Below are 255,026 nucleotides of genomic sequence, written 5' to 3'. Positions count from 1 at the left end.
TTCTACTTAAAGAGCAAGAAAAGCTCGTAAAATTGACGTTTCTGACCAATCGGAAATGGTTTAACAACGCCATCAAGTTCAAGATTATTAGAACACACACACACACACACACACATATACACACACATGCGCACAGTTCATGTGTGTTACAACAAATGATTGATGGGGTATTCACATGTTATAAACATGTATAATATTAGAAGTATACAAAACAGCTCATAGCCTACTTGTAAAATTGAGACATTGTTTTACTTATTAACAATTATTATTTGGTTAATTAAACTCGTGTGTGACTCCCTGAGCGACACGTTGTCACAATACAAATAGTTGCCACGTCCAGTAACAACTATTGGGTTTGCTCCTTTTTTGTTTTGAATTGAGGTTTGCAGTTTTATGGGTTGGTTTTATTCAGAGGATCCTATTTGGTCTTTTGTTTGTATTTGGCTTGGCATGACCAGGTGGTTGAGGCACTCGTATTCTGAGGATCGCTGGTTCGAATCCTTGTCACACCAAACCTGCTCGCCCTTTCAGCCATGGGAGTGTTATATGTGGCGGTCAATCCCACTATTGGTTGGTAAAACAGTAGTCAAAGATTTGGTGGTGGGTAGTGATAACTAGCTGCCTTTTCTCTAGTCTTACGCTGTTAAATTAGTGACGGCTAGCGCAGATAGCTCTCGTGTAGCTTTGTGCAAAATTCAAAACAAACCCACCCAAACTTTTGTTTATAATAGCTAACTTCAACACACAGTAAAATGACTATGGGCGTGGTTTTGGTGATTGATTGGTTCAGTTAACAGTCTAAACATGATCACATTCTAGTTCTACTTTTGTTAAATTAAAAATGCACTCATGATCATGAAGTATTTAGCCCCTTCACTTGAATTATTCCATCGTCCAATTAAGTTGCGCAAATTCAGTAGCTTGAGAGCAAACCGTAAAGCGGCAGTTTTCAACGGCAATGCCGCTTATCGTTCTCTCAAGATTTAGAAACATTGAATCAGTAACAGAAGGTCTGTCTTATTCTTCCTAATATTCGATATATGAATATGTCAGAAAAACGTATTTAAGAAGTTGACAGCGTGTCTAGACCCCTATTAGTAATATTATAAGATTGAATTATTATTTTTAATAATAAATAAAAGTGCGTAACTTGTGCGACAACTTTTTTCTCTCTCTAACTAAAATTTCATCTCCCATCTAAGTGACCTCAGTTGCACAGTGACATCTCTACAGGCTTGCAACGCTTAAGAGGTTTCGATACCCATTGTGGGCAGAACATATGTAGCACATTGTGTAGTTTTGTGCTAAATTACAAACAAACCCATTTCAGCTTGCTCTATTTCACATCTTTTCATTCTCTATAATATGAGCTTAGTTGTAGGGAACATTTATATGAATAAGGAATTTTTCTGTGAAGTGAAAAACAATGTGTTTGCAATTAGATAGAGTCTGAAATGTTTATATGTCAGCTGGTGGTACAACTGCAATTCGTGTTTTTTTTTATAATTTGGGTTCCAGTGAGACAACGGTAATTTTTATTGACTTGTAGCGTTAAAATCCGGGGTTAAAATCCTCGTGGTACAAACATCAGATAGCCCAATGTGGCTTTCTTTTAAAATCAAGCAAACTATAAGATATGAGTGATAATTTATCTAGAACATATTTATCAGCTAAACGTAAGAATTTAAACTTCCAAATACAATTTACTATCGTTCCACGCTGGACAGCAGTAAGTCTGCGGACTTACAACGCTAAAATTAGCGGTCCACTTCCCCTCGATGGACACAGCAGATAACCAGATGTGTCTTTGCTATAAGAAACACACACGCCACAGTTGGCTCGCATAGAAGTCGTAAAGTACTCGGGAAAAAAGTCAAAGTTGTGACCTGCTTTTGACGTATATGTTTTGTACAGTTATATATATATATATATATACACACAAATTGTCTAATTTCTTTTGACACGAATATCTGAAACATTTGTTTCAGAATTTTAATTCTCCAAGTAACCTCACATTTCGAAGCTAGAAAGAAATATGTACCACCTAATCTCAAAATATCTAAATAATAATACTAGTATGGCAAGTGTGGCGTAAACAATCTATTTGCACTGAAGTTCCCGTTGAAGATAAGTTTCATCGATGATTTCTCTTAATTTCTTCAATACAGTTCTACAGTACTGTAAGCTGTATGTGTTTGGTAAAAGAAAAAACAACAACATTGGTACAACTCCACACTGGTTGTCTTCATTTAGTCACGTTCTCTTAGTTTGGTTGGTAGTCTCATTAACACCTCCACACCGGTTGTCTTCAATTAGTCACGTTCCCTTATATGATTGGTAGTCTCATTAACACCTCCACACAGGTTGTCTTCATTTAGTCACGTTCCCATTGGTAGTCTCATTAACACCTCCACACAGGTTGTCTTCATTTAGTCACGTTCCCATCATTAACACCTCCACACCGGTTGTCTTCATTTAGTCACGTTCCCTTAGTTTGGTTGGTAGTCTCATTAACACCTCCACACCGGTTGTCTTCATTTAGTCACATTCCCTTAGTTTGGTTGGTAGTCTCATTAACACCTCCACACCGGTTGTCTTCATTTAGTCACGTTCCCTTAGTTTGGTTGGTAGTCTCATTAACACCTCCATACCGGTTGTCTTCATTTAGTCACGTTCCATTAGTTTGGTTGGTAGTCTCATTAACACCTCCATACCGGTTATCTTCATTTAGTCACGTTCCATTAGTTTGGTTGGTAGTCTCATTAACACCTCCACACCGGTTGTCTTCATTTAGTCACGTTCCATTAGTTTGGTTGGTAGTCTCATTAACACCTCCACACCGGTTGTCTTCATTTAGTCACGTTACCTTAGTTTGGTTGGTAGTCTCATTAACACCTCCACACCGGTTGTCTTCATTTAGTCACGTTCCCTTAGTTTGGTTGGTAGTCTCATTAACACCTCCACACCGGTTGTCTTCATTTAGTCACGTTACCTTAGTTTGGTTGGTAGTCTCATTAACACCTCCACACCGGTTGTCTTCATTTAGTCACGTTCCCTTAGTTTGGTTGGTATTCTCATTAACACCTCCACACTGGTTGTCTTCATTTAGTCACGTTCCCTTATATGATTGGTAGTCTCATTAACACCTCCACACTGGTTGTCTTTATTTAATCACGTTCCCTTAGTTTGTTTGGTCGTCTCATTAACACCTCCACACTGGTTGTCTTCATTTAGTCACGTTCCCTTAGTTTGGTTGGTAGTCTCATTAACACAATTCCACACTGGTTGTCTTCATTTAGTCACATTCCCTTAGTTTGGTTGGTAGTCTCATTAACACCTCCACACTGGTTGTCTTTATTTAGTCACGTTCCCTTAGTTTGGTTGGTCGTCTCATTAACGCCTCCACACTGGTTGTCTTCATTTAATCACGTTCCATTAGTTTGGTTGGTAGTCTCATTAACACCTCCATACCGGTTGTCTTCATTTAGTCACGTTCCATTAGTTTGGTTGGTAGTCTCATTAACACCTCCATACCGGTTATCTTCATTTAGTCACGTTCCATTAGTTTGGTTGGTAGTCTCAGTAACACCTCCACACCGGTTGTCTTCATTTAGTCACGTTCCCTTAGTTTGGTTGGTAGTCTCAGTAACACCTCCACACCGGTTGTCTTCATTTAGTCACGTTCCATTAGTTTGGTTGGTAGTCTCAGTAACACCTCCGCACCGGTTGTCTTCATTTAGTCACGTTCCCTTAGTTTGGTTGGTAGTCTCATTAACACGTCCACGACCAGTTACCGCCAAAATGTACTCTGCAATCTGAGGTCGCTGGTGTGATATGTGAGTGACTGTCAAATTCCGCTAACTGATCAGAGGAGGTGCTGTAGATTTATCTGTCTTTCCCTAGTATAAAGTTAGGGAGAATATGCTAAGTTAGCTCTTGTTTGGCTTTTCACGAAGTTTTCAAACAGTAAACGTTAAAGTACACGATCATACGTAGAAGAACGTAGCTAAACACAGATTAGAAGATACTACATTAACACTACAATTAATTCGTTATCTGTTTAGGCCTAATCTTATTAATGTTTTTTTATGGAGAAATATATATATTTTAATAACAATCGTCATTTGTTTTTCCTGAAAATGACCACGCGCACCTTACTTTCTGAATGCGCATGCGCACACCATCTTAACGGATGTATATGTACTTCAGTAGATATATTTTTTTAAACAACGTATTAAATACCTATCACAGTTTTTTTAAAGGAAAGGTCTAACGTTAGATCGTAAAATATTTTTATTTGTATATACTCTTAAGTAAGGTAAAATTTTGCCTTAATTAAACTAAAACAGGAATTGTACACCAGTTACAGTGTTAATTAATCTCTCTTTATCGAAGATAGTCCATAATTAATAGAGAATTATCTTGTATTATTCTAGAACTCCTGCATTTAAAGAACTACTGTTGCAATGAAGATAATAATTTGACCATAAATATTTTGCTGGTCTGTGCTAGTACAATACTTTTTTTTTTTTAATTGGCTCGAGATACAGTTACTCTTAAGATCACACTGTGTCGTTACACGGTTACATCATTATCTATATTTAAAGCAAAGCTACTAAAACTATGATGTGCCACCGTCCCTAATTATGAACTATTGACAAGAGGGAAGGCCGCTAGTCAACGTTATAACAGCTTGACGTATGAAGACTATCTTGTGGTATTTCATGGATTCGGAACCGACTGCCAGCCCCGAAATGCCCAGTTCTAACACAAATTATCTTAGTTTGTTGATTTACGACCTATATAACTCTTTTAAATGCCATGTTTATAGACATATCTCCCAACACCAGCTTTATATTTAGAAACACGCGGAAACACTTTTGACATTGTACAATTACTTATTTCTTACCAGTTACTTCTGAGATCAGCATGACATATTTAGAGCTGATTATGTGAAGTACCTCGCACATGTGCTTGTTTCTAGAATGCGAAAAAAATGTTCGGTAATGTAATATTTATTAGCTTATTTCCAACATTTGCAAAATGCCACCGTAACGCTTAATTAATTTATTTGCATAATTTTTCAGAACATTAATTAAATATCACATTTTTTTAAAATGTTGTTTCACGTGTCTCGTGGTTGTGTTCTTGAGGGAGATATGCACGTGTCATTTGGCAATAAAAGAGTTAAGAGAAATTTTGATTCATAGAAACAACTACTTAAGAGGAAGACGTATTACTCGATGATATTTAAAACGTTCACAAAAAATTGTGGAGTAAAATGCACGTGGTCGTATTCTTGGTAAAGATTAGAATGGGAACGCGTCAAACAGGCGTCAAAAATCAATTTCGGGTTTTCATGTATACATTGAAACTCGTTGGATTTACTCAATCGCCAGTATAAAACCCTTTATAGTCAACTTATGAATTCAGAATTGGTTTCAATTGAAAACTTATTTTTGACATCTCTCGATCGGTACTCTCTGATCACGTGCTTGATTTCGAATGTTGGACCTTGCTGATAGTTTAAAGGAAAAGCACGAGTTACTCAGAAACAAGCAACAACTCGCCTCACGCCCGAATTGATTCAACGCCCTTGGTGTCAAAACGTTAAGTAAAATGCGGTACGTTGAAGATCTCCAATAGTGAACGCCTCAGGGGTTCCTTTATACACATTGTTACAATCAAGACAGCTGTTCGAATACTCCAAATGATAAAAAATTTTGATTTGTGTCTACTCTATCCCTACACGTACAGGATAGTCCAAAATTATCTTTCCTGTTTTATAATTTAACACTTAATGCATACCTCCTGGATAGCAATTTGCCCTCAGTTCCACGGGGTAGTTTAAGCTGAAAAGAAGGATAATTGGCTAAACCTTTTCGGATTAATTTCCTCATAAGATAACGGATCTAAACCCGGGGTTTTCCTCAGCCTAATGAAATTCTAACATACTCTACTAATATTCCGCAAGAAAGATGTGAGATGATAAATGAGCCAAGCTCCATTGAAAAGTCCTCTGGTGGAAGGAAAATAAAAAGTAAGATGAGCCAAATGAAACACAAATAGAAGGAAAGACAAACAGAAGAAGAAGGTGGCGTTTCATTAAGGATTCTGTACTTGTTGGAAGTATTCATCCCAAAATACACCGAAATATAAAATAACTCATTTATTGTCATGAAAGAAAGAAGGAAAAACCGAAAGAACAAAGGAAAGGGAAAAACGACATAAAAAAAGTGTGAACTTTTCCAAAAAATGTAGCAGAAATTTCAATTTTCAAACGATCATAACATTTAAGAGTGTGTGTATGAAAAAAAAACTTAAAACCACATGAAAATAATTTTCGCTGTTCTATTTTAGTATTAAATGTTCCTAGTTCACTGTTAAAATTCTACAGTTAACTTTCCGTAGAAATCGGCAATATATCAGGAAATTTTGCCACCCCGAGGTATTCGTTATGTGTTAGTAGTTAATTAATTAAAGGAATACAACAATGTAGTTTTCAACATATTGTACCTTAACGAGTTTTTTTATTGTTTTTCATTCGATTGAGTATTGTTACCCTGTAAAATGGCTGCTATGTCATAAAAGGCTCAATGTGATAGGTTGTTTAGGTTTCAACGGTCACCAGACATTATTCTACTACACTTCTTTCTTTAGGGGTATGTTAAGGACATCGCGTATCACACATCTATAGCAAACATTACGGAGCTGAAACCCAGGATAACGGACGTCATCACCATTATAACTGTGGTAATGTTGTAGCGAACGTGGATTGAAATCAAATATCGATTGGACGTAATAAGAGCCACTAATGGTGCATAAATATAAATCTGCTGACATGTTAATAAAAACTCTGAGTTTAGCAACAAAGTGTTGAAAATGCCAATGACACGTTTCTACAATCTGGAGTGTCTAAAAGTTGTAGATTCTATGAACAGCAACAGTGTAACTATCCTAGATGAAATTCATTAGCAGACATTGTTTATAATGTCGATACCAGTTGAAACGTGTAATAAAAGTGCACTGTATTGTAGGAACTTATAAACAAAAACCCACATTGGTGATCATATGGAAATTCAAATGCAATTCATTCATACTAACACAATGAATGACCAGTGTTTATTCAGTTCATTATTAAAAGGGAATTTTCAAGCTAACAATTCGTTGATTTGTATTAATCGTTCAATAACTTTAGTGGAATATTACTAACAGTTTCCTAAGAAAGGTTCTTCATGGAGCATTTCCTGCTTTTACTTTAAGCGCTTGAACAATTTATAATATTTGTGAATTATTCAAAAGCTTGTATGTGGATGCTACTTAGATTTGTATTTAATGTACTGTTCAGTATTTAAAATAATGAATTATTTTAAGGTATACTGTAATTTTAGGAATTCTCTTTTATAGAATCTTAGAAACCTTTAAAACAAAAGTACAAAATAACCGTTTTCCATGACAAAGTAACCATTTTCTATGTGTATCTGCTAAATGAATGTCCACATGCTTATGTAGATGTACGACTACGTTTTTAAAGTATTTTCTAAAGTATTTATGTACTTATAACTTTCTGCAAAATGCTTTATTTTTGAATACGAAATTATTGTGAAATAGCCAGTGTCTTGAAGCTTTGTGTTGTTTTCTTCTCGGTATTCAAGCATTTTATGTTAAGTTTGTTTTGATTTGTCCGGTCTTGATGAAACGTGATTTGTGACACTGTAAAGTGAGCCAATGGTATTGAATTTCTATAAAAATAGTCTCCAAAACAACTTGTATATTTGATACAGGAAATCTACTTTTTCATTGTTGTGGATCATGTAAACGTTTGAGCTTTCGAGTCAAGAGGCCACGTAATAGTGACGTAACGAGTAACGTCAAGCTGCTATTTGGAATCAATATACGTACTCTGATACCTTCTTCCCTTAACTAGAAATAAATTTGTAACATCATTCAAAACGATTCGTTGATGTGTGTGTGTTTTTTTTTCCCTGTTTCAAAACATGCACATGTAAAAATGTTCTTTAATATGTTTGTGGTATCCATCAGTAAACTCCCTGCTGTTACTTTAAACATAGTCACAAGTAATAAAATGAAAATAACGAACTCCATGGAGATTTGTTCGATGTCAGCTAGACCATGTAATGACATTACATTAAAAGAGAATGATAGTCCCGGCTTCGTGGTTTTTATATTTACATTATTAAAAAAAACACACATCAAAGCTGTAACAATCTTTTCAGATGTCATTATTACATTTTGTATCCAAAGTGAGAGTAATGTTACGCTACTGGTACAAAATGCGCTCCGAAACTCTGTTGGAGGATTCTTAAGATTTTTTGGTGTCCCTTCCCGATGAGACTGCGCTAAGTTTTACGGACTTACAACACATTAATCCGAGGTTCGATTTCCAGCGGCGGACACAACACACCAGATAGCTCAAAGCGTCTTTGCTCTAAAACAAACCTTAAAACTATTTGATTATACAAGAGTAGTTGACGGCGGATGCTTTTGACTATTTGCCTTCCCTCTAAATTTTCTATATATTTATTTCAAAGCCACGCACACACACTCGGCTATCTGTCTGCTCCAGGTCTTCAGCGTGGAATTGAACCTGGAATTTTAGCGTTATAAGTCCGTAAACTTATGGTTGTCTCATCAGGATACTTTTCTGTAGTTAATTCGTTCAAAACTAGGGATGACTGAATGCAAATAGCTATTGTGTAAGTTTGTGCGGAAAACATAGGACAAACAAACATAATGTATAACTCGTAAGTTTCTAATGTATTCGTTGTTTGGTGTCATTTCTAGCAATCACATAGCCTAAAGAATGCCGTCTCCAAATAATGAACACAACATAACGAACCTTGTTTTAATGGTCGCACCCTGACAGTCACTACAGTTTCATCACAACCTAAATAATTCTGTCATTAACTTAAAACACCAACAAAAAACCTTTGCTTTAACGTCTTTCGTTAGCCAATACAAAACGTTTCACTATTTGACCCTTGATTTGATATTTTAAACCTTATTGTATAATTAGATTTTACTCCTATATTTTATGGCGTTACTTTGTGGATAGCGTTTCGGGTTGCGAACCTCCAGATCAAAGATTTGAAGCGTGTGCAGCGACTAGGATCGGGTTAGGGGGCTCGAGTCGAAATCTGCGGGTTTGAATCCCCGTAACAACGAAAGCATACTCGCCTGTTCAGCCGTGGGGGTTTTATAATGTGTTGATCAACCCCTCTATTCGTTGGTAAAAGAGTAACCCAAATGTAGACCAAGTGTGGGTGGTGATGACTAGCTGCCTTCCCTCTAGTCTTTCACTACTAAATTAAGTACGACTAACGCAGGTAGCCCTCGTGTTATTTTGCGCGAATTTCAAAAACAAAACAGTATTCTCGTAATAGGTATAAATTTAGCCCCATTTCCAGTGAGAAGTGCAGTGTTGATAAGCCTAACTCGAATGCTTTAACGCTTGTGAAAACATTTCTGTAACAAATCGCCGGTAGAACAGAAAAGAAACAAGTGAGCCATCAACTGCACCTGGTTGGTCCGAGGTAAAAGCAAAATATTAATCTACTACAGTAATACTCATTTTTTATCACTTCTGAAGATGCGCACCCTACTATCTGAATGTGTCTAAGTGAGTGTAAATATATTTTTAAACGAAATATTAAATTTTATCAAAACGTTTTAAGGGTTAGATCCTAGAGTAACGTCATAAGTTTATTTACTGATAGCATTTAATACGGTGAGGTTGAGACCTAACTAAACTAACAGGAAAAAAACGTACCACACAATAGACTGTCTGTGTGCTACCCACCACGGGCATCGAAACCTGGTTTCGAGTGTTGTAAGTTAGCAGACATGCCGCTATGCCACTGGGGGACCCGTATTTAATAAATGCTTAACTAAAGTTAGGTCTAAGACAAGTGAACATATAAAATTTGGCGTCTGCGATAATTATTCTGTAATATCCTAAAAATCCTGTCTTGAAGGAATTACTGTTTCAATAAAGATACTAATTTGACCGCAGATGGTTTGCAAATCTCTGCTAATAGCACTAATAATAATAGGTTGTATTCAGTGGAAGCAATTTGCTTTCGAAAATAATAAACTAAAATAAAAAAACGTACACAGCTGGAAACCTTTGAAACATTGTAGCTATATCCACAGTGTCATGATGTAATAAACAATGACAATTAATTCGTGATTACTCGAACATGTAACGAAATCAAACGAAATATTAAAGCAACCAGTTTTACTGTTTATCCAGCAACCAAGATAAGCCATTATATTCTGAAACACGTGCAAAATAATAATTAAAATTATTATATTTTTTCTAGTGAAAGGAGCAATTGATTAAGTCCAGATATGAGGAGAAATACGTGCATAGTAGCGGGATTAAGTTCGTTTGTTTTTTCACGTTCGCGACGCGAAATAAACATTTGAAGCCTGTTCTGACGCATGAATTTTCCATCCTTCGTGGTCTTCAACGCCAGATGTTCGATTTTATTTTACAATAACTTTATCGGTAGAAGGACAATACACGAACCACAAGTAACAGATGTTATGTACTTGGAATCATAAGACGGGGGCTCGGCATGACCAGGTAGGTTAAGGCGTGCGACTCGTAATCTAAGGGTCGCCGGTTCGCATCCCCGTTGTACCAAACATGCTCGCCTTTTCAGCCGTGGGGGCGTTATAATGTGACGGTCAATTCCACTATTCGTTCGCAAAAAAAGTAGCTCAAGAGTTGGCGGCGGGTGGTAATGACTAGCTGCCTTTCCTCTAGTCTTACACTGCCAAATTGAGGACGACTAGCGCAGATAGCCCTCGAGTAACTTTGCGCGAAATTCAAAAACAAAACATAAGACGAGAACGGTTTAAAAATAAAAGGAATCACCCGGATGGAAAAACGTTACATCGCCGTAAAATACACATTTCTAGGTATGAGCTGATTACATCACTATACCCACGAAGTTCATTTATTTTGTAAATTGTTTGTAGCGAAAAGTTAAAAGTAAGACAATTATAGTTCGTGTACTGTTATTTAAATGACATCTAATTCGGAACTGAACGTTATCATGGTTGAACATTTTTGTATTATTTTTAAAGTTCATTGTGAGCTTTTTATCGCCAAAGCGATGTTGCTAAGTTGAAATGTTTACCTTTTATTGTGATTCGCCCCTAACGTACTGTAATGGTTATTATGTGACGAAGCTCACTGAATATCACAAAATAAGTATGGCTTACAAGTTTAGGTTACCACAGTTCAGATTGAATTAGAATGTTAATGGTCGATACCATGGCAACGAGCACGTAGCATTGGACACCAGATAAATTTAATGCAAGGCTACATTACAAAAAAAACAACACAGTTTATATGTAACCCTTCTGTGCGTGAGTATAGAGGTGTTCATATACGACATACAAACTCGTGATTAATCTGTAATAATCTTATTACTATTATATTCTCCCACATGCAAATGAAATTGTTTTTCTTCCTTTGTTCTTGAATAAACAACACAAAACCGTTTCGTCTTTAAAAAAAAAATAATTTATGCGTTACGTACAGTTAATGTAACAGGAGAGTAACTTACATCCTTGTGTTACACTACACAACTTACTTCCTGATTTACTATATCTGATAATGTTTTTGTAAACACAAATGTTCGTTCATGTGGGTCATTTATAAAACAGTCACGTCATGACTGACGTGCTCTTTTCCCTCTGTCTGATTATTGGTAGTAACAGTTACAGTATCTTTAACCTTGACTTTTGACCTCGATAATATCCATTTCCAAATTGACCTAAAGGACAATTGACGTAGTAGTTGTACACCATTACTCTTGATGTTACAGGGTGTAAACACACAGACGACACTGAAACACCCATCTACTACAGTGTAAACACACTGACAACACTGGTACACCTCCCTGTCACAGAATGTAAGCACACAGACAACACTGTGACACTGAAACTCCAACCTGTTATAGTCTTAATACAAAGACAAAATTGTGACACTGAAAATCCTATTTGGTACAGTGTAAACACACCGACAACACTGTGACACTGAAAATCCTATCTGTTACAGTGTTAACATGTGGACAATATTGGAACACTGAAATTCATATCCATTAGAGTAAACTCAGATAAAACTAGGACATTGATACTTCTGTCTATTACAGTGTAAACAATTAGACAACAAACATTGTGACACTGAAACTCTTACCTGTTACAGTGTGAACACATAAATAACACTGAATGACTTGCTGTGTACCCACTACCATTAACGAATGACACGAATTATCAATGGTTTTGTATATTTTAAAAGGAAATTGTTTTCAACAAAGAAATATTTAAGTAACTTAGTAATCTCAAAGTACCAAATCACAAGTTAATTACGAATTATTCAACCAAAATTTTATATTTTTAAAACATCGTGTTAAAAATGCAGTTTATTTGCATACTTGTTTAAAAGTTGACATGACATTTCACTAACAATTAGCAAACACTCTTACGTCCCCTGGTGGCGAAATAAAGGTTTTCTTCGCTGTTTGCTGCTGTTGCTTCGTTTGACTTATAACTAGACTTCTGTGAAATTTGTTAGTGAATAGACGTCGCGCGACTTTTTATTTGATTATCATTTCGACTGATGTCCTTCGTGTCAGTTATACTATTTTACTACACATTGCAGCAGTTTAATATGATCACTTTATTATAACACTAACGTTTGAGGAATTGAAAATATGCTGCCATCTGCTGGCTACTATGATAACATTCAACATTTTAGTAAAAGTGTGTAATCCACTGGTTTATTATACCTTCCTTGATGCTATATACAATATTGTTGAATTTAATTCATTAAAGCTCAACAGAATGCGTTATTAAGTCCACGTGCAATTATCTATAAAAGTATTATAATATTCACTGTTGCTTTCCACTTGAAATATCAAGTTGATTTATACAATAAGTTTCAAATTTATTTACCATTACATCATTTGGTGTATAACAGAACGAAATAAATACGAGTACTGAGAAGAAAACATTTTTACATTAGTTTTAATAATTCCTTAAACATACACCAGGATTTCAGTAGGGTACAGTTAAAAACCGTTTTAGTTTTTGAATGCAATAAATAAAAAATATGGCAGCCATCGATTAGACAAAAATGTAAAATAGTTGGTCTTTTCTTGTTTTCCTTAGGATATGGCTCAGTATGACCAGGTGGTTGGGGCGCTTGACTTGCAATCTGAGAGTCTCGTGTTCGAGTCCTAGTTCAATTAAACATGCTCACTCTTTCAGCTGTAGAGGCGTTATAATGTGCTAGTCAATCCCACTATTTGTTGGTGAAAGAGTAGCCAATGACTACTCTTTGGATGGTGATGACTAGTTGTGTTCCCTCCAGTCTTACACTGCTAAATTAGGGACGACTAGCGCAGATAGCTCTCGTGTAGCTTTGCGCAAAATTCAAAACAAAACCAAAACCTTAAGTTCTTCTCTAAATCTTGAGTAACACATTATTTTAAATTTTAGTACTAAAGTGTTACTCTGCTTAGACAAATAAAGGACACACTTTTCCATAACGAGAAATTGTATTCTTTCTCATATTTATCCAAAACTACACTAATGCTATCTGTCCCTAATTCTGAAGTAATAGTCTAAAGGTAAGATAGCCATTCAACAGCACCCGCCGCCAACTCTAAATGAATGGTGGAATTTCAGTGTCACTCATTTAACGCACCTATGAAAGTAAAAATGTGGAGCACGAGTTTGCAGAAGTGGATTCGAACTCCAGACCTTAAGATTGATAGTCCAACTCGCTGATCACGACGAAAAAGTTCTACACACTAGAGTGTCTTTCAAATGTTTTGATCGATCTACTATTACACGAACATTTAGTTATATGTTTTCATTGTTTTTGTAAAAGAAATAACCAAAAATGTTTTAACGCCATTGTTGTTTCATTTTTCGGTGTAACAGTTATGGTGTTCTGGTTAACTATCACTGGTTCCAAGGATTAATAAGTACATTTGGTTTTGCAATCTTCCTGTCATTAACCACGTTGTATTTTATATCTTAGGGCCCATAAATTAGTTTTTAAGAATCAACAACGTAGGTAGTATCTCTGTATTAATGAGATAGATTTCAGCTACGTATTACTTACGGCAAAATGAACAGTGGATTCAAGTTGTATCAGATTTTCTATCAACCAATTTGTTTAGATATAATACAAATAGGGTATAAAATTAAAAGGAAACTAATACACACACACTCAAATAATTAAATAATATATAGACTAATGAGATTACCATCAGAGGATAAAGGAAAAGAAATACAATTTCCGGTTCTTACGTCATATATGATTACTTGCTTCCAAGAAGATTTGCTTTGCGAGAATGAAAACTTTTCAAAACGTGAAATATTTACGCAGTTGCAGTTTTGATTGGTTTTTTCTTCGTTAATTGATTGATTGGCTCGAATCAAGCACAGAGCTAAACGATGGGTTATCTGTGCTCTGCCCACCAATCTGATTGGTTATATGTTAATTACTTGAATCAGTTACATCAAAGTTCTCTATCCTTAGTGAAACCTAGAAATCGTATATTTATTCAGTGAAACCGTATGTCCGCGAATCAATCTCAATCTTAGCCAGAAGTTATACTATCAAGTGTAACAATGATAAACTAATTAGCGGGGATTCTCTGGGAGAGATAAAAATCGCTATAGACATCGTCGTGAAACCGGTAAGAGATAAACTACCATCTCTCCTCGCGCAAGGAAATCTAAGCCTAAAGCGTCCCCTTTCCTTTCCCCAATTGGCTCTGCGATAACTGTGTATTCTTATAAAGCTACAAATCGGGTTTCGATAACCGTGGTGGACAAAACACATACAGCTGATATGTGGCTTTGCGCTTGACAGCAAACAAACAAAACCTAATACAAATGCGTCTGCAGTTATCTGGTAATAGGTTTACGATTGGTTGAGCTGGTCTAACGACAACAGTTTTATTTAAGGGGGCAATTCATCATTTTCGCGAGCATATAAATTGCGACGAATGCAGAATTCAACGAAAGGTCGAATATCTTCTTAACATAAATAGAAAATATTCTGGAGTGCATAATTACATATACATGGCTTTAAAACCAAATCTCAGATTTCTTTACTGTAACGGTCAATTTATTTTTATTTTAGTGGTTTCAAAGTGTGAGAAGTACTAAAAACACACTTCTAAAAAATAAATGCAAACAGCATTACGTTAACTACCTATTGTGAACATTACGTTCATTAAATAATGTTAGTTACGTAAACATTACTTTACGTTACTTGGTTTGAATTTCGCATAAAGCTTTACGAGGGCTATATGTGTCAGTCGTCCCTAATTTAACAGTGAAAGACTAAAGAGAAAGCAGCTAGTCATTACCTCCCACGGTCAACTCTTGGGCCACTCTTTTATCAACGAATAGTGAGAATGACCATCACATTATAATGCCCTCACGGGTAAAAGAGCGAGAATGTTTGGTGTGATCGGGATCCAAGCGCCCCTCCCTACTTGGCCATGCAGGGCCGTCATGCTAATTACATAATATTTATTTACATTACGTTAATTACATAATGTAAATATTAAAGTATGTTAATTACATAGAGTAAACAAATGATCGCCAGTTGAAATAGATTCCGTTAAAACAAACCGCCTCTCAAAGCAGTTGTGAAGAAAATTTGATATTCTAGAGTATCAGAAACTTGTAAAAACTATCATAGTTTAAGTGGGAACCGCTTATCAGTTAACAAAACGTATTAATAACCATCTGTGTTTATAGGTTCGATTTGTAGAAGATATCAACGCTATTGACGTTTTAAAAACGTTAATAAATCATAATCAGTTGTTTCATACGCTAAAAAATCAAATTTTTATAGAAAGTGATACGAGTAAAAATGATAAAAATCGATCTTTCACAGAAAATCATCTCAGTAAAATAATCGGCCTTTTACAAAAGACGTGTATAAAAATCAAAATTTTGCAGGAGGTCACACGAGTGAAACACAAGAATGTCAGTGTGTAGTAAGTATGTCCTAGTCAGTGTGTAGTATGTCCTAGTCAGTGTGTAGTATGTCCTAGTCGGTGTGTAGTAAGTATGTCCTATTCAGTGTGTAGTAAGTATGTCCTATTCAGTGTGTAGTAAGTATGTCCTATTCAGTGTGTAGTGAGTATGTCCTATTCAGTGTGTAGTGAGTATGTCCTAATCAGTGTGTAGTAAGTATGTTTTAGTCAGTGTGTAGTAAGTATGTCTTATTCAGTGTGTAGTAAGTATGTCTTATTCAGTGTGTAGTAAGTATGTCCTAGTCAGTGTGTAGTAAGTATGTCCTATTCAGTGTGTAGTGAGTATGTCCTATTCAGTGTGTAGTGAGTATGTCCTAGTCAGTGTGTAGTAAGTATGTTTTAGTCAGTGTGTAGTAAGTATGTCTTATTCAGTGTGTAGTAAGTATGTCTTATTCAGTGTGTAGTAAGTATGTCCTATTCAGTGTGTAGTGAGTATGTCATAATCAGTGTGTAGTAAGTATGTCTTATTCAGTGTGTAGTAAGTATGTCCTAGTCAGTGTGTAGTAAGTATGTCCTATTCAGTGTGTAGTATGTATGTCCTATTCAGTGTGTAGTGAGTATGTCCTAGTCAGTGTGTAGTAAGTATGTCCTATTCAGTGTGTAGTAAGTATGTCCTATTCAGTGTGTAGTGAGTATGTCCTAGTCAGTGTGTAGTAAGTATGTCCTATTCAGTGTGTAGTATGTATGTCCTATTCAGTGTGTAGTGAGTATGTCCTAGTCAGTGTGTAGTAAGTATGTCCTATTCAGTGTGTAGTAAGTATGTCCTATTCAGTGTGTAGTGAGTATGTCCTAGTCAGTGTGTAGTAAGTATGTCCTATTCAGTGTGTAGTAAGTATGTCCTATTCAGTGTGTAGTAAGTATGTTTCAATCAGTGTGTAGTAAGTATGTCCTATTCAGTGTGTAGTGAGTATGTCCTATTCAGTGTGTAGTAAGTATGTCCTATTCAGTGTGTAGTAAGTATGTCCTATTCAGTGTGTAGTAAGTATGTCCTATTCAGTGTGTAGTGAGTATGTCCTATTCAGTGTGTAGTGAGTATGTCCTAATCAGTGTGTAGTAAGTATGTTTTAGTCAGTGTGTAGTAAGTATGTCTTATCCAGTGTGTAGTAAGGCATGTCTTATTCAGTGTGTAGTAAGTATGTCCCAGTCAGTGTAGTAAGTATGTCCTATTCAGTGTGTAGTGAGTATGTCCTATTCAGTGTGTAGTGAGTATGTCCTAATCAGTGTGTAGTAAGTATGTTTTAGTCAGTGTGTAGTAAGTATGTCTTATTCAGTGTGTAGTAAGTATGTCTTATTCAGTGTGTAGTAAGTATGTCCTAGTCAGTGTGTAGTAAGTATGTCCTATTCAGTGTGTAGTAAGTATGTCCTAGTCAGTGTGTAGTAAGTATGTCCTAGTCAGTGTGTAGTAAGTATGTCCTAGTCAGTGTGTGGTATGTATGTCCTATTCAGTGTGTGGTATGTATGTCCTAGTCAGTGTGTAGTAAGTATGTTCAAGTTAGCATAATCTTTCCAATGTTTTTCTGTTATTATTTTTACCCTAACTGTAGATTTTTTTTAGTCATAGGACACAATCTTTCATAATTTTTGAAGTTTCCATCCATGTTGAAAATGACCAAGCAGTATGATAAAAAATCACCACTGATGCGTACATTTTAAAAAAGAACTTCCGGTCCCGCTTAGAAAGTGTTAGAAATCCCATGAGAACGAAAGTTTTCAAATGCCAAACCGGAAGCAGCAGGGTTGTAACAAGCCGCCTCAAGTGGCTAAGCTCTCCACTTCTAGGACTGTCGTAAAGGTGGTCTCTAGAGATAACTAATGGAGTGGATAGAATTAGACACTTTTCCTTCTACGAGCGTAAATTCTGATGGCGACAGATATTTACCACAAACGTCTTTTTTTCACCGTCACTTATTTCACAGACTGTCACCCAGAAAAATAGATGGGCGCCATATATCTCGACGATATTCAGCTCAAAAACTGCAATCTTCAGATTTGATCCAAATCACGTGGGCGACACTTTCCGCCTCAGTCAAAATTTTTTTTTCGTATAAATTGTTAAGCCTCATAACTTAGATTATATTGTGAATAGTGAATCATTACTATAACTCCGTCTCATTTTTTTTTTTAACATCAGTCTTCGATAATAAACCCTGCGCTATCCGCTTCAATTCGATTTAATGCATCAAGTTAACATCAAGGACATTCCCGGCATTAAAGGCTTTTATGGAATACATTTCTATTTAATGACCGAGTGTATTTCACGAATACCAAACTGCGTTTTGAATTAAGATATATTACCCGGATCCTATATTAACGAGAGATGAATTATGGCAATATAACCTTGACTTAAAAAAACAAGGAAAAAAGGACCGCCAATTCTAATCTCATCAGTTTCTTTCAACTAAAACAAAAAAGGCCTAAGCTAGAGACACTCAAATAAATCTCTCCAGTAGCACTAGAACGCCAGGCAAAGAGAATGAAGTTCGATACTTCCAGTAAGGCTCACTTTTTCCAATCTTCAAATCCGAATGTTCGTGGTTCGCGACCCGTTAAGCAAAAGTACACTCCACATTTGGGGATTGTAGTGGGGTGCTATTAAAGTAACAGTCAAATCACGCTTTTTGATCGGACAGTTATAACCAGAAATTGGACTACTTTCTTACCAACGAATAATGGGATTGATCGCACACTATAACGCCTCAGATTACGAGTCGAGTGACCCTAACCACCTGGCTGTTACGGGCCTTTCTTCTTATAACAGTTATATCAGAAACCGTTGTTGGAAGTATATCTACTAAGAACATTCAAACCAAGTTAGTCATCAGGTTTAAATGTAATAAAGGAGCCAATTAATAAAAGGTTTGTGATGATTACGGTTATCTGTATGATTACTGAACCCTATTAACATTGTCGGTGTAGGAGAGACATCGACATACCCTGTCGTGTCTATATGTAAACAAACAACTTTCCTCTCTCAGAGTAGAAGGGACATCACAATAACCTGTCGTGTCTATATGTAAACAAACAACTTTCCTCTCTCAGAGTAGAAGGGACGTCACAATACCCTGTCGTGTCTATATGTAAACAAACAACTTTCCTCTCTCAGAGTAGAAGGGACATCACAATAACCTGTCGTGTAGAAGGGACATCATATGTAAACAAACAACTTTCCTCTCTCAGAGTAGAAGGGACATCACAATACCCTGTCGTGTCTATATGTAAACAAACAACTTTCCTCTCTCAGAGTAGAAGGGACGTCACAATACCCTGTCGTGTCTATATGTAAACAAACAACTTTCCTCTCTCAGAGTAGAAGGGACGTCACAATACCCTGTCGTGTCTATATGTAAACAAACAACTTTCCTCTCTCAGAGTAGAAGGGACATCACAATACCCTGTCGTGTCTATATGTAAACAAACAACTTTCCTCTCTCAGAGTAGAAGGGACATCACAATACCCTGTCGTGTCTATATGTAAACAAACAACTTTCCTCTCTCAGAGTAGAAGGGACATCACAATAACCTGTCGTGTCTATATGTAAACAAACAACTTTCCTCTCTCAGAGTAGAAGGGACGTCACAATACCCTGTCGTGTCTATATGTAAACAAACAACTTTCCTCTCTCAGAGTAGAAGGGACATCACAATACCCTGTCGTGTCTATATGTAAACAAACAACTTTCCTCTCTCAGAGTAGAAGGGACATCACAATACCCTGTCGTGTCTATATGTAAACAAACAACTTTCCTCTCTCAGTCGTGTCTATATGTAGAAGGGTCGTGTCAAAATGTAAACAAACAACTTTCCTCTCTCAGAGTAGAAGGGACATCACAATAACCTGTCGTGTCTATATGTAAACAAACAACTTTCCTCTCTCAGAGTAGAAGGGACATCACAATAACCTGTCGTGTCTATATGTAAACAAACAACTTTCCTCTCTCAGAGTAGAAGGGACGTCACAATAACCTGTCGTGTCTATATGTAAACAAACAACTTTCTATATCTTAATTTGGCACAAATCATATATCACGACGAAAGGAACTTGTATTGTTGCTTACATATACTTAGAAGTAATATAAATATGGTGTTAAGAGCTCTCACATCGGCGCAGATTTGGAGTTCTCCACTGTGATCATAGTATGTAAGCTTACGAAGATGATCAGCGGCCTTCAGCTTTAGTTAATTTACATATCTTGATAGAATACTGCCGTGACACGATATATCTAACACTTTCGTAATTCATTCTCAGGGCAGATAAAAGTTCATGTTCTCAGTGCCTGAAAATTAGCTATAGTTGTTTCTGTAGCACATTGTTCTTTTACATCTTGTGTTAATCTACATTGTGTGTTTAATTATTTGTAAATCAGTATTGCAGCGAAAGTTACACTTTTAAAGCAAGCAGGACCAATGTTAGAAGACGGAACTCGGAGTGCCCTAGTATCTTACAGATACCTTGGGTTTGCACCTGCAATCATGGGAAGTAATTAAACATAATTGTTTTTAGAGTCTCACTTTATGTAGTTTGATCCCTCAGCAATCCATACCATTCCCATAACGGTTAAACATTAATGTGGGTTATATTGCTATTTCATCTTATAATATTTACCTGAAAATTCTCGTAGAATGAGCTCAAAGCAGTCAAAGCGTGTTTGATCTTTTCCAATCTCTGATTCGGTCATCTTTCAAAGTTTGAACGTAAAAAAAAACCCACAAAAAACCGATCTATCCTATTACGTTACACAAAGGTATGTAGTGTGTATGCAGTGTAATTACTGTATTCAAGTGGCCCTAAACAAAGGAAGTGTATTAATGTATTTTACAGAGATGTTATGGTGCACTCGCTTTAATTTTGTTTCAATAACACAAACATTTTCTTAGACCTTATCGACCTGGTTCCTTGTTAATATATTCAAATATAATTGTTTCTCTACTGTTAATTTTACTACCCTTGCTGTTTTTCTAGTGTTAACTATACTGCCTTCACTGTTCCTTTACTGTTAACTATACTGCCTTCACTGTCCTTCTAGTGTTAACTATACTACTTTCACTGTTCCTCCAGAGTTAACTATACTACTTTCACTGTTCCTCCAGAGTTAACTATACTGCCTTCACTGTTCCTCCAGTGTTAATTATACTACCTTCACTGTCCTTCTAGTGTTAACTATACTGCCTTCACTATTCCTTTAGTGTTAACTATACTGCCTTTACTGTTTTTCTTGTGTTAACTATACTGCTTTCACTGTTCCTTTAGTGTTAACTATACTACTTTTACTGTTCCTCTAGAGTTAACTATACTGTTTACCACAGAAGGTAATTCTGGTAGGAAGTTCACTCATGCCGATTCCAAGAATCCCTAAAGGACACAAACAGAGAGAAGAGTTGGAGGCTTGTGTGTCAGAGCAACAATCATAATGAGCTGTCGGTAAAATGCAAAAGCAGTCCCATATAATAAACTGGTTTGGCACGGCAGACTGAACCAGTAGAAGGTGCGTCAGTTTCCTACAGTCTCTCTCCTGAATCTCTGCGAACACCTTGAGATAATTTGGATGTCAGAAAGAGTTATCTCTTTATGAACGAAGCGTTTAGAAAAGGAAGAGCCATATGAGAACTACGACTTTTCTATGGAGTACATCATGCGATAATGATAACATGCAAACCGTTCGTATTGTACCATCAGCATGTGATTAGTAAAAGGTTTACACGCGAGTGATGAAATTGCACACGATTTACGTAGCTTAGAGCTATTGTTACGTGTACCACTTTTCAATTTTCTGCACCACTTGGGTCTTGCTATACTTGGATCGCGTTTTTTACTTTATCCAGCAACTGTGAGTGTTCGTGAAAAGTTAGGTAAATCTATAGTAAAAAAAAATACACGATTTTTTTAAAGATTTCACTAAATATTAACCATAAAGGTAAATCTAAGACTAACGTAAACCTAACTTTAAAAACAATTAGAAAAAACAAACAACTTTTGACATTATGTATGTGTGTGTGTGTACGTGCGCGCGCGCGCGTACATGAGTGTGTTACAGATTCAATGATCTAGATTTTGGGTAGATTTTATTATTATACAAGTTAGGTCTGAAATTTGTAACCTCCAAATATCTTATTTATTCGCTGTATTACGTTGCATCTAAACAGAAAATGAAAATGTTTTAAAACTTAGAGGGCGTCGCTGTTCTGCATTTACTTATTTTTTCTTCATCAGACTTAATAAAAAAACCATGAGTTAAAAAATACTAACTAGGTTGAATAATGAACTAACCATCAATCATATCATTCTGCTTTCTGATTACTTCTCGCACAAATTGGTAAAAAATCTTCTCATGTTTCATCATAACCGAAATATCTGGTCGTTATCTATCTTTTTTCCGTCTCGTTTATCTACGTCTGCTAATAAAGCTATCCAGTAGTTTATTACGTTTTTATAGCACCGATTTCTCTTTCTGTTCCCTTCTTAAACTTTTTAAAATTACAAATATATTTCTGTTATGTTTTTTTCTTTCTTATCATTTGTGTGTGTATTTTTAATATAACAGCTCATCACTATTCTATAGTGGCATTAAAGTCAGAAAAATATGGACAGAATATGGTATTTAAAGTGAAATATAACAGCGTAAGAGAAATTAAAGGCTCGGCATGGCCAGGTGGTTAAGGTACTCGATTCGTAATCTGAGGTTTGCGGGTTCGAATCCCTGTCACATCAAACATGCTAGCCTTTTCAGCCGTGAGGGCGTTATAATGTTACGGTCAATCCCACTATTCGTTGGTGAAAGAGTAGCCCAAGAGTTGGCGGTGGGTGGGAATGACTAGTTGCCTTCTCTCTAGTCTTACACTGCTAAATTAGAGACGGCTCGTACAGATAGCTTTCGAGTAGCTTTATGCGAAATTCAAAAACAAAGATACAATCAAGTAAAACAAATAAATTTAAGCCTGACAATATTTTCAAGTATACAGAATCGTTCAGAAAGGAAATATAGAAAAATTACATTCTGTAGATCAACGTGTTTATGTCCATGACAAAACACCACAGAAGAATTATAAATGTTATACTTATGAACACCTGCTATAACTTATTTTAATCTTCTAACATAAGTTAAGAGGTATTTCGCCTAATATTCGGGTAAGTTCTCAAGTGCTGTACGAGTGTTTTAGCAAGAAATAATACCGTGTTTTGTTTTCAAGAGTTTGGTTGTCTTTTGTTGAATTGGTGCAAGTCAACTTGAGAGCTAGCTATCTATCATTTTTTTATTTTGAAATGATAAACTAAAATAGAGAAAGATAAGGCAACTATCCAACACCACATCCTCTCAATTCTCGGGTTCTTTTTTTCTAACAAATAGTGTAATTGACCGTCTCGTTATAACGTTCCCACGGATGAAAGTTTGCACATATATGGTGACTAGTTTCGATCCAGCGATCGTCAGACTACGAGCTGAATATTCAAAGCACCAGGCTTCCTTCAAAAGACCCGATTCTTTTGGAAGCGAACTTGAAACGATTTCGTTATGATACAAATTATTAACAATGATTATAAAAAGACACGTTTTTCCAAACTCGAGTATCATTAAGCTATCTCGATATTTGTTTTGCTTATTAGTAGATACAAATGGAGCAGTGGAATGTTAAAGTACTTTCTGATATACACCGGACCAACTAGGTGAGGTTAGACAATTCCAAATAGATGTTGTAGAACCGACAAGTGAACCTACACTTTCGGCTTCTTCCAGTCTTCTACTGAAATACCCAATAACAATTTAAAAGATTATTGGCTTGGTTTGATTTGTTTTGAATTTTGCGCAAAGCTACACGAAGGCTATCTGCGCTAGTTGTCCCTAATTTAGCAGTGTAAGACTATATAGAAGGCAGCTAGTCATCACCACCCACCGCCAACTCTTGGGCTACTCTTTTACCAACGAATAGTGGGATTGACCAACACATTATAACACCCCAACGGCTGAACGGGCAAGCATGTTTAAACTCAACACTGAATCACCATTCACCAACAATATGGTCGAAAACAAACGTATTCGACGAAATATGCCACAGTATAATTATTAGAAACAGTATTTCCAAAATGAGCTTTGGTTAAGGTATTATTTAAAAATCTGTTTAAAGAGAACAGTCAAATAAAGTGTGATAAACGAAGCTTGGCAATATCAAACAATACAGGACTTGCTTATTATTCAGAGTAATTTATCACAGAGTCAAGTCTCGACAGGTGTAAGCAATATTTATTAAGCCTCCAAGACAAATACCCGTTATAAACTCTTATATTCATGCATATTTGTAGCATTATGAAATAGCTAGGCGACACAAAAACCATCAACGAGAAAAATTACCCTGCAGTTTGAATAATTGTGGTAAGGAATTGCAGCCAGAAAAGTTATATCTGCAGTGAAAACACATTTAAGTATTTCAGGGTTGAAAGCTTGCATTCAATAATAAGCCGAAAACAGGAATAATGTAAAACAACGTGGACGGCTTGGTGGTTTTACGTATACACAGTGTGAGGCAAAAGTCACACACTATCGTAATGTTTAAATGTCCTGCTTTTAACTTGACATTTTCTATGTCATTGGTTGTCTTTCATGACGGATTTACAACACTAAAATCAGGGGGGTCGATTCCCCTTCGATAGACTTAGTAGATAGCCCGATGTGGCTTTGCTATAAGAAAACACACACACCTCACAGTAGAGTTTAAAAAACGTTCACTTGTGCCAGGGACATTTGTCGCCCCCTATACCTACAGCCCCGATTTTGTTTTTGCGTTTCCTTTATTTTTTATGAATTATTAATTACATAATTACATTCAACCTGGTGTTGTTAGTCACTGGATTACTTAAGCTCTTGTTTTATTTGTTCTTAATGAATGAGTCATCATTAACTGAATTGTTGTTCCAGCAAACTATTCAACAGATGTTTCTGTTGTTCTTCTTTTCCGACAGCTGCTAGAACAGCTTCCAAAGCATTATATTTATCCTCATTGAATAATTTTCATTTCTTTTTTACAACCAATTTGTGGGTAGGGTTAAATTTGAGTTCTTCATATGATATCTTCTTAGGTATTATTCTCCAGGAAAGAAAGTGAATTGTTGGAAAGGGTTCAAACAAGGATTACTTAAATGGTGCATTGGATAGAGGGGTTGTCATATAAGGAGAGATAAAGATCCTGAAATTGTTATCTCTTGAAAAATGAAGAGTTTGTTTGTTTGTTCTGAATTTCGCGCAAAGGTACTCGAGGGCTATCTGCGCTAGCCGTTCCTAATTTAGAAGTGTAAGATCAGAGAGAAGGCAGCTAGTCATCACTACCCACCGCCAACTCTTGGGCTACTCTTTTACCAACGAATATTGGGATTGACCGTCACATTATAACGCCTCCACGGCTGAAAGTGCGAGCATGTTTGGTGCGACCGGGATTCGAACTCGCGATCCTCGGGTTACGAGTCAAACGCCTTAACACGCTCGGCCATGTCGGGCCAAAAGAAGAGTTAGAGGGAATCTGATTGAAGTGTTTAAGATTGTAAAAGGAACTGATAATGTTGATCCATCAGTATTTTTCAAACTTAACATTAAGTCTTACAGAACTAAGGGACACAAATATAGATTTAGGCAAGGTATAAGCCGTCTTCAGTTAAAAGTTTTATTTCTCATATAGAATGATTAGGCTACGGAATGGGTTGTCTTCAAATGCTATGGAGACAGCAAATTTGAGTGAATTTAAAAAAAGGCTTAATGGATATTTGAATGACAGAGGCTGGCTTTAATTTGTTTTGCTTTTTATAGTTTTAGTTTGGCTTAGAGGATGAAACAGGCGAGAGGGCCCAATAAGTCCCTTGTTGTTCCTGAACATTATGCTATGTTAAATTATTTTTAATACTTGGCATGACTTCAGTTACAGAGGATTTATTTTCTTTCAATATTTTCCCTTAGCATGTTAATTATATTTGTCAGGTTCTTTTTTCTGATATCATCAACTGAAACTCTAAATATATGTCAAACCTAGAGCTGATTTTTGTAAGACACTTTTCGCTTCCACAAGTTGATTCTAATCATTTCGTTTTACTACATTTTCATCAGAGCTGTCACTTTCTTCAAACTAGCATCACTCAGAGCATCGTCAGTGGAATCTCTCTCTTCTAGTAGAAACGTCACATCAATCTCGTTAAAGAGATCTTTTTTTCATCAACCTCATTAAGGCATCTTTATCTTTTTCATCAACTTTGCCAAAAATATTTATTTATTTTAATAATACTCTTTTTTCACGCCGCGTGTCGCCATCGGCGAATGTTTCTCGCATTCCAAGTATCATTTTTTTCGTACCATTTTTTGTTTGTTTCTTTGTTATTATGTACAAAGCTACACAAAGAACTATCTGTCATGGTTTCTGGCAGTATACGTCTGCATACTTACTGCTGCGCCACTGGGAGGATTTTTTGTACCTTTCACATAAAACATTTCATTCATCTTCTTACAAAATGGGACCAGCATGGCCAGGTGGGTTAAGGCACTCTACTCGTAATCTGAGGGTCGAGGATTCGAATCCCCGTCGCACCAAATATGCTCACCCTTTCAGCCATGGGGACGTTATAATGTTACGGGCAATTCCACTCGTTGGTAAAAGAGTAGCCCAAGAGTTGGCAGTGGGTGGTGATGACTAGCTGCCTTTCTTCAAGTCTTACACTGCAAAATTAGGGACGGTTAGCGGCGCAGATAGCCCTCATGTAGCTTTGCGCGAAATTCAAAACAAACAATTTTTACGATATGACATGGTTATAAGAAAGTGTGCGACTGCTGAGACTGACGCCAAATCATTAAACGGAAAGACAGAAGTAATTTATTATTTTCATTGTGTTCCTTAGTATGAAAGAATTACTCATAAAATACAATAAAATATTATTTCCTAGGGGTAATGCTTTAGAAAAAGCAACCAATTACAATTAAGCAATATAATATTTAGTTTCAAATATAAAACTATCATGTTTTGACCAACACAAAAACCCTCTAATCTAATAGGTATACTTTTTCTTTTCTATTATTTTAACAGAGTAACAATGTCGAACCGTAATATTTTGTTCATTTGCACAACTTATAATTGTTTTGTATTCTCGTATTATCAATAATTAGACTAACTTTACTCTTTATGCAAATGTACCATTGAGATATTGTTCGTAAAAACCGGTTCGATGCTCACGAATTACAGTTACTGTTCCATACGATAAACAAGCGTTCTTTTAAACACCAAGTTTGATAAGTTACAGAACTGTTCACTGGCACTGTTAGTTAGTTACTCATGAAGGTTTTGATGACTGGTAAAGTTACATACATCACATAACTTGCTTACTAATATTGTCAATCGTAAAGTACGAGTACCTAAGAGTCACTCATAATTAGCGTGAGACATATTTATCAATAACAAAAACATGAGATTCGGCCAGAGATCTTCACCACTCAGTTAAAGCCACACATTATCCAGGGAGAAATGACTCTTCGTTAAAATAAGAACGATTAGCCACGTGACTATACGTTTATTATTAATTTAGAAACACGTCACGTAACAATAAAATAAAGAACTGAAGCCATAGGTTGAAACAGAAATAATCTTGGAAATGATATATTCTTTGGGGCATTAGGCAAATAAAGTGTGTAATGCAGAAGAAAAGTAATCGATTATACCCAGAAGAAACGAAATCTCAATAAGCACTGTCCATGAAAGAATTTCATTAACTTGAGCATTTCCTGTAGTTACATTCCACAATATAGTCCAATAGCTAACATGGAAACTAATCTAGAAGAAAAGGGTGTGCGTGTGTATCTGGGTGAGTGCCAGAGTAAAACGTAGGTCAGGTCATCAGCAATGGCTTGGGCTGATAATCTGATCCTCTCCACATTGAGAAAAATAATTGTGGAAAATTTTATTGTAATGAAAATCTAGTTGTCAGCTCCATTAGAATTCAACAGAACAATAACTGGATGATCATATCAAAGGACGACCTCCTAACGTGACGAATTGACATTAAACTTGTCCAATAGTCTTTTTCTCTAAATGTTGTTTTGGGTGGAGGCAAAGGCAGCAGTGTAAAGAAAGGCCGGGACCTGTCCCGAAAGGAAGAAGTTGAGCAGATGTGAACATGAATATAATTCATTCAAATCCGGATCAAATCAAACGGCACGATTCAGGGTCTGGCAAAGAGTTGCCTGGGCTGGGATCTAGAAATCAATGCCTAAAGATTTTGATGTGGGGAAACGGAGTGCCCCGAGAAAACCCACTTTCACATGACAGGCGCCGAAAGTTTTGCCTGTCGTATGCCCTGTACCTGAAAAAAAAAATTCATGTTAATAACATGGATTTTATTTATTTAGATTCTTTGTTGAGTGGATTGTGATTCCAATTCTTTATGTATTCGAAGTTAGAGGGTTAAGCTATACTTTTCTGTGACATGGTAAATCAATATGCAGGTTAGATTTTGCTCTATTATCTGAGCGGTAATAATAAGGTTATCGAACATGCCTGGACTTGTTTTGTTAGTAAAAACAAGTCACGACCTGTTCTGGCGGTAGAGACTAAGTAATTACTTAAATAATAACTTAAATGATTATATGAATAACAGTCCAAAGCCTATATTTAATGAATTAATGATTATTAATAACAACTTATTAAATGATTATACATTTATTAAAGTGAATGAGCCGGCTCTACGTCATCTATAGTCAAAGGGTAACAATCAATAATTGTGATGAAAGCCATATTTAATTAATTAATGATTATAAACGCTGTAAGAGACTACTTCGCTGGAAGCGGGGAGCTCTTCTTGTGAGAGAGAAAAAATTGTATTTATAGGCTTAGCCACAATGAAATATAATACATAACTGAAAATATCTAGCAGCACAAAAGCAAGAAACTTTAGAGAAAAAAATTGTATATACAGTTACAGAAATAAATAGACTACATAATAAAACAGAAGAGGTTAAAACACTTTAAAATGGATATTATATACACTGAGAAATAAAGGAGTTGTGGTTACAAATGTCAAAAACAAGGTTAGAAGAGGTGGAATGTTGAAGGAAGTTTTAATTAATTAAAAGAGAAATGTTCGTTTATTATACAAGACGTCGGAAAATGTCATCCAAATGCAACTTCACGTTCTAGACTCACGCGACGACATTTGTTGCTGAGAAATAAATACACTTGCGTCATCAATTCCGATACGTCCTGGGGAGTGGTTGGCTGAAAGCACGGTCGCGCATGCAAGTCAAAGTTATTTACGAAATCTGTCACTTCGCTTGTATAGAGTTTCACTAGCGTAGACTTGACTGCATCTAGTACAAGGAATGTAATGAATAATGCACTCTGACACATTAAGTAGTTAGACCTTTTACGTGAAATGAAAATGTAATATTGGAGAAAGAAAGTCGATAAGTCGGTGATATAATCACGTGCGAGGCAAATAGTCCGTTCCCAAGGTCGTGTTCCAGTTTGCTTATTTTGAATATCGCGCAGTCCCTAATTTAGCAGTGTAAGACTAGAGGGAAGGCTGATATTCATCACTACCCACCGCCAACGTTTGGGCTAATATTTTATCAACGAATAGTGAGATTGATCGTCACATTATAACGCCCCCACGGCTAAAAGGGAGAGTATGTTTGGTGCGACTCAGATTACGAGTCGATTGCCTTAACCACCTGGCCATGCTGGGCAGTCGGTAATGGTATATAGCCTAAGTAACAAATAAATAATAGACAGGCTAGAAGGAAAGCACCTAGTCAACACTCCCCCTCCCCATCAAACTCCTGGAATACTCTTTACCAACGAATACTGGGATTGACTATAACATTATAACGCTCCCGTTGTTAAAAAGGGAGAGTAACAAGAATTGGAACCCTCGACCAGCAGGGAATCATGAACTCGAATAATTATAGGTACGTAGTTTAACCTGTTGACTGCCAAGTATTTCAGCTGCTACAATACAACTCTAATGCTTCTTTATTTTGTAACTTTTTTCGTGACGCCATTTTGGATCGAAAGTGAAACAATTTGTAAGTAGGTCAAATGCATGTATGGTGCTGATATCTAGCGTTGAAGTAAGGTATTATTGAGAACGAATTAACTCGTCCGTGGCACTGTGTTACCAATCGGCTTGGACGAGTTATCTCGTCTACGGCACTGAACAGGTTAAAACTGGATCTTGTTAATTGTTTGTTTTGGAATTTCGCACAAAGCTACTCGAGGACTATCTGTGCTAGCCGTCCCTAATTTAGCAGTGTAAGACTAGAGGGAAGGCAGCTAGTCATCACCACCCACCGCCAACTCTTGGGCTACTCTTTTACCAACGAATAGTGGAATTGACCGTCACATTATAACGCCCCCACGGCTGGGAGGGCGAGCATGTTTGGCGCGACTCAGGCGCAAACCCGCGACCCTCAGATTACGAAGCGCACGCCTTAACGCGCTAGGCCATGCCAGGCCCTGGATCTTGTTAAAAAATGTTATGCCGTTGTTGGCGTTAAATCCTAAGAAAATCTCTAACGTAATTCATTCCTCCAAGGATATTTTCACAAAACACTAGGAACCTTTCAGTAAAGATAAGTGGATTTGAAAAAGTCATAAATGGCCAGAATTCTTTCTCTAACTCGTTTCATTGTTTGTTTAGTGACATATCTCAGAAAATAAGATCACCTTTCCTGGCAGAATATGATATAAATATATACTGACAAGTATATTACACCATTCTTTTAAAATCAACAAAAACGTATCAACCGAATATCAAATATCGTAATCTCACTATCTTTAAGTTTTAAAACCAAACTCTTGTTTGAGAAAGAATAATCAGATTTGAAAAGCTATTACGTCACTATTTTGAGCATGTCGATTCTATTCCGTAAGGAAAATCCTGAGATTCAGTTAGTGAGACCAGATCAGAATAAAAAAAAAATATTTTTAGGCTTAACTACATAGTACAAACGCATTCCAGACTTCGAAGTTTTTTACAAAAGAAACCGGCTTCAATCTGCTGAGCACTATATCAACAGATGGTTCTAATTTAGACAAAAAGAATAAAACCATTTCAGTGGTGGAATCTTTAGTATTTAATTTAATTAAAGAAACAGTAATTATTTTTGACATGGTCGGCTTGTAAAAATTTGACATTTTTTTCTCTTTACGCTTTAAATGTTTAAAAAAATATTTTTGAAACTAAAACAAATCACTTCTCAGATTTTGGTAATCGTATATAGTAATGATTTTTTCTCGTGCATGATGAAAGGATATTTCCCCTTAAGACTTTTATGATTAGGACACGCATTTCGTAACGTATGGGTTGCGAGTTCAAATCCTGCCACCGAATATGCTCGCTCTTTTAGCTGAGAAGGCGTCATAAAGTGACGTTGAACACCAAAATGCGTTAGCAACAGAGCAGCCCAAAAGATGGCGACGAATATCGTTGACTAGCTGCCTTTCCTCTAGTCTATCACTTCAAAATTATAGATGGCCTTCGAGTAGCTTTACGCGAAAGTTAACAAAACAAACAAAACTTCCCATTAACGGCAAATTTCTACCTAATATGTGACGTCACCCTTCAGTCAAAAATATTTGTTTGTTTTTTGTTGTTGTTTTTTTTTAATTTCGTACAAAGCTACTCGAGGGCTATCTGTGCTAGCCGTCCCTAATTTAGGAGTGTAAGACTAGAGGGAAGGCAGCTAGTCATCACCACCCACCGTCAACTCTTGGGCTACTCTTTGGTGCATGTTTGGTGCGACGGGGATTCGAACCCGCAACCCTCAAATTACGAGTCGAACGCTTTAACCCACCTGGCCATGCCATGCCTTGTACTAAATAAACAAACGTATTTCTAAGTCAGTTTACAAACTAGGTATGGAAAATAATGTAATCTGTAAATTGTACACATAATTTATCTTAAGCTGCAAACAGTTTAATATAAAATCTGAAACTACATTTTCAACTCCGTAGAACAGATTATGGAGCTTAGAGTTTTTCAAAATTTGTAATGCACACTGGAGGGATATATACGTTTTAGATAAATAGTTTAGAAAACATTGACCTTTGTGTCAGGTGGTTAAGGCACTCGACTCGTAACCTGAGGGTCGCGGGTTCGAATCCCCGTCACATCAAATATATTCGCCCTTTCAGCCGTGGGGTATTTATAATTGTGACAGTCAATCCCACTATTCGTACAAAACAGTAGCCCAAGAGATGACAGCGGGTGGTGATGACTAGTTAGTTGCCTTCCCTCTAAGTCTTACACTACTAAATTAGGGACAGTGAGCGCAGATAAACCTCCCGTAGCTTTGCACGAAATTCAAAATAAACAAACCTTTGTACTCCAAATGTTTATTAATGGCGTTTCTCGTACAATACATGTCTGCATGTGTGAGGTTTTTTATTAGTCATAATTATTCAGTGCTGTAGCCTGATGACAATAAATCAAAGTCCAGTCCACTCAAACGACACCAAACTAGTTTATTTCATTGTTAGCGTTTTTAGAAACTTGAACACTGTAGTCATTTGCAGGCTACATTTATAAATAACGCTAACTGCACCACACTAACATAAAAATAAATAAAATTAGTTATACACTTTCACAGCTCAAACGAAAACTGGCTGGTTCACTCTATCGAGTAGGAACAACTCTTAAAACATGTTCACTGAATCTTGTATTTATAATCTACCACTAAATTTACTAAAAATTCTGACGTCAAAATGTTTGGATCTTTCAAGTTTAATTGAACTTTTCGATCTTAACGACCCGGTGCTCCCTCTAGCAAACAAACAAATTACAACATTAAAAATTTAGTTTACAACATCAATTACTTAAATTAGAAGTAAAGTTCAGTGTGAACCAATTTCACACCAGGACACAGATAGATCTCCTCTTCGATTGGCAAATTTTCTGTTTAAAATTTACATAAATACTGTATACCAAATTGAAAAGGAAGTGAGAAACAAAACAGATGACAAGTACGGTAAACCAAATATTAAAGTTCACGTCATTTACTTACAGAAGCAAAGATATAATCCATTTGATATTCAGAAATTTCTTTTTAGTTTTGGCTTTTAGATCAAAAATGTCATTACGTTAAAAGGATGCAGGGCGTTTGAGATTCTATCTTCAGAAAGCAAAGCTTTTATCTCCTCTAAGCCTGCAGGTTAGAAAGACCAGTAGAACTATTGATAACGTCTCAGCGCAGAAGTGAAATAAAAACGCAGCTAAAGTAACTTACCTTCTCTAGATGTAACAAGATCCCAGTAAACGGAAATTAAACTTCAAACGGTACTTCTGTATAACGTAGAGGATTTTTAAAAAGATTTTTATCTATTTGAAGCTCACATTTAATATGTATATTTTAATTACGTGTTTTCTAACCCATTCTTCACATTAAAATTTCCTCTCTCGCTCTGTTTTTCTTTTTACCCCATCTTTTTCTAACTGTTTTTATTAATTTTTATCAGTTACTTGGTTGATTCAATTTAATTAACACACCATTTGGATGCGAGCCGTTTATTTTGTTTTTGTTGTATTTTACATAGACTCTAGACTTGTCTGTGCTAGCTGTCCCTAATTTAAAAGTGATAGATTAAAAGGAAGGCAGCTAGTCAACACTGTCTACCGTTATCTTTTTGGTTACTCTTTTACGGGCGAAAAGTGGGATTGGTCATCATATTATAACATCCCTACGGTTGAAAACACAAGCATGTTCAGTGACGAGATTCGAAATCTGCGGCTTAAAAGTTGTAGCATTATTAGTCACATTGTATATTATTGATGAACCTTATGTGAAACAATCCTGTATATTATGGATGAATCTTGTGTGAAACAGTCCTGTATATTATGGATGAATCTTGTGTGAAACAGTCCTGTATATTATTGATGAATCTGTCGCGACTAGTATTACAACTATTTGAAATTTTGTTGACCATCTTGTTGCAATCACTGATTTTATATAATTTAAGTGTTTTGTTCAACAATTACCAGTTATTAACAAGTTTATTTCTTTGAAGTTTAAACATAAAGTTACACCAGAGGAGGTATCGAAACAAAGTTTTCTGGTGTTGTCAGTCCTCAGACAAACAGACACTAGGGGGATCATTAGCAGTTCTATCGATCATTCTTGGTGATTCTAGTTTCAATGTCGAATAACCTTGAACAGGTGTGCTAATACTTAATTTGTTTCTGTTTTCAACTTCAAGTAAAATGACACGTTCCGAATTTAACAATAATATACTACAGATAAGACAACTAGTCAAAGCCACCCATTTCCAAGTCTTGGCCTACTCTTTTATCAATGGAAATGGCTATACATTATAACAGCTCCATGGATGAACGGGGGGGAACCTATTTGGCAACAGGGATTTCAACTTTCGAACCTTCAATTCTAACCACCAGGCCTAATGTTTAATAGTTTCCAACCTTTCCTATACTACCGAGAAACATGTTAAATAAACTGATAAGTATGTTTTACTGGTAGCTCAAAGTGCCACGGTTGGTCATCTGTACTCTGGCTACTGCGGGATTCAACCCAGAATTATATTGTTTTGATTGCTGAAACTTTGAAATGCCATCGAAAGACAGAAGCTGATTTGATAATATTGACAATTAAAAAAAAAACTCCTGAGTAGAATGTCGTTAAAGTTTATACTAGTGTTATATAAAATATTCTTGAGCAGTTTTGGCATATCTATATAAATATAATATTACTGTCTATAAAGGGTAAAACTTTCGAGTGAATTGTTTATTTTAATTAAATAAGCAAGCTAATAAAATTAAAATATGAAGTTGTTATAAACTATCTCAAAACCCACATAAAATTAAATATTTTATTGTTATTCATAAGTGTATGAAGTCGAACTCGAAAATTTATTTATGAATTTAACATAGTAGTTAAAATATGTTCAAGAATCACTTGTAAGCCAATTCTTCCTGATAACTTAAGATTAACATATAGATTAGAATTTGTAATTCTTTTCTTCTGTAATGCTATAAAGCATGGAGTTAAATTCTATCATCCATGCCCTAATAATAATAATCATACTATAACGGAACTCTTCCTTGCATGATACTGAGAAAAACTTTGTATAACGCGATGTGCAATCCCCAACTTTGCCAAATGTTTATCCTGTGAATGTGTAAATTTGCAATAGGGATTATGACTTTTCCGTTTTGCCTCCATATCCTGTCACGGAGAACTTTATTTTTCTCCGTTTTCAGGGTGCAGATACGACGTAATTGAAAACATCTCAAGCGGATCTTGAATATACTGGCACCGTCTATATAAATATAACAGTACTGCCTGTTGTGTGTCCATGTAAATACTTCGCATGGTGTGGATATACGAGTGTTTTTGCAGTTTTCCTTTACCACTGCTGCGCCTCTTTTGATAGATCTTCACCATAAAGGATTGTTAGGTTCATGAGGAAAATCCTGCACATTTACGTCTTTACATTTTGTATTTTGCTGTTTTTATGGTCGTTTTTTAATTAAATATAAAGGAAACAACTTTAATGTCCTAAGATAGCTTTTCATTAATCATGAATTTGCATAACTTCCATCCATATTACGGGTTTTCCAGTTAGTAATAATAATGCTAAAATGACGGTAACGTTACATTATCTTTCTGGTGGAAAATGTCGCGTGGAAGTGGTTTAAAAATACTGAAAAACCTCATAACAATAAAAGGCTTAATAAGTTTGGAATCAAGAATGTAACTTAAAAACTACCAGTTTTTAAGCAGCTGATGTAACTGTTTTAAAGTACCGGTGCTCTTGTATCCAACAGTAACATTATAACGTATTATGTCATACAAGTTCACATTTCCATGCATGCAACTTCCTCACCCATCCATCCATTAAAACAAACGTTAAACATGCTCCATCTCAAATGTCTTAACTTATATGTTATATTATTAAAATGATTCGATTTGATTTCAATTTTTAGACACGTAAAAACTAAATAACAACTTTAATAAAAATATTCATTGTGATCAATCTATATAAATGATAATGTGTTAACAACGGTGATTTACGACCTGGTGGTAGTTTCTTAAAGTATTTGAATCATTTACTGTTTGCTTTCAAAATTTCACAAAAACTGGCTTAAAATGTTTTGGTTTTTTTGTTTAAATTAATGGCAGACCCATAAATATGTAATGAGATGACTCATTTGTTTTATTTAATTAAACGTCCCTCTGTGGCACAGCGGTATGTCTGCGGGCTTACGCTGTTAGAAACAGGGTTTCGATACTTTGTGAGCAGAACACAGATAGCCCATTGTGTAGCTTTGTCATTCTTGATGACGAGAAACCCACTTGAAATAAAAATGTATCTCAGAACCTGGTGATGGCCTAGGAACGTCGAAACGTGGTTCTCTCTTTATCAATAAGTGTTAATACCCGTACCAGCCGTTTTGAGATACATGTGTTCTTTGTGTTTCACTACGAACAAAAATTTTCTAAGTTACAGAATGTGTGTAAAAATTTGCTACACAGTAAGTATTATATGCTTGGTACTGAGGAGAGCGCTCTTCAGTGGCAGAGCAGTTCGTCTGCGGACTTACAACGCTAGAAATCAGGTTTCGATACCTATACAGGACAGAGTACAGATAGCTTACCTAAAAGTTTTTGTGTATAACTTCAAACACACAACACCAATTTCTACCACCTACAAATCACTCTAAGGAACTGAAAGGCTACTCTTTTGACGTACTCACAGACTAAACTTGCATGGATTCAAAGGCGTTTGGGCTCCATAATTCAAAGTTTTGCCACAAAATAAACCTTTTTTTTTTTTTCTACAATTAATACAAGTTTTACTTTTCAATAATACCCCATTTTCTATTTACGGACTTACATAAATAGACTACGGTTTATTATTATTTTATTTTTTTTTTGTTTGTTTTAGCGCACAGCTACACAGTGGGTTATCTGTTCTCCGTTTATTGTGGGGAATCAGATTTTATATTTTGCGTTAAAAGTCAGTAAACTTACCACTGACGCAACAGAGAACCTCTTATTATATAACCATGTTGATTTTTTAACTCGCAGATAACCTAAGAAAGTCGAAAAGCTGTTCTGTACTTTATTTTAATTAAAGTTTTAATACCCATACCAGTCATCTTAAGAATACACTTTTACTTCAAGTGGGTTTGTTATAACTACGGCCCCCCGCTTCTACAGCAGTAAGTGTACGGAATTACAACACTAAAATTAGCTGTTCGATTCCCCTCTGCGGACTCAGCATATAGTCCGATGTGGCTTTCATATAAGAAAACATACGCACTTGCCACTACGAATCATGTTGACTTCCTCAGTTAGAATATTTCTCGAAATTAGGTTTAAACATCTACGCTTAACTAATGTTTACGATATTGTTTTATTCTAGAACGTATATCAATTTTTATCACACTTATCATATCTAATTATAAATCTTATACAAGACAAATTCATAATACCGAATAGTACAATATATCTTCAATCACACCAGAAACCTTTCAAAAAGTAGTTTTACAGATATGTAGGTGTTTACCGTATACATACTTGATTATTATAATTCACATATTTAGTTACTTTAGTATCTTTGTTTGTTTAGAATTTCGCGCAAAGCTACTCAAGGCTGTAAGCGCTAGCCGTCCCTAATTTAGCAGTGTAAGACTAGATCACCACCCACCGCCAACTCTTAGGCTATTCTTTTACGAACGCATAGTGGAACTGACCATCACGTTATAACGCCACCATAGCTGAAAGTATGAGCATGTTTGGTGTGACGGGGGTTCGAACCCGCAACCCTCAAATTACGAGTCGAGCGTCCATAACCATATGGCTATGCCGGACCCTATTTTAGTAGCAATCTCATTTCTGTAATTAGGTTTCTAAACGTTCTTTGTTTATTAATAAATTATACGCGTTTTCAAATAAAAGCTTATCTTAAATAATTAGGCTAGAAATTCGCTAAACAAGCGAAACTTTTCAAAGAAAATTTATAATTAAAAATAGAGGCACTGAAAAAAAAGGTTACAGCTAAAAACCTGATATATTCATCCGTCTTATTACAAGTTCGGTTAGTATCACAACTAAATACTAAAACCATTCATGGCTCATTTTCACAGATAACTACTGTTCTGTTTGCTAAGGCCTGGCATGGCCTAGCGCGTTAAGGCGTGCGCTTCGTAATCTGAGGGTCGCGGGTTCGCGCCCGAGTCGCGCCAAACATGCTTGCCCTCCCAGCCGTGGGGGCGTTATAATGTGACGGTCAATCCCACTATTCGTTGGTAAAAGAGTAGCCCAAGAGTTGGCGGTGGTGGTGATGACTAGCTGCCTTCCCTCTAGTCTTACACTGCTAAATTAGGGACGGCTAGCACAGATAGCCCTCGAGTAGCTTTGTGCGAAATTCCAAAACAACCACACAAACTGTTTGCTAAATAAGTTATCTATTTTTCTTTCTCTCCCAATATCAAGTAAAGACCTACTTATATCAAAGTTAAAACGTCTGATGAAAAACATCACAATGAAAGTTGGAGTATGTTGTTTGGCAGTTCACACGTCCATTGTATAATTTATTTTATTACTCGAACAATGTGTTTGAAAATAATTGTTTATATATTACCAAGTAGAACTTAAAGTATTCACTCTTAAAAAAAATAAAAGCGTTAGTGTGAAAGTGTTTGGTGTTGCTACAGAAATTATAAGAACAAGTGCAAATAACTTTGGATCAAGGGCTTTTCTGAATAATAAAATCGTAGACGTTTTGAGTGTATAACTTGTTCTGTGAAACGAATTTAACGGTTAGTGGAAATGTTAAAATGTTTTCCTACGTTAGGGATGGTGTTGCGGTCAGCCCGCTAGTACAGCGGTAAGTCTACGGATTTACAACGCTAAAATCAGGGGTTTGATTCCTCTCGGTGGACTCAGCAGATAGCTCGAGGTGGCTTTTCTAAATGAAGACACACACATGGATGGTGTTGAACAAAGGATATCTTTAATGAAAGTCAACGTGGTTGCTGTTTTTCTTTTTGTAAACAGATGTCTCATTCTTAGACCTTTTGACAATTTAAAACACGTGATGATTTGACTGGCGTATTTGTAAACAATAAATTACAAGTCAAATAAGGTTGATTTTTCTTTAAATAATTAATTTTATGAAACTAGGAAGAAATTTGAAAGTGGATAGGACATATATGAGAAATTAATATAATGGGCCGAGACGTGGAAATGCTATAACATTGTCTTTAAAACAGCAGAGGTAAAGAAATTCCAACCATTTTTATTTATTTTCCTATTTTAGTTTCGAGTAGGCCTGACATTTCGAAATTAGTTTGTTTTTTATTTTACATAATGTCGCTAAATGGACAAGACTACGGACTTGCAACCCTAAAATCCGCGGTTCGATTCACCGGAATGGACAGAGCAAATAGCCAACGCACAAACACTAGACATGACAACTTGTGCTTTTTCCCGTTGCTTTCGAATTCCGTCAACCTAATCAAAAGATACAATTATTTTTTTTTATTAAGCAACATTGTTATTAGAGATGGCGCGTCAGTGACAGCACAACAGTCACTCTGTCTAATACATGTAGACTCTTAGGACTGTCGGACCTTTGAAAGTACGTGGTACAGGAATTAATTAAATACAACAAATCAATCACTTACCATGTTAGCTTTTCTAATCTATATGGTAATGTCACTCTCTTAAAAATAATATCACAAAATAACGAGTTTTTGTCGACATTATCTTAACAAATACTGAAATCTGTCAGAAATCATGAATATATTTAGTTAAACTGTCAGAAATTCCGTGTGTTTTTGTCACACAAACGATTACTTTTGGGAAGAAAAAAAAAGGAGAGAGAATTCTATTTCACTTTGTCGATTGTATGCCGTGACTTATATTACTCCAAGCAAATGTTTTTGTTTTACCTATTCTTGAAAATTAGAAACATAACGACCAGACACAGATCTGGTATTTCATCGCAATAGCAAAAAAAATAAAATAAAAAAATCGACACCCTAAGCTCCCGAACTTTATTAAATAACTTAAAAGGCAATCGTTACTCAATACAATTTTCGTAATTGACAATCCAAGTTGAAATTTCCTAGTATATACTGCCTTGTATTATCCGTTCATAATTATTAGTGTAGTTTGTTGGATTTCGAGCAAAGCTACACGAGAACTATCTGCGCCAGCTGTCCCTAATTTAGCAGTGTAAGACTAGAGAGAAGGCAGCTAGTCACCACCACCCATCGCCAACTCTTGGGCTACTCTTTTACCAACGAATAGTAAGACTGACATTACTACGTCCCTACTGCTGAAAGGACGAGCACATTTGGTATGAGAGAGATTCGAACCCACTACCCTCAGGTTACGAGTCGAGTGCCCTAACCACTTTGCCATGCCCTGTCATATAAGTATGGTTTATGGTCTCTCTCTATATATATAGAGAGAGAACATTTCAAATGATAGAGTGCCTGGTAATCAATCACAAATTGTCATAGTTTCTTAACTTATCTGAGAACACTCGTGCACTCAATAAATTTAAGTTAAAAGCCACAAACCTTCAACCATCTCTATTTATCAAGTTTAATTAATATTCCATTATTAAAAAGAGTTTTATTCAACTTCACTGAATCACCTTGTACAAATTAAACTTTACGGTCGATGGTAATTCATTTCCTCGTATGCCCCGCTAGTACAGCGGTAAGACTACGGATTTACAACGCTAAAATCAGGGGTTCGATTTCCTTTGGTGGACTCAGCAGATAACCTAATGTGGCTTTGCTACAAGAAAACACACACATTTCCTTGTAAGTTGCTTCTAACTCTAAAAGAATACAAAGGCAAATTTGATTTGGTCTCAATTTCAAGCAAAGCTACACGAGGGCTATCTGCGGTAGCCGTCCCTAATTTAGCAGTCTAAGACTAGATGGAAGGCAGCTATTTATCACCACCCACGGCCAACTCTTGGGCTACTCTTTTACCAACGAATAGTGGGACTGACCATCACTATATAACGTTCCCACGGTTGAAAGGGCGAGTATGTTTGGTGTGACGAGGATTTGAGCCCGCAACCCTCAGATCACGAACCGAGTGCCTTAACCACCTGGCCATGTCAAGCCGAAGGCATTTTAAACTTTCAACACATTTTACAATTGACTGAAAGCAGCGAAATATCACAGTAGTGTCTTTGGGTTTACAGAAATTGCTAATGAAAAATCAATTTTAATTTCGTTAAAAAATCCCGATATTTGTTGGTAAAAGAGTAGCCTAAGAGTTCGCGGTGGGTGGTTATGACTAGCTGCCTTCTCTCTAGTCTTTTACTGTTAAACTAGGGACAACTAGCGCATATTGCCCTCGAGTAGCTTTGCGCAAAATTCAAAATAAACAATCGTTAAAAAATAACTAAATATTATTTACACAAACAACTCGCTGTCCTTGTGCTTTATTTACGACTGTTGAGTATTCGTTTGTGAAAAGCGTATGTTTCCTTGTTTGTTTGGAATTAAGCACAGAGCCACACAATAGGCCTATCTGTGCTTTACCCACCACGGGTATCGAAACCCGGTTTTTAGCAGTGTTAGTCCGCAAACATACCTCTGTGCCGCTAGAGGGTAGAAGTGTACCTAAAGCTTGAGAAATTTCTTCATAGTTTTAAAATTAACTATCTTATAAGACACAAACGATTGTATATAGTATTCGTCCAAAGTTAGTAAATGACCATCCCCAGTTACCCGGGATCTTATATATGTTGTGTTCATTGAAGGAGAAGATCCTGTCCCACAATGGCACAGCGGAATGTCTGCGAACTTATAACGCTAGAAACTAGGTTTCGATAACCATGGTGAGCAAAGCACAGATAACCCAATGTATCGCTTTGTGCTAAACTACAAACAAGCAAACATTACCTTTTAGAGTTATAAGCCCTCAAGCTAACAGCTGAGACACTGGTGGACTACAAGTTATAAGAATCTATAAAGTTTTGTTTTGTTTTTGTTTTTAATTTCGCGCAAAGCTGCACGAGGACTATCTGCGTCTGCGCTATCTATAAAGGTATGTAAATGATACCTTTCCATCGATCAATAACGGTTTTAAAACGAAAACGAAATAGTTGAAAACAGAATTCAAACTTTTTTAGACAGTATGAGCACTTACTGGTGAGACTGGATAAATCCTGTTGGTGAGTTCGTTCGATTCACAATCTGAGCTGAGGCGATATAATTAACGACCGATCCCTTTAGTCTATTACTACTAAATTAGGGACAGCTAGCGCAGGTACTCCTCTAGTAGCTTTGTTCGAGTCTCCCAACGGAAGGCTTAAGGACGTATAACACTAAAATCCGTAATTCGATCGCTCAAAGTGGACAGAGCGCAGATGGCCCATTGTATAGCTTTGCGCTAAAACAAAAACACGTTAGTCTGGCGCAAATTTCACCGAATACAAAGAAAACAAAGAGAGAGAAGACATGCCCAAAGCTAACCCAATAATACAGTTGGTAATATATTATTATCGAAATATCCCTGAGTAATAAAAACAACGAAATAAATAATTTTGCTGTAAACACCCGTTGAATATATCTAAAAACTTTCGCTACGCCACGAGAGGGAGCTAATTTTGAACTTATATACTAGAGAGAAGGTAGGCAATCAACAGCGCTCACCGTCTTTTCTTAGGCTACCCTAATCTGCTCGTATACAATGCAGAATAGAACCTGGCCAACATTAATTTATCGCTCGCAGTGCGGAAGGCATTGTTGCGACAAAAAGTCACAAACTACACGTTTTCACAAATTGAAACGATTATATTTTGGTCAGAATGTATCTCGAACATTTTGTATTGAGATGAAATCAGTGTACAATCAATGAAGTTGGTTCGGAACCTTTTGTAATAAAATAATAAGTGTTTAATAGGTGTTCCCTGACAATATTTGCTAGCAAGGCGACTTTCTTTAAACCTAAAAATGTCAACTACAGAATAACATACAGTAGAAACTAACTAGTGTTTTATGTTATATATGAATTAATCCGTTGTCTTCATATAGTATTTTTAATTATTAATAATTATGTATAATTATTAGATATTATTTCAATTAATCTGATTCAGGCTGCATCTTATGACACAGATTAGGTCGAGTCTAACGTGGTCTCACTTAGTGACAACTCGAAAAACTAGGAAATAACCTAAAGTTCTGTAATCAGTTGTAAAATGTAACAGGAATTCTATATTCTAGTCAAAAATTACAATAATGAAATATCTACATATCCAACAATCACAGTATATCTCAAACATTGCTTTTATTTCCAGTTGTTTTATATTTTGTTTTGTTTTTCAAAAAAAAAATGCATAGTTTTAGTACTTATTTTAAAAACACTTTAGGCCTTGCAAATTAAAAGGTGTCAACGCATTTAGTACCGACTGTTCCCAAACATTAAAGTCTCCATTAAACAGCGAAACGCCTTGGGATTCCACTCTGACGACGGAGTCCAAACGAAAGGTTGTAAATTGATAGTGATATAATGGTCTATCGTATTGAAACAATAATTTATATTGACTGAGATAATATATTTTCCTATTTTCCAAAGTGTTTTGAAAAAAAAAAAAAAAAAACCTCTAGTGGCTAGATGTTCTAGTACACTTATTGATTTCAATTACATTTCCTGCAAGTTGTAATTAATGAATTATTGGTTCGAAGTACTGCACAATAGTGTAGTGTAAGCTCAAGCAATCATGGGCATGTTATCAGTTTAAGACAATACCGTGAAAAAGTTGCGATTCCCTTAAATATGCATGCGCTCAGCGTGGAACTGACGGTCTGAAAATAATTCCATTCTACAGTTCGACCAATTGTAACTCGTTATTAATTCGACTACGTTCAAAGCGCTGAGACGACAGTGTACATTGTAATTGAATTTTTACTCAATGTGAATTGGTTTTAGTACTCTCAATTACATTAACGAAACCTTTCAGTATATATTTAACGTTTTATTAAGCTAATAAACTTACAAAGGTAAAATTTGGCCTAATTTCCAAAGGAAATAAACAGCTGGATTACCACAGTGAAACCTAAATAGGTTTTAAAGCTTTACAGTAAATCTGTATATTCAAGGCATCGAACTGTCTTTAAACTGATAAACTTTTATTACAATTTTTCTTTTCTAATGATACTAATTTGGCTTACTTACTAAGCAAGAAAAGTGTATATTAATTCAATTATTTATTTAGCAGCATATTCTGTAATTATGTTACGTGCACGTTGAACTATACTTTAAATATTACGATAGAGGGAGTTAGTCAACAGAAACCTTTTTTGTTTGTTTGTTTTGGAATTTCGCACAAAGCTACTCGAGGGCTATCTGTGCTAGCCGTCCCTCATTTAGCAGTGTAAGACTAGAGGGAAGGCAGCTACTCATCACCACTCACCCCCAACTCTTGGGCTACTCTTTTACCAACGAATAGTGGGATTGACTGTCACATTATAACGCCCCCACGGCTGAAAGGGCAAGCATGTTTGGCGCGACGAGGATGCGAACCCGCGACTCTCGGATTACGAGTCGCACGCCTTAACACGCTTGGCCATGCCCGGCCCAACATAAACCACTGTACATCATTTGGATTAACTTATTTGACCCTGGCTTAATCTTCTGTAAACATTTCCAAGGTCATAAAAACTAATTTTAAAATATGTAAATACTAACAAACTATTATTTTGATATAAAAAACATAAATAGTCAAAATATCTTTCTTTATTAATCAATAAATGAACACTGAATATTACAACTTGGTTCTTCTATATACCACCTAAATAATTTAACACAAATTAGCTGTATACTGAAGCTACTGAGAACAACATACATAGCCTCCCAATGGCATAGCGATATGTCTACGGACTTATACTACTCGAAATCAGCTTTCGATACTCGTGGGGCATATAACACAGAGAGCCTTTTGTGCTTAATAACAAACAACGAACTGGTAATAGCTTCCATCTATCGGCGGTGATGTTTACAAAATATTTCGAGTACGTAAAGATTCCGGTAGACCAGTGGTTCTTAACCTGGGGGTCGTTTGAAGTTTCTCGAGGGTCACGGAAGGTTTGGGAATTATTGGGGAAATCACGAAGCAGTTTTTTTTTTGTTGTTTTTTTTGTGGCAAGTACCTGTAACTGCCCACCAATGAGAAATACGCCGAAGTGCGGCAGTTGAACTGCATCGAGATGTTGGTTGCGCAACCATCTGTCTAATTTTGAGTAAAAATTTTCATATATTACAACGTTTTGAATTGCCTAAATTTTTAAACTATATAATATTAATACATCGAATTTAAAATTTAAATGTCAAAGTTTCCATCGTATTTAGTATATTTTCTCATTATATATATATATATATCAACCCTCACACTGAGTGGATAAGTAGGTTTTGTATGATGTTCAGTAATTCCATGGATTTTACATTTGTTTACACTTGCAGCATTTCTCAAGGTCATTTATTTGTAACATTTTCAATAAATTAGGATCTTTATATAGTTTTGTTTTATTCTACCGTTACGCAAAGTTCACCATTACAAAAATTATCATAGGGGTCAGGGTAATACCCTGGAGAGTCTCAGGGGTAAGAAGATGAAAAAGGTTAAGAACCACTGCGGTAGACAAGCGCAGGATTAACCTAAGATATGACAGTCACTCTTATAGCACATCCACAGTCTCAGAGTGATGAACACGCTTTTGGCTTAAAAACTTTAAACCCATGAATTCACAATGTAGACACACTAGCCGTTCGGGCCACAACTGACTTATTTTGTACATGCTTGCATTAATAACGCTTCCCGGTAGTACAGCAGTAAGCCTTCTTATTTACAACGCTAAAATCAGGGGTTCGATTCCCTTCGGTGGACACATATGATAGCCCGATGTGACTTTGCTATAAGAAATACACAATAATAATAGTCTTCAGAAATGAGTAAATAAATCAATGTTTTAACCAGTGACAAGCCTGGAAAACTGCATATTCGGCCCAAAACCTTCACCATCATGATGTCTTTTGGGTGGTTCAGTCATGGCCTTGGGTGACTTTTGCATGCAAGGGCATACAGATCTCTATTTGGTGGATGAAGGATCCTTAGCAGCAAGACGTTGCATAGATGATGTTCTGTTTTCCATTATTTACTGCTGCCAGAGTTTGCTTCGTGTATAAGTAAGGTAATGTCAGTCCTTGCACCGTCAGGACCATGCAAACGTACTTTTCAGGATGAAGTGATAGATGTATTGGATTGGCATCCTAAACCATCGGATCTAAATCCGACTAAGAGTGCATGTGACTTGCTATGGAATACAATTAGAGATAGGACACCTGTTTCTACTACTGTCCAGAAACTCAGAACTTTCCTCCTCCATGAGTGGACTGTGTTACCCAAATTAGTCATCCGAAATGTCACCAGCAATATGGCGAACAGGTGCAAAGAAGTGATAAACAATAGAGAAAACCTTAGCAGCTACTAAAAGATTCATTTCATTAAACTTAAATAATTTCTTTCTTTGATATGTGCGCAGTCAAGTATTGATATTTTCTATTCGTAAACGAATTTTTCGACTTCCTTTGTAATATTTGCCTGTGTAAATGTTTCTTTAAATTATTGAACCTCTCTACGTTTTTCTTTTCTTTTCCAAATTTTCAAAAGCATCAAAACTTCACTATCCTCTAATTTTTGTGAGTATTGTCCACATATACAAAGAAACATGCCCTAATGTAGCCAAAATTTGCTTATTACGGGAAGTAGGAGTAAATAAACGCCATACTCTCCAAATAAGAAATGGACAAAATTAGTCTATCCTCGACTACGTTACTGCATATTTGATATAGCCGGAAATTGCTTGCCGCAGGTCAGTAGGAGTGAGTAAATACCATATTTCCGCAATGAAGAAATGGTAACCTCAATTTACCTTTGACTACACCACTAAAACTGAATAGAAACTGGAATAAGTCAGATGAAACAGAAATAAAAAAACATTGTAATCTCACGACACTCTTGCTTGTGAGAAATAAAAGTGAAGTGCACAGCAAGATTAAGTTTGTTCTTGTTTCAGCCCCAATAAAATTGTCAAGATAGACTTTCACGTAAGAACACCGTTTTTAAACCTCCCCAAGTCATATCAAGAGAAGTATCGCACTCACAAAGTTTGTTTGTTTTCTGATTTCGCGCAAAGCTACATGAGGGCTATCTGCGCTAGCCTTCCTAATTTAGCAGTGTAAGACTAAAGATAAGGCACCCACCCACCGTCAACTCTTGGGCTACTCTTTTACCGACGAATAGTGGGATTGACCGTTACATTATAACCCCCCCCCCACACACACACGGCTGAAAGGGCGGGCATGTTTGGTATGGGGATTCGAACCCGCAACCGTCGGATTATAAGTCGCGTGCCTTAACCATCTGGCCATGCCAGGTCTCACTCAGAAAGAACCAATCACCTGCCATAGTTAGCATTTCGTTCTATCTGGTTACCTAAACCCTTCTTTAGTGGTTACCGACATATTGTTTTAATAACAAGCGCAGTAGACTGGTCCTTAAAATTGTATATCACTAAGATTAGGGCCGACCGTGGTCTAGTAGCTGAGTTTGCAGGCTTTGGAGTTGAAGAGCCCTTGTTCGCATTCCATTGCCACATACAAAAGCTCCATACTTTAAACCATGGATGAAGGTTAAATGCAACTATTCCATTACACAATAGTTGACGACGATTAAATGACTTCCCTTTATAAGTCTGGCCCAACATAGCGAAGTGGTTAGGGCTCTCAACTAGCAATATGCGGGTTCGAATCCTCATCCCACCAAACACATTAGCCCTTTCAATCGTGGGACCGTTATAATATGACAGTTAATCCTACTATTGGTTGGTAAAAGAGTAGCCCAAGAGATGACAGCGGGTGGTGACGACTAGTTAGTTGCCTTCCCTCTAAGTCTTACTTGCTAATTTAGGGTCGGCTAGTGCAGACAACCCTAGTATGGCTTCCCGCGAAATTCATAACAAAGCCTAAACCTTTGTTCTAAATTCTGAAACAAACTAAAAAATTATTAAATCCGTTAGCCCTAGGAATTAAGGTATTACCGGTCAATTACCCCTGACTGAAAGATCACTCAGAGTTACTTGAATAAAATAATACTATTATAACAAATGTGGTTATTCGTCATATCTTGAAGATATCTTCACCATAAGCTTAGCGCCACCACTCTTCGCACTGCTGATGTAAAAAAAAAAACACAAATTATTCCTTATTAACACAAATGAATTAGGCCTGGCCTTCGTACATTTTATTCTACACCAAACAGTTGAATAGTATTTCATTTTTTATAAAATATATTTCATACATTCTAAATTGAATTGTTGCATTTCTTACCTCATGTACTTGTAGAAATATATAAATTTGTAGATAATTTATACATATTTTAGTTCTTGTATATCTCACTATATGCTTTATAACAATGACCATAAACTGTAGTCTTGGGACTATTTGTAATTAAGATAGTATTCAAATACATTTACTGTGATATTACATCGCGATGAGACTGTTAATAATTTAAACCATTTTCCTTTTTGGTCAGAGTGGATTTTCCAGTGAGACGAGTATACCAGCATTTCAACCAGGCCTTGCTTATTGCAAGCAGTTGACATTTAAACCTTATGCTCACAGCCACAGCCAAAAGTGCTAACTGGACCGTAACGTACAGTCTTTGGAATACTTTTCTTGCTGTGTGTTTCGCAAGTTATAATAAAATGGTTTTGAACACTCAAACAAGCAAGTCACAGTGGAACAGAATGCATCAAAACTACATTTTCACATTGTTTGGAATCACCTAGACAGTGTGATGCCGTTGAAAATTGGTTGCTTTGGGGAAGACTGACTAACCACCTTTCCCGACAGGAAAATGTTCACATACTCATATCATAGGGACGCATTAAGACAAGAAATATAGAATTTCTAAGGTAACTGTTTCTTTTCAAATTTCGCGCAGAGCTACACGAGGGCTATCTGCGTTAGCTGTCCCTAATTTAATAGTGTAAGACTAGAGGGAAGGCAGCTAGTCATTACCACCCACTGTCAACTCTTGGGCTAGTATTTTACCAACGAATAGGAGATTGAACATCACATTATAACGCCCCCACGGCTGAAAGGGCAACCATGTTTGGTATGACCGGGATTCGAACCCGCGACCCTCGGATTACGAGTCTGGAGCCTTAACCACGTGGCCATGCCAAGCATTTCCAAGATGACAATACCCCCTGAATTCAGTGCATGAACTAGGAGGGGAGGAGAGAAAGCGGAATAGACTGTGAAGTTCTTGAAACTGAATATTATGTCTTGTCATGGTTATTCTATATTACAAAAATGAAATATTAGAAACGTATTAGCGATTATCTCAATTAAAATAATTAATTAAATTTGACATGGTAAAGCAAGCTGCACGTGATCGAGTGCTTTAAAATTTGTGATTTGTGTGACAAGGTTAAGATTACACAGGCCTTCGAATTTTAACTCACTAAAAGTTGTTTTGCTTTCAGTAACAGATTTGTCTATAATCCAGCTACGCATAAATTTGAAACTATTCGTTTGTTTTTTTCTACCACGTAAGGAGTTTTTAAATACAAATCTGGAAGGAAAACTAACTTGGATCAAATTATTTCGTTTATCACAATACACTTTTATTACTATGCTTGATATGTTTGAATTCTAAAACAATCGATAAAGTTGTATCTCAGAACGGCTGTTATGGTTATTAACACTTTTGTTGTTAAGGAAGAACAATGTTTCGACCTTATCAATAAAATGTTAATACCCATAACGGCCGTTTTGAAATACATTTTTATTTCAAATGGGTTTTTCTCGTCATCAAGAATCGATAAAGTTCTCATGTCGCGATTGTTCTAGAGAAATCTATAGCCAGTGGTTGTTAACATTTTAACTAATAAAATGCGACTCCATTTCAAAGGTAATTATCCACTTTTAAGAAAGTACACATTACGTTCTGTGAAAAATCTGTACGTGATGGGGAAAATGTATATATCATTGTAGGATTTAGCGTACAACAATCACTGCATATCATGTAAATATTTCACAAAACAATAAAACCATTTCAGGCCTGTGTAATTAGATAGACAGGATTTAAAGGACAATAAAACTAAGAATATACAGGTGTATACTGTTACAAGGTAAAGAAACTCTGGTTTCTTTCTGGTTAAAATTTCGGTCATATTGACCGAACACGTAGCTGAAGGGTTTATTTTCTCCATCCATATACTACACTGTCACATTCCTGCCTTGCCTTTTCACATTTTAAGAACAGAAATGTATTTTCTATTCCGAGGCTCTTTTCGCTGTAAATATTTATTACACCTTTTATTGAACCTTTACCTTCTGAGGAGTTTACAGCTTGCTTAAAATATCAGTATGGTTTGAGGTCCTGATAAAAAAAAAAAAAGTGGAATAGCATTTTGTCCCATTTCAAACCCTGCTTGCACTTAGACGTTGGAAAATAAAGATATAAAATCAACGTGTGTCATCAAAACCATTAAAACGAGGATTTTGAACAAGTCAATTTACAGCTGTGATTTGTAAACTTCTGCTTTCAACAGGTTAGAATATACAAATACAAAGCTTGGTGCCAAAAGCTGTTCACGTGCCCCCAGAAATAGCATAATCAAGATATCCATCTAAAAAGTTACTTCCATGTCATACCCAGAAAAGAACAACTGTAAATAACCTGCCCTGGTTAAATAGCAGACTTTGGTAGCATTCACATCCTGTCATCATATACCTCAATCAAATGGAGAAGAAAATAGGTCTCGGTGCTATTCCTAAGTTGCCAGGCCCAGTGCATACTGTTTAAATGTGTATTAGAAGTTGTCTTTGTACAATACATGGATTATGGAAAGCCTGAAGGGGGAAGGGGTATGTTTCGAACATGATAACATTGTAATAAAGCCTTCTGCAAAAGAAACTACACAACAGGTCTGTAGTGAAGATACAGAATTGTCAGACAGAGAATGACCAAAATTGTATTAACATATCATAATAAGCTCTCATTTGTGGACCAGCTTTTAAGTCTTCTGTATTGTACTAGTTGTGTGAACATGTTATTTTCATTTCCTATCAGTTATTATGAAACTACCTCTTTGGGTATCAGTTTAATAACCTTTAAAAAATTGCGAAGTGAAGGACTCTTTTTTTTTTCTTTATTAAACATTCATACACATATCTATGCATAGATTCAGAAATCATTTCAAAGTATTATCCTTCCAATTCAGTTATCCATAACTAAAATTTTCTAGTTTGAGACACAACTGAATACAGATATATTTAACTAAAAATGTTCCTTTCTAAGAATTTTTTGTCATGTGAAAATCCTCCTTGAATGAACAATATAGTATCAAGTGTTAATTCAATCACTATAATATCAAGAAACTGTAGTCAATAAGAAACTTCTTCAATTCAATAAACCTCGAGAATAAACCAAAAAACACTTGAATGAATATTAATTATTTTACCAGGATTACACACACTTAAAAATTAATGATTTTGTTTAAACATCCATTCAACACACCCATTACATATTTACAAAGATTGTTTTAAAAGTTCTTCAGAAATAAAGTACTTCTAAAATCCCACAAGTCAAAGCAAAGGAGAATACCCCATATGTCAAACGCAATACACTTCTCATATCCAGTGCTGACGAGGCCTTTCAATAAATATCAAGGCTCATCAGGCCAGCTGTGATAAAACATAGTAATAGCATGATTAGTAGTTCATTCGTTGTACATGATTATCTGTCCACCCATTCAAGCTGTAAGATATCTGTAAATTATGTTTGTGAGGTTAGAAAAGGTCCAAATAAAATGTGGCACAAGGTAATATAAAGATTTTTTGTTAATGACTTATTTTAGAACGTCAAAAACTCATTTAACATTATGAATGATTCACTACTTTAATCATGTTTGTTAATCTTTATTGTGTACAATACATAAATGAATATGGAGTTAATAATGTAGTTTCACCTTACATGATGTCATGTAACCTTAAAAACATTATAAACTAATAAAATTAACAGACACGTTAATTTAAATTGTATTTGAGAAGAGACTTGTATTTCACGGCATTGATGTATCTCTTCATGCAGTAAATATAACTTAATAAAGAGCAATTATCTTATGCTTTGATTGGACTTGTAAATTATTGTTGATCCATTGTTGTTTTTTTAACATTTCAAAAACATATGTTTGGGTTACATGAGCAGTACTTATGTTCATTAAAGATCAAAACTAAAAAAATTTCCTTCACAACTAAAACTTTTACCATATGAAAGTTTGTGTTGAACAGTCAAATAAGATGGTTCTGAAAATTTATTTGAAAAGGGTAACAATATGTGGTCAAATAAAAGAAAATGTTTTAATGTGGGTGCTCCCCAAGACCTTGACTTTAAATTCTGAAAGTAAGCGTAGACTTAACTTACATCAAGTCCACATTCACACACTAATGGAATGTCACAGTTCTACCAAGCATCTGTGTCAAAGTTCTTTTCAACATTATCATAATTACATATTCTCTGGAAAGACAACAACAGAGGGAGTGAAATGCCTGTTTACTGTTTGCAGGAGAAGCATAGAAAGAATCCAGAAACTGGACATGATATCTGCTAAAGGTTCAAAGTTAAGGTACAGCTTTAACTGTGTTTCCACAAATTTTAAGCTTGGCTCGACCTAGCAAATTAGGAGTCAGTATATCCAAGCCATCTTCAGTGTCACTACTGGAAGAGTCCTCAGAGTCACTGCTATCAGAATACACTCCAACACCTGGGAGGACACCAATACACACGAGACCTGATGGCTTATTTTGCATCCCTTCGGAACTGGAGTCTCCTTGACTTTTGTTGGTTTCAAATCTGTCTTGAGATGGCTGGTTGCTGTTGTTGTTACTTGTTGAAGGATCTGATAATTCTGACTGATTACCTAAAAATAAAAACTTCTCCATGTAAACCCAGTTCAATTACAGGATCAAATTTCCATGTGCCTATTAATGCATTCCTTCAAACTTCAACAACATGTGTGAACCGAACTTATAATAAAACCTGTTATGGAAGATTAGAAGGGATCTTAATTGTGGCATTCTTCATATCAGTACTTGATTATTAAACTGAATTTAATGAACACCAAATAATATCTACTAGAAATAACCAAACAAAAAATATTTAAATAATATTTAATTTTAAAATGGAAGATAGAAACAGGACAACATTGTGTAATAAATTTTATTTTAGAGTACAGGCAAAAACTACAATTATATCACAGAATAAATTTTTTAAAATATTAAAATGGCTCCATATGATGGTAACCCTTGTTACCATCAGGAGTTAGAACATACACAAACAGCTAGTTTTTTATATAAAAATGGGTGGACTGACTGTAATTCATGGAGGGGGACGTGAATGATCCCCACAGGGAAAGTCAATATTTCCCTCCAAAATTCTGCACTATTGCCAGCAAACCCTTCATCTTTATTTGATAGTGATGAATTCTGTAGGGAAATATTCACTTCACCTGTGCATCATTCATGTCAACCTGGTGAATTGCGCCACACTGACTCTTTTTATATAAAATCTCTTTGTTCCCATAGATTAATACTACTGAAGATGTTATTAGAATGTGCCAAAGAAATATATAGTCATTAATGTTTTTCAATATTATTGTGTAACATAAATGTTTTGGCTATATTTTTAAATAACATACTTAACTTTCTATTAATGCAAAGTTCAATTTCTGTCACACCAACAAAACTCACTAGTAATAGTTTATTAAACATAAGTATAAACCTACCAGAGTTTACTTGGTTCATTTTATGTTTCTTTTCTTCTTGTTGGTCAGACTCAGAACTAAATAAATACAAGATTTTCTATAATTAAGGAATATTTAATGAAGTAAAAATGAGCTTTAAAAAATATTTTAAAGCTCCATGTAATGGTTAACTACAAGATAACACTTATTAAACTACTTCTGTTTGTTTTCCAAATTTTGTGCAAAGCTACATGAGGGCTATCTGTGCTAGACCAACCCTAATTTAGCAGTGTAAGGCTAAAGGGAAGGCAACTAGTCATCACCACCTACTGCCATCTCTTGGGCTACTCTTTTTCCAACAAATAGTGGTATTGATCGTCACACTATAATGCCACTACAGCTAAAAGGGCAAGCATGTTTGGTGCAACAGGAATTCGAACACACGACCCTCAGATTACGAATCAAGCTCCCTAACCACCTGGCTATGCCGGGCTGAAACTACTTCTGACATTATACGAGCAACATGTAAAGTAATACATCTAAGTGTAGATTTTACTAAACAGCTTGCTGAGGAAGAAACTGGTTAGCAAAGAATAATTTTTTTTATATATTATACTGTTTTATTTGCAAAGCCCGATTTGTTCCTTTTCTTTTATGCAAACAACTTATAAACATGTCTATTTAATGCACCAATTGATTTTGCAAAATCTATTTCTTAAGAAATTAACTTCATGGAGAGCATTGTTACAACAAGATCATTTCTGATAGTATTACTCTATGGTCCCTCGGTGGCACAATGGTATGTCTGCAGCCTTACAATGCTAAAAATCAGATTTTGACAACACCCGTGATACAAAGAGCATGGGTAACCCATTGTGTAGCTTTGTGCTCATCTTCAAACAATTGTTTTAGAGTTATAAATGGGTCAACAGTAATTTGTATTAAATTTTACCATTCCATATTAAAAAAACAAAATTATTCATCATATAAAGGAAATACTTTGTGGTCTACTTTTTAATGACAAAATTATTGTTCATCTCACCTTTTTCTTTTAATTGCTGTGGATAGAAGAGATAGTTGTGATTTTCTGCTTGAAGACTGACCGTGGCACAACGTGGCAGTTTTTTTACGCTGAGGCTCAAGTACTTTAGAAACAGAAGACTCTCCTGATAACATGGCTACAGCTTCGTGAAGATATGTTAAGGATTGAACTTCTTAATTTTAAAAGTCTAAAATGTCTCAAATAAATTTCAGGAAATAAACCATGACAAACATAAATTGTATCACCAACATTATTACAGTAGTGAATAGAGTTCAATGTATTAACATTAACAATTTTTAGTACAAATAGATTAAACTATATTAATATATGACTAAATTTATAACAGACAAGAGAGACTGCCCTCAAACTGTTTTACAAAAGACTCATTCTTAGCAAAAAATATAATTACACCTTGTTAAAATAAAGCTAGATTTTGTAAATACTATAATAAAACACTACTAAAAGAAGGCAGTGTTAAAACAAGACTTGATTCTTATTATGGTATTTTTACACTATATTAAAACAGCTTACCAATCAAAAAGTTGCTGCAGATGAGTAAACAGGACAACCATGCTCCTCCTGTGCCTAAACCTAAGGATTAGCCAGTCCCAATACTGGAGCCTTAAAGGTAAGAACAGGAGATCTGAAGATTGGGAGCTAAAACATAAAGGAAAGTGGGACAGCAAGAGGAGAAAATGTTGGTGAATGAAAAATGGGCATAGGAGAAGGAGAGAAGTGAGTAAATCAGAAAACAAGAAAGGAAATGGAGGAATGTCAGCAGACTGCTTCCACCCAAGACTAGATCACCATGGATGTTTCCAAGAAAAGCAGGAGACAGGAAAAAGGCTTCAGAGACGTCTTCCATTACAAGATCCCTTCATAAAGGAAAATTAGGCTTGTTTGTGAAACGCAATAGACCACATGTAAGATTCCAACTCTTGATGGACCAAGGCCAAAACCACCCTGGCAGAAAGAGAAGATCCTGATGCCACAGAAGTGTTAAATTTAACAGGATTAGTGTCTTGATGATCCATACCAGAAGTGGCAGTTACAACATCAAATTACGAGTTCATAATATTGGAAAAATATTTCCATAAAATAACGACAAAAGAAAAATAAAGTTGTTAAAGCAGCATCACCATATGGCGTGAGAAATTATCTGCAAGCCTTCACATGCAAATACCAAATCAATAAGTGATGACTGTGCTCTACAGTAAAGATACAGCCAGCTTTTCTACATGTTACAAACATATCTATAGCATGCAATGCTAGAAGGGAGCCACAAGACTACTTACTGGTGAGTGAAACTTACACATTTAGAGGGAAGCTCAAATCAAAGAAAGCTATTATGTGATAAGAGGTAAAATCCTGCACCAAAAACAAGTATTTAGTGGCAATAAGTCAGTAAAATCCTTTATTTCTGCTCGCCCTTTCAGCCATGGGGAAATTATAATGTGATGGTCAATCCCACTATTCATTAGTAAAAAAGTAGCCCAAAAGTTGGTGCCAAGTGATGATGACTAGATGCCTTCCCTCTAATCTTAGATTGCTAAATTAGGGACAGCTAATGCAGATAGCCCTCGTGTAATTTTGCTAAAAATTCAAAAGAAACCAAACAAAACTTTAATTCTAAATTTCATAAAAAAGCTAACTGTATTGTAACAAAACAGATGAAAAGAAAAAGGATATCCGATACTCTTCAATTTCTCTTTTATCCTCTTTTGATATCTTGGATTCCATCTCCATTTTGGTTTTATCAACCAAATCAAGAAAGGCTACTTCATCATCATCCAACCCACGAATAAGATGTTCTGTGAAGATAAACAGCAAGGGATGAGGAATGAGGTTTGTGTAAAAAAGTCATTAAAATATATATCTTTTAATCTGATCTTATCAAATAGCAGTCACAGTAAAGAATCTAGACTGTTTTGACTGTGACAATTATCATTTGGTTTTAAGAGTTGGCTATCAGTTTGTTACAAACATTAATCTTAAGAAACAATAAATGCAATATAGAAAATGGTCCAGAATCATGTTTCCTCTTTTAAAATTTAATAATTAATTGATGGTAGGAAATATTACCATGCAGTTTTCTACATCTCATAGTCCAGCTCAAACAGTTTTTATTGACAAATAAGACTTCAAGGTGTGCAACAATAATGGCTCTCAGCACATCTAACTGATATTCAATTACAGTTCATGTCTACTGCATTACAATTACAGTGGCAATGGAATCCATTGTCCTGGTCTTTAGATCTGTGATGTGTGCTATAGGTGTATGATACATATCCTTAACATACCCCCATACTTCTTTTTTGTACTACTGTCTGTAATTATGCTACAACACCCACTGACTTGGTCTTTTCAAGCTAAATGATGCATTAAACCTTTTCCTGTATGACTGCAATCTTACAGGATAATACTACTAACAGGAGTAATAAAAATATGGCAATAAAAACAGAGTTGTATTTTATTAGTTATTTAATTATTAAAACATGAAAGATAATTTTGAGCAACCATGTATTAATGTGATAGAAGCTAGAGTAAAGCAATTTGTGGAATTAAAAACTTGATTAATCACTAGGCTTATCAAACAATTACATTCAACTAATCAATTATTCTCCCAAGTGACATGGACAGTAGTAATAGCCAAAAATAGTAATATTGTAAAGCATTAATTTTATTTCATTATTTTTCACATTTATAAATTTAATCACAATTTCAACTAATTAATTATTTTACTTGACATTAATCAATATAATTAACCACATCTGTTAATTCAGTTCTTCTCCCAACTCTGTTAGAAAAACCTTATTTTTTTCTAGTATTTTTTGTTACCATCTATATTAAAAAATAAGGTGGCTCTTCAAACCTAGTAATTATCTCACATGCTTGTAGAAATACACCAAAGAAGTTTCTAAAATATTACACAAAGAAAGCTTTGCCAAATCAGTAAGCACAAAAAATGTTTAACATACAATGTTTACATGCTCTTTTTATCATTAATTCTCAATATTCATGTAGCTAAAAGAATTTACTTAAAATACATAACTCATATTTGTATGAATGCTAACCAACTTCAAAATTTATTACTTAAGCAAAAGTTAAAAGATCAGTGAATAAAGCAACGTTACTTAAAGTTGTTCTCAGCACAGTCCATACTTAGCTTATGTGTTTCTTCATATTCAGCTTGTCGTTTTTCCTTCTGTTCTTGTAATCTATCATACAAGGATCGGTGATCAAACTCTTCTTCTGGTGCTTCTGTTAGGTTTAAAAACACTGTTTATAATAACTTGTAACACAACAGATCAATGGTTCGAGTCTGGAAGCTATTGCAATTTTACCATCTTTATGCTACAAATAAAACCTCAGCTAAGTAAGCTGGTAGCAATATAAACGAACTTCGCACTAAACAAAAGTGACATTCAACACAACATGTAACACACACACCTTTGTATAAGACAAACAGCTTGTGCACTATAGCTTAAAGCAGCAGGAAAGAGAGATTACGCTTCGATTTATAACTATTTTCTTAAGTCTAGCATTTCTGTGTACGTCTGAAGACCCTAAAATAAGTCTAAATTGGAAGCATTACAGATAAGCTATTTTTATTATGGTTCATAGTTAAAAGTATTAAGAGTATAAAAGACTGATACTTTTCATAAGGCACTTAACTCATAATATAAGGGTCATGGGTTCAAATCCTTATCACACCAAACATGCTTGCCCTTTCAGCTGTGGAGGCATTATAATGTATGCGTCCATCATGGCCAGGTAGTTAGGGTCCTTGACTTGCAATATGAGGGTCATGGGTTCGAATCCCTGTCACACTAAACACGTTTGCCCTTTCAGCTGTAGGGGTGTTATTATGTGATGGTCAATCCTACTATTCATTGGTAAAAGAGTAACCCCAGAGTTGGCAGTGGGTGGTGATTACTAGTTGCCTTCCCTCTAATCTTACACTGCTAAAATAGAAACGGCTAGTGCAGATAGCCCTCGTTTAGCTTTGCACAAAATTCAAAGAAACCAAACAATCTTTTCATAAAATGTTAATACAAAAGCTTCAATGGATTCAACTGGCTTAAAATTAATGAAGAGAAGCCTTATAATAATTACTCAAGAAAACACTGCTTATATTCTTTTCTTCCACTAAGTTTCAAGTTTCTTTATATGTACAATTTTTAGCTGTAAGCTTTCAGTCTGTTGTTGATGACCAAGTAAGATTTAGCTGACTTTCACTAACTAATGAAGTAAGCCCAAGTTTTACAAAAACATCATAAGAATACTGAAAATACAAGACAAATTTTGATATCTTACAACTAAAGATGTCTTTGAACATAGTGAAGGTCATTTACAAAAAAAATAGAACTTATTTCACAAAAATAATTGAAACACAGATTTACTGTAAAGAAAAATGTCATGTTGAAACAATACGTTGATTAAAAGTATAGGACGGTTTGTTTGTTTTTTGGATCTCACACAAAGCTATACGAGGGTTATCTGAGCTAGCCGTCCCTAATTTAGCAGTGTAAGACTAGAGGGAAAGCAGCTAGTCATCACCACCAACTGTCAACTCTTGGACTACTCTTTTACCAATGAATAGTAAAATTGACCATCACATAATAACACCCCTACAACTGAAAGGGCAAACATTTAGTGTGACAGGGCTTCAAACCCATGTCCTTCAAATTACAAGTCATGCACCCTAACCACCTGGCCATGACAGACCAATACAGATGGGAGAAGCAATAAGAAAATGGCAACTACAAGCTCTGCTCTTGAGACACAGTAATGATATAAATCTACATGTCAGAACTCCCTAAATTACACAATTACTGCCCATTTTGGTAATGTTCATCCATTAACAAGCCAAAGAAAAACCAGTTTAATTTCAAGCAGCTATTCACACATCTTTCATTAAAATTAAAAGTACAAGAAATTTTACACAATGCGAAAAAACAAGTGCTTTTAGGTTTTTAAGGCCTAAGCATCGAGCAGAAAATATTTTGCTAAAGTAAAACATTAAGGACACAAATATCATCTTACAAATAAAATCATGGAAAATATTTTACTTATACAATTACCTTTATTATATATAATAAATACATTTTAATGAGGTTAGGTAGTAAAATAATTAAAATCTTTAAGAAATACTGCATTTAAAACCGCAAATCCAAACCTCTAACTAATTACATTAGTCCGTTGTAACACAAAAACAAGCCGAAACAAAAATGGACAAAAACACTGCATTAACTGAAATCCCACAGTGTACCTTATACCCTGGGATGTTTTCAGTTAATGCAGAGTTTTTGCTTAATTTGTTTTTGTTTTGGCTTATTTTTGAATTATATCAAACTAACACATATGTATGTATATTTTTACTTTTTATCTTGAACATATATCAAAAATTTCTATTATCCCCATAAAATCATTTTTAAGAATCAACATTATTGTATTCCTACCTAGCGGTTGATCAGGTTTTCTCACTTTTTCCCATTCTTCTTGACGAACACGTCTCCTCTCCTCTAACTCAGCTTCTGAGACAAATGATTTAAACTGCGCAACTGATGACGCATCATTCGAAGTAGTGTCATTGAAGCTCATTTTGGTACGATCCCACTTTTAACAGTAGTCCTATAAGAATAATAAAGTACACACATGCTACACCTCACACATACCCAATTAACTTGGAAAACTTTATCGGTGGATGTCAAATTATTACTTATTGAATAATAACAACATATTTGTTGGTTGGAATACTATACAGGTTTCATATATCTTTCAAGGTGTTAGAATGACTAATACTCTTTATTTTTTGAATGCTTTACTTTTCAAGAACCCATTGAAAAAAAAAAAACAACAACAATCTTACAGATTCTCGATACGTGTACCTAGGGTCTACTGGCAGAAGTTCATCCATTAATGGCAAGGCCCCAAATATATGTCTTTTGAAGTTTTGAAATAAAACAGTATTTCCATTCAATCAAACACAATATGTTATCTTTTTTTCACTAATAATACAGAAAAAAAAAGTTTGCTTTCACACCTTTTCTAAGCTGGCTAAGCATGATTATAATTAACTATACTTGTCAAAATACATTATTATTACTATACACACAGTATGGTGGTAGTATCATTCATAGTCCTTAAGAAAACCCAAAGACACCAAATAAAAAATATGTTAAGAAATATATATTAGGCCTAATACTGATGTTTCAATGTTAACTTTCTTTAGAAATATAGAAGTAACATATTCCAAAGAAAAACAATAATTTTCTATAAGTTAAAAAGCATTAATTCATAAAAACTAGGTCTATATTAACCTAAAAATAAGAGGTCTATATGTTTCACTTTACTGAATTTTTATATTTTATCCAATTAACATTTATTTTTTAGATCATATTATTTAAGCTACATACAAATATTTCACACATTCTTATCATTACTGATATGTTCCAAGCTTCTAAAAACTTATTTTTTGTATGATAGAAATATCAGTCATGTGGCAAGTGAAAAATATACGGTGTGATGATTGATAGAAATTTCAGGCCTTTGATGAAATTTCTTAATGAGGTGAAAAGAGCAAATACAAATTTCAGTAGTTGGAGAAAGATAAGGTTAGGGATGAAATCCTATATATTAGAGGAAATAATATGGTAGCCCAAGGTTCAGGATGATAATCAGGTAAGATGTTATTCTCTGTTAAATTTACTAACTTGTGGAATGATGTAATGTGTGGGCTAGTAACTTTAATTCTTTCCAATTTTAGAAATAGATTATATAAATACACACACACACACATGCTGAGCTTGTTTCTTTGTTTGGTGATTTTAATAGTGGAAATGGCTCTCTGTAACTTAGTCCTTTCTTGTATTCAGTTATTAAAAGGCCTTGTTATTCAAATCACTTTTACTAAAAAATAAGTTTCCACAGAAAAATCATATTTACTGGACATGAATACAACTTGAAATGAGTTATTCTGAATTTCCAACTCTTGCTAATTTCATTGTTCAAAATCAAATGGTACAATATTAAAGGCACATTAAACTCATTTTCTCATCTGCTGTAAAGAGACAAAGACATCAAGAAATTGTTCTGGGCAAACTTTTAAACAATTACACTGAATCAAATAGTCTACCTAGATGCTACAGCTCAAACAGACAACTAAGTATTACTATTTACGATTGATATTTTTGCTCCAGTGTTTACATCTCCAATAAAAAAGTAGTATTTTTAAATGATGCTCAATGTTATGCAATGAGTTTTTACTTTTGCACTGTGATGGTGTTGCACTCAGATCCATGAGTGCCTGTCTGTGTTTCCCCAAATGTATCTCAAATTAACAGACTGATGTAAATAAAAAATTTTACACAAGATGGAACAGCCCTCTCCAAATCCAGATCACTCAGAAGCATTTGTTTCATTTTGGGAGACAAGCACTTTAGCAGTTGTTGGTTAATTAATAACTCTGTAGATTGTGATCAGATCTGTACCAAATTTCCCAGGCACAATAAAGTTGAGACCGCTTGTCACACTACAAAAAAATGATCTGGACCATTCATCCTTCTGCATCTGAAAATGGTTTTACCTTATCCATATAAATACAAACAATCTTGTTACAAGGGCAACAGGTACGTAACCACTCTCATTACACTTTTTACAGAAGAATCTGATGAACTTGCACACTTAAGGTGAATACAACAAATGTCAAAAGTTAAAGCTTTGAGAAAAGTCTGGGTTTAGCAAGAACCAAAAGAACCTTCATAAATTAAACACATTTACTTATGACACCTAATGTGAATATGTAAGAAGAGCTACAATGCATGTACATCTAATCCATATATATATGTGGACATAAAATGCTTGTGAAACAAACTAAAATTACAATATGAACATACTGTACATACATTTTAGACATTTTTTTCATTGTTGCTATACAATGGTGGTTAGAAGTAAGGCTCCTAAGTAAAATGTGAAAGCACTCTGTCTCATCCCAACAGTAAAACACAAAGAAACCACCTTTAATACAAGATTTACTTAAAATTGACTGTTGAATAATCTTAAGATAAGGTTGTGCCTTTCAGCTAATTTGTCACATTGTTTCATCGAAGTTGCTTGGCATAAAAAATTCCACTCTTAACAAATACAAAAATGTCCTTTTAAATCTTTTAATCTCTCTCTCTGCTTTCCACGTACATAAGCTTTTCCATACTTAGGCCTAGGCCTTAAAGTCTTGTATATTTAACACTCCACTGATACATATTTTACAAATTAACCACATATTTATACTTACACACTCTTTTACATTATTAAGTACTCTCACAATTTTCTTAAACTAATATCTATTAGCCTCACTTATTTTATCTCACCTAGTGATGCAGATAAACGGGACAAAACATCGTGGCAAAATAAACCTGCAAAACTGTCTGAATTTATTTTTTTTAAAAGTTCCAATATTAAATCTCACCAATTAGAGATTTAGCATGTCTTCTCACATAATTGGCAGAAAGCTTGGACATTATATCACAAGCATATTTTTGTGTTTCATTGTTACAGATAAAAACTTACAATATGACTGTTAACCTTTATGTAGTTGTATTGATTACCTAAGTTATCACAGTTTCATATGATCATATATTTTTATATGTAGAAGTTATAACTGTCAAAAGTAGGCCCATGCTGAAAGAAGCCAAGATATTTACTTCACATTTGGCAATCTTCCAACATAATGGCAACTATTTTCTGCCCATATCTTTCAAGTATATTAGATTTTCTTTCTTATTTATGCTATAAAGTTTAGGTTTTTAAGACCTGATCAAACTTTGTAAAATATCAAATACATTCCTTCAAAATAAAAGCCTATGTAAGAAAATAACTAACAGATTGCAAGGTACATACATAGAGAAATTAAACTTCTTACTTCATAGATCATAATATTTCACAAATATTTACAGAAATCTTTTATTATAACTAAAGATAGTTGCAGTAAACACAATAAAACAGTTACGTGAAAAACAACCATTAAAGAGTTGATATTCACTTTTGTATCAGAATCTCAGTTATAACAATAAGGAGTAAATAATTTTCTTCCACCACAAGAGATTCAGGAAACAGAAAAGGTTTAAGTACAGAGGCATAGCTGGATGGTTGGAAGGGTATAACCACCAGTCTGATATTCTAAAACAGTTATAAGTATTTCATCAGTGGAAGCTAAGCTCCTTTTTGTTTTTACACTCTTAAGTTTGAGTACTTTCATGTCTCAACTATCATTAAGACTGAAGCAATTCTTTAAGATTCCTTCTCCAACATACAACATTTAATAAACCTTTTAAATAAACATTCCCTCTTCAGCACATTCCAAAGTTATCTATACATCACATCTATGCTTACAAGTAACTACACTTTATGATTTAACAAGATAAAACTTTTAAAAGCACAACATGTCTCTTAATGTAATACAGAATACAGTCTCACTATGTTTAGTAGTAAACACTGGATATCATTTGCCTAAATGCCTCCTAACAAAATGTTAAGAAAACAACACACTGGATGTTGGAGTTGTAACTCCTTAGACTAAACACTGTCCTACCAGGAGACCATCTATTCAAGGTTAACTACAAACACCACCTTAGAACCCCTAATTCTGAGGAGTAGGTGTATCATTTGAGTGTCAGAACACATCTCTACTTTGCAGTTGTAGACTAAATCTCAGACTTTCAACAACTGTGACAGATAAGGTACAGCTGTCCCTTCACCTAATTGTCCAATCAACCTCCCTACATGAACCACAGTATCCATGGATAGAGAAAACCAAGTATTCACTCCAAGACCCATCAGCAAACAAGTAATGTGCAGGCTCAGAAGCAACTGTGGAAAGATCCAAAACATCACACTAAATGAACAAACCAAAAAAAAAAACAAATCAGATGTAGCTTATCTCATAGTGGCCTCCATTTTTTATTTCTTTTGAAGACTGTTCTCATTCTCACTGTTTGAGGCAGAATTTTATCAAGTGAGTTTGCTTTGTTAGAGAAAAGCAACATTGTGCAATGTCTGCTCTATATAACCAAAGCCTGATCTTTAGTGCTGTAAATCTGTAAGGTGGCCAGTGTCCCACATAGTGACTCAGAAGCCAACAGAATAAGAGAAAACACAGCAAAAAGTGAATCAAAGTTCTCTCCAGAATATTCAGGGTCACCCTTAATTGTGGCCTCAGAGTCCTCTGGAGAAACACCACCAATTACACACCTCCATCTCAATACAAATAAATAATTACCAGTCTCAATTATAAGGCCACAAAACAAGGTAACTCAAAACAGCACATCAGCCACTTAACATTATTTCAATTGTCAAGCATAACTGTGGTAGCATCACGTTATGATGAATGCTTCACGTTAACAGAGACTGGAAAGCTTGTAATGATTTGTGAATTGGGATAATAGATTAAAACATGCTGTTTGACATAGTTGGTAAAAACCAAAAAACTCTATCTAATTTTTATTCAAAATTGGTATGTGACTATAAAAACATAAATCAAGAATAAGTGTCATCAAATACTTGTCATAAGTTTATAAATTTAAACCAGAAAATTTACTTAGGATTTGGTTATAAAAGATTTTAAGAATGACTTATGAGAAACGATTGGTGGATAATGTTAGAGCAACAAAAAATTTAAGTACGTTTATGATAAGCCAAAATTTAAAATGGAAACTAACCTTTTACAGGTTGCTCATTGTATGGTTTTTGTTGAAAAACTACAAAATGATTGAACTTTTAGATCTTTTCTATTTTTACAACAGAATATTCTAGCAGTATTCTACTGGAATTTTGGAATTGGCCTGAATCATGTTGATACAAGTCCTTTGGTAACAAGTATAAAACTGAGAGAATACAAGGTGATAAAAATGCCAGGACCGGACACAGTTTTCCCCTGAGGTTTAAAGGAGATAAATGAACAGATACGTGAATCTCATTTTTGGTAATTAAATAAACAGATGCTTAAGACTTGGAAAAGGATTAATGTTAATCCTCTTTTTAAAATGAAAGAAAAAGCTGTACTGTAAATTAAAGGCAGATAGTGTCACTTCTCTATGAGGAAGATTCTACAATTTGATAAACATAGTGTAAAATTATTTACTAAAATATAATAAAAGGAAGACAAGATAACTTCACCTTAAGTGAAATTTTGCCTTTATTTTTATTTTGTTTTTGAGAACTTTTCATCTGTACAGCTGAAGTGAAAATGTACTTGGTGTGCTTAGATTTCAAATAGCCTTTTATAAAGTACCATGCAGAAAATTAGCTAAGAAAAAATCACATCTGCAGGGGCAAGAAATGGGGAATAGAGTTGGGCAACTGATATATTTGCTAATCCATTAGTTGGCAAACTCATAAATAAATTATATTCAACTAGTTATTTATCACCACATGGCACTTGGATAGTTAGAATAATGAAAAATAATAACTGGAAATGTTACTTTTTAATAAAGTTATTATTTTTGTAAGGCACAAGAGTAACTTATTTAATAAAGCCACCTTGAATGGAAAATATTATAAATGAAATGTTATAGCTATAGTATATCTTACTTGGATAATTGTAATAACCAGGAAAAACAGTAAAAATTGAAAATGTTACTTTGATCAATTTAATTTTTTTGCAACATTAGCTGCTGTCATAGATAATTTATTACATTATTAATGAAATTAATTAATTAGTTCTATTGGTATAAAGACCATTTAAATGGGTTACATAATGGTTGGATCATGCAAAGCAAAAGGCCGTTATTAATGGATTCCAGTGGAACTAGTTGTATACCTTGTGTCTGCGCCTTTGATTTTTATTATTTACATTAACGATACTTACAGGCATAAATAATAAAGTTTTATGAAGAAATTAAACTTATAAGTATTTCTAACTGAAGAATGACTTGTTGGATCAATCAACAAGTATCTAGCTGAGTGACCTTTAACTATGTTAAACCCAACTTAATGCAACCAACTCAATAACATGACTGAAAAAAAGGGATTATGGCATGTTAGTGGAAGTCACTCAAGTCATCAAGGCCATTGCTAGTAGTTAGGCTTAACAAATTTAGGATAAATACTGTTTATAACTCAGGAAAGGTAATTCTATAATTTCTATCTATACCAACTTCAAATATCAAGTAGTTTTATTATCTATGAGCAAAAAAGGTTAACAACTTAGTGAAATGGTTTTGGAGATGTTCTACTCGGAATATTTTGGAGTGGGTTACCTTATAACGTATAAAGATAGGTTAAAAAAAAAATTAATTTAAGACTAAGCAGGGAAGGGGTTGATGTTACTATTTTTAAGGCTTAATATTCAATAACTTATGTTAATAAAAAAACCAAATTAGTGAAAGGTCAAAAAGAGGTGACAGGAAATGAAACTGAGGGAGGAAAAAAAAAAGTCATAATTTTGGCAAAGAAAGTGTCATATTTAATTACTATAACTAAATTAATAAAGTAAAACAAAATTAAATCAATTATTAACTAACAATACATGACTTCTACTCATTGAAAAGGCAAAATGTGTGATAGCATCACACATACACTAGTATGCAAAAAAATGAAACATTTTAAAAACGTATTTTTAATATAAATAATGATTTGTTTGAATGTTATTGAAGTTATTTTACTTTATCACCATACCTTCAACAATATTATGTTTTTGCAACACATCATTAATTAGCAGTCATTGTAGATCTAATTTATAAATTCTAGATGTGCAAAAAAATGGGACATTATGACTATAATCACGTTTACACGAAATTTCCCGCCTTTTTTAAATATACCTGCGACTTTTTTTTCCTGGATTCAGAAAAGATACTGATTTATTTGTCCACATGTTATGGTAATTTCAGTCTAATATTTACTAAATATAGCACCACATAACCTACTAATACTAATAGCATTACATAGCTATCCAGATCATTAAGGAGTAGGCCTAAAGTAACGATTAGTGCTTATAAATAGTAACAGAACTTAATAAGATTCTATTATGTTATTATAAGCAATGAAATTTTGGATACGATGCGCACACACACAGTATTGTACTCTGAACACGAAGGAAACCTAGTTCTTATTGAATTATTAATTTTTCTTTAACCTGTTCTCGAGAATCGAAAATCTTTTCCACCAAAATCCTCAAACACACAAAACGTAAGATTGTTTGTTACACCACTACGAGGCGCTTTTTATTTCGTAATTTACAAAAACCGAAAAATACTTAATTTATCAAGCTTTCTGGGTAGGACTGACGTACAAAGTATCACATTTGGTTTCGCGTTTTCATATTATAGTAACTTCCTAATAAATTTGTTTATTTTTAGTACGAAGCTACACGATGAGCTATCTGTGCTCTGTACGAATTGTAGTACTGTAAAACTTTAAGCTGATTACTGACCTACATGTACCAGGGAATTTCCCAGTAAGATAATTAATTCCTTTTTAACTGTCGTTAAAAAATGTGAATATTAATTAATCATAAGAAGTGTTGAGTCTTCGATATATTTAAAATTAGGTAGTAATTAAATCTTGCTTTTTTCTGTTTATAATAATTTTATTTTCCCTACTCTCTACATTATACGAAAGACAGAGGTGTAATGGAGTTGCAAAACGTTGACCAGTGTACCTGCACTTTTTTTAGCTGAAACACCATGTCGCCACTACTTCAAACAAATCCCACCTCACACGGTAGTGCGTTTGTAGGTGTATTATAGATACATCAATTACAATTCAAAAGAAGCAATTATATCTTTGTATAAATAACTAATTAAGCCTCACTTAAGAATACTGTGTATAGTTTTGGTTCCTTACTGTGTTCTTACTGGAAAAGATTTAGAAAAACTATATGATAATAACAGTGGTATAACATTAACATATGCTAATTTATATTATATTGAGAAAAGACTGGTAAGAAGTGATCTCAATTAATTTTGCGAGATTATCCATCGATTCGATAGAGCAAGTACGTCTGATTTATTTGTGTTGTATTCTGAAGACAAAAGAACAAGTAAAGAGAAGCTTCAAAATTGTAAAAGACAAGTTAGACTCCAGTTAATACAATTCTATTTTTCTAACCATGCGGTGATTGACTTATCAGATGAGTTGCATCAATAGTAATGGAGGCTTACATGTTAGAATACTTTAAAATAGGAATTTATAATTTCTTAAAATGTAAAAGGTAGGTTTATATTTTGCTTTTTATCAATGATGTGTGTACAAGGACAATTTCGAATGACCAAAGATCACTTGTTGTCCTTATGGTATGTGTGTTACGCCACGCAAGTGTTAATGCGAACCTTCGAGTTTCTAGCTTAAAGGTTAATCATGTCATAGACAAATAACATTTCGACTGGGTGAAATAATTAAAAGTTACATAACAGTTCATAAGCAAATTTTACTGTTAAACTGCTTAAATAAGAAATAATACAGCAAGCATGAATTACTTTATAGAAAATAACAGTAATGATTTTTGATAAGTAAAAACTTTCAAAATAATTGCCTTCTATCCTAAATATAACTGGTGGGTCTTTGGTCAAACCACAAAATAATCATATTGATAATTCGATGTTATTAAATGTAAAATATAAAGAGACACCTTTTACATTCACGAACTGAGTCATTAGAAACGAAACAAGAAAGAATGATGTTTTAATATTATTTATACCTTTTATATTATACCTTTGGAAATTCTGGTACTTGTGTGGTATATTCCCGCACACCTATTTCATACAAAACAACATCTTGCTAACTGGAGGTTCGAATATAGTTGCGTCACATAGTTTCGATAAATGCCTCACTCTAAAACAGTGGTTCCCAACCAGGGATGCTCGCACCCCTTGGGGGTACGAGATAGCGTTCCAGGGGGTGCGAGATAACATTTGTTTTGGCCATCTTCACCTTTATTCTTAAATAAATAATTACTGTGAGGGGTGCGAGAACATATTAGAAAATTTTATGGGTGCGGGGCATAAAAAAGGTTTAGGAACCACTGCTATAGACTCTGGCTGAGTTTGCTAATTTAGAAAGGAGCAATAAACAGGATGTACAGCACAATAATCTTTATTCGTAAAACACAACTGTCATATAAAAAACTTTCATGGCTGAAATGGTGAGCATGTTTGGTGTAACAGGATTCAAACCTGCGATCCTCAGATTACGAAGCGAACGCCTTAACCACCTAGCCATGCCGCACCATTTAGAAGTGTAATATTTTATGCTAAAAATATGTTTTTCCTGACAAATGACTTACAAATTATGTAGAAATCTGATATCTCAAATAGATTGTTTAAAACATAAGCAGTACATGCCGTTATTTTTTCTTTCTTTCTCAAAGAGCTTAACAACGTAAGAGTTAAATAAGAAACAAGTATTCAAAGATAAAACTTCTCGTAGTTTAAAAACCTGTATCTAATAGTCGTTACAGGTACAATAAGAATTTCGTTAAATTTTCATATGCATGGAGCCATAAGGGGATTGAGTGTGTAACAAAAATTTGCACACAGTATTACGAATCCCAGAATAACAACAATGGCCAGGTGGTTAGGGCACTCGACTCGTAATCCGAGGGGCACAGGTTCGAATCTCCCTCGCATCAAACAGGCTCGCCATTTCAGCCATGGGGGCGTTATAATGTAATGGTCAATCCCACTATTCGTTGGTAAAAGAGTAACCCAAAAGTTTGCGGTGGGTGATGATGACTAGCTGCCTTCCCTGCAGTCTAACACTGCTAAATTAGGAACGGCTAGCGCAGATAGCCCTCGCGTAACTTTGCGTGAAATTAAAAACAAAACAAACAAGCAACGAATAAATACTACGATGTTCTTGTATCCAAATTCCTTTTAAAACTTTTATTTACACCACATTGTAATATTTTATTTCAGTGGTCTTTCTGGAGTAAAGGAGACCTTTTTACTATTTAGGTGTAAAAGGTGAATAATTGCTATGTTTTCTACCATTTCATACCTCATTAAAATATACAATTATTTAAGTATTTTCAGATGAATGTTTTTCACCATCTTTATACAGGTGTTCTACATTTAATTAGTGTCCTAGTGAACGATGACGCAACTAGCATTCACCTTGTATAAATTCTCGTCTCGGATAACTAATACAAGACCATTTTGTGGAGCTTATACTTGTTTGGTCATATTTCTGTCTCATCACTCCATTTTGGTGTGAGTCATACGCAAGCGAGCCCGGCATGGCCAAGTGGTTAAGGCACTCGACTCGTAATTCGAAGGTCGCGGGTTCGAATCCCCGTCATACCAAATATATTTGCCCTCTCAGACGTGGGGGCGTTATAATGTGACTGTCAATCTCACTGTTCGTTGGTAAAAGAGTAGACCCAAGAGTTGGCTGTGGGTGGTTGTGACAAGCTGCTTTCCATTTAGCAGTGAAAGACGAAAGAAAAGGCAAGTAGTCATCACCATCTACAGCCAACTCTTGGGTCTACTCTTTTACCAACGAACAGTGAGATTGACAGTGACATTATAACACCACCACGGCTCAAATAGCGAGCGTGTTTGGTAGAATAGGAATTTAAACCCGCGACCCTCAGATTACGAGTCGAGCGCCCTGATCATCTGGCATTCTAATAATGATAATATACGATTTGGTTGAAAGTTCTCAAAACCTTTCAAAAGTTTCTTAAGTACCTTTAAACGTAGAGCTGCTTTCCTATACTTGCAATGTAATAAAAATGAGTGTGAAAATAATTCGAAATAAAAACTCATATCAGTGATGTCGAGAAAGCCTACTTGTAGAAAAAAAATATATATGTAAAAACGGCTGGTTTTGGGTTGAGAAAATTTTTTTACCTAGAGAAGCGAACAACGTTTCGACCTTCTTCGGTCATCGTCAGGTTCACTAGCCGTTTTTACATAAATATTTTAAAAACTCATATCACTCAGGTACTAAAGAAATATCATTGTAAAAGTGTACGTCTGATTTTGTTTTAACAAAATGTAGTTCTCGAACCATTGGTTCTCACATTTCCAATTCAACTTAACAAATTTTTACTGTAACCCTTCATCAAGTCAATGGAAAAAAGATATTCGAAACATCCTTGACCGCAAGATGGAACTTAAAAATTCAATAAGTCATTGAAGTGCTGACAAGCCTTCTCGTTTTGTCAACGTAGTGTAGTTTTACTTTCAAAACAATTTGATTTGAAAGCAGAAAGCGTGACCTCGGTGTAATGTTGAAATCTCCAATCAGTTACGTTATAAACATTTTTCTTGTACGCTGTTCTGCAACTACATCAAGTGCTTTGAGGGAAAGCAATATACGAAACGTGGAATATTTGTAGCCATGTTATGAATTCGTCGTTAATCACAAAGTATTCCAATTTTTATATGACATATTTATCCATTTATATAGTTTATTGTGCTTGGAATACCTTCATTAAAAGCACCTTATTTAATCAGTAGAATATTTACGGTTTCACAGCCCTAAAATTTATAATTCGCAGTCAAGCCATTGTATAGCTTTACGCTAATATACTGACACCATTTATTTAATTAAAGCAAAGAAGGGCCCGGCACGGCCAGGTGGTAAAGGCACTCGAATCCTAATCCGAGGGTAGCGGGTTCAATCTCCGTCATACCAAACATACTTGCCCTTTCAACCGTGGGAGCGTTATAATGTGACGATAAATCCCACTATTCGTTGGTAAAAAGAGTAGCTCAAGAGTTGGCGGTGGGTGGTAATGATTATCTGCCTACTCTCTAGCCTTACACTGCTAAATTATGGACGGCTATGGCAGATAACCCTCATGTAACTTTGCCCGAAATTCGAAACAAACCAAAGCAAATAAGAATTATTGTTTTCGTAAATTCTGCCATTTAAAGAAGAGATTATTGTACGATTATATGATATTCATATGGGAAGATGAGACATAGACAATTAAATGAAACAAAGTTTGATGAGTAGAGAAGAATCGAGCCTTGGATGTTAGTGTTCGTAACTTTACCACTTTCACACTGGCGGACGATTGGCAGAAAGAAAAAAAAATGTATCTCAGAACGGCTGGTATGAGTATTAACACTTTTATTGATAAGCAGAGAACAACGTTTTGGCCTTCCTAGGTCATCTTCAGGTTAACAAATAAAACGTTGTTCTCTCCTTTTTAATAAGTGTTAATACCCACACCAGCTGTTCTGAGATACATTTTTATTTCAAGTGGGTTTCTCGCTATCAAAAAAGAAGAAAAATGTTAATTTACTTTCGTTTTTAATAAAGGATATGAATACGAATGAGGCCAACAGCTTCAAGTTAAATTGGACATTGTACTAATTACAGAAAATAATGTTTGAGAAAAGTTTCTCCCTTTAAAACACGTTGAAAATATAGAGTTTGTGTTAACGTCTTGAGTAACAACTTATTACATTTACTTAGTGTGTGTGTGTCTGTGTGAAGGTCGTTATTTAATGTATGAGATTACATAATGTTGAAGTTCAAATCTCCTCCTGAAAATGTGAAGTAATGGGTGCAGGAAAAACTGCAAAAAAACAAGGTCAGCCACGTGGAGGATTGTTGTGACCATATTCGGTACAGTTTGTATACTACCCTGAAATGTTATCAGTAAAACAAATCACAATAACTTGTATTGTGTACTGACTTAGAAAATTATCACTCACATATTTCGTACATATATACACCCACTTATACCAATTCGGTATAAACCCTTTCTTGACACTTTGAATGGACGGTGATATATTGTCCAACTACATATCTAAAGCGTGTGTTTTGTGTTTTTTGAATTTCGCGCAAAGCTACTCGAGAGCTATCTGCGCTAGCCGTCCCTAATTTAGCAGTGTAAGACTAGGGGGAAGACAGCTAGTCACCACCACCCACCGCCAACTCTTGGGCTACTTTTTTACCAACGAATAGTGGGATTGACCGTCACATTATAACGCCCCCACGGCTAAAAGGGGCGAGCATGTTTGGCGCAACGGGGATGCGAACCCGCAACCCTCAGATTACGAGTCGCACGCCTTAACCCACCTGGCCATGCCGGGGCTTATATCTAAAGCACGTGGGTGTTTAAACCTTTTCGCTACTAATTTTTTATCTTGTTTATATATTATTTGAGGATCACATGTCTTACCTGAGCTCAGGCTATTAAACTAAAGTTATCTTCCATTAAAGAAGTGGGTAGGAAGAAGCTCTTTTCGTTCCCATCTCCAGTACCTATTTATGAAGGGTGTTCTGAATATCGCTCGTAAGGTCAAGCCTATCTCACTTCTTGTTTGTCTGTTTTGAATTTTGCGCAAAGCTACACGAGGGCTATCTGCACTATCCGTCCCTAATTTAGCAGTGTACGACTAGATGGAAAACAACTATTCATCACTTACCGCCATATCTTGAGCTATTCTTTTTACCAACGAATAGTGGGATTGACCGTTATATGTAACGCCCCCACGGCTAAAAGGGCAAACATGTTTAATGTAAGGGGGTTCGAACCAGCGACCCTCAGCTTACGATTCAAGCGTCCTAACTACCTGGCCTGCATAATCGTAATAAAGTTATATATCCAATATACTTTTATATTGTAGACTGTTGTTCTTCGAGTATTATAATATTCAAGTTACACAAACCTAAAACTTTATAACAATCCCACGACCGAAGGGGTGAGTGTGTTCGGTGACAGGAATTAGAAACCCTCATCCACAGGTTGTAAACTAAGTACCCTCACCACCATGCCAAACATCTGAATATGAGAAGAACACTTCGTAACACACAAAACATTAAACGATGTCTATATACTGATTTTCGAATCGTATAATTTCTTGAGTTCTGGTTTTGACTGTTAACCTCATATTTGGATTATATTAATTCTGAAATTTTAGGCTCTCTACTAAATAATATGATTCCGAGTGTTGCATTTCAAAAGATTAAAGAGCTAAATCCGAAACGACTCAGTTCAGTGCTTCATTCATCACTTTATATACATATAACATTTCGCATCTGCAATCTAACATAGCTAAACAATTATTTTCCCTTCAGTAATCTGACATTTCAAGTTATGTTGTTTTTGGCTCGTTGGTTTTTTATTTCATCCTGAAGCTATACATTTGGACTTCTGCCCTTTGTTCCTTGCGGGTAATAGAGCTGTGGGTTATAGAGTCGTAAATTTGCTAACTTACTGTTGGTCCACTGGGAATTACACTGAGCGTCCATCATTCCATAATCCTGCTGAATTCTGCTGTTACGAATTTAACCCACTTTTTGAGGTAAATGTCTCATAGGCCACTACGGCCTCATTAACGTCTTGCTTCTCAAAAATGTGCTTGTTTGCTGTAGAAATTTTGATAGAGCTATTATACACTGGCTATCTACACATCTATTTGTAAATTTTAAATTATTAGACTTAAGTGGAGGTAAATATTCTATTCTGAGTAGGATTTGATCATGCACGGGGCGTGAACCATGAACACTACAACTCACAATAGAGGCTTACCTGGACCTGAATATGTATACGTACTAAACACACATATCGTTTAAACATACTTACATGTTTATGTATACAAGGAACAGTCACTTGTGTCACTAGTTCCTTCGACTTATTCTCCAGTTTCAAGAGTAAACACCACTGCTATTTAGAAGCAAAGTTAGGAAGTATCCAGTAAACACTGGATAAATTACTGGCAGTAAAGTTGACTGTGATATAGCGAAAGTTTTAATTGAATTCTGCTTTGATAACTTATTTTGTGATGACGAGAAACTCATTTGAAGTACAAATGTATTTTCAAGATGGCTGGTATGGGTATTAAAACTTTAATTAAAATAAAGTACAGAACAACGTTTCGACCTTCTTAGGTCATCTTCTAGTTAACAAAGAGAGTTTTTTCTGTACTTTATTTTAATTAAAGTGTTAATACATATGTTTAATACATAATTTGTTTGTTTTAGCTACATTGGACTATTTGCTGAAAATTCCACGGGTAATCGAATCTTTTACTCTAGTGTTGTAAGTTCGTAAACTTACCACTGTCTCTCCGGCAGACAGTTTTATTATACTTGTATACATGAAGCCTCATTAAGCCTAATTTATACTCCGGTAACATTTCAAGCTGTTGAATGATTGTATGTTCAAAATAATTTAATTCAGAAAAGAAAAAAATGGCTCTATATTCTCAGAGAACCAAAGCAAAACAATTAAGCAAAGGCGTTTAATGTCTGTTCGTTAGTTTTTGTTTGTACAGGCTAATCAAATATCCATATAAGAGAGTGTCCAAACGGGTGAGTTCGCACATTTGTTTTCTGACAGTTTCACATCTTCAGGTCACATTAATCGCACATATCAGTGACAAGTTCGGGAGAAAGTCCAAGGTTTTTCAAAGAGAGGGAGTGTAAAATGGTGACCCAGTGAACACCAAACAGTCCATAGTTCCTCAAACCTTAGCTGCGATTGACACTGTGCTCCACACATCAAAACTTCCGAAATGTCGGGGGGTGGGATCATATATTGTTTGTTGATTATTTAAATGCGAGAGAAAAAAAAATTAGAGTAGACTTCCTGCCCAGCTAGAAAACAGGTTCAAAGATTCATTCCTCTCTGACAGATAATAAATCTAAAGCTCTGTTACCTCACTTCTTGTTTTTAGGCTTGGTCAAAAGTCATCCTATGAAAACAAAGTATTTTTTATCAGTTTTGAGTTGGTTTTTTGTTATATTTACGTATTTGTTCACATCACTCGAATATCTTTAAGTCACTTTAATGTGCTTCAACAAATTTTAACAGAACGACACTGCCCTCATGTAGCACAAATGTTCAAATTCTATAGGTACAGAAAGGTCAGAGCAAATATCCCCATTACTAACAAAACGAAACATAGAATAAATACAACTGCTACGTGTAAGCTTCGAACGATGAACAAAATAAGGTACATTCTATGCTAATACAAAAACCTGGTATCAGTTAGAGTTCGAAGTACAAACAAACGACTTACTTTTCTTTTATCTAGACCCACTTTAGGAAGAACTGAAGTTCATACGTATATTGACCTTCTAACACATGACCCACGTTTGAATTTTCTACCTTTGACAATCTCTGGTGTGAATATATATACAAAATTTAGTGTTTCTGTCGTGACATATCTTCGAGAAATTAAGATAAGTTTTAGCTAACGAAATAAGCAAATTTCTACATTTTGTTTATTACTTAATAAATAAAAACTTTGAACATTTACTATGCATTTCTTGTTGCAAACTTTTGACTCATTGCTCAAAGAACACCTCGGCTAACAAGTAGAAGGCAAGCAATCACAAACTTCTTTGTTTATTAAGAAAACATACGTACGAAATACAACTAAACAGCAGGTTGTCCATAATGTTGTTCGTACATGAAGCCAGAGATATATAAAGTTATTATTTCCGTTTTCTGTCTGTGGGTAATTGCTTAGCTTTCTGAGTAACTCTGAGATAGGCCCCGGCATGGTTAGGTGATCAGAGTATTCGACTCGTAATCTGAAGATCGCGGGTTCGAATCCCCATGACAACAAATATGCTCCCCCTTTCAGTCGTGTGGGCATTATAACAATACGGTCAATCCCATTATTCGTTGGTAAAAGAGTAGCCCAAGAGTTAGCAGTGGGTGGTGATAACTATCTGCCTTCCCTCTAGTCTTACACTGCTAAATTAGGGACGGTTAGCCAGATAACCCTCGTGTAGTTTGCGCTAAATTCAAATCAAACCGTCATTTCTTTCCTCATGAAACCTCATTCAATGTTGTCACGCTAATCCTTAGTCTAAAGTCCTGTCCTAAATTGTGTCGTGTTACGTCAATATACAACAAGGAATTTTGTCTCTTTTTTTTCTTCTTCAATATTCCAACCGGTTATGATGATGTAACCGTGAGGTGATATGGAAAATAAAATGTTTACATGATTTAGAAAAGAAACACAAAAAACATGCATGTCAAGCTCTCGTCAGCTCAATACACCTTCATAAACTGCAGTAAATAATTCATCTCAATACGTGACGTTCTTAGCGTTTCATTTCTGAAACCAGAAAAAACGTAATTTCTATGAATCACAAATACCGTATTGTCTCTAATTAACGCCCCTCTTTAATTATCGTACCCTCCTGTTTTTTTATAAAGCTTACCTTGTGTGACAGTAGTAATAATCCATAATTTGATGTTCTACAGAAAACCAACCCTATTACTGTAGTTTTAACAGCAATGATAATCCAACTTTTGATATTCTACTGTAATCCACTCTGTTACTGTAATTTTAAGAGCAATAATAATCCAATAAATAATCCACTTTTAATGCAGCAATTCTTATGTGAGAAAAGGAAAGAAAAAAAAGGAAAAGAAACACGTGCACACAGTTATTATTATAGAAATCGACGAATCACATACCAAAAAATACAATCCGGGACTGCGCAGTGCTATTATTAACGTCGCTTTTGCAGTTTACAACGTCCCTTGTTATAAGTGAATTAGAGGCAATAAGGTATCTTTGTTGTCGCCGTGTTCTTTCTTTTTTATTACAAAACTCTTTGTTTACTCTGGTGAAGACGTGTTTTCTGATTGGTTTTGTTTGTTTTGAATTTCGCGCAAAGCTACACGAGGGCTATCTGCGCTAGCAGTTCCTAATTTAGCAGTGTAAGACTAGAGGGACGGCAACTAGTCATTACCACTCACTTCCAACTCTTGGGCTACTCTTTTACCAACGAATAGTGGGACTGATAGTCACATTATAACGCCCCCACGGCTGAAAGGACGAGCATGTTTGGTGTGGCGGGAATTCGAGCCCGTGATCCTCATAGTCGAGTGCCTTAACCACCTGGCCATGCCGGGTCACGTTTTCATGTGGAAAGCATTATGCTCTATCAGTACATAATTTTAATAGGATAGTTCAGAGGACAAGGAGCTAGTCGATGGAACACACACCGCTAGTTTTTGCACACTGTTAACTGAGTATTGAGACAACTTGTCAATACTTTTAACGCATATTTGTCACCAAGAACAGAGTGCAACTGAGCAGCAACGGGACGCAAACTTCCGATCCTCGAAATTGCAGTCCGGGATGCTTTACGATTTCTTCATGCTAACCCATAGCAAAAAAAGGAAGTAGAAGTCTTAAGGTCTTCTTTGTCTTAGCTTAAATATTTCGATAAAATGGGACCCCGCACGACCAGATGATAAGGGTAGCTCGACTAGCAATCTGAGGGTCGCAGATTCGAATACCCGTCACACCAAACATGCTCACCCTTTTAGCCTTGATGGTGTTATAAAATTACAGTCAATCCCACTATTGGTTGGTAAAAGGGTAGCCCAGAAGTTGGCGATGGGTGGTGATAACTATCTGCCTTCCCTCTAGTCATACGCTGCTAAATTAAGGACGACTAGCGTAGATTGCTCTCGTGTTGCTTTGCGCAAATTGAAAGACAAACAAATCAATTAATTTTTTAAGAATATTAATATAAACAACTAATAAACGCTAACGATTTACACTTCAGAATTAAATTCTGAAGGTCACGAAACTTATATTTACGTGAGTACGATGATAAGAAAGGGATCCTGAGTTTTCAATCTATTTGGTACCTGCTACGCACGTAGGCTAAATGACTGGAGCAAAGACCTCTGGTGTCAGTTACTTTGAACTACTGACTTGAAAGAAGACAACCAGATAGCAACACCTACCATGAAAACGACTTGGTCTTGCTTTTAAAACCGAAAACACGATTGTCTCGAACTTTTAGAACCTTTGATCTACAGCCCGAAACGCTTGATTGTAATAATAAAGTCATTACAAAATACAAATACCTCGTCAGAAATTAAGTCGAAGACCTGTTTCTCTGGTTTATTTCTCTTTCCTTCCCACCCTTTTTAACAATGTTACCGGCGTTTATTTTTTTATTGTTGTTTCTTTTTTACAGTAATGACGGTTAACAGTCACTGTTCTCATAGAAATGGAAGAAAGTTAAACTTTCTTTTGTCGGTAAGTTCCAGTTTCGGTTTGCTATACGATGTGATGTAACAGACTTATTGAATATTAACCTTGAGGTTGCTTAACAAGCATTCCACACGATCAACATTTCGAGTTCAAATTTTCGTTTCTACTGGCGGCTCGTTTGTTCGTTTAATTTCGCACAAACCGATTCGAAGATTGTCTGCGCCAACCGTTCCTAATTTGTAAAATGTTATACCAGACAGAAGAAGAGCAGCTGGTGGACACCACTCACCGCCAAATCTTGGGCTGGTTTTTACCAGCAAATAGCGGGATCGAATATTACATTAAAATACATCCAGGGATGACAAGAAATGAGCATGTTCGGCGACGGTAATCGAATACCCTAACTACAAGGCCCCTCCCGTTCGTTACCTCTTCCCGTAGCAGTATAGCGTTTTAAAGTATCGTGCAAGACCAGAAATCCCACGCATCCAAGTTGTTTGTTTGTTACTGTTATAATTAATGATTCGTACATATGAATTCAGAAAGCACTGTTTCACCATTTACCTACTCAAGGAACAAGAGAGAGATGGAAAGTCACATGCTGAAATATGGCTGCATTCGGAACGTATCAAATAATGTATGAACAAGTAGAGATTTCAGGGGTTATATCAAAAGAAATCACCTTCAGTTTTTCAAAGGTGGTTAGAGCTCCTTACTCGCAATCTGAGGGTCGTGGGTTTGAGTCCCCGTCACACTAAACATACTCGGCCTTTCATCCGTGGGGGTGTTATAATGTGACGGTCAATCCCACTATTCTTTTGTAAAAAAAGTAGTCCAAGAGTTGGCGGTGGGTGGTAATGACTAGCTGCCTTCCTTCTAGTCTTACACTGCTAAATTAGGGACGGCTAGCGCAGATATCCCTCTTATAGCTGTACTTAAAATTCAAAATATAGGAAAAACTATACTTATTAGAATTTTGATAATGAAAACTTAGAAACTTGCGAACACAGTACAGATTGTCAAACAGAAACAAATAAATCAGAATTGTCGAGTAACCTTTCCCCCTCCAAATGAATATGCTACTGAATAATACTCGTCTTTTAGACGGTATGTTAATTAATGTCTGTGTCTACGGAATTACAGACTTGGATCATGCCGTGAAGTATAAAGTAGAAAAAAAAATCAGTCCAACATATTTTTTTTGGAATCTTCACGAAAGGTATCAGTAAACGATGGACCAACGAGAATAGAAAACTCGACACAGATGTTGTTGGTTATCACGTGATCACATTTAGCGTTCGGCTGCAGTGAGAAACGACCAATCAGCCAACAGGTTTCACGGTTGGATGAAAATACTTCTAATTTAGGGCTAGTCTTGTATCTTGCTTAGTAGATAATACAGAGATCCTGGGAACGAGAGTGTGTGACGTCACTTGGGTTATTTCACTCTTGGGAACACTTTTTTTTTTTTTTACATAGCCCACAACGTTCTATTGACTTATTTAAAACTAAGAACTTCGGGAAACCTCAGCTCATTTGCTCCTTACTGCCTAATTGAAACTTTCCATCATTTAGTTTTTAATTGAAACACTAGAAATTTAGGTTTTCTCTCGTCCACACGGCAAGTTTAGTCTACAATTGGCTAATATCATTTTCTCGCTTGTTTCAAATTACTTAAGAAAGTAGAATTTCCTAAAAGTCGCAACCAATCAATAGCAGTATTTTGAATAGGAATAATTAATTTCTAGAAGGAAGAAAATGTGTTGATGGATTTTTTAATTAGCTAGCACTGGGTAAAGTACAAAGAGGATTTTCGTTTTTATACTGGAAGTTTTGAACTTCATTCATCTCCATGTAGAGAACATTTACAATCTTTATTGATACCGGTATAGAAAAAATTTAATCTTTTTTTTCCACGTAATCGTACACAATGTCTGTGCAATATAAAAATTCGGACGGCGATGGCGAACTGGGATTTGGGATTATCACGAAGTTTCTTCCGAATTCAGGAGAATCTGAGCCACTTTTGGCAAGTCGATCCTTCGAAAGGATTCAAAATGATCTCAACAAGAACCAACTTGGAGTGAAATTCTTACCAGCGGCACCTGTTGAGAAAAAAGGTAAAAAAGTTATAAAAATGTAAGACAGATATGTTTTTGTTTTATAATAAAACATTTAAACACGAATCGTTTGGGGTATAACTTAACGGGGATATTTACTGTTAGTATACATTTTTTTCAACCAATTTTATTTTGAACTGGGTAATGTAGATAAAACTGGGGGTATTAATCAAGTTGAAGTTATGTAATGTATGGTTATGAAATAACACTACGTAACAAAATTTTTCCTTTTTCTTGTTCCTGAGCAGAAAGTGTTATTTCCCAATTGCTTATGTCTAAAGTAACTGGAGAAGACCTATTTTTCTCTTCAAACTTTGCTTTCGTGACCTGGGAGCGTATAACGAAAACATGATGGGGCACTATATATGAGGGCTGATACGTGAAAGTGATTTACCTTACACTCGTAAATCTTGAAAACCTACTCACTTCTAAACATTTTTGTTCATTTTCTTATAGCTTTAATTTAAATACATATAAATCGTGATTCATATGTTGTTTTATTCAGACTTTATGTGAATGAAAATGGGCAATTTTGCCCGTTTTTATACAGAAAATAGACGAATTTTTAAATTTCATTATCCAGGTCACAAAAGCAAAGTTTCAAGGGAACAATGGCCATTTTCTGTACTTTTACAACATAAACAATTAAAAAATAACACATACTATCCAGGAACAAAATTTGTGTTACATAGTGTTATTCTTTATGTGAACAAAGTGTATATTTCTTCTGAATAAATCTCGGTACCGAAATGCTCAAACTATTAATTAATAAATTAATTAATTCTCTCATTTAAAAACCAGTAAGCTCTATTTTATTTTTAGATCTTACCAATGTATCGTAAAAATACATTTAGTTTTAACACGAAAACAAAACGTGTATTGTTGTTTGTAATTAAGTACAAAGCTATACAATGGGCTATCTGTGCTCTGCCCACGAAAAGTATCGAAACCCTGATTTTAGCGTTGTAATTCCGCAGACATACCGCTGAGCCACTGGGAGGCGAAAAACGTATCCATCACACACACACACACATATATATATACATATGTATAAAGTTTGGATAATAAAAGTTTACAAACGAGACATTTTATTATACTGACTCAAAAAATTCATTATTCCTTTAAAAAACAAAAGTCATGCTTTGATAACACTCGAAATTACGATATAGTACGATTCACTACAATTATGGATAATATTTAATGTTATGTGTAACAATCTTTTTTAGGAAGTAGCTGGTATGGATCAGCTCTCGTCGTCGTGAATGTAGCTTTAGGAGCAGGCCTACTCAACTTTCCACAAGCTTACGGCCGTGCAGGTGGCATTGTTATCGCTATTTCAGTACAAGCAGTGAGTTTTTAAATTTTTCTTTTTCACCTTCGTGATTACGAAATGTGAAACGATGAGGTGTGATTTCCGTTTCTTGTCTTACGTGAAAAGCGCGTTTATTTTGAAAAGTTTGGAAATTTACCGTTTTGAAAACAACATTCAGATTTAATTTGTAGTTAATCAGATAATTTTGTATTCGAATATAAGCAACAAAAGTTATTGATCCTCAGTCCTTGTTTTCAGTCGGTATTTGTAATTCAAGTTATTTATCTATTATTAAGTTATTTGAACAACCCATCTAGGTTTAGAAGTTAATTTTACAATTTAAACTTATACATATAAAGAAGTCTTGTTATTTGCTTAGTTGAAGTCTATTGATTTCCAGAAACCTGTAGCGCCTCATATAAGTGAAAAAAAACAACAAAAAAAACATTTATGAAATACTATCAGATGGCGCGTTGGATGTTATCTCGATTTGCAATAAAATTAGTTTAAATTGTAATCTTTTAATTTTGTAACTACAGTGATAGAATAATAAATATTGTATCACCCAAATGTTTTTACACTATTCTTGACTCCTGTATTTTTTACGAGATTGTGCATCGTGAAAATATTAAAACTAGTGTAAAACGGTTATGAAGTAAAATGACTCGTATTTCAATCATCCAAATGCGTCCATGCATTTTTACTAACAAACAAACGAGGACAAACTCGTTACAGCTCATATACGTGGGAAATTCGAAAGTATTCTCTAAGTAACAAAACCTAGACTTAGTAATAACGTCACTAAACTAATGTAATTGACAAAAGGTGGTCACAGTCTGTTTCTTGTTTTAATATTTTTTGTGTCTTCTCCGATCTTGTTAACTGTTTGATATAACCGTGGTAGAGAGTGCATGAGGGACTGAATGTAGACAGGGGCGTGTTCGTGATGCCGCACGTGGATTAGGACTTAATTCAGTCCCAAAGTGCTTCTTAGTTTATTCTTTTGCACTCTTTGTTGGGTTTGAGGCCTGGGCTGTTGTCTGGCTATCATGGTGTCTCGATCCTCTCGTTTCAAATATAGTCCTTCATCAGTAACAATGAAATAAAACTAAAGATGTCTTTTTCAGTACAATTAAAGTGAATTTCCCTCTTGATTTCACGCCTACTGCATAGAGTGCATGAATATTACTAACATTTTTAGCCTTATAACAGAGAGCAGAGTCATCCGGGAGTTCAGTTCCACCGAAGTGATTCCGAATTGTTGACCTTAACGGAGGCTCAAAATTCTCGATGTACTTATTGATATTTATTGTGTCTTTCACAAAAGGCAGGCGTCCCTCACCCTAGTCAGAGATACATTTCCATATCACAGTTGCACTTAAACATGCAGAACGAAACTATTTTTCACATATACATCCTACAAAGTGCTTCCCGTCACACTAGTGCAGGTTAAACATTGATTTGTCTGAGAAGATTACTTTGCTCCGTATTATTTCATTATTATAGTCAGCATGCTCTTAGGCCTTATTTTTCTCATCTTGTTGGCGAAGAATGATTTCTCTCATGGTCGCCTTACTAGGAAACCGGCTGAGTACAGGCGAGGATGAGTGGATACGTGGTCATATTGACTCCTAAAGTTTCCTACTATGCTGTTTCAATATCTGTGGATGACGGTGGAGAATACATCAGAAGCGGGTGTGTCAGAACACGATATCCAACTGCTGTGAAAGCTTTCTTTCTAACCCCTTCCCTTCCACCACTTAACACAACCAGTCTCTCTACATCTGCATCCATCAGCTCACAGAATAGTTAGATTCAATTATTCTAATATTCTGCCTTGTCCAAAGTCCTTCTTTGCTCAAAAAAACAATGACTGCTTTTGTCCGTGGAGTTAACTCGCAACCCTTAGTTAGCCATGGTGGCATCACACACACGTTCTGCAGATAGGCCTCTAATCTGACTCTCAATAAGAACCATTATTTATAGCCAAAATACTGAAGGTGCAATACTCAGCCTATAAAGCTGCTGATACAATAATTAGGTAGTATTGCATCATACATAAAACATATTTGCAACTACATGCATTATGGCCTTAAAATGGCCGATGATTTCGAAGAAAAGTGTAACAAAAATGGTGATGCAATACATTTTTTCACCACTGTAAGAGTTTTCAAAACATAGAAGCTGGTTAAATGTGATATATAAATCATTTTTCGCTCAACACCAATAGATTAATAGTACGAAAAAATGATTATGTTGGGAATTAAAAGGAGACTATAATTTTAGGAACAAATAGTGTTTGAAATGTTTGTTCATCTGAACAATGCCCTATGGACACAACTCGCTAACATTCAGGCCAGAGACCTTTATAGTTCAGGACTAGATGTTCAATACTTTGCACTGTAAATTATAGGGAAAACAATTAGTCAACATCACTTACCGCTTGAAGTAGGTAATGCCAAATGAATAGCAGTATTGATTTCTTTTACTCTTATTACACAGCCATAGCTGAAAGTACAAAGCGTGCTTGGTAACATCAAGTCTCGAACCCAGATCTCTCCTTGTTTGAAGCCACACCGAGGCTAAACAAAGTTTGGGATAATCTTCGATGTAGCATCCGTTTGGTGTGTTCTATAATACACCCAAAGGCGCTCGAATAATAACTTTTAAATTTTAAATGCAGGCACTCGGATTTACACATCCATGCAAAGTAACTTTGTTAAATTTTATATTATTGGTTTGGTTTGAATTTCGCGCAAAGCGACACAAGGGATATCTCCGCTAACCGTTTCTAATTTAGCAGTTTAAGACTAGAGAGAAGGCAGCTAGTCATCACCACTTACCGCCAATTCTTGAGCTATTCTTTTACCAACGAATAATAGGCTTGACCGTCACCTTATAACGCCCCCATGGTTGAAAGGGCGAGCATGTTTGGTGTGACAGGGATTCGAACCCGCGCCCCTCAGATTACGAGTCAAGTGTCTTATCCATCTGGCCGTACAGGGCCCATTTATATTATTATCTTATAAATAGGATTTAAGAGGATACTCTGATACAGTTGTTATTAGTAGAGTCATCAACGTCGTATCTCTACGTGTCACTGTCTTTTTCTAACCGTATTTGTAATTTATTACTGGGCCATCAATGTGGAGTCTTTACATGTCACTGTCTTTTTCTAACCATGTTTGTAATTTATTACTAGGGCCATCAATGTGGAGTCTTCACGTGTCACTGTCTTTTTCTAACCATGTTTGTAATTTATTACTAGGGCCATCAATGTGGAGTCTTCATGTGTCACTGTCTTTTTCTAACCATGCTTGTAATTTATTACTTGAGCCATCAATGTGGAGTCTTCACATGTCACTGTCTTTAGTAATAACGTTAGTAATTTATCAGTATAGCTATCAACGTGCTATTTTCGCGTGTCGCTTTGTCTTTTCTAATTGCGCTCATAGTTTGTTAGTGGGGTTATGAATACTGGATAAACAAACAATACGTGACAGTAATGATTATAAAGTAACAAGTTACAACATAGAGAAGCACTTTGGAGTCCAAGCTGAAGAAAACAAATTATACTCGATTTTTTTTTTCTCTCTCTATCTTCAGGTTCTGGTTGCGTTCGTGATAACAGCTTTACTGACTATGGCCTATTGTTCTGACGTCATGGGAAGTTGCACGTATCAAGAGGTGGTCCGAAGTATCTATGGAGAACAAATAAGAAGGGTGTGTGCTGTCTGTATCACCCTGTTCATGTTCGGATCCTCCATCACGTACCTCATCATCATAGGAGATCAGTTTGATACGGGTAACGTATGCAACTTTCTCTATACAGAAACTAATAGAACGTTTTGCGATCCCACTGGATCGTTGTTGTCTGTCCACTTGGAAGGAAAAACTTCATCATTTTCTGTAAGATTTCTTTTAATTTTAATAACGGATCTTGTAAAAGTTTGACGATTAGTTGTATATATTATACGTACGTTGCTATTTTGAGATTCAATTAAAGAAATAATTTTTAATAAAAAGTAATTATTTCAGTTCTGTACTCCCTCTATGGAAAGGAGTTCTGTCACAGCTGGTACATGAGACGAGAGCTTACAACAACTATCAGCACAGTCTGTATTATTTTACCTCTTAGTTTCCCTAAAAGAATAGACTTCCTCAAATATACCAGGTAGATACACGAATTGTTTATATTATAAAGTTAAGTTCATGTCTCATAAACGTACAATTAGTTTAAATCTGCCTTTCATGTTGAGAGTTCATTGTCTACTTTCATACAGTTATGATATTAATGTTCATCTTGTAAGTTTTCTATAAAAGTAATATTGAAATGTGTAGATATCAATAAACTTATAATATGGAATATTCTTAGAATCATATGTGTTTGTTTTTCACGACCTAGAGATATTTATATAACATAGTATATTAATGTTCAACAGTCAAGTGAAAGAAGCTCAAAATGGAGAACTACATTAAAAACACAATTACACCATGTATGTCTGTTACATTCTTACAGTGTTGTTGTTGTTACATTTACACCATGTATGTCTGTTACATTCTTACAGTGTTGTTGTTGTTACATTTACACCATGTATATCTATCACATTCTTATAGTGTTGTTGTTGTTACATTTACACCATGTATATCTATCACATTCTTATAGTGTTGTTGTTGTTACATTTACACCATGTATATCTATCACATTCTTATAGTGTTGTTGTTGTTACATTTACACCATGTATATCTATCACATTCTTATAGTGTTGTTGTTGTTACATTTACACCATGTATATCTATCACATTCTTACAGTGTTGTTGTTGTTAAATTTACACCATGTATATCTATCACATTCTTACAGTGTTGTTGTTGTTAACTTTACACCATGTATATCTATCACATTCTTATAGTGTTGTTGTTGTTACATTTACACCATGTATATCTATCACATTCTTATAGTGTTGTTGTTGTTACATTTACACCATGTATATCTATCACATTCTTACAGTGTTGTTGTTGTTAAATTTACACCATGTATATCTATCACATTCTTACAGTGTTGTTGTTGTTAAATTTACACCATGTATATCTATCACATTCTTATAGTGTTGTTGTTGTTACATTTACACCATGTATATCTATCACATTCTTACAGTGTTGTTGTTGTTACATTTATACCATGTATATCTATCACATTCTTATAGTGTTGTTGTTGTTACATTTACACCATGTATATCTATCACATTCTTATAGTGTTGTTGTTGTTACAATTACACTATGTATATCTATCCTATTCTTACGGTGTTATTGTTGTTGTTTTAAAACGAAATTTAACAATAATTTTATTAAGGAACGATCAAATCGATTTTTCTTTAAGGAAACATTGGGCTTTATTAAAGTTTAGAAAACAAACTAACAAATATTTTTTGTTAAATTAACAGCAAAAGAAGACATATTTGTTTGTGCTTAGAACACATAATACGACCTTTGTGCCTTGCATTTATTTTATCTTTTCATAGTGAGACATACCTCTCGACCTTTTATCTTTGTTTCTCTTCCAGTTCGTTTGGCGTCGTAGCACTTTTCTATGTGGTTTTCCTCATCATATATGAGTATTTCGAAGGGAATTACACCCCAGGCCCAGTGAAAACTAGTCCTACAGTATGGACTGATGTGTTTCAAGTGGTGCCTACCATTTGCTTCGGTTACCAGGTACGATGCTCGCTATATGACAGACTTGAGTTTAACATCTAATCACTCAGAAGGGTAAAATCAGTTCTACAGATGTACTCTCTTTATCATATTTCATCACTAACTTTAATTATCTACGTCAAAAGTGGTTGAAAAGATAGCATATAAAGTAATATCAATTGATGGAAACTTTGAACACCCATATTTTTGTACATTTCTGTATTACTCACTAGAAGTCTACGACTTCGTGAGCGTTATACGTTTTTTTATTGTTAAGTAATTAACCCTTTACTCACTAAAACGTTGTGTTATCATGTTTTTTCTACATCACTATATTTTTATACTACTCAATATAATTGCACGAATGATGTTTATGTACCTCTATGTTGTAAAATAAATTGTTACTTATTAGAATGGTCCGACATGGCCAGGTAGTTAAGGTACTCGACTCGTAATCTGAGGGTCGCAGGTTCGAATCCTCGTCGCACCAAACATGCTCGCTTTTTCAGCCGTGGGGGCGTTATAATGTTTCGGTCAATCCCACTATTCGTTCATAAAAGAGTAGCCTAAGAGTTCGCGGCGGGTGGTGATGACTTGCTGCCTTCCCTTCAGTCTTACATTGCTAAATTAGGGAGGGCTAGCGCAGATAGCACCTCGAGTAGCTTTGCGCGAGATTCAAAACAAAACAAACGAACTGCCAGTGGGCACTGACGTTTGAAAGTGTGTGTGTGTGTTGTTTTTCTTATAGCACATCGAGCTGTCTGCTGAGTCCACCAAGGGGAATCGAACCCATGATTGTCGTAAAAGTAAACCATTCTAGAATCTACAACATTTGTACTTGGATTTGAAAAAAAAAAATCGTATACGTTACATCATTTCTTGAGGGACATTTAATTTCATCTGTTAAATCATACACTACAACTGTTAATCAGACTTGCAAAAACGTTTCAAGAATTTGAATAAAAATCACAAAATCTTTTTTTACACGTATGGAAATGAAAAAAAAATCGAAAATCTCGATAGGTAAATTATATATACGGTATGTTTTAATATTCATCTTGTTTTATATTCTTCTAGTGCCACGTCAGCAGCGTTCCTGTATATTCCTGTTTAGCTGACAGGAGAGTCACCAATTTTCTTCGTACCGTCCTCGTGGCCATCAGCTTATGCATGTTCACTTACTCAGTGGCTGCAACAGCCGGCTACTTGACCTTTGGTGCTCACGTGACGAGTGACATTTTAGAATCCTACGATGCCAAAGATACAGTGGTCATGATAGGGTTAGCGGCTTTAGGAGCCAAAATGTATACTACCTATCCCATCGTACTGTTCTGTGGAAGGTAAGAAGATTTTCGAAAACAGTCGTTGTTATGGTTCGTGGACAAAACTATTTTATCACCAAAGTGTGGATTCTAAGTGCATTTCATTAGTGTATTATCATTATATACTAATTATTTGTTAGTTTTATATCCTACGTTCGATTGGAGGACTTCATAAAATTGGAATATTCTGCTTCCACCCTTGGCATTCTTCTTAATAAGCATTGTAAACTATCCACTGAGCCGTCGTGAGGAGCCGGCATGGCCAGGTAGTTAGGGCGCTTGGCTCGCAATCTGAGGGTCACAGGTTCGAATCCCTGTCACGCTCAAAATGCTCGTTCTTTCAGCCGTGGGAACGTTATAATATGGCGGTTAATCTCACTATTCATTGGTAGAAGAGTAGCCCAAAGTTGACGGTGGGTGGTGATGACTAACTGTCTTCCCTTTAGTCTTACACTGCTAACATAGAGACGACTGGAGCAGACAGCGCAAAACTCGAGATTAATTACTGAGAAAACTTATATATTTTAAGCCACACATCCGTATCTTTTGCTATAATAAATATTCAAACTCAGGCCAATCAAGGAATATCATAACAGTTGCTTATTGGCCTGGTGAATTAAAAGATACTCAATGGTGCTGGCAATGTTGGTATGAATAATATAATTCGTGTAGGTCAGGTAGTTAAGGTACTCGAATTGTAATCTGAGGGTCGCGGGTTCGAATCCCCGTCGCACCAAATATGTTCGCCCTTTCAACCGCTGGGGCGTTATAATGTGACAGTCAATGCCACTATTTGTTGGTAAAAGAGTAGCCCAAGGGTGGCGGTGGGTAATGATGACTAGCTACCTACCCTCTAGTCTTACATTGCTAAATTAGGGACGGTTAGCACAGATAGCCCTTGTGTAGCTTTGCGCGAAATTCAAAACAAACCAAACCAATCGGTTAGGCCCCAATGAAATTTACTTCTATAACTGATCAAAATTTGAAGGATTTCTCTTCTTCAATATTGAAACGAATTCCGGCTTTTGGCAGCTAGAAACGTAGAAGAAATTTGTTTAGTCGCGGAGTAAACATTTGTAAAAGATAAATTATGTATTTGCACACACGTTTACGTTGATTTTTTAAACGTATTTTATTTTTAGATCTAATGCGTTTTTATTAACATAAATGTTACAGAACAGCCATAGATGATTTGTACACTCAAGTAAGAGGAATTCCGCCAGAGGTCGCAGTGAAAAGCGAGCCTTTTAGAAGAATCGTCATTGCTTTATTCTGGTTTAGCTGTTCTTTAACTGTAGCTCTTCTAATACCTAACATTGGCGTTGTGATCGAATTCGTGGGAAGTTTGGCAGCAGTATTTATCTTTATTTTCCCAGGTAAGTTTCACTGATAAATAAAGACATTTTGTTTTTTCTTAACAACCTGTACAAAACGTAGTATTAACTGTAACTGACTTTTGAATAACTTGTCGTATATTTTGATACTTAGACGTAATGTTGTGTAACTGTAAAATAATTGTGGTTTTTGTAACCTGAGCAGGGTCTCTCAAAAATCTCTCTTATATTTAATGCGGTCAAATTGACGAAAAGGTTGAATCAACTTCATACAATGTTTCATCTGCTTTTACACTATCGGATCCATCAAGTGGGTTCTTTGTTTCACACTATCGGATCCATCAAGTGGGTTCTTTGTTTCACACTATCGGATCGATCAAGTTGGTTCTTTATTTCACACTATCGGATCCATCTAGTGGGTTCTTTGTTTTACACTACCGGATCCATCAAGGGGGTTCTTTGTTTCACACTATCGGATTGATCAAGTTGGTTCTTTATTTCACACTATCGGATCCATCTAGTGGGCTCTTTGTTTTACACTACCGAATCCATCAAGTGGGTTCTTTGTTTCACACTATCAAATCCATCTAGTGGGTTCTTTGTTTTAAATTATAAGTCATATGTACCATGTTTTAATAAAGATCGTCAGCCGTATCTAGTGTGTATTTTGTTGGAAATTATTAATAGGATATGGTGTGTTATTTGTTTTACATTGTTAAAAACATCTGTTAGTGAATAAGAAATAATGAAAGCTGTCCAGCGAGAAGGTCGACTTTCAGTAAATCAGGCTTTAATTTTCCTATATGTACTTCACAGTTTTCATATTTTATCACTTTGATCAAAACTTTTAGGTGTTTATATTTCATTTCATTAACATGTTGGAATTATCTTCTTGGTACTTTGTTAAAAATTGCACTCATCTTAACACGTGAATATCACAACCAAGTGGATTAAATCTTGGAAGTGTAGTTTATAATTATTTCAGACGAAAATAATCACAGTCGTTAGAGTTGACAGATGTTGGACGCTTGGGTTTAGATCCTCTAATGAAAATGGAGATTTTTCCAAATTCCCAATCGTAAACAGATATTAAATTCCGTATCTGAATATTGAAGAGCGTGAGATTGAAAGGCCAATATTAGAATATTAATAACAGTTAGCGATTCTTTTAAAGAAAATATTTACATTTTAAAGAATTTACCACAATGAATGGTTCGAGCTTCGTCACGACACAATGCATATGTGCTCGGAGCATTTCTTACACGGTTCGAGTATCTGTAATTAAGCTCAATGGGCTATTTGTACTGTGCCCATCACGGGTATCGAAACTCGGCTTTTAATGTTATAATCCTTCTTATTTACTGCTTAATTACAAGAGGTGAGGGAGGCAGTTGGGTGTCCTCATTATTTCGGCTCTTGAAAATGCTTAATTTCAGAAGCGCCACCTATTCATCTGACAGTTTTTACCATTTTTCTGTCGATCTGCAAAATGTATTTTCAATCGTCAGACTTCCATGAGAAGTACATTATTCAATAGCTACAACTCAGTAAATATATAAATCAGTTGCGCATGGGATAAATTAACCATTTCCTCCCCTTCTTCTTTCAGTTGAATCGAACGTTTTTTATTAAACTTGTTCACAAAAATAATAAAAGTTTAAACAAAGCTAATTCATTAGACTAAAATAAAAATAAAAAACGTGTTTTTATCACTGTTAAAGAACTTAAAGTATTTTATTAACACAATATATATATATACAGAGTGTTCGGAAAGTCACTGTGCAGTTTTGTAATCAGCATTCATTCAGTCTATTGCAAGCCAGCAACTGATAGCGGTGTTTAGAAACAAAATAAGAAGGATCCAGGCCTGTATTGATGCCAATGGGAGTCACTTTCAACATCGTCTATAATTGTCATTCATATTTAACTCCTGTATTCTGTATTGAAACATGTCTGTTTAAAAATATATAAGTGCACAGTGACTTTCCGAACACCCTGTATATACACGACTCCATATAAGTTTTTACATGACTGTTCTTCAGACAGTTGTCTCGCTTTCTCTTTGTGTGTGTGTGTTACAGTCTTTTCTTTTTTTTTCAGGCCTCTGCCTCTTAAAAGTGACCCTGAAGAAGGACCCGGGGCTTTTTTATTTCAAGAACAAGTTCCTCGTTGTCTGGTCAGTTTTCTTTCTGGCCATTGGGACGTGTATTTTCTTCTTGGTATTAATACAAGCATTGATAAAAAACATTTCTGGAAGTCATGTAGCAGGAAAACCCAACTTTTGCCAACAGTGAGCATCACTGGTTATCATCACTTATTGCCGTCTGGTTTCATATATCTTTTAGGGCTACGTGTACATACTTTCGTTTGTTACTCTTTTTTTTTTTTATCTTTCTACAGTTGTTTGCAATTAGAAAACCGAATGAATTTTTTCACTTAAAATACATTAAAGTACCAATATATCATCAAGATGGGAAGACAAATCCATTACACGTAGTTTACAAAACGAGGCTTAACTGTGTAAGCAGATGTTTTAGTTTTTACAGTGGTAGTGTTTATGTTTTATTAATAATCGCGGATTATATAATAAACTGATGGCAAGGAAATTGCACGTGAACTTCATTAGCATTTTCTAAGCACCTTTTATCGAACGTATTAATACTACAAATTGCTTATAAACTCACAGCTTTATTAGATAGAGTCAAGGACAACAAGAGTCACACAAGCAGCCTGATGAAAGTGTTATCAGTGTTAACTTTAATATTTGATATTTTTATTTGGATCACATATATATCCCACGTAGCAAATGAATGATTTCGCCCAATTTCTTAACTCGCAATCTGAGGATCGCAGGTTCGAATCCCCGTTTTACCGAACCCGCTTGCTCTTTCAGCCGTGAGGCATTATAATATTACAGCTAATCCCACTGTTCGTTGGTAAAAGAGTAGCCCAAGAGTTTGTGGTGGTGGGTGGTGATAACTAATTGCATTCCCTCTAGTCTGTCACTGTTAAATTAGGGACAGCTAGTACAGACAGCTCTCGTATGGCTTTGCCCGAAATTCAAAACAAGCAAATCGCCCAGTTTGTTTCTAACAATTCTGAGTGTTGTAGCAGAGAAAAACGTGCAAGTATTATATATGATAAACGTTATAAAATTAACACTAATTAGAAGTTTAAAACTGTTTGAAATTTTTTAAATACAAATAAATTTTAGGAGGACAAATTTACGTTTTGTCAATTATAACCGTTGAATTAATACTGAGGTAGTGGACACGATTATCCTCTGATACCAGTGTGGAAATTTTCACGTTGAACAGTTTACTATCATTTAACTATTTCATTCAATTCACATTTACAATTGGAACTTTGTAATGGTTCTCTGTGATGAATTATTTATCATAATTCCTAAGAACCAATTACATTTGTTTCCAATATCAGTCTAAATATACCCGATGGCTACTTAGGGTAGCTGTTATTATTTTTGAGGCCCAGCATGGCCAAGCGTGTTAAGGCGTGCGACTCGTAATCTGAGGGTCGCGGGTTCGTATCCCCATCGCGCCAAACATGCTCGCCCTTTCAGCCGTGGGGGCGTTATAATGTGACGGTCAATCCCACTATTCGTTGGTAAAAGAGTATCTTAAGAGTTGGCGGTGGGTGGTGATGACTAGCTGCCTTCCCTCTAGTGAGCCAACGTTATATTAGGAAAATCATAAGTAACTGCTGAACGATTACCGCAATATGATTATGCAATGCTTAAATATATCGTAAAAGAATATATTGAATATTGAATATTCAAATTAGGGACGGCTAGCACAGATAGCCCTGGAGTAGCTTTGTGCGAAATTCAAAACAAACAAACAATACTAATTTTGAGCTGATAGACTAGAGGGAAAGTAAATAAACCTCAGCACCAACGACCGTCATCTTTGTAACGCGTTCACAGTCTGAAAGTGCAGAGGGAAATTTTGCGTTGAGAGGACGCAATCTGCGATGACTCATACTCACAGTGCGGTGTGTTAACTGCACCTGCCTCATGTAAGAAGTGACAATGTTACAGTTTCATTGGAATTCTTAGAAATATCCTTCTTACAAACATAATATATTTACAGTTAATTGCATCTGTTGTTTTGTTGTAACCAGATGCTTTTAGTCGATCTGAGATGAAATGACTTAGTTTTTTTATCATACATGATCTTAAAGGGTCTTTACGTGGAACAGTGTGTGGGGCCCAATGGTTAACGTGGTGGACTGTGAACCTGAGAGTTTTATGATTTACACTGTTACTTCAAAATTGCGCTTTGCAATTAGAGCAGTGTGTATACGTTGTAAGAATGACAGTCAGATCTCACAATTCGATTAGAGCAGACTTGGCGGTGGGTGCTGTTGACAAGCCTAACTGTCTTCCTTCTATTCTCTGTGCAAAGTTCCAAAACAATGGTTAAGATTCATAGAGAACCCTCAGAGGACGAGAATTACATTTGAATGAAAACTTCACTCAATAGCCGAAATACGCGAAGTCTGCTGGCAGAATACATGTTGGAAATGAAAAGATGACTCGCATAGCTGATCTTGACATTTACGTTGACCCAAAAATTAAAACGAGAAAGTGGTAGTCAGCGCCATCTGTTATGTGTATCAATTAATTTCTCCCAAAATAAATGAACTACTTTCCATTGCATTTATGACAATAGTACGTAATAAATGAATGAATAATTTACATTTTTAATGGCGTGGCGTAGTATGTGTAATTTAGCGAGATGAGTTAAACAATAAAACAACTGACTATACTTCACATAATTTCTTGTGTTTATCTTGCATTTTCTGTCACAATCTTGGAAGAATAAGCTATAAAAATAAAATGCCTGGCGCCCTTCGCCCTTCGTAATATCGAAGGAACCCAAGTGATGAAACAATGCATTCTACAGCTTGATAAGTAAGAATGTAAGTAAATTATGTTTATTTATCTGTATTCACTACCGGATCTCGATCTAAATAGGCATTTTGCTTCGATCGGAAGTTAAAGGTTAATTAATATAGTTAGACTTAGCTACCATGATTATGAACAACATGCAATACCAACCTTGTTTGATGTAACATACTGCAATACCAATCAGACGATTTCGGATTTTCGTGTCGCGCAACATTTTGCAAAACAGAATAAAAATGTTTAAAATTTTTAAAACTGGAAAAGCAACCAATTTCTAAAAACTCATCCAAGAAAGTTAGGAAGGACGTGTAATAACATGTCAAACACAACATGTATGACGTATCCTGTGCCGGTAAGGCCTTGTGTTAATACCAGTAGCTCTTCGGGTCGGCTGAAACATGAAAAACGTAACACTGGTTACGACTTTATATCGGCAAACCACTTGACATGAACTGTTGCGGTGTAAACGGAATTAAGATAATGAAGTAATTTTTCATCAACTATATTTAAACCACCATATTTCAGAATCAGAATAATGATTTTTGAGCACGGTTATTCATTTATTTAAACTCTATAAATTATAAAATATTATGCTAATTAAAAGAACTGGCAAACCAGCAATACGTCTTCTTGAACCCGAAATAGGTCAAGTGGCCATAGCATCAGATAGCATTAAAACATCTTTATCTGTTACTGTTAAATTTTATTTGTCATGAATAATCAATACTTTCTTGGCGAAGGTAAGCTGAGCGGAAACTGATGACCAAAAAGTGTAAGAATTAACCATCACTAGATGGCAGCACATAACCTCTATTTTGATTTGCGTGTGTGAAAATATTCAATATATTCTTTTACGATATATTTAAACATTATATAATCATATTGCGGTAATCGTTCAGCAGTTACTTATGATTTTCTTAATATAACGTTGGCTCACTATCAAAAATTTTAACTTTTACTAAGACAAAAAAAAAAACTGTTTCGAGTTTGTGACACAACTGAAACGAAAACATAGAACCTTTAATTAAACTAGAACAAATGTAATATATGTATTTATTTAGACATAGAATGAAATGTAACCTGATATATTCTTGTATATATTTAAAAATTGGTAAAATAACCAACAGTAACCAGTTTTTTCAGCTTCAGTTAGTCGTTCATTCTTAAAAAGTAACATTTACTCAAACACGCGTTCCATATTAGAATTTTCACAACTAAGTAGATATTACAATAAATTATTTTTGTTTGTTTGATGCACAGCAAAGCCAAATCAAGATGTATCTGCCCCGGAGAATCGAACCCCGAATTTTAGAGGTGAAAGTTCTTTACCCCTGCCCCATCAGCTAACTAAGCCTCACACACACATTATTCTATGCATAAAAATACATATGTATTTTGCTCAAAATTGTACCATGAGCTATTTGTGCTTTGTCAGCCGCAGGGATCTAGCCCAAAACTCTTAGGCTTATGAAATAACCATTTTATTTCTTCATTGGTGGAGTCTGACATGGAGCAGGTCATATTGGTCATATTTTGGGTCGATATTAAACAGTGTAGGCTTTGTCATTATTATACTAAAAATAACAAACTTTAATATAATGATTTCCTTATATTTAACAATATATGCAGAAGCTCCGCAGTGTATAACAAAATGTGTACAGACTGTAATGGTGAGAGTTAGAATTGGACTATGTCAAACTTATCTTTATATACTGAACTGTGTCAAACAAATCAGTGGCTTGTTTTGAAATTCACGCTATTTGTCCCTAAGTTAGCAGCGATGGGAAACAGCTAGTCAACATCATCTCACTGCCAACTTTTGGGCAACTCTTTTACCAATGAATATTGAGGTTGACCGCCAGATAATAATGTCCCACAGCTAAATGTGCGAGAATGTTCGGTGACGAATAATCGAAACCTATGACCCTCAAATTTTGAGTCCAGAGGAGAAATCACGAGGTAATCCTATCATTAAATAGAGAACTGTGTCAATCTCTCAGTGCATACAGGATTTTTCTTGGGAACATTTCCACCCGGTCGTTCATATTCGTATTTTTAAACCTTCATGAGTATTACTTAAGTGATTATAGTTTGAAATCAAACACAAAACCACACAACAGGCTATGTGTACTCTGTCCACAACGGGTGTCAAAACTCGGTTTCTAGAGTTGTTGAGTATGCAGACATACTGCTGTGCATCTTGGGTAGGGTGGGCGTGGAGAACAAATGACTGTAATTAAATGCTCGATCAGCAAGCCAAAAAATAAAAAAGAAGAGACCTGAAAGTCTTTCTTCAGTGCCTGTCTGGTACACGATTTATGTAAATACTGATTAATGTCAGTTACACCATCTTCAAAGCTAGTTGGATGAAGCCACCTTGCGGATGCGAGCTACATAACAACTTACGTAGTCTTGTCTCGCGTAACAACGTGACCCGAATAAAAACCGAGTTTTGAGATTTTCATAAAACCTACTGAACATGGGAAGCAACCTATTACCGAGCATAGCTTGAAGTTTATTTCGCCATTTTTATGTTCTAGCTAAAACAAAGTTTTTCTTTGATTTATTTACGAGTTTTAGGTTGTCTCTGTGACGTAATATCGGGTAGTAAGCTATTTTTTAACATCCTTCGTCCTGAATCGACGGGGTGGAGTTTTCTAAAGTGTTATCTAAATCCATTTTTATCAAATACACATTGCTCTAAAGCGGGGAACATTAATTGACTCAGGATCTGTATGTTCTGTGACCTGTACTTGTACAGGTGGGAAGTTATTGAAACAGTAAATAAAAGAAACTGTAGTTATATCTTTGGTATTACACAACCTTAGTGGTGGAAGATCAAACGAAAAACCTATCTTTAATTTCTTTTTCTTTCACACATCTTACATGTTATTAGCCTGTAGCTACGTCACGTTCCTGGTGCATGCATGGCGCGAAGAGCCGCGTGTTTGTATGCGTTACCCGTGCGGTAGTGGCTATTCTTTCGCTGAGGGGCGTCATTACAATCCATTAGCAATACTCGAGCATATTTTCACTGAGAGGTGAGCGCTAATAAATCAAGACGAGAGAGGAGAGACTTTAATTCTAGTTATATCAGATTGGCGTAAAATACTGCGTCCTTCCAAACACTTGACATCTTTTGTGCACTGTGGAGTTACCTGCGTTTGTAGAGATCTTTGTCAAAAGGTGTTCTCTCTAACAGGCACTCATTTGTAAGATTTATTAGCGCTATTTGAGATGATTATATGTCGTTTAAAAGTTGTAGTCCAAGTTTGATTCAATTATATGCTACAGAGAGAAAGGGGAACCTTGTTCTTGGTGATGACACGGTTGAAGTGACTGAGTGCAGTCGCCATTTTATTCTGATTCGAGCGACGTGCTCGGTAAATAAAAACAATTGAGATGGCATCACGCAGATTATGACGTATTGTTCTATGCACAATCGAAGTTTCCTAAGCTTAAACTAAACCCGAAATCATGATTTAAAAACTGTGCACGATGCAACACTTAAAGGACGGCGTGGAAATACTAAAAGAAAAACAACATAAATATAATTTGAAGAATAGTTACTAACCCTTGCTTTATATAACTTTAACCTTTTATCAGGTATTAATCATTGTCCACCCTGTAACTTGTTCAATGGGTGGTCGACATTTATAACCGTTAACAAATAGCAGAGAAAACGAAATGTTATATCTGTAATTATCACGTTTCTAGCTGAGTAAAAACAGTTAAATGAACCAAAAAAAAACGTCTCTGAGCCTGGTCGTTCACCACATGTCATTGTGTGTATATAGTAAATAAATTCTAAACTTTATGTTCTGTTTGAATATCGATTTTTTAAAATAACAATAATTTGGAATATCTTATAATAGTTAAAGCCTTTCCGTTGGTCAGTGTTAAGTTTGCAGACTTATAGAACCGAAAAACGTTTTCCCATCTCCGCGGTAGGCAGAGCACAGGCAGCCTATTGTATAGCTCTTTGAACTTACTCAGGAACAAGGCGGGCCCCGTCGCGCCAAACATGCTTGCTCTTTCAGCCGTGAAAGAGCATTATAATATGACGTTCAATCCAACTATTCGTTGGTAAAGGAGTAGCCCAAGAGTTGGTGGTGCGTGGTGATGACTAGCTGCCTTCCCTCTAGTCTTACACTATTAAATTAGGGACGGCTAGCACAGATAACCCTCGAGTAGCTTTGCGCGAAATTCAAAATACATACAGAAACAAGGCAAATAAACAAACATAATAGCGGGAATAGAAACTTTAGGTTATTTTCTGAATGTCAGAAATATGTAGCAGTGAAACTTTGCTGTAAGGCAATAGTTCCTTTTCAAGTGTATTATTTCTGGAGCATTTTGATTACTTTCAATAAACGTGATAGAAACGTTGAATGTTTGCTGATTTTCTGCCCATCTTATTCTTTGGAAACATTTATCTCACTTCCACGAATGTTGTATCGTTGTATTGTTTTCTTCTTCTAAATTATAAAGTTTATTTACCATAACTAAAGCATCAAATATATCGCTTTGTTGGCTTTTATTGCTTTTATTAAATTTGACATACTGTAAGGAAATATGAAAGAAGACCAACGTTTCGCCCAAACAATCTTCATGTAGTCCTGGTGAATGTTAGAAGAATGTCAACGTTTCGCCCAAACAATCTTCATGTAGTCCTGGTGAATGTTAGAAGAATGTCAACGTTTCGCCCAAACAATCTTCATGTAGTCCTGGTGAATGTTAGAAGAATGTCAACGTTTCGCCCAAACAATCTTCATGTAGTCCTCTTCATGTAGTGAATGTTAGAAGAATGTCAATGTTTGTGCCCAAACAATCTTCATGTAGTGCTGGTGAATGTTAGAAGAATGTCAACGTTTCGCCCAAACAATCTTCATGTAGTGCTGGTGAATGTTAGAAGAATGTCAACGTTTCGCCCAAACAATCTTCATGTGGTCCTAATGAATGTTAGAAGAATGTCAATGTTTCGCCCAAACAATCTTCATGTAGTCCTGGTGAATGTTAGAAGAATGTTAACGTTTCGCCCAAACAATCTTCATGTAGTCCTGGTGAATGTTAGAAGAAAGTTAACGTTTCAGTCAAACAATCTTCATGTGGTCCTGATGAATGTTAGAAGAATGTCAACGTTTCGCCCAAATAATCTTCATATGGTCCTGGTGAATGTTAGAAGAAAAAGGTCAACGTTTCGATCAAACAATCTTTCTAGTGAATGTCAAGAGAAGGTCAACATTTCGGTTAAACAATCTTCACGTAGACCTCACGAATGTTATTTCACAACAACATTGTTTTGTTTGTTTTCGTTTTATTAATTGTTTTAGTAATTTACCAACTATAAGATGGAACAGCCTTAGAACTGTATTTGTTTACTTGTTTTCTTTCTTTAGAATTAAGTAAAAGCTACACAATGGTGTTATCTGTGCTCTACCCACCAGGTGGTGTTAGAGTTTTCTTATAGAAAAGCTACATTGGATTATCTGCGAAATGAAAAAAAAACTTACTTATGTGTTTATTTGCTGTTACACAGTCAGCGCTTTTCGGTTGTCACTTGTAAAAAGGAATAAAGTCAACAATAACACCTTAACTTATGTTACCTTTAATTCATGCATTTATATCATATTATATAATCTATATAACAGTCATAAAAACGTCTTCTTTCAACAGATATAGGGCCGGACGTGGCCCTTTGGTTGGTGTGCCCAGAATGTCAATGCACAATTTATTATAATGTAAATAAATCGCATTGAAATGTAAGCATGTTTATAGCTTTGGGCACTTTGTTGCATGTACTCGATATTTGTAATGTAGCTCCCTCTAGTGAGCATTATGTTGATTATTTAAAAATGGACCTTATATTTTTAATAGAGTAACTTGCCAAAATTCAGTCTTATAGTACAAAATAGAAATCTGTATATTAGTTATTATTTTCCACTCAAGTAAGTTTTCGATACATTCAGTATTCTAGGAAAGATTATAAAACTTTTAGGCTTTCAAATGTAAATATTTAACAACGTCTGAAATTACTGTGGAAGATATTCCATTGATTATTGGTTCTTTTTCTTTACTTATCAACTAAAGCCCTATGTTAATAATTTACGTTATTAAAATGTGATTATACAGAGTACGTCATTGTACGGAATTTAACAAGAAGACTTTAATTGTTATAATGTTGGCTTGTAGATGTCGCCACGTATTTCGATAGTAAACAAGCTTTATTTCCTGCGGACTAAGTCGTAATATTCAGCGTTCTGTATCACACCACAACTATGTAGATATGAATAGGGGTTGTTTATGTTGTTAAGGATGATGGGGTATGCCCATTAGGTATCGAAACTTGTTTTAGTGTTAGTAGTCTCCAGACTAGCCACTGGGGGCGGAGATAGAAATCTATAACTTACCTCTTTTTTTTTTTTTTTTTCAATTTCACTTTGATATCATGTCTCTCTACATATTTTTATTAAACTTTTTGAACACTCTGGATTAATGTATGATATTAAGAATAGCTCCTAGTACAAATATGCTCTGATTTTTTTTTGGGGGAGGGCTTTATTTCTGCAAATATCAATAGCTTAAACCAACTAATCTTCAACCAATCAGATTTGTAAACATTGTATTAGAATCTTGAGAACATATTAATACTGTTAGTTACATAAGGGGCCTGGCATGGCCCGGCCCCTTATGTAACTCGCTCGATTTGTAATATGAAGGTCGCTGGTTTGAATCCCCATCACACCAAACATGCTCGTCATTTCAGCCGTGAGGGCGTTATAAAGTAATGGTCAATACCACTATTCGTTGGTAAAAGAGTAGCCCAAGAGTTGGCGGTGGGTTGTGATGACTAGCTGCCTTCCCTCTAGTCTTACACTAATAAAATAGGAACAGCAAACGCAGTGTAACCCTCGTGTAGCTTTGCGCGAAATTCAAAAACAAACATACAGTTAAATAATGTGTCTCCAAAGAACAGTAAACGTAAAATCAAATACAAAAAATAAGAGAAATATAAGATTTATTGGAGCCGTCATGGAGTTAAAAAATGTGTGTGTTAAGTGATTATTTTAAGTATAATTTATACACATAAAAAGTATTACATTCCGTTTTTATACTGTTAATGTTATTGTAGTGTATATAAGTGTAATGGTTATTAATCCGTACTCGAAAGAATACGGTCATAGAAACTAAAGAACCAGAAAATAGAGCATTTTTACAGCCTTCACTCTTAGTCGGTTTTCCAGAAATCGGGTTTCGATACCCGTGGTGGGCAGAGCACAGATAGCCCAGGATGTAGCTTTGTGTTTAATTTCAAACAATCAATTAATCACTCTTAGTCGTTTAATTGTAAACTAGAAATCCTATAACACTAAAGATTGAAACTCAGTGCTTGTGGTGGATGCAATGCTTGAAACTAGATGGGCTAAAACCAAACAAATAAAAAACATTCTTGTTCAATACATGTAAGTTTTAATATATTACAGCATAAATAAATTCTGCAATTGTGTTTTTTTTAATTTGCTATTATTCCTAAAGCGTGTCCCTCAGTGTCAGACGAAGATTTTGATTTTATGATTCTGTGTCTGCGCTCTGTTTATTTGTTTATTTATCTTAAATCATCTTGGATCACAGGTTAAAAAATGTAAACATATTAAGTAAAACGTAAGTTACAGTACAGGTGGTATGCAGGTATGACAAACATCGTGAAGGTAGTATGCGAAAGATTGAAGTTTGGAAAGCACTGAATCAGAGGGAAAGCAGCCAGTTAACGCTTTCCACTTTTGTGTTACCTCTTTTTTTAACCAATGAATAGTGGAACTGAGCTTTACGTTATAATTTTCCCACAGTTGAAAGGGCAAGCATGTTTGATAAGAGAGATACGAACCCATGCCCTGCAGATCGACAGCCAATCATTTTAACCACCACTCTGTTGTTTCTACACTATGGATGACTATTGCAGGTAGCACTCGTGTAGCTGTGCTTGGATTTTAGAAACAAAAATTAATAAAGAAATTCGTTTTAAAATTCCTTATCAGTCCTGGATTACCCAATAGAAAGACTAAGCACATGATTAAGACACAAGTAAAACCTCGTTAAGCTTCCTTACACTTCACTGCACACTCTTCTCATCATCACTTATCCTCAGATAAAGCTTATGAAGTTCTATGTATGTTGTGTACAGTTTTACATGTAATTTAGCTATTTTAATTTCATCAAACAAAATTTAGATGTTATTTTACTGTTTAGTATTGTTTTTATTTTAAACTACATATATGTATGGGTCACCATAATCTTTTCAGTGCTTAAGGCCTATAAAGGTCTTAATCCAGCTCTCCTCCTTATCTTTCGAAACGTTTATCAAGAGCTCAACATGGCCAGGTGGTTAAGGCACTCTACTCGTAATCTAAGCGTCGCAGGTTCGAATCCCGGTATCACCAAATATGCTCGCCCTTTCAGCCGTGGGAGCGTTATAATGTGACGGTCAATCCCACTATTCGTTGGTAAAAGAGTAGCCCAAGAGTTGGCGGTGGGTGGTGATGACTAGCTGCCTTCCCTCAAGTTTGCTAAATTAGGAACGGCTAGCGCACATAGCTCTCGTGTAGCTTTGCGCGAAATTCAAAACAAACCAAACCAAAACATATATGTATCTCAGATAATTTCGATTTGCGAACAAGTGAATAGAATAGGAAAATATAACATTTGTGTCTGTTAAGGAGAAAATAATTGGAACTACAAGAAACTGCAACATAAAAAAGTGAATAACTTATAGAACCATTTTCCGACACAAACACCCTAATTTTTGAATAGGTTTGTCTGTTTGTTATTGGAATTTAGCGCAAAGCTACATTAGGGCTATCTGTGCTATCCGTCCCTAATTTAGCAGTGTAAAACTAGAGGGATGGCAACTAGTCATCACCAACCACTGCCATCTCTTGGACTATTCTTTTATCAAGTAATAGTGGGATTGATAGTCACATTATAACACCCCCACGACTGGAAGAGCAAATATGTTTGGTACGACGGAGATGCGAACCTGCAACCCTCAGATTAAGAGTCGAGCGTCCTAACTACCTACATAGTTTGTGAAATTAAAGGTGTATAGCAGCGAATTATTCTTTAAGAAAATCATGTTGATACGGTCTGAAACCATGTGAATATAAACTACACGAAATAAGTTTTGACACTTCGGTTGCAATGTCATTAAACATAGGCCCGGTATGACTAGGTGGGTTAAGGCGTTCAACTCGTAGTCTGAGGGTCGCGGGTTCGAATCCCCGTCGCACCAAACATACTCGCCCTTTCAGCCATGGGGACGTTACAATGTAACGATCAATCTCACTATTCGTTGGTAAAAAAGTAGCCCAAGAGTTGGCAGTGGGTGGTGATGACTAGCTGCCTTTCTTCTAGTCTTACACTGCTAAATTAGGGACGGCTAGCGCAGATAGCCCTGGAGTAGCTTTGCGCGAAATTCAAAAATAAAACAAAGTTGTTAAATATACTGATTAATTCATGTTTATAATGGTTTTAAATTTCGTAACAAAATTTTTATATGGGTGTTTGACTGGATCAACATTTTGCACAAGACTGGACGAGGGTTGTCTGCAAATAACCGTCTCTAATTTTGAACTGTGAGCGTCTACAAATAACATTGTTACTGCCACCTGAACTCGTGATGAGATTTGCGGCAACGGGCTACGAACTTAAACTCTTAGACTTACAGATCACAACCAGACCGGAAGTAGTGAAGAAAATGGTGGTTAAGTTGGTCCTTGTATCATACATACATTCACATTGTATTTTGTAACATATATACACATACATACATTCACATTGTATTTTGTAATATATATACACATACATACATTCACATTGTATTTTGTAACATATATACACATACATACATTCACATTGTATTTTGTAACATATATATTGTATTTTTGTAACATATATACACATTCACATTGTATTTTGTATATATACATTGTATTTTGTAATATATATATATATACACATACATACACCAAGACGAGTGTGTTTGAGTATATGTATTGCATGTATATTCATGTACACACAAATATATTCTACCCGACAAGGCCAGATGACTAGGTGGCGCTTGACTCGCCATCTGAGGGTCGCGGGTTCGAACCCTCTTTACACCAAACATGCTCGCCGTGGGGGTGCTATGTGTAACGACTAATCCCCACTATTCGTTGGTAAAAAGAGTAGCCCAAAAGATGTCGATGGGTGGTGATCTCTAGCTGCCTTCCCTTGTAGCCTTACATTGTTAAATTAGGGGCGGCTAGCGCAGATAGACCTCGAGTAGCTTTGCGCGAAAATTCAAGACAATTATATATATGTTTCTATATAAAATAGAAATGTTTCGATCAATCCTACTCTTCGTTGGTAAAGAGTAGACCAAGAGTTGGCGGTGGGTGGTGATGACTAGCTGCCTGCCCTCTAGCCTTACATTTCTAAATTAGGCATGGCTAGCACAGATAGATCCCGTGTAGCTTTGCACGATATTCACAAAGCAAGAAACATATAAATCTAACTCATTTCACCAGTCGACGCACGTCCACGTATTATACAATATTCCAGCACTTTTCAGAAGTGACAACGTATCACTTTTTTAATATTATTATTTACGTGTTCGACTCTTCGTGGCCTTATTTCGACCAATGACGGGCTTATCTTCTCTAGACTGCTTGACTTGCAATACCGAGGGGTGAGTCGCAATCCAACCTCAGCTTGATGCCACATTTTATCTCTTCCAGCATCAATCTCCACTTAAGAATGACACAAGTACACAGCGAGAATGTGACTAGTCTCCACATTGAGAGACGGGGTCACGAGGTTGGACGGTGTAACGTCACGCACGTCAGGTACACTGACTGGTGACAAATGGAGAAATTAGCAGGGTGCCTGGATATATTATTCTGAGCTAGGGGAGGGAATGTCTATGAGGAATATTAAGTAATATTCGTATTACAACTAATTATTATCAGCAAATAAAAATAATTAACGTACGAGGAAGATGAAAAATGAAACTGACAATTTTACACACAGTTCGTGTTTATATCTCTCAGTTGTATTCATCTACGAAACATGAAAAATAAAAAATAAACAGCGGGTAAAACAATGATGGTTAAATTTTTTTTTTCATTTATACGTATAGACAAATTACGACATTCTGATCGTGTAACACGAACCAACAAGGGACGGCTCTGCATTATGGTAGTTTATTCCAGAACACATATTTTAATCTGACGACAAACAATCGTAGAAGATAAAATATGAGTCATGTATGAGTACATTGGGATGGATGACAATTTTCTGTTATAAAAACCAAAATCACAAGCGGAGAGTTCGACGTTTTCAAAGCTTTCCGTCTTTTTCCTTCGAACGTCTAAAGTGTAAAGACGGAACACTTTCGAAACGTCGCCCTCTACACCTATGTTTTTCTTGTGTTTTTTTTTCCACATCCTAATGTATTTATCCTGAATGTTCTCACTAAACAATCTATAAAAGTTTGTTTGTTTATTTAAGAATTTTGCGCAAAGCTACACGAGGAACATCCCTAATTTAGAGCCACTCTTTTACCAACGAATAATGAATCTTACCGTCGCATTATAAACCCTCCACGGTTGAAAGGGCGAGCATGTTTGATGTGACGGGGATTCGAACCCGTGACCCTCAAATTACGAGTCGAGCGCCCTAACTACCTGGCCATGCCGGACCCAGCACTTTAGACCTGCTATTGTACTAATCCGTCCACGAGTGGATCAGGAGTAAGTTAGAAAAAAAAACCAAAAACTTATAACGCTAAAATCGAATGTTCGATCCTTCGTCGTGGACAGAACGCCGATAGCTCATTGTGTAACCACGCGCTAAAACCCAGTCCAGCTACTATCTTAAATAAAGTTTAATAACTTTTTTCACTTGTGATCAAAAACTGAAAAACACGTGTATTAGAAGTATACGACACGCTCCCCAGTGACACAATAGCATGTCTGCGAACTTACAATGCTAGAACTCTGGTTTCAATACCCGTGGTAGGCAAAGCACAGGTAGCCCACTGTGCTTAATTTGAAAACAAACAAACGTACGGTAATTTATAGACAAATAACTCAGTTCGAGAGTTATACCTGTGTAATAAAAAGCAGCTGTGTGGTCAAAACTGTAACAACACATACACATGTATAGCAATTACCTCACGTTCTTGATTTTTGTACTGACAGAAGCGCCATCTTAGAGAAAAGTTTCTGGTGAGCTTAAAATAAACCAATTTCCGAAAATATAAAAAAAATATCTGGCTTGTTAAACAAAAGAAATATAGAGTTCAAGAAAAGTATTGAGTTTACTGAGTTTGCCTCCTAGTCACCCGCTAGTACAGAGTTAAGTTTACGTATTTATGACGCTAAAATAATAGATTCGATCCCCCCCAATAGACTCAACAGATAGCCCGATGTAATTTTGTTATAAGAGAAAAAAAAACTCACACACTGTGCCTCCGAGTGGATTTTTTTTATATATATTTTATGGACACTGAGAACAATCTAGATGAATTACTTTCCCACCAGATCCAAAAGTTCAAAGACTCTCTAGTGAATGAATCTACTTCGTTGGATGTCTTTTAAATTAAACATTTCAAAGAGCATGATATGTGAAGTGAATGTCTTTATGTATATACCAAAACAAATGCAACGTTACCCAGTTCAGCTTCGTTCCGCTCCACTGGATTTCTGTTTTCAAGAATCATCTTCAACGAAACACCTGGAAAGTTCTGAATATTCTAGCTCTCAACGGGTGGTCAGAATACGTCCTGTTCAGTCGCCATCGTCTCACGTGACGGCGCTGATAAGGGGATGGCTTGCCGCCACAGGAAGCCGGACAGGCCGAAAGCATCAATTTTCTACGCCCCAGGTGCAGGTGGTATAGAAGGCCCAGTGAAAATTTACCTTGTCATTGACTCGCACCACGTTTCTTGATTCAGTCTTCAGTTGTTGACTCAACCATTCAACACATTGTCCTGTACATCTTGTGGATGTGGTAACCCTTTGACCCATTATTTCTTCCACTTTCGTTTGTCGACGATTACAGTTTCTCAGCCTAAAGTCGAAGATTAGTTTTTAATTCTTAAAAGCTTCTGTGCACGTTCCTCTCAAACAGCGTGAAATTGACAGAGAAATGTTAACAAGACAAGCAAAACATTTCCATATAGAAGTTCTTGGTGACCTATGTACTGACCTCTTCACACAAATAGAAATAAAAAAGTCCTTCATTCATCTATACAAGCCAAAAGTACTAATATCCATAGATTATTTATAAATTTATTAAATTAAAAAATAGCTTCTATTGTTCCTATAGAGATAGTTGGTAATATTCCATTGTTTGTCTGTTTTCAATCTTCGCGTCCAAAATATAGCAGAGTTAGACTAGAAGGAAGGTAACTAATCATCACCACCCACCGCCAACTCTTTTACTAACGAATAGCGGGATTGACCGTCCTGCCACTTTATAGCACTCCCACGACAGAAAGGGCGAACATATTTGGTATGACGGGGATTCGAACCTGCCACCCTCCGATTACGAGTCGAGTGCCCCAACCATCTAACCATACCAGACCTGGCCGTTGGTAATACTAGAAGATTGTGTGTATAACACTGATTAGTTAAGCACAATTGTTTAAATTATCTCAGAGATTAGGTCTTGAGAGACCATAACTTGACCGCTCCAATGTCGTTGGAAAAGTTTGATCACTGTGGAAGTATTCATTTCAGATATCACCCTCGGCGGCTTTCAAACATTCTTCGGCTTCAGTGAGTAGATACACCGAAAAATAAACCATTGTTCATTTATATATATATTTGTATTTTGTGTCTGACTGTATCTAAGACGACAGAAGTGTCCATCCGTGTATCTATGATCACATATGTGTCCCCCTGTGTATCTAAAATCAGAAAAGTCTCCACCTGTGTATCTAAGATCACAGAAGTGTTCACCTGCGTATCTAAGATCACGGAAGTGTCCGCCTCCGTATCTAAGATCACGGAAGTGTCCGCCTGTGTATCTATGTAGTATAAAATTAACAGTGTTTGTCTTTGTACCTAAAAAACAAATAATAGCTGTTTTGTATGCCTGAAACACATTAGTGACTGTCTACGCATCTAGAAATACAAAACTATTTAGTTTGGTCCGTCCATGTATTTAAGAATTAAACAGAATTTATCTAAGAGCAGAACAATGTTTGCAATGTATTATATTACTCTATGTATTTAAAAATACGTCAGTTTTTTTGTAACTCTGAAACAGTAATCCCGAAGTATCAAAGAGTAAGACAATGTATATATAGAATTCTGGAATACAACATTGTCTCTTTATGCATACATGTAATATCAACTTGTGTTTGTACAAATTCAACAATGTCTCTTTATGCGTACATGTAATATCTACTTGTGTTTGAACAAATTCATCAATGTCTCTTTATGCGTATGTGTCATATCTACTTGTGTTTGTACAAATTCAACAATGTCTCTTTATGCGTACATGTAATATCTACTTGTGTTTGTACAAATCCAACAATGTCTCTTTATGCGTACATGTAATATCTACTTGTGTTTGTACAAATTCAACAATGTCTCTTTATGCGTATGTGTCATATCTACTTGTGTTTCTACAAATTCAACAATGTCTCTTTATGCGTACATGTAATATCTACTTGTGTTTGTACAAATTCAACAATGTCTCTTTATGCGTACATGTAATATCTACTTGTGTTTGTACAAATTCAACAATGTCTCTTTATGTGTACGTGTAATATCTACTTGTATTTGTACAAATTCAACGTTTATGCGTACGTGAAATATCTACTTGTGTTTGTACAAATTCAACAATGTCTCTTTATGCGTACATGTAATATCTACTTGTGTTTGTACAAATTCAACAATGTCTTTTTATGTGTACATGTAATATCTACTTGTGTTTGTACAAATTCAACAATGTCTCTTTATGCGTACATGTAATATCTGCTTGTGTTTGTACAAATTCAACAATGTCTCTATATTCGTATGTGTAATATCAACTTGTGTTTGTACAAATTCAACAATGTCTCTTTATGCGTACATGTAATATCTACTTGTGTTTGTACAAATTCAACAATGTCTTTTTATGTGTACATGTAATATCTACTTGTGTTTGTACAAATTCAACAATGTCTCTTTATGCATTCATGTAATACCTACTTGTGTTTGTACAAATTCAACAATGTCTTTTATATCTACGTGTAATAGCTACTTGTGTTTGTACAAATTCAACGTTTCTTTATGCGTACGTGAAATATCTACTTATGTTTGTACAAATACAAAATTGTCTCTTTGTGCATACATGCAATATCTACTTGTTTTTGTACAAATTCAACAATGTCTCTTTATGCGTATGTGTGATATCTACTTGTGTTTTTACAAATTCAACAATGTCTCTTTATGTGTATGTGTAATATCTACTTGTGTTTGTACAAATTCAACAATGTCTTTTTATGTGTACATGTAATATCTTCTTGTGTTTGTACAAATTCAACAATGTCTCTTTATGCGTACATGTAATATCTACTTGTGTTTGTACAAATTCAACAATGTCTCTTTATGTGTACATGTAATATCTACTTGTGTTTGTACAAATTCAACAATGTCTTTTTATGTGTACATGTAATATCTACTTGTGTTTGTACAAATTCAACAATGTCTCTTTATGCGTACATGTAATATCTGCTTGTGTTTGTACAAATTCAACAATGTCTCTATATGCGTATGTGTAATATCAACTTGTGTTTGTACAAATTCAACAATGTCTCTTTATGCGTACATGTAATATCTACTTGTGTTTGTACAAATTCAACAATGTCTTTTTATGTGTACATGTAATATCTACTTGTGTTTGTACAAATTCAACAATGTCTCTTTATGCATTCATGTAATACCTACTTGTGTTTGTACAAATTCAACAATGTCTTTTATATCTACGTGTAATAGCTACTTGTGTTTGTAGAAATTTAACAATGTTTCTTTATGCGTATGTGTAATATCTACTTGTGTTTGTACAAATTCAACAATGTCTTTTATATCTACGTGTAATAGCTACTTGTGTTTGTACAAATTTAACAATGTTTCTTTATGCGTATGTGTAATATCTACTTATGTTTGTACAAATACAAAATTGTCTCTTTGTGCATACATGCAATATCTACTTGTTTTTGTACAAATTCAACAATGTCTCTTTATGTGTACATGTAATATCTACTTGTGTTTGTACAAATTCAACAATGTCTCTTTATGCGTATGTGTAATATCTACTTGTGTTTGTACAAATTCAACAATGTCTTTTTATGTGTACATGTAATATCTTCTTGTGTTTGTACAAATTCAACAATGTCTCTTTATGCGTACATGTGATATCTACTTGTGTTTGTACAAATTCAACGTTTCTTTATGCATACATGCAATATCTACTTGTTTTTGTACAAATTCAACAATGTCTCTTTATGCGTATGTGTAATATCTACTTGTGTTTGTACAAATTCAACAATGTCTCTTTATGCGTACATGTAATATCTACTTGTGTTTGTACAAATTCAACAATGTCTTTTTATGTGTACATGTAATATCTACTTGTGTTTGTACAAATTCAACAATGTCTCTTTATGCGTACGTATAATATCTACTTGTGTTTGTACAAATTCAACAATGTCTCTTTATGCGTACGCATAATATCTACTTGTGTTTGTACACATTCAACAATGTCCCTTTATGCGTACAAGTAATGTCTTCCTGCTTATCTAGGAATACACCAGTGTATCTTTATGTGTACAGGTGAAGGAAATGCCTACCTGTACATATAAGAATAAAACAACGCCCTTTATGTGTACAGGTAATGTCAGCCTGCGAATACAATAAAATTCCACTAATTCAGTCTCAAAGTGACCTAAATCAAGATGAACTTAGCGTTAAGTTCATAGTTCAAGATTACTTAGAACGATTAAAAAATAACTACTTCTCCAAACAAGAAAAAGTTTTGTTAATTTAATTTGATAGATATGTTTCAAATTATCAAATTAAGTTCTTGTTTTCATGCTTAATGTAGAAAATAATTTCTAAACTTGTATATTGGATAAATTACGCTTTCTATTTAATAGATAACTGGTGATTTGACTTTTTTTCCTCCAGAGAAACAAAAGTAAAAGAATTCTGTTCAGGATTTCATGCAAGTAGCCTACATTCTTTTTGTTGTTGGTTTGTTTTTTTTTTGACAATGTGGTATTACGTGGTGAAAATGACACCATGCTTGTAACTACGTCACTATATAAGTACAGTTTGCACGTATAATTTACCTCGTTAGGCCTATTGTCACACTTTCATACCTGTCTCGTCAGGGTGTCAGCGAACACATTCCAGTCGACTGTCAGCGAGCGCGACCCCTAACAGAGCATCATCCATCTCTCTCGACAAACACTTACCCATACATCTGGAGGAGTGGTAACCACGACCATTGTGATGACCAAACGAAATGTGAATTGGGTGGATTTAGTGGCGACACCGTTTGGTCTCACTCCCAGTGGGCAGTCATATGAATGAGGCGTGTAGCGAGGACGCTTTACAATACAAGGTCTACAGTGATAAACTATTAACGGTCTTCACAACGGTGACGAAAGGCCTTTCATAAGAGTCTGTTTTTCTGTCGTTCGGGGATTTTTCTCGTGATGGGAGCTCATACAAAGTGACGCCCATGTTGACTTTAAGGGGCCACCACTGTTTCCATTCAATTAAAGAATTCGTTCCATGACATCGAGAAGAGAACAAATTAACCTAGCCGGCTTGTTCCCAGCATGAAGAACACTGGGTTTTTCCAAATCAGTTCTATGATTCAGTTCTTAGAAGGATGTGTTTGTATGTGTTTCCTTATAACAAAGCTGCATCGGGCTATCTTAGAAGTAGAAAACCAGGAACGGAGATCGTATTTCCGTTTATTCCTCACGAATGTACCAGAAACACGGAAGCTGGGGAGATTTTCTTACAGGAAACGATATGTTACATCTACTAACACTCATGTTAAGGTGTACAGAAAAGAGAAATGAGAAAAGGAGAAAAGGAATCATGAAGGAAGCGAAATTTACTCCGCAAAGCTACACAAATGTACCTAATTTTGAATGGATGGACTAGAGAAATAGACAGTACCTACTTCAGCCCTTAGGCTAAATTAAAGAGACAGCACATACCTCAGCCCTTAGATTAAATTAAAGAGACAGCACCTACCTCAGCCCTTAGACTAAATTAAAGAGACAGCACCTACCTCAGCCCTTAAATTAAATTAAAGAGACAGCACCTACCTCAGCCCTTAGGCTAAATTTATTTGACCAAATAGCGAGATGTAAGCATTACACTTATAGCGTATCAACGGTTCTGTAATACAGAGCGGTTAATGGTAACGGTTTGTTTGTAGTCAGTTAAGCACAATGGTACACACTGGGCTATGAAAAGAAAACATCTTTTCTTTTTGTTAAGTGTAAAACACAACCCACGCTGTGCCCCTGTAATATACACAGTAAATATCACAATAACTAGTCTGAAGAGTACATTAAAAACTCTGTAAAAACAGAAACCACATACAAACTATTGTATCTGTTACACAATGCTTACTTTTAATAAAGCATCTTTCAACAATTACAATGTAGTTTTTATATTGAAACATCTTTTAACAGTTAGAATGTAGTTTTTATATTGAAACATCTTTTAACAGTTACAATGTAGTTTTTATATTGAAATATCTTTTAACAATTACAATGTAGTTTTTATATTGAAACATCTTTTAACAGTTAGAATGTAGTTTTTATATTGAAATATCTTTTAACAGCTACAATGTAGTTTTTATATTGAAACATCATTTAACAGTTACAATGTAGTTTTTATATTAAAACGTCTTTTAACAGTTACAATGTAGTTTTTATATTGAAACATCATTTAACAGTTACAATGTAGTTTTTATATTGAAACATCTTTTAACAATTACAATGTAGTTTTTATATTGAAATATCTTTTAACAATTACAATGTAGTTTTTATGTTGAAACATCATTTAACAGTTAGAATGTAGTTTTTATATTAAAACGTCTTTTAACAGCTACAATGTAGTTTTTATATTGAAACATCTTTAAACAGTTACAATGTAGTTTTTATATTGGAACATCTTTCAACAATTACAATGTAGTTTTTATATTGAAACATCATTTAACAATTACAATGTAGTTTTTATGTTGAAACATCATTTAACACTTAGAATGTAGTTTTTATATTAAAACGTCTTTCAACAGTTACAATGTAGTTTTTATATTGAAACATCTTTCAACAATTACAATGTAGTTTTTATATTGAAACATCATTTAACAGTTACAATGTAGTTTTTATATTAAAACGTCTTTTAACACCTACAATGTAGTTCTTATATTGAAACATCTTTCAACAGTTACAATGTAGTTTTTATATTGAAACATCTTTCAACAATTACAATGTAGTTTTTATATTGAAACATCATTTAACAGTTACAATGTAGTTTTTATATTAAAACGTGTTTTAACAGCTACAATGTAGTTTTTATATTGAAACATCTTTCAACAGTTACAATGTAGTTTTTATATTGAAACATCTTTCAACAATTACAATGTAGTTTTTATATTGAAACATCATTTAACAGTTACAATGTAGTTTTTATATTAAAACGTCTTTTAACAGCTACAATGTAGTTTTTATATTGAAACATCTTTCAACAGTTACAATGTAGTTTTTATATTGAAACATCTTTCAACAGTTACAATGTAGTTTTTATATTAAAACGTCTTTTAACAGTTACAATGTAGTTTTATGTTGGAACATTTTTAATAATTACGATGCTGTAGTTTTATTAGAAATATTTTAACAGTTACAATGTAGTTTTATATTAGAACATTTTTAATAATTACGATGCTGTAGTTTTATTAGAAATATTTAACAGTTACAATGGCATATTTTTATATTAGAACATCTTTTAATAATTTTGATACTGTATTTTTATATGCACATCCTTTGTTACGACACCTATTGTTTTTATTAGATTACTTTCAACTGTTATAATGCTGTATTTTTATTATAAATAATTTTAATGGTTACAGCACATGTTTTTATTAGGATATCTTTTATCAGTTATAATGTATGCCATATGTTTAATAAAATGTATTTAAATTCCTACAATATAGTATTATTTATTGGCTAACGCTGCACTGTCTATAATTTAAACTATTCGAATATTAATCATTTCTAACTAGACAAACAAGCATTCAACGTTTAGTCAGCTATCGTAAGGCAACAAAAAGAAACAGGACAAAATAGCTTATCACTTAACCTTTGAATTTTAACGAAAGCACAATGATTTATTAGTACGTATAATCTAAAACCCATTACGTCTAAATTTGGATAGCGAAGCACAGAAACGTATTCAGACCTGCTTCGATTTAGAAACGTCACCAACGTAAAGCATCTCTTAGACAAAGATGAAATGCAATGTTACTTTAGAAACAACGAAATAGGAAAATCGGTTAAAGTCTTCACGTTTTGACGGCTTTACTTTGGACTGCCGGTTTTATAAATCGCATGTTCTTTATCACAAGCCATGCGTGACATCATGAACATAAGAAAGAGTAGTTATGTCTATTCATGTAAAAAGAGGCTGTAATTTAAAATTGTTATACACGAGACGAACACAAAATGAAGATCTAATCCTGTATGTGAATATGATAACAGCATTTTTGATGTACTCGCTTAGGCATATGCTAATGTTGTTATATAGGAAAAAAAAACAAAATTAGATGTGTGCGTTTGGCAGTTTGAGATGGTGTCTCTATAGTAATATGCTGTAAAAGCAAGATTAGATCTACAAAAGAGCATGTACAACAAATTCCAGGCTTGCCGTTGTTAAAATGAGACAATAAACAGCGACCCATTCACTCAAGAGACGTGTATCACCGAAGCCGACGTTTCAGTTGGCTTGGTTTCTTACTCTCGTGGACGACAACGATCCGTTGTTGTATGTTCCAGTTGACAGCTATTCCTGGAGTTAAAGAGGGTTTACGTGCCACGTCGGATGAATGTGTCGGATGATGTGTTTAATGGTATCGAGTAGCTTGTCTGGTATGAGAGATTCCATCTTAGAACGATTCTCACATGGCGCTCGTGCTCTTCCCCGCCAAGACCATTGCTATGTGCAAACGCGTATTCATAATGTGTGTCTTATTGTGTTTTGCAAAGTTCAGCTTGGGTTGCCGCAAGCTGTTTAACAGAGACACGCCAAGCTGCATGCAAGATACATCATAATCATAAGCACAGAAGATAATTTGTAAACCTGGATAGTAATTGGCAAAAGATACAACAGAACGAACTGATTTGAGGTCCTTAGGATATTTGAACGTAATTTTGAACAGGACATGAACAATGGATATTTTTTTTTGAGGGGGGTCTTTTCGTGTGGTTTTGTGGTATGTGTGTGTGTGTTTTTCTGTCGTTTTGAGTTGTACAAAAGATTCATAATTAGGAAATAAAACCTCAACCTTTGTTAAAAATAATAAAATTTTATATTAAAGGAATATCGAAGGAAAATGAATGATAAAAAGAAGTTTTGGGATAAAACTTAGTGGACAAAACAGTTGAAAATACTGGAAATCTTCAATGCTCGAACAGTTTCTAATCAATAACTTGTTTGGGATTTCAGAAAACAATTCTGTATTTAAAGTGAAAAAATTGAAACGAATATTATTTTGGGAGTATAATTTATATTTAATACATATGCGTAAATGTTTCTGTTTCTTGTACAATCGGTGGTCAGCCAGCTTTGATATGTATTTGTCTCCAAAAGGCCACAAGTTAGGACTAACATGGACACAATAGTTACAACGAAACTTCACATTTTAAATACGAATGTCTTCAAAACCAGAGGAGGAAAAAAATTTAATCAGCGACGTTTTGTTTGTATGTTTTTTTTTTTTTTTGGCCGTAAGACCAACAACAACAAAGTTTGTAAATAATAATTAAATAAAAATTAAACAGGTATGATGTTATTGGTTTGTTTGAATTTCGTGTAAAGCTACACGAGGGCTATCTGTGCTAGCCGTCCCTAATTTAGCAGTGTAAGACTAGAGAGAAGCCAGCTAGTCATCACCACCCACCGCCAACTCTTGAGCTACTCTTTTACCAACGAATAGTGAGATTGACCGTGACATTATATCGCCTCCGCGGCTGAAAGGACGAGCTTGTTTGGTGCGACAGGGATTCCAAGCCGCGAGCCTCGGATTACGAGTCGAACGCCTTAACCCACCTGGCCATGCCGGTCCTCAGCGATGTATTAAGAATTATGAATTTTATTTTTAAAAAATGTTTTGGTATTTGGTTAAATAGCGTTCTTATCTCTAGTATATGCCCCCCGCTATTACAGCGGTATGTCTCCGGATTTACAACGCTAAAATCAGGGGTTCGATTCCCCGCGGTGGGCTGAGCAGATAGCCCTTTGTGGCTTTGCTATACGAAAAACACACATATACACTCTAGTATAGTTTATAGCCATAGATGCTGTGCTTAGTTAAACGACAGTAGTACGTATAACATTAAATAGAAAAGATATCGAACAACAAAAAATAAACGTTTTCTTCTCATAATGTCTAATTGCCAGCCCATAACACAAAATATTTAATATTCTACAAGTACAAGTAAATAAACAAGCTCAAAGAAACAATAATATTAACTTATTGTTAAAAGATTGTCGAAAAGTGAAGGTTATTGTTATTTGAAGTAGAAACAATACAGCTTCATGAAACCACGTATTAAATGTCCTGTTTTGACAAGTACATCTTTTTTATTACATATTTACCAAATAGTTTGATAAACTAAAATATCCTATTCTCCAGGTAATCGTCTTTTATGGGAACTACTTATCTTACCGTAAGATTACCGAGATAACCCTTGTCACAGACTTCTCAACGTTTCCAACGTAACAGTGGGTATTTTATAAACACTTAATACAGATGCGATGAAACCCTCAATTTCCCTCTAGCTTCGCAACGGACAAAGAAAATCATTGCTATAGAAACCAAAACTTTAAGCTTGACGAATGGCTTGTAGGATAAAGCTTACAAAAAAAACACTTCGCTGCTAACTAAATCTGCTTAAAAACAAATCTTAGGCCTACTAATGCGGATGAACTACGAAACTGCCGACACATAACTATTCATAAACCAAAACGTGACTCGAAGAAGTGTGGAATCTAAATGTTTGCCACTGATTTACTGACTCTAAGCTCTGCACATTACCTCATTATTGCACCTCAAGACGTGATGAGAGGATCAAAACAGATTGCACAGATCGCCAGAAGATATATATATATATATACTACCAGTTCATGTAGCACCTGTTCATTTGGCAGCTTTACAATGTTTGTTTAGTCCGAGGAAATAAAAAGTTCCAACGATACCAATAACTGCTACCATCCTTTAAATTGCAACGAAGTGGGACGTCATAACCTTTTAACCTGGTCATCTCCAGCCTCAGTTATGTCCAATAATCTCATTAAATTTAAAATATTCTTCATAGTAAGCAATTAAACGTACATGTACCACGTTGTGGCAGGTACTGCACGTGAGAAAGTTGTATGTGCAATGAGATATGTGTACCGTTTCATGCAACTGCTTCTCCATTTTGTTTTCTCCTGTCTGTATTTAATAGCTTCGTTGCAGTATGAAATTTGTAATCAGGTAACGCTGTCTATGCTAATGATAATTTACTAAATTAGTTACTAGACGGGGGGAGGGGTGTTATAATGTGACGGTCAATCCCACTATTTGTTGGTAAAAGAGTAGCCCAAAAGTTTACGGTGGGTGGGGATGACTAGTTGCCTTCTCTCTAGTCTTACACTGCTAAATTAGGGATAGCTAGTGCAGAAAGTTCTTGTGTAGTTTTGCGCGAAATTCAAAACAAACCTAAACCAGGACCAAAATCCCAAGACTTACCGCTGTTCCATCGAGAGACAAATGTCGTCTGTGTGTGTGTGTGTGTTTGTTTTCAAGTAATAGTAAAATATAATATTTTAAATGTCATGTTCTTACATTTTGTTTTATTTTATCAATCACTTCCACGAGCAAAATATATTTGGTTTCTGACATATATTAATAATTTTTATTTAACATACATTACAAGATATATTTATACGCATATTGTGTATTTACTTACACGCGAGTTCGTAGGCATACACAAGAAATGGGTATCATGGAAGTATACAGTTTGAAACGTATTCGTGAGAAAGGTGATTTTTACAAATACAAAGAATTAGCAAGCTTATAAAGGCATGCTCGACATACACACTAATTTCACTTCGAGTTGAACAAATCTCTTTCACTCAGGCTTCACTGCTCACGTGATTTGCTGACGGAGAACTTGTTCGAGTCCCTGAACGACAAGGCATCAAGATGGAATGTGCTATATATCTGGTAAACGTTTTGGATTGGGTAGTGGTTTGTTCTGAAAGGAGAAAGGAAGTTAGCCGTTTCCATCTACTTTTAGGCTTCTCTTTTACCACGAATAGTGGAATTAGTCGAAACATTACAACGCACCCGCGGCTGAAAGAGCGAGCATGTTAGGCTATGTGGCCGGCCGGACAGTTAATTTAATGAAAAACAGTCGCTCCCTTGTCTCTGCACTTTGGGATCCTGAAGGCTCTCCGAGTCGGACAAGAGCAGCAAAAAAGGTAACAGTAGGTGCTGTTGATAAACTACCTTTCCTGTCGTCTATCATTTCGAAAATATGATGGCTATGTGCAGAAAAATTGCTCTTGTGCATCTTTACGCAATATTGCGAAACAAACAATTTTTTCACGTTCTGTCAATCCATGGTAAACCATGTTTTGTTGTGTTTCTTTTTAAAAGTTTTGACGCAAAAACGCAACAATACAAGAATATACGCAATATTATAAGCACTATACGTATAATGTAATAATTTATTATTTAACGTTAAAAGAAATTAAGCACCCGGAATGGTCAGGTAGTCAGGGCACTCGAGTCGTAATCTGAGGGCCGCGGATTCGAAACCCCGTCACTCCAAACATGTTCGGCCTTTCAGTTGTGTGTAATGTTACATTCAATCCCACGTGGGTGGTGATAACTAGCTTCCTTTCCTCCAGCCTTACACTTCTAAATTAGTGACGGCTAGCGCAGACAGCCCTCGTGTAGCTTTGCGTGAAAATTCAAAACAAATAAATAAGTTGCCCTCGTCAATGTTTCCGATTTTCCCGAGAGCCGTTGGATCGCGACGCAATCTGATCTAAAGAGGTTTCTCTTCCCTCGATCTCGGTTTAAGCACAATTCCTGAAGCTTAAAAATATTTGTCAGAAGAAAAAACACCCGCCCCTAGTGACAGGAAATTCTTAAGTTAATTTATTATTTTAAATTATTTCATTCACTTTAATCAGCTACTTAAATCGCTTACTACAAAAAAAGTATTTTTTGAGAATTCCATCATGCTAAAGCCACTCAACAACAACATACGGTAATTCTATATTTTTATTATTTAAAATGTTTCGAAATGTGTGATTAAGTCCTTGCAGTTTAGTGTAGAATATCCTGCTTGCAAAATAAAATTTGGCATCTCTGTCATCAATAAGTTAAGTACTTACCCCGTCTACTGACCGGTAAGTCCATCACTTGTTAAGCCTAATCCGTGATAGTTTTGTCGTTTTTTTTTGTATTTAAAGATTCCTTATAATTTTATAACTTGTAGATGAACCACTAAAAGACCTATGTTCTACGTCCGTGCCGTTTAAATACCTCATTCTTAGCTCTCTTGCAAAAACAGAAAATATCAAGTGTCAAGAGAAAGTTACACTATCTTGTACTAGATGGCGCTACATTACATATTTTTGTATGGATAAACTTGGCAACGAAGCTCATTCGTTCTACTATATATACAAATGTGAAAAGCATATATATATATATAAAGCACCAAAACATTTTTATAGTAACAAATGCTAATCTAATCAAAACAAATTTTCTGTTTAGAAAACTACATGGATGAAGTAAACTGCGTAAAGATATTTAATATGTTCTGTGTCTGTTTGTGTGTGGTCTCATATTTACATCAAGCCTCAACTACAGTGAGAAGAGAATAGGCAAAGCTAAATTTAGTTTAAACGTTAAGTAGTTACGAAATGTAAGATCATAAATATGTAATATATAAAAACCACACCAAGCTGTCTTTCACGTACAAAGCCATATATAACTCCAGTGGCTGGAATTTTTTTATCATTCTCTTCGCTGGAACGATGAAAGCTGATAGTGTTTACAACAGTAATTCTGAGCTAATAAAGGTATTCAGTGCTGTGCACTAGTGTTAGGACAAAGTCAGAAATTATATTTCAGGCTACTTTCATAGAACAATGGAAGATAAATCACAGGTGAAACATGAAAAATTTATTAGTCTTCACGTGTAGTAACAATATATATTCAGTGGAGGTGCTTGAGTTCAGCAAATGTTTTGTGTGTCTCTGTTTTTGCTTTAATAACTGTGAACAGTCTTTCAGGCATTGTTGTAAGATATTTAATCAAAGTGGGATTTTTTTTTTCCAGACGTCTCCAATAAACTCCCATAAAGTTTCTTTGGAAGTAATTTTTGATTTGTAACAAGTTTTTGATTTAATAAATCCCACATCTGTTCTGAGAGGTTCAGACTGGGGTTTTGTGGAGACCGTTCTATCACTTGAATGGCAACTTCTTTCTTAACTAAGTAATTTCTACATAGGTTCGATGAGTTATTGGGGACATTATCTTATTGATAGTAGAGTCCTGTACTAATATTACGCCCCTCGCTAGTACAGCAGTAAGTCTATGGATTTACAACGCTAAAATCAGGGGTTCGATTCCCCTCGGTGGGCTCAGCAGATAGCTTGACGTGAGTTTGCTATAAAAAACATATAAACACAAACACGCACCAATAATACACAAACCATTGGGTATACCATGACGGATCAGTATCTGATGGTACTTGGGATGGGCTATTATTCGATCTATTTTGCAAATATATCCTGTCGCCACAGCAGAAAAACACCTTCACACCATTACATTGCCTCCTGTATGCTTTATGGTAGGTGCTATGCATTGAGGTAAGAATTTTCCATCTTTCTTCTGCTGGATGTACAACCTACACTTTGAACCAAATATTTCAAACTGGGACTCATCCGTCCATAAAATCCTTTTCATATAAAAAAAATCCAGTTTTTGTACTTATTTTTATCTCATTTCAGACTATTGACAATAGTTAGAGATTAAAGTAAAGGTTTTTAACTGACACACAACCAAACATACCATTCTTGTTGAGTGCCTCTCGATACTGTTGATCTGGACAGTTTTCTGTTATTTAGTACGTGGTGGTTTATATCATGCTTGAGATCAGTGGCAGTCTTCCTTCTATCCAGAATTCTGCATAAACTAAGGCACTTAACATAAGTGGTATGGAGTTCAGGTGTTCTGCCTCTTACTTTCATATTTTGAAATTTACTTGTACATCACGATCTAGGATGTACTTGACAATGTTTGGGGAGTATTCCTAGTTTTACTAATTTGTTAGAGAGTCTAACCAGCATTACGTAAAGGTTTCATGCAAAGGCTCTGCTCCACCGAATATTTTCTACGCTTTTTTGGGCCGTGACATGACAACAAAACTTGATATATACTACCAAACATTGATTTTATCAAGGTTTATTTGTGGAATACTATTGAATTGATTTGTCCAGCATATACCCGTGTCTTGCTATCTGCACTTTCTTTATAGTTAAGATACTACATGTGGTACTACGACATTTATTTCAGACCCTAAATTTGATCAGTATCTTTATTAAAGCAGAACTATTATGACAAGCCCTCGGTACAAGTATATGGTCAATTCTAAAGAATGATAAGTGTTCTAACTCTGGCTCATTCAGTTGTCAAGAGGGATCAGTGAACCATTACCATGGTGCTTAAATTTACCTTCTGTAATGGCATGAAAGAATTAACCTCATACAATGGAAAGAACAATAAAATATTATCTTGTCCAAACACTTTTTCACAGTACTGTAGGTGTTATTAAGCTTATGTGCTTTCATATTACAATATACATATATATGACATCGTAGAAAATTAACCTCACCTGTATCCAACGGTGCACACGAACATATAAACATGGAATGCACTGTAAACAATACAAACATGGATTTAACTTAATATTATGAACAGGTAGGAAAGTGTATTAAAAATAGAAATCTGGGAAGGAGAATTTCTTATAGGCGGTACTGACTGTAATGTTTTATGAAGTACAGTCGTGTTTTTAACCTACAGACTCTTAAAATGACGCAATAACTAAAGTACATGGAAACTAAGGGAGTCATAACATACGTGTAATTATTTGTGTTTTATTTTAGTGTGCTCACAACTGGATGCCTATATAGTTCAGGAAACGAAATTAGTAATTATTAAACTCATGAACAGATGGGTTTTGAAACACCATACATAACCCAGTGTCTACAGTATGCTGTTCTATCGACCGCACTGGTCTTTCTGTTAATTAGGCTTAGCACTCTTTAAGATATATTTGTAAGTCATTCTTAATTTATTGCACGCGAACGTATATTCTTTTGTTTTATATTTTAATTAAACTATCAAATATTGTTAATTAAATAAAGGTGCTGAAATCTAATTAACTATTCTACTTCTGCTTCACACTGTCAATAAAGTTAAGTTTGTTTGTTTGTTTGTTTTTTTACTTTCGCACAAAGCTACTCGAGGGCTATCTGTGCTAGCCGTCCCTAATTTAGCAGTGTAAGACGAGAGGAAAGGCAGCTAGTCATCACCACCAACCACCAACTCTTGGGCTACTCTTTTACCAACGAATAGTGGGATTGACCGTCACATTATAACGCCCCCATGGCTGAAAGGGCGAGCATGTTTGGCGCGACGGGGATGCGAACCCGTGGCCCTCAGATTAGGAGTCGCACGCCTTAACGCGCTTGGCCATGCCGGGCCCAATAAAGTTAAGAAATGGGAAGTAACAATAATAAAATAATTCGTTCATTTTAGGCAAGCGTGACACCAATGTAAATCGCCATGTTCACCAAATAGCTGATTTTCAACATTGTGTAGACACAAAAACAACGAACATTAATATTAAAAATATCTTATAGACTGTATGATAACAAAGGCACGCAACATAATAATATAATAGTATGTCTTACAAGTTGTAATAATATTAATAAAAAGAAATAAAAAAAAATTATAAATATATATAATGGTTGTTAGATGTTATATTGTCATAAACACTTACAGCATAATAACTGTAAACAAACTAAAGGTTAACTGTATTAACTAAATAAACTAAAGGTTATATAATCGCAAGAAAACATACCATGATAATAAAACAAACAGTTGATATTATAGATCGTATAATCACAAAGAAACACATGATAATAAAACAAACAGTTAATATCAACTGTTTGTTTTATTAGAGATCATATAAATCACAAAGAAACACAACATGATATTAAAACAATCGGTTGATATTAGAGATCATATAAATCACAAATAAACACAACATGATAATAAAACAATCGGTTGATATTAGAGATCATATAATCACAAATAAACACAAGATGATAATAAAACAAACAGTTGATATTAGAGATCATATAATCACAAAGAAACACATCATGATAATAAAAGAAACAATCGATCTTCAAGGTTATACAGGCATAAGAAACATAGCATGATAATTGTAAATAAACAATCTGTTTTGGAGATTGTATAATCACAGAGAAATATAACAAGACAATAAGAAACAGACAGTCGATCTCTCAGGTCGTAATTCACAAAGAAACACAACCTAATAATAATAAATTCACGGTCAGTCTCGAAGACTGTATAAAGAACATAACATAATAATAATAAAAAACAAGCAGTCAGTCGTAGCGCTTTTACAATCATACACACAAAAGCGATATAACTTAAAATAATAATAAACAAGCAGTCAGACTTATAGGTTGTATATTCGTAGAGAAACATAATATGATAAGAGTAAACAAACAGTCGACCTTAGAGGTCCTGTAACCAAAAACAGGCACATCATAGTATAAGTGTAAATTGTCATCTTACAGTTTCTCATATTACAAACACATGGTTTTCTGCACGAACGCCTCCTGGAAAGTAAAACACGTTAATTGTTCATATTCGTATGGTGTTTCGGCATGTTATAATTACTGCACCAATAATATAATATGTTCACTGAAAAAGCAACAGCAACTGTGATAGTCCAAACAGTACAATAAAGTTCGTGTGAGAAACCATATTCTCTAATGTCTCACGAACTGTGGGGACCTCAGGACTGGTTAGTTGTGACGAAGCACAGATATGGCTGTCGGACAGTCCGTTAGATGCGTGAAGATCGAAAGGTAGCGAGGGAAAGCTTCAACTAAACCGCGATAAGGACATTACTATACATGCGTTCCGCAGAAGGGGGCATTTCACACACGCCCCTCCGGAATTTCAGAAGAAAAATAATAATATTATTATTTTTAAAATTATTAGAAAATAATAGTATTTAAATATAAATAATAAAATTTAGCTTACACAATTAATCTGACCGAGAGAATCGAGCACTGAATTCAAACTTCAAAGTAAAACTGGCCTGCCCTCTGGTGACTTGTCTACCCCCCCGGGAGTAAACTGTTCAGATGTCAGTGTTATTATACATTAAATGTCGTCAAAGGAATTACAAGATGTGTGGCCACGGGAACAAGGAAGAGGGGAGAGAGTTTTCAGTTGAGTGGGGGTGGGGAGAAAACAGAGAATAAGTTTACAAAAGGCTAGCCAAGGGTTTGTTTGTTATGGATTTCGCGCAATGCTACACGAGGGCTATTTACGCTAGACGTCCCTAATTTTGCAGTGTAAGACTAGAAGAAAAGCAGCTAGCCATCACTACCCACCGCCAACTCTTGGACTACTCTTTTACAAACAAATAGTGGGATTGACCGTAACATTATAATGTCCCCACGGCTGAAAGTGCGAACATGTTTGGTGTGATGGGGATTTTAACCTACAACCATCAGATTACGAGTCGAGCGCGCTAACCACACGGCCATGACGGGCCCCTAGCAAACAAAAACAGAGATACAGTTGAGTGGATATTTTAAACTACAGTCGAGTTGGAATTTACATAATCCTTCAAACAAATCTAAGGGAAACTGTATACTATTTCACTGCCACGTGTATAGCGGTATGCTTTAGACTTTTATAAACTTGTACTGTTAGCGTATTAAGTTTGGCGTTTGCTTCTTTCGTTTTATGATTGCAATTTATTATCATGAAATAATAGTAGTTGACGTTCGAGAAACTCCCGACGGGAAAGTTATTAAACAAGAGAAACAAACCAACATAAACCTAAACCTTTTTAACAGTGAGTTATATGTAGATGCTTTGTTCTCAGCCGCCAAGAAAAAAAAACTGGGGTGGTTGTGGGGATAAGTGCAATAAAGCTGATTAAAAGATAGTTCAAAATAAAACCGGACATTTAAACTTGGGACTTTTGCTTGTTTCTTGTTGTGCATAAAGTTACACAGTGGGTTATTTCTGATGTGCTTACCACAGATTCCAAACCCCAGTTTTTAGCGTTATAGGCCTTCCTACGTACCAACGGGCTACTGAAAGGCTATACATGGTCTCTAGAGAATACAATAATACTCTCGATACGGGAACTGTACGGGATAAAGTGGCAGCAAATATAACAAACGTGTCAAACTGATTGTTTTGGGCATTCGAGTTCAGGTCACACAAGGACTGTACGTGTGGAGATACAGCGAGTATAAGAATGAATCAATACACATCGCCTGATACGATACGATTTATGTACCTTCACGAAACTTGGCAAGCTTTTACTGAACATTATAAATCTTTTGTATAGAAAAGATCAGAATTTCTAATAAAGTATTTTTGTTAAAATATTGATGAGTCAGTAAAGGAAGATGGGTGCAACACATTGTCTTAAGTTCTTTTATCAGAAACGTTACGTGCAAAGTAACATAACAAATTAACAAACAAATCGGCAGAAATTCATTAATTTCATTTCACTTCTCTTGTTATCAGCCATTTAACTGATAAAACCTGAGAATTTGAAAGATCATTGTAAAGTGTGAAATACTTAAGTTAGACAATGTCAGTAACATAGACGATAAATTACAGATAAGATTGTCAAACTTTGTTGTTGTTTTGAATTAAGCACAAAGCTACTCAATGGGCTATCTGTGCTCTGCCCACCACGGGTATCGCACCCCGGTTTTTAGCGTTATTAAGTCCGCAGACATACCGCTGAGCCACTGGAGGACGTCGTTGAACATTTTAAGAAGCTATTGATAAAGCTTTTGCATCTAGACACGTATCATATTGACTGTTGTGTTGAAATATCTATCTAAGCTGCAGTCATCCCTCGTTGGATATAGCTCTCTGTCAGACCAGTCCAGTGTTTCCTATTCTTAGCAAACCGTGTCCATCAGATTCCTGTTTCCACCACTATATCGTCCCTCCATCTTTACTTTTGTCATCCCTTAGATATCTTCCCTATCCTTGGTTGCCAATCCATTGTTCTTAATTTCCACCCATTATTGGAATACCTTGCTATATGTCCGACCCATTTCCATTTAGTTCTTAGAATGAACCTAACTATATATCTATTATGTTTGTTTTTATTATTCTGTCATTTCTCCATCTGTCTTATGATATTATATGAAGTTTTATGGGTTTTTTTCCTATAGGTCTCTGTGAGATTTCTATCTTTTTCCTTTTCTTGTTTGTTAGCGTTCACATTTGGCCACAGTATACTAAGGTTGGTAAAACATATTGAAAACACAAAAAAAGGAAGAAATTATGGAAACAGTAAAGACAACATGGCGATGTTTTGAACGTATAAATAAATTTTTGTTTTTTTTTTTTAATTTGGAGCAAAGCTACTCAAGGGCTATCTGCGCTAGCCGTTCCTAATTTAGCAGTGTAAGACTAGAGGGAAGTCAGCTAGTTATTACCACCAACCGATAACATTTGGGCTACTCTTTTACCAACGAATAGTGGGATTGACTGTTACATTATAACACCCTAACGGCTAAAAGAGCGAGCATGTTTGATGTGACGGGGATTCTAACCCGCGTCCCTCGCACTAGGAGTCGAGTACCTTAACCACCTAGCCATGTCAGACCCAAAGAAATTCAAGATATTACCATAATTTTGATACGCTGGGATGAGATACGCACGTGTAATAACGACTGTCCACGTCAGTGATTCTTACTTTTAAATAGGCCAATATCATCCACCACTACCTCTTGGACTACTCTACGTGAATAATATTATTCCGGTGCCAGTCATATAAAATGTCGCGGCTACAAAATGTAGAAGGATCTTTTTATTTTTACTTTTGTAACGATCATGGACTCTTGACTCCACAATCCAGTATGCTAACTATTAAGCCACACTCAAACCAAAAATCTTAGATTTTCAATTATAATTCACTCAATTAAGTGTAGCCCGGCATGGCCATGTGGTTAAGTCACTCGACTCGTAATCTGAGGGTCACGGGTTCGAATCCTCGTCACACCAAACATGCACGCCCTTTCAGCCTTGAGGATGTTATAATGTGAAGATCAATCCCACTATTCTTTGGTAAAAGAGTAGCCCAAAAGTCTTACACTGCTAAATGAGGGATGGTTAGTGCAGATAGCCCTCTTGTAGCTTTGTGCGAAATTCAAAACAAACCAATTAAGTGTTACAATACAATATGTAATATTGCTTTTATCTTAGTAGAATATAACTCAAAACCAAAGATATCAAGTCATCCCATAAGTAATGTCCGAAAATTTAATACAGAAAGTGCATCATCATTTCTATCTTTGTAGAAGGTTTTAATGACTAAAATATGTATTGGGACATGTATAAAAATGTTCAGACAAATAAAAGAAACCAACCCAACTCCACTTTTTTAGATCATTAATCAAATAAATCTTTATAAAGATGGATGTGTCTGAGGAACATATTAGACATATAATGCTTTATGAGTTTAAAAAAGGCAATAGTGCAGCAGAAACTACACGAAACATTCAAGGTGTTTATGGTTCATTGAGTCTCTCAATGAACGAAAACGTTGACAGTAGTTTCAGAAGTTCAGATTGGGTGACAACAGCTTATGTGATGCACCACGTTCAGGTCGTCCTGTTGAGTTTAATGATGACTTACTGCTGACTGCATTTGATGAAGATTGTGCTGTAACAGTTGAAGAACTACTACAGAATCTTAATTCAACTTATTTAACAGTTCATGTCATCTACAACTTGGAGAATGGATCCCCCATGATTTGACAAAAACCAGCCTTAGACCAAGAGTGGACATTTGCACTTCTCTGCATTCTCATGAACGTAACTCACCTTTTTTGGTTAGACTAGTGACTGGAGATGAAAAGGTGGATATTTTATAAAAATTTTAAGTTCTGCAGACAATGGCTCAGTGCGGGTAAACTGGTTAAAGCACAGCCCAAAATGGACCTCCACCCTAGGAAAGTCTTATTAAGCGTTTGGTGGAATATTGTTGGTGGGATCCAGTTTGAGTTGCTGCCACTCAAGGTAACGATTACATCAGACTTCTGTTGTCAACAGTTAGAGCACTTGAATATTGCACTAAAAGAAAAAAGGCCTGCTTTGATCAATCGTAAAGAGGTACGCCTGTAAAGATTGGGCTACTCTTTTACCAACGAATAGTGGGATTGACCGTCACATTATAACGCCCCCACGGCTGAAAGGGCGAGCATGTTTGGTGCGATCGGGATTCGAACCCGCGACCTCTCGGATTACGAGTCGAACGCCTTAACTCACTCGGCCATTCCGGGCCTAAAGGAATTTCTCCTAAGGCTTTCTCGTGTTTATAAAAACATAAGAATCAACTAAACGCAATTGAAACGTTTAAGATGCAAATATCGCTTACGAAAAAACAGATAAAACTAATAGAAAAATCAAAGAAGCCTTATTTATCCACGACGTTCACTCACCAATATTGATTGATTGATAGTTTGGAGTTAAGCACAAAGATACACAATGGGCTATCTGTGCTCTGCCCATCAAGGGTATCGAAAGCCAGTTTCTAGCAGTGTGGGTCCGCAGACATACCGTTGTGCCACTGGGGTGGGCTACTCACCAATAACTATTAAATTGACCGATTTATTTCTTCGAATGTCTTTATAGCTTCAGACTGATTCCTGTCTTTGCGTCATCTTTTACCGTTAGGTGGAGCCTCGTGATACCTGAGCTCACGTGTGTAAAAAACAAAATACGTTTGATTTGTTTGGATTTTCCCAAAAATCTACTCCAGAGTTATCTGCGCTATCCGTCCCTAATTCAGCAGGAATAGACTAGTTAGGTAGTCAACACCACCCACCGTCTACTTTTGGGCTACTCCTTTTACTAACGAATAGTGTGAGTTACTGAATCTTTCCAACAACCCAATGGCTGAAAGAGCAAGCATCTTCAGTGAAGGGAATTATAATCGAACGTCCTAACTACCATGCCCTATCAGGCTCACGCGTGAGTAAAACGTTAACGTATCTGTTACATCTCCTGTTAGTTGCCTTTACCGTCCAGCTGTGACATTAAAACTCACTACGTCTGATAGTGTAAATATATTTTTCTAACACGACCTAGTTCGAACACATTTTAATTTTTGATTGAGCTAGTTGTAATGTCATGTCATGTCAAGATTAATGGGATCATAGCTGACGTTAAACTAGGGTCAACCAAAGACCTTACGCTGTCAAAAGTGTTAATATCAAACCTCTAGTACTATACTTGTGACGACAGTTAATATCAAACCTCTAGTACTATACTTGTGACGACAGTTAATATCAAACCTCTGGACGACAGTTAATACTACTATACTTGTACTTAATATCAAACCTCTAGTACTACTTGACGAGTTAATATCAAACCTCTAGTACTATACTTGTGACGACAGTTAATATCAAACCTCTAGTACTATACTTGTGACGACAGTTAATATCAAACCTCTAGTATTATACTTGTGACGACAGTTAATATCAAACCTCTAGTATTATAGTTGTGACGACAGTTAATACCAAATCTCTAGTACAGGGTGTTCGGAAAGTCACTGTGCACTTACATATTTATTAACAGACATGTTTCAATAAAGAATACAGGAGGTAAATATGAATGATAATTATAAACAATATTGAAAGTGACCCCCGTTGGCATCAATACAGGCCTGGATCCTTCTTATTTTGTTTCTAAACACCGCTATCAGTTGCTGGCTTGAAATAGACTGAATGAATGCTGATTACAAAACTGCACAGTGACTTTCCGAACACCCTGTATTATACTTGTGACGACATAGGTCAGTTGGTTAACATAACATACTTCTGAGTGATGAAACTGTCAACAAGTAGAACAAAAACAAAACCTCTATGATACACGCACACAAAATTAAAATTAACCTTACATTAACCTTCAAATTACTGACTTGTTGCATTATATGGAACAAATTTATGGTGGGTCCTCGTGTTGCATTGTATTGAATATGTTTATAGTGGATCTTCGTGTTGCATTATATTGAACGAGTTTATTGTGGGTCCTCGTGTCGCATTACATTGAACGACTTAATTTTTTTTTTTACCAATAACAACACTCAGAGTAAAGAACAAACTTGGTTTCATTTTCTAATAAAGAGTTCCAGTACTAATTAGTGCAATTAACTACAATGTTGTTAATAACTTCGTTAAGACCACTTGTATGATTCATATGCTATAAAACAGCGAAACTGTAATCACCAGTCATGAACTCACAATCACCCCATCCCCAGTGGCACAGCAGTATATCTCCGGATTCACACCTCTAGAAACCGTGTTTCGATACTCGTGATGAGCAAAGCAAAAATAGTCCATTGTGTAGCTTTGTGCTTAATTCCAAAACAAACAAACAAGATCCGCAATCAGATGAGTAGATGAATTGTTTAGATAAATGTGTTTGAAAAGGCAGTTATTCTGGACTCACCAGATAGCACGATGTGGCTTTGCTATACGAAAACACAGACAGACACAGGCAGTTATTCTGGACTCACCAGATAGCACGATGTGCCTTTGCTATACGAAAACACAGACAGACACAGGCAGTGATTCTGGACTCACCAGATAGCCCGATGTAGCTTTGCTATACGAAAACACAGACAGACACAGGCAGTTATTCTGGAGTCAGCAAATAGCCCCATGTGGCTTTGCTATAAGAAAACACAGACAGACACAGGCAGTTATTCTGGAGTCAGCAAATAGCCCCATGTGGCTTTGCTATAAGAAAACACAGACAGAAACAGGCAGTTATTCTGGAGTCAGCAAATAGCCCCATGTGGCTTTGCTATAAGAAAACACAGACAGACACAGGCAGTTATTCTGGAGTCAGCAAATAGCCCCATGTGGCTTTGCTATAAGAAAACACAGACAGACACAAGCAGTTATTCTGGAGTCAGCAGATAACACGATGTGGCTTTGCTATAAGAAAACACAGACAGACACAGGCAGTTATTCTGGACTCAGCAGACAGCTCGATAAGGCTTTGCTATAAGAAAACACAGACAGACGAACACAGGCAGTGATTCTGGACTCAGCGGATAGTCCGATGCGGTTTTGCTATAAGAAATCGCAGACACACAGACACAGTTGGTGATTCTGGACTCAGCAGACAACCCGATGTGGCTTTACTGTATGAAAACCCAGACAGACAAACACAGGCAGTGATTCAGACCTTATGGGTAATTGTTATATAAGTTAAGTTGTAAGGAGCATCGGTTGGAGTTGAGAGGGAAGAAACAAGCTAGTTTTTTTCTGTTTCCTAGGTATTAAACGATTACAGCGCTTTAAGTCATTAGAAAACACGAACAGTCTGGGAGATTGTATATCCTCGTCGCAATGCTTCTTTTGGACATTGCATAAGTTTATGTTGGGCAAAGTCAAATTTCACCTTCGAAAACTCAGAAAATCCTTTCCAAATCCATAATCATCAACTATCTTGATCATTTTTTTGTGATAAGGAATCTTATCCCTAATTTGCCCAAGAAATCTGATACAAATCTGATCATATTGATCTGATCAATGATAGTTGATCATTATGGATTTGTAAAGGAGTTATTAATCCAAAACCGCGAAAATTCTCTATCTTCCCATTATTAAAAAAATGCTTCAAAGTGATCCAAAATCTAGATCCGTAACGGGTTCCGGATAACTGAAGGTTATCCCGTATTAATTTCCCATCTTGTGCAAAATGTTTGTATATTCATTTTTGAGGTACGCGCGTGGCAATAGAAACAGACACACATACACATGGACCCGATTGCAAAACCCTAAACAACCCACCCCCTCCGAGAGACGAAGGTGACGATTGGAGTAAGGTTCCATCTTCTTTTTTTTTCAGCTCGTACGGAGATTACAATATTCTTTACAATTGTGAAACGTAATAATCCAAAATGAGGGTAACAGGCGTGAAAGTCTGAAAGAAATGAACTTATTCTGCTTAGGTTTAAGTAAAGAATATAAAAGACAGGAGTTCAACGAGAAAGAAGGAATGAAGACTGCGAAATGTGAGAGAAAACGAATAAACCAATAGAAGCAAAGTGATTACCACTGATAAACAGCAATGTGTTGTTTACATTAGTATGTGTCACTTCTTGTTTGTTTGAATGTTTTGAATTTCGTGCAAAGCTACACGAGGGCTACGCTGCATTAGCCATCCCTACTTTCGCAGTGAAAGACTAGAGGGAAAGCAGCTAGTCATTACCACCCACCACCATCTCTTAGGCTATTCTTTTTACCAATTAATAGTGAGAATGACTGTCATATATAACGCCCCCACGACTAAACCCTAAACGTGTTTAGTGTGAAGGGGATTCGAACCCACCACCCTCAGAATACAAGTAGAGCGCCCTTAACCAACTGACCAGCACAATTGTAATAGAGTTATATATTTAACACCCTCTTATATTTAACACTGTTCTACTTTGAGTATTATAATACACAAGTTACATAAGCCTAAGATATTTACAATACGCAGTAAAGTTGAAAATCAGTTACTAACTAAACGCACGAATTTTCATTTTAGTTTAAGTAATTATAAAATTGCAAGTGTAGATCTAACACTGTAACTTGACATAGGGATATGTATATAGTATACATACAGCCAGGACGTTGAATAGTAAGTTTACCCTGAAACTCTATATTTATCATTTATTAGTCATATCACTGCCCCAGTAGGGAATGAATTCATATTTCTTTACAGCCCAGTCACGATTCCTAAAGTGTATAGTTTTAAAGAGACCTCTATTATCAGGTCATGAAAACGCTGTCCTATGGAACCATATAGGAATTATTATGCCACGCACCAGCCCGATACGTAACTGACTGTTTCATTTCTAGCATCTGGCAAACTACAAAAGGTTCTGCGTAGTCTAGGTTAGAGTTGGAATACATCTTTGCAAGACACAAAAGGATGAAGCAGTAATTTATGGAATCATGAACATAGTTTCACCTCCTTTATACTCGGGCCAATCATAAACCCATCTTCCACGTTGCTTGGTTAGTAATACTCTAGACGCTTTTCTTAATGGGTGACTTTAAACAAGTTAATCACAAAATGGTTTGGAACCTAAGTTTAATGATAACGGCTTAAGTGATAACGCTTTTCTAATGGAAACTCCTTGTATGTTTGTTGTTTGAAAATCGCGCAAAGCTACATGAAAACTACCTGCGATACCCGTCCCTGATTTAACGGTAAAAGACTAGAGGGAAGGCAGCTAGTCATCATCACCCACCGCCAACCCCTGGGCCACTCTTTTACCAAGAAACAGAAGAGTGGGACTGACCGTACCATTATAACGTCCCCACTGCTGAAAGGGCGAGTATCTTCAGTGACAGGGATTCGAACCTGTGACTCTAATATTCAGAGTCAAAAGCTTTAACTACGTGGCTCGTTATTTATAGATACATGTGTATATATATTTTTTTCCTCACAAATATTTATTTGAGAACTTTGTTAATTTATTCATTTCATCGTAATTTCAAATTCGCTATACACATTAGTATATCACAAGTTTTATTGTGTCTCCCTCTATTTACTCAATTAACTAATAGTGTAATCGATTCGGATAATACAAAAAAAAATCATTTTTATTTTATCAAAGACCCACATTCTTCATCAGTACATATTTTTAAAACACACTGTAGGTGATGCAACAACCAGTTATTAAATGAAAGTAAAGATACGAATAAAGATGGTACCTTGTGCAGAGAGTTAAACTAATCATGCTAAATTAGAGGGTGCAGTTTCTCCTAAACCGCGAGAGGTGGATTACAAAGATTGTAGGGGGGGAAATCACAAATTAGATGCTGCGAATAATGGATGAAGAACATAAATATTTTATATTTCTAACTGTTTTTTATGTATTTTTCCAATGATGGGAACATGATAGTATCCAAAGAGTTTCAGTTGGTCAACTGGAACTAAATTTAAATAAGTTACGTGGGGGGGGAGAAAAGAGGGAAAGCAATGACTTACGAGACAAAACAAAAGGGAGCCTTCAGTAGCCGCGACACTTGATTTTTTTTTTTAGGCAAGATTGCAGTAAAGTAATATATAAAACCTCGGGCGTTGTCAAATGCATCAATTGAAACAGTTTGACCTCCTAAGTTTAATACTGTAATTAGTTCTCAGATCTGTCTACATATGAAGGAGCTATAAACTGAAAGTTCGTACTTGAAAACTTTAAAACTATTCTATGAGCGGCTATGCTGCGATTTGAGCAAGCATGAAAAGAAATTATGTTGATTCGTGATCGTGATTCGTAAGATTTGAAAGGTCAAAAGCTTAAAAGAAAATATATGCTAAAATGTACTTATGTTTAAACCAATAACAAGATGATATCATAGAAAAAAGTATGTCCATGATACAAATACACCAATAAGCTCGTTTGTTTTGTGAGAAGGTATCTGCTGTGTCCGACATGGGGAATTTAACCCTTGGTTTTAGTATTGTAACTCCGTGAACTCACCACTAACCCACCAGCGGCCCTCAATAGGTAAATAACTTTCAGATAAATAAACAGGCAATTTGTTTTAAGCGCAAAGCTACATAATGGGCTGAGAGCGTAGCGATCATTGCAGGTCTCGAACCCTAGTTATTAGAGTTATAAAAAGTCACTACTATTCTTTGTTTGTTTGTTTTAAAATTTCGTACAAAGCTACTCGAGGGCTATCTGTGCTAGCCGTCTCTAATTTAGTAGTGTAAAACTAGAGGGAAGGCAGCTAGTCATCACCACCCACCGCCAACTCTTGGGCTACTCTTTTACCAACGAATAGTGGGATTGACCGTCACATTATAACGCCCCCACGGCAGAAAGGGCGAGCATGTTTGGCGCGATGGGGATGCGAACCCGCGACCCTCAGATTACGAGTCGCAAAATTCTACCTATTTCAGTTTATTTTAAAGTTTCAAAAAGGGTGGAATTTTCATATTCTAAATCTTTTATTTTAGCAAAAGAAAGTCAGACATGGCGGAGAATGAAGCCAGAACTCATGGTTCGCGTCTAGTTGCCACAAAAACGCGCTCCGTCCTTTAGATATAAGGGTATCAATTAAAAGTGACGGTCAAACGACTCATGTCTCCCAGTGGCACAGCGGTATGTCTGCGGACTCATACCAGTAGAAACCGAGTTTCGATATCCGTGTTGGGCAGAGCATTGTGTAACTTTGTGCTTAATTCCAAACAATGAAACAATCAGCCGAATATCTCAAATCATACTATTCGGCCAAGCAACAGATAGCAGTGGATGCGGATAACTGGCTCCCATCATCCTCTAGTGTAATCTATAAGTTCAAACTTTAGGTGACGTCATGCGTCCTTTCGTGCTTTCCGCGATGCTTTGAAACAAACATCTTGTAATGAAAATATAATATTCAAAGTTAATTAAATATAAATATCCATGAAACGAGCAACTACAGTATCATTTCTCATGTTCGTGTTTGTTGGCCTGGCTTAATCTGGTAGTTAAGGCAAATTTCGCCCTTTCAGCCGTGGGCGCGCTATAAAGTTCGGTCAATCCTGCTATTCGTTGGTAAAAGAGTAGCGTAAGAGTTGGCGGTGGGTAGTTTTTGACTAACTGCCTTTTTTCTGATCTGTCACTGCAAAATTAGGGATGGTTGGAGAAGATAGCCTCTCGTGCGGATTTATATGAAATCCCTGTATTTGTTAACAAGGATATCAAGAAGGCGAACGCACTCGATAGAGCAGCTTTCGATACGTAACTGTTCCCTGCCCTCACTGGATATCTGTTCTGTGGAAGTGACTCTCCTATGTAGATTTGTACCCAGAACCTCGTGTCGATAGTAACAATACAAAAGCCTTCGCAAGTAATTCTCCATGTTTTTCATTGTTCGTTCGTACGGGACGACCAAGCCCTAGCGACATGCTACTCCTTGAAATGATTTTTAAAACGTCGGCCTCTTTGACTCTTAATTAACTTACCAACGCGGCCGTTAGCCACAGCTTCGTCAGCGCTGGAGGGACGTTTGTTCAGCGCCTAGATTGTTTCGCACGTACACGAATTTTTTACAAGCCCGTTTCCAGCGCTGTTATTAAAAAGACCGACGTTATTGTCTAACAGACGGTGAAGCAAGTTTCGTGCCATTTTGATATTTTACATAAAGGGCATTTATGTGAGTTATATTACAACAAAGTTTTGTATATTTAGATGTACAAACTATAATTAAAGATAAAAAACAAAATCTGCTAACATATATTCCATGACGTGAAATAAGTCTGACAGCCTTCCTCTTATGCTAATTATTATTTGTATAGTCTGGCAACCTTCACCTTATATTAATTATCATTTGTATAGTCTGGCAACCTTCACCTTATATTAATTATCATTTGTATAGTCCGGCAACTTTCACCTTATATTAATTATCATTTGTATAGTCCGGCAGCCTTCACCATATATTAATTATCATTTGTATAGTCCGGCAACCTTCACCTTATATTAATTATCATTTGTATAGTCCGGCAACTTTCACCTTATATTAATTATCATTTGTATAGTCCGGCAACTTCACCTTATATTAATTATCATTTGTATAGTCCGGCAACTTTCACCTTATATTAATTATCATTTGTATAGTCCGGCAGCCTTCACCATATATTAATTATCATTTGTATAGTCCGGCAACCTTCACCTTATATTAATTATCATTTGTATAGTCCGGCAACTTTCACCTTATATTAATTATCATTTGTATAGTCCGGCAACTTTCACCTTATATTAATTATCATTTGTATAGTCCGGCAGCCTTCACCTTATATTAATTATCATTTGTATAGTCCGGCAGCCTTCACCATATATTAATTATCATTTGTATAGTCCGGCAACCTTCACCTTATATTAATTATCATTTGTATAGTCTGGCAACCTTCACCTTATATTAATTATCATTTGTATAGTCCGGCAACTTTCACCTTATATTAATTATCATTTGTATAGTCCGACAACTTTCACCTTATATTAATTATCATTTGTATAGTCCGGCAGCCTTCACCATATATTAATTATCATTTGTATAGTCCGGCAACCTTCACCTTATATTAATTATCATTTGTATAGTCCGGCAACTTTCACCTTATATTAATTATCATTTGTATAGTCCGGCAACCTTCACCTTATATTAATTATCATTTGTATAGTCCGGCAGCCTTCACCATATATTAATTATCATTTGTATAGTCCGGCAACCTTCACCTTATATTAATTATCATTTGTATAGTCCGGCAACCTTCACCTTATATTAATTATCATTTGTATAGTCCTGCAACCTTCACCTTATATTAATTATCATTTGTATAGTCCGGCAACCTTCACCTTATGTTAATTATCATTTGTATAGTCCGGCAGCCTTTACCTTATATTAATTATCATTCGTATAGTCCGGCAACCTTCACCATATATTATTATCATTTGTATAGTCCGGCAACCTTCACCTTATATTAATTATCATTTGTATAGTCCGGCAACCTTCACCTTATATTAATTATCAATTGTATAGTCCATCAACCTTACCTTTATATTAACTGTCATTTCTATAGTCCGGCAGCCTTCATTATCGTATTACGTAAAGTTTCTCTAGCCTGGTGTCTTCTGCTTTTCTGCTCAAAATCGAGAATTTTTATGTAGAAAAAGTAACCATACAATAAATCTTAGCATAGTCAGTACAAAATAGCCAATTATGCCCCTTAAAGATAAGCGTAAAAATACATACTTAATATGAAGACTATTCTACTTTTTAAGGCAAAACAACTGAATATTTACAAAACTAAGACTCTAATTTTTTTTTTATTTCAACTGGGAAGAAATTTCTTCAAATTAGCTCATGATGTTTCGCGGACAACAAGAATATGTCTTAACATTCATCAGTACATTTATATGTGCACGTGCTTTTTGTTGTTTTTTCATCCAATTGTTTTAACTTTTTCTGTTTATGTACTTCCAGGTTTCACATTTTTATTCTCGTTTACTCATTAATTTATTAAAATCTGAAATATCCGTTCATCACCTTGAAATATTCTGTCTATTAATCTTCCTGCTTCCTTACTTACCAAATCGTTTCTTGTGCCTATTACTTAAGTACTGGTATGTGACTTTAACGACTTTTTATCCATTAAAACTCCTTACCCATGTTTGTGTACATGGCTACATCCATGTTTTTATCGAGCTGGCTATTAGTAAATATTTTACCTTTTTGGGTATTAATTCAGATTCGTGTCTATGTATTGTTTCAAGTTATTCCAATAATCAGTAAATTCGTTAATATGTACATCGTTTTAAGAATGAATATTCAGTAACGGTCACACAATACGTGACCAAGATAACGTAACATTACTCTCTTTATATTCGCTATCAACAATACAGAGGAAACATTCAAGTAGAACAGTTTTTCCATATACCTGAACATTCCGATGTGAGTCTGAGAGAAATCGATTATCCAGGTTCGTGTTAATAGGTATATAGGTTTGACAGTAATAAATCACAGCTACGTGTCCACCCATTTCAGGAGTTAAACCATTGTTGGTGAGCTCCAAGATATTATAACCTAATGGTCGTATATCTTCATCGAGGTGTTGTCCCTGTCCGTAAACTAACAATTTTCTCAGCTTTGGTCTTTGCCGAAGATCTGGTAGCCGGCGAGGAACCAAAAGAACTGGACGACTCAGCCCTCACCTAACGAAACCCCTTCACTGGCAGTGCTGAAAGTAGCGACGGGCTAGTCTTTCGTGGTGGTCTGTAACAGACAGCCAAACAGTTTAAGAGATGGAAGGCAGGAACTGCCGGAAATGAAGGGCCTTTGAAATTTAGTTGGAAACGTAATCTAGAAAGCAGCCTTAATTATTAACACAGGAATTTAGCAAAAATAAAATCTTACAAACGTAATTAAAAATAATAATTATACGAATGTAAATGTAAATAAATAATATATAAGATTATTTCCAATGTAAATTTAGCAAACATTGATAAATATAGTTCCAACATGAGTACGAATTAGAATATTATTTTTCCATACACACGTACTCACTATATCTTTTTGTTATCTGAACGGATTTGACTGGCATGGCCAGATGGTGAAGGCACTCAGGCCCGGCATGGCCAGGTGGGTTAAGGCGTGCGACTTGTAATCCGAGTGTCGCAGGTTCAAATTTCCATCACACCAAATATGCTCTCCCTTTCAGCCGTAGGAGTGTTATACGTTTACGGTTAATCCCACTATTCGTTGGTAAAAGAACAGCCCAAGAGTTGGCGGTGGGTAGTGATGACTAGCTGCCTTCCCTCTAGCCTTACACTGCTAAATTAGAGACTCTGCTAGCGCAGAGAGCTCTGGTGTAGCTTTGCGCGAAATTCAGAAACCAAATCTAAAATAATTATTCTTGTCTTATTAAAATACTACATAATCATTTAAACAATCATGTGCGTGATTCTCATTAACCTAAAATAATTACTTTAACAGCGTACTTATTGTAAACCTCAAAAACGTTCTATCTGAATGGATAGACTAGACAGGAACACCCAGCCAACAGCACCAAGAGCCAATTGTTGGGCCACTCTTGTTTGACCGAACTGTAGGTTTGAAATCTCAGACCGAAAGCATGGAGCGACTTTCATGGCAAAAGACGGAGAATCATGAATCCTGAGCTTCGAAGTGCGGACACAGTAACCAATAAGCCCACCGTTTAAGACAGTCTTTTTTTTCTTTTTTTTTTGCAAAAGAAGCTGTTTTCATGTTGAAGAGTATATAGCGCATTTTCATAAGTAACTTACGTTCAGCTTACCCATATAATTTCACAAGGTTTTTTATGTATCCAAACATAACAAATTCTCAAATAACACTATAATTTAGCCTGTGATATCATTGAATATTCTATCTACGACTTTTACTTGCGATTCGTTTTCTGTATTTACTATTGTTTTTGTTCCTTGTTTGTGGCCCGGCATGGCAAGGTGTGTTAAGGCGTGCGACTCGTAATCTGAGGGTCGCGGGTGTGCATCCTCGTCGCAAAACATGCTGGCTGTTTAAGCCGTATGGGGCGTTATAACGTGACTGTCAATCCCACTATTCGTTGGTAAAAGAGTAGCCCAAGAGTTGGCGGTGGGTGGTGATGACTAGCTGCCTTCCCTCTAGTCTTACACTGCTAAATTAGGGACGGCTAGCGCAGATAGCCTTCGTGTAGTTTTGCACGAAATTAAAAAAAAAACAATGATTGTTTGTTTCTGATAGGATCTATACTTCATAGTATCTACTTATCACAAGAAAAAAAAATACCAGTTGATCTTTATATATGCGCGTGTTTAAAACATATTCTTATTTATTAGTCTATTACAGGTATAGTTAATATCAAACAAATCCAACTTGTCACAAGCGGGATTTTGTTCGCTGATCTAATCGTCGACATGACTTGTGTAGCAAAAATAGAAAGTCAAACTTATCTGCATTTCTATTTGTAAGAAACCATGCTAATAAATAGATGTTTTTGTCTCTTTTCATCTGCCTGTTAACATAACTGCTTGGAAGGCTAATAGATCGTCTGTCGATTCAACCAAGTAAACCGGAAGCTTTCGTAGTAACGTCTTCTGTCTTGGCAGGGGTTCTCCCGTTTCTCTACCAGGTGACTCTGATCTACTGAATTTGCACTCCTGATAAAAGAGTTTTGTCTGACCTAACTGGTGCTACGCAATGTCATATATATACACACATACAATCGTTCAGGAGACTTTAACGTAGCCTCAAGGTACCAAAAATACATAAGCGACGTCTGCGTGTTTTCATTGGACACCTGCGTTTGTTTCATTAGCATATCATATATATGCAAGGCAATACAATCATTGCTTTCCTCTCAATCTGTCTATTAATGTGTCTATTTGTCTGTCCTTTGTTTTCCTTCTATCTATCTATTTTTAAAGCAGTTTTATAAAAGAAGAAACTTTAAAAAGAGTGCATATGAACATCGTTTGTTTATTTCAGATATTCGAACTGCTACTATTCTTATTCGTCCCTAACAACTCTATTCAAATAGAGGAATTTAACCGTCATCTTATATATAACCACCTACGACTTTGATATGAGAACACCAATGACGCAAAGAAAGGGTACGAACCTTGAACCATAGGCTTCAAAAGGTAGGCTTATTTACCACTAGACAACCTCTGGCCTAAGTACATTTTGTAAAATATCACAGAATAATGGAGTAGGAAACTTATAACACAGATAGTTTGTGTTTATTATCGTATTGGCCCAATTAGAAGGTATTTGTTTATTAACAATTAAGCTGTAAAATTCATACCTCGTCTTATAAATAGTAGCCGGCCACAGGCTCCTTCCCCCTATTTTAGTCTGTTGCATTCCTGAATGTTCAGTTAGCATCCGTGTACGCATGCGCGCCAAATGTTTGCTCAAGGTCATTGTAAATTCTTGTGATGAATCCACCTGCAGGCTATTCAATAGTAGAACTGATTTTTCAATCCAAGAATAGGACATGATGACACTCATTTGTTGTTTTTTCCATAGTTTCTGAAAATGGAGGTCGCCTTATATTTGAGATTGCCCTATAATCGGCCCAATACAATACATCCAGTACCTCGCTCGCGTAGCGGTAAATCTACAGATTTACAACGCCAAAATCTGGCGTTCGATTCCCCTCGTTGGACTCAGAAGATAGCCCGATGTGGCTTTGCTCGATGAGATAAAAACACACATAACACATCCATTACCGCATAAGGAGTGTTTAGAATTTCGCACAAAGCTACACAAAGGCTATCTGCGCTAGCCGTTCCTAATTTAGCAGTGTAAGACTAGAGGGAAGGCACTTAGTCATCACCACCCATCGTCAACTCTTGGGCTACTCTTTTACCAACGAAGAGTGAGATTGACCGTCACATTATAACGCCTCCACGGCTGAAAGAGCGAGCATGTTTGGTGCGACAGGGATTCGAACCCGCGACCCTCAAATTACGAGTCGAGTATCTTAACCCACCTGGCCATGCCGGTCCAATAAGGAGACACGTGTGTAGCGTATATGACAAAAGTAAATACGAATGAATACATTATCTAGAAATATTCAATGTAGATGATGAAAATCTGGTAAATTATTTGCAAGATGGTAGTAAATGTTTTACTTTTATATCGATCTGGTTACGTCATGTGAAACAATAGTTCATGTCATGTTAGATTTTCTTTTGTCATGTCTGTTCCTCCTTATTCTTCCCAATGTATTTCAATCGATCTCTAATCCTTCATTTTTGTGCAAATCGACTCGAAACTTCGAATAATTATAACTTCATCTGAGACACACGTGTCTTTTTTTTTAATTAATTCTTTTCTAAGGACTTCATGGGGTGAAAAATCGAACAACGAAAAAATTTGTTTGGGAGCTCGTGCGAGGTTATATTTACAGTAGTCAAGATGAAAATCTGCACAAATATGAATTTTTATGCTTCCAACAATTGAAATACAAAAATAAGTTATTTTGAGCTTTCAGGGAGAAGGAGGGTAAGACTCACAAAAAAAAAGATTATCTCGTTTTGAGGGGAGTGAACTATTCAGCCATATTTTCACCAACTTGCATGCGAATTAGTGAAAGATAATTTTCAACAGTGCCCCTACATGTAAAAATATGTGCCATTTTTAGTCATTTAAAGAGGTCAAAAGATCAATTAAGCGTTATTTGGTCCACATCTTGGTCAAATTTCGACCAATCTGTGAAGGCTATAGCACAAAGATACTATTTAAAGGTCACAAACAGACATATAGGATATTTTAGAATTTTTTGCGTTTTAGTCAATTTTTCAGAGATAGAAGCACAATTTGGAGTTTTCTTGAAATATTCATGTGTTTGTTAACCAACTTACATTAGATTTGGTTCACGTCCAAAGCAATCATATTGACAATTTTTGGTTTTACTGTGCTTTTAAGGAATTTTTATGGTGTCGAAATTGACCACGTTATAACTGTATGGTGGAAACATGTTACTTTCACCAGCGAATGTTGGCCTCTTTTTAATTTGCGTATTGATTTCTTCATGTCGCGTGAGATTTCCTTCTTTTCCATATTTTTCAGGTGGTATTTTCTTCTATTTTTATTTTAATTTTATATGAATTTTCTTTATATGCGAAAAAGGTGTATGATTTATTCATATCGTGTCCATTTTTCATGTATTGGTTCAGTATGGTTGCGTGAAGTTTTTGCTAATTTCCTCGTGTCACATATTTGAAGGCTACACTATGTAATAAAATTTTTACTTTTTCTTGTTCCTGGACAAAAAGTGTTATTTCCCAATTGCTTATACCTAAAGTAAATGGAAAAGACCTATTTTTCTCTTCAAACTTTGCTTTTGTGACCCGGGTAATGAAATTTTCAAATTTACCCATTTTCCAGAACATTTCATGTAGATTCAGTGTTGAGTAGCTGATAGAGAATTTTCTAGAATGTTGTAGAACTTAGGAGAATTTTCTAGAACTTTCCATAGTAATATATATACAGGGGCTCACTACTTCAGTTTAGTTCCAGCTGCCTAAGTGAACACATAGACCTATCTGATTTTATCAGAGATGGCATCAAGAAGCTGCAAGCATTCTCCAGACGCATTCTGTTATGTGTGTGGTCAGTTTATCAAGACAAGAGCAAAAAAGTACTCTGTAACAGCATCTGCTAAAATGTATGAAGCATATTTTGGCATGCCTGTCGTGGATCAAGACAAATCCTAGTTACCTCATTTTACCTGCGAGAACTGCAAAACCTCTAGTAGGTAAGACGGACAATTTTTGCTTGCTTTATATTATACAAATTTTAGACCTTTTAAAGTTTAAATATCTTTTAATTAATTAATTTTTTTAAATTTCTGATAGTGTAAGCTGGGAAATTATCGGTGACTTCAAAATAGTGGCATTCCTGATAGGTCTCCAGAGAAGCTTTACTAAGTTTCCCTGTTATCTTTGCCTTTGGAAAAGCAGGGACATCGCAGTGCACTACAACAGGAACTACTGGCCACAACGGACCGAGTTCTCTGTGGAGATGCACAATGTCAAGTGTGGGCCACTAGTGGACCTCCAGAAGGTGTTGTTCCCACCATTGCACATAAAATTGGGTGTTATGAAAAAAATTGTCACAGCTCTTGATAAGGAGTCTGCAGCCTTCAAGTTCCTTCGAGACTCCTTCCCTAAGCTGTCTGAGGTAAAGGTCAAAGCTGGTGTCTTCGTTGGACCACAAATTAAGAATATCTTGGAGTGCAGAGAATTCCCCAAGAAGCTCAGTAGGAAGAGAAAAAAAGCTTGAGACAGCTTTGTCGCAGTGGTTCGGGGCTTCTTGGGCAATCATAAGGCCAAAAATTATGTGGAACTGGTTGAGGCTCTGGTGAAGAACTACGGCAAAATGGGTTGCAGGATGTCCCTGAAAGTCCATGTCCTTGACGCTCATCTTGATAAATTCAAGGAAAACATGTGAGTATACTCAGAGGAGCAAGGCAAGCGCTTCCACCAAGATATACTGGACTTTGAACACTTCTGCTATGGAGCGTATAACGAGACATGATGGGGAGACTATATATGGGGGCTGATACGTGAAAGTGATTTACATTACAGTCGCAAGTCTCGAAAAACTACTCACTTCTAAACATTTTTGTTCATTTTCGTATATCTTTAGTATAAATACATGTAAATTTTGATTTATATGCTGTTTTCTTCAAACCTTATGTCAATAAAAATGTGCAAATTTGCCCGTTTTTACATAAAAAAATAGGTTATTTCTAAATTTCATTATCCAGGTAACAAAAGCAAAGTTTGAAGGGAATAATGGCCATATTCTGTACTTTTACAACATAAACAATTGAGAAATAACATATACTATCTAGAAACAAAATTTGTGTTACATAGTGTTATCCAACTCGTGAGCTTATTGCCACGAGTTCTCACAAGGATTTTGAAGTAACTGACCCTTGAACCTTTTCTAGTTTGTATCTAATATATACGTGTGTGTATGTGTGGACTTTGGGAAATGTCTTGTCACCTTTCACTGCGTATGTTGTTAAGGGACTGGGAAATAGCATGCAATTTATGAATTTTTCATAAAACAGTAGGTGAAACTGATGTGTAAGCCTACTGAAATAAACGTAGCCATAACTAACACATACTTTTTTAAAAGACGGTTTAGATTTACATTTTTGGAAAATATTCTACGTGTAAACCATTGGTTAAAACACTACGTAACTTAATAACTGGGGACCGGCACGGCCAGATGGTTAAGGCACTCGACTCGTAATCCGAGGGTAACGGATTCGAATCCCCATCACACCAAATATGCTCGCTAAGCTACACGAAGGCTATCTGCGCTAGCCGTCCCTAATTTAGCAGTGTGAGACTAGAGAGAAGGCAGCTAGTCATCACCATCCACTACCAACTCTTGGGCTACTCTTTTACCAACGAACAGTGAGATTTACCGTCAAATTATAACGCCTCCGCGGCTAAAAGGGCAAGCATGTTTGGTGCGAAGGGGATTCGAACCCGCGACTCTCGGATTACGAGTCGAGTACCTTAACAATTTAGTCATGCTGAGCCTCCTAAGTCATCTTCAAGTTAACAAAGAGAGAGTTTACAACTGACTAGAAATATATTTGTTCTCGGTTGGAATTTTAAAGGAATGTGTTTACCAATTAACACACAACACGTGTTTATTTTTAGGGGAAAAAAAAAGAATCCAATGGACTCGTATCAGCGTTGCGGTAATCAAACCAACAAATTTTATTTAGTGTGTAGATTAGCGTTGAACCTCTGTGGGAACACGAATGTCCGCAGAATTCATTCTGGTGGGGGCAAATAATTGCAGAGCGCAATCCATTTTTACCCTGAAGTTTAAATGCAATACTCTGATTAACTATGATTTAGTTGTGTGGACCTAATTTCGTCATTTATATTTAAATAATATTTTTTCTAATCCATTTCTAAATAGAGATTATTAAAATAATTATTTTCTGAAATTCCAAGGGACTAAGTACTTCCTTTGCTTCATCCTCTGGACACTCCTGTCACAACCAGAAAAAAAAAAAAAGAGAGATTAAATACATGAAACAGAGAGGTCGCTGAGTGGATAGACTAGCATAAAAGTCCGTGATACGTTTATCTATCTGTACAACACGAAAATCTAGTCTTCGTCAGAATTTTAAATCTATAACATACGTAGACGTGAATAGTCTATAAATGTCAAGGTCCCTCATAAACATATAAAGGGCTGCAGTATAAAGATCGTTGAAAAGCATTAGCAGTGTAATTGGTGGCTGGTAAGCGTCAGACTGGGTGTCGTTTGTCATGGCTGACTGGCTTCCCACAATACATTAGACACCGCTGTTTTTCTCACACACGGGAAGTGTTGTCTCACCTGACTTGACTTTGCACAGAATTCTCGTACGGTCATCTAGCAGAACATGGTGACCTAGAAATGGCCTTTTATGTTCATATCTGTATGTTTAATTATCTTAGTTACTGACCAAAGGCTACTTATTGCTGATTTTGATAGGTTGATTGTTTTGGACATTCTTGCAAGGTTACACATAGCCTAGCTGCTTTGTGCCATAAAACACTAAATCAACCAACCAACCACAAGAGACACCTGCACATAACCGTGTCCAGTTCTAAAGCTGCAAAGCTAGAAAATAGTGGCCAGCTAGTTGACAACACCTACCGCCAATTTGGGGTTAATCTAATCAAATGGTGAAATTTTACCGTGAGTTAACATACACCCCCACCACCACCACAACCAAGAGATAAGTACTATCTTGCAGTAACTGAACCAAACTATGGATCCTCGGATTTACACTGCGGCAGACTTGATAACTCGACCACTCGGGAATCATTGCTGGCTCTGAATAATGCCAATAAGCAACAGAAGGCGTTTTTTTTAAACATAAAGAAACTTTGTTAATGCCATTGTTAATTTAAACAATAAATCTATACAACAACTTCAGGCATTCAGAACGATGTAAAACATGAGACTGTTTGAAACTCCGTTTCTTGTTCTCTGATAATGAACTTACGTTTCTAGAAACGTTTTAAAATTCATCGCAATCTCCAGAACTATTGGCCATCGGAAACAAGAATTTTAGTCCTGAAACCGTGAAAAAGAATATCTCAAAGAGAAAAATGAACTAAACAAAAGTTAGAAGTTTCTTATCATGACATGCGACATTTAGGACGTCACGTGATGCGAAAGTTAGCATTCTGGCCACTTCTCGATGACGTCACGTAGAACAATGTTAAAAGCAAAAAATATATCGCCACGCTAAGCTTCTTGTTGATAATCCGTTTTAATATTAACCTAGATAATATGTGTCCTGCAGTAAAAAAATATATATTAATACAAATATATATATATATACTAAATAATAAAATAATGTATCTTTGTTGTCTGAATACTGAACGGAGTTGAAATGCAAGGCATGCCATTCACGTGACATCTTGTCAAGAAAGTTGACCGTCGTGTTTTTTGTGGCAAGTCTAATCCAAAAGAATGGAAAGCGTTTTAACCTCTCATTGTCGTAATTTATAACCGGATTAATCTGGACTAATCTCTCTACTTTTAAATTAATTTATAGTTTTTATGTTTTAGGGAGAGAGATAAAAAAATAACGTGTGTACCCGTTTCTCAGCTATGTGATTAGTTCTTAAATTCTCGTTTAATGTTTCAAGCATGTTGCATTCTAGTTTGTACGCATTTATTCCTTTCAAACCATCTCAACACCTGGTGGTAAACGGTGTTCTTTATTTATCACATTCCAAGATCCTTAAAGTGTTTTTCCAGCACTCACGAGCACTTCCTAGTATTATAAACACTATAAAAAGTATCTCAAGTGTTTTGTTAGTTATGTTCAGAACATATTATGGTGTACTGTCCCTAGTATTATGAAAACCATAAAAACTACCTCAAGCATTCTTTTAGTAACGTTTAGAACATGTCATGGTGTTCTGTTCCTGGTATTATAAACACCATAAAAAGTATCTCAAGTGTTTTGTTAGTAACGTTCACAACATGTCATGGTGTTTGTTTTTTTTTCCTTATCGCATTTAATAAACACTTCATGGTGTCTCCTATAGTTCTCTCAGTGACATTCTAAACACCACTAAAATGAATTGCATCAACCTGTTGTGTTTAACATGTCACATTCTTACGGTATTCTAATTGTAATGTTCTATAAATATGTCATTTTGCTTTTAATTTTATTCGGTTTGTAAGACTTGAGTTGGTAATGAAACAAAGATCGATTAATGAGAAACGCAACGCTGTGATAGCAAATCATGTAATTTATCATCTACGCGGAATATTAGCTCAAAGCGGGCCGCCTGTTGAGAACTTTTGACATTAAAACCCTTCTTATTGATTTTCATGTAATTAACAACTACAATTATCTTTACTGAGCGTTTATGTTTAAGATATATTAGTTTCGAGAGGTTTACTGCGTTGTCAAGCTATGTAAGATAATGTCACATTATATCAAAACATGGCGTTTATTATGCCATAGATGGCGCTATCGTACAATTATGTTTTACCACTAGGTGATTCTGTACACTATCATATGATTGTTTTATATTTGATGTCACAAAATGATATTTTAATGTGTTATGAAATAAAATAGTATCACTTCTTCAAACTAAATTAGCTGCTCTAAAAATTCCGCTAAGAATCAGTGGTTTATCATGGGCTCGATCCGGTTTCTCTATGAATATAATAGGAAAGCCTTTCAGTAGGTGAAAAAAATATGCATGTTTTGATAAAAGAAATGAAATCGTGAGAGCTCTGGCTATAGAATAGTCATTTAAAGTGCGGTTTTTCAGATTAAAAAATTTGTTTAAGTCAAAAGTGGAATTGAAAAGTTTCAGTAATCTCTACAGCTTTAGATTTTCTATGTGTTCTCTTCTGGCGATGTTTGATTGTGTTAACAAATATTGCACCATAAGACAGTATTTCATCATGATATAACACAATACTATGTCATATCATTAGAAGGTGTCGCAAAGCCACAGTGAGACGTTTGATTGTGTTAACAAATATTGCACCATAAGACAGTATTTCATCATGACATAACACAGTACTACGTCATATCATTAGAAGGTGTCGCAAAGCCACAGTGAGTCGTTTTCCCATGTTAACAAATATTGCACCATAAGACAGTATTTCATCATGACATAACACAGTACTACGTCATATCATTAGAAGGTGTCGCAAAGCCACAGTGAGTCGTTTTCCCATGTTAACAAATATTGCACCATAAGACAGTATTTCATCATGACATAACACAGTACTATGTCATATCATTAGAAGGTGTCGCAAAGCCACAGTGAGTCGTTTACCCATGTTAACAAATATTGCACCATAAGACAGTATCTCATCGCACCATAACACAGTACTAGATCATGTCATTAGAAGGTGTTACAGAATCACAGCAAGGCGTTTTGCCATGTTAACAAATATTGCGTCATAAAACAAGTTAGTATTATATTCAGGGGCAAAATACGGTGTTTTGCCGTTTTGAGAGGGTTATGTCACATCATACAGTAACGATATGCCATCCTAATAAATATGAAAATAATACTTGAGTGAAAACAGCAGAGAATATGTTAGTGTCGACGGAGCCCTTTGATAAAGACCATGTCTCATCTTATATCACGACGTAAGGTGATGGTGTATTGTACGACGTCATAAAATATTAGTATGTCATTCCAATAGATGGTATTACCTCAGGACATGCGGTGGTCTCGGTATAAACTCGATTTTGGAAAAATTTAAGTGATGTTTCAACCTTCTCTCCCTCCCAACTTATCTCCTTCCCACCAAACATACTCACTCTATCAGCCGTAAAAGCGTTATAATGTTACAGCCAATCCCACTATTCGCTGGTAAAATAGTGGCCCCAGAGTTGACAGTGGTTGCTGATGACTAGCTGCCTTCCCTCTAGTCTTGCACTGCTAAGTTAGAGATAGCTAGCGCAGATAACCCTCGTGGGGCTACTCTTTTACCAACGAATTAGTGAGATGATTGACCGTCATTGTATAACGCTCCCACTGCTGATAGGGTGAGCATATTTGGTGGGAAGGGAATTAAAACCCGTGATGCTCGGATTACGAGTCGAATGCCTTAACCACATTGCCATGCCAGGCCACGAAGCTATGATATAAAACTAACTAAGAGAACAATTAGTACCCTGAGATGGTATTTTAATGTCCAAGTCTCGAGTCCCAAAAGGTCGTTGAGAACGCTTTGTGAAAGACAGTATAACTATGACAATCAATCTCAGTACTCGGTTACGTTGAAGGAGCCGCATAATAGTTGGTTAACTGTTGACTGGTTACCTTTCTTCTGGTCAACAGTTGCAAATTACGGGCGTCTGTTTTGTTTGTTTGTTTTGTATTTAAGTACAGAGTTGCATAAAGGGCTATCGTTGTTCCGCCCACCATGAGTATCGAAATCCGGATTCTAGCAGTACAAGTCCGCAGAAATTTTGCTGTGCCCCTGGGGAGTGTGGATGTCTGAGTCTTAGAGATTTATGTGTCGTATAACGAGCCGATCAATTCGGAGATACTAAAAATCACAGCTGCAGTTATGATACATAGCTAAGTTCTCGAACTATATCGATTCTGTGACTAAAGAAATTCTCAACTTCAATTTTACATCAAAAACTTGAAACTGAGAAGAAGAAAATTGGAGGAATTCACCGCAAGATTGCACATTACTTTAACAAAATTCAAAACTCAAATACTGATAAGTGATGGTATGGAATAAAAGTTCAAACCCAAAATGTGATTTTATATTTCTCTAGACTCCGCCCTGGGCCCGACATGGCCAAGCGTGTTAAGGCGTGCGACTCGTAATCCGAGGGTCGCGGGTTCGCATCCCCGTCGCGCCAAACATGCTCACCCTTTCAGCCGTGGGGGCGTTATAATGTGACGGTCAATCCCACTATTCGTTGGTAAAAGAGTAGCCCAAGAGTTGGCGGTGGGTGGTGATGAATAGCTGCCTTCCCTCTAGTCTTACACTGCTAAATTAGGGACGGCTAGCACAGATAGCCCCCGAGTAGCTTTGTGCGAAATTCAAAAACAAACAAACAAACTGATAAGTGACGGTATGGAATAAAAGTTCAAACCTAAAATGTGATTTTATATTTCCCTAGACTCCGCCCTCCAAACCCGAGTGATACAGCGGTACATCTGCACACTTAAAACGCTACAGACCGAGTTTAGATACCCGTGGTGGGCATAACACAGATAGCCCTTCGTGTATTATTATAATGATAAACAATAACAGCTTCTATATATTGGAAAAATTCAAATATTTAAAAAAATGAAAAAAATCAATTATTTTTGCGCAACTGCGTGTGTGGTGGTAGAAAAAAGAATAAATGAATATCCAAGAAGTTATTTTAATTGACTCACTTGGATAGATTTCTCCAATAAGGAGATCGTGAGACATTACTTCTGTTGATGTGGATGTGACACGTCCTTGGATGATGAAAATTATCGCAGTTACTACAACGTTCCCATGGAATTAAAGTAGGCCTAAGTTATCGCAAGAGGTCTGTACATTTGAGACCTTTGACAGTGAGTAAACCACAAGTGCCTGGAGTCCGCTACTTTGACAAAATGTATCCACAGATAAAAACACCGAAATCTGGTTTGCGTCATTGTGTTGACGCGTTTCAAGGTTTTAATTTTCTTTGGGAGTTTTGGCTGTCGTCGCCCCAGGAAATAGCCATATGAATAATAAATATATAGAAGACATTCTGTTCAAAATCAACAATGATTAATAAATGTCTTACTAGTTTTTAACAGAGAGGAGTGAACTTTTACTGGAGACCTCGGCACAGAAACCGAAATCTTGTTTAGCGTCAACTAGAATCGCATAATAAAAATCTTATAAAAAGAAAGTTCATTGTTTACTGCTTGTAAGTTTAATCCACAAAATTGTGCCTTTGTTTCAGTCGTTTAATTCTGCCAAGTAGTACAATAAAAATGCATGTAAACCGAATGTGAGTATCGAACAGCGGACTTAAGAAGCTTTAGGCGTTGCATACGTAAAATAAGGTTCACTGTCTATCTCAAAGCCTTTAACAAGCATACTCAACAAGCTATGACGGTTACAGAACTTAAATTACAAAACAGATACGAAAAAAAAATGTAAACAATAAAACTGATAGCAATATATATATATACGGAGGGAAGTAACCTGGAATTCTAAGATAAATGTTCCATTATAATAGCTCCAAACAAACGATATTTTAAGGAAACTCACATAACGATGTCACGAAGACAGGAATTTGTTTCTCAGAAAATACTGTTTTTCGAGTAACGTGCGAATAGACATACAGAATGTTTCGACTTACAAAAGAGTGGGAGGACTGTATGGCCAGGTGGGCTGTATGGTCAGGAGGGCTGTATGGTCAGGAGGGCTGTATGGCCAGGTGGGCTGTATGGTCAGGAGGACTGTATGGCCAGGAGGGCTGTATGGTCAGGTGGGTTAACGTGTTCGATTCGTAATATGAGTGTCGCGAGTTCGAATCCCCGTCGCACCAAACATGCTTGTCCTTTCAGACGTGGAGGCGTTATAACGTGACGGTCAATCCCACTATTCGTTGGTTAAAGATTAGCCCAAAAGTTGGCGCTGGGTGGTGATGACTAGCTGCCTTTCCTCTAGTCTTACAATGCTAAATTGGGGATGGCTAGCGCAGATAGCCCTCGTGTAGCTTTGCGCGAAATTAAAAAACAAAAAATCAATATTTTTGCTAGGTACTTTGTACACATATTGAGGGAATCTTTATCAACAAAACAAGACTGATAATGTGTATTGTTACTTGTACGATTTTTACATGACAAAAGAAATGGAAAAACACATTCGTGCAGTCGTTTTCTTCTGCCGCCGTTAGGTGTATTAGAGTTTTAGGCAAGACATTTTTGAAACTATTCAGCCTTTGCACGTGCATGGTATTTATTCGATGAAAACTGTTTTCCAAACGGATTTCTACGGATAAAAGTGGTGCGTCTTGAACAGTTTTCAAGAAGTCAATGAAAAAAAACAACTTTTCTTTCCGAATTCATCGCAACACGAACGTCCGTAAAATCCGACGGACTGGTGGTGATGTTTCTCTGAAATCACGTGCTAATAGCGCGAGGCGTGAACGGTCTCACCTAACGAACTGCGTATTTCACTAACCGCCTCAAGGACCACGCGGCGGGTCTTCATTAAATGGTTCAAAATAACCGGTTCCCCCTACTCACAACCCACTATAATACTTCACTTTCATGAAAACGGTAATTACACACTTTGAAAGTCTTCAAATGGAGTACTATTTTTATAATTTTTGACCGCTGGTCATCGGACCGAGTTTAGTCCTAGCATTAAATTATATATACGTGTCCGGATGCACTTCAGAAGACCACTTAGTCATTTTTCACGCCCGTCTACTCTCTACGGATGAGTATAACATTTCAGATGCCTAAAGCCATGTTTTTAATGTCGAACTTCTGTTATGCTGAAATGAAGGGGAAGATACATAGTCACCCTGTTAACTTGTGCACTCTGAAACCTCATATTTAATGACTAAAATTATAGCCAAGGAAACACGGTGAACTATCAGAGCTTAGGAGAGGAACGACTGTTTTAAATGCTTTTCATTTCCATATGCGTACAAACTGAGAACTTCGTGACAGGATAGATTTATTTTCCTTTGTAGAGGGAGCTCTGAAACTCCGCAGAGTTTTGGAACTTTGAAAAATACCAAAGTTTTTTTCTTTGACGAAATATGAACATTAAGTCGGGAAGGAAAACTTAAGGGGTACATAACACACATATACATCTTCAGTGTCACTGCAATTCTGGACGTTTTTTCTGGGAGTAATAGCTGAATGTTGAATATATTATTAGTCATACATGTTTCTGTAAAAGGATATGTTTGAAAGGCTCGCTCGAATTATATTTATGAAATTGTGTTTACTATGAAGGCTTTCGTTAAAGAAAGTAACAGAAGGGCCCCCCCCCGCTAGTACAGCGGTATGTCTCCGGATTTACAACGCTAAAATCAGGGGTTCGATTCCCCTCGGTGGGCTGAGCAGATAGCCTTTGTGGATTTGCTAAAAGAAAAACACAAACACAGAAGTGGGTTTTAAGAACTACAAAACACGATATATATATATATAAACATATATTCCAACAAAGCAAAGTAACAAACATTAGCTTTCGACCAGCTCACTCACTGCCAGTGACACAGCGGTGTGTCTGCGGACCTCCAACGCTAAAAACACGGTTTTCAATCCCCTTTGTGAGCAGAACTCAGATATTTCATTGTGTATCTTTGTACTTAATTACAAACAAATAAGCTTTTGACCAAAGTTACGTAAACAGGCAAGAAGTAAATCTGATTAACGTAACTAATCTGTTCTAAGTGTATGAAAAGCCAAAAAATGTATGTTTTCACACACTAAATAATTATTAATAGTTTCTCACCAAATAAAGCAACTTATATAATCCAGAACTGAAACTGAAATCCAATAACTTGTAGAGATAATTTGATATACTTTCCTAATTAGGTGTATAGCAAGTCATAAAACTAAAACTGATAAAAGTTATAAAGCACTGATTCATTATATAAACAACAAGATAACATAATATTTGTCCTTCGCATTCGGTTTATTGTCCGTCACTTCCTGGTACAATTCTTTCAGCAATCTAAGGGTCGTGGGTTTGAATCCCCGTCGCACCAAACATGCTCACTCTCTCAGCCGTGGGGACATTATAATGTGACGGTGAATCCCACTATTCATTGGTAAAAGAGGATCCCAAGAGTTGACGGTGGGTGGTGATGACAAGCTGCTTTGCCTCTAGTTTTACACTGCTAAATTAGGGGCGGCTGGTGCAGATAGCCCTCGTGTAGCTTTGCGCAAAATTCAAAACAGATAAACAAGCAAACAAACAAAGTGTGTATAATATTAGTTATGTATATATCGCGCATAGAATTGATTTTTTTTTTGCTTTACGACCTTTTATTCTTTTAAGAATGCTAGAATAATATTAACTGCGCTTGGATTGTGCGAATAAGAAACACAACCCTAGTACCCACAATAAGTGTAGAAGAACATTTAAAGAGGCGTTACAGTTATAATGGACATTGAGGTGACCTCGATTCAAATACAGTTTATTTCTATATCAACGAGGACATCCATACTTACCACTAATTCGCACATTCTCTAACTTACTAGTATTGTAACGAAATGCTATAGTTATACAACCAGTACTTAGTAGCAGAGGACTACTATTTGTTTGTGAAAAACTCCACCTGAAAAGCTCGCTGTTCTTATGCAAGGAATGATATGGGTAGTTCACCAGTATTACGTATGGAAGACTACGGATATCTCACCAATATTCTATATGGAATAATATGGATAGATCACCAATATTCTATATCTAAAACTATCGACTGCTTACCAGTGTCCCATATGGAAGGCTACTGACTGCTCTACCTAATTCTAAGTTAGACGAACAAATGCTAATCTTGATTCCATGGAGCAGGAACAACCACCCACTTTCATTCCACGAAAGTCTAGCCTTCTTTCCACGGCAAACACCATTGACCACCAGCCGAACATCAAGTGAAAACCCACGTACACAAATAAATGGAACACGTTAAGCGTGTTGTGGTTATTATTTTCTTATTATTATTACGCATCTAACAGCCAGTTTTCCGACTGTAGATTCGAGAGTTCAGAGTTCGGGCCTATATCCACCAAATCATTCTCGTCTCTACACTTATGAATTGTGGGTGTGATATAAAACTGACAGCAAAATACCACCATTCAATCCCACATGGATAGTGCGAATGTAGGCGCTGGTACGGTTGATTAACAGTCATGTCCTCTGGTCTATTAGTTCAAATTATAACCACTATGCAAATATAACTCTTTGTGCAGCTGGGCGTGAAAATTATGAAGCAGACAAACAAATATCATTTTATATCCGGTTCTGACTATATACACTAATAGGGCATACCGTCACTGTATTAAAATGACGTATGACAAACAAACAAGAACGAGGGCGTGCTCGTATAACACATCCATAGAAGAAGATCCGCAGCTGGAAAACGTTGTTTCCCAATATTCGCGAGGAGATGGGAGGACTTATGTGCCCTAACTTAATTTCGAACTAAATATATACACTAGAGAGAAGGAAAATTATTCAACATTACCAACCGCTAATTTTTGAGATACTTTAATGGAATAATGAGACTTGACTGTCACTCTTATAATAAACTCACGGCCCAAAAGAAATGATACTCGAACCAAGGACCCTAGAATTCATAGTTTTATACGTTAGCCACTAGGCCATACCCGGCTTTAAATAGTTTGGACAAACACAGAACAGACTTCTGGAGCACTTCATGAATCGATTTACAGGACGCAAACATACACGGACTTCTGACTAGAAAAGGCCCGGCATGGTCAGGTGGGTTAAGGCAATCGATTCGTAATATGAGGGTCGCGGGTTCGAATCCCCGTCACACCAAACGTGCTCGCCATTTCAGCCGTGGGAGCGTTATAATGTGACGGTCAATCTCACTATTCGTTCGTAAAAGAGTAGCCCAAGAGTTGGTGGTGAGTGGTGATAACTAACTGCCTTCCCTCTGGTCTTACACTACTAAATTAGGTACAGCTAGCACAAATAGCCCTAGAGTAGCTTTGCACGGAATTAAAAAACAAAAAAACGAATAAACTGAGTAGAGAAACTAGTGAATGAAACTACTGTTAAGACTCCAACGTCTGAAAAATTAACTAATGGATTTTTTAGATAACTATAGCAGTATGTTACAAAATGTTGTTGTTTAAACAAAACAACTCTCGTATGGTAACTAGTTTATTTTTTTCTATTTGTGAAGAACATATATACTAGTCCTAAAAGTCGCTTCTAAACACGGTTAGCCCATTTTATGTTGATATATTAGGGTGTGCCTTTTGCGTCTACGCCTACTCTTTAGATCTTTTATAAAATGAGGTAAGTTTTGCTTAAAACCGAGTTTCAATGCTTTTTAACCGTAATATTGCTCTCTTCAGTTGTTGATAAACGAACCTCAAAACAATTCTGTACATAATCAAGAACAAACAAAGGGTGTTGAAAGTTACATTTATTACAGCCACTGCACGGACTATATACTGAATGAATAATCCATATTTGATCGTTGGGAGATCCAGTTTTCTTTCATCTGAAAAAAAAACAAACAAGCTCAATTTAAAAAAAAAAATCACTATCGCCTCTTCTAAATGAATATCGGCTGAATTATTTGAGTATAAGTTTTCCTAAGCCTTGAAAGTCAAAATAACAAAACAACGCGGAAAGCTTTGTAAACCTAAAGAGTTCTGACAGGGTATTTGATACGGTTAGTTATACATTACAGCTCAGCGCTGCCGCCAAATATGTGTTAGTTTGTTTGTTTTTTTAATTTTACTACATTACTTGGTGGGTAAATATATATATATATACAGTGGGACAGTTGAGTTGAGAATCAATTTTAATTTGGTAGGTCAAAGATCGTGTAGAATCCAGATTGGTTTAAATTGTAATACATATATATTACTTAAGAAATCGGATTATGCTACGCTCTCTCAGCCTTCTACCAGTTACTGTGTCAAAAAGTATATAAGCATTTGTCAGTTTGGCCTCACTCAGTATGCGATCTTTTCTTCTCGTGTTGGTTGAACAATATCAACCTTTATAAACATACACACACACACACAAGGGGATTTTTCTCCCTTACCTTTTCCACTCCTCGTTGGATGTCCCCTGCTGGGCCAGACTGGTTTGTATGTAAAGATTAACTTTTGTTAAGCAAACACCAACCTCGTGTTTCCAGCTATGAGAAACCAACAGAAGGGTTGAGGGAATGAACGACTTTTCCGGTAAGTTTTTTTTTTTTTTTGTCTTTCTAGTTCGACCACATGGTAGCTTGACTGTCAAATATGACGGCCACTAACAATAAGGCCTAATTAACGCCCTCGAGCGAGGAGGCCGATCTGTCAGTGTCTGTTGGGTCATCCAGAGCCCAAACTGTACAGTTTACTTAGATATCGCTCTGGCTGGCTGTGCATCCCGACGATAGGCATGATTCCGTCCCGTCGATTCGGCTAACCCCGCTGCGCCGTAACTTGTTTCCGAAGGCTGCCCTTGCTACACCAGAAAACTCTCGCCCACCCAGCTCGTGCACACCTCGCACTACACGAGACAAGGAAAGCAATAGCCCAACATTTGTAGAGTTTTGCTGAAGGTGGTTTCGAGGTGTTATCTACATTTGAATCTGAGAGCCCGATGTGACTTACGTGTCAGATTCTCTAGCTCAATAAATCCAGGCCTAGACTCAAAGAATGCGAGTGTAACAAGGCTCTGAACTTCAGGTGAAACCTAGGAAACAGTCGACTTCTATTGCCTTCTCAATATTCTATTCTTTCTTATGATCATAATCTCCCATGCCCCCTTCTACTTTAGCTGTATACCCGCTCAACAATGTTATACATTTGGATACCCACCACAGTTCAATACACCCGGCCTTTTCGTCTTTCTGAAAATAGATTGTGTGTAAAAACCCTATTAATTTTACGTCCTCACGATTTCAAAAATACAAGTTGTGCCTTCTACAAAGACCTGGAGAAAATGTTTAATTTTGAAAACGAGACGAAAGCCAAGCTCGTCTAATTACTAATAATTTGAAGCAACTGCTGTAACACTGGCTTATCCTGTTACTAAAGTATAAAACTAGATATCTGTTCTTCTGTGTTTCGTATGATAACAGACGTTACTGAATGAAAACACTAAACAGATTCAATTACACAGAAAATGATATATGCCTGAAGTCTTTGAAGGCAAAAAACGAAACAAAACCAACAACTAATTTATGGACAATGGATACTTAACATAGTCTTAAATGATTATCTATCTTATTTGTTTTCCAGACCATATTCTCGAACCGTGCAACAAATGAAGGTACCGCTGAAATAACCAGTCGAAACGATGCCAAACATTAATTATATAAACACCGTACAGTACGTCAACCTGATCGGTATCAGAATTAATATTGTTTGAAATATATATACATATTAGGTAAAGCATTCATAAGATAGTAAACTTTATGAGATTTTGTTTGTATAAAGATTACATTAACATTGAAACAGTTTCTAACAAACAATTATTATATTTTCTTTATAATACATTTTACTTTTCCGTACAAAAATGTCTTCCGAGATTTGAAGGTGATAAGAGTGATAGTCAAGTGTCACAATTCTGTCGGATATGAATAAGGAGGGGAGTGACGTTGGGTGCTCCTCTGGTCTATCAGCAAAATCAGGGTAGTTTTATGGGAAAAATGCGTAGTTTTACTGGAAATTAGTGTAGTTTTACTAAGAATTAGGGTAGTTTTATTTAAGATAAATATAGTTTTACTAGAAATTAGGGTAGTTTTATGGGAGATTACTGTAGCTTTATTGAATATTGGTGTAGTTTAATGGAAGATTAGTGTATTTTTACTGGAAATTAGGATAGTTTCTAAATCTAGTTCGTTCGGATTTTAAACCCACTATGTCAAACTCTTCACACACTCACACACAACTTAATTAATTATTTGTAATGTTCTGTGTATTTGTCGGGTTTTATATTTTTGTTATAGAATATTATTTTAAAGTATTTTTTACAGGAGAAACGTCTTTCAGAAAAAATTTAGTTGGTCCGCCAGTATATCAGCTGGAAGCTCAACTCATTTTTTTAAATTAAAGTTCTCAGCTCATTTCTTCCTGATACACACAGAACAGATAGCCATGATGGCATACTTTATTAAAGAATCAGACAGTTAGAAGTCGAGATAAATATTTCTATATTCAGAAACTAAAAACAGAAAATGAAGTATTCGAAAATTAAAACGTTTAGAAGAGAATCTTAAGATTTTTCTTTTCCTTTTTATTAAATATTTTTAATCAGTGCACATCAGTGTTTCTTTTTGTCGGTCCCCCAGTGAAACAGCGGTAAATTTACGGACTTACAGCACTAAAATCTGGGATTCGATTCCCCGTCAGCTGTAGCAGATACCCCAGTGTGGTTTTGCGCTGCAAAAAAACAATTAGTTTTCAAACTCTAAGTTTGAAGTAGAATTATGTTTACAACAGTTTATGATATATTTTGTGTTTATTCACTATGGAGGGTTATAATTATTCCATTGTTTAAATAATGTAATAAAAATCTACCGAAACATTCAGACACCCAATTCCCCTCCAGAGGGTCAGCAGTAGCTTTTAGGCTAACAATATTAAAATCCTGGTTGAACAGAACGCAGATAGCCTATTGTGTGGCTTCAAGCTATTAAAAACAAACAACAACAAAAATGCAACAACAAGAACCTCTCGTAACCTTAAAACATTACTGTTAGAACACATAGTCTCAAACTGTGTGAATAATTGGTATATTATTATCGTTGCTTGTTAGAACAAATATGGTTCTCAGAACATTGTTAAGTATGTGGCGCCCTCTTTCGGAGGAGTGTTGTGACCCTTGTAGTTTATTTCGTTGGGATTTCTATATTCATTGCTCGTGCATTCCTAGCACAAATAACACTGGTCAATTCACTAGCGAGCATTGCGTTTCTATTCTGCGCTTTTTTGGTGTGAAAGACATTTTGTAGGAACAACCCTCCAAACGCTTATGTGTCTCTTAATAATTCGCCACACATTCCACTTCAATAGCTTAAAGTCCCGCCTCTCACTTGACACGGTTGCTCCGCCTACCTAGCATGAAAAGTATTATTCCCTGCAGGCGTGAGGAGGCTCGCTACACGCGACAGCAGATGAAAGCGCCCTCTCTAACAACAAGTTTGCCTGAATCTCAGGCATGTTGGTGTAACCTAGACGAGTAGAAGCTTAGCGTCAGCGAAAAGTAACAACGTCGACTATTAGCTTCTATCGATCGCAGCACTGGGAAGTCGTTGTCGAAAAGGTTTCTTTATTAACGTCGCACATTTGGTTTACGGGGTCTGGTACTTCCTCACAAAGTATTAGTACCACGAAGAATGGATATAGATTAGAACTCCTAGCCACAGACCACAATTTTCTGTGACCTTTCTGGATGTCTGTTGATTCTAATCGTCCCGGTGCTCGTAATAATAACAAGAGGCCAGAGGAACTCATTTAAATTCACAATAAATATCTTTATAACCAAAAGAGATGCGCTCCGAGGGATTCTTTGTCATGTACTTTTGACATTCTACGTACTACACACCGTTTCAGCTAAATTGGTGTCCGATACTTTGAAACCGATTCTTTTATAGACAACACTTGTAGTACTTAGTCATCGATCATCTGAAAGAGAAAAGAGTTGCATTCTGAACATTTTATTCAGCGAAGACTTGAATAACACCAAGCGCTGGGCCTCAAGGCTTAGTAAACACTCGACTCTTACGTATTTACAACCAACATATCAACAGATTCAGGCCGAATAACATCAGCGTTTGCGCAACAGACTTGAAGAGAGTCATACGTAGGGTTAATTTTATAGAATTACCTCCGTTTCGGATCTTTAATGTCAGAGCATCTTTGTGAAAACATTGAAAAGAAGTGTAATGAAATTGACATATGTGTGATCTGATTACTATGGTGTCCCTTCTCTGAGGCCGTGGGGTTCAAGACAGACGTAGTTCCTGGAATAATCACAATGCAACGCTCTCCCGTACCGAACCACTACGATATAACCATGCCGACGTCGACGGGCAGGGCCACTGACTTTTCCATCGCTGCTATCATGGCTCGGCAAGGTCCCGAACAGCACGTACCGAGAAAAACTTCTATTATACCAGGTAAATGTGGTTGAATATAGTTACACAGGAGTTTATCTTTCACTCAAGATACTAAAGAGCTTAAAATAAAAGAAACTTATGTTTATTTACACACAAAAAAGAGATGTGTTTATCTGTCACTCCAAGCAGGGAACTACTTAAGAAAGACGTATACTAAACCTAGGTTTATTTTGGCTTTGAGAAACACAAAACAGTTACGTATCAAATATTTATAAATTACCCACGATTAGTTGTTAAAAGGTTCGGAGACGAAGAGTGACGTCATAAGTAGTTTTTGGTTTATGAATGTATGTAATTGATAAGTATAACCGAAATAAAAATATGCCCATAACAATTATTTCGTTTCAGAACGTTAACCCTAAATGAGTGGCAGCGTTAATTACGTTATAAAGTTAAATCAGTAGCTGTTAATTAAGTACTAATGAGTTGATTAAAGTTGCTGACCAAAAATATGGAGATTAATTACTACTTAACAACCCCTGCTAGTACTGCGGTAAGTCTACGGATTTACAACGCTAAAATCAGGGGTTCGATTTCCATCGGTGAGCTCAGCAGATAGCCTGATGTGGCTTTGCTACAAGAAAACACATACACGCATACTACTTAATAAGTAATTAATTAGAGAAAATCTTCCATATAATGTATATGATTTCGAGCTCTATTCGCATGAAACACGTGTCTTTCACGCTTTCGAACACAATTTCCAAAGTCTCTTTCGATTTTTTTAAATGTTGTTTCTGCGAGAAAAATTCTAGCTTTGAATCACCGTATTGGAAACGTTGTAACAAAATGGATGGAACCCGTTCAACTAAAGAATGTAAAGAGTACTGTCATAGGTGGATTACTTGAGAGGGTGAATGGACAGTTCCTGTGGCATAAACATGTTCCTTTTTGGATTGTGCGATACTTTGTGAAATTCGGTAATACATAACAGAAACACATATGTTTCATATCATTGGTAAATTAATAATACAATCATACCTCGTGTCATTGGTGGGTTGAAAACAATAATAATAAACAGAAACATCTATACTTCGTATCATCTGGTGGGTCAAAAACAATAATAATAAACAGAAACATCTATACTTCGTATCATTTGGTGGGTCAAAAACAATAATAATAAACAGAAACATCTATACTTCATATTGCTGATACGTTAAACCCAGAAATATTAAGCAGAAATGTCATAGTTCGCATCATTGTTACTTTATGTGAAGTGTATTCGCTATAGGAAATTACTAATTAGTTACTTGTTTTTAACCTAGTTAAATGAATGTTTGAACACTATTAACAATCCTGTGACTTATAATTACTTCTGTGTTGATTAATATGCTTTATTGGATTATTGTGCGAAGTTAGGCCTATCAACATATTCTGACCGGACTTCTGTGAAATCTAGGTTCATTGGCGAAATGTCTTCAACAGTGGATATATTTATATATTTAGTAAGCTTAACCTGATGATACAAACAGCATTTACTTCTATTTATCTAACTAGTTTTTAGTTTTTGTAATTTCAGGATTGTTATTATATTGGGCTCAAAATTAAGAACAAGTTACAACATAGGTTTCTGCTCTGACCATCTCGACAAGTTACAATATAGGTTTTTGCTCTGACCATCTCGACAAGTTACAACATAAGTTTTTGCTTTGACCATCTCGACAAGTTACAACATAGGTTTCTGCTTTGACCATCTCGACAAGTTACAACATAGGTTTCTGCTTTGACCATCTCGACAAGTTACAACATAGGTTTTGCTTTGACCATTTCGACAAGTTACAACATAGGTTTTTGCTCTGACCATCTCGACATAAACTCTAAAATCAAGCTTTTCAAAATGTCCTGTAATATTTCGAGCAAACAAGTTCCTGAAACGTTACCGGAGATGTTCCATTAGTCTAAAAATCGGAGTAATGTTGAAAAAAGCAAAAATAATAACTGTTATTAGTTTCAGGTCGTTGTTCGTGTTGTCTTCTAAATTCCAGATTGTTCGTATATAGATACGTATGCAATTTAGGCACGTTTGTGTGTGTTCTTGTAGCTTATAGTATGTACATTTGGAGTTTTTTATTATTACAAACATACAACACAATATTTTATGACTCAATTTGTAAATTAATGTGACTCGCTATACGTGTGGCATGACTTTGTTTTCAGTTCTTTTTATTTGTTATTCAACTTTGGCAACTTATAAAGAATGCCCGTTTAATACGTATGCATATATTATGTTACTTTAAATGTAGAAGTTTATTACGCGTTTTAGAGCTTTATAAAAGGTATTCTAGTTTCAGCATTTTCTTATTTCTAAAACTAGTGTTAGTTGTAGTATAGCAACTGGTATTTAAAACGGTAATATAACAATAGGAGATTTGTTTAAGGCATTCCTACACTGTAGTTGAGTTCATTATGATATCTAATATTCATAAGCATGGCAGACTTAATTTGGACAACTGATTTCCAGCCAATAATAGGCTGTCTTCGTATATGTTATCAACCCGAAATTGAGTTTCGTGAATTATACGATTCTAGTCAATTTGGTCCAGAAAAAAATAAGGAAATTTGTTATGAAATTATTTTTCTATTACGACGATGTATGGATATCTGCACAATGTATCTATATATCTATTATCTAATTATTTAAACCTATGTGTGTAGTTAATGAAGGACTTCCTTCGAAACTTCGTCAAGGAACCGTCGAAAACTGTTATGGCTAATAAACATGGCATCTTCCAATATTATGTTCTGAACGGGACAGAAACAAACAGATACACATACATAAAGCATAAAATTTATAAAGAGCAAAGAACCCACGCATATAGGTTCTTCTTGCTACCAGTCATGGATTGGTTTTTCAATTGTACTGGGTATAATCACATTCACGAGCATCTACCTACTTAACCTGTACACAGAAAACAATATAACAATACATTTTACGCGTACAAACGCAGATAAAGTATTAATAAACCTTGAAAAACTCATAATACGATTAATGTCAATACTAGAAAGACACTATCTGTCTCGAGCTACGATAGAATAATTTACTTTTAGAATATATTTGACAAAAATATCATACAAGACCAAACTCGTTTTTTTTAATTCAAATATCCGGTGCGTGATTTAAAGAACTGCCGTTGTGGATTTCTTTGGTTGGTTGTTCGTAAACGATTTACAAACACATTTCACAGTTGTGCTCGTTTACTTAGTGTGTTCGTCACTCAAAAAAATCAACTCACGTACTGTATGTATAAAAATCACATGGAAATCAATACTTACTTATATCGCCGCTGGTCAAGCAGCCCGACGTAGGTTTATTCGAACTTCGTTGTATCAATAGATGCAATTCTTACCGTCACCGGAGACACCATTGGATTCAGCTCAAGTAATTATGGTGTCTCCACCATTTCATAGGTTGATAAACACGATGCATAGAGTATTTCAAATAGTGCAATAGAAATTAACCGTTCTGTGACAACGCCGTAATAAACCAACTACATAAGGACACAAGTTAATTATTACTACAATTGCTTGTTTGTTTTTTGTTTTTGAATTTCGCCCAAAACTACTCGAGGACTATCTGTGCTAACCGTCCATAATTTAGCAGTATGAGACTATAGGGTAGGCAGCTAGTCATCACCACCCACCGCCAACTCTTGGGCTACTCTTTTAACAACGAATAGTGGGATTGACCGTCACATTATAACACACCCATGGCTGAAAGGGCGAGCATGTTTGGTGCGACTGGGATTCGAACCCGCGAACCTCGAATTACGAGTCGAACGCCTTAGCACGCTTGGCTATGCCGGGCCTATACTACCATTGCACTTTTACTAGGTAATACAATTCACTTCAAGCTAAAAATCGAACGTGTAGCTTCAATTCTCTAAAATAAACGTTTTGTTTCTAAGTAGCTAACAAAAAACACGCTCTTATCAAATACAATTGAAACGTGATATTATCTTCTCTCAGAAAAACGAAACGCAATAAATACCTGAGTTTTGTAGTTTTTTGAGAATAAATATTAAAATAATACACTATATATAAACCTATATATTTAGCGGATAATATTACTATATAAACAGATGAATGTTATGTTTCATTTAACTTTATCAAACTATAAATTTGGTTTCTACATAAAAACTCAGTAAACGTGTTTGTTGGCGAAGTAGTACATAGGGCTAAAATAAGTTAATGGTAGTTGAGATGATATATGTTAATTTAGATAGGGGCGTTTGTTTGTTCTGAATTTCGCTCAAAACTACACGAGGGCTATCTGCGCTAGCCGTCCCTAATTTAGCAGTGTAAGACCAGAGGAAAGACAGCTAGTCATCACCACCCATTGCCAATTCTTGAGCTACTCTTTTACCAACGAATAGTGGGATTGACCGTCACATAATAACGCCCCCCCACGACTAAAAGGGTGAGCATGTTTGGTGCGACCGGGATTCGAACCCGCGACTGTCAGATTAGGAGTCGAACGCCTTAACACACTTGGCCATGCTGGGCCTAGATAGGGACGTATCGATGCTACCAAAATACAAAACAAACAACATCGAAGTATTACAATACGGAAAAACTTCGTGAGTTCATTGTTTGTTGTTCTACGAATAAACAAATTTTCATAAAAATTCGACCGTTAGGTCAGCTGTAAATTTACGAACTTAGAATGATAAAATCCGAGGTTAGATTCTCCGTGGCGGACACAGCAGATAGCCCAGCATGGCTTTGCTCTAAAACAAACAAACAAATTCTGATCAAGCGTGCGCTGTTATTTCCTAACATAAATCCATGTTATTTTTTGAACCGTGTCAATTTATTTCGTGGTTTAAAGCCCGGCATGGCCAGGTGGTTAAGACACTCGACTCGTAATCCGAGGGTCGCGGGTCCGAGTTCCCGTCACATAAAAAATGTTCACCCTTTCAAACATGGAGTCGTTATAATGTTACGATCAATTCCACTATTTGTTGGTAGAAGAGTAGTCCGGGAGTTAGCGGTGGGGGGCCTTTCCTCTAGTCTTACACTGCTAAATTAGGGACGGCTAACGCAGATAGCCCTCGTGTAGCTTTGTGCGAAATTCAAAACAAACAAACAAATTATGGTTTAATTAATTAGTGTTTTCGTGGGCTCGTGGTGATAGTTAAGCAAACGATTCTTGGTTAGAAAACGTGTTTTCTTGACCGTTGTACCTAATACCAATTGTAAATAAACCTTCACTAACCATACAAGATATCGTTTGTTTGTTCGTTTCAGAATTCTCAAGTAAAGCTAAGTATAGTTGTCCTTAACCCTGAACCAATAGAACAAACGGTAGACAGCTAGGTAAAGGTATTCAGCGCTGACCCTTGGATTACTTTTTGATCCTATAGTCTGGTTTGATCGTCGGTCTTAAATTCACCCACGAATCCCAAATGTAGCATGGTTTAAGAGCAAAGTGCCGTGAGTTTTGGACTCACGACTTCGCAGGGTTCGAGAAAGATAACCACTAGACCACGCAAGGCCCTTCGAGTTACAGACCACGAGCTAAGAAATTAGGGAAGCAGAAGCTCAGTATCTCTGACTGTCTTATGATATTTTAGTCAAGTAAGAATCGTCAAAATGCTTTATAGAAACGTAAGTGTTCAAGTAACATAACCCGACAACAAGGAACCCGAAAAGCGAGTTAACAGGCTTGTAAAAGTCCGGGTGCTGTAAGATACGTTGATTTGGTTGCTGTTAACCACAAAGCTACACAATAGTCTGTTTGTGATCTGCTCACCACAGGTATTTAAACCCGAATTTTGGCGACGTAAGTCTACGGATTTGTCGCTGAGCTACTGAGGAGCGAATAAGAGAACAGTGAGGTACACTACCATATATAATGAACCCGGATCCTATAAAACGAATCATCGCCTAAATGTAAGGAGACGCATGCACAGTGTTTCTTATATTTTCTTATACTATTAGAGATGGTTTGATTTTTCTGATGGTAATTAGGACAACCGGATGGTGTATGCATACATACTTTAAACTAGTATTTACTCAAACAATGAGGGAAACGTTTTCATAGTACATAATATTACATAATATTTCCTAAGCGGCATTTGGCGAGGTGGTATCAAAACATAAATAGTTATTTTCTGTGAATTTTGTTCATATTTTCGCTATGATACAGTAATTATATCCCAGCACTTTTTTTTTTTAAATAACCTTATAAACAAGCATCTTCACTGGAATTAATCAGTTTTTGTAGACTACCGAGAGACCATACTTGTGTTCGTTTGTAATTAAGCGCAAGTCTACACAATGGGCTGGCTATCTGTGCTCTGCTCACAGCGAGTATCGAAATCTGGTTTCTAGCGTTGTAAACCGAGGACATGCCGCTGTGCTGCTGGGTATAAGCCAGTTTTACAATAATTTAATTAATAATGACTATTGTGAGTTCTATTTCACGTTGGTTAACATAGACTACTAGAAGTTAGTTATACATCAAACTAATTGACAATACTATAAGTTGAAACTTTGTAGAATGGACGGCAACTGACTTGTGTCTGCACAACAGTCAATTGTCATCTATTCTACAATGTTTCATCATGAATACTCTGTCTAAACAATCTATCAATTAAAACTGTAAGTTAGTTCTACATCAAGTTAATTATAAGTATGTTCTTAGTACTTAGCACGTGTTTGGTATTTTTAATTTGACCTTTATATAACAAGTAGACTAAATGGCTGTGTCAGAGGTCATTATTAAACTAGACGGTTAAGTCGTCGATCATTATCATACTTATGTTTGAATTATAACCGCCAACTAGAGGGGGCAACTAGTCAGACGTTTCTACCACCCTTGCGGCTATAGCTAAGTAGTGGGATTGACTGTCACGCACGTAACACTACCACAGATGAACGTGTGCAAAGTGTTCTACAGCACGTAGTGGTCCAACCATAAGTCTTTGAGCTAAAAGTCGAGATTAGATACCCGTGGTGGATACTGCACAAGTAACCCATGGGGGTAGCTTTGAGCTTACTAACAAAGAAAACTATTAAAAAAAATAATAAATTTTAATAAATAATAAAATCAAATAAATTTCTCCCTTCCATCAACGGTATTCTGCTCTTATTAAACAAAATCAGATTCATCCTGTGTAGAATGATATGTGAAACATATAAAAAATAGTCTTAAAACAGTTTATTATTCAACTGTTTCTGTAGTTAGTCTGTTTATATTAACGGAAAGGTACTTAACAGACAGTCTGCGCTCTGTAGACCGTGGGAATCGAACCTCGGATTTTAATATTGACAGTCTCTAAACTTATAGCCAACCCACTGGAGAATCATTTGTGTAAATTCTGAAAAACCCATTATATATATATGTATATATTCGATTAGATAATTAGCTGTAATAGTGAGAGAATTCGTTAGATTGGTTATAGAAAACCCGTACATGTGAGTATCCATCTGCTTGTACGGTTACTTTACTAGAATGGAATAAACATGATTTCGCTTTGCTAAACACGTCAAACGACAGTGTTGTATCTTTAAAACATATTGTTACATTGACGTTGAGAAATTTCGTATTAATCTTAATATTCCATCTGTATATATTGTGGCGGTATTTCGAACTAATTCTAGGTGTGTACTAATTAAAATGTATCTAGATGAATACATACATGTTTATAATTACTTGCTGTCATATCGAACATCTAGTACGCGTATTCTCTGCACCATTATAGGGGCGGAAGAGGGAGAGGTTTTTGGTTTTTTTTACCACCTAGTTCTATACTGTATCTTGTTAGTTGATTAACTACCAGCGGATGTAGATTAAAATCACGGTGTCGTTAAGATGGATTTGTTTATGTAGTAGTTGACGTCATGTTACTGTCGTTATAGTATGAAGTAGAAGGAAGACGAATACAGCTGAATGAAAATTGAGAATTTCTGTGTTCTGGTTTGAAATCGCTTTTCGTTGTGTAGTTTTTAATCTGCATAATAGTCTATGTAGTCCTTGTACTCTGTAAACGGGACAAACATATATACATATAGTTTGCGACCTATAACTAGAGACAGCTGTTTATAGTTGAAGTATACGTTGACTGTACTTTGGTTCTGATCCGTGTCTGTGTCTTATCTATAGTTTGTAGTAGAGCCTGTGATCTGTATGATATATTTTATTACCTCTAAATGGCACGTGTATTTCACACCAGGATCAATTACTAGTAGGCTAGAAACAGTTTTACAACCAGGATCTGCAAATAGAGTCTGTGAATACTATTCAGAAACTTCCTGATAAAGTCTTAAATGTTACAAGCCTGAAGTTTGTTTTATTTCTTTATATGTGTATCTGAAGCCTTTGATCTAAATCTGGAACCTGTGTTCTATATATAAATCTAGTGACCTGCATGTAAAGTCAGTAATCATTATCTTGAACCTGTGATCTATATCTGGAACCTGTGGTCTGTATCTAAAATTGCTGATATGTATCTGATATGAACCAAAAAAACAAGGAGATTTTATGAAACATTTCTGAACAGCAGACCAATTACATGTAAGTAACCAAACAATAAAAAAAAATCAAATAAATACAACTTACGTTATGTGTTGAATTCATAGATTATAAAAAGGAATTGACTCTGTACAACACATCGCAGTGTTAGATGCGTTATCTGCAATAGGCGTCAATCTAACGTACATGAAAGCCTAAGAGATATATACAGAGGTAACGGCAAAAATACGTGTTGTTAAAAAGGTATCATTAGTGATAGAGGTAGAGATAGATGAGACAGAGCGATCCAATGTATATCCAAAACTGTATATGGGTATATAGTAACTTTACAAGGAGTTTTTTTAAAGTCAGTTACAGAATGAAGGTATAATATTAGACGGTGATACATTGACAGATCTAAGATTTGTAGATGATGTAGCTCTCTTTATGAACTCAAAAGATAAATGGAAGCCATATTAAATAGTTTGAATGACAGTACTATTAAAGCAGGATTGAAAGTACATAAGACAAAAACCAGATATATAATCAACTATTATGACACAGATACCATCAACATTGAGAGTGGAGAAATAGAGGAAGAACAAATATTTAGGACAGACCTTCAGAATGGAAAACACAAGGAAGAAATTATGGTAAATATGGAGGCCAGATGGTGAAGTTTTGGAATTATGAAGAAATTCCAGAGAATGAAGATATCCCCATCACTTTGAAGAAAGAGATCACCAATCAATGTGTACAATGAACCTTAATATATGTTGACCAAACATGGGTATTAACAAAAGAGATAAGGAAAAAGATAGAAACCACATAAATAGCTGTGGTAAAAAAAACAACTTTATGTAATATTACAAGACAAATGGAGAGTGAGAGAATAAGAAAAACATTAAATATAATAGATCAGTAAAGTTCATTCTAAGAATTAAATGGAAGTGAGCTGGGCATGTTGCAGTGTATTCCAATAATAGGTGGACATTGAGAACGTTGAAATAGCAACCTAGGGTAGAAAAAAGGTCTCAGGGAAAGTAAAAGAGAAGGTGGAGAGATTATATAATGGGGGATGCAGGAATAAGATGAACACGGTTTTCTAAGAATACGAAACACTGGACTGGTCTGTCGGAGTGATACAGCAAATGAGCAATGATTGGAGCGTGGAAGTATAGATGTCTGTATCTGGAGTCTGGGATCTATATCTTTAGTCTCAGATGCGTTTAGACAGATGCTGGATGGATGATCTGCATCTCTATTTAGAGTTTCAGGTTACTATAATCTGAAGCTTGGGGTATAGTCTACAATGTGAGATATGTATCCTTAGTATGCAATCAACGGTGTATATTGAGCGTATAATCTGTATGTAAACTCTCTGATCTGTATCTTTGCCATTGTGATCTGTACCTACAACTTGTACTTTTTAACTTGAATATGTGACCTGTATCTAGAACCTGTAATTTGCACATAAACCCTATGATCTGTATCTAGAGCCTTTAACCTGTATGTAAGCCCTATGATCTGAATCTGGAGCTTCTAATCTTTATTTGTAACATGTGACCTGTATTTAGAAACTGTAATGTGCATGTCAGCCCTATGATCTGAATCTAGAGCCTGTAATCTGTATGTAAGCTCTATGATCTGTTTCAGAAGTATAATTTTTAATCCAAAGCCTGTTCAATAACCACTCGCATTGATAACCATGAATATTTCCACAAACTTTCGTTAACCTTTGTCCTGTATCGTTTTCGTCGAAATTCTTTCATCATGTTTTGTATTTAAAAGTGATCCAAATCACGTATATGCATTTGTGTATGTATGTGTGTGACTTTTTGGTTTTGTTTTAATATTTTTTTAATTATTACACAATTATAGAACTCCAAATTTAGCAAGTCAAGAGTTTTAGGCTTAATACAATTAAATTTTCTACCGTTTGTTTTCTTTCATCTTTTATGAAAAAAAAACAAGTTTAAAATCAAATCAAAAATAGTTTGTTATTCTCGGGTCTATTGGATAATAATTGTGTTCTTTGTTTATGAATATCGCGCAAAGCGACACGAGGGCTATCTGCGTTAGCCGTCCCTAATTTAGCAGTGCAAGACTAGAGTGAAGGCAGCTAGTCATCACCATCCACCGCCTACTCTTTTGTTACTCTTTTACTAATGAATAGTGGAATTGACCATTACAATATTATCTCCCCCACGGCTAAAATAGCGAGCATGTTTGGTGTGACGGAGATCTGAACCCGAGACCCTCAGATTACGAGTCGGTTACTTGGTAATTGTCTTGTGAAAGTTTATTCGATACTGTCGTTCCCTTTTCCCAAATTCTAAAGTAACAGATTAAAGAAAATCCAGCGAGTGAAATACTGTATTTTTCTTGTCTGATCGAGTAGTTGAGTTTGACGATTACTTTGATAACACATGCACGATCACAAGGTGCGGGCCACGTTTTAGAGGGAACGAGACTTGAGCCATGGATTCACAGTTCGAGCACACTAGGTCATTAGGCAACATCCGTATATAATGTATATACATATTTACTTATATATCAAAGTAAAACTATATACTAACGGAGTTGCTTTCGCACAGTTGATTTATCTAGCAATTGTGGCTCAGAAACTCCTGAGAAATGGAGAGATAAACACGCCATATTAATGTCAGTATCATTTGTCAGTATCAGACAAAACACGTCTGATACGTATATCGCGAGTTCATTTTCAAGGCAATACAAAATACATATATTTAAGATAAAATGTGTGTTGAGAGACACCGAAAGTTTTCAGTGTGGTAAATTTTAGCCTTCCTTTAAAAAAATGGGACAAAATTCGGTTATTTTTTACATAACGAAACCGTTGCCAGGATTTTGTGTTCTTACATGTGGAATCTATATAATTCGGATACTGTGATATATTAACGCTTTTAGACACAGTGAAGTGTTAAGTGTTTTTGTGTGTATGTGTTTTCATAGTACCTTTATGTGTTTCAAAACGTTCATTAAAGGTAGTTTCAAACTTTTAACTCTGAACATGCGCAGTTACTATATGTGAAATGGTATGTAGAATTAAAGTGCGTTTTTCGGCGCACTCGTTTCTTCACCATCACATTCGATACATATTTATTACTGTGTTAAATTATGTAATAATACGAATGAGGAAGAATCGCTGGAAGTGCAAAATACGTAGTTTCAGAACATAGCTAAGATGATTTATCCATCTCTTTGACAGAAATAGCTGAAATATATTACCCGTCGTATTCATTTAACGTGTTTGTATTCTGACGTCAGTTTTTGACTTGGCTATGGAACCAGTCCTAGCAATCACAGTTAAATCGTGTTTATACCTTTATTTTAGAGATAAGATATTTTACTTTCGCATTTTCGCACTTGTTTAAGCTACTAAGGAAATGGGTAGCCAGTAAAATTTAACAAACGTTTGGGAAAAAAAAAAAAACGTAATGCACTGAAGAACGTAAGCCTATTAGCTAAATTTGGATCTAATCGTATGAGTTTTAAATGCTGTTGGACGTAAAAATATAAGAGTTTTGTTGGGTTAAAGTTTCGTTATGATATACAAGCATGCTGTGTTACTCAAACTGACCCGTTGGTTAACACTAACGTGGTGATTCGATATCTAAAGGAATAATATTTATCTTTATGTGTTAACGGTGTTAATCATTAGTGAAGTCAGATTAAGCTAAAATCTGGTGTTGCTACAAGTCGATAAGAAACTATCAGTGAAAGTTAATAATACGCTGCTACCTTGGTTACTAAGGTAGTTGTGTGTTTGTTTTTTAAATTCGCGCAAAGCAACACGAGGATTATCTGAGCTAGCCGTCCCTAATATATAAGTCTAAGACTAGAGAGAAAGTAGCTGATCATCACCACCCACCGCCATCGCTTGGGCTATTCTTTTAACAACGAAAAGTGGGATTGATTGTAACTTTGTAATGCTCCCATGGCTGAAAGGGGGAGCATGTTTGGTGAGACAGGGATTCGATCTCGCGACTCTTAGATGACGAATCGAGTACCCTAGCTTCCTGGACATGTCGGACCGTTAACGGATAATTAGGTGATCGCACACGTATGAAAACGATTTATATTACGATATATTCAATATTAATAAAACTTTGTTACGCATTTTCTTTTGCATATTTCTGTATTTTAATATTCCATCAAAATTACAGGTACACGTAAGCATTCTTTGGAGTTACAGGAATATATATATGTATATGTACTGATCATTGTTGAGAGTTATAGGTATACATATAGCGTTTTTCAGAATTACTGAGTTTGTTTAACATTGTTCAGAGATACACGTATATAAACATAGCATTGCTCGTGTAGAGTTGTTTGAGTTACAGGTATATATGCAACGTTGTTCGTAATTACAGGTAAACATACATATATATAGACGACAACTTATATAATATAATAAAACATATACATATGCCTATTATTTATTTATATATTTAGTTCATTAAGTGTAGTTTAAATAAAAGCTTCTACTTTTGTTCCTGTAATTTTACAAACATCGTTAAATATATTATTGTTGTAGAAGAATTGCCAGTTTCACACACGTGTGGTATGGCGTAATAATAAACAAATATTCTATTAGATCGAAGTACAATAGTATATTCTATATATGTTCGGTAGATAGAACATGCGTTATGGCTGAGGTGAATGTCAAATTGCATGACACATGTATCAGAGGGGCGTAACAATGTTTATTAAAATAGAACAAAAGGCGTGTCTTCAACACGCTGTCGTCCTTCAGCTTGAACGTTACATACACATATTTGAATAGATATGCAAATATGTGTGTACTTTTACATCTGTAATGATTATAGAAAGATATCTCTTTCTATAAAGAGATCGAAAAGCGATTACAAGTGTGCGCCATGAAAAATTGGTGACGTGATAAGGTTTATTGGATGAGTAGATGTGAGAAACAAAGGGAAGCAGTTTACTGAGAAAAGTTAGAACGCAAAACAAATAAATACAAGTTTGTTTGTTTCTTTTTTAATTTCACACAAAGCTACATGAGAACTATCTGCGCTAGCCTTTCCTAATTTAGCAGTGTAAGACAGGAGGGAAGGTAGTTAGTGATCACCACCCACCGCCAACTCTTGGGCTACTCTTTTACAAACGAATAATAGGATTCACCATCACAGAATAACGCCGCTGAAAGGAAGAGAATGTTAAGCGTCACGGGGATTCGAACCTGCGACCCTAAGATTACATGTCGAGCACTATAACCACCTAGCCAAGCCTAAAATAAATATAAATACAGTCTAGAAGAGATGCTAGAAATGTGAGAATCATTGGAAGGATTCCTCGCTGGTTCATGGGTACGTCTTCGGATTTACAACGCTAAAATCAGGGGTTCGCTTCCTCTTGGTGGACTCAGCAGATAGCCCGATGTGGCTTTGCTTTAAGAAAACGAACACACACACATACATCATTGGAAGGACGCAAACGAGAGTAAAAGAATAATGAATTTCTTAAAACACAACTACAATAAGATAAAAAACGTGTCTGAAAGTTAAGAAAATATAAGACCTAAAGACCTATAATAAAGGAAAGTGTTGAGATAACAACAGTGTATTAAAAACCAATGAACAATAAAGAGCTAAATAAATGGGATAAACGGAACTGAGTATATTTGTTTGGTTGTTTTTTTTAATTTCGCGCAAAGCTACACGAGGGTTATCTGCGTTAGCCGACCCTAATTTAGTGGTGTAAGACTAGAGGGAGGGCATCACCACCCACCACCATCTCTTGGGCTACTCTTTTACCAATGAATAGTGGGATTGACCGTCACATTATAACGCACCCATGGCTGAAAAAGCGAACCCGCGAACGCCTTGTGGCGTGTTTTAGTGAATAAAAATAATGAAATAACATTACATTCACTAGAGAGTTCATTGATGGTTTGGAATTGATCACAAAGCTTCACAATGGGCTATCTGTGCTCTGCTCACCACGGGTATCGAAACTCAGTTTTTAGCGACGTGAGTCCGTACTATTGGGCAGCACTAAAGGGACAGCTATCAGAAAGATTTCGTTCCCTCGTGAGTTGTTGTTATTGTTTTTTTTTTAGTTTAATCTATGCAATATTTTCATTTTCATAGGTCATAACTAAGGGAATGATGAACCATACATTCTCGATCGGAAAAACCTACCAGAAATAAGAAATTCCCCAAGAATGCGGGAACTTATAATACAAAATGAGCTCTTCCCAGATACATATTTTCGTTCTAATTTCAAACTACCTAATAAGTTTTTCACTGCTTATTCATCTCATCTCCGACACCCTGTTTATTCCAAACCTTTCAACAATGCCGAAAAACTCGGATGTCCATGCCACAGATCTGGAACAGGCTTGTTATTCTTGTTTTCGTAAAGGTTATTAAGAAGGTTGATGTGTTTATAGATAGTACCAAATGACTAGGGGCAAAACCAAAAATGAAACTAATTTAGTAGGTTTATTTGGAGAAGATGTCATTTCGATTTGGAAACAGCGACGTCTTTCATGATGTTTTTGTAGATGTGTGGCAACAGATAGAGACTTGTAACATTGTATTTATTTTCCAGATTTGCATCTAAGACAACAAGCCAGCACACAGTTATGACTGTTTAAGAAGCTCGTGTGTTACTATAATGTATGCATATATTATTGTGTAATACATTTGATTAAATATTCTAATCTTTTACTTTTCCTCCCTTTGTTCTAGTTTTACATTTGACATTCGTGTGGAGCAGGTGGTGTCTGTAAATTATGACATTCGCAATTAACTGAATGTTCTATTTGTATATTATTACTTTTGGCACTTCAGGGGTATTGTAAACAAATATGTCAGTCATAATTAATGTTCAATCGACGTTTTTGTAATCACCTGCTTCGGCGATATGCTAAACCAAAATATATTCAAATGGCCGTTGTTCGGACGTGTTTCTTTTTTTACACTTATGTAGCTGGTAACCGGTGAAGGCGAAATCTAACACTAAACTCTAAGATCAGACATTGCATCTCGCATGGCAGGTGATTCCAAGAAATACATTTTCAGCACAGGCAAATCTGAGTCCAAGGGCGAACTTGATTTATACTTACATTATATTTTACTTCTGAGCAGATGTTTCAGCCACCTGAGCTCTCAGGATTTAACCCATACAGGGAGTAATTCTGATATGTGTTGATATCCACCCGTTTTGTCACTTGCTCAGAAATTAAGTTCCGTTTAGTATAATTTGGGCAGTTGTTATTGGACATACATATAGGCTTACTTGTAGAGTCTGAGGAGCTTAGAAAGATCTAAAATTAAACACAGAAAAAATAATATTCAAGCTTTAACTTTGTCAGTTACAAAAAACAACAAAACACTTTATAAAACGGATGAAATATTTTAAAAACTGATCAGTTGATAGATCGAGAAAATAAGTACTGTCGTTCAGGGCCACCAGGTGAAGTCTTGATACAAAATAATTACTGTCGTTCATGGCCACTGTGTGAAGTCTTAATACAGAATAAATATTGTCGTTCAGAGCTACCATGTGAAATATTAATACAAAATAATTACCCTCATTGAGGGCCACTGTGTGAAGTCTTAATACAAAATAATTACTGTCGTTTAGCGCCACAATGTAAAGTCTTAATATAAAATAATTACTGTCATTTAGAGCTACCATGTGAAATCTTAATACAAAATAATTACTGTCACTCAGGGCTACCATGTGAAGTCTTAATACAAAATAATTACTGTCGTTTACGGCCACCATGTGAAGTCTTAATATAAAATAATTACTGTCATTTAGAGCTACCATGTGAAATCTTAATACAAAATAATTACTGTCACTCAGGGTTATCATGTGAAGTCTTAATACAAAATAATTACCGTCCTTCAAGACCACCGTAAGAAGTTTTCATCTCTTTATAGTCGTCACAAGTAATGTCTTCGCTATTTTAACTACCGGTTAGTAAAAAGTGGTATTTCATTTTATTTCAACCCATTTTATTAAGTGATGACCCATGACACTTCAGCCCATCAGCAGTTAATATTTTAACCCACCAACAAGCGATTTTTCGTTATGTGTTTATCCGTTGATATTTCACACTATTTCAGTCCGCTAAAAAGCGATTTTTTTTCCCCTTTCGCTTTGCTTCAGTCCATCGGCAAACGACTTTTCGATCTGTTTTACCCCAAAGTAGGCGATATTCTCTCTTTCTTCAAACCATCATCGAATCCTCAATATGCATTACGTATTAACTGGACTTCAAACTTCGCTTCCGCCTTTGTTCCGAACAGTGACTCCACTGTTTTGATTTAAGCACAATGAAACTAAACACACTCACTGACAAGAGGCAGTGGGAAACTAGACCGTATAAATACACTTATCTTGATTAATTTATTTCAATCTCGAAACGATTTTAAAAGAGCCAACCTAGCAATAGTAGGTAGTTAACAGAATATATTACAGTTTCGTAATCCTGAGGTTTATAACGGACATTTGAATGTGTTTAGATTAGTGAGAATACTCAGCCTTACCTTATAATAATAATCGGAGTAGTAATCACTCGCTTAACGTGTTTAAGGCTTGATTGTTCAAATGCCTTTTTTTCCCTGCTATTATTGAAAAACACATTAAGTATCAGTACAGATGCAGTCATCAAATTAGTTAAAGAAAGTTATTACACCATCGTTTATATTTGTCTATAATTACTGAGTAATTTATTACTGTTTATTAAACGCATTAAATAGCGATAGATGCATTGATAATGTCATTTATGTCGACATGACCGATTTAGCATCATTAAACTCAACTTGCACCCCAGGCTACTGAAGAGAGTTTGACGTAAAGACCTTCAGGGAATTAGTGGAAGTTTGTTAAAGTTCTGACGTTGAATAACAAATGTACTTGTGTAGCAGTTGAAATGACTTTTTGTTTGTCATTGTTGTCATTTGGGACTTCAGAGAAGAGGTATTTGCCAAAGTAGTAGTTAATATACATATAGTAGGCATTTTGGCGATATAACTATATAGAGTGATTGGTAAGTCAAACAATATAACTATATAGAGTGCCTTATAATTTGAACAATATACCTGGAGAGAGTGGTTGGTAACCCTCACAATATAACCATGTAGAATGATTGGTAACCCTCACAATTTAACTATATAGAGTGTTTGTGAACACATACAATATAACTATATAAAGTGATTGGTAACCCTCACAATATAACTATAGTGATTGGTGAGCCAAACAATATATTTATATAGAGTGATTGATAACCCTCACAATATAACTATATAGAGTGATTGGTAACCTTCAGAATATAACTATATAGAGTGATTGGTAACCCTCACAATATAACTATTTAGAGTGATTGATAACCCTCACAATATAACTATATAGAGTGGTTGGTGAGCCACACAATATAACTATAAAGAGTGATTGGTAACTCTCACGATATAATTATATGAAGTGATTGGTAACCCTCACAATATAACTATATATAGTGATTGGTAGACAAACAATATAACTATAGAGAGTGATTGGTAACTCTCACAATATAACTATATAGAGTATGTGTGAACACACACAATATAACCATATAAAGTGATTGGTAACTCTTACAATATAACTATATAGAGTGATTGGTAACTCTCTCAGTATAACTATATAGAGTGGTGGGTGAGCCAAACAATATAATTACAGAGAGTGATTCATAACCCTCACAATATAACTATATAGAGTGATTGGTAACCCTCACAATATAACTATAGAGAGTGATTGGTAACTTTCACAATATAACCATATAGAATGATTGGTAACTCTCACAATATAACCATATAGAGTGATTGGTAACCCTCACAATATAACTATATAGAGTGTTTGGGAACCCACACAATACAACTATATAGTGTGATTCGTAAGCCTCACAATATAACTATATAGAGTGATTGGTGAGCCAAACAATATAACCATATAGAGTGATTGGTAACTCTCACAATATAACTATATAGAGTGATTGGTGAGCCAAACAAAATACCTGTAGTGAGTGATTGGTAATCTTCACAATATAAATATAGAGAGTGATTGGTAACTCTCACAATATAACCATATAGAGTGATTGGTAACCCTCACACTATAACTATATAGAGTGTTTGAGAACCCACACAATATAACTATTTAGAGTGTTTGGGAACCAACGCAATATAACTATATAGAGTGATTGGTGAGCCAAACAATATAACTATAGAGAGTGATTTATAACTCTCACAATATAACTATATAGAGTGAATGGTGATCCAAACAATATAACTGTATAGTGTGATTGGTAACCCACACAATATATCTATAAAGAGTGATTGATAACCCTCACAATATAACTATAGAGAGCGATTGGTCAGTCTCACAATATAACTATATGGAGTGATTGGTAAGCCTCACAATATAACAATAGAGAGTGATTGGTAACCCTCACAATATAACTATATAGAGTGGTTGGTGAGCCAAACAATATAACCATGTAGAGTGATTGATAACCCTCACAATATAATTGTATAGAGTGTTTGGGAACCCACACAATATAACTATATATAGTGATTGGTGAGCCAAACAATATAACTATAGAGAATGATTGGTAACTCTCACAATATAACTATATAGAGTGATTGGTAACCCTCACAATATAACTATAGAGAGTGATTGGTAACTCTCACAATATAACCATATAGAGTGATTGGTAAGACTCACAATATAACTATGAAGAGTGATTGGTAACCCTCACAATATAGCCATATAGAGTGATTGGTAAGCCTCAAAATATCACTATATAGAGTGATTGATGAGCCAAACAATATAACCATATAGAGTGATTGGTAACCCTCACAATATAACTATATAGAGTGATTGGTAATCCTCACAATATAACTATAGAGAGTGATTGGTAACTCTCTCAGTATAACTATATAGAGTGATGGGTGAGCCAAACAATATAACTCTAGAGTGATTGGTAACCCTCACAATATAACCATATAAAGTGATTGGTAACCCTCACAATATAACTATATAAAGTGATTGGTGAGCCAAACAATATAACTATACGGAGTAATTGGGAACCCACATAATAAAACTGTATAGCGTTACAACCTAAACAATAAAGCTATCAGAGTTGTTGGTAACTGAAACAATATAACTATGTTGAGTGACTGATAACTTAAACAATAAAACTATATAGAGTGACTGGTAATTTAAACAATAAAACTATATATAGTGACTGGTAACTTAAACAATATAACTATATAGAGTGACTGGTAATTTAAACAATATAACTATATAGAGTGACTGATAGCCCAGACAATATAACTATATAGTGATTGATAATCCAAGAGGATTTTTTTTTGTCTTGGGTATGTGATTACAGAAAACTATGGTACGTTGCATGAGCGTGGAAAATACTTAGAACTTTAAAGTTAAACACTGTCAACATCTCTTAGTTAAATCTTGTAGTTAAATAATTAAATTATGTTTGTCACAATCAGTTGAAATCCTTGAAAATTGTTTTTTTTTTCGGGCTTGTTTCTAAAGAGGAGACTGCTTTTTTTTGTAGAGTAAATAAATGGCTTTGTTTTCACCTTACTTCATAATATATGACCACATAAAAAGTAGGCGAGTGGGTTGTTTGTTGATTTATTGTAGAGCCAAGCCACATGGATCTGTCTGCTGTGTCTACTGTGAGGAATCGAACCCCGGGTTTTAGCGTAAAAATCATTGCTCTCTCGCTGGGAAACAACTGAAGTGAAAAGTGGTTTCACTTGATTCATAATATTTGTTTACTGAAAAAAATTGTTGTTTGTAAGAAAATAGAGTTTTTGTAATATTGTGAAAAGACAAACAAGTGAACATCTGTTATGTATATTAACCTTAAAAGCGATAGACTTCACTAAACTTTAAACACGCGCGCAATTGGATACGAAATTAAAAATATGAGATTTCCATTGTCGTCGGACTATTTTCTTCTTATTATAGGTGCGCTGTTTTAGTGTATTTGCTATTAATATCTTGCTAGATATCGATTTGTGACTTTTACATTTAATCTATTACAGAAAAGTCACCCAGTCCTTCGCCAGACAGTTGCTCTCATGATAATAAACAAAGCTCACTACGCACGTCTGATGAAGCGATGGTTGTAGTGGAACAACCCCACCATTCTCCCCCTCTATGCTCCGACACGGACGACAACGATACGAGAATGTCTCCGTCACTGGACGACGAAGAGGAGGCAGCGTCTTCGCCGGCGAGTGCGTTTTCTGAAGATAGCGGCGAAGATCGCAGCAGCCAGACGGGAACTAGGACTAAACAAAAGACGAGGGCCTTGCTAAAGAAAACCTCCACCAATCCATACGCTAGCGCCCTCAAGCCTCGGTGCAACTGTGAAGAACTAAGAAAGGTTGACTGTTATCTTGAGAACAAAGAATTGTGGGACAAGTTCTTCGAGCAGGGAACAGAGATGATTATAACAAAATTAGGAAGGTGAGTTAGAATTCAATATGGTTTTTAATAAGAATCAAGTTCTCCACTTTATAATAAAGTTTCAACCACGTGTAGATCTTCGTTTAACATGTTCTGTTCGTTATTTCTCCGAAGTTGAAAGCTATTCCTGAACCTTGTCAATTTTTACTAGTTAACGTTGTAGTAATTTATGAGAACTTTCTAAGCTCTGAAGTTTAGAATTATCGACATTGTAGATCCTCACACCGGAGAGAAGTGTCGTGGTTTCTAAAGGTGCGTTTTCATTTGTCCCACGTTGGGATAGCGATAAGTTTATATTAAAATCCGAGAATAGCTTAATATGACTTCCCTTTGAATAAACGTTTCCAATTGGTTCTTTAAAAAATACGGATCTCAACAAACCTCACGGTTTAGCAGAACTAACTACCAACTTTGAGAATTCCTGTGAATATGAAAAGAAAAACTTAATTAACATGTTTGGTTCAGATTTTTGTTTCTAATTATGAGACTAAGGGCGAAATATTAATTACTCTAATAGTATTACATAGCCTTACTTCGAACTGAAATTCATGCATTAAAATGTAAACGATCCCTCTTTACTGATTACTTGTTCAAGACGAATATTTTGAGGATAACTGAAGCTCTGAATTTGAGGAGCATTTCCACAGAAATCAACAACGAGTGTCATAACATAGGTAGATCAACAACGAGTGTATTGTTGCACACGTCTTACCGTAGGTAGATCAACCACGAGTGTATTGTTTACTGTGTATTGTTGCACACGTCTTACCGTAGGTAGATCAACCACGAGTGTATTGTTTACTGTGTATTGTTGCACACGTCATAACGTAGGTAAATGAACAACGGGTGTGTTGTTTACTGTGTATTGGTGCACACATCATAATGTAGGTAGATCAACAACGGGTGTATTGTTTACTGTACTTTGCTGTACACGTCGTAACGTAGATAGATCAACAACGAGTATTGTTTACTGTGTTGTACACATCGTAACGTAGGTAGATCAGCAACAAGTGTATTGCTTACTGTGGATTATTGTACACGTCATAATATAGCTAAAACAAACGTATTGTTTTCAATGCGATTTTTTGAAATTTATTTAAAATTGTAGAACGTAAATCGTACTCATGTGAGTTCGGATTTTTGTAGAAAAAAACCGTGAAGTGGGTTCCATGAACACTAGTGTAAATATGTTTCACATTATTTCACCCCATTCCCCAGTGGCTCAGTGGTAACTCTGCAGGGCTAGAACGCTAAAAATCTGGTTTTGAAACCCGTGGTGTGCAGAACGTAGATTGTCCATTCTGTAGCTTTGTCCTTAACTCAACCATACTAAAATTAATACATTATTACAAGACAGAGAATATTAGTTAAACGTAAAAATAACTTAAAGCAAATAATGTTCGAGGGCTTTCTCTCTCTCACGTGGCTACCCAAAACAAATACAAAATTAATTCGATATGAGAAATGTACGTATTACGCTTTTGGAAACTTTGTTTATGTTTAATGTTAGGGTAATATGAAACACAATGAACACATCGTATCCATATGGTACAACAACAAGCCTCCATTTAGAGGATGGATTGCTTTATTGACAATAGTAGGACGTTTCACATCATTAAACCGTACAGCTAGCTATCCAGCCCCTCACTTTGAGAGCGGACGGATGAATGCAAGAGGTCCGGAAAATTAACGATTAATTCAGGAAATGAACGTCTCTCCGGGTCCTCGAGGAAAGCCCACGGCTAAGCTAGTGATGACGATTGGGAGATCGGGGTGGAGTTGCAGTGTTAGGTACAAAGACAGAACAACAACAACTGTTACAAACCTTATAGTCACTATATAGATTCTGGCTATTATAGAATGTTGGTCACGGTCGCTTCTGGACAGCTTCAATAGCACCCTAATCAAACAGAGTCGAAGGCCTAACAAAAGCTACGCAGTTTGTAAGTACTTAGAAAATGGAACATGTGAGAGACCATTGTAAATTATTGTGTGCAATCAAGTCCAGAATGGTTCTGTAGAACTGTAATTTGTGTAAGTGTGCAAAACCCGAGGTTCTTGTACATTAAAAACAACACATCTGTATGTATTTTTGTATTTAAACATGTATATTAATCAGTCGCATGTCTTAACCATATCAAATACAAAGTACTGAATTATTTATTTATGTATTATTGGCGTATGTTTATACACATGCTTTGCCTTCGTTTATGAATCTATATGTATATATCTATATATATATATATAAACAAACCAACAGAGACAGGCGGACACATACAATTCTGTAAGTGTATTGACGACTTTAGGTGGACCAGCTATTTCCATCTTTTTAGTGCTCGGAACTGCGCATCTACTCTTAAAATGGTCATTAACAGTGACTGCGTGATTAAGGAATTTATATAACCGTCACTAGGGTGACAAGTAAAAGTAATCTTTAATGTATATATTTGATTGAAAACGTTTGTTGTCCCACAAACTCACGCAATTTCCCTTAGTCAAAGCCACAAGCCAGTTCAATAACTTTAAAACGACAGTAATACATTACTCACGATGATGTATCTTTGATGTAAGGACTAATACAGCTTCAAAATGTAATAAAAAATCAAAAAGTGAAACTGACGTAGCGACTGAAACTGCAATTACAAGTAAGATACATTAACACCTAAGAAATTAACACCTAAGCAATTCGTATTCGGGTTAGTTGTATTGTAACGGAATACTTACTATATTCATTATAATCTATTTTGTGTTTTGTTGAGAAAACGTAGCAAAAAATGTAATTAAAAGCGTGTGATGAAGACAAAGTTTTATTTAGAAACGAATCTGTAATTTTCTAAAATATTTCATTAGATGATGTATTCAGTTAACAACAATTTAAGAATGATTTTAAACCGTGACAGTCAGATCGCCAACCCCACATAATTCAGCCAACAATCTTCACTAGTTGGATTAGGAGCTATTGAAAGTTAAGACGTAAATATATATTTCTGAGGCTTTTCTGAAATGCGCTGAGGTTAAGTCATTACTAAAATTGTAACATTTGAAGACAACTTTAAGAAACGTTAATTATACACAAGCATGATAAACGAAACGTACAAAAAATAAAAAACGACTAGCTTCGAAGGGGGGGAGTATTTGGTTATTGTCGAGAGCCGTAGTAAAATGGCTATTTTGGTCCATTTTTGGGTACGGGATAAGCATAATGTGGAAAATAGAAAGATAGAGTGGAATTCGAACCTAAAATTAGGGCTTGCTTCTTCACATAAAATAGAAAATTTCACAGCGTGTTGCAACACCGGTTGCTATGTTTCGCAAACTTTGTAATAAGGAACAATGCACAGGTTCGCAAACTTTGTAATAAGGAACAATGCACAGGTTCGCAAACTTTGTAATAAGGAACAATGCACAGGTTCGCAAACTTTGTAATAAGGAACAATGCACAGGTTCGCAAACTTTGTAATAAGGAACAATGCACAGGTTCGCAAACTTTGTAATAAGGAACAATGCACAGGTTCGCAAACTTTGTAATAAGGAACAATGCACAGGTTCGCAAACTTTGTAATAAGGAACAATGCACAGGTTCGCAAACTTTGTAATAAGGAACAATGCACAGGTTTCTAGTGTCGAGTTTCTTTACTTACCAGAACTCTATATGAAGTGCATATTTGGTCATTTCTCCCTGGATAACATAAAACCACGCTGTCGTTAAAGCTTCAGATCTGCGTGACATATTTTTCGTTTTAAGTTATTCTCGTGAACTCTGACAAAGGCGTTAAATTCTGTTTAACTATTTATTTCCATCACCGAAAATAAGGTGTCGCTTGTGACCAACGTCATTTTCCCGAAAAGGGGCCGAATGCCGCCTGGCTGGGGTCACCTGTTTTTGATCACTCACACCACTATACAGTAGCGTGCTGTTTCTCAGTTAGTCAGAAAACACTTAAATGACGACACATAACGGTCTCTTAACGTTGCGATTTGTACTGTTGTGACGTCGGTAAAACCTGCGCATGCCATAAATCACGAGAAGAATTATGCTCTCTATAGGCCACAACACAGCATGATATACGAGCCTTGAAAGCAAGAAATACAAATTTTTGTTACCTCCGATTTTGGTTTAATATATTCTTGAAATTGAACACATTTATGAACCTTAACGAAGTGCACTTAGTTTATTTTCAATAAATACTATGAAATTCGGTGTCCAAAGACGACGAGACGGTTATTGACTAAAATATTGAATGGCGACATTTTGTGTATAGATGTTTTGTACAAACACACACGTATGGTTGTTTATTGTTTGTTTTCTTTTCCGTATGAAATGGACACTCAGACTACATTTATACGATATAAATAATATCAAATATGCTTTCATGTGATGCACTAACAGATGTATAATCATGATATATAGTAATATATAACAATATACAAGAAGTAATAAATCACAGTACATAGTGACAGTAAACATACATACATACGCAGAGTAACTGTTATCCATGGTACATATAGACCATAAACTGTAAATAGTGGTATGCATAGACAGTGAACCGTTATGCATATAGACGATAAAAGTGGTACACTGAATTGTATAGATAAATGTGCATATACAGTGTGATAGAATATAAACCTTCGTATAATGGACAATACACAAGTAGTATGTACAAAAAATCAGTCAGTAAACCAGGTACACCAATTTTGGATACAAAAGTAAACTTTTTTTAATCACATCGAAACGAAATCAGTCAGTAAACTAGGTAAACCATTGTTTAGATCTAAAAGTAAACTTTCTGTAATCACAACGAAACAAAGTCAGTCAGTAAACTAGAGTAAACCATTGTTTGGATCTAAAAGTAAACAGTCAGTAAACTAGGTAGACCATTGTTTGGATATAAAAGTAAAGTTTTTGTAATATTCAACTGTTCTTCATTCTGTTTATCGTTCGTATATGATTGTTTACGCAAAATCGGTCACAAGCTAAACCGTATTGCAACACCTCTAAGAAACGTTAGTACAGGGTGAAGAAAAAGTGAGAAAAGTCAGAAACAAATAATAATTAAATAATTAATTACTGTATAATGCAGTATGATATAACCGTATATTACAGTATTATATAACTGTATAGTACAGTTCCATCCACATAATACACTATCAACCATATATAAACTTTTGCTTCACCCTGTATGTTTAGATGTAACATATCAGTAAAGCACGACATTATAGAGGTTGGCTGTGTTATTTTAAAACATATATGAGATACGCAAATCAGCGAATAGCGTAACAGAAACAATCGGTATAAAATCACTACGGAACTGATTGCATCACAGTTACAGTTAACCACTTTTTGATATTGATCGTTTTTGAAAATAATATATAACAGTTTTTTTTTTAATGTAAAGTGTTCAGCTCAAACTATCTCTTTTAATTAATGATATTGAAAAACAAAGGACTATGGATCAATCTAGGGTACCAGATAAATCCAGAAAAAGACTTGCAAACACATGATACCCGAACTGTTGTAACCTAAGTGCGGTATTTTGTAACAAGTGAGAGTCCACGAGCGTAAAAGTCAATGGCAAAGATCGTGCACGTGCTCCAGTTCAACAGTAAGCAAGATAATAATAATAATAAAAAGATCCCCAACTGAACAAAGCGACAGAAGCTGCTTCAACGATAAAATATTTAACTATTGTATACCTCAAGTAGCATAAGAATGAAACGGGTAAATATGTTACTCAATGATAAAACATTGCTCAAGTCGTCAATGGATGTCTTTGCGGTCGAGTTGTTCAAAGGGGCGTTGGAAAACTGTTGTCCTCATTCACCTGATGGCTTATGGAAACACCTACAGGAAAGAGAAGCGAATTAAGATGTAACAAGAATTACGTTGGTACCTTTTGGTTTGGAAACCATATTGCAGATTATTGTCAGGATACCCAGTCGTCAGATAGAGCTTGGCAAGACGTAACAATATGAAACTTAACGAAGTGAAAAAAACTCCAAAATTGGTTTTATGTAACATACTCAACCGCTAAAGAACACGTTTTGCCGGAACGTGGTGTTTATTATGAATGATCCTACGATATTAATGGATTTTGTGTTAGGATCTCTACTTTTTGCCTCTTTTACGAATTTACGAAGATAGATTTATAGCGGTGGACACAGAAGATAGACAAATGTGTTTTTTTCTCTTTAACATACAACAATGCTACTTTTGTTCACTAAGTGTCAAACATATAAAGCAACATTTCCAATTCCATTAAGGACTATATTCAACTTTTTAAAAAATTTATTATTAACTTTTGGATTTTTTACAAAAGAAAAAATAAGTTCTTTGAATAAAATAGTTAAACGAAAAAATTGTTCAATGCGCTGAACTTGGTTTGAATTTTGCGCGAAACTAGAAGACGGCTATTTGCGCTGATCGTCCCTAACTTAAAGGGTAGGCAGCTAGTCATCACCACAAACAGCTAACTCTTGGTCTACTCTATTACCAACGAGTAGTGGGATTGACCGTCGCACATAACCCTCCCATGACTGAAAGGGCGAGCATGTTTGGTGGGATGATGATTCGAATTTGTGACCCTCAGCTTGCGAGTCAAGCATCTTAACCACCTGGTCATATCGGGCCCAATGTGATGATTAATAAACTTTTTTTTTTTCTGAATTTCGTGCAAATCTACACAAGAGTTATCTGCTTTAGCCGTCCTTACTTTATCAGTGATAGAGTAAAGGAAAGGCAACTAACAACAACACCCGTCCCCAACTTTTAGGCTACTCTTTTCTCATCGTCACGGTTGAAAGACCGAGCATTTTTGGCGAAGGAAATTCGAATCCGCGACGAGCGAACTGCGAGTCGAGGGCCTTAACCAGCAGGCGATGGTCATGCCTCATAGAATTATAACTACAATGTTACACGACATTAAATTTTTAGGGCGTTATGATATCAGCGACATAACAGTATTTTGGTCTTTAGTGTCTATTTCATTCTCATTCAAACCTTTCAGAGTTCTAGAAACAAAAAAATGTTACACGTCTCCATAACAACCAGTTATAAATGTGATATTCCGGAACGGTTCCATATTAGAGAATACGGTTTGTAATTATTATTATGAAAACACGTAATAATAGTTGACTGTAAACTAATAAGATATAACATACGTTACAATAATAGTTTAGTATTGTTTAAATTACAATGTTAAAAGGCACAAATATAAAGAGAAAATTTGATTATATATATATATATATATATATTTATTTATGTATTTTTTGATATTCTTTTTACAAATTACTCCCCCACGGGAATTTAGTTTGAATTTCGCGCAAAGTTAGACGACAGCTATAGTCACTAGTCGTCCCCGCAAATACAATTTTACCAACGAATAGTGAGATTGATCGTTACATTATAACGCTCCAACGTCTGAAAGAGCAAGCGTGATTGGTGGAACGGGGAAATCGAACTCACGGCCAACAGAATGCGAGTCGAGCGGTATATCCACTTAGCCATAGAATAGAAAACGTGACACATCAATATTTGAATATGTTACAGTGAGTATGTTTTTATCATCGAAAAGTGTTGGACAAGAACGAAATTCACTCTGGAAGATGTCTTCAAGTTTTGCTGTTATTAATAACGGCGTGCATGTTAAACATGTCAACATTCGACGTATTTGACAAATCCTCCTGTCTTATCATGAAGTGACTTCTTGGTTTTCATATTTCATGGTAAGATACAAATTAATTTACTAAACGTATTCGAGAATTTCAGATATTTTTAACTTAATAGTTCAAGTTATGTTTTATGTCCGTCCACCAATCTGATGAACTCAGGGAGCGACTTCAGTGATGTTATGTTTCATGTTCGTCCACCTATGTAATGAACTCAAGGAGCGACTTCAGTGATGTTATGTTTTATGTCCATCCACCTATCTGATGAACTCAGGGAGCGACTTCAGTGATGTTATGTTTCATGTCCGTCCACCTATCTGATGAACTCAGGGAGCGACTTCAGTGGTGTTATGTTTCATGTTCGTCCACCTATGTAATGAACTCAGGGAGCGACTTCAGTGATGTTATGTTTTATGTCCATCCACCTATCTGATGAACTCACAGAGCGACTTCAGTGATGTTATGTTTTATGTCCGTCCACCTATCTGATGAACTCAGGGAGCGACTTCAGTGATGTTATGTTTCACGTTTGTCCACCTATGTAATGAACTCAGGGAGCGACTTCAGTGATGTTATGTTTCATGTTCGTCCACCTATCTAATGAACTCAGGGAGCGACTTCAGTGATGTTATGTTTCATGTTCGTCCACTTATGTAATGAACTCAGGGAGCGACTTCAGTGATGTTATGTTTCATGTCCGTCCACCTATCTGATGAACTCAGGGAGCGACTTCAGTGGTGTTATGTTTCATGTTCGTCCACCTATGTAATGAACTCAGGGAGCGACTTCAGTGATGTTATGTTTTATGTCCATCCACCTATCTGATGAACTCACAGAGCGACTTCAGTGATGTTATGTTTTATGTCCGTCCACCTATCTGATGAACTCAGGGAGCGACTTCAGTGATGTTATGTTTCACGTTTGTCCACCTATGTAATGAACTCAGGGAGCGACTTCAGTGATGTTATGTTTCATGTTCGTCCACCTATCTAATGAACTCAGGGAGCGACTTCAGTGATGTTATGTTTCATGTTCGTCCACCTATGTAATGAACTCAGGGAGCGACTTCAGTGATGTTATGTTTCATGTTCGTCCACTTATGTAATGAACTCAGGGAGCGACTTCAGTGATGTTATGTTTCATGTCCGTCCACCTATCTGATGAACTCAGGGAGCGACTTCAGTGGTGTTATGTTTCATGTTCGTCCACCTATGTAATGAACTCAGGGAGCGACTTCAGTGATGTTATGTTTTATGTCCGTCCACCTATCTGATGAACTCAGGGAGCGACTTCAGTGATGTTATGTTTTATGTCCATCCACCTATGTAATGAACTCACAGAGCGACTTCAGTGATGTTATGTTTTATGTCCGTCCACCTATCTGATGAACTCAGGGAGCGACTTCAGTGATGTTATGTTTCACGTTTGTCCACCTATGTAATGAACTCAGGGAGCGACTTCAGTGATGTTATGTTTCATGTTCGTCCACCTATCTAATGAACTCAGGGAGCGACTTCAGTGATGTTATGTTTCATGTTCGTCCACTTATGTAATGAACTCAGGGAGCGACTTCAGTGATGTTATGTTTCATGTTCGTCCACCTATCTAATGAACTCAGGGAGCGACTTCAGTGATGTTATGTTTTATGTCCATCCACCTATCTGATGAACTCAGGGAGCGACTTCAGTGATGTTATGTTTTATGTCCATTCACCTGTTTACTTAATTCAAGGAACAACTTTGTAGCTTGCATTTTTCGAAACCAAAGATTTGATAACATATCAAATAAAATATAAAATATGTTCTACCTGATGATCGAATGACAACATGGGTTTAATGTTTCATACTCCAGTGTCTATTAATTTATCGAAAGACGTCGTGAATTTCATATTTTATAATCAAGCGTCTATTGAATTGAAGAAAACAACAACTATTTCTTAGACCTTTAGAATTATTGTATAATTTTGTTTGATTTGGTTTTAACAAAAAAGTATGTATTTTTCTAAGCATCTCAGTTACTTGAAAACTATTTTGATAAATATATTAAACAACAAGGCCGTAAACAAACAGTATGGCATAATTAAGAGAGATAAGGTATTTAACTGGGCTACCAAATATAGACATGGGACTTACAGAATGAATCTCAGCGGGGAGATAGATGTATCCTCTGAAATATGGCCTAAAAGTATTCGCGTATTTTAAAATAGAAGCAGCTGGTTTTAGTTCTAAAAATCCAACATCTAAACTTTTAGGCAGTTTCTAATGGACAATGAATGTATTGCAAAGCCTTTGTACTTTCAACATAAGTTTTGTACGCGAGTGCTATAAATTAAATTATCTGCCAGTTTTGACTTTGGCCTACCGGAGATTGAAAATGACATCTCGTGATGATAAAGTGGTATTAAACTGTTTATATGTAATTTCCAGTAATTTTCAACTTGGTGTATATGTAAGAATTGAGGAGTATTGAAAACTGTAGTTCTTAAGCCTTTAGTATAATATATAGACATAAGAATAGAAGAAAGAGTAGTAATATTTTTAATTTGTAGATCTCTTAAATTGCACTTTATTTATTTATTTATATTTTTTGCCTTCCCTGCCTCTATCCCCATTACTGTTTCAGCTTTCTAAAATTAAAGCTGTTCTGTATATTTCTTTTATGGCGACAACATCTGTTTTAGACAGGGGTAGAAAACTCTAGAAACTTCTAGAATTGGTTGCATACATCACTCTAGAGTGTCAGGCAGAACAGATGTTCCGACAGTCATAACTTCCAACCTTTAATGCTGTATATGATATGCCATTTTTCATACCAGCTCTAGGGAACTTCGTCTACTATCGTATAGCGCACAGTTTAGGCTTAACCTCATTCACTTTCATCGCTCAATTTCAAGTTCACTACGTGACACTAAAAGCCGTACGACAAGGTTTACACGTGTACACAGAACCCCCTGATGACAGCTTTCCCACAATAGTGTAACGAAGCACTATAGTTCATATAGTTTGAGTTCAATGTTACAGTAAGTAAGTTAACGAAGAAATGATTAGGTTTTGTGTGTGGTTTTCAACGAGGAACATTGTTATCCTAGTAAACTGATATTCGTCCATGATTTTGCTTGATGTTTGAAAATGTTTAATTTAATATTGAACCACAAAAAAATAAAACAGTGTCTGTTTGTTCAGAGCGATGTTTGGCCCATAATTAACTGAGAGCAAAAACACGTACAAATAAAAACAGATGGTAGAGGTTTACGTCTGAATTATAATCGTAATATATATATTCGCTTTCAGTGCATTTGCGGCAGTACATCTGTATAATTCCCAACATGGCGTCAGCAAGTTATGGTCGTAAAACTTTGTGTGTTTTTTTTCTTATAGCAAAGCCACAGCGGGCTACCTGCTGAATCTACTGAGAGGAATCGAACCCCTCACTATAGCGTTGTAAATCTGTAGACTTACCACTGTACTAGCGGGGAGCTAGCCGTAAAAAGATACACATTAATGAAAACTAAAGTATTACGTGACCGTTAGGACAAAAAACAGTCAAACAGAAATACAAAATGTTTCTTACAATAAGCAAAAGAAATTCTTAATGCTATTAATTGAAAAAAGTATATAAAGATATTGCAAAGAGTTCTCAAGTCAAACCACTACTAACTTTGAACATTGCGAGCCGCAGCCCGACGCGCTAATCTCTACACCACATCCGACTATGTTTAATTTGAATTACTGGAACAATGTAAACACGTTACTATATCATAAAATTGTATTAATAATAAAAATCGAACACGGCCTAATTGATAAAAGTGTGAACTACCTTAACAATGCCTCAGTATTTTTCTGTGTAACTGTAAACGCAAAACAAACTCTTTAATACAACCAAACCGGAAACAGTGCCTGAATATATTAGTGAATGAAACAAAATGTTAATATTTATAAACGACTCACAGTACCTAAGTTACTTTGAGAAAGTTATCTAACTGTACAACTGTTTGATGTACAGAACTTGTACGTGACGATCCTATAAGATCTTCCGACTTGTGTTTCAGGTTCATGTAGTGGTATACAAAATTTTCGCTACCGGAGCCACCAGAAAATATTAACTGATATATACTAACAAATACAGTAATCGCTTTCATTTCCTTCCCTGAAAGGTATACATTACGTTAGTTGTTTTTTTCCTGTTTCACTGGTGACGTTTATTGTGTTCCACTGTCTGTGATAATGAAATTACAGAGCATTCAGCGAATACATTCTATCAAGAAGCTTTTCCTATGGCTACATTCGATAGTTTAATTTCTTACTGTAGCTACGTTTGATAGTTTAACTTCTTACTGTGGGTACATTTGATACCGTTCTCTTTCCATCTTGTACACACTTTAACTCCTCATTGTGGATACGTTTGGTACATTAACTCCTTACTGTGGGTACGTTTGATACCGTTTTCTTTCCAGCTTGTTTACACTTTAACTCCTTATTGTGACTACGTTTGATACCGTTTTCCCTCCATCTTGTACACACTTTAACTTCTTATTGTGGCTACGTTTGGAACATTAACTCCTTACTGTGGATACATTTGATACTTTAACTCCTTAGATACTGTTCTCTGTCTATATTATACATACGTGCACGCCGCGTGTTTCTTCTATTCCCATAGTCCGAATAGATAGCGCCAGCCGATCTTTTCTTGCCGTGTAAAAGGATAATCATTACTGGACAATAGTGACAAGGTTTACGATTTCTTGGTGCCATGTAGCGAGTGGGGCCAAGAATATGAATCGAAGAGCCTCCAAGGCCATACCATGCTAGATTAGTTGACAGCAGAGAAACTAAAAGGTAATCCATGCCTCCATAGAGATAGCAAAATCCGGAAAGACCTGAATACACTGCTTTTCACACTTCTAAATAACAGCAAGGGGAAACAAAACCAAATATTTCTATTACAACTTGCTTCTTACAAAGAGAAAATATTACTAAGAAACTTTCCAGTACGTTACCCTAGACTCGCTTCGAAAGTTCCTGAACCAGCTTATTCCACAAGCTTTTTTTTTTTTCATATTACCCACGTACTGATAATAATACAAAAGCAATCATCGTGAATAAATGTGATCGATAGGAAATGCACGAGGGACGCCAATTCTGAGGGTCAACCAACCCATCTGTTTAACCTGCTTTTTGCGTTATCTTCTACGCATTGTAAGTAATTAAAAACAACCAAGACTTGAAAATAAAAGTAACATCTATTTGATGTAAAATATTTTTTTTAATATCCCACACTCCGATTGAAACTTATCACCATCCCCCACATCTCCAGTTCAAATTTATCTCCAGCCCCCACACTCCAATTCAAGCGTATTTCCAATCCCCTTTCTCGTAAAGATTTGCCAACCACAGTAGTTTTCTCTGTGTCTAATTTTTGAGCACTTGGTATTTGCTACCGTAGTTTCCATTTAAAGGGTTGTAGAAAGTTGTTATTGAGAAACAGTTCTTAGCTTGAGCTTTTTAACATGCTTGTAATGAGCGTTTACGTATTCGGTCATTTTTGTTCGCGTCCACATGGACACGTACGAACACTTTAATTTACCTGAAGATAGATAAATCTTGTTGCTGAACCAGCTTCTCAGTTCAGTAAATATGATTTAACACTCAGACTGATTGGTAAATTTCCAACAAAGAATTTTCTTGAAAGTTCACACCGAAAGAATGCCTTCTTCAACGTGTTATAAACAACAAGACATCCGTTCTGTTTTTCTGAACACAAGACAACCAAGGTTCCATTTGTCTAAATATTTACAGAAAAGCAAGTCTCAGCTGATAAATATAGGTAGACAGAAAAACAATTGAAAAACAACCCTTTCTAAGGAGATATGATTACCTTGTATTATTTTTATAGGCTGGTTTTGGAGATTATCTCAAGTCATGTTTCGTGATTGGTGCACGTTGTTATGATTGTGTTACACCTTTATAGGCCCAGCATGGACAGGTGGTTAAGGCACTCGACTCGTAATTCGTGGGTCGCGGGTTTGAATCCCTGTCACACCAAACATGTTCGCCCCTCAGCCATGGGGGCATTACAATGTGATGATCAATTCCACTATTCATTGCTAAAATGAATTGGCAATGGGTGGTGATGACTAGCTGCCTTCTCTCTAGTCTTATACTGTTACACTGCTAAATTAGGAACGGCTAGAGCAGATAGTCCTCGTGTAGCTTTGCGCATAAATTCAAAACAAACCAAACGCCTCAATAAAGCGTGCTCTGCTAATTTTTCGAAATTTAGAACTGGTTCAACATAAGTTCTCACTTCAAATGTTACGCCAACTCTTATTGTTTCAACGAATATGTAAAGTTATAACAATGATCTTTTAAATGTAACTAGCAAACGGTGGGTGGCCAGAGAGGGTGGGGCGAGTAGATCCTGCAGCATCAGTTAGGTGGAAACTGTATCAGAACGTTTCGGAACTGTCTGTTTAACGTTCACACAACACAAGTTTGGTAAAACATTTCAGAAGTGTTTGTCTAACGTTCACACAACATAGAATTGGTAGAAACTGTCTGTTTAAATAGGTTGACTTTGTTTTAATTATATTAAAGTCCAATAACGGAGATTAAGGGGGAAATTTTACAGAAAGTATATATATTGTATATATATATTGCCAGTAAATAATATAATTAATGGTGTAAAATATCTGTTATTAGATATACACGAATAAATATATTTCTAATAACAGAAATTTCAACGTGTCCACCAGGTATATCGAAAACCAATCACTAATCCTCTGTGTGTTTGTGTGTGGGGTGGTGGTGGTTGAAGGCAAGGAATCGGAGTTCGATTTCTGCATTAAACACAATACAAATAGGTTACTCTGCAAATTTTTCTTAATCCAATGTTGTTGTTTTTTATACAGAAGAGAAATCAGTTAAGAAGGGAAGGAATTTTGTTATAATTCTGGTTTAGTAACTGAATGATGTGAATGGTAGTTGCTACAGGTTACGTTGCATGTTTAAACGTTTTAGTTCTTTCTAATCTTTAGGGTTAACAAATAGACTTTTTTGTTTTTTAACTGAATGCCTGCCGATTTTGATTAAGGACTAACTTTGACACAGATACGTTATTCTAGGATAATTACTTAATTAATTAACTTTATAGTAAACGAGGGAAGATCTATATATTGCATAATATAATAAAAGTTTACTTTCGCAACCTCAATATATTCAATGTAAACTGAACATCTAACTGCAACGCCCCCTACAATCCCGTACCCGTTTACTCTCTCGTACTTAAGACATGTGCTCGGCAACGGCCAGTTGCAAACTATTTGTTCACCTGAAAATGACAAAAGAAGGTCGAAACATTGTTTTGTACTTTATTTTAATTAAAGTTTTAATACCTATACCATCCGTCTTGAGAATACATAAACTGAACAAAGTTCAAAGACAGTTTAAAATGTAATATGAAACGTTTATCTCACAATCTGTATTTATGTTTATGTATATACAAAACGACATTAAGCTAATACTCGTGCGTCGCTTTGCACTATTAACCTCGTGCCTTTTTTAAATATGATTCCGTTCTACCAGTTTGTTTAAGTTTTAAAAGTTATTAAAACAGACAAAGATCGGAAAAATACATCGCATATTTTATCACTTTAGTATTATCCTTACGACATTTAGAAAGTTTTTATAATCTACATAACAAAAGATAAAATAAATGTCACTTTTTACTGCAAACACCATTACGACTTCATAAAGAAATATGGTCTGTTCTTGGTGTGTTTGTTTATTTGTGAATTTCACGCAAAGCCGCACGAAGGCTATCTGCGCTAACCATCCCTAATTTAGCAGTGTAAGACTAGAGTGAAGGCAGGTAGTCATCACCACCCACCGCCAACTCTTGGGCTACTCTTTTACCAACGAATAGTGGGATTGACCGTAACATTATAACACTCTCACAGCTGAAAGGGCAAACATGTTTGGTTTAACCGGGATTCGAACCCGCGACGCTCAGATTACAAGTCGAGTACCTTAACCATCTGGCCATGCCGGGCAGGAGTGAACTACAACAGAGATACTCTTAAAGTTGGGATGGGGGTAAAATGTGAAATGTGTTTAAGGCTGGTATTTGGGCTAAATAACAAAGCACGGGCTAAGGAGGCTTTTATTTTAAAAAATGGTTTTAAATCAATCTTGAAATCATGTGTACATTAACTGCTATTTAAAGCAACGGACGTCATGCGTTCTATTTCACTTCCGCAAGAGATGAATATGGTGGATTCACTTTAACATTAAATGTTATTTTTAAACTCACCAGTGCGAGGCCACAAGCTGTCGTCCGTGTCGTTATCGCTAAAGACCGGCACTGTGTTTCTCCTATGGCCTATACTAAAAGCGATGAGTTCTATACACTACTTTTTTTGTAAATATATATGTATATGTTCTGGTTTAGGCGAATGTTCCCCACCGTCAGAGTATCTTTTACCGGACTCGACCCCAGTACTAAATACGCCGTGTTGCTGGACATTGTGCCGGTAGACAACAAGCGGTACCGCTACGCTTATCACCGCTCCTCCTGGCTGGTTGCCGGTAAAGCAGATCCACCTTCTCCGGCACGAATCTACCTCCACCCGGACTCCCCATTTACTGGAGATCAGCTGAAGAAACAGGTGGTGTCTTTTGAAAAGGTCAAACTGACCAATAACGACATGGATAAACAAGGCCATGTAAGTAATGAACCAATACATACTTGGAACATATATTAGCGGAATTCTAGGAAAAAGAAACGTACAAAAAATGAATTTTAAATCCTGAAACAGGCCCTCTTATTACATAAATATTGGGTATTTCCTTAATTTTAAAGTAATAACTTTCGTTTGTTTTACAGTTGTATCTAAGGTACGTCAAATTTAGATCTCTTAGAACAGGAAAAGCTAGCCAATATCAGCCTCTATTTTCTTGTGCTCTAAGCCTAGCCCTCCTTTTTTATCTCTTTTTTGTTTGTTTCTGTCATTTGTAGTTAGTTACTTGATGGAACGTTCCCATAGATTTATGTTGAACTGTACTCGATTTTTTTACGAGATATGAATATACGCGTCGCGCTGGATTTTTGTGAACCAATCAAACTACTGAGTTTTTTCTGTATACCATTCGCACTGCATTACATTGAGTAAGTTTATATCCTGTAGCAACACGGATCAAACAAATCAGTTGATACCAATGATTTTATATAGAAAATACACAAGGAATTCAAAGTGTTTTTAACTAGATTAATTGCAATGTTCATTGTATTTTTGTTTGTGTTTTTTTCTTTGAGGGGCGGATTTGATTGATTTGTTATTAAGAATCCTGAAGCTAAAATCATCAAGGACTAATAATTAGCTTGTTGTAGGTATATTTTATAAAAAAAATGTTATGTTTTTAAATATTGATGGGGTTTTCACCCCATTGGTAATTCTACTCTTAAAACAGTGAAGTGAGCCATAAAATTACTCAAGTCTCGTGCCATAACAGGTTCATGTTTAGTACTTTTAACAACAGTTCTTGTGTTAAAACAGTGAAGTGAGCCATTAAACAAGTACTCAAGTTTCGTGCCATAACAGGTTCATGTTTATTACTTTTAACAACAACTGTAGTGTTAAAACAGTGAAGTGAACCATTAAACAAATACTCAAGTTTCGTGCCATAACAGGTTCGTGTTTATTACTTTTAACAACAGTTCTTGTGTTAAAACAGTGAAGATAGCTATTAAACAAGTACTCAAGTTTCGTGCCGCAACAGGTTCATGTTTATTACTTTTAACAACACTTTACCATGGTGAAAACCCTATCAACATCGGAAACCTTAAACTTTAAAGAGTTCCTGCCAGTTTTTTTTCTTTTTTTATGGGATAACTTAATTGTCATAGACAACTATAATTATTGGCAGGTGAATGAAATAAGACTCTCGTACCCTTTGCTCAAGAAGTTTGTTAAACATTAAAAAAAAACGTGATAAAGAAATGATCGAAAATCGTTTATTAAAAAAATTCAATTTCAGTTTACACCACATCACGTGAGAGGGTATGTAAAGTAGTAAGATAAGAAAACTATATCTTTCTAGAAGGCGCCAAGAAAACTGACCTGTCTCATTGTTTTGTTGCTTGTCCACGGTGGACTCGACCCGAGACTAGTCAGTGGAGGCCTGTCAAAGCAGTCTTAATCTGCGTGACCTTCGTAGAGGCAAAGAACAGAAGAAAAAAAAACCGTCACGCAAACAGCTACCACTAGGTGATTTCGCTTTGTCCGTCATGATGTATTGTGTCTCAGCACGCAATGTACCTGTGCCGTTTGCGCCTTCGTTATGTGTCGCAACGTGCAGTTTCGATAACAACACTGTAACTATACGACGAACAGTGAGTGTGAAGTCAATGAAATAGACTTCGATTTCTCTGTCTGCCACCTGTACTGAGACCAAACACAATGTTTCAGTTTCTGGTATAAAACCAAGTTTTGTGCCCGTTCAGCTGTTTTGGTGAAACAGTGAGTTTAGTGGTAGCACTAATGTTATGCATTAATATTCATTAATTTAGATCAGAATATCCCCTACAAGTTTCGGATATGAAGACATCAAATTATTTTTCTCTTCAGTTCACTCAGAGTATATATATATATATATATACGTATATGCATATAATGCATGGATTAGTTGTCACGACAATAGTATCACTGGCCTGTTTAGTTCTTTCTGATACGTTGTTCAAATTCACGGTATTTAACAGTAGACTTTGTTACCATGGTAACGATGTTGACTTTTCTGCATGGATATGATACTTCACAACGAAACGAATATGAAATATTGACGTTACAATTCATTCCCTTCTTTTGTTTTGCCAAAAGTTTACTGCCCATTTTTTAAGGGAATAAAAGTTGTAACATAATTTTTACAGCTCTTTTGCTTTTATAATAATTTCAATTTTTAAACTTTTACTATCGTTTCCTTTTATAATAATTTCAAGTATTAACATAATTGTTACTGCTCTTTTCCTTTTACAATAATTTCAAATACCAAATGTTTACTTCCTTTTCCTTTTATAATAATTTCTATTACAAATATAATTTCTAAAACTCCTTTGCTTTTATAAAAATTTCAAGTATTAACAAAATACTTACTGCAGATTTCCTTTTTAATGAAATATCAAGTATTACCACAACTTTTACTGCTTTTTTCGTTATAATAATTTCAAGTATTAACATAATGTATAATACTCTTTTCCTTTTTTAATAAATTCAAATGTGAACATAAATCTTACAGCTCTTTTCCTATTAAAATAATTTTAACATAATTTTTATTGCTCTCTTTCTTTTATAATAATGTCTAGTATTAACATAGAATCCACAACTCTTTTCCTTTTATAATAATTTCAAGTATTAACATAATTTTTAGTGGTATTTTCCTTTTTAATAATATCAAATATTAAAGTAAGTTTACAGCTTTTTTATTTTCAGAATAATTTCATGTATTAACATAAATTTTACTGCTCTTTTCCTTTTAGAATAATTTCAAGTATTAACATAATTTGTAAAACTCTTTTACTTTTATTATAAAATCAAGTATTAACATAATTTTATAACTTTTCCTTTTATAATAATTAAAAGTATTAACAAGTTTAGAGCCTTTTCTCCTTTGATAATAATTTCAAGTATTAGTCTAATTCGTAAAACCCTTTTTCTTTTATAGTCATTTCAAGTGTTAATATAATTTTTCTGCTATTTTTCTTATATATTTATTTCAAGTATTAGCATAATTTTTATTGGTCTTTTCGTTTTATTATAATTTCAGGTTTTAACATAATTTTTACTGATTTTTTTCTTTTATAATAATTTAAAATATTAATAAATATTTGACAGCTATTTCCTGGTGATCATAATTTTAAGTATTAATACAATTTTTATATCTCTTTTCCTTTTATAATAATTTCAGGTATTAACAGAATTTTTACTGCTTTTGTCCTTTTAAAATAATAACAAGAACTGATATAAATTTACAGTTTTTTATAATAATTTCAAGTATTAACATAATATTTACTGCTCTTTCCCTTTTATAATAATTTCAAGTATTCATATAACTTTTACTGGTCTTTTCCTCTTATAATAATTTCAATTATCAACATAATTTTACTGTTTTTTTCCATTGATAGTTATTTCAAGCATAAAAACCAAATTTTACAGCTCTTGTCTTTTTTAATAATTTTAAGTATGAACATAATTTTTAGTGCTCTTTATTTTTATAATAGTTTGAAGTATTAATATAAATTTGACAGTTCTTTTTCTGTTATAATGATTTCAAGAATTAGCATAATATTTACTGCTGTTTTCCTTTTATAATAATTTCATGTATTTACAGAATTGTTACTGTTTTTTTTGTTATAATAATTTTAAGTAAGAATATACTTTTTACTTTTCTTTTCCTTTTATAATATTTTCAAATATTAATGTAAATTTGACACCTCTTTTCCTCCTATAATAATTTCAAGTATTTACATAATTTTTACTGCTCTTTTCCTTTTATAATAAATTCAAGTATTAACAAAAAATCTAGAACTCTTTTCCTTTTATAACATTTTCAAGTATGAACATAAAATATACAACTCTTTTCTTTTCATAATAATTTCAAGTATTAACGCAATTTTTACTACTCTTTTCCGTTTATAATAATTCCAAGTATTAATATAATTTTACAGCTGTTTTACTTTTATAATGATTTGAAGTATTAACATTATTTTACTACTATTTTCCTTTTATAATATTTTCAAATATTAACATAAAATCTCAAACTCTTTTCCTTTTATATTAATTTCAAGTATTAACAGAAAGTGTGTAACTCTTTTCCTTCTATATTAATTTCAAGTATTAAAATAATTTTACCTTCGGTTTACACTTATAATAATTTTAAGCATTAACATAATTTTACTTCTCTTTTGCTTTTATAATAATTTCTAGTATTAACACATTTTTTATATCTCTTTTCCTTTTACAATAATTTTAGGTATTAACACATTTTTCTGCTTTTATTCTTTTGAAATAATAACAAGAATTGATATAAATTTACAGTTTTTTAATTATAATTTCAAGTATTAACATAATATTTACTGCTCTTTCCCTTTTATAATAATTTCAATTATCAACATAATTTTACTGTTTTTTCCTTTAATAGTTATTTCAAGCATTAAAACCAAATTTTACAGCTCTTGTCTTTTTTAATAATTTTAAGTATGAGCATAAATTTTATTGCTCTTTACTTTTATAATAATTTGAAATATTAATATAAATTTGACAGCTCTTTTTCTATTATAATAATTTCAAGTATTGGCATAATATTTACTGCTGTTTTCCTTTTATAACAATTTCATGTATTAACATAATTTTTACTGGCTTTTTCCTTTATAATAATTTAAACTAATAATATAATTTTTACTGTTTTTTTGTTATAATAATTTTAATTGAGAATATAATTTTACTTCTCTTTTCCTTTTATAACAATTTCAAGTATGAACATAAAATATACAACTCTTTTTTTTATAATAATTGCTAGTATTAACGTAATGTTTACTCTCTTTTCCTTCTATAATAGTTACAAGTATTAATATAATTTTTACAGCTTTTTTTTTAATGATTGATTTGAAGTATTAACATAATTTTTACTACTATTTTCCTTTTATAATATTTTCAAATATTAACATAAAATCTAAAGCTCTTTTCCTTCTATATTAATTTCAAATATTAACATAATTTTTACTTGGAGTTTACTCTTATAATAATTTTAAGTATTAACATAATTTTTACTTCTCTTTTGCTTTTATAATAATTTCAAGTACATAATTTGTACTGGTCTTTTCCTGTTATTATAATTTCATGTATTAATATAATATTTACTACTCTTTTTCTTTTATGGTAATTTCACAATGAAATGTTATTGAGAGAAAATCTCTCTCATTATATCCCAAAAGGTTGGTTGTGTTTTACGAGGAGAAAGGAAGATATAGATGTATTATGATAGAAAATCAGTTCATCTGTCACAGAATCTTTAGATTTGTTTTATGGCTAATATATTCCGGTAATCACCCGCTCCTTTTTATTATTTATTTATATTTTTATACAGATTGTTCTAAACTCTATGCACAAGTACCAACCAAGAATTCATCTTGTGCGGAAAAAAGATATGTCTGCTACCCCACCGATCAATGACTTAGAGGCCGAGGACTTCCGGACGTATATCTTTCCTGAATCGGTCTTCATAGCAGTTACAGCCTATCAAAACCAGCTTGTAAGTACGGATGTCACGGGAATTATTTTAATAATTATTATATTAGGCTAGGGTAGGCACAATGAGGTTACGATTACTTATTAAATATGATAATTTCAGTGATAAAAAATTAATTGCCTGCATGCTTAGTATATTACACCAGCGACATAATTAGGCCTAAATGTTTTTTTTTTTTTAATTCCAAATGTTGTATTTTTTTACATGTCTCAAGCGTAGCATTGTAAATCAATAAAGGACACTCATAAACATCTAAGAACGAAGATAGCAATATTGTACGTGATATATATTTCGGCAACTTTAGAGAGATTCCACAATGTCGCCTTAACCTAATTTTCCCATACCTCTGTTATGGAATTTTGCTATATTTATTTAGTGTTTTTAATTTTCCTCTAAAAATTCATTAAAATTATGTTCATAAATTACACAGTTTACGAATATCAATACCACTTAGTGTGTAAGATGTGGTTAGTTGAATAAAGGTTGAATTGTAAATCATAAGATTCACATTGAATGGCACTAAAGTAAGCATTTCAACCTTTTCTGAGGTATAAAATGAGGTTAAACTGATCTCTCAATTTTATAAACGATAGAACTAGGTTAGTGGAATACCTCAGTATCTTTAGTAATTGATACCCAGAAAGTGCTTTAAGGAACAAGTTGCTTCAAAGACAGTATGAAGTGCTTGCAGCGTAACAAACAAATAAATTAATCGATTTTAAGAGAATGATTTACACGTGCTTATGTACAGTAGATGAAAACCGTGGTAATACGACTGACGTTTAATGCCTGTTTATTTCACATCGTTTATGATGCAATGCCGCCTAGATGTGCTTATGGCTGGATACAGTTTGTTAGACATTTCTGGGAAAAATATTAATATAACGGTTTTGCAAAGCGATAAGCGATATATAACCAAATAAAGCATCTGAAGGAGGGAACATTCGATAGTTTCCATATAAGCAGAAATATTTGCACAACAGATCTTTTCAGGACAGAAACAGACTTTTCAATTATATCCGCAGCGAATCCAGAGCAAAATTTTCATCCATAAAGCGAAAACTATGATTACGAAAGAAAACCTTCCGAACCAAAAGACCATTGCCACGAAGTTAGACATAACTACTGGTACGCTGGATATATCTCATAGTTCTTTTACCAATTGATTAAAATATGAAGGTTACGAAAGCTTATTCTAGCCGCATCTCGAAATCGTTTGCGATTTTCACGAAAAAGTTTACTTCAGAAAAGTTACACCCAGTAAGATACACGTGAAATTTTGCCATACAACTACAATAGACTTTCGTACTTTTGGCCCGTTTAAACGAGGTCTTGAAGCCGATGTGTACACTCAGTGTAAAATTTACTGAGATTGCTTTAACATTGGTCTTCTCACAAGCTTGTTACAAACCAACCAGTAGGATGGCACAATGCCTTTTTGTTACAATGCATATGGCGGTATAATAATAGAACAGCCTGACCTTAGCTATCAATATATACGCGTATGCTTTTATGTATCTTAAAACGAAAACAAAGTAATGATAACACAGTATTGTTTTGTTTTTGCTTCGTGTCTTTGTTTTTTGTAAAGAAATTCGTCCACGTCTTCATCCAAGTTTTGGGCCAGAAACGAGAAATAAAGATTTAATACGTAAACGTACACTGTTATCAGTGAAGAACTCGGGACGCTACCCACATTTACAACCACAGTGAAAATCATTTTATCCAACACGGTCGTGCTTCAAGGACAAAGCAAAAAGGCAGATTATAAGAACGGTAGATAAAAAACTTTTATCAATATACTAAGCTGAAATGTATGTTCCAACTAAACGTAATTGGTATGTATACTGTGTGAGGGAGGGGCGAACTATTTGAAAATCATGTTGCCGTGGTTCAGCTCTCCACCCACCCACCCCAAACATTTCTGTCCTTTACTTTTTATTCGCGGCAACAATTTATACTGCATAATTAAATGTAGTGTACGGAGATAGCGCACGTTTTACACAAACCGCTAAAATGCATCCATTAAATAAAAGAGAAAGCGATATATTTTTATCATATGCCTTATCTTCTTAACGTCTTACATTCTGTGTGTACATTTACAAAGAATCTTGAAAAATAGCACAAGGATCTTTCCCTTACCAACAACGATTAGAATTTAAAGCTGAAAAGAATTGATATGAATAATGACATGTTAAAAGACTAGATTTAAATAATGGCATGTTAAAAGACTGGATTTAAATAGTGATATGTTAAAAGACTGGATTTAAATAGTGATATGTTAAAAGACTGGATTTGAATAATGGCATGTTAAAAGGCTGGATTTAAATAGTGATATGTTAAAAGGCTGAATTTAAATAGTGATATGTTAAAAGACTGGATTTGAATAATGGCATGTCAAAAGGCTGGATTTAAATAGTGATATGTTAAAAGGCTGGATTTAAATAGTGATATGTTAAATGACTGGATTTGAATAATGACATGTTAAATGACTGGATTTGAATACTGATATAGTAAAGATAATATTTTAATTGTGAACATTCATGGTTAACAAACGTTGAAAGAGCTATTAAACTTTTTCATGTTTAAACAGTAAACATATTTATAGTATACAGGGGTGTCCATGTAAGATAGAAATTTTGGCACCCAAATGTTTAAAATGTTAAAAAAAATGACTTATCGGTAGACTCACAGCAGACAAGGGGTGTAAGTCTGATGGCTTATAATACTAAAAATCAGGCTTGGATACTCGAGGCGGGAGGAGCACTGATAGTCCGTTGTGCAGCTTTGTGTTTAATAAAAAATAACAAACACACATTATCAGTTTAGATTTGTATGTCTGTTATATCAACTATTATAAAAGCGATTTAACTTGTAAGTATTCTAAACTGTAAGATCACAACCCAATGGAACAGCTGTATGTATACAGACTTAGAATGCTAGAAACTGTGGTTGGCAAAGCACAGATAGACCATTGTGTAACTGCGCTTAACTTCAAGCAAACCAAACCAACTACAAGGTCATTTTGAAAACTACCTGGAAGCCTTCCAAATTTCTGAATATAACACTATAACGACAAATAAGTACAACTATAAATTCTTAAGTTGCCCCAGATATTCAGCAATGCGGGTGTGTTTGAATGACATGTATAGGCTCCTGGAAGCATATATTTGTGTATCTGAAGGGTATTTTTCAGACTGGAATAACAACAGCCAATCTAAGTTCCGCCATTATTACTTTATAGAGTTTTCTTCTTAAGCCTCACAAAGACTACCTACACATAATCGTCACTAATTTGGAGCTATTTGACCGAAGTGAAGGCAACTATTCAAGAGTATCCAACACCAATTCTTCCGCCACTGTTGCCTGAAGATTGTAAGAATTAACTGTCGCTCTTGGAGTGTACGTTCGCCTCAAAAGCGTGGAGCGCATTTCTGCGGAAACGAGTCGCGAACACTGAACCTTTAGATTCACTGTCCCGATGCACTAATTACCAGTTGTTGTTAGAACTAAGCTTATGAGTGCAATGCACGTGCATATAATATGTGTTTAGTAAAAAGAAAAGGTCAGTAAACCATTTTCTGTAGGCGGTATTTTAAACCCTTTAGAGTAATAGTGTAATAGTTCAGTAACTTACATTCTAGAAACGTGTAAAATACAAAGGCCTTTGTTAAAGTAGTGAAGCATGTAGATATGGAGGGTTAGTCGGGTTTTATAAGAACACATTGCGTATGATAATATAATGGCACGTTGCCCTTGGCGACTTGCCTAACATATATGTATATATGTATTTTGCTCATGGCGAAATATTTATCATTATACAACACCATGTCCATCAGAAAGCTTCATCCTGCCAGTATTCGTTGTTACCTTCCCCCCCCCAGAACACAAATCGATCATCACAATGACGTCATATAATGACGAACGAATGAATTCTAAGAATAAACTGTATTTTTACGAGGTCGCATAGTCTACGAGATATTGTTTGGTTACTTACAAAACCAATTATCACTGTGAATAGAAGGACGATGAAAAAGGAGATCTCTACAAGGTTCGAGCGTGTATAACCAATAGGAAAGATTCGTATCAAATATCCGTTACTGTCACAGTACAAATATATCTGTGCCCCTCAAAACACCAGAAGTTATCTAATTAGCATGGACTATAATGACAGAGTAAATATAAGCGGAAGACATTCGTCACTGCAAATAACATTGCACGTCGACGTTATATGGCTTCACAGATGTTACTACATCATTCGCCTTTTGACACACTAATTCTTCCGATAGTCTAGGTCTTTTTCATTTCTCGTAAATTGGGTTTGGTTTGGGGACTGTCCTATCGTGACTTTCTGTTGAAACATCTACAGTCTACGACAAAAATACAGCAGTATTTCTATTATGGGGTGTGATGTACCATCTTGACGGCTGCTCAGTCACAAGTGGTACACAAAAGGACAGACAAACATTGAAACATCACAGTTCTCGCGAGAGATCTTCCTCTACTCTACGCTAGTGTCCATCAGTTTACCAGATGAGGAAGTGTTTCCAGCACCTCACACAAACTCTTGGGAACCCCTAATTTATGAGTTCTTCACCAGTGATGGAATTACAGTTCCACATTCCAATATTTCAGATTTAGTAAAAAACATGTGTAACCGTATTTCTGCCCTAAATAATGTACAAACAATTGTCCTCTGGTGGAACAGCGATAAGTCTACGGATGTAAAACGCTAAAATCAAGGGTTTAATCCCGCTGTGACTTTGTTATTGAAAGAACAGATTCTCGAAAACCTAATAGTTTGTTTGATATTTCATAAAACAGCAGTCTATCTGAAGTGGGTGCTTGCTTGTTTATTTATTGGTTGGTTATGCAGGTTTATAGCTAGCAGGATATAAAATATCTTTAGAATATAAATATTCATAGAACAATGTCGTCAATAGATGCTGCTTCAAAGGACAAAACATGTCAGAGAAGGAGAATTTTGTGTCGTTTACTAAAATAGCCCGCAAAGTAGACAACCATGAGAAACAACCTCATATGCATAGTGAATATGTTACTAAAGTGAACCCTCTGACCAAAAAATCCGTTGTGATTGAGCTGAACATATCCCTTTGTATCCTTAACACGATAAAATGTATTTACAAACTAACAAAAATCCCCTATATTTCAGTCTTGCCTCGAAATAAACACTAATTTTGATTATAAAGATGTACGTACGACCATACATCACAGCTCACTTGTTGAATTTTCTGACTAGCTCCAGTAATAATACGTGTCTTTAGTTTGCTTAACGTGGTTTGGAACACTAATATACACATACAGAGGGAGATTTATGTAAAGTCTGTCAAAATCCGTGGTCACAGTTTGTCTTCGCTGCCCTCAGATAAAAGCTTGTCAGATTTGAGGTTCTGAGCAAATAGAATATAAGCAGGACCACCACGATGGACAATATCGAATAGAGAGAAAAAACAGTTCTACAGGCATGGTTCTTTTGAAGTGAGGTTATTCTTTTGAAATTCCACCATGCTTGTGACATTTTTGTCCAAATTAATCTTTTTGTTAGAGAGTGAGCCATTGGGGAATTTTTTTTTATCTATCTCACAGTAAGTCAGTTTTACTTACAGCCTTTCAGAAACAAAGTAAAATAATTAGGTTTCAGATAGATTTTGATAGGAGAAAAACAAATATAATAATAGATCAGTGTCAAACACGGCCACTTCAAACTTTACCATTTAATGTTCTAGGTTTATTAATTAATAACCGCAACAGAAAAATAAAACTTAGCATAAAGATGCCATCTCATTTAGTTTGGTTTGTATTCAGTATCGCGCAAAGCTACACCAAGGCTATTGCGCTAGCTGTCCCTAACTTAGCAGTGTAAGAGAGAGGACAAGTAGTTATTACCTCTAACTTTTCGGTCACTTTTTGAGCAATGAATAGTGGGACTGACTGTTACTTTATAACGCCTACACGATTGAAATGGCGAACACGTTCGGTAAAGGGAATTCAAATTCGCCACCCACACATTGCGAATAGAGCGTAGATAAAGCCAAAAGGTGATAGTTGTCCATAAAAATGAATTTTCGTATAATTTCAATATCGCGTTTTTTGCCACCCAGCTGATTGATGCTGTGATCATTACATTACTTTAGTTAGAAGGCACCAGGTTTTGTATCTCTCTCTATAGTCTGTTGGTTAAGGCGTTCGACTCGCAAACTGTGGGTCATGGGTTTGAATCCTCTTCACTAAACATAATCCCCATTTCAATCGTTAAGGATCCTTGTATTGTGAGGGTCAATCCCATTATTCATTGGTAAAAGAGTGGTCCAAGAGTTGGCGGTGGGTAGGGATGACAAGCTTCCTTCCCTCTAGTCTTATACTGCTAAATTAGGGATGGCTAGCGAAGATAGCCATCTTGTAAATTTGCGTGAAATTCAAAGCAAACCAAACTGAAAGTAGGAACACGATTTTGCAGCTACGGAACGCGAATTTCGGAACATTCTCGATAAGCCAATCCCAGCCGATAATATTCACTGAATATAAATTCTGTCTTCCCTTTAACTAACTAGTATAACATATTTTTGAGTACAATTGATTTAAACTAGTTATACGATTTAAATGGTTAACGTAAAATGTGTAGAATATTATGAACTATCCAATCACGTTTATTTCAATTTATAAATGTTACATCTGATGTAGCATATCAACTTCTATTAATACATTTAAACCTGTCGAGTGCACGAAGTGTCAAAGACTTCATGGGTGAATAGCCTAGACTGCAAACGGTTTGGTTTTGGTTTTGAATTTTGCGCAAAGCTACACGGGGGCTATCTGCACTAACTGTCCCTAATTTAGCAGTGTAAGACTAGAGGGGAGGCAGCTAGTTATTACCATTCTTCGTTAACTCTTGGGCTACTCTTTTGCCAACGAATAGTGGGATTGACCGTCACTTTATAAACGCCCAACAGCTGAAAGGGCGAGCATGTTTGGTATGACTGGGATTCGAACTCACGACTTTCAGATTACGAGTCAAGTGCCTTAACCACCTGTCCATGCCGGTTCATTGCAAACGGTAAAATCATTAGACTGTTTTTTTTTTCTTTTATTGAAGTTCCTTTTCGGTTCCGTTTCAATTTATAGAAACGACCATTGTTTTTCAACCCTTTTACCGAAACGACAATCAGATACTTATAACACTTATAATTATGAGAATCCGGTAATTAATTCTGTAAATCTTTATTCTAAGCCAACAACAGAGTATTTTTGTGTTAATGTATTTGTACAGCTACGTTAAACATAAATGTTACAGTTAAGTTAGAAAAATAAAAGGTCATTGAGGCTAGTAGTACAAGGATAGTATTTGTACTATTAGGCTTGATGAAGTTGCAATGGCGAAACGTTGACTGGAAAATAAAGTTCGTTTTTTTCTTAAATTCCTCTAATATACTCTACAAATTCTGAAAAAAAAAATTAGTTTATATTAGATTTTGGCTAAGTTGTTGTAAGATATTTGTAAGTAATTTAACATGCTAAACGTTTTTGTATATTTAAATACATGTATATGTATTTCTCATACAGATAACAAAGCTGAAAATCGACAGCAACCCCTTCGCAAAAGGCTTTCGGGATTCGTCTCGAATAACGGAACTCGAAAGGTGAGAAATTCGATTTCCCTCAAGAGAGTTATACCATATCTAGTAGAAATAACGTAAAGATTTCGCGTAAATTTGTGGCAAAATTTGCGTAAAATTTAGTGTTTCTTCGTTTCACTCTGAAGATAATTTCAAAAATTCAATTTAAGTAAGCTATGTTACAACAATAATAAAAGAAAAACTGGTTTAATTGGTCAAGGCGTGTTGGGATTCGATGATATTTGATGTAAAAATTATATATTTTTTAAAATATAAAACTCAATGGCAGAGAATGTTCTCACTACACGTTCTGCTATTAGTTATCTATCATCACGGCTCTCTTTAAGTTTATTTATTAATACACCCCAACTCAAAGATGCCAAGGTTTTGATAACATATAAACCTAACACACAAAAAAAGAAGGCCGCCAGGACGCCAAGCAACGACTTATAATTTTGCTTTCGTTTAGTTTCACAATATTTTTATTCTCTAGTAACTTATAAGAGGACCCCTTTATTTTGTTCTCGGCTCTATTCTTCTGTCACAAGAGATAATGTCTTTATAAAGGTTCATGTACATCTATGTTTATCTTCATCGTCGTGGTTAATCTTCAGAATCTCTATATAAATTATAAATCTGTATGTTAATCTCAGTGATTCACGTTTGTTTTTGTTTAATTTATACAGTTTTTATTGTTCTAACCATCAGATAACCGACTTGCTCTCTTTGATGATAGAACTCATTTACATTACGATAAGTACGTCTCGTTTTTGTTGATAACAGTCAGTACTCATTACAAAAAATGAAAGGGTTAGCAGAACAATTGGATTAAAACCAGTTAGTTTTAACCAAGTAGAAACGTCCGCTGCTAGTACAGCGCTAAGTCTACGGATCTAAAACGCTAAAATCAAGGGGGTTCGAATCCCCTCGGTGGGCTCAGCAGATAGCCCTACGTGGCTTTGCTCTAAGAAAATCACAAACACACTAAGTAGACATACATTAGTAGGGGTCCGGCTTGGCCAGGTGGGTTAAGGCGTTCGATTCATAATCCGAGGGTCGCGGGTTCGAATCCCCATCACACCAAACATGCTCGCCATTTCAGCCGTGAGGGCGTTATAATGCGGTGGTCAAAATTAGGGAAGGCTTATGCAGATAGCAGTCGTATAGCTTTTCACGAAATTCCAAACAAATAATAATGGTATACTTATTTGGGCTGTTGTTAATAAGTAATAGTAACAATACAAAAATAAAGACGAGAATAATAATCCGAATAAGTATACCAGTAACTTTTGTTCCATTTTAAGGTTATACAAGATATATTCTATTGTTAATTTCACATTGTATTTATGTCACCACCTACGTTAGAATGTCAACTAAAAACTTGTAACGCTTTATGAAGCTGGGCTGAAAACAATGTTATATTGCTTTTCTTGTGAAAAATTTTAAAAGTTATCACAATATTCCTCGTGGAGAAAGTTTCGGTAAAAAGCGCGTGTTTTTAATAAAAGTGTCGTGGCAGTTTGATCGTGGGAGGTTGGAGGGCCGTTTGTGTTTACAAGGATAAACACACACGTGGGCGTCATGGCCCATTGCAAAGTTGTGTGGTGAGACAAGAAATTCTAAACTTAAACTTATCCAAAGCAGAAAGACTGAGAGACTCGGAAACAAACAGTTCGACAGCAGTCTCCCCAAAATGAAATTCACGTAAAAAAAAAAAGTTAAAATTAGAGGACCACGTGGGAGGTCTGGTCAGCGAAAAGTAAATGTGTTTCCACGCGCCACAGTTAACAACTTGGCTGGAGAATTTCTACTTATAATTGGAAAGGAAAACTGCCTAGGTAGCGCTGCGTACTGAATCAATTATAAGTTGTACATGAACGATAAGCTGCACACAGAATGGGCTAAACAACAAAATGAGAGGCCATTCTGGCTCAGGTACGACCTCACTTAGTAGTAACTGCGAGCTAGAGTGACGACAATTAGTCAGCAGCACTCGTCACCTGAAACGGTCACTCTTAACCATTTTTGATGGACTGGCGTTTACGTAAAATGTCATTCCATTTGAGAAAGAAACAAAATAATCCTCTCTTTTTTTTACAAATATATTATTATTTTTGTTCTGTTTGTTATTAAGCACAGAACGACAAAGTGGGCTATCTGTACTGTGCCCACAAGGTGTATCGAAACCCACCCGATCCTTTTTAACGTCAGTCTTCAGAATTACCAGTAAGCTACCGATAGGGGGATGAAAATGCATTAATAAAGTGCCACCTATACGATAATTAATTTGATTTGTTTTTTAATTTCGCGCAAAGCTACATGAGGGCTATCTTTGCAGGATAATTAGATAACCTTACAGAATCTAACTAAATATCACATCTGTTATCACGCTGGTTCATACGTTAACAAGTCATAATAATCTTAGCACTGAATGATTCTACACAGATCATCATACAAATGTTCCAAAATGTTCGCGTGCAAAATCGAACGATCGACGAATCACAGTTCATCTTTCTTTGTCCAATCAGCACACACGTACCATTGTTCAAGCTTACTCCCAGAACTGGATTCGTATAAAAACATGTAGAATGCAGATGCATTCTTTATAAGAACACAACAATAGTGACAAATGTTTTAAATGACAAAATCGTGAAAATGGTTTGGTTTAGTATTTCGCGCAAAGCTACACGAGGGCTATCTGCGCTAGCCGCCCCTAATTTAGCAGCGTAAGACTAGAGAGAAGGCAGCTAGTCGTCACGACCCCCTGCCAACTCTTAAGCTACTATTTTACCAACGAATAGTGGGATTGACTGTACATTATAACGCTCCCACGGCTGTGAAGGCGAACATATTTGGTGTGACGGGAGTCGAACCCGTGACGCTCATATTACGAGCGTTCTAACCGCCTGGCCATGTCGGGAATTTTCTAAGGCTTTTTGCAGTTGGTATATATATATGTGTGTGTGTGTGTGTGTGTGTGTATGCACAACTTATTTTGTCAAGGTATCGATACTGTGTCTGATCAGACCTCTGATGACTCAGAGATAAGTTTGAGGGCTTTTATAGCTAGAAATCAAAGTTCGATCCCTGAGGTTGGCATATCGGAGACAGACCAATGATCCGTAGTTTTGCGCTTAAACCCAAGCAGCAAATGAAAGGTTATTCCATATAACCAGATGATTACGAATACATATTCTCCATGATAATTTCAGGTAACTTACACATGACTTTCAAAATAAGAAGGCATTACTGTTTAAAACAAAAAAACGTCATAGTTACGCGCCTTAGTTGACGTCACATAGCTGAGGGAAACGTTAGAGGTCTCAGCACTTTCACAGACCTGATGATGTATTTTTTCTTAAAGACAACAACAAGAAGAAATTAGTTGTAACAGGAGATTCAATCCTCTTATAAACCCCCATTATTAAATATATTATCTCGTGCCGACGAGGCCTGTCACCTAATACTAGTGCTCATCGGGAAGCCATCTGTGATACGAATGACATAATACAAAGTAGCATAACACTTTATTTCATAACGTCCGTTAAACTTTAAAGTATAATTGTTTGTTTTGAATTTCACGCAAAGCTACACGAGGGCTATCTGCGCTAGCCGTCCCTAATTTAGCAGTGTAAGACTAGAGGAAAGGCAGCTAGTCGTCACTACCCACTGCCAACTATTAGGCTACTCTTTTACCAACGAATAAGGGGATTGAACGTCACATTATAACGCGATCATGTTTTATCTGACGGAGGATTCGAACCCTCGACCCTCGGATTACGAGTCGAGTGCCTTAACCACCTGGCCATGCCGGGCCTTAAAGTATGATAAGATAAAGGAAAAAAATTAATAGTTTTTTCTTATTTCGTGAGGAAAAAACATTAATTAAATTTCATTTTGCGAGTCAAACGTAAAAATATTATATGCAATCATTCTATACACAGAAATATTCTCATTTTTTTATAAATATATATTTATATTGTTAAGCATACACACATAAATATCTAAATGCAAATACACATATATTAAGCAAAAAGCTTTGTCGTGTCTATAACTTTGTAAACTGTCTGCACGAAGTTTCTCCCCACTTTGTTTCTTTACGCTACACTATTATTCAAGCACGTTTAAAGGCAGGTAGCTCGTGACTTGTCTACCTTTTAGAATCCGTCTATTAACTCCATTTCTGTAATGCAGCCTCTAATCCGGCACCAGCCGCCGCTTGCTTTGCTGCCAGAGGGTTTCGGGTGGAACCAGAAAGAGTCTGTCAAATTTGATTAACGACCAAAAACGCTGTTATGGTCACCAGCATGCTACTACCACCTGGCGGGTCTTTTTTTGAGGATTTTTTCTCTTGAGTGTGTCAGTTCGTTTTCTTTATCTTTTCTTCCAAAAGGAACACCACTCCCCCAGTAATGGACTTAAGAAAAATATATATTGACATATAAACGCAATTCTTTCTGTAAATCTTTTAACTGCCTATTTTTTAAAAAAGTATATAACGTACAAGGCCCGGCATGGTCACGTGGTTAAGGCACTTGACTTATAATCTGAGGGTCGCGGGTTCGCATCCCCGTAGCGCCAAACATGCTCGCCCTTTCAACCGTGAGGGCGTTATAATGTGACGGTCAATCACACTATTCGTTGGTAAAAGAGTAGCCCAAGAGTTGGCGGTGGGTGGTGATGACAAGCTGCCTTCTCTCTTGTCTTACACTGCTAAATTTGGGACGGCTAGCACAGATAGCCCTCGAGTAGCTTTGTGCGAAATTCAAAAACAAACAAATATAACGCACATGCTACGATATGGTCGTAATAGAAGACTGTTTGGTTTGTTTTGGATTTTGTGAAAAGCTAATTTAACTGGAAGAGACTAGAGGGAAGGCAGCCAATCATCACCACCCATCGCCAGCTCTTGGGCTACTCTTTTACCAAGAAATAATGTGACTGAATGTCACTTATAATGCTCTTGCGACTGAAAGGATGAGCATATTTGGTGGGACTGTGATTCGAACCCACGATCCGCAGAGTGCGAGTCAAGCGCCCTCTCCGCCTGGCCATACCGGGCCCTATTAATATGAAAAACATAATGTTTAAACAGATTGGAAAATGACAAATAAAATATATAGTTTTACTGAAGACAAAAAAAGGTTTTGATGTGTAGATACAACATACTCGAGGTTGTGAAACCGAAAACCTGATAATTGTAAAATAAGAAGAGGGTATTTTTAATTTTAAGTTAAAAATTTCCTTCCACACAAATTATTTTGATTCTGACTTCGTCAGCTCACAAGCAAGCCCCCAGTAAAAATACTGAACTGAAAAAATATTATCTTTGTTTGTAAAAGACTTACTTATAAAGATTGGTAAAAGTTTGCAAAGTCCCGTAAATACATCACTTACTACATTAAAAACTACAATATATATGGCCCGGCATGGCCAAGCGTGTTAAGGCGTGCGATTCGTAATCTCAGGGTCGCGGGTTCGCATCCCCGTCGCGCCAAACATGCTCGCCCTTTCAGCCGTGGGGGCGTTATAATGTGACGTTCAATCCCACTCTTCGTTGGTAAAAGAGTAGCCCAAGAGTTGGCGGTGGGTGGTGATGACTAGCTGCCTCCCCTCTAGTCTTACACTGCTAAATGAGGAACGGCTAGCACAGATAGCCCTCGAGTAGCTTTGTGCGAATTAAAAACAAACAAACAATACAATATATATATATATAGTTTTATGGTTATATAATGGCTACAAGTTTAGTCAAACTGGCCAAGCCCGTGTAGAGAGGTGGGGATTGGCCTACGATATTTAAGAAAACTAGGAAAAATGGGGATCATTTTACAGTAGGGGCGTACAACCTGTTTAATCTACTTTAAAAATGTCATTAATAATTAAGCGTCAGAATATTTAGGTCAGGGGTGTGTCTACGTTTAACAAGTTTATAGAATACCAGTTATCTCCTCAAGAAATCTATAAATGATAGCCATTTCTTACACTGCAAGAAACGTGTAGTCTAAATAAGCTAATACATAATATTAAAACGTAAACAGTTTTGTGTTTTTGTATAAACCTTTATAATCAACTTTAATTTATAGCTTGTGTTGAATTTCGCGCAATTGTGTTTTTGTATAAACGTTTATAATCAACTTTAATTTATAGCTTGTGTTGAATTTCGCGCAAAGCGACACGAGGGCTATTTTTGCAGTGTAAGACTAGGGGGAAGGCAGCTAGTCGTCACCACCCACCGATAACTCTTGTGCTACTCTTTTATCAATGAGTAGTAGGATTGACCGTTACATTATAACGCCCCCACGGCTGAAAGGGCGAGCACGTTTGGTGCGACGGGGATTCGAAACCGCGACCCTCGGATTTCGAGTCGAGTGCCTTAACCACCAGGCCATGTTTGGCTTAACTTATAGTAACAGCCAACTGGTACTTATACTGAGTTTTGAACCTAATAACCGCTTACATTAAAACTTCGTGAAAAATTAAACAGTGTACGGCAGTTTACGACGAGAAAAAAAAATGAAAAAATAAGTACAGACCAAAATGAAATTTTATAAAGCCCAGCATATAGTAGAAATGTACCCGGCATCTATTGTATTGAAAAGTTTCTTGTATTACTTAACAGGTTATTGAGATTTAAGTACTGATTAAAAGTTAGTAACATGTTTCAAGAACGTTTTACTTACAACCAATCAGATAAGAATGCCAGATCATATGACAAGACCATTCCTTATCACCAAATTACTGTTTCAAGTAGTACGAAAGTTTCAGGTTATATACTGTACGTGTAGGGTAGGCTTAAAAAAAGCGTGCTGTACCTTTGTCTCAGTTAAATACATAAATTCTCACAGTGATTACTTATAACGTAGTGTTTTACTTCCGGCAATACACATGTTCCATTTGAAACAAAATCTCAACATTAGAGTCAGTTGGAAGCGTTCAATGCCAAAGAACAGGTGAACTACCCCCCCCTTCCTGCTCTCGCCTGTAAAACTAGAGAGAAGGCAACTAAGTAGTCATCATCACCCACCGCCAACTCTTGGACTACTCTTTTACTAACGAATAGTAGGATTAATCTTCACCTTATAACGCCTCCACGGCTGAAAGGGCGAGCATGTTTGGTGCGACGAGGATTTGAACCTGCGACTCTCGGATTAGTAGTTAAACACAAAGCTACACAATGGGCTGTCATTGCTGTGTTAACTACGGCTTCTGAATCGAAACCAGAATTTTAGTGGTATAAGCCTACATATTTACCACTGAGCCTGTCTTTTTTGTTTAAATTCACTAAATTGTACATAAGATCCGTATATTGCCATCTATAATTCAACCCACATGGCTGTATTCGAACCTTCCACATGTGGTTGTTACGTCTTATGTTGGCCTTCACACTTTGATTTTGTGATGTTTTTCTTCTCATCAGAATGTAGCACTACGCAGGTGTTATCCCTAGTTTCTTCGATTATTATTATCCTTACGTGATAAGTTATAAATAGTAGATACGTGGAGTTTAAACCAGCTGTCCGCAAGTTACTTATATGGCCAGACTTATCCTGATAAACCGACGAAGCTGCCGGATGTGTGTAAACGTAGTTTATTTTTGAACAACAGTTTCATCTTGTTTATAATTCGGGTCCTTGACTCAGATAAATTCTTAATGACTTTGGGCGTTAACGTCGCTAATTTTAAGTTGTTTTGTGATTATGATAAACTTAGTGGCGTAAACGTTCTGACAATATAGATTATGCAAGCAATATATGGATTTCGTTTTTAACGTTTAATGTTTCTCACAATTAAACAGGATTTGTGCTTCTTTTTTCTTAAAAAAGAGGAAAATATTCATTGTATTATAAGTGGCAACTGTCACGTTTCACGCGCTTTCAATTTTTGACTGTTCACTGCTGTTATTTCCGTTAAATATATGTATTACTTTTAAAATATCCTCGCCACCTGAGTTTCAAATATTGCGATCGAAGAGTAACCACGTGGTGGGCGTTCATCGAAATACTCATGAATTTATTACGAAAAGAGTACTTTAATAAACATCAGTTAAGCTTACAAAACACGAGTTAAGCCTACTTTATAATTACAAACAGAAGTGGTAGAAGCGTCCTCTGTTGTAATCTGTATTAAATGTGTGTGCTTAAAAAGAAAAAAATTCAGAGTCTAACAATACTTCTAATGACACCCGGAAGGTTAAAAAAAAAAGAAAATGCTAAAAATAAATGTGATGTGAAGGTTAACCTGTCATTCGACATTCTATCTATCAACTCCCAGCGACATTGGACAGGGGTGTATCGGAAAACTAAAGTAGATTGCTTCATAATTATTTGTAGGATCTTAAACATCTTGTTTGCTGAATAGAGACACCATAACTAAGATAACAAATTGTGATGAAAGTAATATGTAAAATTATTCTTTATGGTTCTGGATTTAAGTATATATTTAGGTGAACCAATTCAAGTCATTCACTTAGGCTTAAGTTTAAGTACACAAAAGAAATAGTTAACTCGTATTTTATATGTGTTATTAATACAAACTTCCTCCCAAAGTGTTTTCCTTATAATTGGATATCGTGTTTTAGTGGCATGAAAACATTTATGTTTTTTTTTGTTTGTTTAGCGTTGTCTCTGTCATTAACTCCGTGGTTAATGTTTTTTTTTTTTTTGTTTTGACCCAGGGAGACCATGGAGTCTATGATATCGGATACCTCTCACTCGCATCTTCGCTCATATCTCGATTTAGATCCCGAGGGTGTGCTACTCCGAGACAAGGCAGCTTTGTTAGGCTTATCCCCAAGACCTTCAATTGTGTGGAAACCGCCTGGACTTCCAGCTACTCTCACACCAAATGACTTGTACAGTATTATATCCACCAACCCAAGCTATTTGCCAAATATTTATTCCTTCAATCCTGCAAGTGTTCATTCCTCTTTTATGGGACTCCCTCCTCAGATATGGTCCCAGTGGACAACAAATCACTCTGGTGGTCTTGGACAACTAGGAATGATGACGTCACTTCCCAGTCCCGACACAATGTCCGGCTCTGCTCATCTTGGTAACGTATTTCGTCCAGTAGCTCATCACCATTCGGACTCCATGTTTAATCCCAGTGTTCACAGATATACCCCTTATTATTTAACCCGAAAAGACTCACTGTCGCCCTCTAGAGAATCGGGCACCGTACAATCAGATGTAGTTCCTGACATGGTCACTTGAAGACAGTAGTTCTGAACAATGTATAGCAAAAAACAACAACAATAACAACACATAAGTTATTCTATTCTCCTCTTTCTGAGATACTAAATAGGTAGAGACTACAGTAAAGAAGTCTTGGGTGGCACGAGAGCTCCCTCAGTACATGTTGTCTGTGTAGTGTCGAATTACGGGTATATAGATATATATATGTGCATAAATTTAAAAAAAAAATAAAAAGATGGGTGTTAGACTGATTTCACTCACCGTGAAAATCTCTGTCAGAAACAGGGCACGTTCAAGTGACTGTGTTAACTCAGTGAATCAAACTTTTACAAAAATTATCTTCTACTGTTCTCAAACAAATACATATTATGAAAAAAAAAATTGTTCGATAACGAAATAGACAGAACACAGTGTGTATATATAAATATATATATGTATAGGGTGTGTGTGTGACGAATCTTGAAAACATTTGTTTAATAATTTGCCTCTAGTCTCGCTCGTGTGTATTAAAACCGAAACGATAAATTACAGGTATAATTTGTGCCTATAAAGAGAATCGTACAAACGATTTTTTTTCACCTACTAAAAATGTTAGCTATTACATTTTTCAATCTTTTAAAGTAATAGTAAATAATTAATGAAAGGATAATTCTGTTAAATTAACTTGTAAAGTTTGCATTTAAATGAAAACAGCAACAAATATTTCGAAGAGATGGAACATTAAAGAGATAACGATCCATTGCTTTGTTCTGTACTTTACTGTTTTCAGCTACGCAGACTTCTTACGTTCGATAAAGGTTTCTTGTTTGTTTCTTTTTATTTCTTAATCTTCAGTAGTACACGCGGAATAACAGGTAATGACAGAATGATTACAACGGGCTTTCGGTTTCTAAAAGGAACGTGCATCTGAGGAACAGTGCAAGTTAGAACAATGTGCTTACGTTTTGTGCATGCACAGATTTTGTTGTCCCCACTCAGGCACTTGTTCGATGGTTTTATTTGACTTTTTTGTGACCTGCGCACCTTTGGTTCGGTCTGGTTTAAGGATTTCAATTAAGGTATGGAAATGTTGTATGTGACTTTTATTTCCACGTTGAAACAAAAGCAATTTGTTTAAACACAAGAGAAAGTTGAAAAGAAATTATTTTTGAATATATATATCTATACATTATTTTACAAAATAAAAGACCACAGGTCTTTATATCTATACCAAGAACCTTCGTATAATTTTGAACATGCTAAGTGGTATCACATTACGAAGACCAGCATGGCTATGTGGTTAAGGTATTCGACTCGTAATCTGAGGGTCACGGGTTAGAATCCAGTCACACCAAGCATGTTCGTCCTTTCAGCCGTGGGGGCGTTATAATGTGACGATCAACTTCACTATTCGTTGGTAAAAGAGTAGCCCAAGAGTTGGTGGTGGGTGGTGATGACTAGCTGCCTTCTCTCTAGTTTTACACTGCTAAATAGTGCAGATAGTCCTCGTGTAGCTTTGTGTGAAATTCAAACCAAACAAACAAATCAATTTACGAATGCCAAAACGTTATCTCATACCATCTAGTATATAATTTACATTTAAAATAACATCGTCTATAAATATCGTTTACAGAAATGGCACAGCAGTAATTTACATTCCAGGATATCGCAGTTAAGATTGAAACTATGAGTACGAGAAATGCCTTTTAAATATTGAAATACAGTGATGTTTTGCCAGTCTAAAAGCATGTTACCAGAAAAGCTTCCCTGGACGATTGAAGAAAAAGAAGGGAAAAGACTACCTTTATTAGGAAACAAATTCAGTAACTCCGAGCAGTCAGAACTGATCATCATGTTTGACTGAACGGTCTGGTTTCCTTTGAATTTATCGCAAATCTACACAAAGGCTACCTACGTTAGCCGTCCCTAATTTAGTAGTGTAAGACTAGAGGAAAGGCATCTAGTCATCACCACCCACTGCCAACCTTTATATGTTAGTCTATAATAGTCAGAGCCATGTCAGTCTGTAATTTCACGTAAAAACTCACTCCTGTAACAGGAACACAACAGATGCGTTTTTACCGAATGGTTATTTGTTAAATTTACATAAATTCATAAAAGTTATGCCCATTTTCAGAATTTTAACAGCTTTACGCTTGACTGCATGTTATCCACAGAAATGTTTATTTTTTGAATAACTTTTCACCTATCATGTGGACATCGACGTCTCCACATTACATTCAAACCTAAATCTTATAATTTTTTCATCAACCTTACACTCCCAGCGTTTGAATTTTTAAACTTCTACCACTCATTTTCTGTTTAAAAACCGACAACAATCTTCCAAATAATAGTAGCTTAATTAAAAAGGTTCCACCACCCATTTTCTGAATATTAATATCTTATCTAAAAATACTTCCCCACCCATCGTCTCGATATTAGGAGCGTCTTTATAATTTATTTTTACTATACTGGACCTGCAACCACCTTCGGAATTTCAGCTAATTCTTTCATGCCTTTTCTGAAGTTTAACACCTGTCTTTTGAACCCCAAAATATTTACACCCACCTTTTCATATTCTCATATCAGGTCGCCTAAATTATTGGAGTGATCACCTTTAAATACGGTTACAATAAATGTACGTCTCCCTCTTGTACAGCGGGAAGTTTACGGATTTACAACGCTAAAATCAGGGGTTCGATTTCCCTCGGTTGGCTCAGCAGATAGCCTAATGTGGCTTTGCTTTAAGAAAGCACACACACAATAAGAGTAAACACCAATATATGTACGTGAACGTAAGCAGACAGAGAAACAGATTGGCAGACGTACTCTATAATTCCCTCACGAGTATATATGCAATCTTCACAGCGTCGATAGTTTTTGATATTTTATTCAACCCAAAGGATAAATGAGTCCGTGCAATTCACCACAAAAATGATTCTTTATTAACTGTTAAATGAAAATTGCACTGCTGAACACTTAGGTTGTTTTACATAATGTCTTTAATAAGTTTCAGATAAGAAATCTGTGTGCAAATTTGCTAGCCTCTGGCGAACTGAACCTCTTTACATTTGCGGAAGCTAAGACTCACGCTTTCATCCGCCTATTGAAAACTCCCAAAATGAAATTAATTCGGGTCTTCGCTAAACTTTAGGCGCAAACTATTACCAGTTTCATTCACCAATGGAAATACTCCTTACATAAAATTAATAAATGTTTTAATATTTATTTTCTCGCGTAAGAAAAAGTATGTACAGATAAGAAAAATAGTCAGTCCTATATTAATGCTCGCCGGTGGTTCAGTATTAACCTGTTAGGGCTTTAAAATATAAAATTCGGGAATCGATCCTAGAAGGTGTACAGTATAAACAGTTTATTGTAAAGATTTGAACTTGATATATTAATTGTTTAAGTAAGAACGTATTTATGATGACGTATCAGTAATTCTAATGCATGAACTGTCCACTTCTTGTTGTATATTATATTGGATCCATGTACATTACAAGTTACTGAAATATTTTATCTTAGCAAATGATTATCCTTCATGATGGCGTGTCTTCAGTTTTGGTGGCCCTAACCCGTTTAGCAATATAAAACTGAAATTATAGCAACGTTAACCCCACTTTTTCCCAGCCCTGTTTCCAAACAAAACTCACCCAGAGTTGTTCGTGATGACGAGAATTCCACTTGAAGTAAAAATGCATTCTCAAGACGGGCTGGTAGCCCGACATGGCCAAGTGGTTAAGGCACAAGACTCGTAATCCAAGAGTCGTGGGTTCGAACCCGTGTCGCACCAAACATGCTCGCCCTTTCAGCCGTGGGGCATTATAACATGACAATCAATCCCACTATTCGTTGGTAAAAGAGTAGCCCAAGAGTTTGCTGTGGGTGGTGATGGCTAGCTGCCTTCTCTGTAGTCTTGGACTGTTAAATCAGGCACGACTAGCGTAGATAGCTCTCGTGTAGTCTTGCGCGAACTTCAAAACAAAACAAGCCAAACCAAAATATCATATGAGACAGAAAAAAATTGTCTTCGAAATAGTTTGTTTGTTTGGAATTAAACACAAAGCTACTCAGTGGGTTATCTGTGCTGTACCCACCACAAGTATCAAAACCTGGTTTCTAACGGTGTGAGGCTGCAGACATACCGCTATGCCATTAAGGGCCTTTGAAATAGTACAGTTATATGTACCTCCAAGTTTACTAAATGTTTTCCGGTGATTGAGAAATAGAATGAAATTGGAGTTAAAAACCGGTGAAAAAGATTGAAGCACAGTATAGATGAAAAACAACCCTACCAACTATTTATTTTGCACGTGTAATTTCGAAACGTTTGTTAAAGATGTCTAAAATTGTTGCCGTGGCTCTACTAGTCATTATCAGACTTCGTTTTCCATCAAATGTATCAATTATTCATGAAGACTTGACTTTAAAGAAGACATGGGAATGTGTTACTAACGTGGAGAACCATCGGGCGAATAGGAAATGGTCAATCAAAGCAGGTTGCTGCAAATGAACTACAGATATCTTAAACTCCTTCTCAAATCCAAAGTACAGCTATTTGGACATTTGTACAAGATATCCATCACAAGAGATAACCGGTACCTGGCTCACCCGCAATTATAGGCCTATGTGGCCCGGCATGGCCAGGTGGATAAGGTACTTGACTCGTAATTCGAGAGTCGCGGATTACAATCCCCGTCGCACCAAACATACTCGCCCTTTCAGTCGTGGGGGCGTTATAATGTGACGGTCAATCTCACTATTCGCTGGTAAATAAGTAGCACAAGAGTTGGTAGTGGGTGGTGAGGACTAGCTGACTTCCTTCTAGTCTTACACTGTTAAATTGGGGACGGCTAGCGCAGATAACCCTCGTGTAGCTTTGCGCGAAATTCAAAAAACAAAGAAACAAAAAAAAAAAACTATAGGCCTATGCATGTATGATATATGTCGATTTCATTCACGTCCATTGAACCAATAACAACAAATATACTAAAATTATCTCTCCAGATTAGATAAGTCATGCTTCATCCTGCATTCAAATATATATACTGGTTAGGAGTTATTTTGAGACCTGGTTCTCTCCCATTTTCATACTGAAACAGGATAAGTATAGCGATGGCGAAAGTAGAACGATTTTATTCTATAGCGAGACAATAGACGTTTACTCATTTGGGGAACATAGGAAATAAAATCCATCCACATTTCTAAAACCCCAGTAATTTGAAGCATTCGGCGCTGGTGGAAATATCGTGTAGACAAGAAGAAGTTTTGCTGGACTTATCAAACCTTATATTAAACGGAATGGTGCCATTAACGCACCACACCCTACAACTCTTTGTACTTCCACATGTTGATGCACTTGGTTTTGCTTTAGCCAAGTGGTTAATAGAGCCAGACTACACCTTACAACAGTGGTTGACAAAATGGAATGGCCTTCAAGTTCATTGGACTTCACTCACATCAAGCATGTATCAAGTCCTGCCAAATGACATTAGACACTGAAAACATCTCTTCCAGAGGAGTGGTCAGAACTTCCTCAGAGCCTTATGAACACTCCAAATTTTAGAATGATCATTGGTATCTGATTTAGTCTTCTTGCCATAATGAAGAAAAATGGTATATATATATATATATGTATATGGTTAAGCTGAATGACCAATAATATTAAAACTTCAAATCACATGACGAAACATGATGTGCCTGATTTCTATAAAAATGAACTGAGGAAGATATGTGACACTATTTTATGCACTAGCAGTTTTATTTTATCCTACAATTGGTTCGGCATGACCAGGTGGTTAGGGCGTTCGTCTCGTAATCTGAGAGTCGGGGATTCGAATTCCTGTCACACCAAATATGATTGCCTTTTCAGCCGTGGGGACTTTTATAATGTGACAATCAATCTCTCTCTAATCGTTGGTAAAAAGTAGCCCAAGAGTTGGCGATGGGTGGTGGTGACTAGCTGCTTTTCCTGTAGTCTTACACTGCTAAATCAGGAGCGGCTATCACAGATAGCTCTCGTGTAGCTTTACTTTAAATTCAAAACAAACAAACAAACCATAAAATTGTATGTATTCCAACTTTCCCTTTTTGTTTCACGAGGCACTTTATAGAAAACACCTTGTTTGTTTATAATAAAGCACAAGGCTACCCAATGAGTCATCTGTGATCTATGCACGACGGGTATCGAAACACGGTTTCTAGAGTTGTAAGTCCACAGACATGCCGCTGTGCCACTAGGGGGTGAAAACACCTCTTGTATTTGATATATTTATGTTTTCTCTTAGTTTTAAGTATTCACAGTTTATGTGCTTACTTCCTCTTAATCTACAGTCAGAGCTGAGACTCCTGTCCGAACAAAAATCCTTTTAGCTGTATGTTTTTTGTGAAGAACATAAAAGCCCTACTGTCTACCTTTCATCTCATAGAGAACGTTATCTCACGTGAGCTATTGATATGCCTGCCTTCCGTACGAAAGAGACCTGTGCAAGTTAAGTACACAACTTTAATAAAAGCTTTGTTGACGGAGTTTATATCCACAATTACAATTATCTTAATTATTTCGACAGTCTTTAGGCAAATGCCATCCTATCGTAACTCAGGTGAACCCAAACTTCTTTCTAGGGCCGTTAGTTGACGTGTGAAAGCAAAACTCTTTTTCTTATATTTACGTACAAACGTATGAAATCGTATAGATACGTACGTCACTCATGTGCTCGTGTATGTGTGAAATTGAGACGTAAAAGAAAATTTTGTTGTTGTTATATACAAACAGCAAGTGTACGTCTGTATGTTAACAACCTTTTTTTTGTTTTACTGCTTCGTGTGAAAAGTTTAAAAGAACCTTCACTAAATTCCTTTCCTGCCCACTTTTAAAGTTGGCATTCTCTGTACTTGTTGTGATGATGGATGGTAATGCCGGCAGAGGTCGCGCCCGAAGATTTCACTCATCTTTGAAAAAAATAAACTGTTTACGTTAGAACCTGCTTAAAAGTGGTATGCTGCTGATCGTTGGATTTCAACCTTTCTTTAATATTATTGTAACCGGTTTCCAAGACAACCAAATAAAATATATACGTGAAACCAGGGGCATAGATTTTTTACACCCGATTGGGGGGATGATTTTTCAACCACTTATGTGGACTGTTCAATTTGCAAATTGGTAATCTCTGATTACGTGAACCTGAAAGCTGTAAACATGCAGTCACAGAGTAATCTTGTTGCCACAATACTTGCATGCAACTTAGGTCTACTGACTGATACTTACGAACTATCGCTCAGATCGAAAAGCTTAGAAGCACGCCCATATTAAAGATGTACATTTCTGCTACTGAAAAAGCCTACATCTAGGCCTAATTATGTAATTCGATTGGTAAGAACACGAGAATCACAAGAACAAACACACAATTTGTAGGCTTGTGATGCAATAAAACAATTCAACCGACCAAACTGTGGTGGGGGATGATTTTATGCTCCCTACCCCCCACCTAAAATGAAGGGGTTGTATCTCTCCAGGATCTACGCCCCTGCTTGAAACATTCAGTAAACGGCATTAAATGTTATGAGTTAAAACAACTGGTTCGACAGAGAAACCTTTTTGCATATTTAGACACATAGTGTCCTTCGCCTCAAAAAGTAGTTTTTACAGTCGATTAAAAAAAGCCAATAAAATATTTGCATGTATGTTAAACGAACCAAGACATTTTTTTAACACGAACTGAAGTAACTTCGGGCTTCATTTTACTATCGTAATGATCAACCATTTATAACTTTCCATGAACGCAATATTTTTTATCACCCTGTATTTATGCGCACTGCGTTTTCTAAGCATGTTTCGTCAAGTTGACTTTCACTCCTTTCTTTTTTCAGTCCAGTTTCTGTCAATGTATGTTTTCTCTTGATGGTTCAATGCTACGCTTGATGTCTAACAGCAGTAGAGTCCAAGCTCCAATTCTTGTAGAGTACACCGCGAAGAATGTAGCTGATTAAGATTTACACATTGTGTAACCACTTTACTACATATTTTCCAAAAGTAAAAAAAAAAAATGTTTCTAGGAAAATCTGTTGTTAAACTTTACTCACTTTACAACAGCACTCACCGCCAACTCTAACGCCACCCTTGTCTGATCGTATAATATGAATACGCTAATACTTTTTTTTTTCAATTAATGACTAATGTCGCTGAAGTTTAAACATGTTTTTCTCTTGTAAATAGTAAGGTTTGAATTTCGCGCAAAGCTACACAAGGGCTATCTGCGCTAGCCGTCCCTAATTTAGCAGTGTAAGACTAGAGAGAAGGCAGCTAGTCATCACCACCCACTGCCAACTCTTGGGCAACTCTTTTACCAACGAATAGTGGGATTGACTATCACATTATAACGCCCCTACGGCTAAAAAGACGAGCATGTTTGGTGTGATGGGTTTCGAACTCACCACCTTCAGATTACGAATCGAGTGCCTTAATCACCTGGCCATCTGAACTTGCATCTTGGAAGTGCAAATTTGGATGTTGTACGCAACCAAATCCGGTTGAGTCCTGGTACTGTCTGACTGGATCCCACATTCTAATGGTTACTCAATCTAATAAAACATATGCAGTTGGTCACCTATTTACTAATCTCAAACATCAGCAACAACAACGTGAAAGTCAGTTTTATGTTTATGCTTCCTGTATGATGCAAGCGTATTTACAAACATTGCTGGGACTGTTAAGTTAAAATTGCGTTAGAGACTTTGAAATTCAAAATCAATACATTTAAAACTAAATATATATATATATTTATATTTTTAGTGATTTCTATTTAACTATCACGTGACCCAGCAGTACAGTTAAATTATAATTTAAGGACGTAAACTTACTGCTTTGTGCACGCGAGTTTTCGAGCAAGTTTTATACCAGAAGTGCAACAGTTAGTTAACATCTACGTCCATTATTATTCAACCAGAGTATTAAAACTCTAGGAATCTAAGAGCTTGACCTCTGCAGAGATTCAATGCTGGCCATAAAAATATGATTTGCTATATAGACAAGAACTATACACATGCATGACATAAAGAATGACAGCCGTCAAGCCGTCTTTTTTTTTTTTTTTGTAATATTCTAACTCGTTCCTCTCTTATGTCACCTTTTCTTTTTCAAATATTTGAACGTCTGAAAAAGAAAAAAAAACACACGGAATAAAGCCTGAGTGTTAATGCTCTTGTCAGGGCTAAGTAAGGTCGCCTTCCAACAGACCCCACACGTACAAGTACCCTGCTGTGGCGTTTCTAGGTTGAATTGACTGTGTATTCAGTCGGTCATTTAGACACCTCCAACGAACGCTCAGCACTACAATGTTTTTGAATGCAGCTTGGAGTATGAGTTATCGACCTGTAGTAGACCACGTTTATGTAACGTTGGAGATGCATTACTTGAATGAAAGAGTGGACTTATCATACAGCTAATTAACGAACGTTTGAATAATGTCAATTTTTTTTCTGAACGCAAGACTTTTTTTTACCTTGAATGCATAGGTTGGCAATATGCAGGCGGTCCCTTAGTGAACGGTGAGGGAATTTATGTAACGTAGGATTAACTTGAAGAAGCTATTCAACTAAGGATATATCAAATATGGGAGTTCAGATTGTGCCTATTTTGAAAATAAACCAATTCGAAAGAGCAGGGAACAGCACAGGAAAAAAATGTTAGTTTGATGATTTATTTCCAAAAACGTAAGTAAACGATTATTAATTTTTCTTTTGTCGTTTCACTTACAATTTGTTTTCTAATTGTAACAGTTTGTTTAGCTGAACAGCCTTACGTGTTTCTTTGTTGTTTTTTCAGGAGAATTGTGATTATAATTATCTCTAAGAGTTATTTTTCAGTCTCAAATATCTGGTCTCTGTCTGGGACACGTTCACCCTTTCATCCGTGGGAGCGTTATAATTTTACGGTCAATCCCACTATTCGTTGGTGAAAGAGTAGCCCAAGAGTTGGCGATAAGTTGTGATGACTAGTTTCTTCCCTGTAGTCTAACACTGCTAAATTAGGGACGGCTAGCGCAGATAGCCATCGTGTAGCTTTGCGAAAAATGCAAAACAAACCAAACAAACTCTCTGGCACAGCGGTAAGTCTTTGGATTTACAACTCTAAAATTAAGGGTTCGATTTCCCTCAGTGGCCTTGCTATGAGAAAAACACACACACCACACACTCAAATATCTGAAAATTCGTGAACAATTGTGATCCTGATATTTTAAGTTTGATTCCAGTTACTTTATATATATATATATATATATACGCTTTACTTCTGCGTTTGCTTTTAACACACTACAATAAAAATAGTAAAATCCAGTGCGTATTCACGTTAAAACGGTCTGTTTACCAAAATTGTGAGAAGAATCAATGGTACTCAATGCCAGTTCCTGGACTATTCTGTCACTCTTATTAAACAAACAACAGCTCCAAGTGAGGGGAACAATTTTTTCCAAGCAATTTCGAATTTCTGCAGTAATGGTCCGAGCACATTAACCACTGGGCTGCGTCCAGCAAGGACCCTGACCGACTATACATTGGTAAATTGAAATAAAACCACATTATATATATGTAACTGTATTCTCAGGTCCACTGTTTTTCTTTGAATAATGTGAATGTTTTTGAGATGCGCGTAAGGTCATTGCGACAGCTTCCTTGAAAGGCCATAATGCTTTTGGGATATCTATTTCCTTGTTATATAACACGACTTAGATTCTGTGACGAAACGCAAGAAGTTCGCTAGATGGAGCTGTGCGCAATAAAGATTTGGAAATAGATATATCTTAACTGCACAGAGGTGGTCTTATTTGAATTTTACAAACATAAAATTCGAATTTTCTGCTTGTTACATCGAAACGAGATCGAATCTGTGTTCCTTCCGCTCAGAAGACTCGCTGTTCCAGAATGTCACATTTCATAAAGTGACACTTACAACCTCATAAGTCATGAGTAGGAATTTTTCTTCGTGTAGGGTCCCGTTATTGTGAGGTGGAAGAGAGGTACAGCCCGGAGGATACCATGTGTGTGGGCTAAATGTGATCCTAATTAAAACCAGCCGCTACCTTCACCCCTTGCTAGCTGCTGCTCTCGCTGGCTGGCTCAACAAAAATGGCGGGAGATGAACTACATTCCATTGTGTCACATTAATCTGCATTTCCTGGGTTCGGGAGTACGCGGCTCTGGCTTTCGTCACCAAGAGCCTGTCGACGTATGACACAGGTGCCAAGATCTTTGAGACCCGACATTCACAGTCTAACACTGAAAATAAACTAGTAGTGTCTTTCCGATCTACACGAATGAAAAACGTTACATTACACGCGTGACTTTGAAGGAAAAGAAAAAAAAAGTTTTTTATTCTTATTTTTTTCGTTTCTAGAACCATCTGTTTTTTGTTGTTTTTTTGTGAGCTATGTTGAAACACAGTGTATGAACGTGTCTGGTACTCGCTACAAAAGCATAGACAATCGCTGTTTCTCGTAGCTCATCCATACTAAAAAAAAGACGTTTATAATTAGATGGTGAAAGCATACTTTCGTCGCGAATAATTTCTTTCACGAGTATTAGAAATTAGCAGTTTCGTGGGATAAGACAAGCAGTGACATCTATTAGTCTAATGTTTCAAGGTGTACAGACGTATGTAAGTTTTAATTTCATGTTAATAGGTGTGTTAATTTCAATCCAAATAGCTAGCCGCACATATACTCCAATCGCATGAAGAAAGGCACGCATCCTAATTACGCAATAACAACGCTGTGGGTGATTCGGGCCATATGTTATAGAAAGTGTTCTAGTTAGAGTGTTTTACACTGAAAACAATCTTAACCTCGAATGTGTCGTTTGTCTTTACTTATTGCAACTTTCTGCGTTCCACTGACCAGCGAAATAACTATTAAAACAGGAAAAAGGGGGGGGACTGCGATGTATAGGTCAAAGGTTTATCAATATTCAATTTTGTTTTGTTGCAGGAAGTTACAGAATGGATTATCTGTGCTGTGCTCATCAAAGATATCGAAACTCAATAGCTATGTGAGCCCACAGACCTTCCGCTGTGCCAATGGGGGGCGCCACGGATGAGAGTGGACTATTCGAACTATAAACACCTTCAGCCAAAGCGTTAAAGACAAGAAAACGTTACCACTAATGACTATATTAACAAACCAGATGTATATATATATATATATAAAACACGAAATAATATCAATCATCAATGCTTAAGGCGTTTTTCTTAGAATAATATAATACACGCACAAAAAACAACAACAACATAAACTGAAGGGTATGCCAAAGGTAAAGGAATTCTTCAACATAACAGATGTCAAAATCTCTGAGTCGTAGAGATATTTCAGTTTTGTCGAGGCCTAAGTTTCTGTATTTTCATAACCAAATATGAAAATTTAGTCTTAACACAGGTATCTGGAATTGAAAAGCAAACCAATATAGAACTTCTTCAAAGATGGATTAAAAAGAAGGAGATCCTTGTAACTCTTTTATTCTTTTTTTTGGGGGGGGGTGATGGGGGAGGTTCATTCTTAGGGCTAGACCAGTTAGTTATTTATTAGTGGCGAAGCGTGCTATTTCAAGCGTCTTCTTCTGTCACGGGAGAAAGCTGATAGAAAAGGTGTCTTTGTTTAAAACCCGTGCCTACACTATGTAACCGAGGACTATCGACTAAAGTCATCAGGTCATTAGGGTGCGTGGAACCATTGCGCAGCCAGGCAGCTAGGATAAATGTCATCTTAACGTTTCACCTGTCTACCATGTGATTGTCAACACACCAATGAGTGAATAGACATCTATGTACGCCATCTAGACTCTGCATGATCTAGCGAAACATTGGACGTTTCTGTGTTATATATATATAATAAACGTTGTTGTTGTTTTTATGTTTTCCCCTCTCAATGCTGTGAGTGATTTTTGTTTTTCTCCGAAGCGTGAATTTCCCCATAATTTTCTTTGCAACCCACAAGTGCACTCGCTATTCAGATAACTTCTTCTTTTCAGATGCGATAAGTCGTCTAACGTTAACTGTGTGAAAAGCCTTTTTTTTTTCATAAGCAAATACAACTTCAAAGAACGAACCTCTCTACTCCCAGGCTCTTACAAAATCATTTATAATTACAAACTAGGCCTTTATTGCCAGTATTAATCAGTACTATGCAGTTTATCAGAGATTATTCGAACACCCAAATCATTTCTCCTTCGATAATAAGGAAAAAAACAACATTGACTGGTACAAGTTTGGGAGAATTTTAAAAGTTGTAATTAATTTAATAAGACACATAACTTCAGAATGGGATATCTGTGCTCTGACTATCACAGGAAATTAAACCCCGGATTATAGTGTTTTGAATCCTGAAACGTGGTCCGTAACCCACTGGGGGTCCATGAAAAAGCTATAAATCAACCGATATGATGTTATATCACTTATAAGGACTTTATTTGTGTTTATATATTTTTGTTTTCTTTTTTTTGCTGGATATTATCTTAAACATCCCCATTAGAAACACAATACTTTTACCTATTTCCGGAAATATCGGAATTACTAGTTGGTATAGAGATTGTGAGTCTTGGAACTACATCAACTATAAAACAGTTCCTTCGAATATACAACGCTAAAATCAGAGGTTCGATTCCCCTCGTTGAACATAGCGGATAGCCCAATGTAGTTTTGCTATAAGAATCCCACACACACAAAAAAAACTGTAAAATACGATTAAATAATTCTGGTTCAAATACACTTTATCGAAATACATTTTATATACTGTGAACATACAACCTCTTGAAATAGTTAGTAATTAATTATAATTATACCTGAAATAAAATCGTTTATTTACCAAGAGGTTATTTTGTACTTCATATATATGATGGCAAAAGGTTGCTCGTTTATATCACAACATACTTGAGTTGTGCTGCCACCTACAGTTCTATCACGTCTGGGTGTATGTGGCTAATCTTTATTGGTAAGAGATCTATCATTTCATTCACGTATCATAGCCGATTAACGTAAAGCTATGTAATATTATTATAGACTGTTATCTAAACGTTTGCGCTAACAATGAAGATATGCAGTGAGAGTTCTCAATGACTCTCTTTCGCTCCTGGTAACCCTAAAGTATATATATATTTAATAGTACGTTGCACATATTTGTCGATCTTTCTTAAGAGTCAAGTCTTTACCTGAAAGTGTGCTACTAATAACCAATAATGGAGGCATTATAATGTAACAATCAATCCCACTATTCGTGAGTAAAACAGTAGTCCAAGAGATGGTGGTGGGTGGTGATGTCCAGCTGTCTTCCCCCTAGCCTTACACTGCTAAATTAGGGACGGCTAGCGCAGATAGCTCTTGTGTAGTTTTGCGCGAAATTCAAAATAATCCATGTAAATGAGAACGAATATATATGTATAATTTTAATATAAACACCAATACGATCATATATCATGTTAAATAGAAAATATATTTATCCAAGTTTCTAACGTGTTTATGGTGTTATCATAAAGACTGAAAAAAAAACAAACAACAAATTGCAAACTCTTCTACAAGAAATTTTTATACAGAAAATTAACTTTTTCAAGGCTTAGTAAGTGCAACAGTTATAATTATTATTCATTATACGAACGTATTCCCGGTATACAAAAATTTAAAATCCCCGTCACACCAAACATGCTCGCCCTTTCAGCCGCGGGGGCGTTATAAAGCGACGGCCAATCCCATTATTCGTTGGCAAAAGAATAGCCCAAGAGTTGGCGGTGAGTGATGATGACCAGCTGACCTCCAGCTAGTCTTACACTGCAAAATTAGGGACGACTAGCGCAGATGGCCCTCGTGCAGCTTTGTGTGAAATTCAAACCAAACCAAACCAAAAGTTTAAGTATCGTTTGCCCAACTTTTAGGGCACACCTAAGTATATCCCGCCACTGAAATGGTTGATGTTTGTAATGAGATTTCCAAAGCATAAACTAAAATTAAACATTCTAAGTCAGCAAAAGGGCTCAAAAATCTGTCGTTTAGAGATAAGTTTCTCTACGCGTTCTGGTACTTCTATTACCAATCCTTCATCACTTTTGCTTTCAAACGCTTAGAGTCTGAAATACTTGGCAAGTGCAGCCAAATTCAACTCGCCACTCGGAGTTATAAAGTCTTAAGTCATGCCAAGAGTTCAGCAAGCCTTACTGCACTCCAGCATTAACAACAGAACGTCGAGAACCTTCACCACAGTCGACCATTTGGAAACACAGAACTAACGCTATTTCCGAGCGGCGTGTCTTTTATGATGACAGAGAAGCGTTACTGTCTCGTCAGGAACAATGATAGCTTTAAGACTTCACACAGAAGTTATTCAGAAGATGCCAGACTAGAGAGAGCGTTGCTAGCTTTTCTTACACAACACGGTATTTGATATTTTGAACTGCTGCACAGGTGTTGAAATGAGGAGTTGCATTACAACTATCTTACATCACGTTGATACTTAAATTTGGTGCAAACAGAAGCCGCTACCCCCTTCCAAAAGAGACAGACTCAACATTATACTGCCGCTCAACGTATCTCAATGCAATATTTTACAACCTGAAGAATCTATAATTATAGTGATGGAGGGTAGGTAAGTTAGATATATTATACGATATAAAACATATACTTACAACTAGCGCCACCCACTAGTACAGCGGTAAGTCTACGGATTTACAACGCTAAAGTCAGGGGTTCAATTCCCCTCGGGGGGCTCAGCAGATAGCCCGATCTGGCTTTGCTATAAGAAAAACATACATACATACAACTAGCGTAATTTGTGAATTCCTAGCGAGAGCACGAATTTAAATTAATTGATAATATGTAGATCACAACTGCACATCTCAAGCAACTCACTTTGTTTTTGTCTTTCGAATCGCGAACCGGCAGGAAAAGGAATCACTTGGATTAAAGAAAAGATATTGATGGCACTGGTTTAAAGCCAACAGAAATACAACTAAAGTGACGTGAGTATACACTGATTGGAGGACAAAATACCAGTTACGAAGATTTTTATTTATTTTTAAATAAAGGAAAACGTTTTACCTACAATATGTATTTATACACATCCACATATAATGTGTGTGTGTGTTTGAAACCTGCGCGAGGGTTATATGCACTAGCCGTTTCTAAATTAGCAGTAATAAATTTGAAGGAAAACAGCTGGTCATCACCACCGACTATGGTGATGAGGTTAAAAGGCTCAACTCGTAATCTGAGGGTCGCGGGTTCGAAATCCCTCACACCAAACATGCTCGCCCTTTCAACCATAGGGGCGTTATAATGGTAAGATCAGTTCCACTAATCGGTGTTAAAACAGTAGCTCAAGATTAGCGGTTTGTGGTGATGACCGGTTGCCTTCCCTCTAGTCTTATGCTGCTAAATTAGGGACGGTTAGCGAAGATAGCTCTCGTCTAGCTTTGCTCGAAATTCAAAAACAAACAAAACAAAAACACACGTTAATATTGCCCTGAAAGGGGGCTGAGTAAGTGCGGGTTACTCTGGCCCTCGTGTGCCCTATATAAATACACTTGAAAGTTGTAAAACCAGAATTTCAAGAAAGGAGGAAGAGGTTAAGGAAACCTGACCCCCCTGGGTAGATAAACATTAATACCCAAATACCTATATAAGAGAGAGCGAACACGTTGATAATTAAGTTTCCCCTTCTAATCTCAGACAATAAGCCTCTGTACTTAAGCTTATGTTCCCCGCTGGAACAGCAGTAAGTCTTCGGATTTACAACGCTAAAATCAGGGACTCGATTCTCCTCGGTGAACTCAGCAGATAGCCCGATGTGGCTTTGTTGTAAGAAAAACACACATACTTTTTAAACCTAATTTCGTGATTTACAGTTTTCTTTGTTTTAGTGCACAAAGCTACACTATAAGGCATCTGCTCTCGGTTTGCTACGGGGAATCGTACCCCGGATCTTAGCGTTTATAAGTTCTTAAAAACTTACTACTGACCCACCAGGGCCATGGATTAAATGGAAGAAACGTTGGAGGTAAAATATGTTATTTTATAAAGTCAAGTCGTATATATATTTTTTGTTTTGGCCAGGTGATTTAGGCACTTAACTCATATTCCGAGATTCGCGGGGTCGAATTCTCTGTCACACCAAACATACTCGCCCTTTCAACCGTGGGGGTGTTATAATGTACGATCAATCCCACTATTCTTTGTTAAAGAGTAGCCAAAGATTTGGCGGTGGGTTATGATGACTAATTGCTTTCCATGTAGTGTTACACTGCCAAATTAGAGACGACTAGCACAGATAGCCCTCGTGTAGCTTTGCGCGAAATTCACAAACGAACAAACAATTTTATCGAGGAAGAGTTATTGTTCCTCGGTATGCATTATGCTACTTAATAATTAACTGAACATTTATTATTAGATGGCTAAACACGGTTGAAAATGTTTACATGAAAGTTGCTCATTTTTGCAACAGTTAAACCGTCACATGAAGGAATTTGTATAACAAAAATGATTTAACCTTTCGCTGGTTATGTTTACATTAGACTACTGAAAAAGACGATTGTATAAAACAGTAGCCTACTCGTTCAATGGAATGTCAGTCCTCCTTATGGCACGAATATATTAAACAAGTGATTCTAAGGGAATTATTTCAATGACAATATCCTTATAAAGGTTTCTTTCTTTTTGAATTTCGCGCAACGCTACACGAGGGTTATCTGCGCTAGTCGTCTCTAATTCACTAGTGTAAGAATGGGGGGAAAGCAGCTACCCATCAACATCCACCGTAAACTTTTGAGTTACTCTTTTACCAACGAATATTGGAATTGACCGTTACATTAAAACGCCTCCACGGCTCAAAAGGCGAACATGCTTGGTGTGAGGGGGGATCGAACCCGTGACCCTTTTAAAAATACAAAAGGTTTCACTAAAGGTATTCTGAAGGTATTACTTCAGTATAATGTCCTTCTGTGTGGTTATTATTTCAAAAAAAATCCAAAATAAATATCACCTTTAAATGGCGCAAATGAAATTTGGACGGTTAGAACACGCAACGATAAAAACAAATACAAGACCAAATAACTGTAACTGTTGAAAGTCTTCAATGTTTGTTTAGAAACGCTTACGTGAAATGTATATAATTTTATGAATGATATTTTAACTGTCTGCTGATAGGTGCTGACAGCTGCTATCGTTGGACTGTATAATCAATTGAAACACCCACCAAAAAGAGGGGGATAGAAATAAGGCACTAGAAAAGCTATAAATATACGTAACAGGTAGACACATTTATCCGAAGAAAGAAATGTAGCAGTGATGCTTTCTGACGTTATATACTTGTGCTCATATTTATTGGCCATAGTGATAAGTATACGGAGATTGTCGCTTGTCTAAGTAATAGGAACATATTTTCTGGTAGGAAATCAACACTCTACTATTTTACTGTTATGATGACATTCAAGTTGTACTTTTTTCGGCCCCTCGCTAGCACAGCGGTATGTCTACAGATTTACAACGCTAAAATTAGGGATTTAATTCCCGTCAGTGTGCTCAGCAGATACCGCTAGTACAGCGGTATGTCTACAGATTTACAACGCTAAAATTAGGGATTTGATTCCCGTCAGTGTGCTCAGCAGATAGCCCGATGTGGCTTTGCTATAAGAAAAACACACACACACCTTTTCTGTTAGTTTTCTAGGTTTTGTTATCTGGTTTGCTCAACAGTAAGTACTCAAATTTTACCATTAAAGTATTTCTAAAAATTATAAATATGTAATTAATAAAATATCAATAATTTTTTAAACTGTTCAGTAGTTTTGGTTTTGGTTATTCGCTTTTCCTTAAACTTTCCTGATTTCTTATTCCGTATGATCAGTCAAAACTGAATCGTACTTTTCTTTTTCACTATTTTCTTCAAATAAACATGGTTTTTCAAGAAAATGTATCTTTTCGATAAATTATTTTATACGAAAGTCTGTCAAAGGTTTCAGGAGAAATGTCGTTTCGGCTTTGAAACCTTCATTTGAGAGAAATCTTAACACCAAGAAGATAAAGAAAAGAAACCTACCAATACGATTTAGTAACTGTTAATCTAAATATAGTATAACATTTAATCTGTTATCGTGTTAAGAAATCTGTTGACGTACATCAATAGCTGTTGATTTAACTGCGAACCTTAATTTAGATATAATATTTAATCTGTTATAGTACTAAGAAACTGTTAATGTACTTCAACAGCTGTTGGTTTGAGTAAAATCCTTAATCTAGATATAATATTCGACTTGCTTAATGAAGGCTTAAGGCTAAAAATTGAGTAACTGACAGTCCTTTATTCAATGAAACTTAAATGAAAATAAGTGAACTTTATTCTCAACTGAATAACATAAACAAGTAACATTCTCGATTTCCTGTAGGTTAACCATATTGCAGTTACCATATGAACCAACTACTCTGTTTATGTGTTAGTACTAGTAGTATTAGTTTGATTTCCCTTTCGATCAACCATATTGCAGTTACCATATGAACCAACTACTCTGTTGATGTGCTTGTACTAATAATAGTTTGATCTCTCCGTGGATTAGCAGTACTGCGGTTACCATATGAACCAAGTATCAATATAGACTTCAAATTTAAAACAAAATTTAAACTACCAGTCGTGGCTCTGGCCTTTTATTTTGCTCGGATCTCATACCACCCTCAAGAATGCACATGTCACAAAAACAGTACAAGATCTAGGTGTAGATTTAACAGCCAACCACACGTGAGGAGTTGTAGGACGAGTTACATATTCCTTTTTAAGAGGGCAAAGGTTAAGGTCACGGGACATAAGTCATCGAAGTACCATTCCTTATAAATATTTGCTAGAAATAATGCTATTATAGTTTTTGTACCCTTTTGAGATTAAGAGTCCATAATAAAAGGATTATATTTTAACCAGGTGGCGTGTTGAAGAACTAAATGCATCATCTTCTCTTGGATTTCAACAGTTCTAAGGGGTTAATCAATCCTATTACTTCGTGAAGGAAGGTGGAAAGTCTCTAGAAAAATGCGTTGTTTTAAAGAATGAAGTAATGAAACATCAAAGCATACATACGTATACATATGTGTTAAACAATAATGTATGTTAAAAAGTAGAGTGGCTTAAAAGTAACATTTATCAAAAGATTAAACTTCGAAATACACACATGTGAAGTAAGAGCTAAAGAAATGTTCGCAATTTTAGTTACGTCTGTATTTCTTCAACATGTAGACCAAGGGCAGAAAATCTGCATTTCTCACCATTCGTTCCTAATTATTTTCTCAATTTTACATTATTCTCAGATGACTTGTCTTTGATTTCACATTCACAACCATAAATAAGCAAAGCCATCGCCAGCGGGGAGCAGAGGGCCTGTTCTTCCTGATGGGTCATTGTCCTCCTACTTCCAAGCTAAGTTGTCCATTAACGTAATTATGGATTTATTTTAAATTTGACCCCTTTATACTTCTCGTTGACCTCAACACCAGAATGAAAAGGTCATTAATTCTACGACAAAGTTTCAAGTTTTTTCTTTTCAGTGTTCTCTACAGCGCAGTGTAAGTTCAGTCCACCATGACCAATTCAAAACTTCGACAAATATTAAACAACATCAGGCCAAAGGTGGACTGTTTCTGTCCTCACCTTGTCTTCTCCAAGTGGCTAAGTTTGTTTAATCGTTAGTTAGCTATTCCTGCTGGAAACCCGATACTTCGACTCAGGGTTGTTGGTTAGGATCTAATGTAGTCAACTATGGCAACCGCACCCCTCCCCACTCTTGTTTCCCCCAGATAGTGAAATCCTATACCAGAAGTGCTGAGCGTTGGGTGGCTGTCAAATCTGGGTGGTCCATGAAAGTGGTGTTTGTATCACTCTCTATTTCCTATACATTAACCATCTCCGAGTCTAGGGTTAACACTTAGTTAATTAGCAATATATATATATATTGTGTTATATATATATATAAAGGCTCGTTGTGATTGCGTTCACATTTTATGTTTACAGCCATCTGGTGGAGATTCACTTTATATTTACAAAAATAAAACGCTTTAGGGATCTAATTACAGCAGGTATGACTAGTAACTAAAGCAACTTTTGAAAATTGCAAGACAGACAAAGAAAACCCACTATAAATTGTACTGTTTAGTCGTAAGAACTACACGTTTTTAATATTCTTACATTTGCTGTAAAATGGGAAATACAACCCAAGGTACATTTGGAATCAGATGGAGTGAGTGAAATGTTCTTACAGTGCATAAAACTTGGCTTGGCAAAACGGGATGATCTTCCAGTGTAACAAACCATTTTTAACACTGGAAATATAACCATCAGTTCACTCTACTGTTATCTCACTTATCAGTCACTTCAGGCGTGGGAACGTAATAACGATGCTCAATCTTACTATTCCTTCATTGGCAAAAGAGTAGCCCAAGAGTTGGCGGTTGGTAGTATTGGCTAAATGCTTTCCCTCTAATCCATCACTTCTAAGCTAGGGACGACTAACGCAGATAGCCCTCGAGTAGTTTTGTGGGAAATTTCCGAAATAAATAAACAATCACTCTTATCAGCTCCAGCTACATTCAGTTTACATTCAGTTGACTTCAATTTAAACGTAGCAGAAAAATAAAATGCTTATTACTGCTAGAAACAAAACCCTAATAACACAGAGGAAGTAATTATACTATTAAAAAAATACCCTAATAACACAGATGAAGTATTTATACTACTAAAAAAAAACCCTAATAACACAGATGAACTATTTATACTACTAGAAAAAACAGATGAAGTAATTATACTACTAGAAACAAAACCTTAATAACACAGATGAAGTAATTATACTACTAGAAAAATACCCTAATAACACAGATGAAGTATTTATACTACTAAAACAAAACCCTAATAACACAGATGAAGTATTTATACTACTAAAAACAAAACCCTAATAACACAGATGAAGTATTTATACTACTTGAAAAATACCCTAATAACATAGATGAAGTATTTATACTATTAGAAATATACCCTAATAACACAGATGAAGTAATTATACTACTAGAAAAAACAGATGAAGTAATTATACTACTAGAAACAAAACCTTAATAACACAGATGAAGTATTTATACTACTAAAAAATACTCTAATAACACAGAGGAAGTAATTATACTATTAGAAAAATACCCTAATAACACAGATGAAGTAATTATACTAGTAGAAAAGTACCCTAATAACACAGATGAAGTATTTATACTACTAGAAAAATACCCTAATTACATAGATGAAGTATTTATACTATTAGAAAAATACCCTAATAACACAGATGAAGTATTTATACTATTAGAAAAGTACCCTAATAACATAGATGAAGTATTTATACTACTAAAAACAAAACCCTAATAACACAGATGAAGTATTTATACTACTATAAAAATACCCTAATAACATAGATGAAGTATTTATACTATTAGAAAAATACCCTAATAACACAGATGAAGTATTTATACTATTAGAAAAATACCCTAATAACACAGATGAAGTATTTATACTATTAGAAAAATACCAAAATAATACAGATAAAGTAATTATACTACTAGAAAAATTTATCCCAGATTAGAGATTTATTCTCCTTTACGTTGTGAGGTGAGTCATTGTGTAGCTATTTCATCTACCTATTTATCGATACACACGTTTTACATACGCTTACACGTCATTAAGTCAGTCACTATGTTTGGAGGTTTGTATCGGAATTTATAGTGATGCGTCTGATTAACAATGTGGTATTATAAGTTAACCAAATGTAGGATCACAATCTGTATAATAAAATAATCAAATTTTAGAAACATCTTGTAGCAGATGGAGGGAAACATTTCCTTTGAAAAAACGTACTGTCAACAAGAGACTTTCAATCGGTTTGGTTTGTGTCAGATATTTGTTCAAAGTTACACAAGAGCTAAGTACGCCAGCAGTCTCTGGTTTGTAATTTATAAACTAGATCAGAAGCAGTCAGTCAACAACATCCATCGCCTACTCTTGGGCTACGTGGGATTTTATTGTCATGCTTATAACACACCCACGGCCCCAAAGTGCGAAGCGCGATTATTTTGGCGGTAACGAGACGCCAGACATTAATACACAGTCCGGTACGCTAGTCACTGGGCCACATTTGACCCCTTAAACAGGATCCGTTGAATAAATTATAAAAAAATGTTTTCGCGATGTGTTCTAGATTATTTAGTCATGAACAACTGATTCACTTACTCCTTGTTGCTGAGTTTGATCTACCTTCGTTGAATGAAAACATTCATGTCAGTTCATAACAAAACGCCGTAAGTTTCTAACACATATAACCCAATAAACGAATCAAAGATTCCACAGATAATTACACGGAATGCAGGTTGTCACGGGGACACATATACACAAAAGACAAACGTATTTTAACATATTCTGTTTTTTCGACTTATTTGAAGGAAAATATATATTCATTATTTTATAGGAAAACATATCATGTCGTAGGGAAACTAGTCATTATGCGGGTCTTATAAATAATAAAGGCGCTATAATGGTCAAAGCTCTCGACTGGCAAACTGCGGGAACGAAACCCGTCGCTGAGGGTGTTCCACCTTTCAGCCGTGTAGAATGGTTAGAGCGTTATAAAGCGACCGTTAATCTCAATAATCGTTTTTAAAGAGTAGCCCAAGCGTTGGCGGTGGGTGCCGACAACTAGCTGCTGTTTCTCTAGTCTTACACTGCTAAATTAGAACTAGATAGTCCTCGAACAGCCTTGTCTTGCGCGAAATTCAACAAACAAACAAAATCATACATGGAGAGCTGATACACTTTTAAAAATTATTAACAAATATTGTTTCAAAACCGTTGTTACTATTTTTTTGGTACCATTTCCCTGCTTTGCAACAATTTGTATCATAGCTTGCTATGAGGTTTAAGCAAAAAACAAACTGCGTAAGATTACATATTCTGTGATAAAGATCCTTACGTTGAGAAACTATATTTTAGCACTTCTTTTCAAAGTTTATGATTATAATAACACATTTCATATTAACATACAATGTCGATGATACAATAAACAAAATACATTAAAGTGAATCACGTTTTATACGATTTGGTTAAAAGTATCATCTCCGAAGTTGTTCTGAATGAATATATGAGATAATTCCAGTTAGTAATTCGTGATGACGAGAAACTCACTTGAAGTAAAAATGTATTATAAGGACGGTCTGTTTATTTTTTAATTTCTCGCAAAGCTACTCGAGGGCTATCTGCGCTAGCCATCTCTAATTTAGCAGTGTAAGACTAGAGGGAAGGCAGCTAGTCATCACCATCCACCGCCAACTCTTGGGCTACTCTTTTACCAACGAATAGTGGGATTGACTGTCATGTTATAACGTTCTCACAGCTGAAAGGACGAGCATGTTTGGTGCGGCGAGGATTCGAACCCGCAATCCTCAGATTACGAGTCGAACGCCTTAACCCACCTGGCAAGACCAGGACAGGACGGTTGGTGCGGGTATTAACACTTTTACCAAAATACAATTCCAGTCTAGAATAGGAGTTTTGGTTAAGGAGAGAATATTTATGTTTTTTTGTACCTTTTGTTATTTATTCAGGTTTATCATTTCAGACTATAAGCAATTCTGTTCTAAAAAAACAAAAAACATTTTATCTTTTGAGTGTCCTGTTGTTATGTGCTTTGTGAGGTTTACATCTTAACGTTCCAAAAGGTGGCGCTACAGTTATCACCGTCGCTGCGTGTGGTGACGTTATGTGTCATTCCCAGTTTTATGTTGGGTGGCTAGTTGTCACCATGGTGATGAGTGATGCCAAGGCCGAAAAAGTTATACAGCGATATATTGCAGTGTTCCAAGGAAACACACAGACAAAAAAAAAAAAACAACGGGGGAGGCAGAGGTGTTCTTCATCCTAATCACGGCTGTCATTTTGTGTGTGTGTGGGAAACTAGGAATTAGAATAGGAATAAAAAAAAAACAGTGTTGACCATATTATGGTGTAGGCTTAGCTGTGAAAGTATGTAGACGAACGGGTACTTTGGTTTCAGTCTATAGCAATATTAGTTAAAGGATATCAGCTTTTCCAGGAATTTGCTGTAAAATCTCTGTAAGCGATGGCTGATTTATGTAACTACAAAGTCCGGTGTCCAAAATATAAAACTTTACGTTGGTTGACTTGACTTGGTTCGTGAAACATTCACAAGTGATTTGTAAAAAAAAAAAAAAAAAAAATTTTTTCTTTATAAAAGTCTAATAAAATCTGTTAATCACAGGTTTTGGAGGTTTGTTTGAGAACTAATTACAATTTTGGAGGTTATTTTGGGAACTTATTGCAAGTTTTGGAGATTTTTAGAGCTAATCATAAGTTTTAGAGGATTTTTTGAGAGCTAATTATAAGCGTTAGAGATTTTTTCTTAGAACTAATGGCAAATTTTGGAGGTTTTTTTGAGAGCTAGTTACAAGTTTTGGAGAAATATTTAGCGAACTAATCAGTCAAATCTTTTTCCTGTTAGAGTTTTTAGCTTCAATGCTTGGAAAATCTTATTACATGGTGAAACTCTTGTTAACGCTGAAATTAAAAACAGTGTTGTTGTTGGTGTAATAATTTATGAATTACAAACGAGAACTGAAATCACAACAACGACGACAAACCAAACCACGTGTATTACAATTAGAAGTCGCATCTGTATTTCACACAGTTATTTTGACCCATTCTTTACCAGAATACTGTAGCAAGCAATATGTAAGTTACTCAAAATTATGTAACATGTGAGCCCTCACCACTAACTTGAGAGTTTACTGTGTCACTTTATAAAATGTATCCTAATTTCAAACTAAACGCCGGCGTAAACGAGTGGTTGAATTTCAAACAACGTCTATCCTTAATCTAGTCATAAAAACGTCATTCTTCAGCTTCTGGTTCTGTAGGTGAAATCTAGAAATTGTTTCTTGAAATACATTACAAGTTCATCCGTACGGGACGAGAGTGAATTACTTCAAAATCCTGCAATCAAGTGTTAGTATCCAAATCAGCGACAAATAGAAACTGTTCCTTTCTTTTTCTATTTGTGGGATTCGAAGGAAACCAGCCAATCAAAGTAACCCGGACGATAATAATAATAATAAACACTATAATTATGTAGCGCGTAACAACAACAACAACGTTATAACAATAATAATAGCTTAAAATAGTTTACAAAGTTAATAAACAAAAGATTACAAGAAGAACAAGCCACTACTATTGTGCAGACCAGAGCTCTTGATATCAAAACACGACGACATGTTGTGTAGTAGGACAGCCCATCTCCGGTATGTCCAATAGGAATGCATGATTAGGGCCATCGTACTTTTGTAAAGTCTTTCGGAACGTTTCCAATTCGCTGTCGGTGTTGACTGGCATTCAGCGACGTCAGTGCAAGCTTTGAAAATCAGGTGAGCTGTTGTAAGAATAAAAACAAACGGTAAAAAAGTAAAGATAAAAAGATACTGTTCATTGAAACAATTGGTAAAGAAGAAAGACCAAGAAGTAATTACAGAAAGTGGTAAAAGAAATACAGGAGAGATAAGATATTAGAGAAACATCAAGAAATAGAAAACACTGGTCTCAGTGAATATAGGATACAACATTAAAAAATGTGGTAAAACTAGATGCTAGAGAAAGAACCGAAAATACGAACTTGAAGTATTTGTGCTACAGGAATAACGAAAATAGAAAATTGAACGAAAAACTAGATTCTAGAAGGAATGAAAACAAAAAATTCTTGAGAAACGGTTAAAAAGTGTGAAAAATTATATCACAAAGAAATGAGAAAACACACAGAAGGGACAAGAAAATATTCAAAACTTAACACTGAAAACTAACTATCCACTGATTAGTTTCAATGATCAATAGAATACACTTAACCTTAAATATTTGATAGATCCGACATGGTCAGGTGGTACGGACGCTCGACTCGTAATCCAAGGGTCGTGGGTTCGAATCCCCGTCACACCAAACATGTTCGCCCTTTCAGCCATGAAGGCATTATAACATGAGGGTAAATCTTACTATTCGTTGCTAAAAGAGTAATCCAGGAGTTGAGGATGTGTGGCAATGACCAGTCGTACACTGCTAAACTAGTAACGGTTAGTGCAGACAGCATTCGTGTATCTTTTCGCGAAAATTGAAAACAAACATAATATCTGATATACATATAGTGGATTATAAATATGAATTCACACAAGTTTATAAATATGTAGCAGTAAATAGTAAGGTTGTTGTATGTGGCAACGGCTGACAATCTGATATATAATTACTCTTATCAGTGACATTTCTACTGCTATTTGACCCGTGTATTTTGCACCGTTCTTTCTAATAAAGACACATAAATGTGTTAGCTTCAGTCTTACAGACCTTTTATAATATGTGGTTTCAATTCTCCTTACCTTACATATACTTTTCACAAACCAAACTAAACTGATGACCAAATTGATATTATTAGGTATATGATATAATCGCCTGTGTAAGTAAATAAAGTAAGTTAATAAGATTTGCACATGCAACCGATGTTTAACCCCTGTTTTTGTGACACAAGTGTGTGCAAATGGTTACATATTCCCCCTGGATGGAACACCAGCCACTCACAGGTTAAACAAACCCTTAGCGACCCGTTGGAACTTATTATACTGACATACAGATAGAAGCAATTGGAGTAAAATTTCTGACCCAAGGCCACAACGACAGGAGGCGTGTCAACCTTAAATTCACAATCTTTCGAATATGACTCTGAAGTACCAAAGACTAGGCCATGCTGTCCCTAATCATACACGTCATCAATATGAAAGAACCGCTATGTGGAGAGATGAATCGAAATAACTAGTAGAGAATAGATCTATATGACATTTTCTAGTAAAAAAAAAGTTAAATGAATAATTCGAGGTTTTTGCTTAATAGGAAACTGTGTTTTAATATAAAAAATAATTTGGGGACACAGATCCTATTTGAGATTTAAACCGAGGTCGTGTATACTATAATTAAAACCACTTCTCAAACCCGAAAAGACTTAAATATTTTTGCAGGAAACAGAAACGAGGATCAGTTTGTGGGACAACCGAGAATGAATAGGAACTTTAAAAACAGAAACAGAAAAGTTAAAAATCGACGAAATTTAAAATCATCCAAGATTAAAGCTTCTGGAAATGGAATTTTTAAACTCCCAGTTAGATATTTGACTCAAACCAATGACCAAATGACTATTCTACATCAAAAACCGGGAAGAAAAAGTTTCAAACTTTTAGTTTAATATTCGAATCAAATCTTTGACTAGATTAGAGCATTCTAAAGGAAGTTTCAAACTCATAACTGTATATTTGAATCAAAACATTTGATAGATGAAAACAGCATAAATTAAATTTTGGAGAATATGCAGTTTTATATACCTAATTAAAATTATGAGTCATAACCATGTCTAGGTTTCATCATTCAAAATTGATTTGGTTTTTGGGGGGTATTTGCGCTAGGTGTCCCTAATTTTGAACTTATAACTTATCAACAGTCTTGAAATGCAAAGCATGGTTTTCGTTACCTAAATGGGTTTGTTTTTGAATTTCGCGCAAAGCTACTCAGGGCTATCTGCGCTAACAGTCCTTAATTTATAAGTGGAAAATTATCACATGACCCACCACCAACTCTTGGGCTACTGATTTACAACGAAAACTTGGATTGAATGTGACATCATAACGCTCCTACGGATCAAAGGACGAGTATTTTCAGCGGTTCAATCACGCGACCCAAAGATTGCACGTAAAACAAACACCCTAGCTGCAATATAACTCGTAACGTTTTTAAATGTAGCTATAATACTAATTCAGATATAATGAAAGTCTAATTATTTTCAGCCACTTGGAATTATTTTATGAATAACGTTATCTAACTTTACTACTTTCTTATTATTCGTGGGTTGAGTATTAGCCAGTGGCTAGCAGGCAAGGCTATGCTTCCCGCTACTGTCATAAGAATTATCAAGCTTCTGCACTATGAGACCTTTGTAAGGGTGGGACCATTATAAGGGTGACGGTTAAATCCACTTTTCGGCCATTTTGTTTGAATTTCGCGCAAAGCTACACTTGGGCTATCTACGCTAGCCGTGCCTAATTTAGTAGTGTAAGACAAGAGGGAATGTAGCTAGTCATCACCACCCACCGCCAACTCTTGGGCTACTCTTTCACCAACGAATAGTGGGATTGACCGTTACATAATAACGTCCCCACAGCATAAGAGCGAGCATATTTGGTGTGACGAGGATTCGAACCCGCAACCCTTGGATTACGAGTCGAGTGCCTTAACCACCTGGCCATGCCAGGTCTTGGTCATCAGACTTTTGTGTCCATCTAGAGCTAGACGAATAGATACAATATAAAACAACGAAATAAGTAGAAAGCTAGAGATAATATACACGCACAAGAGATACGTAGAACGAGCACTGGTGACTAGATGGTAAGTTAATATCTGTTTGTTTGGAATTAACAATGGGTTATATGTGGTTTGCCCACCACAGGTTTCGAAACCCGGTTTTTAGCGGTGTGAGTCCGCAGAACTTTCACTGAACCACTGAAGGGCGGTGAGTTAATAGTACAAAGCATTACACCTCGCCCCTTTGCTCTCATACAGATTATCAATATACAGTTGATTAATATTGTGCAAAATGTCTGGATTATTCCCTACAATTTGGCCACTTTTTACTTTTCAGTATTCACATAAGTCGTACTACCCCAATATATGTTCATATTGGCTCTATGTAAAGACCCAGCCATTGTTGTGATTGTTCCATCGGACTCGTTGCAGTAAAAAAACAAAAAAAACGTATCGTCTCACAAAGTTTTATATGCTTGAAATCATAGTCTTGTTGGAAAATGAATCGCCACCCTTATTGGTCGTATTTGTGAAGTGTGTGTATGAAGAATTTGAATCATTAATACCATTGGCTGAGATCAGCACAAGTTCCTAACTGATCATCGGACTTCACACTAAATTTGTATATTGTATGTTAGTGTAGTC

The 255,026-nt window shown here is 35.7% G+C and overlaps 3 protein-coding genes and 1 long non-coding RNA gene across 15 annotated transcripts; 2 read left to right on the top strand and 2 right to left on the bottom strand.

Annotated features, from left to right (window-relative positions):
* Positions 1-51,313: 51,313 nt before the first annotated feature.
* LOC143239635 (PSME3-interacting protein) lies at positions 51,314-68,249 on the bottom strand. Its single transcript, XM_076480942.1, has 7 exons — positions 68,094-68,249; positions 60,427-60,598; positions 58,127-58,225; positions 56,654-56,775; positions 54,965-55,110; positions 53,965-54,020; positions 51,314-53,100 (listed from the first exon to the last, which is right to left on the bottom strand). Exons 2-7 carry the CDS (start codon positions 60,566-60,568, stop codon positions 52,802-52,804), a joined length of 864 nt encoding a protein of 287 aa, XP_076337057.1. The 5' UTR covers positions 60,569-60,598; positions 68,094-68,249; the 3' UTR covers positions 51,314-52,801.
* A 13,148-nt stretch (positions 68,250-81,397) lies between these two features.
* On the bottom strand, positions 81,398-159,266 carry LOC143239634 (uncharacterized). 12 transcript variants are annotated; one of them, XR_013021274.1, is made up of 6 exons: positions 158,807-159,266; positions 141,753-142,087; positions 140,869-140,954; positions 109,318-109,716; positions 88,862-89,056; positions 81,398-82,004 (listed from the first exon to the last, which is right to left on the bottom strand). It is a non-coding gene; the product is annotated as an uncharacterized LOC143239634 (long non-coding RNA). The 12 variants fall into 12 exon arrangements; XR_013021273.1 differs by lacking the exon at positions 109,318-109,716 and adding an exon at positions 96,760-96,997 and having other exon boundaries at positions 158,807-159,250; XR_013021277.1 differs by lacking the exons at positions 88,862-89,056; positions 109,318-109,716 and adding an exon at positions 96,760-96,997 and having other exon boundaries at positions 158,807-159,245.
* LOC143239633 (sodium-coupled neutral amino acid transporter 7-like) lies at positions 81,830-94,290 on the top strand. Its single transcript, XM_076480940.1, has 8 exons — positions 81,830-82,019; positions 83,246-83,367; positions 86,938-87,136; positions 87,370-87,505; positions 88,894-89,044; positions 90,101-90,363; positions 91,522-91,721; positions 93,780-94,290. Exons 1-8 carry the CDS (start codon positions 81,830-81,832, stop codon positions 93,971-93,973), a joined length of 1,455 nt encoding a protein of 484 aa, XP_076337055.1. The 3' UTR covers positions 93,974-94,290.
* Positions 159,267-164,150: 4,884 nt separating the features above from the next.
* LOC143237812 (uncharacterized) lies at positions 164,151-225,715 on the top strand. Its single transcript, XM_076477431.1, has 6 exons — positions 164,151-165,197; positions 185,763-186,189; positions 202,300-202,573; positions 207,987-208,151; positions 215,730-215,806; positions 224,457-225,715. Exons 1-6 carry the CDS (start codon positions 165,056-165,058, stop codon positions 224,992-224,994), a joined length of 1,623 nt encoding a protein of 540 aa, XP_076333546.1. The 5' UTR covers positions 164,151-165,055; the 3' UTR covers positions 224,995-225,715.
* The last annotated feature ends 29,311 nt before the right edge of the window (positions 225,716-255,026 follow it).

The sequence above is a fragment of the Tachypleus tridentatus genome, chromosome 13 (genome assembly GCF_004210375.1).
Source record: "Tachypleus tridentatus isolate NWPU-2018 chromosome 13, ASM421037v1, whole genome shotgun sequence".
Taxonomy (NCBI): Eukaryota; Metazoa; Arthropoda; class Merostomata; order Xiphosura; family Limulidae; genus Tachypleus; species Tachypleus tridentatus.
The sequence above is the reverse complement of the archived record's forward strand: the minus strand, read 5'-3'. Positions and strand labels throughout refer to the sequence as shown.

Excerpts from the sequence above, each read along its gene's own strand:
- LOC143239635 (XM_076480942.1), bottom strand. The coding sequence starts at position 60,568 with ATGAGCTTCAATGACACTACTTCGAATGATGCGTCATCAGTTGCGCAG. Across the intron at positions 58,226-60,426 it reads AAAACCTGATCAACCGCTAG|AAGCACCAGAAGAAGAGTTT; the intron begins GTAGGAATACAA and ends TAAACCTAACAG. Across the intron at positions 55,111-56,653 it reads GAGAAATTGAAGAGTATCGG|GAAGCTGTAGCCATGTTATC; the intron begins ATATCCTTTTTC and ends ACATATCTTCAC.
- LOC143237812 (XM_076477431.1), top strand. The coding sequence starts at position 165,056 with ATGCAACGCTCTCCCGTACCGAACCACTACGATATAACCATGCCGACG. Across the intron at positions 202,574-207,986 it reads ACATGGATAAACAAGGCCAT|ATTGTTCTAAACTCTATGCA; the intron begins GTAAGTAATGAA and ends ATTTTTATACAG. Across the intron at positions 208,152-215,729 it reads CAGCCTATCAAAACCAGCTT|ATAACAAAGCTGAAAATCGA; the intron begins GTAAGTACGGAT and ends TTTCTCATACAG.
- LOC143239633 (XM_076480940.1), top strand. The coding sequence starts at position 81,830 with ATGTCTGTGCAATATAAAAATTCGGACGGCGATGGCGAACTGGGATTT. Across the intron at positions 82,020-83,245 it reads GGCACCTGTTGAGAAAAAAG|GAAGTAGCTGGTATGGATCA; the intron begins GTAAAAAAGTTA and ends AATCTTTTTTAG. Across the intron at positions 90,364-91,521 it reads ATCGTACTGTTCTGTGGAAG|AACAGCCATAGATGATTTGT; the intron begins GTAAGAAGATTT and ends TAAATGTTACAG.